Source organism: Haemorhous mexicanus, chromosome 23 (genome assembly GCF_027477595.1).
Source record: "Haemorhous mexicanus isolate bHaeMex1 chromosome 23, bHaeMex1.pri, whole genome shotgun sequence".
NCBI lineage: Eukaryota > Metazoa > Chordata > Aves > Passeriformes > Fringillidae > Haemorhous > Haemorhous mexicanus.
The window spans coordinates 7,972,158-8,235,394 of NC_082363.1; the positions used below are offsets into that span (position 1 = coordinate 7,972,158).

At 47.7% G+C, this 263,237-nt stretch overlaps 1 protein-coding gene across 8 annotated transcripts; it reads right to left on the bottom strand.

Annotated features, from left to right (window-relative positions):
- Positions 1-252: 252 nt before the first annotated feature.
- CASZ1 (castor zinc finger 1) lies at positions 253-197,142 on the bottom strand. Of its 8 annotated transcripts, none has more exons than XM_059866819.1 (21): positions 196,988-197,142; positions 162,037-162,180; positions 104,251-104,310; positions 65,647-65,806; positions 47,320-47,886; positions 39,793-40,633; positions 36,940-37,008; positions 32,487-32,577; positions 30,346-30,510; positions 27,669-27,841; positions 26,082-26,950; positions 24,162-24,303; positions 22,957-23,020; positions 20,179-20,339; positions 17,119-17,241; positions 16,242-16,577; positions 15,311-15,509; positions 14,624-14,795; positions 11,844-11,992; positions 10,152-10,386; positions 253-5,315 (listed from the first exon to the last, which is right to left on the bottom strand). In XM_059866819.1, the coding sequence occupies exons 4-21, from the start codon at positions 65,663-65,665 to the stop codon at positions 4,060-4,062; spliced, it is 5,631 nt and encodes a 1,876-aa protein (XP_059722802.1). In that variant the 5' UTR covers positions 65,666-65,806; positions 104,251-104,310; positions 162,037-162,180; positions 196,988-197,142; the 3' UTR covers positions 253-4,059. The 8 variants fall into 8 exon arrangements, with proteins under 8 accessions (XP_059722802.1, XP_059722803.1, XP_059722805.1 ...); XM_059866820.1 differs by having other exon boundaries at positions 104,225-104,310; XM_059866822.1 differs by lacking the exon at positions 196,988-197,142 and adding an exon at positions 196,612-196,747.
- Between the last annotated feature and the right edge of the window lie 66,095 nt (positions 197,143-263,237).

Below are 263,237 nucleotides of genomic sequence, written 5' to 3' on the forward strand. Positions count from 1 at the left end.
TATTTTTATATTTATATATATACACATACATATTTATAAAACATTAAAAAGAGCATTGGTGGTTCAAGCATTTATTTTCCCCCCTCCCCCATGGAAAGAAAAAAACAACAACAAAACAAAATAAAATTACACATTTAAAATTCAAAATGAGCTAGCAATGGCTTATAGTCCTAGTGTGCAATATGGATATTACAAAAGGCTAGAATCCTCCCTCATTGTCTTTTTTTTTAATTTTTGTTTTTTTAAAGTTGGTTTTTTTTTGCTACATTGGAAAATTTTTTTTTTAATTTTTTTTTCTTTATAAAATTCCTTCCACGCAGACTTTAATCCAGTTGAGTTTGTGGCTAGAATGAACAATCTAGTCAATGGTTTGTATTTAATTTTTTTGCTCTTCAGCAGTGAATGGTAGCAGAATCAGGAGGGTCCATCTCAAGGTTTATTATTGTTTGGTTTTTATCTTGTTTTGGACAAAACAGTTCCATTTCCTCTCTCCTCTTTCCTCTTCTTATAGAGCCAGTTGAATCTCCCTCTCTTTCTCTGGTCATTCTTTAGACAGTCCCACTGATATGAGAGCTTGGAATGACAAAGCACCTGCTCTGATGGGTGCTGGGCTGTCGAGGCCCTTGTTCAGAAAAGCACTTAAGCTCGGGCTTAAACCTGGGCCCACTCAGAGTCTTCTGCTTAAGAGTTTTGCTGAATTAAAGCCTGAACATGGCAGAATAAAAAGTTGGGTTCAGCTTTCTTTTGTTGTTGTTGCAAACAGAGACAGTGTACGAGTTCCAGGAACAGGACCGGGGGGAGGACGGGTCGGGCTGGCCGGGCCCCCGCCCTGCCGGGCCCTGCCCTGGGCCCCTGGGGAAAGAGCTCAGTTCCCTGCGCCAGCTCTGAGGTGACAGAGGAGGTGACAGAAGTCTGGGAGAAGGAGGGGGCCTGGGGGAGCAAAGGGTGTGCATAGATAAACACGGGCCCCTGGGGCACGCTCAGCCCCGCGGGGAGGACACGGCCCCGGCCGGGCCGGGCTGGGGAGCCTGCCCAGCACCGCCGGAGCCGGCGGACCCCTCTCAGCCCTCCCTCCAACACTGCTGCTCTCCCCGTGCGGACACCTCTCAGCCCTCCCTCCAACACTGCTGCTCTCCCCCTGCGGACACCTCTCAGCCCTCCCTCCAACACTGCTGCTCTCCCCCTGCGGGCAGTGGCCCAGCCTGTGCAGTTCGGTGACAGGAGACACTGTCACCGGGCAGGCTCCCCTCCCTGCGCCCTCCCGCGAGGGCTCCGTCACCCACAGACATCCTGCTGATTCTGGCCGTACAAAACCATCACATCTGCTCTGCGAGACGTGGCTTGTGTTCATCTAGGGATTCCTCCTGGAGCCCATCACCATACTATCTAAGTAGCTGAACACAGGGAAAACGTACAAGTACAGAACCTGCAGCAAATGCTAGTAAAGTAAAATCTTTTTGCCCCATCCTATTTTGAGAAATTCCAGGGCATCATTCCATCACTCTGCCCCAGGAACGTGAGCTTCATTCTATTCAAGAATGGGGTTGTGCTAGGAAACACACAGCTGAGGGTGGGGGATATACCAAACAAAACAAAAACAAACAAACAACAAAAAAAACCCCTATAAAAATAAAAGCCACACAAATAGCTGATAGAGGAAAAGAACTCCAAAGAATTAAATAAACTACAAACTAGTGATAATATTTCATTTGTTTTCATTTGTTTCATCTCTACAAAATTCAAGTTAGAGTTCATAATCGTGCAGGTCCGGTCAGTGCTGGGAGTGTGAAGTCAGCCTCAAACCACAGCATTAAGGCCCCCCCTCCCCTGCCACCCCTACAAACATACACTACCTTGAAAGAGAGAAAAAAAAGGGGGGGGAAAAAAAGAGAGAGAAAAAAAAAAAGAGAAAAAAAATTGCACACAATTAACCATATGTAAGGGCTATCCAGAAGGCAGGTGACACCTCCCCCTCCACCCCTTGGCATTGGTGGTTTCTCTTTTGTTCTATATATAGTAATAACCTTTACAGGAAAAATACTGTACAACTTTTTTTTTTCCTTTCCTTTTGAAACATTAGCTGAACATTCTGTCCCCACATTTACACAGCTGAGCTGCTTGTTTATAAATCAGACCTGATCTGCACCAGTTCCTTAGGGAAATAACAAAAAAAAAGCAACCTAAATTTCTTGAGGCCTTTATCTGTTCAGGGTGAAAAAAAATCCTGGGGATCCCTCAGAGCTGAAGTGCTCACGGAGCTGAGGAGGGGAGAGGGTGCCTGCATGGTATATAAAAAAAAAAAGAATTTTTATTTTTTTTTAAAAAAGGACAAAGCTCAGACTAATCTGGTATACTTTAAAACTGGCACCAAAGTAGCTATCAGAATTAATTCATACTAGTCCTTCTGGTGCCCTGGTGTGTGTAGATAAGCCCTTTCAGGCTCAGGCAAGGATTTGGGGTCAAACAGCTACTGTGGCACCTGCCAGAGTCCGGGACAGTGTCCTGTAGTGTGTGTTCCCAGGCCAGGCCAGGAAAAGACAGCAGGGAAGAGCCTGGAACAGGGAAAGCCCAGGCTGCTGGAGGGGCAGCAGCTGCTGCTGCAGTGCCCAGGCCCTCAGCCCTGCGAGTGGGAGAGGTCAGGGTGGCCCAGGGCTGCAGCACCTCCCCAGCGCCGGGCTGCACGGTCTGTCACTGCCGAGGCAGGAGCAGAGCAGGGCTGTCCCCTCCCCAGCCCAGAGCTGAGCAGGGCTGTCCCCTCCCCAGCCCAGAGCTGAGCAGGACGCCCCAGGGGGCTCCGGGCGTGCCCTGCCAGAGTCACCTGAGATCCGTGTCTGTCACACACTGGCGTGCCTGCAGCAGGGCCGGGATGGGACTGTCCTGCTCCCACTGCCTGGGCAGGGCAGGGCCCAGTCCCGAGGCTGCTGCAGTGACCAGGATGCTCCTGTGAGAGCTTGGTGCTCCCTGGGCTGCACCACGGGGCAGGGGCAGCTCACAGCCTCCTGAGATGGGGATACTGAAGCACCACAAAAACGCCTCACCTCCGCAGAGAGGAAGCACCTAGGGGTTGGGATGAGATGGAACTGGATGGCAGAGTAACCCCAGTCCTCCAGTGCGACAGACCCTTTAAACTGCCTGCTGTGTTCTTCCCAGGTTACTTCAGCTAAATCCCTACAGTCAGAACAGCAGGGATGAGGAGAGGTGTCCTACAGAGAAAGTGTAGACTGAGAAAGTTTTACAATATAAATAGCATTCAAAATTATTATCATTAACAGTAAAAAGGATCTGGAAGAACAGAGGAGTGTCCCATTCCCACCCCTGCTCATTCATTAACGCATCCTCATTTATGTGACAATAAATACCCACTCCCACCCTGGCTGTCTGATGCCATTTAATGCTGGAGAAAGAAGGGGGAAGGGTGGGGGGAGAGAGAGAGAGAGAGAGAGAGAGCACACTCCTCAACCCCTCCCCTTCCCACTGGCAAAAGCTGAGCTACTTGTCTTTGTGACACCAATTCCTGTAATTTTATATATGTGTGTGTGTGTGTACATTATATAGAGAGACACACACACAAATATATATTTCTAAAATTCATTACCTCTTGTTCCCACCCACCCCCCTCCAAGAAGTGGAGATTATTATTATTATCGTACAACTGAAAACATGGAAAAATAAAACCCAGAAAGAAAACTGGGGGGGATAGAGCCCCACCCATAAAAAAGGGTCCCCAGATGGGCACAGGCCCCACGCACCGTGCAGGGAGCAAGGAAAAGTAGTGGGTACCCTCAGGGTTCGTGTCCATATAAAGGGTATTTTTTGCTGCATCCTGCCCCCTTGTTCCGGGATCTGTAGAATGGAGTGATGCAGCACCAGTCCTGCTGCCAGCTGATCTCTTCTGGGGCCTGGGGAGGAGCAGGGGTTTCCTTCCTTCCTCTCTCTCATCTGTGGCACGGAGTTCATTTTTCATTTGCCATCCCCATCTTTGTTCTTGCCTTATACGGGGTCCTCTTAGTAAATCTGTGTAAGAGAAAAACCAAACCACTGCCGTTGCTGTCTCTAGGATTAAGGAGAAGCTGCTGGAGCAATGGTGGAGGCTGAGGCAGCAGCCGGAGCTGGAGCAGGGGCAGGAGCTTGGGCTGGAGTGAGGGCTGGCTCGCCCTGAGGCCTGGAAGCATCGCCATGGTCTGTGGAAGAAGCACCCTCCTCTGGTTCTCCATCTTCTTTAGCAGCCAGGCCTTCAGGGTCCGGCAGCGATTCTTCAGAATCTGTGTTCAGGTCTTCCTCCTCCTCATCCTCCTCATCATCGTCATCGTCATCCTCCTCTTCATCATCCTCCTCTTCTTCATTCATCTCCTCCTCATCGTCCTCTTCATCCTCTTGGGAAGAGTCATCCTCGTCCTCCACATCCCCAGAGCCCGCTGCCCCCGCGCTCCTCTCCGGCGGCGAGGCCCCGGCTCTGCTGGGGGATGGGCCCTCGGTGGCTTCTGCCTGCTTCTTGCTGAGGTCCAGGGAGTCACTGAGGCCCACGCCCGCCGCGTTCTGCAGGAAGAAGAGGGAGCTGTTGTTGTCAGTGCTGAGGTTGAGCGAACTGTCCAGGTTGATGGAAGAGTTCTGGATATCATAGTCAAGAGTGGAGTGGGCAAGGCCCTCGGGGCCAGGAGAGATGGCAGGCAGCTCCCCTCGCTCCTGCTTCTCGTGTTTGCGCTTGTGAGAGTCCATCTGAGACATCCCCACCACCGTGTGCTTGCAGCCGGGGTAGGTGCAGTGGAAGTGGGAGCATTTGAGTTTGTACTTGCAGTCAGGCACCTCGCAGTCCACGCTGGAGCTGAACTGGCAGAAGCCGGCGGCGCTGATGACGTCCTGCTTGCCGTGGTGCTTGCGGTGGGCCGTCACCTTGGTGCTGTCAGTGCAGCGGAAGCCGCAGCGCAGACAGTGGAAGTGTGTGCTATTGCCAGAGAACTGACAGTCTGGGAAGTTACAACTCAGTGAAGACTTGAAGCGTTTGAAGTCATCCAATACTAGGTTGTCAACACGGTCGTGGTGCTGGGCGTGCTTGTACATGTGGGTACGGCCGCAGAACTTGTAGCCACAGTTCTCCCGTGTGCAGTGGTAGTGGGTAACCTTGAGAGAGAACTGGCAGCTGGAGTCCTTGCAGTCCTCGTAGAGGTCATAGCGCCGAAATCCCTCCAGCATCATCCCTTCATCCAGCATCTTGCGTGAGGACGCGGTCTTGCGGCGCTTGCCAAATGGGGACATGTCCTCAATAATCCAGAAACGCTTTTTGGCCCCCGAGGCAGTTGGCATAGTGATGGTGTTCCCTGAGGAGAGAAAGCGCAGAGCGGTGTTGCTGACAGCCAGGTCTCTCCATCTCCCAGCCGTCCTGGCAAGCTCTGTGTTTGCCAAGACACAATGCTGCAACTGTTCCCACCCGCAGCTCGTCCCTCGAGCTCTCAGCCAGCCTGAACTCCAGGACTGTGGGCTAGCTGATGCCTGCTGGACATCACTTCCTCAGCTTTCAGCACATCCTGCCTTGCTCTTGATTGCTGCTCTGGAAAACCTGATCTAGTACAAATGTTAACTGTTGCTTCTCTGGTTTGCTACTTTCACAGTTTCTCTTGCTACTTAACCCAATCTCTAGTCCCATTTTCCTCAAATCAGAAGAGGGAGGAGCTAGCTTGTTCCAGTCCAAGGACTGAGATGTGTTACTGTAGTTCACTGGGGTGGTAAAAAGAGCTGCAGTGTGCTAAAAGCTTGTACGTGTGCACTGTTTTCCCCTATCCAGGCTCTTGCAATACACTACAATTGCCAAGGACAGGCAGGAAGTGAAGGAAGATCCCATGCGTGATTAAAACTGCAGCAGGGGGGGGTGTGGAAATTTATAGAAACAGGATGGACTTTGGCCAGGAGACTGCAACATCCCTCACTGTAATGAGCCTACATATTACAACGAGTGCACTTAGAAAGACAGATGGACAGATGTTCAATGGGGCTAATTCTCATCATCACTAGCCAGTGGACTCTGAGAGAAAATACCAGCTCTGCAACATTCTCTTGGGTCTCAAAAATTCCACTATGGCCCTAGTATAAATAAAGATCCCTCATCTATCTTCCACTTTGATTCACAGGGCCAGCATAACTGGCTAGTGCTCATGTCCCCTAGGATCACACTGACATCAAAGATGTGACCTCAATCTATCTATTAACTTTTTTCTTCTCTGCTTGCTGTTTCCAGAATCAACCCACAATCTCCACTATCAACATGCAGCACAGACAAGGTTGGAGGCAAGAATTTCTCACCAGGTGCAGAACTGTGAGTGTAATTAGAAATTATAGCTTGCAACCAACACAAACTTTTTTTTTTTTTTTTACTCTCTCCCTGCTGAAACTGTCATATCCTGGTCTGGGAGACTGAAGGGACAGTCAGCTGTGTAGCACTACTTCCTTTCTGGCAGGTGCACAGGTATTACAGGTGACGAGCCCTCAGTGACAACCCTTCAAGAGAAGGTGGTGACCACTGAAGGAAAGTTCCCACACTGCCTGTGGCAGTGGTGGCAGGAACCTCCTCTCCCACATGGCTGGGCCATACAGTTTGTGGGATAAGCAAAGAACAAAAGGTTTTTCTACACCATTTGTTACTGGCTCTCGTGCTCAGACACCAGCTCAAGTCATCCATGGTGAGACCATCTGAGTGACACGGTGGAAGCTGCATGCTAAGGCTGATTTAACCAGCTACCAGTGAAAGAATAACTTTCTGTCACTGGAGATTTGAAATTGGCAGGCTCTTAGCTACAGAATCTGTGACCAATTTGCTCTCTGCTCCCCCCTAAACATCTGGTATTGAAAATCCAGTTCTCCACTTCCAGTCAACTCATGTAAGTGCAGTGGTGCCTGGACAAGTCGCTGCTGTCCAGATTAACTCTTTTTAATAAAATTACAGCCAAACCATCAAGTTCCTTAGCTTTAATTAATTAATGCCCATAATGTCTGTCTTTGGATGGGAATATGGGATAACCCATCTTAAAGAGAAGAGACTCTGGATGGGAAATATATAGAATTTAATTTTTGCCTGTTTAAAACTCTGTGTCTACACAGCTTTTAAAATAGTGCAAATGGATGTGCTTAAAACTTTAGTTGAAAACCAATTCTGTTTCCTCATCCAGGTAAAGTTTTGGAGTAAGGGCATAATGAAGAGACATGACACCTTGGTGCACTCTCCTCTTTTGCCAAAGTTCAGTGTCTGTGAACAGGCAGTTCACCCTGTGAAAGGTTGCAAGCCTCAATGGATGTGATTGCCACCAAATCTCAATGGTAAGTGTTTTCCATAAGGTTATTTCTTTACCAATAATAATGTCAGCATTCACCAAACTATACCACGGTAAAAACAAAAGACACTTAAAAATATTTGATTAGAGGAAGCACAGCACAAGGTTAAAAATGTTTCAGGCTGCATGCAGTTCAGTTAAACAAGAAGCAAAGATAGAGTTTCTTGTGAATTTTGTTATTTGACACACACTCCTCTGGACAAGGCAAGGATCCTTCTCCTGCCAAGTCTCTTGAGAAAAACCTATGAACTGGAGTTGGAAAGCTGTGAAGTTGGTCCTCCAGCCAAACTCCCAACCTTTGACCTTGGATTTACACATTACTGAAACTGGCAGGAAGAATGACTGGGACATTTGAAGGCTGCCAGAAGCCTCATAAGTGTGAACTTTAGGCACAAAGATGTCCTTAATTAACTAGAAAAGAGCTAGGAGTTGAGAAAAGAAGCCAAAAATGAGACACACCCTAAAAGCCATTCCCAGATGGAATGAGAATACCCAGCCTGAGACATCTCTGATCTTAGTCACATATGGGAATCACAGCAGCCTAAAACTGAAATCTATCTGTATTTTCTGCAGCTGATTAGAGCCTTGATAAATAACGAGTGTGAGAAACAGCTCAACCTGTCTGACAATGTCATCATGTGACACTGCCTGTGCTTCACTCCTCATCCTGGGAAGGCACCCCTGAACTTTGTGGCTTCATGTGAAGTTTGCAAGATCAGTTGAAACACAGGACCCAGGTACCTCATCAGACATCCCCCTGTGCAGCACACTATGGCAGGCACTGGCTTGGGTGGCCTGGAAGAGCCAACCAGGAAGTCCAAGTCCCATTTATGCCACGTGAGCAAAAGTTTGCTCTGTCGCCACTTTGAGGTTACCAAGACACTGAAAATGCACGTTGACTGTGGATTTTGTTAGGTTTTTCTCACAGTTAGGAGCTGGTGGCAATTGCTCTCAGCTATTCATCCAAATGTCTATGAATGATTGGCTGTGGTTTGTTTCCCCTTGGCTGTGGTTACTGTGTCAGCAAGGAAAAGGAGCAGGCATGGATGGGCCCTTGGCTAAGGCACAGAGTGACCCTTGCTGCTCCACCCACCCAAAGGTGCAGAGCAAAACCATGGGCAGGGTGAGTGGGGACAGAGCTGGGCACAGGACATGGAGAGAAAGCAAAGAAGTGTTACCTGCTGCATCCTGCACTAAGGGAACGTCACTTTTTACTGGAGTTGGAGTGGCAATGATGGGCGAGAACCCAGCGGTGCTGGCGGCAGGCATGACAATGCCTCTGCTGGCTCCCAGAGTGGCACTGAGCAGGGAGTACGAGAGACAAGATGGAGAGAAGAGGTAGGGGAGGGTGGGGAGGGGAGACCTAAGCAGGGCTTGTGAGAAAGATGGAGGCAGAGATGGTGGTGGAGGTTGTGGTGCAGTGTGGGTTGCATCATCGGCAGCAGCAGTAGCAGTAGAAGGAACCAGGCAGCCTGGAGAATGTGGAGAGAAAAAAAAGCAGAAAAAAAAGAAAAAAAAGAAAAGAAAAGAAAAAACAATAAAACAAAACAAAACCAAACAAAAAAAATCAAAAACAAGAAACAAAAGAACTGAAATGAGAACCCAAGAGCAGAAGCAATATGATGAAAATGGAAAATACATTCACAAATGTATGAAACAGAACTGCAACAGAGAAGAAACAGAAGGTGAGGAATTGACAGCACCAGGAAGAGGAGAGTTGTCTCTGCAGGAGGTAAGGTGGCTTTATGGAAGAGACAAAGGATTTCAGGCAGGAATTCTGGATTCATTTGGTCATTCTGGTCCTTGTTCACCTTTAGGGTTGCTGCCTGCTTCAGTTACCAGCTGTAAGGGTGGTACTTGGGGCAGGTGGAGCTGCTTCCTACCTGGAGAGCAGTGGGGGGCATTTCCTAGCACTTGGGCCACAGAAGAATGTGCCAGGAACCACTGTCCCACCAGAACCCTCTGGAGGTGCCATAATGTCGTGGGGCCAGTGCCATGACCCAGCAGTGCTCCTACAACGTGGCTGCTGTGATGGCCTTGACCTGGGGGTGGGGGGAAGAAAACTGGGAAAATGTGTATGGAATTAAAGCAAACTGAGGCAGCCTATGCAGAATATCCCACTAAACCCTGGGAAGGTACAGCTGAGAGATCCCTGGTGATCACTGCATGATGGCAGAATTCCTACCAGGTGTCTGACTCCTGACAAGCTGCCCCTGTGATGCAGGGCAGGGGGAGATGGCTCTGCATGATCCTGGCAAACAGGGCAGGAACTTACTTTCCAAAAGAGGGGATGAAGGGGGTCTGCTCCATGCAACTGCACAAAGTGGAACAAGAGTTTTTGGGTGAGGAAGGGAGCCCAGTGAGCTGCTTTTAGATGTTGCTTTCTGAAGATGTGCTAGGTTTGGTTTTATCTCCTGTGTATGTCAATCTGCTGTTGTACTTCACCAGTACAATAAAGTGTCTGACTTTGGATTCTGCTTGAGGAAATACAAAGAGGTACCAGAGAAAATTCCAAGTGCAGAAGGAGCCCACAGCTCTTGTTTTCCATTTTTTTTTTTTTTTAAGTCAACTATTAAAATATACCCAATGCCAAGACCCAGGATAAAAACCTCTCTTCATGGGAGGAAAAATGTGTGCTGCTAAGTTCCTGGATTCTTGAGGTGTATATTTTGATGGACCTCTTCTCTCAGGTGCTGGAGAGAGCTGGGTTAGTGTGAGGTTGGCACAGTGTGTATTTTAAGGTGCAACTGTCCCTTGGCCTCTTTTTATGAGTTTATCTCCCAGGAGAGCAGGCAACTGATGATCCATTCCACACACACCCTTCTCCCTTACCTGCTGATGTACTTTCATTGCCCACTGGAGTGCTGGAGCAGCTGCGGTCCATATTGGAGGATTCAGAGGAGATACCCCCAGGGCTACAGCCAGTGTAATCCATGTACTCTTCTGTTTCAGTGTCCATCATGCTCGGGGGTCCCTGAAAGGAAGCTGGGGTTCCTGATGAGGCTGGGCTGGGTGCCATGCTGCCAACCTGGGGGAGATTTTCATTTCTTGGAGTGTGGCCAATAACCTGCAGCAGGAGAACAAGACGGGGACTTTCACACCAAAAGCAAGACACCAGGACCAAAACCATCTGTCTGCACGTTTATCTCCCTCTGCACAGTTCATGGGGGACAGCTGGCACGTGCTTGTGAGTGGAACCCGTGGCACTGGGGCCAGGAGCATGACTCCTCCTGCACTAGGAGCTCAGAGCATTAAACTGGCACGGGCATCCTGGTATGTGAATTGTGCTGCACTCAGGAGCTGGGAGTGTTAATCTTGGCACCAGCATCCTGGTGTGTGGATTCTGATATGTTCCCCAAGAGGAGGTGTTAATGTTGGCATTGCCCCCTCACCCTGTGGGTCCTGCTGCAGTCAGATGCTGGAACCATGCCTGAATTCAGTGGTGAGCCCCTGAAAGATGGAGGTTAAACACAGCATTTTCTGCCCAGCGTGTACTAGAATTCTAAGGGCTAGACTCAGCATGTGCTAGAAGAGTAGTGAAGACAAATTTTTTGTTAAATCTTCCTGATTCTTGTACCTAAACTTTTTATTAGAGACCAAAAGCTGCCACAATAGCAACACCAGTTCCTTAGCATCTGTGAACTCATTAAATCCAACAGCACTAGACTTGAACAGTTCACTTATTGACAGCAGTTAATAACTAACAGGGACCTCTTATTCCCATGCTGTGGAATGAAAGAGGGTTCTCATCTTGCTTCTACAGATGGTCTCTTTTGATTTCCATATACCAGATGATGTTCTTAGGGTCAGATCAGCCACAGGCATTTAAATAAAGACAGCTTGTTTCATCTACCAAGTCAATGGCAGCTGAAATAACTAAAGAATAAGAACAAGTGAGAGGTGGCAGAGATGCTGTCCTTTGGAGCAGCAGCTCAGTGCTGCAGCTGAAACTCTTCCATTCCAGACCTAATCTGCTCTCTGTCTTAGTAAAGCAGCAATTGCATCACTCTGCTACTTCCTGAGAGAGGAGAGGGAATGCCCCAACTAAATCCACATCAATAAGGGAAGAGAAATTTCAAGATTGGTATTTCTTCCATCCTAGGTGAATTCTTTATATGTAACAGGAAATATCTGCTTTAACCAGCACATGCAATTCTTCCATATACTAAGCACATTAATTTTAATAAGCCAAGTGTATATATTGAAAGAGCTGGGAGAGAGTGCAAGTTATAAATATGAGTATTTTAGTGTTATCCTTCTCAATATTTTTCTACAAAATTTACAAGGAAAAGCTGTTTGCAGTAAGCAATGCTTTGCAATCAATGCTTCATCATCTTGACTCATCTTGTGTAAGTTCAGCCAGGTAAAGCTCCCTTGGGTGTACTCCCACTGCCCAGCAGCATCCCCCAGTGCAGACACACATCCCTCAGAGTCTGGGTACAAGTGTCTTGGCACTGCATCAGCTCTGCAACCCAAGGGGCCAACACTGCCCGTGGATCTACAGCTTCAACAACAAGGAGTTACCTGAGTAGGAACACGATCAAAGTTCTTCCCCAGCATCCTTCTCATGTGCTTCCTGGCATGGGATGTCATTTGGTGCTTGAGCAGGAAGGAGAACTGGCAGCCCTCTCGGATGCAGTGGAAGTGGCTGTTCACCTGGTTGTATTTGCAACCTGCAGACACAAACCCCAAATTTAAGTTGCACATGAAGGTTCCGAGAGAGAGCAGGACCAGAGGGAAGATGATTGGACAGAACATTATCAGTGGTCATGGGTTATTCAGGAACAGTCTTGAATGGAAAAAAACCAAACTCACAATCTACTGCCTGCTGAGCAACTGCAAGAGAGGATTACAGTGTACAGAGATCCAAGACCTCAGCCTAGTCCCATCCTGCTTTGTGCCATTATAAAGGAAGGAACATTGCCATTACATCTGGGAGTGCCTAATGCTCTTCAGTCTTAGCTAGTGCCTTTTCTTTTAAAACAAGAAAACCAGGACATTTAGCTGTATCATAGAAGCTACAATCAAAATACACGCTCATAATTAGATTAGAAATGATAAGTTCTTTTTTTTCCCTCCCTCTAACTGTGCTCTCAGAAAAGCAGTCTCATATCACCTCTAGCTCTGGACAGTGTGTGTGCTCTGGTCAGACAGGAATGAGCCAAGAAGTGTTTATTGCCACTCCAAAACTGTTGTGTAATAGGGGTAGCTTCTGAACAACAAGCAATTCCTACGGGCTCTGGCACACAGCACTTCACACATTCTGCTCCTTGTGGCCACAGCCACGCGTGCCAGGCGAGCACAAACCATGAAGGGACAATCCCAAACAGCCATACTGTCCAGCTGATAAATAGTGGCTTGTCATAGTTCAAACACAGCTAAATCAGTGATCAGGATCTGCTGTTTCCCATCCTCCCTTGGTCATATGCACAGAGGCAGAGACCTACAGACAGGCTCATTTTTACTTATCTATCTACATCCATCCACCTTTACTTATATATGTATGTTTCACCTCTCTCTCCCCAACCATATACACTTACATAATCATACACACAGAAACATACATTGAAGATATCTATCATGTGTGTTTCTTCAGAAACATTCACAGCCCTTAAAACAGGCCAGTGCTTTCTGCACCTGCTATCTATAAATACACAACATAAACCCCAGGGATGTACACATGCAGAATTGAGTCCACATGTTGCTAAAACCATACACACCCACACCATCCCACCAAGCTACCTCTATCTATGCAGGCAAATGCAGGGTACTGGCTAAGTGTGTGTCTACTGCACAGCAGAGCCAGCCCACAGATGTACACAGTGCTGGATGCATGTACCCCATGTACCCATCCCTCCCTTTGCTGACACATGCAAGGGCTGCAGCTGCCTCACTGCCAAACAGCTCCTGACTCCCCCAGCTCCTGTGGAGCTGACAGCCAGTGCTTCATGGGCAGGCCAGGAGCGTGTTTGTTCAGGTCCCACCTCCCCCAGCCCGCCCAGCCTCCCCATCCCTGTGCTCTGGGACTGGGAACAAGCAGTGCTGCAGGACTGGAACGCTCTCACGAGGGGCAGGTGAGGGCTCGCCTGTGGCCAGGGCATCCCTGGGGGCTGCTGTCACGTAGCACTGTCCCACTCTGTCTAGCTCCTGCCATCACCTGAAACAGCAAAGGTGAGTAATCAACAGCAACTGCTAGATCTGCTGCCATGTGTACACAGGACCTAGGCAGGCACTGGCTGGGTGTGCTGACACCTATTACCCTGGTTACCACAAACAAACTTCCATTTGGATACAAATTCCTGATGTATTCAAAGCTGAAAAGTTTTGCTCTGGCTACTGTGACTGTTTTCCTGCAGTGGAAAGGAACACCCTGAGGTGTTATTCTGTTATTCTGAATCTTGTTTGGCTCCAGCCTTTGTTCCAACCAGAACTGGTAGGGAAGATTGGGTCTGTGACATTGCCAAACCACAATGAGAAGATTTAAGTGAATCCCAGGCAGTTCAGGACAGAGTTGTCTTTAGGAATTCCCATTCAGAGTCCTGGATTTCAGCTCCAGGTACCTCCACAGGAATCCATTATATTTTTGTTTGTACCAGCTTTACACTGGAGGCACTTGGTTTTAATAACTGCTGCAGTGCTGCTGATTGTTCTGGCAAGTGAGCCAGCCCCAGTCTGAGCCCGTGCCACATCCAGGTGTTTCCTCAGTCCCTGCTCTGGGGGGCTGCCCTCAGAACACTGTATGCCCTGGGCTCACAGGGGCTGTGGAGAATGGGTTTGGAGAGAAGAGAGAAGCCTATTACATGTTCTTGTCCATCTCTCTCTCATTATGTGCCATTTGACTTTCAATATGCTGCACTAGCATTGGTTAAGAAAAAAAAATCCTCCTAAGAGCACCCTTAAATTTCACCCAACATATGCAGCAGGTCCAAAAGACTACAAAGTATAAAAAACAAACACACACACACACACACACACACACAGACACACAGACACACACACACACACACACACACACACAAATATGCTTTGACAATTAGATAAAAAGAAGAAAAAAGAGGAAGATGTATGTCCAGACAAATTTATATATACAATTCTGTATACCAGAGTTCCCATTCATTTACCTTGAGTCTATTTGTGAAAACATGCTTCAACCAGACAGACCAGGAACTGCTTCATGTTTTGTTGCCTTTCTTGTTTAGTGATTTAATGACCAAATATCTCTTAAGCTTAACTTGCAGGTTCTAACTTATGGCATTCTTGGCCTGGACATGGGACACACACATGAGAAACGGAACAAAACTCACCTAGTCTGCCACATTCTTCCCGCTTGGTAAAATACTTGAAGCCGTTGGCTGCCCTTCTCTCTGCCTTCTCATGCTTTTTCACGTGCCAGGGCAGCTTGGTGGTGATGTTGGTCACGAAGTAGCAGCCAGGACGCAGACAGTGGTAATGCCCTCGCATGCGGAATTCACAGTGCTAGAGGGGGCACACAGGCATGGTCTAAACAAACACACTCTCAACTGCCTGCTGCTAATGGTGTCCCTTCTGATGTGTCAGAGGGGCCTGCACTGATACTCCACATCCCATTTTATCTTCCACAACCTGCCATGCACCTTCCTCCCTCTCGTGTCTTTTTACATTGCTGTCGTGTACTCTGTAATACACTGTTCTATGCTGAGATACTTCAAAGCTTACTCATGGCTTTCCCTGGATTCATCACAGATTGTTATTCTACTGCATCTTGTGTCTCTCAGATTATTCTCATTCCCTTGTCCATTTCACCCAAGTCAAAAATACACAAAAGCATCTTGATTTCCCATTTGATAAAAACCAAATGTTTTTCCAGATCATGTAAATATGACTTCCATGGTTCTGCAGTAATGCCAAGAAAGCCACACACAGCCTCATTTCCTGCTGGAGAGTCAGTCTACCTGACCCTTCATCTCCCTCTCCCCAGTCCTGCCAGAACACTACTCTGGAATGGCACTTACCTGGTTTGGACAGAGACACTGCAGGGAGTAGTAAGCAAACTGGTCTCTCACATTCACCAGATTATTGTTGGGGTTGATGTGGTCCAGGCAGTGGGATTCTGCTTTGCCAGAGGTTTTGCACACATATTTGCAGTTCCCAAAGAGACAGTGGAAGTGGAATTTGTTGGCATACTTGCAGTCTGTTGCCAAGCAGGGATCACTGGAATACATCCAAAACCCAATCATCACCTTCACTCATTTCACACATTTGTTTCTTTGCCAAGATTTAATTCAAGGGGAGCCCAGCTGAAGCCTCTGTTCCAAACATGGCCCACAGATTTCCCAAAGCCACCTTCCTCTTGAGGGAAATTGAGGCTGGCAACACCACTACAACTCCACCCAACTACTGCACTTTCTTGGTTAGGATTATTAGAACACAGCAGTGCACAGTGGGTTCTGTAGTCTTTGAGGGACAGCCTTCCAATTTAGAGTTCAAAGGAAACACAACTCTTGAGCGTGGGCATTGCAGGATGCCAGGGCTTCCCCTGATCTGACAAAACCAGCACTGCCCCTGTCATCACTTCATGGGTTTGGTGCCTTCCACCCACCACTCAGTGCATGAATTTCTGGCCCAATAACCCTTCATTGTCAAGCATACTGCAAAGGTACCTGCAATTCTGCACAGCTCTTGCAAGGGATAAAACAGGGATCAGTGATAAATAGATCACCAGGTTTATTTATCTTCAAAACTCGTGCATAAAAGTGCTCTCAGATGCGCTCAAAAACCTTAAAGTATTTCCTAGACTTCACAGAAGTAATTTTTCTGTGAAGTCAAGCCCCAGAGTACTTCCTGGGCAGGTTGCTCAGTGGGTGAACAGAAGTGTAGTATTGCAGCTCTGAGGAAAGGTTGGCTGGGGAGGATAGAAGGAGGCAAATAGTAGCTAAAACTTACTTCTCCTGGAACTGAAGAAATCCAGGTTTGACCTGAGGCTTGGCATTCTCCAGGGAAGTCGTTGCCAAGGGTGAAGCTGCCAGGTTAGGCACTGATGCTGGGATCTGAGGCATCTGGGGTATGGCTGAAGCCAGCTGCTTCCAAGCAAGTAGTGTGGGAGCAGAGGGCATAGCAGCTGGATTTGGAGTGGGCACGTCAAGGGCAGGAGCACTGGCCATGGTGGCAGAAGCAGCAGATGGTGATGAAGGGGCCAGTGAAGCCTTATTCTCAGTAGCAGTTGAGAAGGGAGACTCAGAGTTGCTTTTCACAGTTCCACCTTCAGTTCGGAAGTGAAAACTGCAAAACAGGATACTAATTCAGACAAAAATTCTTGACCATTTAATGTAATTTGATTAAACACCAACAAGAATGTGGCAGGAGCCTGTAAACAATTTGGTGTGGATAAATCCTAAAAGGGGCTCTGCAGACTTTAAAGTAAGATTTAGGGCCATCCTAAATCATCTATGAAGAGAAGGGAAATCATTAGGATGGGTGGAGACAGGTGCCAAACCATGTTAAAATAGAGAAACCCCAGAATCACTGCAGTCACTGAGATCAGCTGTGGGGCAGCTTCCCAGGGCTGCTGGGAGAAGCCAGACATTTCCTGCTCACAGGGAAGCATGCAACAGGACAGACCAACCATGCTAGCAGATCTGTCTTAAAATTTGCAACATCTCCTTCCCTACAACCCCTTCACAGACTCAGGCAAATGAATGGCCACTGGAGGCCTTACTCATTCTTTACTTGGACATTCCATTGCCTTTAAAAGGAACCTGGGGTGGTCTTGAACTGTGGTGTGCACTGCAGAGCTTTCCCTGCCTCCTGCTCTCCCACTCACTTGGCATGCTTGATGGCTCCATCCAGGGTGCTGAAGAGGGCTCCACACTCCTCCACCACACAGTGGAAATGCACCTTATGGAGGAAGTCACACTGGGCATCACAGAAATCCTTGGTGCCAAACCTGGCCAAAACAAACAAGCAGACATCTCAGGGAAGGCCCCAGGAGAGCACTGGAGTTGGAACAGACATTATTTCTGTATTTTTCAACTCGAATAGCATTCTCACAAACAACAGTAATTCTAGATCCAGAATCCACCCCTGGATAGGAGGGTGTCTCTCAGATGGGAGAGATGAAGCATCCTCTAAGCAGCAATTACAGCCTGGACTGCAGAAATACTGTACAGCACCATCCCTGATGTACAGAACAACAACTCTGCCATGCAAACCCCAGAGCAAAACCCACCACGTTATCCAAGATGTGTCTTGTGTTATCTTGGAGCAAATGGCCAAGAGGGCAAAACCAGCTCAGTGTGGTGTCACTGCTCACCCACTGCTGAGATTCTCTGGACTTCTTAAGTGCAGCACAAATACCTGTGATTTCAGAAAACTCCAGAATCACAGGGAATCAAGAAAACAAGTAAGAAACACTGGCAGGAAGGATTTGAAACTTAACAAGGGAATCTTGCATAATTAAGGTACAACAAACTACAGTTGCTCTGATGAGCAGGAAAGCAAGAAACAAACAGCAGCCTGTATGCTCCCAGGAGGGACCTCTCACCAATGGGAGGGTAAAGGAAAGAGAAAAAACTTGTACTGGAGAAGGAAGGTCTGTGGATATACAACGTGTGCTGTCAGTTATGGCTTGCAGGGAGAAGAGGAAGGAAAGTAATTGTGGGGTAAGAGAGAAGAAACCACGTCACTGCAAACTAAAGGGGCTGTTTCATCAGAGACAAGAAGTGTGGAGCCTAGAAAGAAGGCCTCCCACAAAAAGGGAGGTGATCAATCAAAAATGGCTGCATTATAAAATTTGCTTTGGATGAGAAAACTAAAGACAAAGCAGAGAATTTGGGATGGGACTCATTCGAAAAATACAAATCCGTCAGTCTGGATGATGTATGTCCTGAAGTGCAATGGAAATTAACTCCCAAACTGATTACATTACCATTTGCTGGTTTTTAAGCCACAGAGAAGTGGGAGGTACTACATAAGTGGAAAAAAAAAAAAATTAAACAGTCAAGGTACTGGTTTTTTGAGGGGAAAAAGAAAAGACAAGTACTCTTTGGCAATTATCATACCTCTGGCCTTAACTTCTCCTTCCAGTAAAGTAATGGAACAAATATTAAGAGGGAGGAGAAAATCATTAAACATCTAGAGGATAAAGGAACCATGAGCAATAAACAGCATCAGGATTATAAAGAATAAATCTTGCCAGACAAATTTAATTGCTTTTTTTGATAGAATTACAAAATTAGTGGATGAAGGGATGCAATATATTTGGATTTTAGTAAAGCATTTGATTCAGTCTTGCATATGCTTAGAATTAATTCCAATTGGCCTGGATGTAATGCCACCTCATGGCTTGAAACTGGCTGAGGGACCATAAACAAAGGCTGACGACAACCAGCACCACACTGAGCTGGGAGGAGGAGGCATGGTGTGAGTGCTGAGAGGAGGACTTGGGTTAGTCTGAGTTTATTTAACATCTTAATTAGTAATCCAGGAGTAAACAGCATGTTTATGAAATTCACAAAGATACTAAACTGGGAGGAGGTGGCAATACTAGTGCAAGAGGAGAAAAAGAGCACAGAGAGGTTTAGCAAGACAAGGGGGAACGTTCAGAACAGGAGAATAATGTTTGGAAACACAACAAATACACCTGGGTGTGGGGGGTGTTTTATACATTGGGCACTCAATAAACAACTTTAAAAGCAATTCTGTGTCACAGAGGATGATAACCATGGTACTATACATTATTCTGTGTAGATACAACAAATTCTGAGCTGCCTGTTTGGGGGCAGGAAGCTTGTTCTGTCGTGAGGGGAGCAATTCTGCACCATCCAGGGAACAACAGGAAAGCAACAGGACCCGCAGGCACAAGGGACTAGTCCAGAGGCAGATTAAAGCAGGCAAGCATTCCTGGTTAAATGGAATGCTGAAAGGTTGGGACTGTCTGAAGGGGCTGAAGTCCAGCTGCAGAGAGGGATGATCTGCTGTGGTTCAAGGGGATGTAAGCAGCTGCAATGAAACTACAAGAAGTGGAATTCAGACAGCATACCATGCAAAAGGTTGTGACATTGAAACTTACTAGGTGGTAAGAGAAAAGAAAATAGCCACAGTGCCTGGCACTATCACAACCAGACTGGACAAAATGCAAATGGACTGCCAGGAAGGATCTCACACCAGCCAGGGGCTGATGGACTACAAGATTTTCTAGTGCTCCCCATTAAAGCCTTTGATTTACAAAGTGTGCACTGGCATTTGTAGGGACTCTCTGTGTCAGAGCACAAACCTAGGTTTCTGCCTGGGTGTACCTGTGTGCCCTCAAAGCACGTGTCTGTCTGGGCGTGTACGTGCATGTGTCTGTCTGTGGGTGAGCTTTTTATCTGCTCCATTTTCTTTTTGACTCTCCTTTCCTACAATAAAAGCAGCAGAAATCATTACAGCTCCCATACCCTTTTCTTTATTCCCATGCCTCTACATCCCCAAAACTTGTTTAGTTTCAGTTGAAATGGCCAGGAAGCATGTCAAGGCACCAACGGCCTGTGTGTGGCCATGGTCTCACACAGCTGCAGTGCTAAGAGCACAGCTGCACTGGGTCCCCTGGGCTCACACTGCAGGGTCATCAGAAGGAGCCAAAGGTGAAGTCCAGGATAACAGAACTGCATGAAGATCTGTGCTTGTATCTGGTTCTCAAGACCCCTTTGCAAAATAATGCTATGGACAGGTATTTCTTATCAGACATGAACAGCCGGTGCAGGTAGGTACGACCAAGGGCTCAATGTGCTCCAGGTGATCAGTGTCTGACAGAATTCAACAGAACTCTGTGATCCCGGTGAGCCAGTGAGTCAGACACTTTGCAAAGGAATTTCCCCTCCTGCCAGTTCCATGCTCTCCTTACCGGCGCAGGTACATCTTCCACGGCTCAGAGAGCTTCTCCTGGACAAGTGCCTTCACGGCCTTGCCCAAGTACTGGGTTGGCTCCCCAGCCCCAGCCTGGCTGCCTTCGCCTTCTGTCTTAATGTTCAGCAGGTTGCCAAGGCTGGCACTGGTCTTGGACATCTGGAACAAGAACACAGACACTTCATCAAGCCCAGCACACAGACACAGCCACAGCCACCTCAGGACTGTCCCACAGAGAGCAGTGTCTTCAAAGATTAAAAGAGATGGCAAAAAGTCTGTGCAGGCTGCTCCAACTGCATCAGCAAAAGTTAGTAACACCTCACTCTTCTGCCTCTTCCACCCACCCATCATGAAGCACTCAGGTGCCTATTGAATATTTATTCATGGATCTTGTTAAAATAATGAAGCATCATGTCTATTTTATCCACGAGGAAACTGAGGTGAAGAGAGACATCCCCTATCTGATGATGGAAAAGGTGTGTGGGCTTCAGCAGTAATAGCACAAACTGCTGGTGGTAGAACTGGTTAACTCCAGTTTATTCAGTCATCTTATCCTAGCCACTAGGACGTCTTCTTTAAAGTGACTACCAGGTATGTGTGAGGGGTAGAAGGATGAAAATCTCATCCAACTGGGGAAAATTCTGTCTCAAGTTCCTGGAAAATTCTTACGAACTTCAATAATAAAATCGTGTCATTTTTCTGTGCTAAATGGACACAACCTCCATGAAGCAGGACTTGGTCTCACAGCCTGCACTGTGTGAAAGGCTTCAAATAGCATCTATACAGAGAAGGTTTAGGGGTCCAGGTGTAAAATGTGCAGGATAGAAAAATGAAGTTACTCGAGCCTGCCTAGAGGGAAAATTTTCTTTCAGAATGAATGCATGATTTCTCAGACTCTTTCTTTCCTTCTCTGTTGTGCTCTCAGTTACCTCCAGTACAAAAGTGAATTTCACAGCCTGAATAAAATGCAGGATTGGGCTCAACACTTGCACTGGAAACTCCACCCACTTGAGGGTCTTGAAGCCCTTTATAAATATCAGTTAATTAAGCCTGACAACCCCCTTAAATAAACTGCAATAGGCTTCAGGAATCCTGGTTATTTGAGGCTCTCTTAATGCCCCCTGAAGGTAAAGCCCCTGCTGCTGTGTGGAGACTGCAACTCTTTATGGCTGGAGTCAGAAATTCAGGTCGTGTGTTTCCACTGGTAATTCCATTTCTGTAAAGTTATTTTCCTGTTCTTTTTCCTAGAAAAACAAATGAAGGATTCCCCCATGGACAGAAATTGTGTGCAGCAGGAGGAAGAAACAAGTGTGATGTCTTCCTGAGCAAACTAAGCTTGATTCTGCAATCTTTAGACTTGGAATTGGTTCCATCAATCACTCACACAGTGAGTTCTACTCTTTGCTGGTTTATCTCATTGGTTAATCCCAGTCCTTTAACCTGACTACTAGTTTGCACCTGAGCTACATTTGCTTTGCACAACTCCAAGAACCTTATGTCAGACTGCACACAAAGAAATGCTTTTTTCTAAACATATACTTTTATCACATATTATCCTGGAGATTTTCAAGTGAAGTCTCCATTGAAAGAGAATTTCCCTGATCTGGGACCTTGAGAATGACTCATGACCCCAGAGAGCAGAGATACTAAATACATTTGCTCACTAAAGAAAGACCTGCATATTTGGAAACACTAAAGGGCCAATACAAAGAAACAAATAAGAAATTAGGTTAAAAGAGAAAATCAAAACCCCAGTGTAACAGAAAGCCAATGGAGGAGAAAAACGACATAAGGATAAAGGCAGAAATTAAACAACACAGAGAAAAACAGTGATAAGAAAGAAAGGAGGTGGGAGATTACCAGGCAAAGTCACTTTGCCCTCTCTTGAGGGTTATATGGCCTTGATGCACGTAACACCCAGAGCCAAGGGGATGGCAATAGTTATGCCTATAAAACCTATCACATAGCAGAATATTAAAGCATGGCTCAAAGGGTGCTCTGATCTCTAGAGCAGTTGTATACAGCCACAAAATTAATCTTGGTACAGTAGAATTTATCATGTGAAAGAGAAATATACATTTGAGATGATGTATAATTTAACAAAAAAGTAAGGAAAAAGAAACTGTGCATCATCTAAACTAAATATTCTAGGACACAGTAAAGGGGACTCTGTTAGACACCATTACTCATACCAGAAAGACAGAAATTGATGATTTTGGTTCAAAACTTCTAATTTTTTTTTCTCTTTCATAAAAATATATTATTCTCTCCCTCCCCAAATGAAGGAAAATGTTTTTAAGTAAGTAAACAAAATTAATAACTACAAAAGGGAAGTGAGAGAGAAGTTGCCAGGTTCTGAAAACAAAAACAAACAAAGACAAACCCAAACCAAACCAAACCTCCCCCTACAAGAAAAGAAAAGAAAAGAAAAGAAAAGAAAAGAAAAGAAAAGAAAAGAAAAGAAAAGAAAAGAAAAGAAAAGAAAAGAAAAAAGAAAAGCTTTTGGAGCTCTCCTCTGTCTAGAAAGGATGGGGAAAAAAAAGGTGTCAGAGGCGGCAATATATTTCTTCAGCCAGTTCATTAAATTAATTCGTAAGCAGTGGCTCTGAAATTATATCCGATGAAAAATGGTCTCAAAATTTAAATGGTACAAACTCATCTTATTAGAGGCAAAACATTAAAAAACAAACGCATCTCTTCCCCCCCCTTCCCCGCTATCGCAGCTTTAATTTCTCTTGGTGGGGGGAATGAAAGGCGTTTGATGGATGGCTCTTACCTTATTCATAAGCGAGGATAAAAGAGATGAATTTGCTGAGACTGTGTGGCCATTTGATTCATTACTGAAACACACAAACCAACAGGGTTTAGTAAAGATGTGCACAGGGACTGTGAGCGCTGAGATTAATCCTTCTCCCTTCAGGCTGCCTCCCTCCTCACCTACCACATCCAGGGGAAAAGAATGATGCCAAGCCTCCCTTGGGCAGGCCAAACTTGCCTACTTGTGATAGCCAAGAGGGACAGAAAGAGGGTCTCAGGTCTGCAGAATTTAGATCTTTCAAGTACTAAATGGCCCGGACATCTTCCCCCGGCGTCCACTCCATCACACTTCATTTGTTAACTCATTACCTCCCCCAGGTTTTACCCCTTCATCCCATTACAATTTTCAGAAATACCACAAAAATAGCACAAAAGCAGGGGGGATGTTGGCAAAGGCTCATGCTGCCAGGGACAGGGATTCCCCTGGGCAGTAAGGAAGGCAAGGCACAATCCTTCACTGAAAGGCAGCCTTAGGATCTCTGCAGTTGGCTCCAAGTGCTGGACTCCCAAAGGGAGGCTTGTTTAAATAAGGTATGGACAGGAATGGATACAAAGGTCAAAGTGGAGCTCACTTATCCCCAGGATCAGTTCCTCTGCTCTTTTTCCACACATCACAATCCCCAAACACTCCTGTTCTCAGCAGAGATGCTGGGCAAGTGAGACACATGCTTTGAGATAGGTGTGTTCACACCTGCACCACCATCACCATAACTAGAGCAGCCCATGTCAGACCCGGAGCAGAGTGAGCCTGACACCCAGCTGTTTTGTGTGTCCTGGAATGTGCTTCCCTTAGCCCTGATTCCAGAGACTACAGCAGTGCAAATGCTGCTGCTAAGAGTGTGCTGAGGTGTGGCAGTGGAGCAGTTTCAGTCAGCAACTGACAAGAGGACCAAGTGAAAACAGCTTTGCCAGTGGCTCGATATTCAGAAGAGAGCAGAAGTGAAGCTCTTGTTGGAGTCAGCAGGTGCCTGTGAGCCAAAAACACCACCTGGAGAAGGGGGAGCAGAGTGAGCCTGCCTGCCTCCAGTTCTGGGGTGCTCAACTCAACCACTGTGAAGCTGCCTTTCACCAGCATGCTGTGTCCTCTTAATTTATAGGTACGGAAACGTCCCAAAGCCTGATGCTGGGAAGTGCTGAGTGTTCCTGCCTGCCCATTTCTCTCACCCGTGGTCCTTGACACTCAGGTCCAAGCTGTGCTCCTGCAAGGGGTCCTGACTGGTGGCAGATGTCGGTCCCATGGCCTCTGCAGGTTCCTGCTTCACCTGGACTGGATTGAACCGTCCGGAAGGTGCTGGTTGTCCATTACCTGCTCAAGAAATACAGTGAAATTAAGTTCAAAAAAATAAATTGAAAACATAGGTCTAAAATGAGGTTGCAACAGCAAATAAGTTAAGTTAAATCACTGGCATCAGTGCCTAAGTGGAAAAAGCAAAGAAAAAGTGTGGGGGGGAGGGAAGTACTGGGATTGCTGGTCAGCGTTTATTGCCAAGTTGACATGATGGGTTCTGACGTCCACTCCAGTGTGGAAATTCTTCAAGTGATAATTATTGCAAAATTATGTCAAAGTTGTCCAGGCTACGGGCCCTTTAAAGGAGAAGGGCGGAAGGAGCGTGGGGGAGACCTGATTCTCTGCACAAACTGTCATAACTAATTTGCGGGGCTGCCTCTTAAGCGTTTATTAAAGACTCTGTTAATGCTGAGGCAATGTGGCAGCTTTCGACTGCTAGTCAAGCCCCCTTGCTCGTCCCCAGTCCCAGCGTTGCCGTGGCGACAGCGCTGGCCCAGCAGGAGCATCTGCCCCGCCGGGACGATCCGAGGCGACAGCGACGGGACCGGCGCAAACCGCGCGGCCTCCTGCCACCGCCCGCCCCGTGTCCCCGCAAAAACGGGGAATGCGCCTTTTTCGGGAGGAGGCTTAGTGCCGAGCCCGTGGAAGAAAAATTAATATTAAAGGAGGAGAGGAAAAAAGGAGGGAGGGTGGGGGGGAGGGACGAAAGAGAACAAATCAAAGCAAAAAATTTAGGAAAAACAGCAAAGAAAAAAGGAGGGAAAAAAAGTTGCTGACAGAAACATGTCTGCAGAGCTTTTTTCCACAATCCCCAAGTGACTAAAATATTAATTTATCCTCCGGCAGTACAGCTGACGGCGAGCTGCTTCTCAGACAGCAAGTGGCATTTTATTAAAAAATAAAGGAAAACAGTTCCCTCAATGACCTTTCTCTGCTTTAGAAAACAATTTTTCAAACAATAATTTTAAAAGTATGTGAAGGTTCCCCTCCCTCTTTAATCAGATCGCTTCCTCCTACTCCCCCGCTGCTCCTGAGGCCGGGGCAGGCCGCGCTCGGCCCAGCGCCGCGGGGCCTGCCAGGCTCAGCCGGCCCGGCCCGGCCCCACATCCCTCTGCCGGCGCTGGGACCGAGCCGCGCCCTGCCCAGGCCTGGCTGCAGCGGGGAGAGCGCTGGGCTGCCCCAGGGGACTGCCCCTTCCCACCTTTCACCGCTCGGGTAGCGCAGGGAGGGGGGAGCACAGCTTGCAGGAACTGACCAAAAAGGACGTCCCGTTTGTGGACTGTACCTACACTATCCCCAAACCCACAGCTGGGACAACAAAGACGAAGCACAGAACAGCCCCCAGATCTGGAAAACAACTGGCCATGGGCACAGGACTGTGAGTACCGGGCCTAGCTAAAGCTTGATACAGTCTCAGTAGAGCCTGCAAGTACTGGCTGAGGTATTTTTTCTTAATTTCTATTTTCAATAGAGTGCCTCTCTCTTTTCAGCCTGTAACCAATTACACATGGCAACGCTATTCAGCTCTGGTAAGAGCCTACCCATGGGCAGAAATGTTTCTTGCCTCTCTTCTGGCCATGAGGGCATAGTCAGCCCCTACAGGAAACCTTGGCAAGACTGCCTTCCTCAAGGGTTAATTAGACACAACCAAATTCACTCTCCCATCAATTTTCTTTTTCTACCCCCTTCCCAACTGCAGTCTCATGGGCAACTGGGTGGCTTCTTATTCACTTTCCTCCAAGCCACCAGGCACTGCTCTGCCTCCCACCACTATCACAACTGATGAGGTAACTCACCTGCTTCAAGTGCCACAGAAGGCTTGAGTGCAGCTGCTGCCAGCCTGGCCATCATAGGAGAGATTAATCCCTTACTAGCAGAGATCCTTTCCATTATAGAGGCTGCTGGAGCAGGCGAAGAAGTAGCCACTGGCTCGCCAGATCCTGAAACTGCCTGGGATGAGGAATCTGTAGGAGCCGATGATGCTGGATTGGTGCCAGAAGAACCAGCGGTCATCAGATTAGCCGAGCTGGCAGGAAGTGGTGTAGAGACCCGACTGGGGATGATGGGGAAGAAGGATCCAGCTGTTCCAGGAAGTGCTGAGTTGGAGAGTGCCAGGGCCAAGGGTATATTGCTAGGAAGAGCCTGGGAAAGCAGGCCAGAGATCTTCGTGGCTGGTGTCATGCTGTTGGCAGACTTGGCGGCCTGTGAGGAAGCAAGCTCAGCCGCAGAGGAGGGTGCAGCTGGGACGATGAGAGAAACGGAAGACTGCTGACTGGTCGGGGAGGCACTCAGGCTGGAGTTCTTGGAGCTCATGGCAGAGAAGTCAATAAGGTCATCGTTACTGGACTCCTCTTGCTCATTATCCTTGGAGCCCAGGAGTGAGGCAGGCAGGCCCAGCACTCCTGAGCTCCGGATGTGCCGGCGCTCATGTTTGCGTTTATGGGAAGTCATCTGGCTGGTGGAGGTGAAGGTGAAACCACAGCCTGCCCTTATGCAGTGGAAGTGGTTGGTGGCCTTGCTGTAGACACAGCCCTCATACTTGCACTCCTCGTACTTGTAGAACTTCTTGAAGCCATCCTTGGCATAGGCATCATCTTTGATGTGGTAGCTCTTGTGCTTCTCAATGTCACACTTGTTCTTGAAGGTGAATGTACACCCAGGTCTCCTGCAAGGGCATCAAGGAGAGGGTGGTTGGCTGCGATGGCAGAGCTGCTGTCTCCCGCCTCCCTCCAGGACAAGGACTGGGGCTGTAATGAGACAACTGCCCCAGCTGCAGAGGAGCTGAGGAGCTGTCTGTGTGCTGACCTAGGGCACCCAGGCCAGCAGATTTGCTGCCATGTGGGAGAGCTGGGAAGCTCACTCCACTCTCTGGAACTGCCACAGGAACATGGGAATACAGGCACCCTCCATTAAAAGTTCCAACAAAACAGCAGATAAAGGGGACTAAGGTACAAACTGTGGTTTTCTACTCTTCCTGAAAACCTAAAAATCAGTGGAAGAGCAGTTGTGTACTGCGTAGAAGGCTAAGTCTGGCCCCAAAAGGGATGAGCTGGCTGGAAAGAACCCTACTATGGAAGTCCCATTAGCAGTGTATTAATGGCCTACGGCTGCACTCTGAAGAGCACTGTGGTCTCTTTCCCAAATTATTCTAGGCTCTGTTTTCTAGCGGGTATCCTCTCCTCAGATCATACTCCTGCCTTCAGAGCGGTCTGTGGCACAATCCTGGAACTCACATCTACTCTGGTATCTGAGCTCTCCCAGAAGCAATACCGAGAAGGTCACAGCAGGGCAAATCAAGTCCCTGTGCATACTCGGGACTTGGCAGGAGGCAAACAGACCACAGAGCTCTGAGGCAGGACTCCTCCCCATCCCTGCTGTCTCACCTGCAATGGAAGTGAGTGGTTTTCTGCCCGTAGAACTGGCATTCCACAGTGCCGCAGTCCTCCGTGGCACGGAACCGCTGGAACCCGTCGTTGATGAGCTGCGTGTTCTTCTTGTGAAAGTTCTCGTGGGTCATCACATCAGAGGTGCTTGTATAGACCTTGTTACAACCCACCTACCCCAGGCCCAAAGAGGAGTCATCAGCACAGCGGTTTAACAGCCTGACATTATTACCAGCAGCAATAAATACATGGGTAGCACACGTACATTTAATAGTTCCATTTGTGTGCTTCTCCTAGGGGTATTAAGTCATCACTTTAATTCCCAATCTAAAGACTGATAGAGCATAGAGCAGTTGTGAAAAAAAACCAAACACAAACCAACTCTCTGGGTATGAACCAGTAAGAAAAAAGGGAGGACTGGAGGGATAAAATACCAGCTCCAGGTAATCATGCCTGCTTGGGGAAGCAGTTAGTAGGGTTCTGCTCTTAAAGAGAACAGAACACGAACAGATACTGTTGTTTTTTGTTATCTTGGAGTGGCACAGAACAAAGCAGGATTTCATCTATTTGGGGAATACAAAATTGAGCAGGAATAAGTTATTTACTTCTCTAGTCCTTCTGGGAGGTCAGGCATGCTGGTGCAACATGAGGCCAACCAGTGTTTTGATCTTGTAATAAATGGTTTCATTCTAGCAAATCTTAAACCCCATGTTCAGCTGATTTTAGCAAACTGGTGACTTTTTTTCCCTGTCACTGTTCAAGACTCCCACTTCAGTAATTTTAAACTTGTGCAGTGAATGAGAATGCTGTGATGAGGACGGAATGCTGAAAACCTGCTTTCCTCTGGGCAAAGCGGGGCAACTTTGCCATATTGAGTAAAAACCCACTGGAATCTGAAAACGTCCTCAGCCCTGCTGAGGGAGGATTTTTTTTCTTTTCTTCTAGCACAACATGTGCCAATGCCTGCACCATCTCAGAAATGAAGAGAAGGAAAACACCACCCCTTAGTTCAGCCCAGGTTGATTCAAACAGGCAATAACAAAACCCATGACAAATACCCGGAGAAAAAAATAAAAAGGATCTCCAGCTATTTCCAATATAAAAGAGCCTCTCTCTCTCCACACTGCCACACTGACACCTTGAAAAAAGACAGGCCCTGCATGGCATTAAAAAAAAGAATTAAACAAAAGCGTCCTTAGGAATAATTTGCAATGCAGCTCTTGGTGCGAAAGCCTAAAAAAATGTCAGTTTATATAAACAACTAACTGAATTTTATCCACACCAATTATGGACATAAAGAAAAAAACCCCATGTGATGGATGGCACAAATTCTGCCATTTAAGCAGTATTTTCTTTAATTGGGAGTTTATATTCTGACACCTTTTCTGTAAGGCACTGCTTACATGGGCATGACTTTACTGGAAGACAGTGGGCACAGGATGGAATTAGCCATATATAGCTGTGCAAGTGAGGGTCTCTACTTGAACTCAGAGCAGCTTAAGGCTGTGAAAACACTCCTTGTACTATAAAAAAAAAAAATCAAGCAAATCTCGTCCTGCTCAACTGAAGAAACTAAATAATCAATATTATGGAAGTGGTAACAGAAAAAGTCCTTAGGAGAAAGACACATGAAATTCCCAATTTATCAAATGCTGCAAGCACATGCTTCAACCAGTCCCTATTCAGGACAGAACTTGAGTGCATGCCTAACATTTAAGTACGTGCTTAAGCCCCATTGACTTCAGAAAGCTTCAAGTAAAACATATGCTGAAGTCTATCCTAGAAAAGCATTTAAACATGTGATTAAGGCCTTGTGACTTTAACTGGGGTCTTAAACTGCTGGGACAGGTCAGGAAGTGAGCCTGACTTTTCAGACCAGAAAATCTGTCACCAAGGGTTGGCTGATCACTCTGCTTGTAACTGCACATTTTCAGGGCAATGGTTTAGGCCACAATTCTACTAAAATGAGTACACGTCAAACCATTGAACCTGAGGAATGATCAGGGTAAGACCCAAACAATGTGGTGTGTTCATGTCTAGAACAGTGAAGGCATCACAGTGACATCTGGGCAGCAGCTCCAGCTCTGGCTACACTGCTGCTGAAGCTTGGCTGCCCCTGGAACACAGCTCTCAGCCTACACCACACATGAATGCCACTGGCAAAGGACACGGAGAACCAGGGATGTTAAGTGCCGATATGTGACATTAAGGTTTAATTACTTTAGAAATTGATTATGGAGGAAATTAACCCAATGCTAAAGGGCAGATGTGCCACAGGAAAGTCTGGTTTCAAGGTAGGGACAGATCAGATTTGAGTAGAGACAGTGCACTGGCATTAAAGAAGTTCCTGAGTCTCAGAGAATGGGACTTGCTTCGATAAGTCCAAGACCTTGGGACCTGCTTTGCCTCACTGCATGGACAAGGCTTCTGAAAACTGAGGATGGGGCTTCCCTTTGCCCTTCCCAGTGCTCGTCACGACAAGCGCAGCGAGCACAGGGCACAGACTTGTCAGCGAGGCTCCTGAACCAGAAGGAGCAAGAGAGGCTCTGACTGTCCCCCTCTGGCTTAGGCCAGCCCCATGCTCTCTGACAAGAGGGCGCCGGGCGGCCGGGAATGCTCACAGCCCCCCAGGAGCCGGCTCGGCCGCGGCTCCTGCGCTCAGCAGAGGCACACCCACCTGCATGCAGTGGTAGTGAGTGCTCTTCCCGTTCAGGTGGCAGCCGTGGTAGTACACGCTGCAGTCATCCAGGGGGCTGAAGCGCATGAAGCCGTGCTGCAGGGAGTTATCGCGTTTCTTGTGCATGTTGTAATGCCGAATCACATCCTGTTTACTGGTGAATCTCTGCAGAGATACGGACACAGACAGTGAGACACGCATGATGCCAGTGGGTGAGCCATCCTGGGGCAGGGTGGGTGTCTTTTGTTGTTGTTAATAAACTTATGGGGACCAGGAGTTGAAAGCTTGGCAGTAATCACCCCAAGAGAATCAGATTAAAGAGGAGTTGTGTGCATGCATCTTCTTGGTAAAGGGAAAGTAAATACACAAGTTCTAGAGTAAACATGACACTGGGGTGATGCCCAGAATCTGTTCCCTGCAGCTTTAAGACTGCAGGTCTTCTAACATAATTTTAGCTGCTACTATCTCAAGAAGTGCTATAGTTAGAAAGCAAACCAGTGAACTGAACAGCCTACAAGCAACTAAGCCAAGCTTCCAAGTCACTCACTGTAGTGGTTAGCAAGACACTGGCTGCCACATTCATGTTGGACTAAAAATCGGAAAAACCCTTTGCTCTTTTACACTGTCCTTCCATTCTAAGTCTCTTGCGTCCCCTAGAACACAGGAAAACAGGGACACAAGACTTTCTTCAAGTCACAGAAAAAGATGCTTTTCTACAGAAAAATAGAGCTCAGACCTAAATCTGTATGACCAGAATATCCTTTTCAAACTCTGTCTTGAAGCAATGAAGGGGTACCCCATTGTCAGAGCAGGCTAAGTGCCTTTAAAATGAAGCTTTTTATTTCTATTTCCCACAGACATCAATATTTACCACTGAAGGTGAGAAAGTAAATCTGATTTTTTTAAAAGAAATCAATATCCATTTATTTTGAGCAGTAATTGAAAAGGCCTGTATTCTAATGTTTAACAACTTTTCTAGTCTGCCTCATAGGAAACAAATGATTATCACTTCCACTCTTTCCTCCTATAATATCAATCCTGATCAATCTCATTGGTATTGGCACGGGAATATATGGATATAGATTTCAACAGAAATCCCTTGGAGGCTGGAGCCATGATTTCCCAGGGCATACATACAGGATTGCTATTGCCAATCATTGTTAATTTGTGCCCACTTATTACAAAGCGTTACTTATTCTAAAATATATCTCAGCCATAAAATAATTTGCATTTTAAAAAGCAGCCTAAATCCTTATTCCCTGCGAGACCAGACAGCTCCTTTGCAAGCAGCTTCCAGACTCCTTAGGAAATAATCATGAGGCCAATCATAATAATAGGTTTTTCTGTTTTTCCATCCTTTGTGTTTCTCTCTTTCTGGAGCAGGGATATCTGTGTCACAGTTGGGAGAGACTCATCTTGATTACTTGATGCTGGGCTGGAAGGACCAGTGCGTGCATCCCGGAGAGAAACTCTATTGATCAATAGAAACCCACAGCCAAGCCCAGCAGCTCCAGATCAACTTCCTCTGCTGTGGTCAGGCTCATCCCCGTGAGACCCAAAGGTCTCCTAGGGCAGGGCTGAAGTTGTGCCTGCTGCACGGCAGAGGCAAACTCTGGGATTCCTGCTCACGCATCAGCCTGACCACAGAAATGCCAGTGTCAAACTCTGGACCTGGGATAAGAGTAAACAAACACAGCACGTGACCTGCTGGCTTGACGTGCATACCCTGGCAATTCTCCCAGCAATTACAGCATCACTCCTACCCCCGCGCCTTCCCCACAGATCCCACACTGCTGCTGGTCTTACTGGGTGTTTTGTTGCAGATACTGCAGCTAGAAAGTCACTCGGGCAGCAGGAGGGAAAGAGACAGACTAACAGATCAGCATTCCCTAGTTTCAGGCACAGTTTATGCTCTTGGTGTTTCACTGATATAAATGTGGAGTAGCTCCCACTGACTTGAGCTGATCTATATTTGGCTCCTCATTGTAGAGGTCTGAGTTTGGTTAAATGGTATTAGATTGAGTTAAATGGGAGCAAAATGAAGTTCTGTTACATTCAGAACATGCAAAGTGAAAAGGAATGTGCATGCATGTGAGAGGAAAGCACGGGAGGACGTGCTGCTGCTCTGAGCGTTGCTCTACCTGGTAGTTGCACTCGGGGTCGAGGCAGTGGTAATGTTCTCTGTACTGGTAGGCGCAGTGTATGTGTCCACAGTGCTGACTGCCAGAGAACCTGCAGACAGGAGAGAGGGAGAGACAATAAACCACTGTCCTGGCAGCAATGGCTGTAAGCAAAGTACAAATAAACTAAGTCTCGTTCCTGCCTTTATCTCACATGTTTATGGCATTAAACCCCACCTCCTTTATCCCTTCCAAGGATGGTGACCCTTGCGCCTTCCCTTGCTTATTTGTCACTATTTAAAGGTGCTTCTTGAGCCGGATCACTCAGGTCCTGTACATCCCTAATCTGTCTTTCCCCTTGAAATTCCTCTCCGTTATCTAAGTTGTTTACTTGGGGAAGCATAAGGAAGGAGGATTCCTAGAACTAAACACCACACAATTCTAGAATAGAGTTTACATACCACACCAGCAAGTTTCAGAAACCTCCCGTGACAGAAGGAGACAAATAAATGTTGGGCAAATATGGATTCTAAATTTTAAGTATAAGCCCACCTAGTAGGATATCAGAAAAGCTGCATACAGCAAAGCTGAAACTCCTGACGTACAGGGTGGCAAAAAAGACCAGAAAGACAAAAATGTCGTGTAATACCTACATACAAACAGTCAGTATGCAGAATTTATTGACTGACAGACACACCAGGAATTGCCACAAAGGGATGATCCAGTAATGGGGTAATCAGTGCAACGAACTCCCTTGTGTATATTCTAGAGGACCCTAGAAGAGCTTGAAAGGGAAAAGCAGTGGAGAGAAGGGGACTCAGAGGGGAAGCATTCAAAGATAAAGTACCATCTGCTCAAAGGTTCCTCAAAGGTTCCTCACGTCACTTAAGTGCTAAACACAGCAGGAGTGCATATGATAAAGGGCATGGGAAAGAAATGAGGAAGGGCAACAGATAAAAAAGGAAAATGAGAGGAGTGAGGGTGTCCTGGGGCAACTGAGGAATCGGGCAGGAGCAGGGAAGATTACAGATCATAGTAAGGTGAGGTAATGCGAGGCTATGGGATAGAAAAAGTCTGGATGAAAAGCAATACTAAATAAGCCATTTCTGAAGCACAGTAAAGAAGAGGAGGTCAACTGTGGAGACAGCAGGGCCTCTAGGAGATGGAAAGGGGACTTAATTGACAGAAAAGATAGACATTGCTAAAAAATTAAATGACTTCTTTGCCTCAGCATTCACAAAGGGAGACAGGGACAGATGCCAGGAGCAGACATGCCTTTCCCTGGGGAAGGAGAAGAAATACTGCAGGAAATCAGGACCACGTCAGAACAGGTGATTGAGAAACTAGAACAAACCTCAGCAGCAGAGAAGAAAGAAACCACAAGGCAAACAGCAGGGCTGGCTGCACAAACAAAGGTGTGGAACTGAGAGCAGAGGAAGAGATTCCTGCTCAACGCCTTGGTGACTGCTCAGCTTGTCCAGGGCGGCTGCCAGAGCCACCGTGGCACTGACCAGGGACATGAGGGTCCACAGCACAGGTAACCAACTGGTCCTGCTAGTCCAGGGCTTTATGTCAGCAGCACCACCAGCAGCTCTTCAAGGAAAGAAAGTGCCCTGTGGGAAGCTTCCTCTCTATTCCACTGATGTGATGGGGAAAAAAGAGAAAAGGGCTGTGCAGGGCTGCAGACCTCTGTGGTGCAGGCCAGGCAGAGAGGAGGATTATACAGACCTTGCTGACAAATACAAAGCAGTTCAAATTATTACCAAAAATGAGGATGCAAAGTGACCAGAGATACTAGCTGGAGTAAAAGAAGGGCCAGGCACCAACAAGATCTGACTCCAGGACATGAGTTATTTGAAGCACCCTAGCAGGAATAACACATGGGCTCAGTTTGAAAAACAACAGCTAAACAAGTACTCCAGCACTTCCAACTCCTATCCTCCTTACCATGTGCCACGGAAAGGTGTGTGTAGTGTCTACAGCACAGGAAGGGAGAAACAAGTGTTCCATCAGGCCGTGTGCTGGGGGAAGGAGGGAAGTGGCAAACCCAGCACAAAGGGGAAATTCTCCTCCTTCAGTGTGCAAGGTTGGGCTCCTAAAGGGTTATATTATCCTGTGTTTCTTCTGACACTTGAAACAGTTCAAAGCTATTAATTTTTAAAGCGCAGCATCTGTTTAGGTTTTTCATAACAGGAAAGCTTACACACACCACACACTTACATGCATACACACACACACATTTACATGCACACACTCTACAGTACATCCACACCCCTGAACTGACTTGAACGTACCCACAATTTACCATGCACATGAACAGACACAAACACACACACCTGAAACAAGAAACTCACAGACCAGCTTATCACACTGATATACAAATCCAAACTCCTAAGTTGTCAATACAGACACATAGATGCAATTGCACAAGAACAACCCACTCCCTCTTCCTTCACATTAATCGTTTCACCTTTTTTTTCTTTTGCCAGAAAGTCTTGATCTGGCAAGAGTTGATAAATAAATAATAATAAAAATAATAAATAAAGAAGTCAGCATGCTTAGAGAGTGTTTACAGACTCATTACTCTGTAACGATGATGTGAAAGAAGAAAAAAAAACCCACCCCAATTACAAGGGGGGAGGAAACCCACACAGAAATAAATATTTAAGCAAGTGCTGCCAGAAGCACCATCTGCTGAGGCACTAATAATAATAATAATAATTTTTTCTGTGGTCTTTTTTTTTTTAATTATAAATATACAGGGAGGAGGAGGGGGAAAAACAACCCATCCCAAACTAGCTAAGTAAGAGGTTTTGTTTTGTTGTGTGAGAGAATGGATTATCCCTGGGCAGCTTTTGGCAGTGGCTTTGGCAAACTCATTAAGCTAATTATGCAGTACAGACATAAGAGTGTTGTGTCTCTTCTCCCCCCACCCCTTGATTTTAAGGCTTTAAACTGTTTTTTTAAATGTGTGTAAATTGAAGGGAAGTGGCTGTGCTGGCAACGGGTGGCTTGCGGAGCCTTTTAAGCAGGATGTGGTGTCCCTGAGGTAGCTCACAATCCTCTCTCAGCTACCTGCCTGACCCAGGGAAAGGGGCTTGCACAGCTCCAAAAGCAGTGGATGTGGCTGAAGTGTTTACAGTTCTCTACTTGAGAGGGGAACGGGGGACAGAAAGGTGCCACCTCCTCTCCCACTGCAATTCCTACAATTCCTGCAATCTCAGAAATAAAAGGATGCTGCTCCTTCTGGACCTGGGATAAAGGTAAACAAACACAGCACATGAGCTTAAACCCCTGTTTTTCTTCCTATATTCTATATATTCGACTACTGTACTGTCCCTCGAGGCAGTCAATTCCCACATGCACTTGAGGCATTGCTGCTTGAGGAGCTGCCTGTGGTGGCACAACTGCCCTCTCTTCCCATGGGGTTTTCTGCCCCCTTCTCCTACATCTGGGATTTGGGCAAAAGGGAGGAAATTAAGTCACTTGTCGTTCCACTCTTGAGCTCGGAGAGTGCTGTTCCCACTCTTTTTCCCTGCCAAAGTGTTCCCTTTACTTTCCTAGCAGCTGACTGACTCCCACAAGGAGACTCTCTGTGGGCTCTGTTAAGGTAGGAAAGCACAGTACACACTGCCTTCCCCTTTCATTAATAAGTGCCCAAGTGCTGCTGGGACCAAACCCTGCAATTTTTTCCCTGGAGAGAAGCATTTGCTTGCTTCCCTCGTGTCTGTCTGGGTATAAGGGGCTTTTGTTGGGAGCCTTCTCACATTACCGATGGAGGATTCGACCGGCTGGGGGCAGAGCCTGATGGACCCTTTCTGCCATGAGCTAAACCAGCAGGTGTTATGCAATCATCTCCTCTGTCCCTCTGCTCTTGTGGCATTACTCACTTTGTCCCACCACCACAGCCTTGGGCTTCCTCTCAGCATCACTGTCCTGACCTAAGCATGCCCACAGCTGTGGTAAGGTGCCCTACTCTGCACCTGATTCCATGAGGATTTCTCAAAAAAATGAGCTGCAGAAATTTTCTAAGACAAACATCCCATGTTGACGCCAAGAGCTCCCTAAACTCAAGTCACTTGCGAATCTCTCCGGCCTAGATTCTTGGAGCTGAGATGCTCTCTGCTTGCCTGCTGCAGACATGGTAGGGGAAAAAGGCGTGGACAGAAAGAACAACAGCCAAGAGCCAGAACTCCCATTTAAATCCTGGGCTTCTTCAGTGAAGCAGTTTTCCACTATTTGTCACAAAGTCTAACAGCTCCAGGGAGCCAAGCATGCTCTTGGCGTGACTGTGTACCTCTCACAGCTACTGCTCTCCCAGGCAGGGGGACAGAGCAAGTACAGACGACACGGGAAATGGAAGTGCCAATGTCTGGTTTAAACACTTGATCCAGACAAGACCTTGTCTCTCCCACCACCTCTCCATCTTCTTACTCCCAGTCCTCTCCCCAGCAAAGTCAAAAGTTTTGCCTACCTGGCAATATACTTCTGGTAAATATTTACGTCTTCGCTGACGGCTGGTTTGTCAGTGGGTAATCCATTCCTAATGGGAGACACACAGGGCAGAGCTGGTTAGCAGGAACAGGGCACAGCTTAAACTCCTTGTTTCTCTCACACACCGCTGACAGATCAGGAGAGAGGGCCCGGGGAAGGGTACCAGCAAAGACACCCATAAATTTAAATTCCCCCCCCTTTGCTCTTCAAATCCTGTACCTTCTTTTCCCAGCGAAAGGTAGACATAGGCTGTCTACCACCCTTCCTGCAGGTTCCCTCTTTGCAGGATTCAGAGCAGTTTGTTGGAGAAAGTGAGAATATCAACCACAAAAACCTGTTTCTACAGAAAAAATGCCTATACAAAAAAGTGATGGCCACACGCAATCACCTCTCTGAGGCACCTGGCAGTGCTGCCCTTGTGTGCACAGAAGCTTTGCCCCTGGCTCAGCTGCAGGAGAAGTCTCTCTCCCAGCCACGCTGTGAGCTATTGCCCATTTCCCTGTGGCCAGCAGCCCTGCTGCTCTGTGACCAGCACTGGAACAGTGGCTCCAGCCCCTGAATGGGGCCTTAAAATGCCTCTTTGGTTCATAGAGACTCCAAAACTCTAACGGACAGATTATGTATTTTAATCAATGAGAAAACCACCCCAACTGTCACATAAACCTGGATTATTTTACATTGTTAGGAAGCAGATAAAAATAACATCCTTAGTGAGTTCAGGAAGAGGGAAAATCAGATGCAGGGCCCGACTCCAGCCTACCCAAGTGATAGGGCCATCTCAATGCACCTCCAGACAGGCTGCACACCATCTTCTCTGTGTGCTCTGCCCGTGCCCAGCCTCCACTCAGCCTCCTTGCAGCTCTGCACCCTGGTTTAAACAAGGACACTTTCGCACAGAGCTCACGTGAAGGTAGACGAGTTCAGGGCAGGTTAATGGCATTGGATCCAAGAGAGTTTAAACCCATGGCAAGGGTGTATGTGCAGATGTGTGAGAGTAAAGGGTAATTCCTGCCAGGTTATTGAACCCAGTGGGGACTGGGAATGGGAAGCCACAGCCCAGATACTGCAGTCAGCACTTCCTTCACCAGCACAGTTAATGGGCTGCTGCCTTTCATCATGGAAGCCTCTATCTAGTGAGTAGCCTGAAGGAGAAGGACCAGAGCCCATTCTGTACTGCAGTGTGTGATCAGGACACAGGAAGTGCCAGGTTGAAGACCATGGTCACCTCCACTCCAGCTGCAGCCCCATCATGATGCCCTGGCTGAGGAAGTCCTGTGGCCAAAGGAAGGCTCACCATGGTGCTGGCAAACCCACATCTGGCAAGAGGTGGGAAAACAAGCAAGAGAAAGAAAAACAAACTGGGATCCCAGTGCAACACCACAGCAGATAAGAGGCTTACTTATCTTGCTTGTGCCTTTAGGCACAGCTCTAGGATGGCAACTGAGCCCCAAGCAGCTGAATGCTCTCAAGACACTTCAGGCACAGAGTCTCGGACCAAGTCACCCATCACAACAGGGCGCTGAGTCTACAGGAATATTTACACCTCTGTGTTTTTTAGTAACAGGAGTCCCTGCCTGTCATCTGTAGCACATACAGGTTCATCCTGAGCAGACTCTGAGCATCCTGAGCAGATGCAGATGTTAATAATCCTCTATTCTTTCCCATACACCTTTACCATGGAGCTCCCCATCTGTCTGCAGGCAGGTGATAAACAACCATTTCACATGGCAGACAGGTATCGTTACATGGCTCTGCCTTCCACATGGGGAAGCAGGGAAAGTGGGTGATGCAGACTTTGTTGGGACTGCAAAGAACATTCAAGCAAGCTCAAGGCCTCCTATGTCCACATACCAAACACGAAACAGCCTTTTTCCTCATCAGAGGACCAGGCAGTAGGGTGTGTGTGATGGCACAGGGGGCAGGACAGAAGGCCCTGGACTTACTACAAATGACCCCATGGATTCACAGCTCACAACAGCCCAGATTCACAGGGAGAAACAAGTAAACCCAAACCATGACAAGAAAGCAGAGAAGTCTCTCCCTTCCTCCCTGCTGCAGCCTGACATAAATATGTGTCTCTTCTACAGCTCCCATCTCTGGAAGGCACATTAAAAAGTAATCCAAGGTTTGGCAAGACCTTCAGATACCTCCATTCAGTCAACGGCATCCCTACAGAGACTGCTGGCAATGTATGTGCAGGAGGTTATTAGTGGTAATTGGGCTAATGAGTTTGCCCAGTCTGAGGGGTAATTGAATCACCTCTATTTGTGTAAGCAAATTGAGAAGACACAGGCCTGGCCCCACAGAAGTAGGTATATGCCTAACTCCTAAGGAAATTTATGGGAATTAGGCACCAAAATGTCTTCTAAATTCTGGGACAAACAAAAAGCCCCGTCTTGCTAACAGTAAAGTCAGCAGAGTCACACCTTTTAGTTAAATGGAAACAAGAATCAGGTTCTCCTGCAGACACATCCAGATACCTGGGAAACCAGAGGGAGAAGAAAATAATGTAGTTCCAACCTTGACCTTAAGAGTGCTAGCAGCACCACGTTCCCTCCTCTTTCCTTTTAACATATGAACTCAGGAGCTATTGGACTCCAGATTCATGGCTATAACTGCTGATGGCAGATCACAGCCTTAGTGCAGACCAGGTAAATAGAGATGTAAGGTATAAAAGAGGAGCAGACACTTGGACAGAGAGCAAAGAGAACCATCCTGTGAACAATGCAGTATTTAACAGGGTAAGAACTTGGAATTGCTCACTGAATCACACACAGACTTATGGTATGATCCCCCACTAGTACTTAGATAAGAAAAGTGGGAGTACACTTACTTTACTGTAGAGACTGTTCCAGTTGTGATGGAGTCTGTCTTGGAGAAAGTTGATTTCAGGTACTCAGGAGTGTTGAATGGCAATGAGATGGACTGCTCTGGCCCGGCCACAGGAGTGCTGCTGGGGGTACTGGTGAGGGAAGCAGGGGCCAGGCTGGGGACTGGAGCTTTTACTGGAGTAAGCTTCTGAATGTTCCTCACATCATACTTGGACGGCCGGCCTACCTTGCCTGTCTTGAAGGCGATGGCTCCTCCCATATCTGGGCTTCCTTCCCCAGGCTTGAAAAGGTGCAAGTACTTGACATTTTCTAGGTCATACTTGGAGGCCTTCTTGTAAGTGTTGCCATTTTGTGGCCTAATGCTCTCACCCGTCTTCAGCTTTTGAATGAAGAAGTCATACTTGGAGGCCCGTGACATCAGGCCCTGCATCTGGGAACTGCTGGGCGAGGGCAGTGGCAGGATAGTGGCTTTGGTCTCCGTCAGCATGGAGGCGTCTGGACCTGGCACACGAATGGGCTGTGCCAGCACTGAGGACGGCTCTTTCCCCAGCTTGGAGCCCAGCTCCTCAGATTTGGCCAAGTGCATGGGCCACGAGAGCTGCTCTCCAGCTTTCAGTTTGCGGATGTACTCCTCGTACTTGGAGAAGCGGGCTCGTTTGCTCATGGCATCTTCGCCGGGGAGGGAGGCAGCAGCGGCCGCGGCCTCTGAGGTAGCAGCGTTCAGCTTGTCGAAGCTGATCTTGCGGGCCAGCTCGTCCCGCATGTTCTGGTCGTCGTAGCCGAACATGCCCAGGAACTCGTTCATGGTGGTGGCGGCGTAATCCCGCAGTGATGAAGCTTCCCCTGCAGCGAGAGCAGAGGAGAGAGTCACACAAGGCACTGATTTTCCTTCTCCTCCCATACCAGCACTTGTAGTGGGGGGGGAGGAAGGGGAGAGGGGAACATGATCTACTGACGTTTGGCTCACTTGTTAGGTTTTATGACTCTTAAATTAATTTGTTTAAAAAAAAAGTAATTAATACTGGGGTAAAATAAAAAGAGTTCATCAATGCCAGGAAAATCAATTTCCTAAATGTTCTAGCCGATGGCTTTTCAGTACATTAAACAAAGTTTCATAAATGTCTCTGCACTCTTGCCTTGGCCTAATATGAAGAAAAAGTAATTTTACTGGAAGTGAGACCAATGCCAATATGCCAAGGTTTGTACAGATCTGTCCTTGTGTGTATTTGTGTATGGAAGGAGGTGCACAGAGGATAGATGGCAGCATGTGTAAGGGGGAAAACCCATGTGAAAATGCTGTGTGTGTTGGTGAAGAGCAAGCAGGGCTGAGAGCAGGCAGGACAGAATGGTGTGAAATGGATAAGGGAGATGGGCAAGGCAATGTGTGGGGTGGAGCAGGAGGAGGGCAGAACAGTGCAGAGAGGAGGAAAGCAGCAGAGGTGGAGATGAATCAAGGCAGGGGAAGAGCAGCAAAGGCTGTGTGCACGAGAAACCTGGCAATGAGGAGTGCAGGAAGGAGAGCAGAAGGCAAGACAAAGACAGGACAGTTCCCCATCACTGTTGCAGTCCTTCCCTTCCCTTCCTTGTCAGTTTTGTAAGGATTCACTCAGCTTTCTCTCTTCCACCTCAATTCCTGTAAATGGACAGCTACTACTTGCCATGTGGAAAAGGGCCACAGTCCAGTGAATGCTATGGAAACCTACAGGCAGCCCCTCAAGCAGCCAGGAACAGCTTCCAGTAACACCAGGAAAGGGGAGAGTCCACACAGGTGAAAAATAGGAACAGCCTTCTCTCCATCAGGATTTAGACTGAGGAGAGAAAGCTGTTGTCCTCATGTGGGCTCCGGGGAGGGGGAGAAAGCCAGTGCTCCGGAGCACGGGCTGGGGAAGGGGCAGGAAGGGGTTAGTTTCACGGAGCTTGATTAAAGGGAGGAAGAATGAGCAAAAGCTGTCCTTCCTTGGGTCTCTCCCTCCCTTCTTCCCTCCCCTACTCCCTCAGGCAGTTTCACAGCCCACCATGATGGGAAGAACACACATCTGGAGGTCACCCAATATCAGTGTAAAGGAGGAAATAAAGACTGCTCTGATGCGCCGGCTCGGCCTCGTTTAGGCTTCAGCCTGACACAGCGCTCCTCCTCCTCTCCCTCTTGCTTTCTCCTGCAGAGTAAAGATTTACTGTGTGCGGGAGTCCTTCAAACCTCCCTCATCATCTTTACTCAACACTTGCTCTGGCTCTAATGGGCAAGGACATTCCTTCCCAGGCAGCCAGCACAGGGAGGTACACTGGCAGCACAAGGGAAGCTCTGGGCATCGGGTCCCACTCAAAACAAAGCCTTGAAACACAGTGGAAAAGGAAGGCACCAAGACGCTGCCACAGAACAGGTCAGCAGATCCAAAAGATTCCTAAGATGTGGGGAATCTGACAGCCAGGGATGCCACTTGCACAGGCAGGCACGTACACGAGAGTGTTTCTGTGCACCAAGAGCCTGTCAATGAGCACAGTCGAAGTTCAATAGCCATCAGCTCCCACAAATCAGTTTTCACAGGATTCTATGGAGGAAAAGACTGCCTGTGATGGGCACTAAATGGGCAAGACCATGAAGGTCACATTCCTGCTCCAGGATTGCCTGGAATAGCTGTTTTACTGCAGCAGAAGTGCTGCTACACTGGTTCCCTGCGTACGTGGTTCTGGGGGAAGGCGATGTGAAGAACACGCCCAGAGCCTGCAAGGCAAGGGACAAAGCCACACCTGCTGGGATCTGGTTTAGCCCAAAACGACCTTCCACTTCCAGGCACTTAAGCCCAGCATTCTGCATGGGATTTGGGATGCCTGACTCCAGAATAAACTCCCTGTTAGTCAGAGACTAGGTGGCAATGGCCCTACAGTGTCAGGCTCAGGGCATAGCACAACCTCATGGGTTGGTATTAATCTTACAGGATGTTAAATGCACAACTATCCCTCACTGGGTCCAGCAACAAGACTTGTCTGAAGGTCAACTTTATCTTTCACACACGGCATATTAAAAAATTTTAAAGCAGTTTTCCTCTTCACCTCTTTTTTTTCTTTTCCCCACTTCCATTTCAGTGTAACCCTATGACCCAGGAGAAGAGAATGAACCCATGAAATCCCTACTGGGTCTAACAATTTCCTGTTTCTGTTAAATCTGCTTTCCCTGTTCTGCTTTCCCTTTCTTTTTGGACCAGTAAAACAACCCCCAGCTTTGCTCATAATGCCCTGATTTCCAAGCACTACACAGAAAAACTCAAGCCAGCCTGTGTCAAGCTGCAAGAGGAAAAAGAATACCACGCTAAGGATCTGATACAAAATGAAACTATTAAATGTGATTTCTGCTAGCTTTAGCCACTGCCCCGAAAGCCAGGGTGCCCCATCTTTGGTACCATGTGGCTAGACCTCAACTGGCCTAAACAGTTAGATGCAAAATCCAAGCCCATGGGAAAGGGGAAGGGGGGTGGTCCAGAACTACTTCTGAGCTTTGTGAAGTCTGAGTTCAGCTTTCACTGTCATGGATTTAATCCCCAAACCCACCTTGAATTCTGCTTTTCCTTTGCTCAGATTTGGTTCCAGATGATCACAACACTCTCCCTGCTTTGCTGGTGTTGCTCAGTCTTTCCTCACCCACATTTCTCAAATGCTGTGGCCAGTTCCCACTGCTCACTGCCACAAACCACAGCTCCCCTCACCCAGCATGAGCCCAATAAGCCCAACACATCCCCCGAAGTTAAGACAACCTGCATTTAATTGCTCAGGAACCTAACATGAAGGACAGAGGCTCCTCCAGTGGAAGCACCCTGCTACAGAAGGGAGCTGGCTCACCAGAAGGATCGTATGAGTTTCAGCCACCTCACCTCACATACACTTTCAGACAACGGTGAAGAGGTAATTAATATTACCTAACTGACAGAAAACCCTCCTCATTTCCACCAACAGACAAAAACAAAACAGGACAACCGTTGGGAAACACTCCCTGTGAGGACTCCTGGAAGTCACAGGAAGCATTATCCCTGTGCCTTCCTCCCCCTTCCCTGTACTGCATTTTCCTCTCCTTTCCTGTGTGATAATAAAGGGCTCCCTCTCCCCCTGTCGCTGCTCTCCATTTGTGGGCATTGCCAAAGAGCAGAGATCTGTGTGTCTCAGAGCAGCTATCATATCACAAAGGATCCGAAGCTAGCAAAAAAGGCGCTAAAAATAGCCTGCAGCCGCACACTATATATGGAAGGAAAAGCAAAACAGCCCAAATGGAGTGCAAGGTCTGGATACTGGGGGATGGGACATCCCAGCCAGGGCTTTGTCCTTTATTCTGCTTGGGAGGGAAAATACGTAGACCTGGGGGATACAGGATGATGAGCAAGAAACTGGCACTTGGTGTGTATGCTCTCTTAAGTGAAGTCTCCCCAGGAAATTAGGAAGAGAAAACTCTCCTGATTGAAAACAGGGCCAATGAATATTCCAAGAGACGTAGCCAAGAAGCTAAGAAAAGAAAGGCAGATCCAAAAGCTTGCACAGGGGGAAGCTCCTACTCCAACTGCTTTAGCCCACTATGTAACAGACAAAGTGAAGAACATGTGTAGGACAATCTGCCTGGGTATGTGTGCGTCAGTGAGCAATTGTGGAAAGGGATCTGTGTCAGAGACTGCACCGAGAAATCTCACTGCTATATATAAATGTGCACAGAGAAGCATGGGCCGGTCAGTGGGCAAGAGAGGGTGCCTGAATGGATGAAGAAACATATCTGCACATCCAGATCAGCTTCTGACAGCCATCCCCTGACAGACATCAGCCTTGTGACTCCTGAGTGTGCTTCCCCGGTGGACCAGGGAGGAGGCACATGGGGCAAGACTGAGCACCGACTCCTTAGTCTTGTTTTTCCCAGGGGAGGCTGGAAAAGAAACTCCATCTTGTTTCAAAGCATGAGGCTTGAAGAGCATTGACCAAGTCTCTGTGAACCTCTGCCTAATGCACAACAAGCCTTCCTGTCAGCCTGGAAGGACACAAGGGTGGCCAGGATTTGGCAACAGACCACGAGAGGCACTGGTGGAAAACATGGGCACTAGCTGAATCCCCAGAAAGTGGACAATATGTGTACACACACACACCAGGACCCTGGGAAGTAGGAACCCTTCTTATCCCCATATAATTAGGATCACTTTTCCTACTGAGCAAGAAAGCCTGTTAGATGTAGGATTTGGTTTTCTGTGTGGCTCCTGCTTTTCACACAAGCTTCCAGCTGAGCCTAGTATGGGCTCAGCTTGAAACACTGCTCAGCACTGTCAGCCCTGCACCCTCTATTCTTATGGGGAGCAAGTGGTGCTCACGGGGAGGGCAGAGCTGTATTCCTCTCCTTTCATCTGATTCCTGCAACCCCCAGCTCCCACCAAAAAATTCCTCCTTTCTGACAGAGGAAATTCCAAATCTCACTGGAAAAAGTTTAGATCACACTCAGTAACATCAGGTGTTGAGAGGACGTGGTGATGAACAGCTGAAAATTCATTTCCTGAACACTGACAGAAAAAGTAAAGAAAAATAACTTTGTCCTTTCTAAGGCAAGGGATGCTTCTTGTGCTTTCAGGGAAATGTTGCAAATGACATTTATAACAAGGTTCTTGAAGCAGACACTCAAGACACAGCAGCATGTCTGTTTGCAAGTCAAATCCCACGTGGTTCTATATGTAAACTGGACACCTCATGTGCCATTACCTGCCTTAGACATAAATGAAGCTTCAGCTACCCCCCCTTCCCGAACAGTTACCCAGTTTTGCATAATCCTTTGACAATACAGCCTTGCAAAGGTATTTTACTTAAATCTCTTCCCCCAGTGAGAAACTTCAGCTTCTTTTCATTTTCCCTAGTTTGGGAACATTTTTTTTTTACATTTAAGTTCCCCTCCTTTTAGTTTTTATAGCAAATAAAAGCTGCAGATGGTGAGGTGGGGTGGAGTGGTGTGAATTAAAACAAACTAAACCAGAGTCCAGGCACAATCACCTTGTGTCTGGGAACGACAAGGGCTTTCCTATCAAAGGAAACTGAAGGTCACACTTTCCCTCATTGATCTTGCAATGTTTGTTAATTACTCTGTCACTGATGTGGCGAAGGATAATTAAACAGCTCTGTTTATATCTTATATGCATAATTATGTGCGCTGCCACTGAACTCGTGAAGACTAGAGAATGTGCCTCTCCAGAAGGGGAACGGACAGACGGAGATGAGTTTCAGCTGCATTATTAACAGGAGGAGGAAAACATGCGCACACACAAAAGGAGGAAAGTTTGATGGATTCACAAAGTGCTGAGATCAGGGGAGGGGTGTGTGCAGGTGGAGCAGATTAGGGGAAGATCTTTCAATTACAGATCCAGCCCAGCTGAGTGACAAATGGGGAGGGAGCTGCTCTGCCCTAACAGAGAGAATTCAATTCATCCAAAGCTTTTATCAAAGCTTAGCACTCATACACCCCCTCAAATCAATCTGGGGGAAACCTGAGTATCAGAAAGGGAGCAAGAAAGTCATCTGAGGCTTTCCCCGACATCTCTTGTTGAACTCAGCTTTTGAATGAACCACAAAAATGAAGCAGAAGCAATCTGAAAATAGGAAACACAGAGCCAGAGGAAGAACACACGAGATGGTGGGGGAAACTGGTTTGGGAGTGGCATTCTCAGCAGCTCGATCTGGAGCTCAGGGTGGGCAAAGCTCAAGGACTGGGAGGCAACACCTCGACAGGAGTATCACCTCAGCCCTTCCGCCCGGCCGCGGCACCAGAGAGCAGCAAGAAGGGATCGCGACATTCCCTGGGAGGCGCCTCTCCAGGGACCATCCCAGCCTTGCCCTGGCTCAGTTCAGCCTCCCGCAGGCTCCCCCCGATCCGGCCCAGTCCCTGGAGGAACACCTCGATGGCCATTCCTTCCAGAGCCTTCATCCCATCCCTGGGGGCCGCCCCGTGCCGCACTCTGCTCAGCCGCGCTCCCGCAGGTCGGGGCTGGGCATCGGCAGCTGCGGGAGAGGCAGCCCTGCCGAGCTCTTGACCCTCTCCCAGCTCATCCTGGGCCTTCTGCGGGCAGTAGTTACTGATCAAGGTGCCACCTGCGGCCATGAGGGTGGTTAGATCAGCCAGCCTGTGTGTGGGCATCCTGCAGGATCCACCTGGGATCTGTCACAGGACAAATCTCTGCTTCTCTTTGGTTTCATGGGAATACAAGACCAGGAAACCAGCACCCATCACAGCTATGGCCATCTGAGTGGTGTGAAGGAGTCTGGAGGGTGAGATTTGCCCTACCCAGGGATTTGTGGTCTGGAAAGAACTATCCAGTCCTCCCTCACACCGCCCTTCTTGGGAAGGGGAGGCTAAGCCAGAAGCAAACTCCGTATGGTCCCAAGAGCAAAATGACAGGCCTCTGCAAGGGACTCGGGGCTGTCACCCTTCCCCTTGGCTGCCAGGTGCTGCAGGACCTGCCATGGACACAGAAAATGTAACTCTGAAGCTGCACTGTGTCAGGAAATGGAGGGGACAGAGGGCTTACCTGAGGTGGTTCCTGCCCCCAGCTTGGAGCCTGGTTCGCCACTGGAGGACCGGTAGGCATCGTCCTTTGCTGGCCCATCTGAATCCCTGTCATCCAAGAAGTTGCCATCCTGTGAGCCCCTCAGAGCGTCTGCCTCGTCCCCATTGTCTTCCTCGTCGCTGCAGCCCTTGGGCTGCACCATGTAAACCCCTTCAGGGGGCACCTCTGTGCTCTCAGTGTTCCTACATTCCTTGCCCTCTGCTCGCCCCAGCAAGGGCTCCTCATTGTACTCCCCGTTCACCCACTTCTCGATCACCTCCCTCCTTTTGTCCTCCTCGATCTTCTGCACGCAGCTGAGTCCATCTGAAAACTCTGTCCCCAGCTCTTTGGTCCCAGGCTGGGGCAGGTCCTTGTTGCTGCTCTCCTGCTGTGGCCCCTTGTCCGCACGTGCCTGCTCAGCTCCCCCGTGGTCGAACACGACCTGGCGGCTCAGCTTGGCACAGATGGCATTGAGCTTCAGGCCGCCTTTGCGCTTGGCAGCCATTGCGGGTTTTCCTGAGGCTGCGTCAGTGCATATAGTTCTTTCAGCTAGGAAGAGAGAGGAGAAAGAAGCAAGGAAGGGCATTAGTGGGATCAGACAACTTGAACCCAAACAGCAAAAGGAATGTGCCAACCCACTGGGCTTTCAGGCATGGCCAGTCTCATCCTTGGAAAGGTGGAGCTACTATTTGCTTCCTGAGCTCTGAGTGGAAGCCCAAACAGAAGAGCTTGGTGAGAAGCATCCTCTGAATCTGCTAGGACCAAAATATGCCACTGGCCACAAGAAATTTGTGCTGGGACAGAACTGGCTTTGAAAGACCCCAAACATCCCAGGCAGGTGAGCGTGGCACCAACCTTTGCTCCTGGTTGAGGCAGGGTAGGAGTTGTTAAAAGCCTGGATTGCCCTCTCCTTCAGACTGCAGCACCACCTGCTTTAGGTCCCTAGCTCCATCCTGGATGTAGTGGGTGCCAAAACCACACCCGTCAGCAACTGCACCCAAGCATCTCTAGCAAGGACAGCAGCTATGGACAGTGAGGAATTCACCTAAAAGAGTTTGTGCATAGTCTCAGAGAAGAGAAGCAGTATGCCCCTAAAACAACCACTACGGAGGACAGGAGCCCTGGCAAAGTGTGTGTGCTGGAGCACCACAACTAGACTGGTGGGTCACAGTAGTATGGAGAAAATCACTGTGGGCTGGTACTGGCTGATCAAACCCCTTTGCCTGCTCACTCTCGCACACAGGAAATTCTGCTCTCATACTTCCCAGCACAATCAGCTAATTAGTGTGAGTTTGTTATTTTAATGTAGTTTATTCATATGTGACAGCTAGTAAAGGAGGGGTGAGAGAAGGTGGGGGGAGAGAGGAAGAAGGTAAGGTCTTAACTTCAAGGTCATGGAGAATCTTGAACTAAATGGTCTCTATCAGAGTCACTCGCATAATTATTGCACCAACAATTAACAAGGTTCAATCCCAAGTAAAAGCAAAATAATTATTCTAAAGCAGTTGCATTGTCTCATTTCTCTCTTTATTTTTGATACCTCTGAGAGATGCCCAGACTGAGCAGGGTTAAAGGACTGCAATGGACACACAGCCTGGCTCTTCCCTCGGAGCAGAGCCAAGGCAGACCCTGCCCTGCAATCCAAGGCTCAGGAAGAGCACTCAATAAAACACTTGCTGGTCACACAAGAGTTACTGTGGGGATATGGTTGGAGATGGAGGTCCCTCCAAAATGGGGTCTTGGATTTTACATTGTGCTGAAAGAGGGGCCAGTCACATGTAGAGCAAACAAAACATGTCTCCAGACCTCAAATGATGAGAACGGGTTCCTCTACTGCACAGGACTCCCTCGTGGCAGCTCAGCTCACACCTCCCTGTCACCAGCACAGAGGTGCTGCTCCACAGAAGCACACTGAGATTAATCAGACCCCCTACAACGCACCCAGAAGCCACTGTGACAGCCCCTAATCCCGTAACATGACAGCCCAATACAAACAGACTGAAACTTTAGACCTGCTGTCCAACAGCCAGAGAGTGGCTGCTTAGCGTAAACTCCTGACAGCTTCAGACACGCTTCCCTGTCAAGGACTGCAAGAAAAATAACCCCCCGACAAATATATCAGCCCCCCACACAAAGGGAGGCAAAATGTACTCCTCCACTTTCCAAACGCACCCCCCGGCACTAACACCTACGTGCAATCATGCTTTCATGAAGGGAGAGCACACAATGCTCCCAAACACGAACCTCCCCATCTAGAAATTACAGCTGCTCAAAGAGCTGTGTGTATGCGCTGGCACACTCCGTAAACACAGTCCCACATGTACAGGTTAAGAAGTCCCATCTCCCCAAAATGCATTCCTGTGCCTTTCCCCACGCATTCCTTTTTTCACACATTCCCCAACACAAGCCTGCAGCCCTTGCACACACAGATGGGCACAGGCAGATGCCCATAAAGCTGCAAGTCTTTATTTGCTGGCACCTTCCCTTCCAATTGCATTCCCACTATTTAGGGCACAAAGTGAAGGCTGATCCTATGTCCAACTGGTACCACAGAGGGAATCTCAGGAGGCTGCTGGGAGCTCCAAGTGGAGCCTGGCCAGGACACCTACAGCTCACGCCTGTGGGCTCAGGCCAAGGGCCTGGAGAACCCCCCTGGCTGCAGGCGGCTGGGACGGAGCCTCCATGCGGTGCCTGCCCGGGGCCAGGGCACTGGGTCAGCACGGAATCACCAGCCTCTCTCCACAACACTGCCTGGTGATTCCCTGCCCGTGTTCTCACGATAGCCAGCCCTACTTAACTGGTGAGATCAGCACCGCTCGCAGCTGGAGATAACTGGGAGGCACGCATTCGGCAGCCCAAATCCTCACTGCCCTACCCCTTTCTGCCAGGAAGGCAGATCCCATTATTCTGGTCTGGAGGTGAGCAGCCAAGTGTGTGCACCAGCTGGCAAATGAATATATAAATATTTATTCAAAGGAAAAGAGGAACAGACGTTCCTGAGGCTGCACTTGCTGCGTATGCAGCAATTCCAGGGAGCCTGCAACTTGTCTTCCATTCCTGCTATGCCTCCTTCTATCTCACACACCCTGGCTTTGCCCCTCTACCTCTCCAACTTCTGCCTCCCAGCTCCTGCCCTGCCCCTTGGCATCCTTCCTTTCCCTTCTTTTGTTCGGGATTTTTTCTCTTTAACATTTTGAGAATCTTTTCCTAAAGTTTAAGCTAAAAATAAAGCAAGTTCTGAAAACATGCCACTTCCCTGATCTATAGAACTAACCCTCCCAGAGACCTTCCTGGAATGGCATTTGCTCTGAAATACCAGGGCTCTATATCTCACCTATTCCAATATAGGTGGAAATCAAAACCTCCAGCTTCTCCTGCCAACCTTGCAACCACCTCTCTCCAAGTCTGGACACATTTTATCTTTTCATTCCCTTACTTCCTCGTCTATGGAATGGGAAGCAGATTCCTGTTCCCTTCTTTTAGGCTGTCAAGTCCACGAGCAGAAGGGAAACCCTTCTTACAGAGAAATGCTGAGCATGAGCCTCAGGTTGGAGGAGACCAGAGCACCTGTGTTTCATTCTCTCGGGCAGAGGGAGAGAAGATGAGCTGTTGGATGAGGGATCCTTGTATCTGCCCAAGGTCAGGACTGCCAGATCCCAGAAGCCAGGCAGAGGCACCCTCCCCCCAGGCCGAGCTCCCCACCCCAAATCACTGTTTAAAGATTCCAGGCTAAGTAAACATCCCCCTTCATTTTCTTCGTCTAAATAGAAATGTTTTGATTTCACATCAATCTAAGGAAGCCATTTATAACCTGATCCTGTCACACGGACTTTTCATCTCTGCCCGGGACAAACTCTCCCACCAGCTCTATTTACACTGAGCACTTCCTCTGAAAACAATGCCACCGGGAGTTTACTCCTCTTTCCCCCTCTCCACACCCTTCGAAGAGGCACAGGCTCGTCCCTCCTCTGTACCCATCACTTTGGTATCTTGATGGCAATCCTCGCTTCGAAGGAAAGGCAGATCTTGCTGCAGCCAGGGCTGGCAGAGAGGTGGACATAGCTCACCTCACCGTTTTGCTGCCCTGTCAGCCCAGGCTGCTGCCCCTGCTTCACCCCCTGCCCTGGGTCCCCACGTGCTGCCAGCACCTCACACGCAGACCCTGGCTCTCTCCCTCCATGCAGCCCTGCAACAGCTCACCCATCCACTCCTCAATGTGGTGCTGCAAGCTGGGCACGGCTTAGCCCTGCCTCCCCCAGGGGAGAAAATGGGCTGTGGGGGGCACACGGCGTGCAGGAACAAAAGGATCTGCAGCCTGGACAGAAATGGGCCATCCCAGCCAAGGGGCAAACTGCTACACAGATCAGTCCAGCTTTGCAGGAAGAGGAGGAGAGCCCAAGCCCGGCTTTAGCATGAGGCTAATGAAAACACACCCTGGCAGAGGGGAGGAAGGGTCCCAGCTGGAAAAAAGGTGTATGGGAGCTGGATGAACCAGCTGGCATGGGTGGAGGGAAACAGCAGAAGCTTACTGCTGTGGGAAGAGCCAGGGTGCAGGGCAGACCCCTGCCCCTGGGGCAGGAGGGCCCGTGCTGGGGGGAGAGGGTGCTGGCTGGGGAGGGACAGCGTTGTCACTTCACAAGGCCGGCTACGTCGAACAGATGGAGCTTTCATATTCCTACTGAAGAGCTGTAAGCCCAGCTGAGCAGCTCCGTTCAGGAGGGAGGTCCCACTGCCAGCTTTCCAGGAGCTGCAAGCTCTCATTCGATTAATTATTAACAGCATTATTTGGGGCGGGGAGGGGGAAGAAAGGAGGGCTGACATGCATGCACAGTCCTTTTCTTTTTTAACCACTGTGATGCAAACTTGACTGGAGAGACTCCAGTCTGCCCAGTAGTCCCAAACAGGGAGGGCAGCATGGCTCACTGGGGTGGGAGGTGAGGATGCTGCACACTGGAGCCTCTTCACACTTGAGCTGCAGTCCCTAAAATGGAGCCAAATCTTCACAGCAGAAGGCCAGGGGAGCACTGGGAACATGCTTCTAAGGAGCAATGCCCTGGCACTGCCCAGCCACATGCTAGGAGGAGGCAGGGAAGGCAGCCAAGTGCTCAGTCCCTACCAGAAAATATTTTTCTTCCAGCATGAAGACCTGTCTGTTACCCCAGGCAGGGCCAGGGCAAAGGCAGAACATCCCAGGCGTGGCCCACAATGTCTGAGAGTGGATTTAGTGCGTATTCTCCCCTCTTCAGTTTATCAATAAAACATTTTATTGCTTTTAGCCCAGGAAATGACCTTGGATTAGTGGATGCTGTCTGTTCTGGCTGACCTTGGGGAGTTCACAAAGGCTCTTTAACAACGTCCTCTGCCCTGGAAGCATGGATCCCTTCTGTGCGTGCCTGCAAGGAGCTGGGGAAAGCCCTCGGTGCGAGAGTCAGACGTGACAGGCTCCAGCTCAGCACTGGGCAGGCAGGAGAAGGAGAATCAAAGACGTGGGAGGGGAAGCGAAGTGAGCAGCCAGGGTGTCCTTACCCAAGAGCTGCCAGCTTCACTCCCTGCCTTCCCACAGCCATGAGGGCTCTCCCCACACACCCCATCTATAAACCGGGAGGAAAGGCTGGGGACTCTGCTCTGCTCCCCACAGCCAGTGCCTGCCAGAGCACAGTCTGCCTGCAGTCCTCACTGCTTGACTTTCTCCTGCCCACCACGCTGGCATTTATAGACCCACAAGGGTCTGCCCTTCTCCCTATCTGCAGCTCCCGGAGAGCTGAACCCTGGTTCAGCCCTGGCCCAAAGGGGCAGAGAGCAGTGCCAGGTCCCTTCAGCAAGCCCATATGCTTCCCTTTGCTCAGCCCTCAGCTGCAGAGTCCAGCTGTGATTTCCTGGCGACAGCGCAGGGCAGGCAGTGGGCAGTGAGGGACAGGATGGCTCGAGAGCAGGGGAAGCCATGGGCTCCAGAGATCCTGGTGCCCTGCACTGGAGCTGCCAGCCAGATGGGCTGCTCCTGTTTCTCACCTCCCATGCTGCTGATCGGGCTTCTCTGGGAGAAGAGCTTATGAACACAGGGAGCCCCTCCTTTACCCAAACAGAAAACAGCCACAGCATCTCTGAGCAGTGTGTGTTTTCTGTGCAGGAGTGTAATTCTGAAAGGAGGGAATGGGACAGGAGAAACCAAGAGGAATTTTCCTCTCAGAGGAACAGACACTACAAGTGAAGAGTAGTGAGTGCTGAGCTGTAAGTCAGGGCCAGGTCCCTGCATGACCCAGGGCACAACCAGCCCACCCCCTTACGCCACCCCCTCACTGCCCTCTCCCGACAACATAAAAGCCTCCCGTTTTAGCCATGTCCTCTCCCAGTGTCCCCTAGTATTGGACACAGAAGGTCCCCATCCTCTCCTGCAAACATCTCAACCCTTCCAGTGCTGCCCACAGAGAGAACCCCTCCTGGCACCGCAGACAGGACCCCCTCCCCAGTGCCTGCTCCCCACCCCCAGGTGCCCGTCTCCTCCAGTCGCATCCTCCTCAAGAGCAAGCCCTAAAGTGTTAACGGCGATTGGTGAAATGGCACAGCAGATTGCTACAATAAATAATTTACTGATATTTATAAATATTCAAATCAGCAAGCTTCAGAAATTGAAAGGGGGGGACTCAGTTGACGGGGAGGAGGGATGTTTAGGGAGGGGAGGGGGGTCTGACATTAATTCCCAGGCTCTCCAAATTCACTCGAGAACTGTTTCTCATTTCAAACAAATATTAAATCTTTTGGTGTCAAGCCTCCAAAAATAAAATATCAAAGAGAAAGTCACCACCCCCTTGGTGGCCGATGCCTGGTCTGCCACGACTCTGGGTGCCCTGGGTGGCCCTGTCCTCCCAAACAGCCACTTACTGGGGGAATGGTGGCAGCCTGCACTGGCCAGGTGCGGGCTCTGGCAGGACCTCGCACACCCCCACCTCTAATGCAGCTCACCACAGCACCAACCACCAGCCAAGACAGGAATTCCCATTACTATTATCTACCAGCCCCTTCCTTCATCTTCCAGGAGGTTTTCTAAATCCCACTAGGAAGAAAGGGCTGCACGTTGGTGCAATGAAGATGGAGTCAGGACTCCCAGCTCCACTTGGGAACATGGCTTTGTGACAGAAGCAGAACAGAAGGTCAGGCTTTCACTCCTTACCTCTGGAACAGAATTTGGTTTTGGTGATTCAAGCTGGGGATTAAGAACCAGAAATGCTGGCTTCCAGCCTGGTTTCCAGCCACAGCGTAGCTGTCAGTCTCCCCAGCTTTCTGTGCCTTAAGTTTCTGCATGCAGGGGAGGGGAGTGAGGACAATTACCTAGCAGTGAGCCCTACCCAGTGCTTTGGAGTCTCTGTATCAGCACTGTGTCACTGTGCTGGATCGTTACAGAGTCTTTTCCACCTCTGAGCATCCTACTGACCCCTTCGATGGCCACGGGAGATGATCCCATGTTTTCCCCTAGACCACCCCACTGGTAACACAAGGCTCCAGCATGGGGTGAACTTCCCCCAGATGAGTAATGGCTTTTCTAATGCACGGGCAGGCTGTCAGCTTCCCTACTCCCAGTGTTTTATGGGTTTAACTGAACGGCTCTGAACTCCCTAGTAAGAAATAAAGTTATCCCTCAGCGTCCCTTCTAAACATTTCACTCAGTGCAAACGGTGTTTAAGAAAAATGAGGACATATTTCTTCTTAAGGATGCAGTATCCCCCTTCAGAGGCCTAATTTATGCCATATATCACTGGCCAGGGAGAGAAAGGCAGTGCAGACCTCACACTAGGAGTGAGCTGGCCCTAGCACAGCCACTCCTGCTGCAATGGTGCAATGGGCTGCAACTCAAAAAGTCCTCCAGAGTCCACAGAGTCCCTGCTGGAGAGCCGAGCTGGCTGGCAGGCAGCAGAGCAGGATGGACACCTTCAAATGCTCAGCACTGTGCTGCCTCCTCGGCTGCCGCATGCTGCCGCAAGCACCTCCGCAGCTGCCCCACTGCAGCCCAGGGCAGCCTTCGTCCCCTCGGAGGCTGAACGGGGACAGCCTCCTGGCCCTCTGCCTCACCCCCCGGGCTCCTCTGACACTCCTTCCTCACCCACTGCTGACCTGCTCCACCAGCTCTTCACAGGCATTTGGCACAGCTGGTGGGGAAAGTGGTTCAACTCCGAGCAAGGACAGGGCTAATCCTTCCTCACTCTTAGCACTGCACGTCTCAACCTTTTCCTAGGCAGATCTCAAAAATTACTCTAAATGTGCTTTGATCTTGTCTACCCCCAGCTTCCTCACTGAGAGAGCCACTCAGGGTCTGCTTCTCACCCGAGTGCCAAGGCAAAGCTCCTCATCTCTGCCCTTGCCTTTGCCTTGCTCTGCACTCATGTGCCCTGGAACCTCCAAAGGACAAGAGAAGAATGCCTTTCTGCATACAAGTAACACAGGAAGCTTCTACAATTAACAAAAGGAGCCGAGTGTAAAGAAGAGGGGAAAAAAGTGGGGAACAAAGTCAGGAATTCTGATTCTGCAACCTGCTCTGCTACTGTTCTTTCTCTTTGGGCAAAGGACATCATGCAGGCTCCCCTTCTGCCCTGGCTCCCCTTCATGGATCACCCACTGGGAAAGGATTTCTTGCCCAGCTTAGCAGGCCCAGTGCCTTTGCAATTTAGGTACTACTGCAAACTGAGTAACAGCAGAGGAAAAGCACTGATAGAGGACAGATTGAAGCTCAAAAGTCCCTTGTGTCCTGCAGCAAACTTCCTAGTTCATTTGTCAATGCAGGATCTTTGATAAGACATTTCAGCAGTTTCCTTTCTATGAAAACCTGCTCTCAGTGCTCCAACCCAATGCAGCGAGCAGGGTCTTGGGCTCCCCGGGCTGAGCAGCAGCTCCCTGGGAGCTTTCTGTCCTCACCATCTTTCTTTTAGATAACATAAAGCCAGGAGGATCAGCTTTTCTGATCTAGTTTCTCTTCCTTGTCTTATTTATTTGTTATTAATTTTTTAGTCCGGTTAAAAGGTTTACTATCCAGAGGAGCATAAGTAGCCTCACTCAGCCTAAGTAACTCTATAAATCAAGCAGAACTGCTAACATCTACATCACAATCCTGCCATCAATCTCCCCACAGGTTGTGAAGAAAACCAAGGGGAAAAAGACATGAAAGGGAGAGTGAATAGTAATAGCTCATCACCCTCAGGTCCCTGCAGGCTCCCTGTGGCCCTTAGAAAACTCCCTGTGAAGCCAGACGTGTTGTCGGGGAAACTACATGCAAACACAGTGCCTAACTTCACCTCTCCATAGCCCAGCAGCACAGAGAGCTCTGGAGTGCTCGCAGGAGGAAACCGTGGATGCAGAGAGGGAGGGAAGGGGTGCTGGAAGCAGAGGGTGGGAAAGCCTCTGGAGCAAAGCCTGCTACCTCGTGTGGGAGCCAGCTCCCAAGGAATGAAGATGAGGCCAAGACATGAGCCACTTGGAAACACTGCATAGACCCCTCTCTGAAGACTGAAGGAGTCAAGGCAAGGGGTGCAGGGGAACACAGAGGTGTGATCAAGAGGACACCAGACTTGGCAGCAAATACCTGACACTGGGGAAACAAAAAGGACCAGGGAAAGACAACAGATCTCTTGAAGGACAGATTCAGAGGGGAATTGCTAAAGGTTTCATCAGTTCCTCTTGGTGACTGTCTTTAATGAGTGATTTTACAGAGAACCCGAAACCACCAAGACCCAAGTCAGGGAACACCAGCTCCCTGGTGTCAGGCTGGGCTCATCCCTAACTGAGGGCAGGGGTTAAGTGAGCCAGCTCCTAAAATAGGGTCCCTCTGACCCTTTGGTAGTTGGTCGGCAGTTTAGGAGCAATTTGCAATCCCTTTCAGCACTATTAAGCTCAGACCTAACAAAGAATGCAGGCTGCTAATTAACTGCAGTGGGAAGTCGGGAGCTAAATGGGAGCTGGGAGCGTGAATGCTTGTTGCACCAAGAAATGCAGGGCCAGAGAAAGTTCATTGCTGTGGTCTTTCAAGGTCCTGCAAAGTAAATCAGTGTGTCAGCCTGCAGGAGGTGAGTGAAACCTCAACAAGGGCTGCATACAAAGAGCAAACCAGAGCATCTCAGCCTTCCAGCTCTCTCCGCAGCCCCTGGCTGCTGCCTGAGCTGTATGTGAGCGGGTTACTGCTCTGGGCTGGGTATGCAAAGGGGGCACTCAGTGCCCTGAGAGTTTTCTGGGATCCCCAAGTGGGGCTGAGCTCTTTTGTGAATCCAGAGCAGGTACCCATTACACACCGTACTGGGAGCTCAAGGGCTCTCTGAATCCCTGAAGATATCTGCGACCTGAAATGTTGTGCAGTGTGGTTAGGAGAAATGCTTCCATCCTGTTGGAAGGAATGATCAGGCCAGAGGAGAAAGAGTTCTGGTGTGAAAGCAGAGGGTCATGCCTGAGTTGTTAACTCAGCAGTCCTGTCAGAACAGCATGGGAGAGCAACCCATGGCCGGGCCATGTGGGCACTCACCCCATGCTGCCCAGTGCTCACACCACTCTAATTCCATGTCTTGCTTTTTGTTGCTCCTCCTTCTGGTCATTAGGGCTCATCTTCTTATCTCCTATGTCCTTGTGAGCCCATCCATGTGCCTGTGCTATCACTGACTGCAAACACCCCTCCGTGGGAGCACACACGTGTATAGAAACGTGGCCGTGCAAGGTACACTAGCTCATGCAGAGGCACACAGGACCCTGCACACAAACACACACAGCTGTATGCACACGCTAACGCACAGCAGCCTGTGTAGCTGTGACTGTACAGGTGTCACATCTGCACGGACATACATGTACATACAGACACAGCACCTGGCTCTGCTCAGCCCCGCACACACAGCCAGCACCCCCAGAGCCCACAGCACGCAGGCAGAGCCCACAGCAGCCCCACGTGCAGCCAGCACAGGCAGCAGCCCGTGTCAGCAGAGCACCCGCGTGCAGTCACACCACGCACACGCTCCGCGGGAGCCCCGCGCCAGATGCGGCATGTTCTGCAGCCTGCAGTGGCCAGACAGTGGACTCCCAGCTGGACCCTGCAGCCAGACTTGCAGCAGGGACAGACACATTCCCCATCCCACCAAAGAACCCCTCTGTACCCCCAGCCCATCTGCACCTCACACCTTAAGGCAAACAGAGCACCGGGGAATGTCTCATGGAGCTGACGTCCCAGCAGAGTATGTGTGCCGGGCAGGGGATCTCTCCCTCTCCCTCTCTCTCTTCCACTCGCATCTTTTCATGAACTCTATTTCTCTTTCCTTTCTGAAAACAACTGAGCTGTAAATACTGTTTAACCTTCTTCCCCCCTTCCCCCTCCCCTCCGCACTATAAAAACACAAATATGCCATAACTCAGCTGGCTCAGCCGCCGCGCCTCCAACATGCCCTGCTCCAGGCCTCTCAGGAAGGTCATAACAAACGACTTTCCGATTCAGTGCTCCTGAAATAATTTTGTGTATTAAAACCTGAATCTGCACTTTCTGGACCGAAAGCCTCTCTTAATTATGGCAAGCGTCCTTGGGATGGACAGTGATCCTTCACTACAGCACTGCTAACCAACCGGAGAGGCAGTGGCTCTGGCTCCCCACCACCACCTCCTCCCGCTGCCCCCTCCCACCACCACCCAACCCACAGCCCCCCTTGCTCCCTCGCCCCCCCGCCTTCCCTTTGCCCAATCTGTTTTCAAAGTGTGTCTGTCCTTTATTAAATTGTTTTCTTTTCCACATTATCAGTTGCCATGGAGACCTCATCTCTCGGATTATTTGAATTTCATTATATCTATTGATTTGGGAGCATTTCATCTTTTTTATTGTTTTTCTGTCAATTTTCAAAACGAATAACCATCTAATTTGCGTCAGTGCTGATTATGTTTGTCCCTCAATAGAGGTCGGCAGCTGCGTCGGGGAAACAAATCAATGGGAAACCATCATAAACCTCCCCAGTACAATCTCCAGGATATGTGGGTGACATTCCACGCCTGTGAGAAACACTCATCATATCCAAACTTCTTTCTTTCTTTTCTTTTTTCTTCTCCCCTTCTTTTTTTTTTTTTTTTTTTCGTTTTCCCCCTCACAGATAGCTCTGCTGGTCAGTGGCAGGTACCATTTAAAATCATATTTATCTTACCCAGAGATATGTACAATTTTGGGCACATCACATTTTCAGACAGGGAGGGGACAAGGGTAAGAGAAGTGCAAAGGAATATTTTCTTTTTGTAGGAAAGAATGGAAGAAAAGAATGATGAGGGAAAGAAAAAGAGGAAAAGTAGATGGGGATTGCAAATTGCTTACTATGTTTTTTTTTTTAAATAATTTATGCAATTTTAAGCATTTATGTATAAATTTTTTAATAAGCCACCCTGGAGCAAAATAGCCATTAACATCCCAACGTCCTTCTGTCCAATGGGCTCTTGTGCAGGATCAATTTCCGAGAGTACTTTCCTTTTTTTTTATGACATGATAAAATGCTTTTAAAGCAACTTACACAAATATGGAAATTTTTTTCCCCTCCTCTTTTTTTGCCTCTCTCTCTCTCTTTCTTTTTTTTTTTAATAACAGCCTCTACTTATTCACCAGGGAGAGCAAGTGAGTGAGAGTGTGTGTGTGTGTGTGCTGGGGAGGGCAGTTGGCAGAAGGATAGACCCAGCCCTAACTGGAATGGACCTGCCTGTCCTTCTAACAAGGGCATAAACTTTCATTAGCGATGCACACAGTCAAAGGCAATTTAGGGAAACGCGCTGTACAGAAAAGGAAAACCTCAGCGTTTTTACTCGGTGGCTCCTTGGCTCCGTCCAGGGGGCTCTATCCTTGAGCTCTGCTTGTGCTCTCCAACCAAAGTGACCCCATGGCCACAGGGGAGGTGGGAGGGAGCCAGCAAGGGGCTGGGGCTGCTCTGGGATGCGTGCACCCAGCCACGCCAGCAGCCCGCGTGCCCCGGGCTGGGCCAGGGAAGCCAGTCAATATTAACGTCTTGCTGGAACACACTGATCCTGCAAGAGGCTCCCGTTGCTCTGCCCACTGCAGAGCTTCACCCTCCAAGGGGCTAGTCCTCCCCAGAGGTCTCTATTTCGGGCTTCTGCACACTGACAAGGAGCCTGCAGCCACTTGATGCCCCTTTGGGGCATTAGTTACAAGCCAGCTCTGCCCAGACCAGACAGATGTGTCGCTGCTGCTCCTGTTTCCACAGGATATACAGACTAGTTATTTTTGCAGCTGGGACATGTTTGGCCTCACACAGGAACCTGGAAAATACCATTCCAAAAGGGACAACTCCTGCCACTGGCCCCATGAGCAGGCACAGCTCTGCAGAGGACAGAAAACGAGTGCACGGCTGGAGGAAGAACAGCCCCACATGAGGGGCTTGGTGGGGTCTGAAAGTCATGACCACATCTTGAAAATGAAACAAAACTATCTCTGCAGCTAGCATTCTCTTGGCCCTTTGGCTTTGAGGTTGAGTTTACCCACCCTAAGCCAGCTATACGTTACACATGCCCAAGCGTGGGAATCCCTGGGCATGTCCCTATTATTTGCTCCAACACGAAGCCCTGACAGTAGTTTCCATACAAGAGCAGATTTCTTTGCCCTTCTGTATGACATGCATCCAGAGATAATACACACCTATGAATTTAATCCTACTAACAGCAGGTCTGCACATTACTGGTACCTTTCACACAACCCTGCACTCTCCCAGCCCAGTGCAGCCCCAGTGCAGGCTCAGCCCCTGCAGTGCTGGCTGGCACAAAGCTGGGCATACACTTGCCCCATCTGCCATGTTTGTGTGTATTTGAACTAAAGCAGAGGTCAAAAAAAAAAAAAAAAAAAAAAAAAAAAAATTCCAGGGGCAGCCAATGCTCAGCTGGAAAAACACAAAGTGCCGAGAACAGCAAACCCAATCAATAACAATCACAACCCCAGCAGTGGGTGAGGAAAGCATGAACTGTTTTGGCCTGCTCCCTGCATGCTCACCCACTTGGGAAAACACACACTCCCCAGAGGCCCATGATTTCATCCCCTCCCACTCCACCCTACACTTATCCTCACCAAAAAGCTTTACGGAGTGCAAGTCCCCCAGGCTCCTGTTCTAGCCAGAAACTTAGCAAAGAGGAGAGAGGGGCCCTGCACAGAGAGACTGGATCCCTGGGAATGAGCTGGCACCTGAGGAAGGGTCTTTCTGCCAGCAAAGTGCTCCTTGCAACCCACACCCTCCTAACCTCTCCTCCCCACCAAAGTTTTGCCCTTTGTGCTCCCCTTTCCATCCCAGTTGCTGGCCTTGGCCTTAGGGTGCTCTTCTTCTCCTGCCTTCTTTCCTCAAGTTCCCAGCACCATTCCACCTTTCTCCTTCCCAGCTCTTGTGCCCCAGTCTGCACCCCCATACCCTCTTTATACCTCTCTACCCTCATTCCCTGTGGGCCCAACAGCCAGGTCTGGCAAAAAAGCTGAGCTTCCCAGAGGATAGCCCTGCCAGGGACTGGTGACCAGCCTGGGGAGGGGGGAACATGGAATTCTGTCAAGGAAAACATGGGAGCTCTCCCTTCTGGTCTCACATCACTTCTCACTCAGACTGTACACATTTGGGGGATTTCACTGTAGCAGCAGAGGTCAGCAGGAGTTGAAGGTTTTCAGATCATATATATCACTCTATATGGTCTTGTCTATAGTGAGTGCTAAATATAGCCAAGCCAAACCTGGAGGTGACTTCAGTGCTGTGGTGCGGGGACAGCAGCCACTGCACAGTCACTCTCCACCTCAAAGCAATGCAGATGTCAGAAGTCACAGTCCAAAATCAAGGATGCCTGTGAATCCTCCCTTCTCCCACTGCCAAGAGTGTGAGCCAGGCTCTCTCCCTCTCTCACGTCTGCATGATTCCTCATTTTGAAGAGTCAAACTGAAACATCTTCTTGCTTCAAGGTCCATTTTTTCCATGGGATGTTGGACCTTTCTATGTATGACATGCCAGCATCTGTGTCAGCACAGCTACTTAAAAACTTAACCAGTGGAAGAAGCTCTGAATAGAAGGGGGAAGTCTCTTGTGTGGGTCAGAATAATTAGACTGAGCTCAAATTGGCTTTAGGCATCTGCTGCTGTGTCTGAGCAAAATCAAGCCATGCTGCTTCCATCAGCATCTCTCTGCTGCTGGGCTCACCCTGCAGAACTGAAGGGATTGCATACTGCCTCGTATAGGGCATCTCTGGGAACAGGACTTGCCTCAGCTGAAGCCATAAAGCCTCCTTATCCAGATATCATTAAAGCCAAGAGAAAAGAGGCCAGACAGAGAGATTGAGATGAGCCATTTCCCCAACAAACTTGCTTCCCTTTTTCATTCGCTCCTTTCTTTTTTTTCCCCCTTTAACTGTCATTAAAATAACAAGTTTCTGTTACAGTCTAAACATTCCCACATTGTATAAAGGGTTATGTTACACTAGAGTCACTGCCGGGCCCAGTGTTTGCACAGAAACCTCACTGCAGGTCCCCCCTCCTGACGAAGTGACTTATTAAAGTTTAAACAGTAATTAACAGAACAATAAAAATAAAGGGATGTTTGGGGAGTCGTAGTGCACACAGGGTTTTTGGCAGTGCCAGCACTTTTCAGTGCCCTGCGCTGGCAGAAAAAACGGCTGCAAAACCAGTGGGAGAGATGGTGTGCTGGAAGGCAGGAAGGGACTGCAGCAAGGCCAAGGCACAATCCCAGCCCCAGCACCAGGTGTAGAGAGCAGCAGGATGAAGGAAAGGCTTTGGGGCACTGGGGAAAGGATGCCCAAGGGCCACCTGGCAGGAGGCTGACCACATTCAGCGCTCACCACCAGCCCTGCCCTCCGTGTGCACATCAGACAGCACCAAGAACCTCCACTGCCTGCTCTCCCATTCTGCTGACATGGCTTGCACAAGCCCCCAAAAATCTGCCTTTGGGGAATCACGTCTCAGAAGCCAGAGCTGGGTTTTGGGGAAGTGGCTCCTTTATTTTAAAAGAGTAGTAAAGAGGGAAGAGCAACCACAGAGCAAACCCCTGAGAAAAATCTTGCAATAGAGAGACTCTCTACAGGAGACTCCAAGACCAAGCCCCTTGCCTGGGAACTTTAAAAACAGACAGATGATGTCTTGTAGGGACTGATCCCGCCCTGGCCCTGTGCAGGTGTGAGTTGCAGATCCAACAGCATGGTTTAAGTTCTGGGGTCAGTCATTCCCTCCTGAAAAGCAGCCAGAGCCAGGATCACAGAGGCAATCCCTAGAGCCTTGCCAGAGCCATAACTTTCCCAACCATGTGAAGTTGGCTAATCAGAGCACCCTTTACAGGAGAAAACCTGCTTTTTCTCTGTTTTGCTCCCATTTCCAGTAGCTTGGCTTGCCCAGGATGAGCTTTAGAGCATGTGGGTAGAGCTTAAGCTTAGGTTGTCAGCCCTCCCTGTTACCCAATGTGCAGCAACTCAGAAAGATCTCATCTGAAGATTATTTTTGGTGCCTATTGTAGCTATTCTCAAATGTTTGCCTCAGTAGCTCACAGTGCTAGCTGGCTCCAGCCCTGATGTGTGACTCAGTACACACAGCATTGTGCAGTCCCATGTTTGCTAAATCTCTTCCAGTACAACTGCTCAGTTTGCAAATAAAAAGACAGCTCCGTGAGGGTGTACCTTCTGTGCAGAGGGAACTCAGGGAGTGCTGCCTTGAGCTTCTCCCAAATCTAGGACTTGGCTCCTGCTCTGTCTGGGCACTGCCCTACTGCCACGAGGACACACATGGAGACATCCATCACCAGCTGTTCTGTCAGCCCAGAGCCTCCCTTCCCTCTGCTGGGCTGCACAGAAACCTCAGGAGACGTCCCCAGAGGTCCCAGTATGGCACCAGTACAAGTCACCCAGGTGAGGACCCTGGGACCCAGCATGCCCGCTCACGCCTCTTGGAGGGTAACTGCCATTGTGAGGTGGGCTTGACAGTGACAGGTTAATGGCTGCATCTGATGACCTTAAAGATCTTTTTTGACCTAAACAATTCTATGATGTTGTGAATTCAGCCCAGGCTTCCAAGGTGCTAGTTTATTAAGCCATGAGGAAGCCTGCATCAGCCGTGACAGCCCTGCAAACATGTGCCAGGGTGGAGGACTGGCATGCCAAGGTCCAGATTTAATGGACCTTGGTGATTCTACTGCATTTGGGTGTACATTGATAAAGTTGCCTGGAGCTCCAGGGAGAACATGAGGTAGAAGCAAGGGGGGAAGGAGAGGTTGAGCTGAAGGCACACTGATACACTTTTACTTTACACCTGTGTTTTAACTGGGCCCCAGTAGCTGAGCTGCGTGACACACAGCTCTCCATGTCTCCCTTGCTGCCTTGCCCCATTCAGCACCCCCTTCCCTGCTCAGGATGTCTTCACAGAAGCCTTCCTGAATCCTCCTGAGGTCCTTGGGTCCCAGTGCCAGGGAGGTAAATGGGACAGGGCAGATACATCTCCATTCACAGCCTTGTTTGGCCAGCAACACTATTGTCCTCTTATCCCCAAACTTCTATTGCAACATTTTTTTTTTCCCTCTGTGACTTTTCTATCTCCCTGGGAAATTAGGTGCCACTGGCTTGTTCAGACTTGCCCTAGGGACAGTTTCCAAAGTAAGCCCCTGAATCCACTGCAAATCAGGCCAGGCAACTTCTGACTGAAACCCCTGATCAGCTGAGCTGCTGGCTCTGGCTTTTTTTCTTCTTTTTGCTGCCCCAAGCCAGCTGGATGCACAGGAACAGCAGCCAGCACTGGAGCAGGATGTTGTGTGAGGGTCAGCAGTTCACAGGAAAGGCAGGTACAGGTGTCTGTCTTCCTGACTCACTCCTGAGGCCTCTCTGCACATTCCCACTCTCTGAACTAATGTTAGCTGAGCTGCCAGTGTCTTTTTGCAGGGCTCTCCTCCCCACCCACCGAGCACGGGCAGCTCATCTCCAGACACTCAGCCCAGTGCCTCAGCTCTTCCCAACTTGCTGGGCTTGATCCTTCTCCGACTGATCTTATGCTCATGTCACTCTGCTTGGCTCAGGAGAATAATTTCCCAGCTGACACCACATCAGAGACAGAAGGGAACTTATGCCTTCCACTGCCACTCAAATTAAACTGAGAGAAAAAGAAATGCCACCCAAATCTGATCTTTTCATCCCATTCACCCAACTATGGGATGTTCCTCAACTCCCGGCTGTGCTGGAGTCGGGGTCTCCAGACTCATTTGCAGTGAGAGTGGCAGTGCTTGAGAGGGGAAGAGGTGTTGAACAAGTACAAGCAGGTGCAAATAGAACAACAGAAGGTGCCCCCAGGTCAGCACTCACGTGCATTTTCCTCGGCCATGTCTGAGGAGACTTGGAGTCAGAACAGAGCACAGCTTTGCATGGGGGTCTCAAACATGTTCACAATGTAGAAAGACTGTTCTGTGCACTTCCTTTTCCAACACGTCGTTCAGGATGTCTCTACAGCAATGCCAGTAACTGCCTGTAGGGAATGTTATGTTAGAAGATTATCTAATGCACTCTTAATCATCTGGTCTTGCAATCTACAGTGGGAAATCAGAGCAGCCAGCACGGTACGACCCTTCCTCCAGACACCACTGAATTCAGATACCATTATCAGTGGTAGCCTGGTCCATGTCCCAGAACTTCAGCTCTCTTTTGGTTAACAGGCCATGAAATTATTTAGACTATTCTTCATGTTACATTCTGTTATATTTGTAATTAACACAGAAGATCAGCAGTGCCACATTCTGTATTTTGCTGAATAGAGAGGAGACAGTACTTAGAAGCACTTAGTCTTAACCTAACTCTGTCCTGTTAGGTTTCGGGGAAGCCAACTCTTCAGAGCAGACCTGTCCCACGAGAAAAGGGCTGGGTATCGTCAGAGACCTTAACCCACATATATCTTCAATGTGATATGGGAATCAGCACCCTAAAATCTGGTCTTACCTCCTTTTTTTGGAAGGGACTTTTAAACAAAAGCAAACAGTCTGCCAGCACGCTCAGTGTTCAGCACCATCGTCAATCAGGGAAGCCTAATTATACCCATTATACTGATGAGGAAGCACTGGCACAAAGCTATGCATTCACATGGCTACAGACACAAAGCAAATCAGTGGCAAAGCTGGAATTAAACCCAAGAATCATGGTGATGAGCTCATCACCCACCTCAGCACAGCCCCATGCAGCTGGTCATCACCAGTCCTACCCATGTCCTGCAGGTTACAGAGCTGGTGTGGAGCCCTCCACACACCTGCTTAACAACTAGAAGTTTCAGTTCTCATGCTGACATGGTTTGGAGTGCTCTGGGACACTCAGGGACTGGTCACATCAGCTGGCCCACAAGGCCCAGTCAACTCAGCCCCCTGTATGAGAGACAGACTGGTGGGCTGCAGACAGCCAACAGCCAGAACATCAGGTCTGAGCTACTAAGAGACCCTGTGACCACAGACACCAGGCCAGGATGAATCATCTGTTCCTTCTGAAGCAGCTTAATCAACTCCCCTGCATGTGGATCCTCACAGCAGGTCCAGCCTGAGCCCTCTACATATTAATGATTCCCTGGGACATAAAGCCCAGAGATTTTCCTTGGCACCAGGGTCCAGCACTTGCCCTGCACTCTCCCTGCCAGGTGCTGGGTGCTCTGGTCTAAGAAAAGCTGCAGAATCCCTCGGGACTGGGAGTCATTACATAAACAATACAGTAGGATCACGGGCAGTAATTGTAAGAGTGCCAGAGGTCTTGGCACCGGATTCTGCCTCAGCAAAGGCCTCTATATGGAGACCCAAACAAAACAAACAGAAGCCCAAACTCTCTTGGTGCTTAATGAATAATAATAAATAGTAAATAATAACCCTAAGAGCCAACCTAGCAAGACAGATGTGAGGCACCAGGGCAGCTCTGAGGAAACACCAGTCCTGCAGTAGTCGCCCTCCTTCCCCAGATTCAGTACACTGAGCTCAGGTCACCAGGTTCTTGCAGGGTTAGGTCCAGGGGGAAGCCTTAGATTTCTGTCAGGAATTTGCACACCCCCACCCACCCAGTCAGATGGGTCAGAACTGCAGCCTTTGTACGTCCCTGGACGGGGATGTTCACCTGCCAAGTGAGTGCACACCACCTCATGCCCAGCACCTTCTTGTTGCAGATCTCTCTTTAAGAGCCAAAGGCAAAAAAGAAGCAGATGGAGCTGAGCAAGGGAATCCAGGTAGGTGTGAGTCCGGAGAAGCCTCTCTCCAGCATCATCACTACAGTCTGGACTCAGAGTCCCCCACCTGTTCTGTGCAAGCTGAGCTCCCGGCAGGACACCAGGATAGCTGCTTGGCAGGGACAGGGGCTGAAACAAAGGACCTAATTTAAGTATTTTTATAACTCAGTGCTTGTGACAGTGGGTTTAGCAGTTGCCAGCCATCTGGAATAAAGAATTACAGCCACCTCCCCTAATCCTATATTGCCTAAACCCTAAAGCTGGTTATGGTGCAAGGATGAGGCAGCAGGTTGGGAGGAGATAGTGATGGGAAGGTGGGGGTGGAGAAGGGACTGCAGGAAAATTGTCAAACTTATTTCTTTTTCCTGCAAGGTGCTGGGTGGCCCCAGATATGTCAGAAGTATTTTTGCTAAGAATCAAGAGAAGATAGAATGAACAAAAACAGGGGAGAGGGGAGACAAGGAGTCCTCCATGACCACACAGTCACATGCACCACACACACACACACACACGCACACAGGCTTACTGGTCTGCGCAGGGCTGTCAGGTAAATTAGATCTGAAAGCTGACAATTTCTGACCATATTTCCTTGATTATTTCAAACAAATGCACACCAGCCGCTGTAAGGAGATTAAAGTGACATAAACGTCCCGAGTGGGAGGAGGGAGGGCAGAGAATTCAGGTCACCCCCATCCGTCCCCCATTTGACAGCCGCTATATCGCTATCCAATCCAATAAAAAAATCCCCCCCTTTTGCTTTAATTAATTTTACAGCTAGCTTGCTTAATTACTTTCAATCAAAATCCTCCTGCCATCGCAAAATTAGAGATGGTTGAGCTCCATTAGCCTAAATTCTTCATTTCCATATAGAAAGAGGCTCCCTGGGCAAAGCCAACAGGGCTCCCTCCTATTCTAGCTGCCATCGGACAGATGCCTGTCCCTCTGTCTGTCTTCAGCTCCTTGGGAGAAGAAAGGCGGGAAGGATACAGCCTTGCTCCCACCTTCCCCTTACACAGAGCATCTCCTTGAGAGCCCTGCACACAGGAGGCCTCTCTCACAGCAAAGACAAGAGGCGAGGACAGCCTGCCCTCCTGGCCCTTCTACAGCCGCGCTGGAACGAGCTTTTCCATGGCTGCATGGGGCAGCTGGATGGCCCAGTGCTTCTGCTGTGCTCCCAGCACTGGGGACAGGACCTGGGAAGGGATCCTACAGCTGGTTGGAGCCCTGCCACTGTCACCCCACATATGTGCAGGCATCAGTGATTCTGTGGACACATGGAAAGCACTTTGAGGGGACACAGGCGCAGATCATCTTACACCCAGCTGCTGTGGGGTCAGTACCTTCCTTTGGAGTGTCTGGCACTGTCCCACAGACTGGGGACATCCCTGCAGCAGCCACAGGCATCAGTAGCACCTCTCTCCTGAGAACAAACCCTGAACTGTCCCATTCTGGGGACAATGGAACCTCCTCTGAAGCACAGGGAGTGGCAGCAATAAGCCACATGGCACTGCAGAGGAGACAAGAGGAGACTGTGGAGAGGATGGATGCAGGAGGAAACCCTGGTGGGAGCTGGACACTCTGGGAGCAGAGGAGAACCAACTTCCTCTCAAAAGGAACTGGAATTATCCAGACCATTCCATGCTTTCCTCACACTTTCTCCCATCTCCTATAGTCCTCTCCTTTTCCACATACCCAAACTATCTGCAGAGCAATGGTTCTACTGGAATTTTGCCTACACTCAGTCGTCTGTGCAGGTACTGAGCCCTGGGGAGCAGCCAGTGGAGCCCGGGCCCTGTTCCCTCCTCCCAGCACCTGCCCAGGCCCCATGTGCATCTGCCCTGGAGCTGCAGGAAGGTCACACCAGCACCCCAGTCTCTGCACTTCCCCACCCTTCAGAAAGCTCACGGGGATTCAGAGGCACCAGAAGCTCAACTCCCCCACAGCTCCAGGGAGGACAGGTCAAACCCTTCTTCTTCAAAACAAAATGAAGAAGAGACAAACACAGACCTATTTTGTTTATAAGCTTAAAACTGAATCCAATGGCGCATCTACCTGGGGATTTTAGATTAAATGGTTTAAGAAACTCAAATAGGCTTTTTAATCCGGTCAAATAAAAAGAGCCCCAAAGAAGCAAAGAATTCACCCTGCTGAGCCTCACACCTATGCAGACAGCCAGGCTTGAATGGCTTTCTTGCTCTCTGCCACTCCTCCCCATCCTGGCATGGGACAGAATGCGTTTGCCAAAATCCGGAAGCTTAGGGTACGCCCTGTTCAGCACTTGTAAAGACATCACTTTTCCAAGGACAATCCACTTCTATCACACTGTGTAACACCTTTCTTCAGCCTTTCTGTGTCCTTCTTTGCTTATGCTGTTCAGCTGGGGCCTTCCCCTAACACCTGGCAATGCGAGTGCAGTGCCAGCCCTGGTTACATCACCAGAGCCAGCAATAAGCAATCCAAGAGATGACACCAAAACCCCTAATCCCCACTGAACAGACACATATAGGCACTGTTTTTCATATGAACTACATTCCTGAATGCTTCACAAGAGAAGTCAAGGAGCCATGTGCCCCTTGGGGACCAGCAGGTTCTGTCAAGGGACACAGCAGCAGGACAGCCAGCCCAGGTCTGGTGGATGGAGACCAACCCTACACAGACTTGGGCAACGTGATGAACATCTGGAGCTGAATCCTGACAGAAACCAGGATGCAAAGGGGCTCTACTCTCTGCTAGATAACCACCTCTCCAGGACTTCCAGCCTCTGGTATCACATCTCTCACCAACTTTCCAACAGAAACAGTCCCCTCTCCCCCACTGCTGCTGTTTCACTCCGGAAACGCTCAGAACCAGCCTTCCCCTGAACATGCTCTGCAATAAAACTCCCGACTTGTGTCTCGCCTGCTCCAATGCTCAGAGCAGCCAGGACAATAGAACAGAGAGGCCCTAAATCCACCAGACTCACCCTAAATAGCAATGGCCCATAATTTTGCCTGACATTCAGGAGCTTGTTATTCTTTCCCCTCGTCGCCTGGCTGGAGCTGTTCAGACCCATCAGTGTTATTCTATGCATTAAATGGGAAAAAAACCAACTCAACAACAACCCGGAGAGTTTCCAAGCCTGCCCAATGAGGGCTGAAGGGGCAGAGCCCAGAGCTGAGCCGGCAGTGGGAGAACAGGAGCAGTCAATGCCTCAAACCCAGACCCATCCACTCTGCGGGGGAACAGCATGAGTGGGTCCTGCAGAGACCCCAGCAGAAACAAACACCCTTTTCTCTGCTTCTGTCCCTACCAAGGAAACTGTAATCTCTCCCAACCCTTCCGTCTCCCACCTGGTGCCTGGGAAGGTTGCTGCCCACCCCTCCCCACCAGCTGGCAGCGGGGAGCTTTAACCACAACAGTACGGGGTTTGGGTTTTGGGGTTTTCTTTCCAGGCTGCCTCCAGCTGATTAAGGACCTGCAACAGGATGTAGGGATTACAGAAAACCTGGCTGCAGATCAGCTGGGGCACGGAGCCAAAGGAGAGAGCGAGGATTGCCCCCAGCCTGGCTGCCAAAGCGCACTCGTCCTGCTGGGAGGCCGCGAGGGCTGCGGCTCTGCTGGAACAAGGCCCCTGCCCTCGCCGCCTCTGCTGGGGAATGGCCTGCAGCCCACACTGGCAAACGTGCCCACAGCAAGGGCAGGGCTGCGAGCACGTGGGATCAGTGCCTTGCGGGGCTCTCTGGAGAGAGGATGACCCCACAGCCTTGCTCTCTGTGCCCTCACCTCGGGCCAGCATTACTGCGAGGGGCAGGCGCACCCCCACCTCCTGCTCTGAGCAGCAGCAGCAGCCTGAGCTGGAGATGCCTCATGATTCCCTGGTATCTCTGCCAGAGTCTGCACCATGTTGAGCTTCTAGTGGGTATCCTGGAATAACACACTGCAAAATACTCTGTGCTGAGGTTTTAATCCAGGAAGAAGTGATCAGGGAAAGCAATAATCTCAGTTGGCACACAGAGCACAGCAGGATCTTGCTTCTGGGGAAGCATCAAGAGCAGAATTAGCTTCAAGGAAACTCTGGGGCTTTTTTTTCTTTCCTGCTAACACTGATCCCTGCCTGGACCAGCAGCAGCAGCAGCAGCTCCCAGCATCTTTCTAAAGTGCCTGTCACTGCAATATCCAACTGCTGATATCCCCCAGGGGACATCCCCCCAAGCTTGGGTTTTCCACATCCCTCTTATATTGGAGCAAGAGGGACAGCAGCAGTGGAGCAGCCCCCCTGCTCTGACCTGAAGCTGTTAGCCCTGAGTCCTGTTTTAATCAGGTCTGGCAGAGCTGCTGCCTCGCTTCCCAGCCTGCCACCTCAGAGGGATAATTTGCCAGCGCCCTCTCAGAGAGCTCTGTGGAAATGCTTTGCAGAGCTGGAGTATGCCTCTCCTTCATGGCCAAACCCTCTGAGCTTCATGCTGGCACATCTCCCTCTCCTAGCGACCCTCAGGCTCTGTCTGTATAAAGGAAATGGTGAAGATGCCAGGACTTGGTCCTCTTTTCCAAGCGCTGCCTGGCAAGACCTGGCAGTAAGAGGGGGAAGCTGCGTGAAGCAGCAGGAGGAGGTGGAAATCTGTCTGGCAGCAGCAGCACAGAGACTTCTTAGTGCTGCCCACCAGACTCATTGTAGCAGAGAAACTCAGGAGTCAGCTCCTGCTGAGCTGGGGCTGCGGGGGAAAGCAGGAGTTGATATTGCAGGCAGAGACCACTGGGATACCACTGAAAGCTGCTAAATATGACCAGGTTAGCACTTTAGTCTTTAATGGCAGGTCACCATTAATAAACCCAGGGCCCCAGGGTGCAGTACAGAGCCTCCCTCCCCCCCTCCCCAAAATACTCATTTCATTAACTTCTCTGTGCGCGGCGCTCAGCACCTGCCAGAGGCTGGGCAGCCAGGAGGGCTAGCAAGGGTTAAGGACATCTTACGGCAGAGCTAACTGCTCTTCAGAGAGGATGGAGAAAGACAAGTCTGCTCTGCATCCCTCTCCTCCCCAGTGCTCCCCTCTGCGTCTCATTCCCCCAGTTCAGCTGGAGACCAGCCCACAGCTTTTGGTCCCACACGGACAGGGCAGCCTGGGAAGGCTCTGAGTGGAGAAGCACTGTCCCAAGCCCCTGGCCATGGGGCTGAGTGCTGCTAAAGGACAGCCAGAAACATGGCCCCAAACCCCAGCTCCAGCAACAAGCCCCTCTGGCCTTCAGGAAGTCACTTCCCATCATCATGCCTTGCCCTCCCCATCTCTGGGAAGATGACAACAGCACTGAGGCCACAGCAGGGGAGGGCAGAGGGGAATTCCTTTGGATCCAGGCAGGGAAGAAACACTAGTTGAACAGAGACTGGGAAAACAAGAAAGGCCAAATACTGCTTTTGGGGAGCCTGGACTGACCCATGGGATTGCCCCAGTATACAAAAGAGTGAACTTGGCCATCGTAAAAGGTAAGCAGCAGAGAGGGGCTGGGGGAGCCAGCACAGGGTGGGACTACTCTGTCTCCACGCGTGCCCCACATTCTCTGCAGCCCCACAGATGCTCCTGCAGAGCCTCTGGTCCCAGGGCTGCAGCACAGAGGGCAGATGACAAGGTGAGCGGCAAGCGAGAGCACAGAGCTTTGCTCCACCTGCCTCCACTGTGACACCAACCATCTCCCAGAGGGATGGTGGGACGGAAGGAGGAACAAATATATGTTCCAGCTGCCAAAAATCCCATCCTATCGAGTCTCTATCGATCTGCCCTACTTGGCAACTGAAGCTGCAGCCACCGTCTGTGGTGCTTGATCAATAAGACCTGGGCAGACAGGGAGGGAGAGGCCCTTTTATGGGAAGGCAGTTCTTTATGGGGAAGTATTTTGATTTTTAGAATGAGCGCAGAGTCAAGGAAGAGGAAATACTGGGACTGAAACTGCAGTTTAGTTTGAACTCACTTCAAATACCTGCTAAGCCACTTAAACTGGGGACCTGGGAACCTCCTGCCATAGGAGCTGCCCCAGCCTCTGTCCTCTCTGTCCACCCAGGAGAGCCCCTCGCCCACCCTGGGTGCTCTCAGTGCAGAGGCGTCAGCTGTAGCGATGGGCCAGCACATTCCTAACACACAGCACAGACCTTGTGCCTGGTAATTCTCCAGGAGCTCCCTACAGATCTTCCCCAGGGACCTGGGGAGAGGCAGAGATTCTGCAGGCGTGTGAGAAGGAATAGCTGTGCTGCTTAAAGAGCCTCTGGAGGTGCCTCGAGTCCCCGGGCTCCCACGGGCCTGCCCACACCGTTTCTACCCTGCCTACTGGGAAGCATCATGCCCTGCCCCAGCCCCTGCACGAAAGGGATCACAGCCTGGTGAGACACAGTGAGGCAGGGAGATCATGGACCAGGGAGCCGATGACCGCTGCTGACCCCTTTGATCCTTCTGTGCCTGGAGACCCCTTTCTTATGTCCAGGTCACGTAGCTGGGCCATAACTGCTGAGCTCCAGAGACCAGGTGACCTGCTGGAGGAGAGCCCTGTGTTTGACTGCTCTGGTCACTCTGGCATTCTGATAATTTTGGGGACAGGAGAAGGCAGAAGAGGAGGAAATGTTTTTTGTAATAGAGAGGGCTGGGTAGGGCCACCTCCAGTGGCAGAAGTGCCCCATTTCCAAAGCCAAGAATGAGTGGCAGCTCGTCAGCTCCAATTAGAGCTGGCTGCAAGGGGCACTGTGCATTGGGTGTCACCTCCAAATGCCCTTTGGATAGATGGGGGGTTGGGGGGTGGGAAGAGAATCTGCAGTTGTTCCAACGTTTCTTGCCCAGCAGAACAACTGTTGCAGTCCTTTTAGTACAAACTGAGCAACTGTTCCCAAAAGCTCAGCCTCCTCAGCTCCTGTCCTTAAAAAAAACCCACCAACCAATCTCCAAAATGACGGCTTCTGAGTCAGGGCAAAAATGTTATTAACAAAAACATCACTCAGGGGTGGGACACCTGCTCCCTGACAAGCAACTGGCCTGGCTGCCCATGGTTAGAGTATTACATCAGACCCCAAAAAGAGAAAGGAAGGGGAGGGAGAAGGGGAGAGAGTGGAAAAGAACAGACAGAGGGAGGATGACAGCAGAAGGGAGTAACAAAGACAAAGAAGAGCAGGAGAGGGGAAGCACAGAAAGAAAAGAGCAAGTGCGAGCGTATGTGAGAGACGGAGCAGGAGAGAGCGGGAGCGTGGGGGGAGCAGGGAAGTGTGCGGGAAGTGCCACTGTGTGTGCAATAAAGTGTGGGAGTGCATATGTGTGAGAGACTGCGAGCGTGCGCATATGGCACAGACCGCAGCTAGCAGGAGGAAGAGAAGAGTAAGGAAGGGTGAATGATGCCATGAAAAGCACAAAATCTTGGAAAAGTGTAACAAGAAAATAGGGAGGAAGAGAGAAACAAAAGCTAAAGTGAAGGACATTGAACAAATGAGTCTGGTGAAGCAAGAGAGCAAAGATAAGAGCGGGGAGGGAGGGATGGGAAATGGAGATGGGGCACTTGGGATGGGACAGAGCCAGGGCGAGGATCAGGAAGAGAGAGAAAAGGGAGAAGAGGACAGAAGAGAACAGAGGAATAAAAGAAACAAACAGGGGTGAGGGAGAGAAAGATGTCTATTAAAAACCTCAGTGCATAACACAAAATGTCAGGGTTTATAGCTTCATTCTTGGCATTGCTGGTACTGAGAACCCCACACAGAAATGTCACTGCTTGTCATGTTTAATCACCTGCTATTTGTTAACACCTTCACTGCAAGGAGTCTGCCCCTCACCCCTTGCAGGCTCTCCTTTTGGAGAATAAACTGTGAAAACATGCCTCTGCCTTGCAGTTCTCACAGGACAGTTTCAGCTGCACCCCAAGCTGGGCAGGGGAGGCTGGGCAGGGCCAGCACTCGGGCCATGGTTGTTTGACTTCCAGGTGGGGCTTTTGGCACAGGGCAGGGCGTCTGCAGGGGCAGGTTAACACATCAGGGAGGAGAAGAATAGGACAGAGGATGCTCCGGGAGTGTGGGAGGATGCTAGGACCAGAGGGAGCAGGTGAGTGAGGTGGGTTTGGAGGTACAGTGACTTCAGGGAAGAGTAAGAGACAGGAGTGAGAGGGGAAGGCTCAGCTCATAAACTCAAGGTGCACAGGGGCACGGAGGAGCAGGGTACAGGGCCCTTCTCCTGTTGGAAAAACCCCTAGGCTCCCATCCCACTCATGTCCTGTGCTGAACACATACAAATAAAATCCCTGAAAGACACGCAAGTCTAGAATTCTCCAATCTGATTGCTTGGGCAGCAACTGTCACATAAAAGCAAACATCCAAAGCTATTAAATGTACAGTTACAGTTCCTTGCTCTGGCATCTGTGCTGGTGACTGTGCTCCAGTTCCTCCCAAAGCTGTGGACTGATGGCTTTCCCCTGTGTCAGGCAGTCGTGCCCGTGCTCTCTGCGCTTCCCACCCAGCCACATACTGTCTGTCTGACATCACACTGCACTGCTGGGGAAAATATTTTGAGGTCATCACTCGACAAGACTTTTCTGGAAATAGTTTGATTTCTTTCCTTTCCAACTGGAAAAAATCAAAAATGCTTCCCTCCATACAGTAGAGCTCTCCCATACCAGCAGAGAAGACAAAAATCTTACTCTACAATTTTCAGGCTTATGGAAAGAAATCGACCCCCACCTAAATGAACCAAAATTTAAAGATGTGTAAATGAGGACCATTAGAGCAGATATTCAGGTGTAACCAAAGAATGGTGATCAGCCCTATTTCAACACAAATGAGGACTCTGCTTCAGCACAGTCCTTGTCCCACACTCTGAACTGCTTATGTCAGTATGCGGGGGTATGGAAGCGCTGAAGTCAGACTTCCCCACTTGAAAATGAAGAGAATTTGGGGAGTCAAAGAAATGACAATAGAAAGAGCAGTAAGGGGAGCCTAGGTGCATTTACACTTTTTTCATGCATTCAGCCAACAAAAAAGGTAAGAGAAGCCATGGGTTCCCTGAAGAGCACAAGGCTTTCTGCTCCAGCCCCCCTGAGTGCTGGGGGCCGGGTCCTTGTGTGCCCAGACCCCTCCATGGAAATGGCACCAGAGCCAGGGACTGCAGCACCAAGGGGTTTCCTGGAGCTGGTGTTATCCAGATAATAAGGACATGCTAGACTGCAGAAACTTGGAGCTCAATCTCTCTCCAATCCCTACAACACAATTTTAAAATCCACTTCAGATCCTCCAGGACTAGATGTGGGACTGAAGTAAAACCATCAAGCCTAAACCAGGCAGTTCTGGAAAGCCAAGCTCCAGAGCGTGCTTGGACCTCACATCTTGGTCTCTGGTAGGGACAGCAGGGTGATTCCACTCAAAGTTTCTCCCTTGCAACAGTGCTTTGTTGATCTTTTCTGATTGACACCCTCATTAGTTTTTTAAAGCAACTGTCTCCATCTCAATCTCACATTCTTGAGGAGCTCCAAGGATGGCTGGGAAGCCTCCTGCACTGCCGCTACTGTCGGGTCCTGCACTGAGGACAGAGAGGTTGCTCCATCCAGATCCTTCTCCAGACACCCACAGCTCCCCAAAAATTCCACAAATAAATTCAAGCCCAGTTTCTGTGCCCACAGACAACTGGACTGACACATGAGCCTAGCCAGCGACCACTGCCTTCTGCACAGGGAGGGCTCAGCCCAAAAGAGAGCAGAGTGGGTTCTGCCCCTGCCCCAAAGGGCTGGCACAAGCTCCAGGAGCCACCCCAAGTCCTATTCTGGGAACGGGAACAGAACACAGAAGGGCCTCCCACTGGCCCTTCGCCAAGGATAAAATTCACCCTTCTGAACACAGGCCAAGATGATCTAAAGTGACTAGTGACTTTTGTTGCCCAACTTGAGTCACCTTAAATGGGCCTATTTTCAAAGTGTCAGTGCTGAGCACAACTTAGAATCGGGCTCTTTAAGATGCCTAATACGACAGGTCCAGTCACTGCTGTAACAAGAAAGGCCATTATTCCTCTCTTGTGTGACTTCTTCCAGTCTGGCCAGGCCTTTTATCTTTTTTCCTCTCCCCTCCCTTCTCCTTGTTCTTTTCTTTTTCAGCTTTTTATGAATTTCTGTCAGCTTTCCTCCCTCTCCCCTCCTCAAGGTCATGCAGCTCATTTCCACGTTGAACATTTACTCAGCGAGCCAGGTCCTTTCACAGGCTCTCACCACAAATATGCTTTCTGATAAAGTCTGCAGAAAAGAAACTGTAAAACCCAAAACAATGTCAGAAATAAATAAATAAAAAATCCCACCAGGGCAAAACAGGGCTGTGACAGGGCAGACTCTTTCAACAGAGAGAGCCAGCAGGTAAAGCACCCCACTGCATGCAGTTCTGTGACTGTTTTCTTGCTCTCCTTTATAGTTTGCTTTTCTGAATATTTCTGTTTTGCTGTCAGTGCTGTGCCACCTATATGAGTGGGACTGTTATTTTTAAGCTCTTTTCACTCACAGTGAAACTCACCCTTATTCACAGGTCAGAATCCTCTCAGCCTGTGGGCACCTGCTCCTTCATGGCAGTGACCTACCACCTCAAACCCAACATCTCATGATCTAAGATCCAATGCTGTTTGGCTTCCATGGCCACTGAGAAATTATAGGGAAAAGTAACTTTGCTGGTTTTTGCCAGTCAGGACATGGTTTTACACCCAAGAGTTCATCTGGCCCAAATTTCCCAAAGGAAGAGAGGCCACCACCTCGTTGCTGGCCAAGTCAGTTCTGGGATAACAAGCACATGGTAACTAAAGGCTCCCACCTTCCAGCCCTGAGGGGTCCCTGAGGACCACTGCCTGGAGGGAAGTGAGCTGAAAACAGCTCTCTTCTTTCTCTTGAGATACCAGGGCTCTGCCTTCTCCTCACTCCAGAGTTGCTGCTTTAGGTTTCTTTATTTTGCTGCTTTCCTTTTAGGAGCCCACAATTAAAAGACAGAAATCTGGGGATTCCTCCTAGCAGAAGAGACCGAATTCCCCGGGGGTGCTGCCCACAGCTCTCCCCTGATTTCTACCAGTGGCCTAAAAGGCATCCCCCACTCTTCCAGGTGAGCAGCTCCCACCCAGCCCACAGTCACTGCTGGGGAGCAGAGACCTGGCTATCCCATTGCCATGCCACCTGACCTTCTCCTGGAGGCTGCAGAAGTATGGCCTTCCATAAACAGCTATTTCCACCTAGGAAAGCCTCAAAGCAGTGTCACAGTACTCCAGGCTGTGCTGGCTCAGGTAGCTGGCTGTGAATACCTCGGTGCAGCCTGTGGGACGGTCAGTCCTACTTTAGGAACTGTGCAGAGCCATGGCTCTGCCGGGGAGCAGCACAGCCCACACCAGCAAGAGCAGGTACCTTGGCAAGGGCCATGGTAGAGCTGTTACAGGGACAAGTATTTGGGTCCACCAGCATCACCAAAACTAAACAAAAAGTTACAAATTTTCAGACAGTCAGAGCCCTGAAAGAAAATACAAAAAAAAAAGCACACTCTTATTTCGAGTGCTTTTGTCCACTTGCAACTCTGCCTCAGCGGCACAGCAGCGGGGAGAGCAGCACACTGGTGGCAGTGACATTGTCCTGAGTGTCAGCACACTCCAACGGAGCAGGGCAGCATGCTGTGGGATGCTGCAGGACACTTGGCTGGCCGTCAGGCCCCTGCAGAGGCTGGGCACTGAGCTGGGTGTCACCACACTGTGCACGGGCTCCTGTGACCCTTCTGTCCCCCTGGCACGGCCCGTCTCTCTCACCGAGTGCTGCTCACCCTCCCTCCCTCCCTCCCAGTGCGCACATGGCTTTAATGTTTTTATTACCTGTTTGACTCGCTGCCTTATTGCTTCTCCTCTTAATGGGGCTGTAACCGTGGAAACGAGGAATAAACGGCCACCAGAAAATGAGATGATTAAACAGGTCACCCTGGCAAAACAAACTCTGTGTTCACACAGCCCAGGCTGCGTGTGCAGTTTCTGTCCAGGGAAATGCAGGTGGGAGAGGGTGGAAGGGCTGGAGCAGGCTCCTGGAACGAGCACACCAGTGAGAGGTGCCTCCTCAGAGAAGTGTGGTCTCTGCCCAGGAGGAACGGTGCCGTGAGCTTCCCAGCAAAGACATGCTGAAAATGGCAAGGTTTGCTGAGGGAAGATGGAAGACAGCGAGGACAAGACACATTCATGTAAATGGGGAAAAAATAGCAACTAAGAGTATAAATAGGCTGGACTGAAAACAAAACCTAAGTCTGAGACAAGCTGGTGTCCTCTGTTGTCCCTGTCTCTGGCATTACCCATGGCTGGCTCATGGCAACTCCCAAGGGAGCAGAGGCTCTCCAGGTCCCTGGGGCACAGCTCCACCACTCTCCTGTCCCTGCTGAGTGGCCAAGCTGCTCTGGTGCTGCCCTGGCAAAGGCATGGTACCATCCACTTAAGCACGGCCAGGACCACAAGGAATGGAGGATCTCATGCAGCACAAACTTGGCTTTCCCAGAGCCATCTGTGGCCACTGTGCTCAGAGGTCCTTTTCTGAAACTGTGGCTGGGAGGAGAGGGACAGGACCACGAGAGGCAGGAGGCAACGACCCCAGCTGGGCTGGTGCCCAGGCCTGAGCAGGTCACCTGCACCACAGCCTCCTCATGCCAGGGAGTGATGGCTGCTCCACACCAGCAGGACAAGCAGAAGGTGAGGGGGTCCACGTGTTTCCCTGCCCCACTGGGTGCTGACATCTGAAGGAGATCTCTCAGTCAAGCTGAGAGGTTTCGACCAAATGAGTTTCAGACCAGAATGTTATTTGTCGAAAACAAAAATAAAACCCCAAAATATACACACTGCAATCAAAAAAGCACAATCACAAACCAACATTTAAAGTAGCGAGGATCCTGCCAGAATCCCCATCCTGCCCCAACCTGTCCAAACCCAGACTCATTGGGTGCTGGCAGTCTGGGAAGAGCAGACTTACTCCACCAAGAGCAACAAATTCAGCAGAAGAAATTGGAACGGCAAAGCTTGGCAAGGTAGAGATGTGAGACAACTGCTTGGAGCATACAGGCGAGTGGTTGTGCTTTCTTTCAAAAAAACCAGCAGGTGGTTTATGAAAAGGGCCCTATTCTTTAGAGTAATTTGTGCCATATTTCATTGTTTGATAGAAAAATCCTAATATTCATGACCTCCTTTAACTGGAAGAAGTTTGCTCATCTGAATATCAGCCCACAGAAAAACGGGAAAATGAAAAATAGAGTAAGACAATGCAAGGGGGGGAAGGAAAGGGAAAGCAAGACAGAATCAAAGACAGAATGGAAGTCCAGGAGAGTGACAAAGAGTGACAGGCCTGTGGGAATATGGAAAGGGAGAAGGACATAAAGGAAAGCTATTTAGAAGGAAAAGTTAAACAGTGCAGCATAAAAAAGGCTGAGAAAAGCAGAGTGAGTGACAGAAAACACAGCAAGAGCGAGCAAAGGAGCTTTCCCCTAAAGTTTCCAAGTGCATGGATCAACTCTGTAGAACTAGGATTCTTGTCCTACTGAGTTTCAGCTAAAAATATTCATACGCAATCGAGAAGAAAAATCAGACCCCCTTTCCCCAGCCTCTGCTCCCTCACCCTCTTCCAATCCAGTCCTCCTCTGCTAACATCTGCTGCCTGCCTTCGGGACATGCAGATGGTAATTACTCCAGGAGCAGCTTCCTCTCCTTCCCCTGCTTGCAGAGGGCCACTTGGAAGAGAGCTTGGAGCCATGGAAAGATACCACACACACCTTCACAACACATAGCCAGGAGAAAAGGGCATGTGGGAGCCAGGGCATGCCCAGAGAACTTGATAGCACAGGGGTGGGAGGTGGGTGGGTGAAAAGATGAAGATATTTGTCTACAACACACACCAATAAAACATCCACCTGGTCCAAAGATGGGGAGCCTGGGGAGAAGCTGCTCCAGAGACGTGGAACTGCTTGTGCTCCTCCAGACAGGGGAAGGGGTGCTGCAGGAGAGGTGTGCTGGGGAAGCACAGGCAGCAGGAAGAGGAGGAGGAGTAGGAGGAAGGCTGGCCTGGGCGAGGCAGCTCAGGGAGTGGATTCATACAGGCATGGAGCTGGCAAACACCCGACAGAGAGGTGGAGCGGCTTTAATGAGAAGATGCTTCTATGACTCAGGCCTCAAAGGGATTGGTACTTTATTATTTTATTTTTCCATAATAAATTATGCCCTGGGATGCCAGGTCCTGCCGGGTTTTTCTGGAAATACCAGACAAAAGCTGGTGTTGCTACCTGGCTTTTGACAGTTTCCCATGTATGGAAGCTGAAAGCTCCTGGTTCTTCCTCTGCTCTGCCCTGGCCCATCCAGTTTTGGGAGCAGGGCTGACACCACTGCACCATTCCAACAGAACAGCCCAGCTGCAGCTCTTCACCTCCCAGCCCAGGTCCTGGAGAGGTCCCCACGAGAAGCCACCCCGGAGCCAGGGGGGCAGGCGGGTGCAGGAGCTCCCAGGCAGCTCTGGGAAGCGGGAGCAGGCTCAGCTCTCCCACAGCCCGGGCACCCCACCCCGGCTGCAGGGAGGAGCGCTCCAGCCCGACCCCCGCACCCATCCATGGACAGCAGCCAGCCCTCACTCACTTATCTCCATCCCTGGGCGCCCAGCCCTGGCTCTGGGCTGCACAAGGGAGGATGATTATGCCCACTTTATAGATTAGGAGTTATTCATCCTACACCAAATCCTCAGACTCTGCCGTGTCTCACAGACCTGTTCTGGAGCTCTTTGTTAGTTTTAGGCTGAACTTGGCCCTAGCTCAGCTCAGAAACTCGTGTTACAAAAATCCCCTGTAGGGCCGTCTGTCTGAGGCTGTGGACCAGGCTGATGCCAAGGCCACCACTCACCCCAGCAGCAGAACTCGGGGGGTCCACTGCAGACTGGGAGGAGCACAGAGACACCCAACACACAGGGCAGACACCATTGTCATCTTCTCTTGCTGCCAAGAAGGATTCGTTCATGGCAACGATGATGCAAGCACACAGAACCAGAGTTGATCATGGCAATGTCTCGAGCCAGCAGCCTGGGGAACACGAAGTTCAGCACAGCACCAACACGTGAGTGTCCGGGAGGCGGGCGAGTGTCTGGGGCAGACATGCATGTTCAGGACAGAGTGACAGGGATGTAGGTGTTGGGTGTGGGGAACACCTCCAGAAATGCACCACCAGAGCTTGGTGTTTTTACTGATTTCACAAGAGAGGCTCTGCTAAAATGTCATCTCTCAAAGCAAAACATGAACATGTTGGTGAATCATCTCTTCACACCCCAAAACCAGGAACGGGTGGCAAAGCTCTCTAGTGAGGCACCAAATCCCCAGGGGATTGTCATGAAATGCACCCAGTGACCTTAGTCTTCCCATCCTTTTCCCTTGTATCTCCTGTTCTCCACCCTTTGCTTTCTCTTGCCAACCTGCATGGGTTGTTCAGCTTTTATTCCAAGCATGAAACTGCCTTAGGACTGGAAGCTTTAAGCAGTTTCCCAGCCTCCAGAAATTTTCTGGTTTTGTTTCTCCACAGCAGAGCAAACAATTGCTTTGGTACCTAGCCACCACACCTACCTCCCAAACGCAACGAGAACTTGGAATTCTTTGGGAAACTTATACAAGAATATATTTTATGTGAGTGAAACGCATGTTTTTTGTTCACTGTAACTATTTCTTCCTGAAGGGACTTGACAAACTTTTATTTTCTGGAATCACCACATGAAGAAAGATGGAAAGTCCCTTGAGGAAGAGATGAAGATTGGTGCCAGGTTAACACACTAGAAAGAGATGTTGACAGCTGGAGTCAGCCTCTGAGATATCTATGGATGGGCAACAAGGGGCTCCACAGTCTGGGTGAGGGAATAGCATCACCACCCCACTCCAAAACACACTCTGCTCTGCAGATAAAGCCTGGGCTTACATGGAACAGCAGTCTAGACCCTCACCTGTGATCAGCACTACTGCCTGCTCCAACCAGCAGCTCCTGCCAGGGACCAGAAGCCCACCCACAAGAGCTGCACAAAGGAGATGAAGCCCTAGGGTACCAATCCCAGCTGTAGCCCTGCCCTGTGACCATCTGTCAGCCCAAAGATGAGCCCTATCCAGAGAAGCTTTGAGTAGCCCCTGGGCTTTGCCCATGCAGGGAATGCCCTGTCACCCTGCCATATCCACCCTCTTGCAGCACCACAGTGACCTGGCCCAGCCCTTCACCCACCTGTGCCCCTCCAGCACCTGAGCACTGTGCACCTTCTACATCCTCAAGCCAGTCCCAGCTGCTGTTCCAGCTTGGGGATCACTGGTCAAGCAGGAATGGGGATTAGAAACCACCAAGTGCTTCTTTTGTTACCAATTTCTTCCTCCTTCTAACCTGCAAGCCCTCAGAGACAAAACAGGGAGCAACAAGGTCCTGGTCCAAGGGGCTCTCCATCCTCAAAATGGATTTTACCTGTCTCTGAAAGCTGCCTCCATCTCTCACCCCCCATAGCTTTCTCCCTAGGGAAATCAGCCTAAAAGGGGCTAATGGAACAATGTCCCTCTCTCTCCCCCCTCTCATTTTCTCTCTTTTTTTTTATTAGCATTTGTGGAATTTATTCCCAAACTCTCCTAATCTTTCGTACACAACCATTTGATTTGCATAACCCAGCCCCCTCTCATAAAAACTGGCTGCTAGTTTAATTAAAAAATGTAAATTTGCTGTCATCTCGGGGCCTAGTGAATTAGGACGACATCGGCATTTTTTATTGCTGAAGACGTCCAAATTGATCCAGTCCGCACTGAACCGGAGGGGAGGAGACGGGGCCGCGTGGGACTTTTGGCTGGAGGTTCTGCCCCTCCCCTGCTTCCAGCCAAGCCTCCTCTGCCCCCTCTTTGCTTTGCAAAGTGCAGCTGAGGACGAGGACATTGGTTCTCCCAAACCTCAGCTGGATCGGCTAGCACGGCCTCTGCAATGTCAGCACTTCTGGGAGCTGAGCCCTGGGTGGCACCTGAGCTCTCCAAACCTTGGGAACGGCTGCATCTTCAAACCCTGGGAGGGAGGGAAGGAGCCCAGGTGGAAGTGGGAGATGCAGCACAGGCAATAGTTATCTTCACCTACTACAGGACTTTTCATCACTTTCCAGACACTTTCACCCAACTTTTCAGAGGGTGCCTAAACTGTAGGCTGCACAGCAGCCCAGGGGTACGATTTGATGCCAGAGGGAAAGTCAAAGTGGCCACAAAGGCTCTCACTGGGAGGACAGCCAAGTGCAAAAAGGGGGACAGAAAAGGCTGTGTAGGCAAAGCCCTGAGATCCAATCGAAGGAAAGAGGACTCCGGGTAGAAGCATAAACAGTTTAGCAAAACAGAAAGAGAAAGTGATGATAGGGAAACTACACATCAAATATGTGACCCCCTCCAGTCGAGGTATCTGCACCATTCCCAGCCAGTTTCAGTACAAGCTACCTCCAACCCAGGACTCTGTGTCTCAGAGCAGAACGGTGTAGTACCTGCACACATCAGTGGACCCCACTCTGTCAGTGGCAGACCTGGTTTAGAAGGACTCATGAGTTCCAGCAGACAGAGGACAGGTGAGGAAACAGCAGTTCATCTCAGAGATCAACTTTCTGGCCTTTTTGTGAATTATCTCTCTGTCATGCCAAAGCAGTAGAAAAACTCCTATGGACTTCAAGCAGCTCTGAAGCATGTTCTCCAAGTAATAGCTGGGTGCTGCTTGTTCCATTTTGGGAAGGTTAATCCCTGCCTGCTAAATCCTTCTCCCAAGGAACAATCTTCACTTGGTAGGCTTAAGCCCTTGAATGCTTTCTACCCAACAAGTATCTCATAGAACTAGTGGAAAGGGACATGAACACCCAAACTAACTGCCTGGGAACCTTTTGCAGAGTATGAGCTCACGAATGACACCAACCTTGACTGAGCCAATCTCTCCCAAAAAATCTGGTAAAAAAACCCCAAACAAGTTGTCACCAGCCCAAAGAAGGTGTTTCTATCCACTGGTTGTTTCAAACAACAGCAGTGATTTCACAAAGACACCAAATGACCCTTGGAGTGGGAAACTGGGTATTCCTCCGCCCATTTACCATAGGTGTTTTGGTCCTCATTCTGAGGTCAGTTCCTGTAATCTCATACCAAGGATAACTAGACTGGGGAACAGTGTCCCAAAGGAAGTGACAAGTACCCAGTCAGTCAAGGTATTTAAAACCAGACTCGCAGAAAGTCACATGTAGGGAACATCTTGCCACATTCCTGTGCAGATGGACTCGGTCTACAAATTCTTCTCAGCCCTTAACCATTATTAACACTTCTGGTCCTAGAAGGTCCATGCATGGACTGACTGAGCTGAGAAAGCCCTCAGCAAGGGCAGACTGTCAGACCCCGCATACCGAGTCCCTCTGGGAAAGAAACCCCTCTGGACTTGCCTCTGCCAGCTGGCAGCTCCTATGAGCAGCCCTCGGGCACTGCCTCTGGAGAGTCACTGCCTGAGGGCTTGGAGAGAATTCAAGAGGCAGACTGAGGGAGATAAGCTGGCCCAAGTAGATAAGGGTTAGAGGTGGTGATTATGGGGCAGGTCTTTGCCCCAAGATCATGACAAGACGGGTTCACCCACACACAGATCATAATGCTGACTTCAAGAGATCTCCCCGATCCTCATTTCCACGTCTTACTGCAGCCCCGGATTCCCACACCGGAGACCAAAACCCACACGTTACCTGGGCGCAGCCGTGGCAAGGCTGAGCACCCACACCACTTGCGAGGCCGAGGAGGGTCCCTTTTTTGGGAGGGGAAGGCGCCGCCGGGCAGCCCCAGGGCGGGGGAGCCCCACGGGGCAGCGCTCCCGCCGGCAGAGGGCACTGCCGCGCCGGGGCACAGCCCTGCCCGCCCGGGCACTGCCCCGGCTCCCCGAGATGGAGATCGGGCTAAATCACTGTTTATTGCTCTTTGAAGCACTTGCCCTCCTGCAGTTTCACCACATCCTTAACTCCCGAGCTGCCCACGCAGCATCCCAGCTTCTTGATCTAGAAGGGAGGCAGCCGCACGCCCACGGCTGGACCCAAGCAGAGCTGGCATGTCTCGCTCACAGGTGGAAGTGGCTCCGGAGCCACTCGGTTCCTGATAGCAATGGTAGAAATAAGTAAATAAATGGAATAAATGACGGCAAAATTATCCTCTCACTCACAATATCAGAGTACATAGTTCAGGCCCAGTCAATCATCAACCAGTTTATTACCATCCTACTCCTTATTAAAAAAAAAAAAACCAGCACACACTCTCTGGCAGCAATTACCTGGACCATGGCACATTGCCAGCACAGGCCTGTTTGGCTCATTGCTGCCATTTGGTTTTTAAATGGCAAAGAATGGTTTACACCATTTTGGAGGAGCAGGTGTAGTTGTGCTAGCCAGTACGGGGCCATGGTGGTGGGACCTGGTCCCAAGGACCGAGGTAACATCACCTAAGGAACAGATTCCTACCAAACTCTCAATTTGCACATTTTGTCAAATCTAAATGAGACGGTCCAAGGACTGGAAAACCCACCAACACTTTGAGGCCCAAAGCTCCTGGCTGCAATCACACTCCAGCCTGATGGACACCTGTCCATCATCACACCCAGTAGGGCCACCAGCCCAGCCCAGCCCAGCACCAGGCCAGAACCTACTCCCCATCCTGATACCTGATCAAAAACCATCGGACAAGCCACAAAAAGCTACAATCAGAAACACACCCAATCCCAGTACTAGGGCCTGTAATCTAAAACCAAAACATTGCCCCAGCCTGGCCACCTTTCCTCCTCCCTGCATGATGTGAAGGGGTGGGGGAGGTCTCATACACCTCACATGGAAGGACAAAAACAAACCCATCCCAGATATGCCCAGGCTGAATAAAACCAAAAAACAACTCATTAAATGTAATAAGCAGCCTCTTCATCTGACACTGCCTTGTCCCAAATAAATTAAATTCCTTTTCATTTAGGCAGTACAGGAACCTGACAAGCAACCTTTACCACCGACACGCCAGAGCTCAGGAGGGGGGAAAATATGAAAGAGAAAACAACCCACACAACTTACAACAAATACAAAGGCAGAATCATTTCAAAACCCCCATAAACTTCCCCTCCGCATCCTCTCACGGCCAGCCCGCTCCTTGCCCCGGTGCCCGCGCCGCGGGGGCCGCGCTGCCGGGAAGGACCGACGGAGCGAGCAGAGCCCCCAGCTCACCTCGGCGGGGCCGGGAGAGCGGGGCCGAAGCGGCGGCGGGCGCGGGAGCAACTTCCGTAAAACAAGTGAAAGAAGCAAAGTGAAAGAGGCGGCAAGCCCCCCGCCGCACCGCACCGCACCTGGTGCGGCCCCCGCGCCCCGCTCCGCTTGGCCCGCAGCCCGGCACCGCGCACCCGCCAACAAAAGTTTCGGTGCGGCGGCCCCGCGTCCGGAGAGACTGCGCTGCCCGCAGCGCCGGCCCCGCGGCTCGGAGCGGCACAGCTGCGGAGGGGCGGCCGCGGCGGACAGCGCTCCGCTCCGCACCGCCCGGCGCGGGGGCACCGGCGGCCGCACCGACCGGGGGCTCCGCCGACAGGCGGGCGGGGGGCTGGGGGCAGGAAAAGGACAATTGTGCTGTACTTACCATAGTCGGAGAGACGAAAGCCGAATTCACTTAAATAATCAACTTTCATAATACTTAATTAATACCTAATTGCAGCTGATTGCTCCCGAATAACAAGTTGTTTAAAGCACTGATGTCATTGCCGTGCCGGTCCTCCCCGAGTCACTTTGGCAGCGGGGCTGGGGGCGGGCGCGCCGCGCGGGGGGCGGTGACTGGCGGCCGGCGGAGCCGCCCCCTCGCCGGGCCCGCCGCCGGGGGCAGGTGCGGGGCCGGGCCGGCTTGGATCGGGTCGGGTCGAGTCGGGTCGGGTCGGGGGGCAGCGGGGCAGCGGCGGCGGGGTTACCTCGGGCGGGTTCGGAGCGCGGCCCTCGCGCACCCCGCGGCGGTCCCGGCGTGGCGGGGAAGGAGCGCGGGGCTGCTCCGCACGCAGGGCCGCCCGCCGGGACCAGCCTGGCCGCGGTGCCCCGCAGCCATCGCTGCCGGCCGCCGCCGCCACCCGCCCCGCGGCCGCGGCGCTGGCTCCTTCGGAAGCCCCGGAGCGGCGGGGACGGAGCCGCCGGCGCGGAGCGGACCGCAAACCACGAGGGGATGGAGGGGGGCGCACGGGGCCGGACGAGCGGCAGCGGTGCCCTGGGTACCGGGCGCGGCAGGACCCGCGGGCAGGGCATGGCGGGTTGCCCCAGCACCGCCGTCCCACGCGGGTCCAGGCTCGGCCGTGCGGTGTGGAGCGCGCCTCGAGGAGGACTGGAGCCCTCGGGGCACTGGTGGCCGCCACCTGCGGGTGTCACAACCCTGGACGCATCTTGCCCTCAGGAAGATCACGGCGCTCTACCCCTAAACGCCGGGCCCACGGGAGGCGGGGGGAAGGGAGCACTTTTGCAGTGAATTTCCTCATTTTTTTGGCTTTATTTTTTTAAGTAGCAAAGAATGCGAGGGAGGTTCTGAGAGGCGTGTTGGGTAAACACAGATATAAGCTTCTTTCTTTAAAACAAACGAGCAGATTATTTACCTGATTAAATAGGTATTTTGAGCAGGTTGTAGGCTGTTTTTGTGAACACACCACGTTTGGCTACAGGATTTTGGCAGAGCTAGGCTCCTCACCGGGGTTCATACAGAGCTGCCCATGGACTTACCAGCTCTTAAATCCTTTTTATAGGCAGAATTTTATGTGCTTCCCAAAGGAGGCCAGCATCATTACCCCACTAGGGATGGGGAAACTGAGGCACTAGTGAGGGAAGTGACTCGCCAGAAGTGGCTGGACAGGTTAGTCACAGGGCTGGAAGGAGCCCAGGAGTGTTTGGCTCCATGCACCAGGATGTGCTGCACCCTGATAGTGTCCTGAGCCCAGAGACGCAACACAAACTGTAGCTCATCACCTCAGCAGTGCTGCATTTGCATGGACAAAAACACACAGGCAGCAATGCAGGCCAGAGGGCAGGGAGAGGGAAGAGGAGAGGGGAGTCATTTGTGGAAACCACAAATATTCTGGCTCCTCTCAGAGAAAAATCTAAACAAAGTCTAGTGAAATGGAGCCATCCAGGGACCTTCCAAGCCGGGAAGCACATGGGGACAAGTGTCAGGCAGGAGGCAAGTGTGCCCTGCCTGGGGGCTGCCCAGCCAAGCAGCACTCCTGAACAGAGCCCTGGACTGGACTCACCTTCCCACTTGGTGCAGCCAAGCTCCTGCTTTATCAGCATTGCCCCGATTTCCCCACTCACTGCTTTCTAACCACACCATCAGCTCCAATCAGCTGTCACCCCATGCTGCCTGTACAATCCTGCCTGTCTGCACTTCACTCGGCCCCAACAGCCAGCCGACATCCCTCACAATCCTCAGCAGAGCCTGCCCTGGTCCCTACACCTGAGTCAGGCACTAGAGCACCTGCCAAGGAACATCCCACCCTGCGAAGTAATGGACAGAACCAGAACTGTTTCTGCAGGCTCTGTAACAGCTCAGTTTGGATTCAACACTTCCTTCCAGGTTTGAGTTTGCTGACAGGTCCCATAAGTTCACTGCACTTTATGTCAGATATCTTCCTTTTTGCTTCTTCTGTGAACTTAAGATTTAAGGAGTGGGAGTTCTGCCCACCACCACTGTTCCCTGAGAAAGTGGGCCCCCACTGGATCTCCAGTTCCTCACAAAGAGGAACACACTTTCTAACATGGATATGTCACTACGCACACACAGTCCCACAGACCCTCTGAACATACCTGTTCTTCTACGTGCACCAAGCTGAGCACGTTCACACATCAGTATACAAATGTTCCCCACCCCTCCCATCCCAGCATGCACACGCAACATGCATATGCCCTCCACAAAGAAAATGATACTCTGTGCTCACTTACATTCAAATACACACATATCCATACACCACGACACACATGAACCCACACACACAACCTAAATACACCTGGAGGATCCCCTCCACAGACTTCCCACTGTCCCTCCCACTCCTCCTTGCAGGAACAACTTGCCAAGGTGTTTTTTCAGGTGAAATCCACGCCCTGCAGCTGATGCAATGGCAAGGCCTGATTTCCTATCTCAGCAATCTCCTGTCACAGGATCAGGTTTTATTTCCCCATACTCCCTCCTTTGCCTCTTACCCAAGGAACGTTGGTTCTTGCCTCTCTCAAGGGCTCTGAAGCTTTCTGCTCCTGTGCCCCCCATAGGGGTGGCACCTCCCCTCCTTCCCTTATTCCTTCAGGGTACGGATCCACTCTGAGGAAAAGCTGCCTCTGACCGTGCCTGAAGGGGCTCCCGGACCCCCTGCTCTCCAGGAGCACTCGAGGGAAGGCAGCACCCCTCACCCTGCTCTGAACTTTGCTTCCGTGCCACGGTGAGAGCCGCCCCATCCGCTCCAGCCACATCTGCCCTTCCGTGGCAGGTGAAGAGATCTCTCTCTGCCCCCTTCCACCCTCCCAGGGGCACGAGGAGCTCTTGGTAATTAATGTTTGCCAGGTGCTCAGAGATCCTCCGATGAAAAGTGCAATGGGAGGGGGAAGGATGATTAATTTATTATTATTACAGTTTAATGCTTTCCCCGCAGTCAGTGTGCCAGGGCTGAGCAGGGGGTGAGTCACACTGAGATGTGGGACATCCCCCTTTTTGTGTCTCTTCTACCTTTGTTTTTTATGCTTAGCCCATTTTCTTGGCAGTTTCTCCCTCCTTAGCTGGAGCTGGCCTGGGGGCCTGGGACTGTGCTCTGGATTCATGTGGGATCAGGGCGCTGGCTCTCAGATTGCAGGTTGGAGATCTGGCAGTGCTGTGCCCCTCCTCCTGCTCCTGCTTGGGGAGTCTATTAGGCAAATGCTCCTGCCCTATTTCTGTAATTTTGTTTGATTTCTGTTTCGTCAAGGGAGGTGCCCAGAGGCCTCGGGGCCTGGGCGGCAGGAGCAGACAATCCATGCTTTCTTTCCCTTTCCTTCTCTTTCCCTCCTTCCTTCTCAATTCAGTTTCAATCACATTATTGGCACATGGCTCCCAGAACCCCTTGCCAAAGCAGCTGTGCTAAGTCTCAGCGTGCTGGGGAAGGCTCTGCTGGGAGCAATTCTGCCATTTACTGTTCTTTTGGCCTCAAACAGTTTGACACCAGGTCCCCACCATGTAGCTACTGCTTTCCCAGGCACCCCACAGCTTCCAGCATCTGCTGGAAGCCAATGCTGCTCATCTCTTGACCACTGCCCAGAGGGAATGACTGCACTGGGAATGGGCCATACAGCACTGAACGTACACGGCATGTGCTCCACAGGGGCCCAGGAAGACTTGGGGGGAAGGAGTGGCAGGGGTTTGAATGCACTAACAATTAGTTACAATTTACTGCAGCAATTAAAAGTGCAGCCTGGGGATTTCAGGGTGAGGAGGTAAGGGCATAGTCATACCCAGGCAGCAGGTCCTATAGGGAAGGTACCTGGCACTCAAAAGCAGGTGCTCTCCCTGCAAAACCAGCAAATGCCACCCTGAACCATCCTGAACCCCACAAAGCCCCTGAGCCCGGGCTTGGCAAAGCACACAGCTGGCATGGGAAACTGCTGCCCAAGGATGGGTCCCAGACTGCGCAAGACCAATTTCTGCAGTGCATGGGGCAAGCGCAGACAGAAATGGTGATTTCTGATTTCTGTCCAGAGGATCTGCAAGCCAGCTTGTACTCCTGCAGGGACATGCAAATGAAAGCGTGAGCACATGCCACGTGCATACACACGGAATCGTGTAAATGCAACGACACAGGAAGACCTGTGCATGGTCTGGATTGTCCTGCAGCAGCCAGGACAATCCAGCTGGATTGTCATGGATGTTTTAGCAGAGACTGTCCTGCTCTGGACACATGTGGAAGGCCTAATGGCATGCAGATGTCAAAGGGCACTGGGTAGAGAGGAGCTGCCACTCTACTTACTCTACAGGGCAATGACTTGCTCCCCCCCCCAGCAACTCTATCCTGACATGGGCTGGACAGATCTGTAAAGGCTCCCAAAATGCAGCCCAGGCAAGTAACAGAGATGGGGCAGGTCAAAAGACAGGCTGGATTTTACAGGACTCTGACACTGTGGAGTAGGGCTGGTCTCCATAAATTCACTCTGGATTTAATGCGGCTTGGGCACGGGCAAGAGGAGAAAGGAGGGAAGGCAGAGGGAATCTGGCACGTTGTCTGCTCTGCTCTACCTGCCGCATCACAGGCAGAGCCCGTGTCACCCCTGCTCCCATGCAGGGCACTGAGGCAGGAACAGGACACTGTCAGGGACTGTCCCCAAAGGAGCAGTCACTCATTCATTAGAAGTGACAATGAGGGGAGATGATGGAGGAGGTGAGAAATGGGCATCAGACCCAGGACTGCACACAGTGGGGACTGACTGCTCTTCCTCTGAGACGTGACAGCAGGATCCCCACCAGAGCCCGGGGAGGGAAGGCAAAGCATCCCCTCGTACACAAGCAAGGTGGTGGTGGGTGCATTTCGAGAGCTGCCCGCGATGCAGTACGCGTGTATCCGCGTGGGCTGGCCCTGCTTGTGCAACGGGGCTGCCTGAGCTTCAAGGCTGCTGACACAGGCGATGTGCCAGCGTGCCTGCCAGGGGCTCCGAGCGAGGCGGGGACGCGCCAGCGCCGCGGGTGCACGCGCAGCGCCGGGGGGACCGGTATGCCCCCGAGGGCACGGGGACACCGCCGTGTGCCCGGCACAGGACCCGTGTGCCCCCGAGGGCACGGGGACACCGCCGTGTGCCCGGCACAGGACCCGTGTGCCCCCGAGGGCACGGGGACACCGCCGTGTGCCGGGCACAGGACCCGTGTGCCCCCGAGGGCACGGGGACACCGCCGTGTGCCCGGCACAGGACCCGTGTGCCCCCGAGGGCACGGGGACACCGCCGTGTGCCCGGCACAGGACCCGTGTGCCCCCGAGGGCACGGGGACACCGCCGTGTGCCGGGCACAGGACCCGTGTGCCCCCGAGGGCACGGGGACACCGCCGTGTGCCCGGCACAGGACCCGTGTGCCCCCGAGGGCACGGGGACACCGCCGTGTGCCGGGCACAGGACCCGTGTGCCCCCGAGGGCACGGGGACACCGCCGTGTGCCGGGCACAGGACCCGTGTGCCCCCGAGGGCACGGGGACCCGCCGGGCAGGGGCTGCAGAGCCCGTGTGCCCCCGAGGGCACGGGGACCCGCCGGGCAGGGGCTGCAGAGCCCCGGCGGAAGCGCGGCCGCGGCCCCCCGGAGCCCTGGCAGGGGGCCGGGGCTGCGGGAGCAGCGGCGGGCGGTAAGTGTGAGGCAGACGCAGCGATTGCATTACTGAAGGAGCCCGGGCTGGCAATGCCGAGCTATCGTCCCTGTAATCCTGTTAGCCAGCAATCTCCATTCCGAAAGAGCTTCATTTCTTTGTGAATATTTGTAAACTAGATATCTAATGGAAAATTATAGGAAAATTATAGTGAAATTCATGACGAAGAAATCCGATTAGCCCTAATTCAATTATGCCATCTTAGCCCACACAGCACATTTCCCATTTTTTTCCCATAAATACCAATGCCAGGGGTCCGGGTAATCAAATAAAATTGAAAATCATCTTCCCATTAAATTCAATTAGCTGCAATTTCTAAAGCCTATCAGAGATTTTAATTACTAAATTATAAAATTCTCCAATGCTAAATTGAAACTAAAAAAATTGCACATCCTTATATTTCAGAAGAAAAAAACCCAGCAGAAACCTTGAAAAATACCCTTCTCCTCCCATCAACATCCACGTGAACACGGGTCTGGGCAGGCTTCACCAGAGAAATGAGTGTAGAGGGACATGAGCCAGGCCTAGGAAAGAAGGTGGCTACCTCTGGGAGAAAGAGTGTGGATATCAGCTGAGATTAAAACCTAAAATCCAGCCCTAGTTCAACTGAGCTGGGTTGGAAGAGGGAAGGGGAGAGGCTAGCAATCTGAGCAGTGTCTTTGCTCCCTTTTCCCACACGAGCTCCTCAGTTCTGGCAGGTTTTCTGAGCTGCTGTGCCAGGCACCGGTGACAAGCCACCACGCTCCCGCAGCTAGTGAAACAGCAGAGACTCTCTAGGAGCTGGAACGAGCTTTGCCTGCAAATGGGCTCAGGGAGGCAGTCCCTCGAGTCTCCATGTGCCAAAGCCAGGGCAGAAGAGCTGGTGATGCCCAGAGGGAAGCAGGAGGGCAGATGCTAGCTTTGTGCTTCTGATAAAACTTCTTGAATAATGGCCATGCAAGCCTGGTCCTGACACTGAATTAAGGGAAGCTGGAGCCCTCAGTAAACTGATTTAGCTTGAAGCACTACTTCAGCAAACACGTGGGATGTTCCAGAGGAGGGGGATATAATCACCCTTCCCTGATAGCACAGGGAACTCTCAGAGTTCACAGAGGTACCAGGCAGGCAAGCCCATCCCTAAACTGTTCTTTATTCAACAACTACACCAAGCAGGCAAACCGGGAAACCAGCAAAGCCTGTGCCTACAGATGCTCTCTTCCAGCCCTGCTTCTCTGGGGACCAGCATGGCACAGTGAGGTGTCGAGGGGCAATTAACTGTGTGAACAAGCAGTGGGAGGAGAAGGGAAGCTCAGCTCTCCAGTTACAATATCTGACCCTCCACGAGGCAGCAAGAGTAAGGATTTTCTGACACTGCTTTTATGCCAGAGAGCACTTTTGCATGGTACCCTAAAGGGTTTATTCACGTGCTAACATAAACGAAGCCAGTTTGTTCTCATAGCTCTAAATAGAAGCTCAGGTTGCCCTGAACCAGGCCGATACTTGGTTTAATTTACTGGGCACCCGAAAGTTGCCAGCAGGGAGTTGCCCGCAAACAGAACAACAACAAAAAAGTTAATGATCTGGGCTTTTTCTTTAATAAATAGGCAAACTGGCTGAGCCGGATTGTTGGCTGGGATTCGTCTCCCCTTTATCACCCTGGAGCTTCTGTGACACATTCTCCAAATCATCAGCATTTTGCAATTTGAGGTTGTTACCAAATAGTATTTTTTTGCCAAGGAAGGGAGAAAAATAAATTAATAATTAAGAAGCCCAAGCAGGGAGAGGCTGTGGGTTGAATGGCGCTGCCACCTCCGCGGGGAGTGCTCAGGCACCTGGCAGCCTGCCCAGCGCGCACCTTGGTCGCTGTCTCACCCTGGAATGTGCTGCTGGCACCCAAGTGCTACTTGATTTTACTATGAATTAATCAAAGTCTCTTTTGCAAACGTCTAACACTAAATCAGCACTGGCTGAGCTTCCAATGCAATTCCCCTCTTCCAGGGACTGGTGCAAGGAGATTACCAGCTCCAGGTGAAAAGCTGAAGGGGGTTTCCTCTCTGCACATCTTCTGGTTCTCCAAAGCATCAGCCTCTCCCAGCTGGAAGGACAATAGATTTCCCACAAGTCTCCTCCTGCTCAGAGCAGGTAACCACACAGACATCCAAGATATGCTGGGATAAATCCATCTGTGCTGCCTGACTGGAGTGTAGTTACACCAAAAAGGAATTTGGCATGATTGCGAGCTGACACAGGTGGCAGAGCACTGTACTGGCAGCTTGGGTGTGCCTGTGACCCCGTGTTTATGGAGCTGTGGAAGCATCTCCACACAGGACGACACACAGAGATGTGTACCTGCCTGCGTGGGTATGGCTGTCTGCTCATCTGTGCACATGGATGTGCATGGCCTTGTAGCACTCTGTGGGCACTTGGCTACATGTGTGCAGGGCTGTGCAGTCAGATGTGGCTGCCCACAGACATTCTGTGAGGGTGTTGTTGCCATGTTAACGTGTGCATGTCTCATTTGTCTCCAAACTCGTTGTACTGAGCACCCTCCCTGTTCTGTCCAGCCCACAAAAGGTGGTTTGCCATGGCTGATGATCTGAATGGCATCAGCACATGTCCTTGCACTGCTCCAGCCACACACCACTCCCTGAGCCATGGGCAAGCTGTATTCCTCTCTCCACACTCTGCCTGTCTCAGAGCCCTTTCATATTTTCAGTGCTCACTAGACCGTGAATTCACCTTCATACCAGTTACAGGGTTATTTAGCTTCTCCTGACACTGATAACCAGCAAACTTTCACTGGCAGCTCAGCTCTCTCCAAAGAGACATGCAGCACTCGTCTCTCCCGTGGTGCCCCCACCCACGCACACCCACCAGGAGCACGGGGGCAGATGCCCTAGTAGGGCACCAGTGCTCACCCACCAGCCACAGTCACTTATCCCCAGCACATATCTACACTGTGAAAAAGAGGAACAGAGCAGAAGAGTTAAAAACTGGATGGAAAGAATGAAATAGAGAAGGGAAGAGAGAGACAGAAGGGGAAAAGGGTGATAAAGCAAAACCAGTACAAACAGAGGAGGAAAAACCCCCTAGGACAAGAGAGAAAGGATGCGGGATGGAGGCAGGAAGAGCACAGGAATATACGGTGGGGTTTTCCTCCTGCATACCCCACAAAGCAACACTCTCCAGCAGTTGACACCAACATATCCCACAGCTCTCCTTGAAATCTTAGGGATCAACTAGACAGCCCTTGTACAGCAGCTGGACTAGCTGTGCATGGCTGGGGCACTGCTGAGGAACACTGAGGATGATCAGCCTGTGTGGGAAACATGGTACTGCCCCCAGGGTGCCCAAAGGCCGTGAGAGTGCAGAAACCCCCAAACAGGAGGATGAAACTTCTCTGCAGGGCCAAGCAAAAGGAAGATGAAGTTTGTCCCTCCTCCCCTGTCACAAGGAAACTCTGCTCTCCTTTGCTGGCCCAGAACCACTTCTGCCACTCACCCTCCCACTGGCTCTGAGCCACTGTTGCCTATTTCCCCTACTGCAGACCTGTAAGGCACCTTTCCCCTGCCACAGCCCCTGTCTCTTGGCATCATGCCTTTGGCACAAGGCCTTGATGCTCACCCCTGGCCATGTGGGCTTGCTCCCTGGTCCCCTGCACCTTGCCATTCTGACTGAACAATTCCCAGCTGAAGCAAGTGCTGCAGTGACATTTCACTCTGAAACCAAGCAAGTGCTGACAGCGAGTGGCAGAGCTCTTCTTGGCCCCCAGGGCTGTGCAAGGCCAGACACTGCTGACAAGGGGCTCAAGTTGCTCCACACCTTGTGGTACCTCTTCCCATCTGTGTGGCTCCCCTGGCTCTCCCCCAAGCTGTGCCTGCAGCAAGTCACACATCCCACCACCCATCTCCCATCCCACACAGCCCCTTGGAGCAGACTGACCCCATATCCCAGGAGACAAAATCCCTCCTTCTTTGGCCCAGGGATTTCATCTTGTTCTAACAAAGAGCTCAAGGTGGGGACTTTGTTAGTTCCCACAGCCGTGGGGTAGGAAACACGATTCCTGTCACTCCCCCAAGTGTACAACAATACATTCCCACAAGCACAGGCTGTGCACAGACACAGATCCACACACATAACACGGAACAGCATGGATCTGGAAAGGGAGCAGGTAGGGGATCAGAGCTGCTCTTGTCCCTTAGGCATCTGTTGCTGACTCCACCTAACACCAGAGACTGCAATAAAGACGGAATTGGTGTCACTTTTGGAGTTGTCCATAGCAAAGCCAAGAGCTGGATTTGATGATCCCATGTGGATCCCTTCCAGTTCAGGATACTCCATCACTCTGGGGTTCTATGATACTGTGAACTGCAGGAGCCCAAAGGGATGAGAACAGGGTGGACCAAAGCAGTAGCCCTGGCACAAGTTTATCAAAGCCAAATGCTTTTGGCACAAATTCTTCACACCCAAACACTTTTCCCTGTCCTTCAGCTTCTACAGGATGGTTCCTACCACTGGAGCCTCTGCTGGCTTTGCACGGCTATCCTGCAAAGGCAGATCTGTGGAAAGACAGTAGAAACACCCCTGCTGCCTCACCTGCCCTGGGAGCACACCCCAGGGCCCCTGCTTTCCCCATCTCACCATGAAAAAAAAAGCTCTGTGCAAATAATAGATCAATAGAGCCCCCGCCTCTTCGGAAGGAAAACAAACACCCGGATCACCGCAAATTAGAGAATGTTTCGCTTCACTTCATCCAAACAGGCTGACAATTTTTTTGGGTTGTTGCCACGGTGACAGAGTAACACAGCGTTCAGCCTGTTGCAGAACAATCAATTAAGTTAATGCCTCGGAGTGCCTGTTTACCCTTCCATTTAGGAGGTGCTGCTCTCCCTCATGCTTTCTCTCTAGCTAGTTTCAGATTTCTGATCCTTTGCTTCCTGCTCCTAGTTCTTCTTTATTTAATGTAAAAAAAAGTCCCTACCCTAACTACCTTCTGGCTTATAAGGAGCCTCACACTTTTTGGAATGATTGCCTGGAATAAAGTTTTTCCTCCCTCTGACTCTTGTTATTTCGTGTTCTTCTCTGGAAAAACTGGAGATTTACCTTTACCTTGCACAGTACAGGCCCTGTCCCCTCCTCCTGGTGTGCTCAACAACTTGCCAAGTTTCTAAAGGCCAGCTCTCAACATCCCCTTGGGAGAGTGGGTACCTTTGGAGTAACTGCTTCTAACAAGATGAAGTAACTTGAACTAAAGATCTATGAAGTGATCAGCAATCCTTCCACTATTGCTGTTCTTTACACTGTGAGCTGTAACCACAAATGAACCATCTTGTGCTAAAAGCTATCTGAAAAGGAGAACTACAAAAGGGCCCCTCATAAGAGTCTAGGTCTCATGCTATGGTCCTTGTCAAACGGAACTCCTAAATATTTGCCTAAATGATCTTGGCTTAAGCAAAACTCAACCTAGTGCTCAAAGCATTGTGCTGAACTGAGCTATGGCAAGGAAACTTGAAAGGGGGCACCATGGCTAGGAGACTATGGCAGATCCATCATTGCAATCCTTTAAAATAAAGGAAGCCAAAACATCTCTTGGCTCTGCCCTGACCACCAGCAGTCTGCCAGGCCTTTAACAGGCTCACATGCTCCTGCTACTTCTCTTGTGGGTTTATTTCCTGCCTCACAGGTGGTGTGAGCAGTCACACTTGGCTGTCTAACTTCACTGCCTGTCTGTAGCCACTTTCTCATCCCTGGCCCAGTGAGCAGCAGTAACTGCCCTCCATCTTCCCCAACCCTCCTGCCCTCCTCCTTCCCCAACCCACCCAAACAACACCTCCAACATCCTGGGTGAAAATGAGGTACCAGAGAGTGAAAGGATTCATCCAAGACCAAGCCTGAGATACAATTCAGGGCTCTGTCTCCTGATCTCTCTGCACCTTGGTGCTGTCTTTCTCATCATCACAATATTCCTATGCTTTTCTTTAAAATCTGAGGAAAAGTGTCCATCTCCCCTGTATCCTCATCCTAAAGGAAAAGGCAGAGGCAAGCATGATGTGAAAACAGGAGGATTCCATGATACTGTCTTCTCATCCTGCCACTAGCAACAAGTGCCTAAATGTAAAGCGTACATTAATTTAGTATTGAACAGATGGAAGAAAGCTGTAGACCAAGCAGATACAGAAGAATGGTGCTCAAACACTAGGAAAAATTACAGTAATAGGTCAAATATAACATCTCCTCCCTGCTTCTCAAGCCAGATCCTTTTTCAAGGACTCCACTCTCACAAGCTAACACAAGCCTGCTCAGGGGGGAGCACTGAGGCCAGGTCTGCACGGGCTGCAGGACAGTCATGCCCCAGGTCCCCCCGGTCCGCTCCTCTCCCCCTCCCAGAGAAGTTGTCAGCAGAACCTGTTGGAGCAGGGGCTCGTTGACTGCTCCCTGTCCATTACAGCCTGGATTATAAGCATATTGCACAGTGCTCTCTGCACGGTGCTGGGGAAATCCAATACGCTGAAAGGTTAATGCAATCAATTAGGGTGACAAGGAAGTAGAGTAAAGCCTTCTGAGTAGATGAAAGGGAGAGAGAGATGGAGACAGGGAAAAGCAAAGAGAAGCAGGGGGGGAGCAAAGAGTGGGAGGAGGAGAAGGAGGAAGATGGTATACAGGACTTGTGCTGTAGACCTCAGGGTGCTGGTGTGGCCAAGGGCACCATCCTGCCCCAGCATGGATGGGGTGGTGTCATTCACAGAAGCAAGGCAAGCCATGGGTCCCCAAGGCAGCAGCTGGGCCAGGACTCCCTGTTTGTGGCTTTTCCTGCCATCTCCTGAAGAATGTGGAGCCCTGCTCAAACTGCAGCTGCCCAGGTTGTCCTGACATCAACCTGCTCCCTAAGGGTGATTGCTGGGGGTCTGGCAAAAGTTCCTGTATCTTTCCTGCCCAGGTACCCGGAAGGCATGAAAGAAACTGATAAGGTTTTCAAGGCAAAGGATCTCAGCAAGCCATGGGGGAGCATCAAGGGAGGAGAAAGAGGGAACAGGAAGGACAAAGAGAATTTCTGGCTGTTCATACACTCTGCACACAAAGGTAAGGATGAGCACCATCTCTCTGTAGACTTCCTAGTTAGAAACTGGTCATCATCACTGGCCTCTTCCCTGCACCTATCCCCTCATGTCTGTAAGCATCTGTAACTTAGATGATTCTCTTACTTTTCCAGCCTCCTTCTCAGTGTGCCCACCTGGGCTCTCCTGCAAGGCCAGAGGACAAGCCCCAGCCAGTGCCCAGCTGCAGCAGTTTCACCCCTGCCTGCAGACAGTTTGACGAGGGTGTTGTGGCACTCAAGCCAGCAGCACAGCACGGAGATCCCAGTGCCATAGCGTACATCCTGCTGCTCTGTCCAGCATGGCACAGGCCTTCCCCAGGGCATTCAGCTCAGGGAAGAGCCCCATCCATCCCCTGTGGCCCCCCAAGCTGCTGTTGACTGGCTGCACTCCTGCTCTCTGACCCCCCAAGCAGAGTGGTACTTCATTAACCTGGGCTGACAGGTCAGCGAGCACAGCCCCTTCCTACCACGGCTCCTGCTCGGGCACAGCTCAGCCAGGGAGAACGTGACACCAGCTCATTAGAACAAATTATTACTCTATAACCCCTGCTGCAATGTCCCTTAATATGCCTATTTAGCAAGAGACAAGTCCTGGTGGGCTCCTCGGCATTAAAACAACCTCACAAATCAGCAGAGGCACAAGCACCATGATCTCCGCTTCTAGGGGTGGAGAGAGGGCGGCTGTTCCTTGGGTGGGTGCTGGAGGGGGGCAGAGTCCTGGGCTCTTCCCTGCAGCAAAATGAAGCTTCAGATACTGCTGGGGGATGTTCTGCAGGCAGGGAGTTTCCATCTGGCTGTGGCTCACTGTGCTGCCAAACGTGCCCAAGCTTCAGCACAACCAAGTGTTGTTCCCTCACTGAAATCCACTGAGGAAGTGTTCTGGGATGCCCATTAAACTGTTGGGCCTGTTTTTCTCTGCCTTATCCCTGCCTAACTCTGCCCTCAGCACTACCATCAGTGTCATGTTCTATGTTAGACCTACAAGATTTAAATGTTGCCCTGTGATATATATATGAAGTCAGTGCCTGCCCTTCCAAATCCATCTGCAACACTGCACGTGCTCACTCCTTCAGGTTTACCAGCCAAGCCAAAGAGCGAGTTTGGAAGCTGACATTGATGGTAGGCACTGTGTGCTACCTCCCCATGTGAGGCCAGGCTAAATTTTGGGGGATAATTTGGGGATTTTTGCACATGAAAGTCGTGGGCTCACACCTTTGAAGGGAGGGCTGCCAGCTCTCTAGGACTAATCCAGAAATTACGGAACTGCCGTAGTTTTGGGCAAAGCGAATGAGATATCACAGGCAAAGACAGAAAGGAGGGCAAATGTCAGAGGAAGGCTGCTACTAAACAGGAACAGGGAGCATGAGGAAATCAACCTCCAACCTGACCTTTAGAAGAGGGAAAAGGGAGAAATAAAAGTGTGATTCATATAACAGAAAGAAGTGGCAGCAGTGCCAGGCAGGAGAAAGTGAGAAAGAAAAGTAATGGAAAGAAGAGAAGAAAGTGTGAGAAGTGTGTGATGGTGGGCACAGAGAGGGGCAGGATGAAAGCAAACGAATGGAGAAACGAGGGACCTGAGAGAAACAGAGCGAGGGAGGGCGGGAGGAAAAGGAGGAGAAAAGAGCAAGAATAGCCATGCAGCGAGGAGCACACGGGCAAGGCAGAGTGCTGTAACCAGGGTTGTGAAGCATGAAAAGGGAAGAATCTGCCTGTTCCTTTCAGCACTTGGAGCATGGCGCTCAGTGGTGACCTACACTGTGCCTGGCTGTGATCACGTTTTCAGGGCCACTGCCTGCCGATCCCAAACAATGATGAGGAGCCTTTGAAGTCAGAGAAAGAAGCCGCAATGTGAACTGGGGACTTTTTTTTCCCCCCTTTTTTTCCCCTCCATTTTTTTAAGGTCTGGGGAAAGAAGGGAGGAAAAGGAAGGCCTGAAGTGGTGGGGGGAAGGCTGGGGGAGAGTTTGCAAGGACAGAACAGAGAGTTGCTCTCGGTGGGGTGCCCCGAAACGAGAGAGACAAAAAGAAAACAAACAGTTTATGAGTAGGGCACATGCTGCCTGTGTCTGCATGCCCCACACTGCTGGCCCCCCGTGCTCCAAGGGAGGCTTCTGTTCCCCAGCAATGATGGATGGATGCATAGGGCCATTCAGGCCTGCCATGTAACAGCAGCAGTATTTACATAACACTGGCCTTCCACCGGTCACCTCTGACACTGCCTGGCCCAACTTGGGGCCCCCTCCCACCGCAGCCAGCCTGGGCCCCTCAGATACTGCTCAGACTCAGTCCATGTGCTCCCCAAAACTGGGAGCTGGGGGTCCCCACTGCTGTAGGGATGCTCTAAGCGCACACACCGCAGTGAGTGCTCCTGGCCCCTCTGAGTGCTGTCTCACAGGGCAGAGCACTTCCCACCCTCCCCACGGCCCCTCCTGCCCTCAGACCTGTCTGGTGTCTGGTGATGGAGGGGAAGGAAGAGGAGCTAGGGACAGCAGGAACTGCCTCAGCATGGCAGGCACTTCTCAGTAACCATTATCTGAGGTGGCATAGGGAGTGTCTTACCCAGCACACGGAGATAAGGCATTTAAGAGACAATATTATCTTCCATTTCCCTGGGCTCTAGACCTCTAACTCTTACCAGGCACAGACCAAGTCACCTTCCAAGCTCTAGGAGACTGTGAAGCTGGTTTTTTGGTTTTTTGTTTTTTTTTTTTTCCTAAGACAGACCATGAGGGTCTAGGTAAAGGGAAAACCCAGGAAAGCCCTGATTCTGCTGGACACATGGGAATGCTTCCACACTACCACCATGGTTCTGCAGTCTGAATAGATAAAAATGTGCCAGAAGAGGAGGAGAACATGCACATCACCATCTGAATTATATGAACTGAGCTCAGCAAAACTTCACAGTAGATGGAGACTGCATCCTGTTCAGTGAAAGGACCTTATATCCGTCTCCTCCATCACACATGCATAAAGATAAAGCAGCTCCCTTTCACCAAAATCCTTACACGTTTTTAGCTGTTAAGATAGAGGCAGTAGAAAAGATATTAAGGAAAACCCTCAGTGACAAAATCAGGTTCCCACAACAACTGCTGTAGAAAGACAAAGACAGGATTAGGACACACATATGCCATGTCTGCACTTGACCTTCTTCTGTTTCCATCTCTCTTCATGAGTAACAACAGTCCAACCCCAGAAGGTCTAGTGCAGACATAGCCACAGTGAGCAGGCTGTAAGTGTGAGAGACACACAGAGGAAAAGAAAACCCAGGAGGGAATAGTGACATACCCATTGCAGTCTGAAGTCTCTCCTACCTTTCGGAGATTTCAAGGCCTCGTTTCTTGCCTCGTTTTTAGCTCTACATTCACTTCATTCTGGAGTGAGAAAAGAAAGAATCCAGTTAACAAAAGGGCACACCTGAGTAAAAGACAAGACTCACAAAAGCTGCGTAAGAACATGGTCCAGCATGGGACATTCAGACTCCACAAGGAGCAAAATGCTTTCCTGCTCCTGGCTGTACCCCACACTGGCATGCACCCCACGGCACTTCTCCGTGAAAGAGGTTCCTAATGAAGGTTGGGAATAATTTCACATAATTTCACATTACTGGCCTGAATCCTGCTCCCCAGGTACCAGAGACACACCTTGTGCTGGTCTGCTCCATACTTTGCCCACACATCTATGGCTGCATTCTGCTCCATGTCAGATTTTCCCTTCCCAATCTTCACAATTCCTCTGCTGACCCCTCTTTCCCAGGGGTTGCCCTGCATGCTAAGGGTGAGGCCCCCCTTGCACACCTTGTGGGGCACAAGATGATGGGATGCAAGACTGGGTCCCGTGTCACTGAACCCCCTCATATGCTCATCTGTGCATTTTCCACCCAGGAGAATGCAGAGAGTGAGGATGAAGGAGAAAAGGGACAGGGGAAAAAAAGTCACAGCAAAATACACGAAAAGTAAATTGAATTATTTAAAACCATATGTTCCAAAAATGTGACAGAGCATAAAAGCCGTGCCATGAGACTTCTGGAGGGGGTTATTCTGCACAGGCAGGGTGGGAGGAGAGCTCACAACTGAGGGAAGACTGCTCTGCAGTCAGACGGGGTCTTCCCTCTCCCAGAGCTGGGAGGTGGCCAGGAGCACGGGGTGGCTTCATGCACAGTGGCAAGGGTGCCTGGCCCATTCCTGTAGCCTCTGTTTTGCAGCCCTGCCAAAACAGCTCTCACAGCTGCGCAGGGTGGCAGCAGAATGACAAACTGCCCTGAGGTCCTGCCCAGCGGGCCCGTGGTTGAGTCCAGGACCCCCAGCTGTCCGCACGTTCCCTTCTCCGGGTGCAGCAGCCACTCATCCTTCTGAGACCGTCTTGAGCCCCTTGTAGGACAAAAGTGAGAGGGATTCGGGGGACTCCGTGCTGCTGCCATGGCTCACCCCTGTGTTCCAGGGCCCTGGCACTCTGTGCATGTGGACGACCTCCTCCTGTCACTTATACTCTGCCACTGCCAAAGATAGATGCCACATGTTGGCTGGGACCCAGAGCAGGAAGGAGCTGGTGAGATATCCCAGATGGATGCATGGACAGGAGGACAGAGCCCCTCAGGCTCTCAGAGCCCCAGGCATTACCAGCCTGGCTCCTTCACTCCCACTCAAATCCTGATGCTAAAAAGGCTGAGGGCATAGTTGGACTAACAGCTCCCTGATTTGAGGTGCTTCTCCCACTCTGGCACCCTCAGTCCTTCTGGCATCCCTTCTTTCACCTTTTCCTTCCCTTTGTTCTCCCCTTTTTCCTTGCTCTTTCCACTGCTTTCTCTGCCACTGTCACACTGCTTTTTCCTTCCCTCTCTTTTGTTCTCTCCCTCCTTCCCAAGCTCTCTGCCTGTAACTCTCTGCCTTCCTGCCTTCACTCCCTAACCCCTGTGCACGATCAATTCTTGGGATTGGGTTTTTAATTGTTTTTTTTTTACTCCTCTTCTTTTGGCTGCAGCTTATCAATGATGCAAGAGGAATAACGCCAATTTACTTAGAATGTGTAATCCCCAAATCAGATTGGGGGATTGTATGAGGCAATATGACCTTGCATATGTCTCCATTAAAGCCAGCCAGGCCTCCTCTTGTATTCTGTGTTCCCAGTACATATTTAGACAGATAACGCTAATTGTACTTGACATGTCCTCTTAAGGATGGACTCTTCCCTCCCCCAGCTCTGCTTCCCTGCCTGACAATGTGCCAGAGCTGAGCCTGCTCCCTGGCAGTGTGGCACAGCTCAGCACCTGTGGGAACGGCCGAGTGGGCATCCAGCACAGCCCCCATGGCCAGCCCCGCCCCGGGCTGGCCAGCACTGCACCCGCCGTGTGGGAAGGGGCCAGAGAGGACAAGGACCAGGGGGAGGGCTGCTGGGACATAGTTAATCTGAGATTACACACTGTTACTGTGCCAATTGTGGCTTCCGCAGGAAAAAGCCTTCAGACAAAGAGAGGAGACTTGCTCACCATGAACATCTTTGAAGTCTCCCTCCTATCAAATGATGGGCTTCTACCCCACACCTCTTAGTTCCCACATCTGCTTTGGGTAAGTATTTGGATACTGGACCCCCGATGCAGCTTCTAGGGAACATAATTGGAAAATCATGAAGTCTATAGCGGTTTGGGTTGGAAGGGACCTTTTAAGGTCATATAGTCCAACTCCCCTGCCATAGGCAGGGACACTTTACACTAGACTGGTTTGCTCCAAGCTCCATCCACCCTGGCCTTGAACACTTCCAGGGATGGCGCAGACACAGATTCACTAAGCAACCTGTGCCAGGGTCTCACTACCCTCCCCATAACAATTTTCTTCCTTATATCTAGGCTAAATTGTGCCTCTTCTAGTTTAAAACCATCACCCCTTGTCCAATCACTACAGGCCATGCTAAAAAGTTTGTCCCTATCTTTCTTGTAAGCCTCCCTGAAGAAACACTGAAAGGCTGATTCTTCGCTGTGCCTGTCGTTCATCACTCTCCAGAGCAGACATGCAGGACACAGGAGGAGGAGGAGGAGGGGAGCTTATTCCAAGGAAACCAATGGATCCAAACTCTTCGCCAAAGTGGACTCAGTTTTTTTTTCCCCTTGACACAACATCCTAATTCGACTTTTTCAGTATCTTTCCTTCAACAACCTTTTTTCCTTCCTCCCCTTCCTACCCAGCAACTGCGCATTTATTAATTCATGAGGCACTAATTAGTTCTTTGTTTAATTTTGTGTTAAACAGACTGACCGGAATGATAACGACTTGCAGCGTTGCATTACGGTCCCCAACCGCCCCTGTTTTCTGACAACAAGGGAGCGCAGTGAGACTGGCGTGATGAACCCCAATTCCCACTCCAGTTGCACTTCATTAAGTCAAAATGTGACAAGAAGCTTAGAGAGCAACTTTCAGATCGGATCGCACATAACAATTGGGCAGGAAACTTTCCAAGGGGGAAGCGCGAGAGGCACTCACAGTGAAGGCTGGCACTGCGTGCAATCCCCTGGCGTGCCTGCCTTAAAGGAGCCAGCTCAGGCTGTCCAGGCAGGAGCTGGGGCATGTGCTGGGAGCAGCGAGTGCCAGAGGAAGAGGAGGAAAGGAAGGGCAGCAAGACAAGCCAAAGGCACAGCAGGGCAGGACAGGAGGCATCATGGGCTCCCCTTGTTTCCTTTGCAATGACGGGTTGTGTTGGCAGCCTGTGGGATGGGTTGTGATGAGAACCTTGGAGCACAGGTGGCATAATCCCTCAGTGGGTCACTTCATGAGTTTGAGGACATCTTCAGACACCTTCAAATCCATGCCTCAGTTTCCCCTCTGCAGCTCCACAGTGAAACAGGTGGTGACCCTCAGCTGCTCTTCAATTGTTAAGAACTACACGATTATCATGGAGCCCCTAGGCTGCAAAGGGAGAGGGTGAATCCTGGCATGCACATTGCTAAAATCAGATGGAAAGAGACAGCTCTGACAGTAGGGAGAGGGATGGCCGCCCTCCTGGAGAGGAAGCTGTGCCTCCCTTTAACCTTGCACAGTGCCTGACACTCCAGTGGCACTACCAAGTTTTGAAAAGGTCCCGATCAGTATAGCAACAGCAATAAATCTGATAGACTGCAAAGCAAGCAGAGGAGGTGGTTCACTGAAGGGCAGTGAGATGCAAACAGGAAAGTGAAAAGGGTCTTAAAACACCACCTCAGAGGGGGTGGGGTATGAAAAAGAAAAGGAGACTATCCAAGTGCACAGAACATGGAAGTTTTGCCACAAATCAAATATATCTTCTGCTATTGCAGAGACATCTGCTGTGGGAATAAACCAAGACCACCTAAAAGTGAAATGGGCGGCAAGGTCTCAATGACTTTTCTAGCAAATATTTTTCCCACACTTCTCCTCATCCCTCTCCCTCCTCCCTCAGGATAGGAAAACTCATCCCCTAGTCTTGCTCTGCAGAAACCCAAAGCTCAGATAAGGTCCAAAACACTGGCAAAGCAATGTGAGGGACTCTGAGAGTGTCATCAGGAAGGGACATGAGAGCTGTGGGGGAGTGCACAGCCATATGTCCTGGGCAGGGCAGGGGCAGAGGAGGGAGCCCCGCAACTGAAGCCTCTGAGCCCCACAGGAGACCTGCCGGCTCCAGTCTCTACATGCATTATCAGTGTTGTCACCTGAGTGAGCTATAATCGTACCAATCTTTGGGAAAGAGGCCAGGCTGCAGCAAGGTAGCACAGCATGGTGTTTGCCAGTACACTCACAGCTGAACAACACGCAGATCTGAGAGCAGACGTGTTTGCGCTGGCTTCCATCTTTCATGAATCTGGAATGCAGCAGGGACCTCTGTGACTGACAAAAAGGCTGTTCCTCCATGACAGAAATCCCAGGAAGACAGCACATCCCTCTGATTTCACTTATATATGTGCTCTGGATCCCATAAAAAGGCATTTGTAGATATTAACACTCTGTTGGAGGGTTGGAATGGTGTCCAGTAAGGGCAAATCACCCATTTAACACCTGAAGCAAGGACAACTGAGAGAGTCCAGGATTGCTGGGGACAAGAAACATACCCTGCTGTCACCAGCCCAACAAACTTTCCTGGTTTTGCAGAGGGAATATTCTGGCTGCTCTATAGATCCAGTTGAGCAGCCTCACCCAGCTTTTGTCTCCTGCCACTCTTGGACTGCTCAGCTGAAAAGGCCTGGGAAGGAGAGGGAAACTTGTGTTATTTCCCATTTCTCCCTTTTTTGGCTGCTATTACAAGGCAACACCAGCAGCGCAGCACAAACCAAATCCATCCCCAGTTGTAGGGCTACACAGCTGCCAATGCTCCCAGCAAAGTTTTGTGCTGAAAATTCACAAGCATCCCAAATAGATCATGGTCTGCCCCTTCTTCATAAAACAGCATGCTGAAATGTCCTAGACTCTATCCCCAATCCTCCTTAACTAGGAAAACTCTCCTCCCAGGATTATGGGCCCACTGCCCCCCTTCTTTTCCCTTCCATCTGGCTGGGAGCAGCCTGGGACCAAGCACTCTTCCCAGCCTTGGGAGAACCCTGCAGTTTCTCTCTCATAAAAAAGAAAAATGGGAGCTATAAAAAAGGCAAAGAAAAGAAAAGCAAAGCAAAGGGAAATCACTGCAAAGCAGGAAAAGAGCAAAGCCCCCATCTCTCCATACCCTGTCCCCATTACCTGCCTTTAGCACTGGCTAGAGCCACCTGCTTTGCTGGGCTGGAGAGTCCCCTTGGTACAGTGCTCCCTGGGAGATCCTGCCCTGCCTCTCACCCTGTGTCCTCTGCTCAAACCTGCTGAGCAGAGCTCCATAAAGGTGATCATGCAAACAGGAGGAAGAAAACCAGCACTGGGCAGTAGGAAAGGGACACAGACCATGACAGAGGTAACCCTGGAGCTCAGTGCCCGCTGGACACTTTGGGAGTGCTGGAGCCAGGCAAGGGACAGAGGACTAGGGACAGAGGACCAGGGACAGCATCCACTGCCAGTCCCAGCTTCCCAGCACAGACGGCACCAAGGACCAGGGAAGGCCCTGGACCCCCAGCTCACAGCACAGCTACAGCACAGCCCAGCAGAGCAGGAGGGGAACGCCAAGGGGGATCCCAAGGAGTTCATCTCCTGCCACAGCATCTGTAAAGCATAGCAGTCCCCAAACTTGGCATTCGGCAGCCCTGGGCTGGCTCCTGCTAATTTGCTGTCAGGCTGCCTAAGCAAACCAATTAAAGCTAATCATTAATTATAAAAAAGAGAAAAAGCAAAAGACCCTGCACAAATGAAGAACTGGAAAGGGCATGGGGAAAAGAAGGACAGGAGGGAGAAGAATGAAAGAAGAAAGCTTGAAAAAGGGGCTGTGGGCAAAGAAAAGGGTTTTAAAATCCTGGTGCACAGCCTTGGATGAAATCAGCAGAAGGGCAAGTGGTTTCCTAGGGCAGGGTGGGGAGAGGCAAAGGTGAGGGAATCAGGAAGAACCCAGGGAAAAAGCGACAGTGCCCAGGACGCTGTGGCACATGCTGGGCCAAGGCGGGAGCTGGCAGTGACACAGCCACGAGGCTGGCTCCACTCTCCCTCTAGGCCGGCCCCAGCAGGGCCCTGCCACGGCCAGAGCAGCCTAAGCTGCATCTGACAGGGGATCGGGCACCTGCCTGCCTGCAGAGACAGGGCAGAGGAGGACGAGGGTGTAGGAGAGCAGAGCAGGTGAGGAGGCACAGCCAGGGGTGCCGGGACTGGGAAAGCGCTAGGCGCGGTCCCTCCATGCCGGGGTTACCGGCTCTCCCTGAGCAAATATCTTCGATGGCGATGAAAAATGGGGCATTTATGAAAAGCCCCTGATTATGCAGATTCGGCTGGGGCCCTGGCTCCGCGGCCGTGGCTCCCGCTGGCTCCCCACGAGCTCCGGAGCAGCAGCCGGCAGCTGTCGGCGCAGCCCCCGCCGCCGCCGCCCCCGCGCCTCCGTTTGTTCCAGGCCCCGCACACACGCCCGCTTCCCAACGCCCCTTTTGAAGAGCCTCAGGCCCACGTCGGGCTGGCGGATGGCGGAGAGGTGGGGGCAGTGCCATGGAAACGGGCTCTTTCCTGGGGAAACGCGCTGCTGCCCCCCTCCTCATCCCGGGTGCCCCCTTTGAGGAGCTGTCAGGACCCTGAGTGAGTGTCACACGACCCAAGGACCAGGCGTGACCAAGCCTATTTTCTGCCTCAAATTTGATTGATTAAAAAACTTTTTAGGAAAACCATGTTAAAAGAAAAAAAAAAAAAAAGAAAAAAAAAGAAAAAAAAAAAGAAAAAAATTAAACAGAAAGGGACAAGGGGGTGGAGGAAAAGGGAAAGGCCTCAGTGCTGAGTTTCCCTGGCAATAGCACCAGGGGACAAGTGTCAGAGGCATATAAACAGCATAACCAGGCCAAAAATAAAGGTCAAAGGAAGCATGAAACTTAACACAACACTGATTAAGATAATGATGAAGCAGGGGACCCTAGAAAAAAAATAAGTGTGACACACAGAAACATGCACACAGAAATGCTCCAAGGGATGGCCAAGAGACCTGGTATGTGGGACGAGTACCTGATTCCCTCACTCCAGGACTTGCTAGGCTCTGGGGGTACCTGGAGAAGAGTGGAAATGGAGGAAAAGCCCAAGTGGAGAATTTGAGAAGTCTGTGCTATCCCCCCAGGCTGGTTGCTATAGGTTGAGCCTGCCAAACGACAACAAGCCCCAGAGCCAAGAGGTCCCTCCCATAACACAGACACTCTGTCCCAGCCAAGCCATGCTTGAATTTGCAACCAAATTCCTCAAAAGAGTTTCCCTGACACTGGGAGGAGAGCCCGAGTGTGTGTGAATCACAGAGGCCCTGCTGACACCAGTGCTGGCTCAGGATCTGGCTCTTTGCCCTTAAGCAACTGGTATAAAAAGCCTCAGAGATGCCAAGAGGGGCGGATTCTGGTCAGACCTCCCTGCCCACCTCCTCCCCCTCGCTGAGGCTAATTCTGCAGAAAGCCCAGAAAGGCTGAAGGACTCAGAATGTAAGTCCAAAAATGTCATACCCTTCGGCATTTCCCTACTCCATCTCCTAACCTCCAGGATGATCTCATTTTTGGAGCCCAGCTCACAACTTGCAATTTCCTGGGACTGGCTGTGTTACTCTTGCCAAGAGGTAGCAAAGAAACTGCAAATTGTTCACCAGTTTCTTCCCCTGTGAGTTTGGGACTTTAAAAGTTTGTGCAATATAAAGTGCAGTAGCACAAAAGGTTTTCCACTTTTTCTGTACCACTTTTCCATTGGAAGTAACCCTCATCCCCTAGAAAATGTCCTTGCTCTGCCTTTTCTGGCACATCAGAGTCCTGGCAGAGTTGTCTCTGGGAATTTAGTGGGACAGGGATATGCATGGGCTTACTTGCCCCTTGCATTTGGCCTCCAGGGAGGCCACTACATCTCACTCATTTCCTTAGATTTGCCCAAGTAAAATTCTGATAGAATTCTGGACAGAAAAGCTTGTTCTTTTTCATGGCAAATATCTTGGGGAAAATAAGTTTTTAGTTGAAAATTTTCTTCCATGTAGTCTTTATCATGAAGAAAAGCAAAGAAATGTTTCCACAAAAAGGCCGAAAAAGTACTACATGTATGTTTACCCTCACACTCTCTGCATTTCACTTGGTCAGAAGGCTGTTTTCCATCAAACACACTTCAATGCAAAATTTCCAGCATCATATTCATGTGTCTCCACCCTCCTCCATCATTGATATTCATGGTCTTTTGTAAAGAACGATTCAATTAAACCACCGATGTTCCTCCCTAGAGGAGTCTGAACAGTGAGAGGAACTACCCAAAAGTAGTGCCAGGACAGGCTTTGTTCAAATATTCACCAAAGATGTGCAGGTTAGGAGGGGCTGGCCACCACCACCTCACACTTCCAGAAAAACTGCTGTGGAAAAAAACCTAAAATCACTGCTCTGATCCCTGACATTACTGGCTGAAAAATGGGATTTGAAAAATAATAATGGAGAACAAGGTCTTTTAATTTCATTTTTGAGCCATTAAGGTTCATGTTTGCATTCTCTCTTTTTTTTTTTTTTCCCTTGGTAATCAGAAGAGAGAGAAATGTGATTAAAAACTAAAAAAAATCCCTCCCAAACAAACAATGAAAGCTGAGATTCTCATGGGTGCAGGAACTGGACCTGTGTCTATGGATTTGAAGGGAAAACACCATATGCCCTCAGGCACCGGGTAAAAGGAAAGGTTGGCAATTTTATATTTTGGGTAATGTTTTTACAAAATGTACAGAAAATCAAAGACCAAAGATACTTGAAAAGGTATTCTTTAAAGGTATTTTGAAGAAGTTTGCGTCCTCCACATCTGATAACAATGATTTGACACCAGCTCAGATGTGTGCACAGCCCTGAGACGGGGTGAGAATCTAGTGCTGGGGTCACGTGTGCAAAACTGCATTAAAGTTAAAATCCCTTTATTGACAAACCTGGTTCTTTTCTACTTTTTGCAAGGAAAACCAACCCCATCTCTCCAAACCAACAGTGGAACTTTGAGATTTTCTGCCCAGATGTTGGATTACTGTTCAGCAGTATGACAAGCCCTTCTATCAAGATCTTTTTTGCATTTCCAATGAAAATAATACTCTGCATTCACAAAAGCTTTGTGAGCAAATATCTGTTTTACTTTATAATGTGCTTAAACTGATTTCTCTTGTTCAGAAAGAAAACAGAGCAACTTTTGCAATTAAACTGGAAGAGAAAAGGAACATGCCAGATCTGAAAATGACCTGGAGTGAAGGCACAGATGCTTTTCCAGCAGCACACATTCCCTCCCCTCTTCTGGCAGCCTCAGCTCAGCAAAGGAGCAACTTTCCCTGGCTGCTGCTCTCTGACACAGCACCATTTGGACCCCTCTGGCACAGAGAACCTGCGCCAGTGCCCGTGGTGTGCCACAGGGTTCCAGGCACCCAGGCTCGGGGGAGCACACCCTGACACCCGCGTGTCCCTGTACATGCAGGACCCAATAATCACACACACCTTGCAAACATGTGCAGAGCACACAGAACTCTCTAGGCATGGCCAAGGAACTGTCAGGAGAACACTAGCAAAAGCTGCTTCTTGACAGCGAGTCATTTATATTTTAGCTTCGTTCCATTATCCTAACGAATCCTTCATCAGCAGATGCAATATTAACAGCAGAAAATCAGCTCATTACATCCGGGGGGATTTCATCAAGATGACAATCATATATGCAGCTACCCGAGCCTGGAGAGGACACGGCTCCTGTTACTTAGTTATCCCGGTTTCATCTTAGAGGCTTTTGCTTTTTTTTTTACCTTTTGGTGGGGCAGAGATTGGTAGTTAAAGAGGAGGGTGTCCCAAACAACCACCAGATCCCAGAGCTTTTAGGGTGCTGGTCCACAAAAAGATCCACTCAGCTGGGAAATGCTCCAGCCCATCCACAGGAGCAGCAGATTTCTGAAAGGACAAAAACCCCTTCACAAAATCTGCACTCTCTGTAGGTCCAAGGGCATTTCTCTGTGAAGTTCTGACTCAAGGAAGTGGTTTGCATCCTCTACATCCCGCCTTGTGTCCAGGAGCATCTGAAGTGGCTGTTCTGGTTCTGCTCCTGGCAGGACTCCCCCCTCCATGCTCCAAAGGGTCTCTCGCTGCAGTGTCCCCACAGGGATAAGACACATTTAGAGGGTCTGGGATTTTGTGATGAAATTCAAAGGCAAGGGGCAGAAAAATCAGTCTAGATGAGTTGAAGGTGAGGAGAATGGAGTAGCGGGGAGAGTTAAAGGATAAATTCGGAAGATTGTGGGGCTACTTTCTCTCCTGACTTGCCTAGGGAGCATTAAACAACTGAGGCATCCAGGCTGTCAGAGCACCTTTAGGTTCTGCACTAGAATATATCTGAAATAATCTACAGACCATCTCGTGCAACATCACGGTGAAAACTTTGAGTCTTTGTTCTTCCCCGATATACTCTTGATTTAGAATGAGGGAAACGGGCACACACATTTCAGGGCCACTTCTGTTTTTCCCAGTCATCCCTGGCAATACAGGCCTGAGAATTCCTGCAGCAAAAAGGCTGCCTGGATGCCCTCTGCTCACCATCAGAGCAGCCAGATGAGGGGCTGAGTGAGCTCCCCACACCTGCCTGCTGCACCAGACACACCAGCAGCTCCCCAGGCTACACAGCGTGGGGCATGGAGCCCTCACAGGGTTGCCAAAAACCAACAACACTGCAAAGCTTCTTTCTCACTGCCTGCACAGCTAGGGCCTGGCTACTACTGCTTGAAAATTACTTTCCTGCTCTGCCTCCCCTATTAAGGGTCTTCCTCAACAACAGCAACTCAAGAAGTCCTTGGCAGCCCCAGTCTGAAGAGTCATTGCCTGCAGCTTCAGACCTCCTCCCTGCACGCTAAGGAGCTTTAGTGCCTGCCCTAAGATTCCGTGGAGGAACAAAGATCTCCTGTCCAGTTCTCACTGACATATGGTGGGTGCCTTTGCCACCACATGCAGCAAAGCCTGGTGATTTCAGCTGGAGAGCAACCTGGCTTTCAGGACTTCCTCTCCATCAGGGGCTGAAGCTGGAGAGACCAGTATGGAACTCAGTACAGATCACTGATGGCAGATCCTGGCTTCTGGACAAGCCCCTCTGCTCTCAGCCTCAACCACCCAACAGAGCTAAAGGAAGAAGTTGAGCTCATCTCCTCCAACTCAGAGGGGGCTGTGGTGGGCATGTCACATTTCCCCAGCAGGGCTGGATTTCTGCACAGCAAGGAATATGTTCCTGGGATGTCAACTCCAATCTCTACTGCGCTCTGACAGATTTAAGCTCCAGTTTGTCCGACAACATCCCAAAGTGTAAGAAACTGGGGGCAGACTCTCTAATCAGGCTGTAGGACAAAGGCCCGGTCTGACCCTGTCACTTCCACTTACTCTTGCTGTCCATCTTGCTCCCCCCACCCTCTCGGCAGCCTCCCGGCCCACCCTGGGCTGCCCTCCCCTCCCTAACACAGCTGGGCTAATCCTGCTCCTCCTGCGTCCAGCACAAATCCTCCCCAGAGTAAACCAATCCTGGGAATTTTTATTAGATTATCAGCCTGCCAGCTCAGTGCTGGCTGGACTAATCCTAATCAGGACTGATTTCTATTAGCCAGCTTCAGGGAAGAGCTCTGCTATCCCAGCACCCCAGGCCCACACTGGGAGAGCCTGAGGCCTTTTAGCCCATTCTATACAAATTTTCCTTTTAGAAAGGAACAAATTTTGCCCAGGATCATCAGCAAATGTAAAGTTTGCGTGTGGGCTGTGTGGGCAGCCATGGGGCAAACTTGTCCCCATGTCATCACTGAGCTGCAGGAGAAGCCAACGGGGTCCAGGCTCCACAGCCCCTCCAGTCCCAGCTCCTGCTTGGTGTGGCCAGTTAGTCCCACATGGAAAGATGCACTGTGGCAGGGGAAATGAGCCTGCTAGGTTGCAGGCTGAGATGATGGGCTCATTTCAGACAAGAGGACAAGCAGACACAGCTTGAGTGACCAGGACGGAGTTCGCAGTGCTGGCTGAGTCAGTGAGGTCTCCATGCTCCATTACCCATGCCCAAAGCAATCTACTTTCACCTCCTTCCCCATTCTACTAAAGCAAACTGTCGCTCAGGTATTTCCCTCCTAACCCCATCCCTGGCCCTGGAACTGACCTGACTGAAAATGTTTGCTCTTTACCGAGGCTGGTGAAAGTTTTGCTGCTGACTTAACAAGATTTGAGACAAGCCATCAGGGCAGCTTGGGCATCAGTTCACGAGAAGGGTGTTGCGAAGAGCGGGGCTGTGTCCCTGCCTCTGTCCTTTGTCCCATCCAGCCGCTCTGTGCTGAAAGCACAACTATTCCCAGCAGCCCCCAGGGGACTCCACCGCACTTCGGAGCTCAGCCAGCTGCGATGCAGCCACTCCGCAGCCGCACGGAGACATCGCACAGCGAGCACTCAGGAAAGCCTCTCTTCGCAAAACTGACCGTGGCTCTTTAAAACCTTCCAGAGAAGAGGGGTCATTTAGACCCAGTTGCTGCTGAGCCTTTTTAAACTTCTCTACTCACTCTCTCCCAATCACACCATCTTTGCGTTGCCTGCCTGAGGAGGAATTGCCTGTGGGACTGACAGCTGCATTTCCCGGGGACCATGGACGGTTCTCTCTGACATGGTGCTCAAGTGAACAGGTTGTCCTCCCTGCTAGAGGGACAGCATTGCACCAGACAGGGCTTCAAAAAAGCTGGGAGATGTCCCAGGCTGAGGCCGAGAGAAAATGTGCTTTTAAATCCTTACAAGAAGCCCCAAATGGGAGCTGAGAGGCAGAGCCCTGCCTGGAGCTCAGGGGACTGCTCCTATGCGGCCAGCTTTGCAGAGGGAAAGCAACCACACAACCCCAACAAGGGAAATATCTTCTAAAGGAGCAGCTCCATAGTCAGTGCCTCCAGACACTCCATCCGCTCAGAACCTTGTTCTGTGCTCATGCAAATCAGTGTAAATCATGAGTAACTCCAGAACATCAGGCTGTAACTCAGCGCAGATCAAGCCCTCTTTCTCCTTTCCGGCCAGGCTCAGAGCACTAGTTGTACTCTGGTAGGTGGCAAGGTTTCCTAAGAGAGTTAACCAGATCCGGCTGGAATCAGAGGCTGCAGCAGGCTTCCTGATGTCAGAGAGAGAAATGGGGGACTTGGCCCAAACCCTCCAGAAACCACATCAAAAAGAGATGTGGGCGAGAGCCAAGAACAGATGATCCAACTGTGAAAGGGCTTTGTATGCGTATGTGTTTGCCTGTGTGCATGCGTGCAAGCCGAGGGGAGAGGAAAAATCAAATGAAAGAGAGAAAGGAAAGAGGAGGAGTAAGAATGAACACAAAGATGGAAAGAAAAGGTGTGGAGGCACGACATCAAGAAGGGACCAAAGCTGTCACAGTGTGTGTGGCCTGCATGCAGGCACGCGATGAACAACAAAACACGGCAATGATATATAATAGATGTCATGTGTTAATGATAAACGCAGATCAGGAGAAATACTGGGTCTGTCTTGAGCACCTCCCAGCCCAGATCTCAGACAGCTGCACAACCATGGGGCCAGGTTTGTTTCAGTAAGGCAGCGCAACTCCTTCAACCTTGATGGAGCCCTGGCAAAGGGCATCTTCTGGAAAACCCTGCACACTCCTTGCTCTGCTGCAAGCTCAGGTGCTGCTCTGCTCATGTGCATAGAGTGCTCCCACAGAGGCAAAGAGAAGGCAGTAGATTTCCATGGGGGGGAGTTGGAAGAGCTGTGGCTAGGGACCTGGACACTTGACTCCCAGTTCTGCGAATTAACTACAAAATTAATGTTTAGCCTGTTTAGAAGGAAAGCAGTGGTAGCATTACACAGTGCAGGCAGGATGGGGTTGTGATCCCAGACTACTCACTCAGCACTGCCTTCCCCAAAGCCATCAACAGTGCACTGAGGGAAGATTTCTGTGACTTGGCTTTGCCCTTACTGCAGGAGGTCCCTACGATAGAGGGGTGTGCAATAGATAAATCAGATCGTGTATCTCTGCTGTGGGAGAGCAACATCTCACACAAACCAGCTCCTCAACCACGTCTACTCCCCCTCTGAGGGATGCCCATCAGTAGGAGAACTGGGGTGAGCACTGACAAACATCCTCTCATCTCACAGCCTAGTGGGACACTGGAAGGACTGCAAAATCCAAGGGCGGATATGCCCCTCAAATGTCAACCTGTCCTCTTGCAGCTGGACTAGTAATGTGGGCTCGGACAAAACCTGATCTGGGGGCGGTTTCCTATTCCAGCTGTGAATGTTCCATGGTGCAGAAGGAATACTTTGCAGAATTCACCTCCATACTGTGCCTAATGACCCCATCAGATACCTCTCCTTTCTCACTTTACTGCTGTGCCTCCCACTCACATAACTTGGCAGGGAAACTCCAGGTAAGGCAAATGAGATTCAGGAAACAGCCAAATTCAAACCTCTTGTTGAAATCCATAGTCTGAGGGACAGAGAAAGAATAGTGAGGCCTTTATATCCAAAGGCTTGTACTATAGCCCAGATGTTGCCCAAAAAATGCTTGAGTACCACAGGTGGAGGTAAAAGGGAAGATAATCCATCCAGCAAACTGGGGACAAAAGAAGAAAAGGGATAATGCAAGAGATACAACCAGGTGAACAGTGGGGACACCAGAAGAGAAAATGGGATAAACCCAAGCTGCTTCTGTGCTTCACAAGAGCTCTGGTTTCGATCAAGGACACTAACATGCACCTGGCCTCACCATCCAGAGTGGCTGTGGTCAGCTATGGACTGTGTCCAGCTGCATGTTCTCTGAAATTGTGCCATGCCCAAATGCAATAAAGGAAAGTTTAGACTTTCCTCTTCCCAGTGACTTTTTCCTCTTTTCTCTTTTCTTTTCTTTTCTTTTCTTTTCTTTTCTTTTCTTTTCTTTTCTTTTCTTTTCTTTTCTTTTCTTTTCTTTTCTTTTCTTTTCTTTTCTTTTCTTTTCTTTTCTTTTCTTTTCTTTATTTATCAGCAGATTGTGAGGGGCTGAGTGGCACTCGCCTCACCCTGCTAAATAAAGCTTTGGTATTTCTGATAAAGCCATCAAATTCCTTATCACGCTGACAGAAAGAGCATTTAAAGAGACACACACACTCTCCAGCACCCTCCACTTCCCAGTCCCCGGCGCCTCAGGGTAACCTTTCTGAGCTAAAATGAAAGGGAATGTGTGTAGAGGGAGGTAGGTGTTTGGATCCTTGTGTTTCCCAAGCCCTGACTCCATGTTGTGAGGGGACCTGGCCTGTTTAACCTTTGAAGAGGGAGGCTGGGCTCTGTCAGGCTGTCCTGAATACTGGAACAGATTCAATAGCTCTGTGTAAATAATGCAGGCTGAGATGTGGCGTCAATAGAAATGCCCTGCAACAACAGGAATATCGATAGCCGGAAAATCCTATGAGGAGTACAGCAAATCCAAGTGTCTGTAGGTGCTTTAAAACTAGGAGAAGAGGAAGAGAACCAGTGATCTTTGACTGTCATGAGGACACAATTGGGGCTGCCACTGTCGCTTGGATGTGCCCTTCCTCATTATAGCCTTGACAGGGTGTGAAGGCATATGGCTGTGCCACAGCCTGGACTTTGGCACTGCCTTTTACCTGCTACACCAGCCTGAAACCTGCCCCCAGCCCTCAAGTGATGTGACAGTGGTGCAGGCAGCTATTGGGAACCCCTGTTTCCCTCCCTGCAAACACAGCCCAGAGACATTCTCTCTCCTTTGCCACAGCACAGGCTGTTGTTTAACCTTCAAATTTATTATTTTTAATTATTTTGATTTATAAAAGCATGCAGCAGTTAAAACCACATTAAATAAACTCAGCGTTACGGCGCTTAACAAACACACATAACTTTGGACTTCTGAGGACTCCATAAAATAATCACCCGCCTGGAAGTCGCTGCAGCCACCCGCCCGCGCCTGCCCCGGCGCGCTCCCGCCTGACCGGGCTCCCTACCACCACCCACCCACAGCCACGCATCTCCTCGCCACTCCGGCCAAACAGGATCTGCGCTGGCATGGCTCCACCGCCGCACGCAACCCCACTCTGTGCCCAGCCTTGGCCTCCTGGCATCCCTCCCCACCACCCTCACCCCACTCCTCTTCCCCCTCCAGAGTCTCTATGCCTCTCGCCTTTCCAGCCTGGCTTTCTGCCCTTCTCCAAAAGGATATTTCAGTCTCTGACCTTCCCTTCCCCAAAGGTGTTTCATTCCATCTCACACACTGCTGAGATTTCAAAAGAAGAGCTCATAATGTTTTGATACCATGAAAATCAAACAGCATTAGGTGCTGCCTGCCTTAGCAGGTCTTTTACTCAGCTTCCAATCCAGCTCTGAACACCAGTCCCTCTCCTTGCTAAGCACACAAACAAGCCTGGAAGAGATGAAGAAGAGAGGAAGGAGAAAAAGAATGAATAAGAAAGTGAGAACACCTGTCTGGTAAACTCCACCCAGGATCCCATTGGGAAAAGCTGTTTTAGGACCTAATCCAGCATTAATGAGATCTCTGCTTCCATTGCCTCTGCATGAAACCTCTGCCATCAGCTGAATGCTGGAGGTGTGGGCGCTGTCTTGCAGCCCCTCTCCCCACCTTCCCGTGGATCACAGAGACATGAGGAGCACACACTATCCTCCTCCCATCCGTCCCTAGGTTCCAGAGGCAATAAAACATGCCACTGCTTTTAAATCCCAATCACTGGCTGCTTCTCAGAATGACAGGGCCATCCCTAGAAACTCAGTGGGTGGGCCTGAGACACAGGCAGAAAGTCGAGGGAATAGACTCCTGCTCCTTGGTTTCACTGGCATCTGCAGTGAAACATCAGTGATTTATACAGGAAGTAGGTGAAGAGCAATTATAATTGATTGGGAATCATTTCCTGATGGTGTCTGGATATGACTGATGGTGCCGTCCGACTGCTAAAGGACAGCAGGTGCCGAAGAGACAATCTGTAGTTCCTGTCTGCAGAGCTGAATGTGCCACAAACCACCAAACCCTCTTCTACTACAAACTACTGCTTGGAGAGATGCAGTTATCCCCAAACCAATCCAGTCCTCAGAGATGAGCCTCTGAGCCTCTTGGTGGCCATGGTTTGACACTGAACCTTTCTGTGCTGTGGTACAGCACGAGCCTGAGAGACACCTGCCTCCCATGAGAACCGCAAGGGAAAAATTTCCGTGTGCAATTCAACTGCTAACGCACATCCTACACCTCCCTTCTTTTCTCTAGATCCTAATACATATATAGTACAGTGACATTTCACATCTCTACAGCAACTCACGCCTAAGCCCATGCTACCTCACAGATGATATTCCTAAGTGCCTACCCTTCCTCATAAGGACGAGCAGAAAAAAATTCATAAACATATCCTTTTGTTAAAAGTCACAAGCAAGCATCCCAAATCCCTGCTTCAAGCTCCCAACAGAAACTACAGAAGCTCCATGAACCTCTCCAGGAATTCACCAGCAGACATGAAAGGCTTTTGGAGGCTGCAGTGATGGTAGAGATCTACAAACGGGGAAACTTAGTCATTAAAGATTAACATGCCCTGTCCCCAGCAGAGCCAGAGGAGCTCATTTTCATCCACCTCCTGCTCCAATCACCAACTCATCCTGCCTTGCACTGGGGCAATGAGGACAGCAACCCTCTGCCCCAATTTGAGCTCAGGAAAAGAATTTTTAGGCTGGATGGTGTTGGGATTTTGTTGTTTTTCTCCCTGTTTGCATTGAGCTACAGGAGACAATAGAGAGGGCTGGCAGACTGGGAGGACACTGTGCTGACTGTGCCTGCAGTTGCAGTTTGTTCTTCTGGGAAGGCTCCCGAGCGTGCTGTGACTGTTGGGAGCTGAGACAAGGGACCCAGACATGCTAAATATAAAGGCTGAAGGACTGAAGGGGGTTTTTGGGTTGTTGTTCATGGGGAGGGGTGGAGGTAAGGGAAGGGGCTGGGTCACAAATTGCCTGCAGTCACAGTAGCCTGTAAATAAATTTTGAATCCACTCTACTTTCTGACAGGGATTCATTCCCTAATATGGGGCTGGCAGCTTTCTGGGTTATTTCGAGTGTGTGTGATAAAGTTTCCTGGATACTGATGGCTTCCTAGGATCAGGATTCTGAAAAAAACCCAGCAACATGCCTTGATGTGTGGGGTAAAGAGAGGAATCATGGCTAATTACAGGCCTTTCTGCAAAAGGAGGCAGTACAGGGGTGTGAAACACAGTCCCTTCATCAGAGGACAGAGCTCTCTGGAGCCAGGAGCCGAATCTTCCTACTAAAGAGTGCCCTGAAGATTTTATCATGTGCCAAAGCCTTTCCTGCAGAGATTCTAAGCACAGAGGAAAGGCAACCTTGCACCCTTCTTTATGGCTGCTCCATTACACCTGACCCCTTGTGCACCAGGTTTTTGAGGATGAGACGGCCTGAGGCGGTTGGGCTAAAATATCAGAGGCAGGCAAAGGGAAATCAAGGCTGAGAGAGGTGATTTCATCTCTTGATGACTTGTTTAAGGTTAAATGGGTCATGGCAAAGCCAAGAAAAGAAGCTGGGCCCCAAACCAGCACTCACATGCTCTGGGTTGCACTGCATTCCCCACCTTCTGGCAGTGATTTCAGAAGCCCAGAGAGACCTGCTCCTTGCACTTTGATAAGGCAAATTATCTCTCATCTATTCCCAGCTGATTTCCTTAAACCTACCCCAGCAGCCCCCACCCTCCATTACTGACAGCTCCGGCATACTTGTCTAACCAGAGCCTCTGCTTTGTCCTTACTCTCAGCTTCAAGACCAAGTTTTCCATGTTTCCATGTTTTTGGCACATGGGGAAACTCCTCCAGGAAAACATGGCCTCAGAGGGATCTGCTCATGCCAGGCTGTACCACAGAGAGCACCATGCTCTGCCCAAAAGGCAGATGGGCTTTCTGAACCAAATTCTCTGTTTTCTAATGCACAAAATTGGAGAATCCTGAAAACTGATCCCAGCAGATGTCTTCAGGGGTCCTTCTGACTTGGATGAGCTCTTAAAAGTAGAATAAAGCAAAGCATGACATAGGTGGTGTGCCATGATTGCAAACGTGCTCGGCTCTCTCCACCTTCTCCCTGACTCAGTCCCAGGAAGCATTTCTGTTGGGAGCTAGAGCTGTGCCACGCAAACCACTGTTCAGGAATGGCAGGGAGTCCTTCGTGGGCTCCTCTCCAAGAGTGCTGGGGCCAGAGGACACTTTCTGCCGTGCCTTGATGAGGCTGCCAGCTCCTGTCATCCTCAGCACTGGGCAGGGAATCCCAAGATTGTGTTTCTCTGCAATGCTCAGCTGAGACTCTTGAGGGCAGCTCTGAAGAGAAAGGGATTGGGAACCTGTAAAACCAAAGCTGCTGTCACACCTGCTGGTTTGGAGCAACTGGTCTTTAGGGACACCTCAGTGAAATGAGCTTGGTGAGATCTTGGTCCACATCACTAGACTGGCTGGAAAGGATAGGACTGGGCTGAAGGGAGGGAGTCTTCTGCGGGAGAAGGTGAACAAGGGTACTCGGCAATGCTGTGGAAACTTGCAAAGGAGAAGCCAGTTCCTCAATTCATGTCTGCATCAGTTTCAGGCAAATACATTTTACCTGGAATTTGAAACAGGCAAGTAGTGTTCTCAGAGTCCCACAGCAGCACAGCTAACAAGCAGCAACTTGCTGATCTGCCATAACATGATCAATTTACATTCATGTGAATGTACCCTTGGAACCATTGCAGTGTTAACCTCAGTGTCCTAGCCAAAATCCATCTCAAGCCACTGCATGCTGCCTACAGAAATTCCCCAGTCAGTTTCCAAGGTAGAGGGTCAAGTTCCTTACATCCTGCCCTGGGCTGCTGCCAAAAGTACCAAAGGCTAGCATAGGGGTAGAAATGCAGGAGTTAAAGAGGGGACTCTCCTATCCACCACGTACACCACCAATGACTTGAACTGGGGAAATTTTTACTCCTGCCTCGAATCAGAATAGACCACAGAAAGAGAGAAGGTCACAGCTGTGGAACCAACACATCCTAGCCCTCTGGCACCTCCCTCAGCTAAGCTGGGAGTAATGGAAGCAGGACCTGAGCATAAGAATCTCCCTCCCTTGTGACCAGGGTGTTCCCCCAGGCACATGGTTGCCCTCCCATTATCACTGCTTGCTTCAGGCACACAGGCCACCCACTGCACACAGATCCTGCAGCCCTGCCATCTGAAAGGCATAATACTGGCACAGCCTGAGAGGAAGCAGCCATCAGTATGGCCAAGGTGCTATCAGGAAGGGGAGGTGACAAGGAGGGCCCTGTAACAACCTGGCTCTGTGGCTGGACAGAGTAGACAAGGGAGGACGTTTTGGAAGTGTGTTTGTGGCTACCTAGCAACTCTGTGGCCTCAAGAACAAAGCTATGGAGAGAATGGTGCAGATCTCTGCAAGCTGCTCTGAGACCCAGCATTTATTTATTTATATTATTATTATTTTTGCTTTGGGCACCAGCTAGTTCTGGGCCACAAGGGGTTAACCACAAAAGCTGCTTTCTCTGCCTTCACTCTACCTCAATTTCCACTGCTCCCATCACCTTCCTCCCCCACCCCCTGATCTTATGAAAAAAACCCATCAAAATAACTATTTTATGTCTCCAAATATGCAGATCATTTTCTTTAATGAAAGATGCTTGACGTCTCCGATCCAATTAATATGCAAATGCAGGCGAGGATTTATTTGTGACATTCTGTCTGGGTGAGAGAAAACAAAAAAGGCCTGTTAACCAAAACACTAATTGCTGTGACTGATTGTCACATATCATCATTTTCATAGGATCTCCTCCATCCCTGGCTTGCAGGGAGCTGTGAACCAGGACTCAGAGACTAGCAGACACCAAGGAGAAACAGGGCAACCAGCTACCTGCCTGGCACGCTCGGCTGAGCCGAGGCCTCCTTCCTGCTGTACGTCAAGCCCCTCCAGCTTGCATCCCTCCCCAGCCCAACCAGCAGAGGTATCACAAACAGTTTTTCATGACCCCTTTTGTGCTTTCTGGGCAAGATATTCTGTTACCCTCCAAAAGCCTCGGGAGTTACCAATGCCAGTCTTCTCTTGTTCTTTTTGCACAATTACACACGGGGCTTAGGAAGCATCATACTACCTTGAAGTTTCAAGAAAGGCCCATATAGGATGTACTGAACTGGAATCTCATTGTCACCACCAAGCTCGGCATTCCTGGTTCACATTCTCCACTTCCACAACTCATTCATACTTAGCAGTTCAGCCCGGAAGTGGTTTTGGTCCAAAGATACTGAAAAGAAAGAGCACACCCAAACTTTCCCATGGAAAGTGCCCTTGGATATTGAACTGGACAAATTACCCATCTCAGACTCAGCCAAAAGAAGCGAATGACTGTTTACAGCGTGCACCATCTTTTTGTCCACCTGAGCACAGAGGACAAATGAGAGAAAGAGGGTGGAAAAGGGCACAGCAAGTCACCAAGGCTGTATCTACACTGCAGTTCTCTTGAGTACCTCAGGCTGAGGAGCTCTGGCGCCAAAACCTTTCAGAGAAGCTGAGTGGAGCCCTGGGCAATCAGCCTGTACCAGAGTCTGTGCTGTTCACACTGTGGCCAGCTGGTTTAAAGGCACTGCTGAGCACACCCATGTGAACTGTGAGACCTTAGACTTGGTCAGAGCCCACAGCAGAGGGTGGAGGCTGCCAAGCTGTGCTGCTCACCTGACACTGCACAGGCTGTGCTGTCCCTGGGGGAAAATATGCACCTCCCTCTGCCCTGCACCCTTTGATGAGCAGGAGACCCAAAAGATTAACATATTTTATAGTCGAAGATGCTTAAGGACACAAGAGAAGACATATCCCAAAGGCAGAAGGGTTAAAAGCAGAGATTCCCAGCTGCTAGTGTTTTGATACTTGCCCTGGAATATCACCTGATGGAAGGGTGACTTCTGTGGATGGCTCCTCCTCATTCCCTCAGCTCTCCACCTGCTTTCAAAGCAACTGAGAAGACACAAATTTGCAAAACTGCCCAGCACTAGGGTCAATTCTGCTGGCACTGAAGTGTTGAGTCAAACTTCTAGGACTTCAAGGAGATCAGGTTTAGTAAACACAAAGCACATACAAATCCTACCAAGAGTATTTTCCTGCCATTACCTCCCACGTAAGCAATTGCTGGAATTGCCACAGGGAGATTCTGTGATTATGTACAGAAAGGGCATCAATCAGGCCAACTCTCTATTTAGCTGCCTCCCATCCACGGAAAAAAAGTCTGGGAACGTTTGATCTAGAAGTCAGAGCACAGGATCGAGAGGTGGGTGCTCAAGCACCACTCCCTGCTCTGCCAAAGGCTCATGAACACCTGAAAATTATTCGTGTACCTGTTCCTGTGACTTGATTTCCCCTTTGCTTGAAAAGGGCAATTAATTCTCCTTCACTTTGCATGAAGTCTGAACTTCTGCTGATCATTACAAGAGGATTAAGGGCACCAGACCCGAATTAAATGGCATCATGGCTGTCAGGGTGTGTGCTCTTGTTCCACTATAACACTTTCCAACACAGGATCTTTAAATTTTCTGTAAACCTTAATCAATTCAGCACATCAGCCTACACAGTCATGAGCAGGGGGTGGGAGTAAGCTGAAAGGGCTGGCTAGTAACAGAAGCACATCTCAGCCCCATAATCCAGACTAACTGCCAAATGGCATTCCTGTTCCAGGGGAAGATCTCCCTGCAGGCTTCCAGGTCCAGCACTCTCTAGAAAAAAGAAGCAAAAATTCTCACCACCACCTGTAGCTGAGTGAGCAGTGGGTAGAAACATTTTATTAACTTTCAGGGTGTTAGGATAAGTCAGCACTAAGGAAGACAGCAGATTCCTGACACCACTGAAACTGAAGTGAAATCTGTGTCATAATGAAGTCACCAGTTCTGGCATCTAGTTCAACAGAGACATGCTTTGTGTGGATAACGCAGGTTGTACCTTTAACGTGAATCTGAGAAACTCTCCAGGGTTTAGCTTGACTAGCTAATACATATAAAAATAAATTTTAACCCTTTTTACACAAGACTTTTCATAAGGCTTAACAGAAAACTGCTCTACACAAATCCTTCTCTTTTCTCCTTGCAAGGAGAAGACCCAGGAGATGAACTCTGCAGAGACTAGAGAAACAATTTCTGTTTTACAGCACATGTGCCTTGACATCTGGTTTAAAACCAACCCAGATCAAAAGGGACTGTAAGTTACTAGTCTGATGGCTGCCCAGTGGTCTGTACAAAACACAGTCACACACCACATCTGTATCCACATCCATCCCCTTTAAACAGGTCAGAGCAGCTGTGAAGGGCGTGTGAAGTATAATCTCAGAGAAAATACAAATCTGTGATGGTACTGATAAAAATTTCCCAGCATAGGCAAGAATATGAAATGGACAGAGCCAGGTATTCAGGCCTGAAGCTGGAAAACCTACAGATGCAGATGAAGTGTAACATGCTTCCTGCATGTCCAGATTCCTTGTTGGAGCAGAACTGGGGACATCACCCTCAAAAGTGCTTGTTTCCCTAAGTGCAATTCAATGACACATTTCCTGATAAAGCCAACTTCCAGGGGATCTGGCTCACAGACAGTCAAGACAACAAAGTCAGCTCTGGGCTGTGCACCCTTGCAATGCAGGGACGCACAAAAAACAACTCGTCAGCACGCTCAGCCTTTCAGCAGTTCTGGACTGCTCCCAAATGGGATGTCTGCTGCACCCTGCCACCCAGCTCTGGGATAAGGCAGCACTCAACTGGAAGAGGAAAGGGCCCCTGAAGAGATGCCTGAGGGATTTGGTGGGCTGGGAACCCGGAAACTGTCTGGGATGTGGGTGGAGAGATCAGCGTGAAATAGCAGAGCTGTGACACATACACTTTCCATTCATCAAAGTCCAGGGAGAGAAAAAAAGTCTTTTATTCCCTTGCACACATGGGGGAACTGAGGCACTGAGACCACCTGGGGACTCCACTCCAGGAGCCACACCAGGCCCAGCTCCTCAGTACGGCAGAGTTTGACACCCAGCGTATCCTTCCCACCAACTTTACTCCAACAGTGTTATTTCAACTACACAGGCAGAGAACTGAGGCACAATTTGGGTAAGAGATTTGTTTTAGATCAACACAAAACTTGGCATTGTAGAGAGCTGAGACAAATCTTAGACCTCCTGAGCCCCAAGATAATAGCTTAACAGCCTCTGTTCATCAGAAAAGACTCCCAGTTCTGTGATTCAACAAGTTCATTATACCCAACCCAAGAGTTTAAGGAAGATCTTAGCTCTGGCTTCTCCAATCACTTAAAGGAATGATTAGACTAGTTTCAGACCTGTTCTGAAAGTTGTCAATGATCTGATCCTGTTATGGGTAGGACGCTCATGGAAATGTTGGATAAATCCCACAGGGATTCTCCAGCCACAGATCCACAACATGGACAGAGTTCCTGTGGTCTTACTTGTAGACAGAAGAAGAAGAATAGGTGAAGGGGACCAAATCCCTTTTCAGCAAGAGGAATACTTGTTGAATAAAAGATGAATACAGGAAGAGGGACAGAGGGGCACAAATGCCCTTGGCCAGTAAATGCAGAAGAGGAGCGGGAAAGCCTGTCACAGCAGTTGTCCCCAGGTCCCCACCCCTGTTTTAGCTCCTTTGGGCTGGCAGCTTCCCTTTCTATAGCATCTAAATGCTTGACAACTTCAGCAAACCCACTCTCACAAGGCATGGTGCTGTTCCCAGCATAGGAAAGTGAGGGACAGAGAGGCAATGTCCTTGGCTCCAGAGCCCAGGGAAGGTTTGTGCATCTGCCACTCAAGCTCATGACAGACACGATCACAGACAGAAAAGAAACTGTCAGGACCAGGGCGTTCCCTCTTGTGCCATAGAAGTGGTCAGTCAGTCTGAGGACTTCCAAAGGGCATCATTCTGTGATCATTGACACCCCTCATCCAGAATTAGCAGATTGCTGAGGCTCAACTCTGTGGCCCTCATCACCCCTGCTAGGGTGGTGGAAGAGCAGCATTGCAGTGGGGGCAAGAGACACTATGGCAGTGACACTGGAGAAGAGACAAGCAAGGACTGGTAAACAACCCCCTCCCATCCCCAATCCCTGTACTTTGAAGATCCGTGTGTTTTGAATTTAATTTTGATTTTCTCGACTTCAGCAGATTAAAGTTGAAATAACCTACAAATTACTTAATGTGTTGTAAATCTTCTGAAATTAAGGCCTAATGGGTAACACATGTCGGCAGGCAGGAGACACAGAGGGGAAGCTGGGTTTCTCACCAGCTCAAGGAATGCTGTAAGGATCTGAGCCAAAGGAGAGGGGGCTGGGGCAGGAGATGTGGAGTGGCAGCTCTTCTCCACCAGCCTCTCAGTTCCCACCTTACTTTTGGGTCAGAGCTAAGAAGCCACCCCTCCTCCATGCCATCCACAATTCCTGGCAAGGGGGACAACCAGCAGAGAGGCTGCACTGGGAGGCTGCTGAAGGAACTGGGTGGCAGGACACTTGGGGGCTAGCAAGGGGCACAGATACCACAGAAAACCCACTTAAACCTCATTTCCCACTTGCCCTCACTGCTCAGCCCTTCTGTGTCCCCTATGCAGCTCACAGGGCCACACTGCCAGACACAATGCCCCTTCACACCAGTGCCTACAGGCACCTTGAGAACAGCTCCACTGCCTTCTGCCTGGGGTGCCCTGGCATGCGGGTCTCTGCAGAGCTGTCCCTGCTCCTTAGGCCAGTCCTCTCCATGCACCTGTCTCACCGGTCCCTGCACCGGGCAGCCTCAGCTCCCCTCTCACACACCAGCCGCCAGCTCTCCCGCTGCTCCTGCCTGCCTGGGTTCCCCCTCCCCTCCCTCCTCTTCAGCAGATTTCTCTCAAGTGCGCTGCCATATGGTTCCAGTTAAGCCCCATATTTTTTCTTGTCGATTGAAAAGACACACTTTCCTCTGTGCCAGACAGTTTACAGATTGCTCCGTTGGCTCAATTTCTTATTGGATTTCTCAAAAAAACTGACATTTTAAATTAATTTACAGCCACAACAAAAAGAGTTCAGAATTTTAATGGTGTTGTAAGTAATTTTTAGGTAATCTGCTCCAGATTTTGATATTAACCTTTGAATCAAAGTTCAGGCAGCTACTATGTTACAGCACTTTAGCTGGCCTGGGTTTTGGGGAGGGGGCGGTGGGTTGCAGAGGGGGAGATAATTTACTGCATGGCAGCATGTGAGCCGAGTGCATGGGAAAGCACAGGGGAGGCAGCCCGGGCGCATGTCAGAGTGGTGTGTCTGCCAGTGACATGTGAGTGCAGATGTGCACAGGCATGTGCCTTCCCAAAATGTGTGCCAAGGCTGGTAAGCGTGTGTGGGAGCTGCTGGAGGACAGGCAGCACCCGGGCCCCCGGGCAGGCCGCGGGCACACACCTCCGCACGGGCGTCAGCACGCGCAGGCAGGTGCGTGGGGAGCCCAGCCTGCGGTTCAGCGCTCCGCAGCCGCCAGAATCTGCTCAGAGGAAGGCGGGCGAAGGGAAGCCGGAGTGGAGGCGGGTTGGAGGCAGGTGCTGGCACCTCAGCACCAGCACAGATGAGCGCAGCAGCACGTGCAGGTGTGCCCACAGCCAAGGCCCATCCCGGCAGCCAGAACCTCCCACACCCCTGCATGTGTACACATCGCCCAGGTGAAGGTCACAGACCTGACTCTGCCACCTCCTCACCCCTCCTCTGCCAGGGCCACATGCAGCACAGCACCCCGCAAGGGCGAGGAGCAGGGCCAGCTACCGCCATTCCCTAGCCTTGAACCTCTGCTCGGGGCAGGATGAGAGTGTGGTTCTCTCCTTCCCTTCCCAATGTCAGCCCCATGAGGTGTTCGCTCACTGGGGCCACCTTCAAATGTTAAAGCCCAAGCGCAGCAGCAAAGGGGCAGCAGCTTGAGGAGCTCTGCATGGAACAGTGAGGTGTCTCTGAAGGAAATCAACTCACTTGGGATTAGAAACAAAACCAGAAAAAAGCCACAAATACTGAAAATGCCCAGGGGAGGAGGGATGGAAGAGGAGAAAAAAGTGGAAGGAATGAGAGAGGACAACTAAGAGTGACAGGAATGAAAGAAGGAAATTAGGTAGCAAACAACAGCAACAAAGGAAAGAAAAAGCAAATGAAAGAGCAGATGACTGAGAGAACAAATTGAGGAAGAAGGAAAGGAAATTAACAAATAATTAAGAACAAATGAGTGAGAGAACTGAGACAGAGTGACGAAGATGCAAAGCAACAAAGTGAAGGAGCCAGCATCCCTCCTCCCTGCCCCAGCCAGCAGTTACCATGCTTGTAACTGGAGCGCCAACAAACAGGATTTGCACAGAGCCTAGCAGCTTCTTGCTTGCCTTCATGAGCCCCCTCAGACCCCAGCTTCATCAGCAGCCAAGGGATCCAGCCACCTGTGGAGCAACACATCCTGGCACCTCCAGCCGTGGGATGGGGCACATCCATCCTCAGCATCTCCCCAGCCACAGTGAATGTGCCAGGGTTAGCAAAGCGCCTGTCGTGCCCCTGGCCTGCTGCCACAGACCCTCACATTCCATTTCCCTTTATCATTTGCTCTGCCTGGAAATCCCTTTTCACTTTCCAGCTGCATATGGGCAGCAAAGCTCCTGTGCCACCCTGAGCTGTGTTACCACCATGCAATTGCCAAACCAACTGAGACAAAAGGGGAAGGGGGGAGCCTGAGTACAGAGCTGCAGTCCTTGCCAACATTTTACTAAGCCCTGGCACAGAGCAGACGGTGGCTGGATATGGTGCCAACTTACTACAAGAGCGGATTTTTAACATTCCTCTCCTCCAGGAGTCACTCCAGGCAGTGAGGGATCCTCAAGTAGAGATATGTGACGACAACAAAGGCAGCCCAAGGTCTGCTCTCTTAGAAACTCTGCCATGGGATAGCAGTGACAGCCAGTATAATCTTCTGGAGCATAGGCCATCCCTATCTGCACAGGTGGGAGCAGTCCAGCCAAAACTGGCTGCCCAGTTATGGGCTCTGGGCTAAGTCTAGAACAGTGGCTCACAAGACTCATGAAATGTTCAGGACATACAAGAAAAGCCAACAAAATGATAAAAACAGAGTTGTAACAGCCCAAGAGCATTGAGGTTCTCCAAAGGCAAGAAGAGATGGGATGGGAGGAGCAGAGGAGATCCTCCCTTGCTTGCTCCCAGTGGCAGCTGGACCCTGCACCACTGGGGGGTCCATCCTGCGTCCCTAACCATATGCCACCACAAAGGTGTGACTTACAGCTCTCTTGCTAAGCACTGCTGTCTCTTTCCAGCTGTGCCACCTCCTTCATTCATGCAAGGACCTGTGGGATTCGCGCATCTTCCTGTAAAACCAGGAGTTTAAAGAAGTGCCAAGTCACTTACTGGTCCTGCATCCTGCAAGACACAACAGTGGTCGATACTGCTGATCAGACCTGGCATAAAGCCACTTGCTAGGACAGTGTGCCATGTTCTGATCCACCTGGCACAGCGCCAGGGGCAGAGGGACTCAGATGCCCCGTGACAAGATGCCATGCATGGGGGGGAGTTCAGGTGCCCCCTGGCGCTGTGCCAAACGGGGGGGAACTTTGGATGCCCCCTCTGGCATGATGCCACGTGCCAAGGGATTCTCCCTATGGCACTCTGCCAGCAGGAGCAGGGACCCTGTAGCCTGGGTCCAAGCCCAGGGAAGTTCTGGGATGGAGGACTGGATATCTTCTGTTCCTGTGCCAGCTCTGCACAGTGAAGGCATCTGCATTTCACTAACATAGGAAGCAGGCTGATGAGCCTTGGTGACAGGGATCCCTGAGAGCTCCCTGCTCAGGGCTCCTCTGGAGAGGGGCTGCCCTGCCACTCAGAGCACCCCTTGGCAGGCTGCCTCACCAGTGATTGACTGGGGGAAGTTGCTATGACGACCCTGGTTTGAAAAAACCCTCAGTAGTTGCCAACTATTTGTGTTGTTGTTTTACAACTGTGGCCAGTGTCACATGAGTGGGAGCCGGCTGGGGGCCTGGGGATACAAAAGCAAATGGCTTTTTAATGGAGTGTCCTGCCAGCACTTGAAGACTCAATAAAGAGGAGCTGGCGAGACCCCTTCGTGCAGAAGGCCCCGTGCACAGGGCCAGAGCCTCTTTGTAGAGCCGCAGCCAGGGTGGGAAAATTTGGAGAAATCAGAAGAAAAGCCTCCTCCTGCAGCTCTGGGCTCACAGCACTGTCTCTCTGGGGATGGATCTGTCCCCAGCTGGCCTGGATGTTTCAATGGAGCTCTCTGGGCACCTGTCTCACCCAGAGCTGGTGCTGCCCAGCAGAGCAGGATGGCAGCATCTGGGGAAGATGCAGCAAGGTGTGGGAGGAGACACAAAGAGTTTTCTTCTTTGCAGCAGGAGGAATACGACTCAAAGAGCTGGAAGGGAAACAATGGAGGAGAAGGAAGAGCTGCATATCCCCACACCTCCCAGGAGCTGTCCCTGCTGACAGACAGACTCTGACAGGGATTGTACCAAATCCAGAAGATATACGGACCTCCAAAGCCAGCAGGTTTGAACTCGGGAGCAGATGCCCCTCTCAATTTCAAGAGCCTAGGAGCAGTTTCATGAAGACCAGCAGCAAAGACCAAAGACATGGTCAGAAGCAAAGGGCACTTGGGGGCAAGGAAAGTCCTGAATTTAAGGGGAAGGACAAGCCAGGGGCATGGGGGCTCAAAGAGTACTATTCCCAATCCCATGCAATTTCACAGACCTCTTTGACTCCAGGGCCTTTTCTTACAGAAGCTATAATTATATTAAAGAGTTCCTGTGTAAGCTACTGAGCTTTATAAATTAATCCTTGGTTTCATCCCAGCCAGAGTCGTGGCCTTATGCAGAGATGTGGAATTTTCCAGGAAAACTTGAAAATCGTCATAAAGGAGAAGAAAATGTTTACAATTAGAGCTTTAAGTGTAAGACGGAGAAAGGGCTCATTTCTCTGATTCAGCTGTAGGGTGGGAATAGGCAGTGAACACACAGGACAGATCCGGGGCGTCCCTGACGAGAGCTGTCCGGAATTAGCATGCCATTTTCCTAGAGAACACCCTGAACATGAAAATTTGGTTGGGGATTCCTAATTGCAGACTTCGATATGGATAAAGAGAGGGTTAAAAACACACCTAGCTTTTAAATCCCTCTGAGCTCTCAATTAAGCTTTCTCAGTCCAGACTTCAACCCTTGGAGCCAGCGGAACAGAGGCAAGGGGGGCCCCATTAGCTTTTGGGTAGTCTGAAACAAGCTGATTTCTCAAATGACATGGGAGCAGACATCAAACAAGGCAGAAGTTACCAGGCAGAAATGGAAGCAGCCGAAATGCAACCTCTCTAAAGGGGTTTTGCGTAGGGATATGAGACTCTGAATCCCTGGAGAACTCCATAGATTATAAAATAAAAAATGTTACCTAATGTCACGGCATATAATGGGGAACTGATGCCATCAGACTGACTCACTTTTCCCAACTCTCATCAGGCCACAACAGAGAGGAGGGAACAGAACTGCCTGCAGCCTGTGCATACCCTCTCACTCCTTTCCCAGGCATTTGTACTTGAGAAGGTACCTGCCTGCCAAGAAGCTGGTCTTGGAGGACAGGCAGAGACACTCCTCACCCTGGTATAAGCTACAGCTGCAAAACAAGAGGCCAGAATCTTGTTACAAGGATCACACAGAAAAGTTTGGCCTCATAAGACAGGGCTAGTTTTTTCTGCAGTGGCCAGGATGAATAAAAAGCTCACCTGAGGAAAGCATTTTACTTCAGAGCTCAGGGAATCACCCTCCTTCCTTCTTCACACTAGAAACTCCTTGTGCACCAAAGATTTAGCACCTCACCATGCTCTGCTCATAGAAGGGTTGTGTATATCCCCGTGCCTGTCACTGAATCCTTCAGAAACACATTCAAAGGTGCCCACCTACACTTGTGCACATACAGCAGCGGCAGCTGGGCACTTACAACTGCACACAGGCACGTTTTCCTACCTGCTCATGACTCCTATCAATCACACTGATGAAACTCCACAACTTAAGAAATGGCACCAAAGCAGCAAAACACAAACTCTCAAGTAGAGATGTCCCTCCTTAGCATACTCTACCCACCCACAGTGGCTGGAATCCTGGGAGTGTCTAGTCTGTCCCAGCTTAATCTCTTGCCCTAAATTAGGTAAACTCACTCACTGGCTTCTGCTTCCACCCAAAAGTAAAGGTGAGTCAGTGATCAACAAAATAAATTAAAAGAGAGAAAAAGGCAGTAATTGGTGAGCACCTGCCTGCAAGGAATGGGAAAAATATCCCCCTCCAAAAAAAAAAAAAAATCCTCTAGGAAAACAAAATGCACCAACATCTTTTTATTTTGTTTTTTTCGGTAATTATACTAAAGATGAAAAACTCATAATAAACATCTCCCAGTCCCCACCTGCTAACAGTAATTATAATAGACTCAACAATAAATGGTAAAGCAGAGCAGTGCTGCATCTCGGGAATTCTCTAGGGTATGTGGATTAGCTCGGAAAGCCTGAATGATTAAAATACACTAATTAAAATTTTGTGTTCCTTGGTAACTCGTCTGCCTGGGCCCCTGGTGTTGGCAAAATGGGAATTAACGTGACAAAAGCAACACAGAGGGTTTTTGTTTTAAATAAAGAAGGGGGGGGAGATCTATATAAACAAGTTCTCTCTGCACACACACACACAAATTCAGAGGGACACAAACTTAGGGAAGGACTGAGGCATGTTGCTGGTGTTTAGGATGAAAGAAGCAGTGAAAGCGTTCCCTCAATGCCTGGTTTCTCCCCAAACCATCAAGGAGGAAAGCCTGGGAGAGGGGAAGGGAGAAGACAGAAAGCGCTGGCTTAAGACAAACAGGGTCATGCGTGACCAGGAGCGCGGCTCTTTTAAAACAATTAAAAAATTAGAAAATAAGCACATGGAGAGGTGGAGAGGCTCACACAGGGAAACCCCAGCACAGGACGCTCTTCCGCTCCATCTCCCTCACGCACATTCCTCCGTGGTCTTGTCTGCCCTGCTCTTTACCAAAGAAAACAGGACTTTGGGATAACACACGAGAGCTTCTACCCCACTGCAGATACACAAAAGAAATTGAACACTTTTGGGTTGCCCTTAGCAACCTAATTGCATCAGTACATTGCACACAGGAGCCAAAGTAACTGAATTTTGATGAAAAGACGGCGGTAATTTACGGCATCACGAAATTAGTTGTCATAGCGACGGGTTAATTACATCTCAAATTAACAATGCAAGTGTGGTGAAATTAAATATAAATCATATTTTCTGCATAAATTATAGGGGTTGATTAGACCGGGGCTCAGGGAGAGGGAAAGGTTGAGCCGCCATGGGCCTACGCAGCTTTCTGAGCCGACGAGAGAGTCTCCTGGAAACACCGTGAGGAAGACAGAGTAGGGGGGGAATAAGAAAGTGTCAAAGAAAAAAATGCACTGCCTTGATGCTCATCTTCTGTGGGGTTTTCTTTGGCTTTTTAATTGCCATCTGAACTCTCCCTTAGTTTCCCCTCAAGGCTTCTGGAGGAAGTGGGGAGAGAGGCTGGGCCCATGCACTGCGAAGAGCTGCAGCTCCCAGCCCACCCCGGCACTGCGGCTTGGAGCTGGGGAAAACTGAGCTGTGCGTGGGCTGCCTGCTGCCTGCCCTCAACACCTCCCTGCCCTCTCCACGGGACAAATGAGGGGCTGGCTCTCACCAGCACTGCTTGGGATCTTTGTGCCCAGCAAAGAAGCCTTGAGGCCAGCCCAGCCCCTTTGGTGCAGGTCACCACATGCCATCTTAGACCTCTGGAGTCGCACTGCAGATGCCTGGGCTCTTAACACATCCCTAACCTCTAATTTCTTGTCTGGTTCACAGCAACAACCTGAAATGCGGTCGGCCAAACTGAGGAAATCCATTCCTGGTAGAGTTTCTGCCTTGAGGAGTGGCACAGCCTGACCTGACACCGGACAGGCAGAAGAAGGCAATCTTTGATGCATTCTCACCTGCAGTTTCTGTTTGGAGCACATACCGAAAACCAAGTGCTGAAATCAGGGGCTAAAGGGATTAGGAGAAAGCATGTGATACTGCTAAGAAATAGCAGCAGGTAAATGAGAGCTCTAGTGTCCAGCTACAGTTCAGACATCCCAAAACAGCAGAGCAAAGCTCCCTTGTGCCCGGACACCAGTCCCAGGCCCTGCCAGTATGGGACTCTGGCGGGAACAGCTTTGCTCTGGGGCAGCGGGACAGGTATGGCAGAGACTGCAAGCAAGCTGGGAGTCAGTCAGCAGCTGCACCACCGAGGAGCTGTGTGGTTGCTCTATTAAACTCTTGGTGACCCTTGGTGAGCGTGGAGCATTGCCACTCACAGTGGGACACAGCGAACAACAAACAGCAACTACAGAAAGAGTGGCTAAAAATACCCGCTGGGCCCATGGCCCGCGAGGCCCAGCAGGCAGCCCCGGGAGCTGGGTGCCTGCAGGAGCTCCAGCCACAGTCTCCTCCTGGCTTCCAGGGGCTCACAGGCCATGAGCCAACAAGGCCTCCCACAGCCCTGCAGGACTTGCTGCAGTCCCTAACTCAAAGGGAGATTGCCATGTTTAACTCATCAGACATCTACTATCCCTGAAGAAAATGCATCCAGAAACCTTTCTCGCTGTGCCACTCTTGCAGAATTCAGTGACAAAGTTCCCATAGGCTACTCTCAGCCCAAAAGCTCATGCTGCATGTTTGTTTGCCCATCCCAGTCCGGCTAACTTTGCCTGGAGCCACCACCAGAGGACTGACTGGAGGTATAAGGCTCTTGGGTGACTTCCCTAAAATAACAGTTGCCTTCCACTTCAAAAATGTTTTTCACTTAGCCTGCATCTGCCCTGACTTCTTTGCCCTTACATAGGCCATCTGCTCATGGTGTAACACCACTCTGCCAGCTCCCAAGTACCCTCTCAGTTTCCAGTTCCTCACCTGCACTGCCACACTGCCTTGTCTTCTGCCCAGAACAGCTCGCAGGCAGTGCTCAGACAAAATACTGAGATCCTCACAAAATCCTGCCACATTTCGTCCAGTCCTGTATGAGGAATTTCTCATGTAGGGGAATTTGGGATTTGGGTTTTTTTTCTAGAGGGGAAGGAGGGAGAGCATATGAAAGAAAGGAAGGAAAAAGCCTAAAAGTGAAACCCCCCCTGGTTCTGGCAGCCAGCATGATCGATGGTGGTGGATTTGCATGTACATTTCATTAATTTTTCAGCATGCATTTTATTTATCTATGCGCCATACATCTGCTGAAGTTTATATACTTGATAATATATAAATATAGACACACAGCAATCAATACGACATCCGCTTCGCAGAAGCTTCCATTAGGCACACACCACCCCCTCCCCGCTCTTTCCCTTCCTCATTTCCACAACCTGCTGCCTGGGCACCTTGTGCTGTTCAATCGGTTTCCGATTTTCATTAGCGGTGGAGCGCCAGCTCCCCCGGCCCCCAGCTCTCCCTGTGCCAATCCCATTCACAGCCATGCAGGCCAGGCAGCGGCACCCACGGCCAGCAGGCACCTGCCCTGCTGTGGGGAGCCTCTCCTGCTCACCTCCCCTTACTCCTGAGCCTCAGGTGCTGGGATGCTGGGGCTGCCTCGAGCCTAAGGGACACCTCATAGTGCTCACAGCCATCCCCATCTTTCTAGCTGTCGAGAGGGATTGTCTCAGCAGGAGATGGGAGCAGCAGTGGGGACAGCACACAACCTGACCTGGGCCACAGACACTCCTGAGTACTTTCAAACTGACTTCTCGTTCCCTTCTCAGCCAAAGCTGAGGCCTGAATGTTGGCACTGGGCACCAGATACCCTTGATCCTTTGGCCGTCTGTTTTCCTCACTCATCATCCCATCTCATCAGCCCTCATCTTCACTGTGCTGCACGTGATATGTGTGTGTACGTGGGTGCAAGAGAGGGAGAGAACATCCAGACAATTCCCTGGAGGGAAACTTTCCAAGGAGGAGAGCTCTGCCCCCAGAGCCCTCTGAGCCAAACAGGGCGCCCTGGCACACTGCTGCCCAGCCGAATTACCTCCTGTGACATGGCCTAGAAGCTTGTTAAGTGGCTTTGAACCCAGGATCAAACCACAGCTGCTAAGAACAGCCTGGGTCAGTGTAAACTGCCGCCCGAATTCCCATTTTTATCTTGGTTGACTGTCTTAGTTTCTCCTCAAAGGTCGGGAATTTGATGTGAACATCCAATCTGTCCCCATTGTATCTTTGTCTTGGGAGAAGCTCTTCTACACTCAATTTCTGTCCTGTCACACACCTTGGGCCCATCACTCCTTATGGAATATTTCTAGTCCTCCTTTCCATCCCAGTTTTCAACTCCATAGGAAGGAGTGTTTCTCATTATTGATTTATCTGTCTTCATTACAGTCTTCATCTCAAATTGGCTGGTCCATCCAAAGCACAGCTTACAAACATTTGCAGTCTGGAACAAAACACTTGGGAGCCACTCAAACTACTTTTTGTAGCAGCTAGGCTGCACATCATGTAAGACAAAAACTGTAGTGTGGAAGTGCCTTGCATCACAAGGAAACACAACTGGGAAATTTATTTTAAAAGAATAATTGTTCCTATTATTATTATAACTGACTACAAGCAAATCAGTGCAAAGCCTGAGGAAGTTTATAAAAGCTTTCTGCCTGATTTAGGCTGGGAAAAAAAATCTTTTCACAGGAGAGAATGTATGGGAAGGTGTGTGAAAGCAGAGCAAAGAAATTAAAGCCCAAGTGACAGATTTCCAGGGAACAGGCCTGAATCTCAAGTGCATCTTTCCTGTCTGACTGAGGAGCCACACGACCTCTTTAACAGGCCATTGGATGTGCATGGCCCAAACCTTCACCCTCCCAAATAGCAGCCTGTCACACTGCTTTCCTCACGCAGCAGGTCACTGGCCTGTGTCAAGGTACAAGTGGAGGGTTTGGCAGCAGACCCTGCCCTGTGCAGGGGCCACAGCTGCCTCACCACAGCCTGTCCTTGGCACTTGGAGATGGCCACAGACACCCAAACCTCAACTTGTCCACCACAAACCCCTTGCTGGTGTCCCAACAGCCATCCTTTGGGGCTGCATCCCACTCCATGCAGCAAAACTCCATTCAGCTACGGGTCAGAGGAGGTTTGCAAAGGGGAGAGAGACTGAAAATAAATAAAAGGATGCCTGTGCCTTTAAAAGAATTTTCATTTATAGGCTCTTCTCCTCTTCCACCATTTCAGTGATCTATATGCAAATATGCTAATGAATGCAAATTAAGACACCACTTTTAGTCCCAATTTAATAGAAAGCATTAAAATACCTTTTTTTTTTTTCCCCAAAAACTCCATATGCATGAAGGAAAGGCTTTTTAAAATTTATTTTATTTATTTTTTAATTTTTTAACTTTTTGTTTAAGTCATATCCAGCAGCAAATACACCATCAAAGTGCTGAAGACAAGGAGGGGAAATCTGACTTTTCCAATTACTACGATCTTGTTCTTCTGGGAAGACTGTGAATTAATTTCTTCTATTTTTTAAAATAAGCTATTAAAACTGATGGTTCAGCTATGCTGTTCTCACTCGGAGTCTCCGCCACACCTCAGCATAAGCCCAGGGTGGAAGGAAGCCCATCACATCCAGAAAGATGTTATACTGTGCATTAGGTTACACTCACTTCTTGGAGGGGCAGCTGTGGAAAAGCAACACACATCATCCTGGGAGCAATGCACACGCAGCCTGGCTCTGTGGGAGGGACGCATCCTGACCATGAGCTGAAACTAAAGCCTGGTACTCAGAGGGGCTGTGACAGCACTAAAAACTGACACAATTGGCACAGGATCTCCCAGCCTCCCATTCCCAGAGAAGTCGCCATCCCAACATCAGCCTTCCTAGCCTATTCAAAATCTGCTTAGCTTAGTTCAGTGAACAAAACCGTCCAAAACCCAGCAGATGCAATGCTAGGTTATGTTAGCAATACTGCGAAAGTCAATAGGAAAATAAACTATGACTCATTTTTTTTGAAGTATTTTATATACAAATCTTTCTACTCAAGCAAAATCACAGTTTTTACCAAAACTTTCTGTGAAGAAAAATGTAAATGAAGGAAGAGCCAAACTTTCACAAATCCAAAGTAATTCTGTATTGTACAGAATGCTCGATGTACAGAAGGAAACACCATTTTCCTTTGAGTATTTACTTTGGTAGTTGTCTAAATGAAAACTTTTTGCTATTACCACCTTGTCACTACCACTGTCATTTCATTTTATTTTAAAATCTAACACTCAAAACTGTGTAAAATCAGAATGGTTGCCTCCATTTAACTCAAAGCAAATTCACACATATTTATACATACATTTTAATTGAGAAGCAGGAAATTACTCTTCACCCAGCCGTACCTGCTGCCCGGCCCCTTGCCTCAGCACTGCACACCCAGTGCCACAAGGCCTAAGCAGAGAACAAAAGCAGACAGACTCCATTCTGCTGACCAGGGTTTATCTGTGGTAATTTTACCTCCTCTGCAAGGCAATGGGCCGGACTCCTTTTGCAGCAACACTTGAGTAAATCAAGTTCAAAGCCTCAGGAAAATGGTACTGTTACTTAGGGATGTACACAGCTTGGGCATAGATGAGAATCCCATCCCCTGCAAAGAGCGCCTACCCTCCATCTCCTTGCTGAATGCCCTTCAAATGCTTAGAGCGTGGCACTTCCAGGTGAAAACTGTGACAATGATCAATAGGCAGAACTGGCAACTTGCTGCATGCCAGCACTTCTTCCTGGATGAGACCAGGGAGGATCATTCCGTCTGCTTCAGCACTCCCTGTGGCAGCGGAATGCCTGTGCTACCAACAGGGAGCTACTGCTGGGCCCGCTCCCAAGCCAAGGTGGCCACTCACCGGGTGGCACAAGTAGAGGGGATTTCCTTATCTAGCTGGCACAGCAACGAGATGCCCAGGGACCCACCGGCTCCAGGAGCCAGAGCAAAGCTGCTGACAGTGTGCCTCGCCCGGGCCAGAGGCGGCGATGCCGGACGCGCCTTGTGCCGGGGGAGCCGAGCCTCGGCGCATCTCCAGCTCCCTGCCCACCTTCGGGGCTGGCCCAGGGCTCCAGCTGCTCTTGGCAAGGGGCTTTTCGGCTGGGGTCTGCTCCAGAGCATCACCCAGCCCCTGTGGCACAGCCTTGGTGACGGATGTGGCTGCTTTGCCCGGGGACAGCAATCACCCTCTTGGCTTGGAGCTTGCTGCATTTCTCCTCCCCACAAAGTGCACTGCAGGTAACATGAAAGCACAAAGTGCATAAATAGGCTCCTCTGACATGACTGGGCACATCTCTCAATGTTTATGGCAGAGAACAGATATTTAGATATTTACAGGGAATATCTTTTGTTGGTGCCAAACCCTAGGTTTTACTGTCAGAAAAAACAAACACAAGGACCGAAACTTGACTTCAAATGGAAATCTGCACAGGAGAAAGTGATTTCCCCATCAAACCAGTTTTATTAGATCTAAATGTCTAATTATTTGTACCAAGTGTTGGGTTACCAAATATTTTATATGCAACTTTCAGATCATGTGTAGGAGTCATTTTAGAAAAAGACCTATGTATCTACATATATATGATGAACCTGATTTGAATGCCATCTGATTTTTTTTCTTTTTCTGATTTTTCCTGTGTGTGTGTTTTTTTTTTTTTTAAACAAAGATTTTTAAAAAAAAATCTCTCTCAGTTAGTAGGAATTTTCCTGGTCCTGAACACCTCCCACTCCAGTAATGTTACTAATGAGACATTTGCACCTCTGAATATTCCAGCAGGTTATTTTCCTTGATCGCTTTTCTAACATCTTTTCAGTGTTGTTCTTGTAATTTTGTAAATGCACAGTCATGAAAAACACATTCCAAACACACACAAGAATCACCAAAGCCCATCCCTCCAAAGACCAGAATTAAAGAAATTAACAAGCATCACAAACACTACATACAAAACTCATTGTAATACAAAGAGTGTGTATCCTAAAACACACAAAATCCTTATGAGTCAAGCCCAAACTCCTCCACTTGCCTCACACAAGGAAAAACATACACAAATCTACATACGTACAATCTACACACTATAGAGGTATGTGCCCACACAACAAACACTGAGCCAGAATAAAAGCACACACAAACAGCTTGATAAACACATACATCTCGTTCATACATACATTACCTACCTAAACCACAAAAAACAGAGCCTAAATATAAACTCCTCCCCAACAATACACAAACATCCCCCAAAAACACACCACGCACACCCAACACCTGCCAAGTATACATAAATACACACAGCAAATACCTGCTTCAAAACATACAACTCATCAGAGGCAGCCCACTAACTAGAGAAAAAAGGAGCTCAACGCGTATTTTTAAAGGCTCAACACCTTATGTCAGCTTCTCCTTTCTATGGAGCAGGGAAAATGAGACAGACAGACGGACAGAGGGGAAGGAGAGAGTGGCCAGAAGGCGATAGGGAGGAGGAAAATGGAGGCTGCTTTGTGGGGAAGGATATGGATCACGCTGTCATCTGGAGACTCATCTTCATCCAGAATTAATGCCCTAAAGTTCTTTGGTTTTACTCTAAATGGTTCTAAAGAGACAGCAAAAGCTGCACCCTGGCTGCCAGGCAAAGGGGTACCCTGCTGGCTCAAGCACTTGGGAACAGAAAAGGCAGCAGGTCCATTTTGGGGCTAAGCTGGAGAGCCTGAGCACACACTGGACAACCTAAACTCGAAGGAGGAATGTTATTTTTAAGACTCCTACAACAACTTCTAAGAAGTTTAACCCATAACCTCACTCAGAGTGCTCAACAGGCAGGATGAGAGGGAAGTGTAGACTTACACCACTGCCAGGAGCTGTGTCCTAGAGCTGTGGGAGAGGGATCAGCACTGGGATCCCTGCTCTGACCCACGGGAAGGCACTGGCTGTGCAGAGCAGCTGCAGAGAGCTGCAGAGCACTGCGGGGAGGGCTGGCACAGCAGGTCCCCATCCTGCTCAGCTCTGCCATGGAGCGGGGATCAGACAGGAAGGCTCTGAGGCACTGGAGCAAGCAGGCAGAGGAAGATGCTGTGGGGAGACCAAAATCTGTCACCACTTTGGAGGGGCATGCTGTGGCAGCTGGAGTCTGGCAGAAAAGCTGATGGCACTGTTGGGCTGTTGTTGGGAGTTGCCTTGGGAAGGACTCCTGGGCCAGCCAGGGGAGGCCTCACACGGATACAGGGAAAAGCAACCCTGCCATCCCCGGTGCCACTCAAACCACACACTGTCCTCAGGACAGGGCTCTGGAAGAATGGTGTGAGCTGCATGCTCATCCCCCCCTTTACCACCTCCCTCAAGGGAACCAATACATCCTTACCTCCAACTCCCATATCCCGGGGGGATGCTATGGTTGGGGCGGGGGAGGAAGAACTGAGAGCAAACAACAGCAACAGGAACAGAGTTGAGCCATTTCAATTATTCATATGCCAGATGGATTCTTTTCCTGCCCTTTTTTTTTCCTTTTGCCACAAAAATAAAAAAAAAAAGGGGGGGGGTGGGGAGAGAGCACTGATGTTTGAGGAGTGATGGGAGGAAAACATATTTTCCCCAAAACAAAGTGCAGAAAAGAGAGGGGAAAGCCCCAGCATACCCATCTCTGTGTGAGGAGACCACAGGGAGTGCAAATTTCCACTCATGGGGGAACTCACAAATAAATGATCTTTTATTTTATATTCACAGAGCAACATAGAAGGAGAAAGTGCACCAAAACCGTAAGACAGAGAGAGAGTGTGTGTGTGTGTGTGTGTGTGTGGGATGGTGACAGAGAGAAAGGGACGAGGAATGAAAGAGAGACAGCAGAGAGAGAGGGGGGGCAGGCAGAAGAGGGCTTTGACCTTCTGTGAAGGATATAAAAAATCCAGCAGCCTCAGGGGACACCCAACTATCTAGCATATTGCTGTTAAAATGTCTGCAAAATTTAATACACTTGGCATGCCATCTCATCAGTCCTTGGAAACCACTGTTTCTCTCCCTGCTGCACTCCAACTGTCTCAGACCTCCAGCATTTGGGCATGAGGTTGGGTATTTTCTACAGATGATAGAAAGTTCACTGTGTGCACACAGGTTAGGTTGAAGGTTTTAATTTGTGTTTCATTTGCTTTTTTCTTTTCTTTTTTTGAGACAACCATTTTCCCTTTTAAAACAAAGTTTATACAGATCCCTGCATGCCACTGGATGTGCAGGGTGGAAGTGCCTGGTGCAGCATGCTGCAGGCCTATAACTGTGTCTGTGTGCACAGACAGAATGAGTGGGAGAGGATGGATGGATGGATGGATGGATGGATGGATGGATGGATGGATGGATGGATGGATGGATGGATGGCAGGCACAGGGGCACACACACCCATGACCAGCCGATGCCAGGAGGAACATGCATGGCAGAGGATGGACAGATGGGAAGCAGTGGCACACACCCCCACAGCCTGGCTGGTGCCAAGGGGAGTGTGCACGGCAGTGCCGGCACAGCCGCCAGCACCGGCGTGTGTGTGCAGGTGCTGCAGGTGCGCTTCCCCAGCAAGCCAAAGCTCGTGCCTGCCTGCCTGGCGTGGGCACACTCACCACAGGGAATGGGCTGGGGGGGCGAGGGAGGGTGAAACCAGGCTGAGGAGGGGGCGGCACTTGGGTGCCGACACTCCTTATTGAAAAGGACAGCTGCCCACACCACCGCACTACAGCAAAGGAAACGGCTCTCAGGGAAGACAGCAACAACAAAAAACCACTAATCCTCAAAACAAAAAATACGTCCAACTTGTTATCCTGACAGGGGCTAAGGGGGCTACAGGATTCCAGAAAGGCTGGGCAAAGAGTTTCCAAGCTGAGTGGCTGCCTTTTCACTGCATGGCAGGGGGTGATGGAGGAGCTGGTGCAGAGCGAGGGACATGATGCGCTTTTAGCTGTGCCAGGACAGTTGGCAAAGAGCTCGAGGTAAGAAAGATCAGGCCCTTCAGGACAGGAGGCCAATGCCTCCAGTTGAGTGTGCAGATTTATGACCATGGTCATCTGAAGTGGAATCCCTGGCAGGTGAGGACAGGCACCAGCTCTAAGAGCAGAGCATGGGCTCTCAGATAACACAGGGGCACTGAAAGGTCCCACTGCAGGTGAGTTCTGAGCCAGGTGATTCTGGCACGTCAGCAGCCTCCCACCTGGGCAGCCCCGCAGACTACGAAGGGAACCTAGGAGCCCATGGCCCTTCTCAATGTGAAGAAAGGAACAGATGGGCTGGGTAAAGGGCTTAGGCGCCAGGCAAGGAGGAAACTGAGCCCACAAAAACCCTGAGACACCAGAGCAGAACAGGCACAGCTGCTTGCAGACAGGCTGTTCTTGCAGTTCAGGTTCTTCCCAGCCCATTGGGACTATGTCATGGGAAAACCTCTGAACAGAGGGAAGCCTCTGCAACATGGAACAAGCAGTGTTCCTGGCCCCCTGAGGATGGAGCAAAAAGGCTCCTGGGTCCTCCTTTCCTCTGCAGAACAAGGGGCTTGGTGAGAGTGAAGGTGGAGAAGAAAGCACAGAGACAGGGGACAGCACTGGGAAAAACTACCAGTAATGGAAGAGAAGGTGGCACTGAGCCATGGATGAGATAGGAAAGGGCATGGATTCAGAGGGCTTTGGAGAAATTTTAAACCAAGACATAGGCCCCAGCTCAATCAAAACTTTGTTCAGTAAAAAAGTTAATTGCTGAGGAACCAAATAAAAGAAACCCCACAGGCTGAAAACTGCTCAGAGTCTTTAATTAGCCAAAAAAATGAAAAGTGGTTACAGGAAAATGAGAGTGTAAGAGGGGATCCCAAGGGAGTACTTATGCTACTCCCCCTTCTCTCCTTCATCACCAAACAGCCCAATGTAGGGCCATGGTAGCAGCCTCTTTGATAGCGGATTTGGGAAAAGCATTTGGGGTTGGTTTCTTTTGACTATCCAGAAGATGAGAGTCCCAGCCAGTCAAATTCAGATTTGAATCACACATCTAGTAAGCCCAGGGGTTCCAGAGCCTTCTGTTCAACCCTGCACCAGTGCCTACCAAAAAAGGCAGGGAATTCCCTCCTCTGTTTGCATTGGGACAGCTGGTTCTCTGGCCCCCTTAGGGCCAAGTAAAATAAACTACCCCCAGGGCATAACCCTCAAAAAAAAAAAAAAAAAAATGCAAGCAGCTACAGGTTGGAAGTAAAGGGTCTTCCATAGAAATTTACCCATTTCTTCTCAATTCCACCAAAAAATTCACATTTCTTCCTAATCCCTACACAGGCTGGCAACTCTCTGAACAGTCACATGGAATTCCAAGTGCCCAGTAACTTGCCAGCCATTTCTCCTACTGCTTTAAGACAAAAGCAAAGTGAAGATGAGAGAATAAATGACTGAGTGGCTTAGCTCTTCTGCTAGCCTCACATACAGTTCACACCTTACCCCTTAATTCCTGCCCAAGGCAGCTGGACTGGGCTTGGCATCTCACCCACACAATTCTCCTCACTCTCCCTTCTGCAAAAGGTTCACAGTCTCTGGTATGAAAGCTCTCCATTCCATACAGGCAACACACAGACTCACTCTACGACCGTGTGCAACAAAAGAAGGACAACCTGGAATCAGGGAGCAAGAGCCAACAAGGCCAGCACATAACCTGTGAATGGCACTGCAATCTGTGACCACCCCAGGCGCTGGAAATGGATCCTGCAGTCAGCCACGCTGAGAGCCTTCCCGGAGTAATGACTGCATGCATGAAAATAAATAGAAAGAAACACTCAAGAACAGCACACATGAGAAAATAGCACCTTATGGAGGAAGCATCCAGCCCATCCTGATTTCCAGGCTGATTCCACCCTGCTCCAGCCTTCCCCCTCTCCTGGGGCCTATCTAGATGGGAAATCGCAGACAATCAGGGAGGCTGTTCCAGCCAATTTCCTTCAGGGAACCTGCAACTTCCTCCTGGGACTGTCCTCCTGCTGGCTTATTATTGCCTTGCAGAAAAAACTGAGGGCCACAATCTTTCCCAGAACTGGCTCTACCTTTGCTCTTGTCTCTGAGGCAGCACTGAGGGTCACAAATCTGACACATGGGGTTTGGACAGAGGTAATGAAGTGGAGGAGGGCTTGAGGAAGGAGACTGGTAACGGTAGGAAACAGGGTAAACACAGGCAATATGCAAAGAGAGAGAAGGAGGGAGGTACTCCAGGAGGCTGTAAATTCATATTTGTAATTACTTCCTCATGTTTTTCAGCACTCCTCAGTCAAGTTTGATTAAAATTCCTTCCAAGGGAAGACACTCCATAGAGAGAGCTGCAATGGAACAGGCAGCTTGTGGAGCCTGCAGAATTGCTGGGGTGGGCACTAATAGCAGTAGTTTGGGAGCTGGGTACAGATCACCTTCCCCCTCAGCATGGCTCCATGCCCTGTGGGAAGCCATCCTTTGGACACAGAGCACCAGTTCAGGTCTGCTTGTTCTCATACTGTCAGTGTATGAAATAGGACATGGCTTCCTTAGCCTCAGACACAGATCTGATGTGAGACAGCTTCCACAATAACCTTCCAAAGTGGCAGAGAGTGTCCTCCCAGGAGCATGTAACAATTTCCTATGAAACATATGCCTCAGCAGCCAGGGGAAGTTTATGCTTCCTTCCACCCAAGAGTCCCTTACACAGGGGCTATTCTCCATAGTGAAAAGCAGGGCTCAAGACATCACATCCTTGTCTGGTTATTCAGGGGAGAGAAAGCCCAAGATCTGGCAGGTGACCGTAATTAATGTGTAACAGAGATCCTTCCAAAAGAATGAAAAGGAAGCACAGTAACAGAGAAGGACTAAGGGAGAGGCCACTTTTGTCACTTTCAGTCCTAAGCAGCCTTGACACCATCCTTACTGGCACTGTCACAGGGCAGGGGTAGTGTTCCTAGTGGACAGGACAGTTTAATAGTGTTTCTTTCCTCAGGCATATTTCCAGGAATGACTTCAGGGTGAAAAGCTCAAAAGCTCAGAAACTTTCCCTTTGCCAACTCATGGTTACTAATTGTGCAGGGCATTTCTGTCTGATCCACTCCTGTTTCTGCTGGCTGCAGGAATCTCTACTGCCTTCAGTTAAGCAGATCCCAGGTTCCTGTGTTCTATGTTCTTTGTCCATCCACAGTCAAGATGTTCAGCCAGCACTACAGCAAACTCCCATGCCACATCTCCCAACCTCTGAGTCCTTCCAAGCTCCTAGAAAAAAGGGTTTGAGTACAACCAATTCTCCCTCCTGACCCTGACCCTAATCCTGCTCTGCCAAATTCTCTGCAGAAGGGATGCTCCAGGATTTGGGCCTGGGACCATAGAAGGTAAGCAGCATCAGCTGCTTTTTATTTATCCTCGATGCTGTGGTAAGAGTGAGATGAAGCGATGCTGCTGGGTATCAGTCTTTGAGTTCCCTTCATGGCTCTGGGGAAATCATGATTATCTTGATGCCTGGTTTCTTTCCCTTCTCTTCCCCTCCCCTCCATGCTCTGAATATCCAATTATCTTAGTGCTCATGTCAGTTAAGGGACAGACCCTGCGACAATCAGCTGAGTGGGAACAGGCAGGTTCTGATGAGCTTCCTCTCTTACATGCCTCTTCCAGGGCACACACTTCACAGTTCAGCTGACCAGGAGACATGTGACCCATGATATTGCCCATGCTGGCAGGCAAACAAGTGATAAAACACCCTGTCTTGTGTTCTGGTTGCTCTCAATCATATGGGAGACACAGGTCAGGGAGGGGACTCCAGCCAGCTCTCCAATCTTTTTGTGCTCCCCATCCAACCTGTGCCTGGCCTGTGTCAGAACGACCTAAGGACGAGGAGAGGAGGAAACAGAAAGATGCCAGCTGCATCTCAAATCCTACATTCAGGACTACCACTGTCCTTAGAATAGAAGTGCAGAAAATGATATTTGATGTCAACTTGGGCATGAGCAGGCTGGGGAAGAGGGCTCATTCTCCATGAAAAGCCCTTGTAGGATGCAAGCTGAGAGGTCAGTGTATCAGTCCAAAGCAGGGAGACCACAAAGTTACTGTCTAAAACCTGCAAACACTGCAGCCTAAGCCATTAAGGTACATTCAGGCAGAGTGTTGCAGATGAGCATGACTAAGTCAAGAGCTGCCCAGTCTTTGGAAGCTGCATCACAGCATGCCTTCGCAGGCAGTGCGGTACAGCAGCGTGCCCAGGACCTGCTGCTGCCCTGCTGCCTCTCGAGATAACGTGCCTGGCATGGAGGGTGCACATGCTGCTGAGCAGACTGCATCTAGGAGAGTGGGGGGACCCAAATGTCCTGAGACCAGGGGAGTATGGCTGGATCACAGAATCACTGGGTTGGAAGAGACCTTTAAGACCATTGAGTCCAATTCATGCTCCAACACCTCACCAGGCACCAAGTTGACACATCCAGTCTTTTTTTAAACACATCCAGGGATGGTGACTCCACCACCTCCCTGCACATATGATTCCAGTACTTTACCACTCTTTCAGTAAAAAACTTTTTCCTAACATCAAACCAAAATTTCATTTAGCACAGGTTAAGGGAAGCCCTTAAGACTGTCCTCTTGTTCTGTCAGTTGCTGCCTGGAAAAACCCCCACTGGACTACAACCCCCACTGGACTACAACCACCTTTCAGGAAGTTGCAGAGAGTGATAAGGTCACCTCTGAGTCTCCTTTTCTCCAGGCTGAACAACCCCAGCTCCCTCAGTTGTTCCTCACAGGACTTGTGTTCCAGGCCCTTCACCAGCCTTGTTGCCCTCCTCTGGACATGCTCAAGAATCTCAATGTCCTTCCTAAACTGATGGCCCAGAACTGGACCCAGGATGCAAAGGAGGCAGCAGCTGGTGCTGCATGGCAGGAGTCTGGTGAAGCAAGGCAAAGCCCTATACTTTATCCTCCCCACTGGAAAAGTGCCCAGGGATGTATGGAGAGGGGAACCTTACTGAGAAACCTGGAGGTGGTTTGAGGGGGGCTTTCAATTCCAGATTCATCCAAGTTTCTGAGTTAATTAATTTGTGGAAAGAGGGGGCAGGAAGAGCAAGAAAAGAACCTTTGTACTTAGGGTAGGACAGAAGCATAGGAGGCAATTTCACAGAATAGGGAGCTGAGGGCAAACAAAACCAGAAAATAAAAAAAATAAGCTGACTGACAAGCTTACAAGAAAAGCCACATTTTTAACATTCTTAATCCCTACAATAAACACACAGGAAGGAGCAGTGCTGGCGGTCCTCAGACGTCACTGGAAGAGACTGGGTCTGGTGCAAGCAAGACATATTGTGCTGGTGGCTGTTGTGGACGGCCCTGTCCAAGCCAGCAGAGGTGTGTGAAAGAGTGTAGGGGAAACAGAGGAAAGGACACTAAAATCAAAGGCAGACACTCACTTGAATCTTCAGTCTCTCTTTTCTTTTTTTTTGTTTCATGCTTTCTATACTACTGCTGTTTTAACACAATCAAAATTACATTAGAAACACAACCGAGCGAGTCCCACACAACAATGGAAACGCAACAGCACTTTGAGAAATCTACATCTTCCCACCCTAGTCAGCTGCTTTAAGAAAAATCAGACTATATGATACTGTGTGGCCCCACCGCCTGCCTTCATCTGAGTACCATCCACCCCCAAAATATCCGTCAAACTTCTCCAGACTAGCAGGAGTTAAAAGGCTGGTTTTAGTGGTAGAGACATATTTAGGAAGGGATTGAATTTGTGCGTGGTACATCCCATTCCCTGTTTATTAATAAGCTATTTATCACTGGTGTTGCTTTTAATGCCATTTTGGTTTAATGTTGTTAATGAAATATAAATACCCACACTAATGATGCTGGTCAGGAGCAGTGTGGGCTACTAGCAGCTTTGCAGGAGGGAGGCCAAACCACGACTGAGTATATGAGAGGCTGCAATGGTGTGACTGCCAGCCCAGCCTTCAGGAGAGCTTCCCCACATGCTCCCAACAGGAGACTGCCCAAGCACAGCAGGATGAGGAATGGGATGGGATGGTGCAGTGCTGGTAGCAGATTTCCAGACCACTGTGGCAGCCCAGACCCAAGCAACTCCCCCCCTAGAAAGGTGTCTCACAGTCACAGTTCAGCTCCAGCAAGGCACAGGACCGCTCCCTCTCCACTCTCTGCCTTTTGAGATCACAAGAAGGAGCCACCTGAGCTCAACATGTCTGCATGGGGGACCCTGCAAGCTGCAAGGCAGCTCTCTAGATGGAAATATGTCAAAGTAGTCAGATGAGTTTTGTTGGCTTAATGCAGTTGCCCCACTGGAAGAGCAATCCGCAGGCTGTGTGCTGTGCTCCCCCAGGGCAACACCCACATGATCCCAACTCCTCTTCAGCAAAGGGCTGCTCACAGCGACCATCTCAGGGCTGCTTGTGGCTCACATGGGACCTGGTGTGGGGCCTTGGGCTGGCTCCAGGCCATGGGGTGGGGTGGGGTGGGGTGTGGTGGGGCAGGAGCAGCTCACCTGGCTCCTGGACAGCTGGCCGCTCCACAGCCACTGCCTCACTCCCCCGGCCTGTGCTGCCCTGGCTCTGCTGCAGGCTGGGCGGGGATGGAGGAAATCGTCTCCTGCCCTTGCAAGGAACAATGCCAAAAGCTTGGCCTTTGGCAAGGACTCAGAGGTTTGCTCTGGCTCTGCAGAGAGGGCTCACACAGGCCGCTCTCCATTAGCTCGTGTCTAGCATCGTCATGGGGCAGGGATTACAAATCCCCCTAAGGCAGCTTTTGGAAATCCCATCTTGCATTACCATTTACATTACAGCAGCCCCTAGAGAGAGCTGAGGCCCAGGCACACTCTCAGAAAGAACTGTGGGCTAGGAGAGGTTTCAAGGCACCCGAAGAGACGGGTACGGAAAGGCAAACTAGCTTTGGGACTGGGCAGGGGAAGAGGCAGGGGAAAACCTGTGCCCAAGGCCACTGCCCTGCCCAGCAGGAACAACAGCTCTTGAAATCAGAAGAGAATCAGACATTCACCACCAGGAAGTTCTAGACATCTACAGTGCTCCAGAATAAAACCAAGCATTTTCCTCAGGAGCAAACTTCAAACCTCACAATCACCTGGAGACTCAGCGAAGAGGCAAATTTGGAGGGAAAAAGGTATCACACTCTCTTGAGACAGCTTTCCTGATAGTAATTTTGCCTTGCTCCAAGTTGACCCTCTCCACTAATCCCACTTAAGAAGTGTTGCCCCACAGAAATCCTAATTGAGTGGGATGACTAACCCTAACCAAGCCCCCCTTACCCATTTACTTCTCCCAGGCCAGGGGCACCACAGCCCCTGTGTTCTGCGATCAAAAGAGGTGCTCTCTGCCACAAAAGCCAAACCATCAACTGTTTGCATAAACTGCAAAAAGATGCATCTCTCTTCCTCTCAATCCCCATCAACACCCCTTTTTCTTCTGCTTTGACGTCTCTCTCTTCCTCTCTCCCAGGTAGCCAGCGCAGAGGAAGCTATAACTGGTCTGCACTGGGAACTCTCCTAGTGCCCCTGCCACAAGGAGCACCATCAATTCACACTGTTCCTTTAAGACGTTATCTTTTAATTTGGTGCTTCCCTCTTTCTCCTCTTCAACTAACTGATTTATTAGTTTATATCTCATAAATTGTAACCCCTCACCTCCTCCTTCACCCTCCCAGATGCCATAAATCCCCTTCAGGGCTCTGACACCCTTCTACATGTGGTGCAACCCCCTGCCCCCCAAAGTCACCTCTCAGTCCCCAGGGAGCATGGGGCTCATTTGATGGGGGTTTGGTCTAGCTCGTCTCAGCAGCTAATCCCTTGGGTGGCTCCTGTCAGATTATTAATTAGCTAAAGCGGATCGGCCCTGGAACAACATGCGGTTGGACTTCAGATAAAACAGGACGGCAGAGACTTGGCATATAGTTCTTTAAAGGGACTTTGTCCCTTTTTTTCTTTTGCCTTCTCTGGGAGTGGGGGAAAGGAGAAGGAGATGGGCTGCTTCCACAGCTGCTCACAGCCCCCAGCAGTTTGTCACCCTGGTAACAGGGCCCTGCTGTTCAGCGTGGAGCGAGCACAGGCCTGGAGGTGCAGAGGACAGGAATGGCAGGTATCATCCCCATCCTAACCCTGTGGCAGCTAAAACTTTTCCCACGTTAGAAGAGGTTTATGAACCTGTTCAGAGGCATGCAACACTCATCTGGGGGGTCTCACTGCTCCTCAGTGTCACCTTGCTTCTGCTGTCCTTTGTCTTCTCATTGATTCCTATTGAAAACTTAGTGTTTGCACTACCCCAAAAAATGAGGCAAAGTCTGTTCCAAGGCACCATGGCCATTCTCATGTTGAGAACAGGTATTTTAAACAAGAAGCCATCCAGTTGGTGTGGCAGATTTTAAAGCTTACTTTCTCATCCTGGACAGGATAAAGAGTGAGTGGTCTCCTATGCATTACACTGGAAATCTGCAAGAATGAGCTGGAACATGAATCAGCACTACAGATGCTGGGGAGCAGCTCATCTCTTTGCTCCCTTCCCACTTTGGATTGTTTTGACTCAAACCGATGAAGCTGAAATATCGAGTCACAACGGCCCCAAACTTCATTACAAGCTCTTAACACAGATTACTTAATAAAAACCAGGCTGCTTTAATTGCTTTTCCCCCATTAGCATTTCTGGAGGAGAAATTTTTGATTAATTTGAAGATGCACGTTTCCCCCACCCCTGGTGCTGGCCTGAGAACCAGACCTCCTCCCCACACCAGCAGTGTCCAGAAGAGTATCCCAAAGAGTGTAAATTGCACCCAAATCCACATGACTCTGAAAAACAAAGGAACTGAGAGCCTGGATGAACAGATGGGAGTGATGGTGTGAAGCAAACAAGGGGAAGAAAAATCTCCCCTCCTTTCTGGTGAACACATAAAAAGTGACACAAGGGAATGAGGAAGAAGCAGGCAGAAGAGGATAATGGGAGGACAGCCAGTGTTGTAGGGTTCAAAGAGCAAGGACAGAAGTTGGTAGGTGACTGACTTGGTGGGGTCCTTGGAAGAACTTTCACCTTTCTCTGCAGCTGAGAAAGGAGAGGCAACTCTGCTGGAGGAACACTGCGTGGATTTTCAAAATTTGGACGAAAAGCCTGAGAGCTCAATGCTCTCCAAATGCACGTGAAATGCTCCCTGTTCCTTGTTCAGGCCTGGATATCCGATTCTAGGGGAGGATAACTGTTCTTTCCCCCTGGCTAGTCTCCCACAGGTTAGGAGTGCTCAGGGACAGGCGGGGGAAGCAACCCTCATGGTCCAGCAGCTCCCTCTGGGCTGGGAAAGTCAGGGGTACAAAAGTCTCGTGGGCAAAGGAAGGAGCCTCTTGAGGGGAAAGCCAGAGCCCTAGGCTGTGCTGCTGCAGAAGATGATGCCGAGCAGCTCTCCTCACTTTATTCCTGGATCAGGGGTCAAGGACATCCAGTTCCTAGTTCCTCAAGTATGGATTTAGAGAGGACAAATACCATGTGTGAGCAGCTCAGGTAGGAACTGCACTATTCCACTGCCAGAGAGCCCCAGGTAAAACAAGTCTACCAAGAAAATCATTCCTGGCTTTTGGGGCAACTGGCTTCAGCTCCTGTTGTGACTAGCCCTGGCAAGGGAAGATGGCAACCAGGTTCCTGAGTAGGCTGTTCTCTAGGTCAGCATACCTCAGGGACATGGTAATCAAGTAGAAATTGCTCCTATGTGACAACTCTTGTCAGCCTTGTAAATCTTCATGATTTTCTTAAAGTCTGAGATCTTGCAAGTTATACAAGATTTTTGTTTTGTACAAAAATGTGTTTACAGTGCTATCCCTCCCTTTGCTCCCTCTGTTCTCCCACTTTCAGGGCACAGCAACCTCAAATGCAATCTGTGTGTATGCTGAACCATAGAAACCTTGGTATTATTAAGTCTTATAATTGCAGGGAGGAGAGTAGCTTTTGACTTCTGAAAGGACAAAGCTAGCAATATTGTTTGCTCATTTTACTTTCAAACTCACCTTAGTTTGTCCTCTCCCCTTTTCTCTTGCATGTTCTATCAACGTACAGCTTAGACAAACTCAGCAAGAATCACAAGAAAGACTCTGGGACAGAATGTAAACTGCTCTGGCAAAAATCAGGATAGCTCTGCTGACGAGAAATGCAGCTCTGGTACATCAGCAGATGGCTTACCTGTAGCTCTTAATAGTTAATATATAACTGCAGTAATAGCAAAAAGAGCCTCAGCACTACCACATAATTTGTCAGAGGCAATATGGTAAAACAGCCTTTCCATATTCAGCTCAAGTAGTGAGATAAGCCTCACCTCCAGCACTGCCCATGGGCTGAGCACCAGCTCTGGAATGAGCCCCCAGCAAAAGACATCAGAGAACTGCTACCATTCACTTTACACTATTTGTTCATTTTTAAAATTTTTTAGCTTTATCAACAGATTTCTATGATCTGCATTTTGAACATGCATTTCCCTCGAACACTCATGTGCATACTTAGCACTGATTGCTCCAAGTGTTTTCCAACTGGTTTTCCTTGAGGAACTCTGCAGGTCAGCGTCCCTGCTGGCTGGAGAATTGCCTGACGGACAGACAGACAGACAGACAGACAGACTGTGTATATGCAGTGCCTACCAGAGCTGAATGTGCTCCCCAGTGTTAATGGAACCCTGCAAATTCACAAAGCACTATTATTATTTTTTCAGCCAGCTTTTTCATCAGGGTGCCACAGAACTACTGCCTGTATCCCAGCTCAGAAAACTGCTGTTGGATCTAAGGACAGGCAGAAATACTGTTGGACAGTTAAAGGAATCAGAAGATCTGGCTTCCCCTCCCAACTCAGCTTCTGAGTCATTATTAACATAAAATCAGGTTTGTTACATCAGTTAAGCTTGAGTAAATAAACCACGACTCATCACTGTGTTTTATTTTGCAATATTTCAGTGGGCTCCCCTCTACAAATAAACACTATTAAAGATCAGTGCAATTGCAGGTATATGGGAAAGGAGAGAAATGAAAGCATCTGAACTGCTCTAAAACCTTTATGAAGAGCAGGGCAAAATCTCAGCTTTTTGGAGGACAATGATTTTCACAGGACAGACATGTAAAATTAAGGCAACCCTTACGTGGGGACTCTAAAATACAAATGAGTCATGCCTGCAGGTCTGACACAGCTGATGGGTAAAAAATATTGGGAAACATCCTAATCCCCTCCTGAGGAGCCAAGGCTGAAATCCCAATGCCACTGAAGTTTTACAGTAAAACTGATGCTTGCTTCCCTAGACCAGGATTTAACCTCTATAAATCTCAGCTGTGAAGACAGAAGCCTTAGGAAGGAGATAGCCAACTTCATAAGCAGCAGTTCCAGAAGACTGAGGACATCACAAATTCTAAAAAAACGACTGAAGGTGACAGGGAAAGCGAGGTCTGAACCCATGAAGGCCTGGCTCAGTTCTGTCTCCTCCAGGTCTGAACATCCCTTTATCCATCTGAGTTTTTGGGGCAGGCTGGTCTCCAGTGTGACAGTCACCCAGGCAACTGCCAGCCTCCACTGAAGCCCTGAGCTTCTTTAGAGCTAAGCTGCTCCACATATCCTCACATATGTGCTTGCACCTAACTGCACCACAGGCTCTGTAGTCAGGCCTTGTTCAGCACTGGGAGGGCTCCTGTTTAGCCAGCTTCCTCCCTGCCAGAACAGCTCTTCAGCTTTTGTCCCTCGAACGACTATTCCCTCTCATGGGTAGGTACAAAATCACCAGCTGCTGGGCACTGCCGGGCTTCTGGAAGGGCTTTGGGCTGCCCTTACCTTTATTTTTAAGCTGACTCATTCCATGTCACTCAAGAGCCTCTTAAGTGTTCTCCCTTGAACTCTGGCATCAAGGCCCTTTCCTGAACACCTAAGACCTTTCAACCTGCTTAGACCCCACGGGTGGGTTTCGCCCTCCATCAGAAGGTTACGTGAGCACCTGCTGTTATCCAAGTGAGCAGGAGGTGCTAGGGACCTCAGTGGATCAGTCTTCAGTCCCACTCCCAGAGCAGATATGGTAAGGACAGCTATAAGGCCTGCCAAGCACATGATCCTCTTTCACCTCCTCTGACTTCCCCCCATTCAGCTTTCCAACTAAACATCTGATCGAAGGCCCGGGGGAGGGAGTCAGAACTGTCCAGTCTGGTTATGAGTGAAGGTCATTGATCTAGCACAGACCAGGGATGCAGAAAACAGGGGTGGGAGGGAAAAAATCCTCAGAGAGACAGAAGAGACGGAGCGAGGCAGGCAGAGGCAGCGGAAGTGGCTGAAACATGGTTTCACACTCCAAGACCCAAGGGCTGTTGTCAACCCGTCCTTCATGCTCACATCTTGTCACACTAGAGGTCAGGTCTCCCAAGCGTTCCTGAAGAGCTGAGCTAGCCCATATGGCAGGCAATATGTTAACAATATGGATCAGCTGCTCGTCAGGGCCTGAGCAGATGGATGTGACAACCCTGTTCTTACCCAGACAGGCTTTTAACATCTTCCCTCCCCTCTACTCAGCCCTGCCGGAAGAGCTCTGCCTGGGAACTGCTGCTTCCAGCCTACCTGCACTGTGGGGCCGCAGGCCAGGACAAGCAGCAAGGAAATGCCTGCCTGGCTGTACCCAGATGGAAGCAGAGTAGAGCCCGATTCAGACCAGTGCTGGCAGGAACCAGGCCAAGCGTCTACCCAAGGACAGAGGGCTGCAAAGGGAAAGGCCTCGCTCTAATCCAGATATGTGTTATTAACTCCCAAGCAGGGTGATACAGGAGATACTGTATTCAGATATATGTATATGGCATGTTACCACCAGATGCCACACTTTACAGTCTAGACGGAGTTTTGTAACTGCCTGGGAAAAATTTCTCTCACAGAACATGTAATACATAAATAGATGTGTATTTTAATGGGCAAGTTAAACTCCTCCTGGCAAAGGTAGGCAAGTCGATTTCATACACAGGTGGGTAAATTTCCACAATGATTTTGCAAGGCTGTTTCATATTCCTCAGACCAGCTCAGGATCTGAGCCATCAGGGCTGGTTGGGCTGGCCCAGCTGCACTTCTGTGGAAGGCAGTGTTCCCATCTCATCCCCTTTGCAGCTGCGCCCATGCAGTAATCCCAAAGATCCTAGCAAAAATAACTCCATCAGTCCAAGCTAACCAACAAATTCAAGCTTTACTTTAGGATTTAAATGGGGGGGGGGGGGGATTTTTTGCAAATTCAAACACAGAGCAGATATTTCCAATCCCTTTCCTACACTTTTTTTTAGCTTCCTCCCCCACATAAAAGTCTACCTTCATTAACTGAACAAGAAAACTCCCTCCAACCCTTATAGCTCTAGGACTAAACAGTCAGCTTGTGCTTATAAACAGTGAAAAAGCAATCACAGCCTAGGGTTGGGCTCTGGAGAACGTGCAAACAGCCTCTGTAGCCCAAAGTAAATTGAGCTTGTTTTGAAAGTAGAAGCCATACAACTTGCTCTAGGGCAGAAGACTGGAACACAGGGATTTCTAGTCCAGAGCATGAGAGATCACAAATCCACATGCCTGAAAGGCTAAATGCATCTCCTTCACTACAGTGATGTTTGTAGAACTACGGAGACCTCAGAAAACAGCTGGAGTCCAGGGAAATATTTCTATTGTCACTAATGAGCTACTATCCCTCAGGAAGCAGCCCCTGAAGGACACTCAGCAATGCACCCAGTAGGTACTGGGAGGAGACAAATGTGGAAAAGGATAACTGATTTGCAAGAGCCTGAACCACAAGGATCACTTCAGCATTTAAAGAATTCCTGACAAATGAGTCTCCTCCTCTTTATTGTCTCAGAGGTTCTGCTCATCCCAGGTCCAGATCAGATGGACAACATAGGGTTTTCAATATCAGGAGCTACACAAGCAGAAACCTGTGACAGGGACCACAGTAAAAGCTCCTTGGTGATGAAAAAAATCACCTAGAACCTATGAGGCAGCTTCCTCAGCACAGTTTTTCCCCCCTGATGTTGGACCTCTCTGGAGAGGCACAAAAGGGTGTTTGGTGGAAAATCCACCTGCTGCAGTAAAACCTGAGAATTGGTGTCTTATTTGGTAAAACCTCAAGGCTCTTCATGTTCCTTTACCTTATTCCCTCAGGCAGAGCTCCTGTTTAGGAAGCTGTCTTGCCTCTGGAGGCCTGGGAAGGCACTGCTCTAAAAGGGGACACAAGCACCAGAGCAGCTCACATAGGGATAAAGGCCAGAGTTCGCTACATTAACAGTTCAAAACCAGGCTTTCCAAATAAAGCATGCCAGACCCTGGAGGTGTTTCAGAACCAGGAAGGTGTGGGAAGGCACAGCTCACCCCTATCCCATCCTGAAGCACACTCTTTTCTGGCAGACTTATTTCGGAGCCTACAGACCTGAGTGCTTTCAGTAAGACCTACTGAGCCTCAGAGTTTCACGGCTGTTGCTCTTTCAGGCAGGGCTAGGGCACTCAGAACATGAGTAAATTCCTCTGTGCCATACACAGCCAGCAATGGAGAGGGATTGCTAGAGGCCCAGACCAACATCTGAGTCCTGTGACTATTCTCATCTCCCCTCTTGCTAAACCAATACAGTCCCTCTCCCTAGACCCTTCCAGCTCAGGTGTCAGCTGCACCCGTGACTCACAACAGCCTTTGCTTTGCACAGGTATTGTTTATGGCACGGCGGCAAAAAATAGAGGAAGATGATGATACAGAATCCCCTCAGGCACTTTAGCTGCTGATCTTCATTCAGGCATCATCAGCATTTAATGATGTCAGCAAAGCATGGAGATAGCCCCTGACAATACCTGTCTGCCCCACGGAGCACGTGTGTTGTCACACAAAGGCCAGACACAGCGAGGATCCTCAGCCCCTTCTACCTGCAGCAGTATGGCAGTGCCACCAGGCACCTCCCAAATCCCCAGCCCACCGAGGAGAAATAAATTATCCCACTGTTGTGTCATACCTTTCTTTGCAGAGAAGCTGTGATGGCAGCCAAGCAGAGAAGAAAGTAAAACACTTTTAGAAACAGAGTCCCACCCCCTCACAACTGCTCTGAGTTACCCACCATGACCACAGACATCCTCAAACTCCTTCTGTGAAACGAGTCAATCAGAAGCTGTCCCACACAACACCTACCCAGGGGACTCCCATGCGTGCTACTCAGCCAGCTGCTAACACTGCGCAGCAGCTCATTAGGAAAAGGGAGATGAAGAGAAAGAGCAAGAGCTGCTCAAACCAGCACCCTGCTGTGTCAGCTGGGTGTCTGGACAGAGGTGGGCAGTGATGGCAGGGGTAAACCCAGTCCTACTTGTAAGCCAGCCCAAAACAATGTCCCACCATGCATTTACCACCTAAGCCACTGACTTCCCACTGCTCTTTCAAACTTCATAGGCTAGAGATTTCCCAGGACCTGGAATGAAAACTCTGGAGAGCCAAAATCACTCACTCCAGTCCTACTTCAGAGCAGTTTGATCACAGAACAAAAGCTAGTACCTTGCATTGAGAAGTCACAGGCTTCAAGGTCCATTCCAGTGTACAAAGCCAGGACAGAAGTCAGGTTCTTTGTTTTGGAGGTGGTCTCAGATGAAGACAGTGCGAATTAGATGGCCTTCCTTCACTTGGTGAAGTCTCTTTTCCCTGAGGAGAGTTTCAAAAGGAAATTAATGTTCCCTACTGAGCAGTACCAAAGCTCAGGTGAATCACGAGCAGAAGCAGTGACGCCAGCCTCAAATGCTGCAGCCACCCACAGACCTGAGCCCTTGGTCACACACAACAGGCCAGCAAGGCAAGGCTCTTCATGCCCTCCTGAACACACTGCATCTCCACCTCCTTGTCCGCCACGCATGGTACTAGCAGAAGCCAAGGTACGAACCACCCAGACTATCTGGTGGGCCACACACTCCAACTTTCCCCAGAAAAAAAAAACAGGTCAGTCAGTAGCAGAAACAGCCAATAGTACTAAAAATGTTACACATACAACCAGATGAGACAAAGGAGAATTATTATTTGCAGTTTAGTGAGGCCCACAGTAATTAAGGGACTTGTCAAAGCTTACTTGGTAAAGCTGAGGTAGAACTGGGAACTAGAGCTAAATCTCTCAAATTTTGGTTTAAGAGCTGGACTGCAAAAGTCCTGTGCTCCTTGGCTGTTATACTGCTACCTTTGCAACAGGTTTCACCCATCTCCTTGCTCTCCCTAGACAGTTAAGACAATTCCCTTCTACTTCTGCATTGAAGGAAATGAACAAATGCACGGATTAAAATAAAAGAACTTTTACCTTACTTCCAAAATTACAAAATGTCTTAGCTCCAACCTTTGTCAGAAGCTCAGAAGCTTCAGGCTCTTCTATGAGGTGAGATTTGTAGACTGAAGGGTTCTGTTGTTGTTGGTTTTTTTTTAAATTTCCATCAGACAATAATAAAAGAAGTAAAACAAAAGAGGGCTGTTGAGATCAACTTGTGATAGGTGTCTGGCCAAAGAAAATGGAGCCAAAGAAGTCAGAACCCTGCAACCAGCAACCTTTGTGTCAATTTAAGCAAATATTGTGGCGTTTCCATGGCAATTCCTGTTTTGAATATCCACTACACTCACTTTTTAAAGGGCTTTTCCTGTTTGTGTTTCAATTTTAAAACCTGTAAATATTTTCAGCCTTAACACATCCTGACCTCCCCCAGCCTCTGAATGCTCTGTCAATGCTCTGTCATGAGGTCTGCTATCTACAGTACCCCAAAGCTGTGAAAATTCATGGCAAAGGCAGGGTGGCAACCCAGGACAGCTGGGGACAGCAGAGGCTTGGCTGGCCCTTTGACACACTCTCGGTGCCAGCCCCCACAGCTGTAGGTACAGGAGCCTGTTCAATGCTTTTCCAAAACTGATGAGTGAAAAGAGCTATTGCAAACATCCAGTACTGATAGCATCAGCCCAAGGTGAGCAGCAGGCAGCAGGTATTTTGCCAGTCTCCTTCTATCTCACTCTGCCAGCTCAGGCCGCCTCTGACTCGCCACTCCAGCTGCAATTTCTGCTGGGAGGCTCTTCCTGTGACCTGCTCGGGGCCAGCTGCTCACACAGCCCCAGAGCTGCCCCCTGCCCTGACCCCGTTCTCCTCCCTTCCCTTCCACCTCAGCTGAGCTAAGGCTGTCAGTCACACTGATTTATGGGATGCTGCGTCATGCACAAGTGAGAACGAAGAGTCAACTTTGTCCTCACTTGTAACCTGGGCCGGGGTGTAAATTACCCAGCGTGGTAAGCAGCAGCCTGCAGGTTCCTGATGCACTGCTCTACCCCTGCCCCACCAACACAGAGCCCATGGGGAAACCTCCTGGGGAAGGAGCCCGAGTCAGGTACTCGTGTCACTTGTCACTTCTGAGCATCAGGAGCCTGCTGTTAACCCTCTTCCCAAAGAATAAAGTTGCCCCTGCATCTAATGCTGGGTTGGGGGTGGGGGGGCAGTCTTTGGCATACATGGAGGTGCACGAAAACACCTTCACAGACACGTCAAGGACTTTCAAGTCCCCAAGTCTGAAAGCTTTGGCCTGTCCTGCTGGAATACAGCCCTTCCTAGCAGCCATGGGAGTGCACTGGTTAATGCTGAGTTTCCTGGCTGTGATGGATTTGTGCCAGGCCTCCAATGTTAGCTTAGTGTAATTTTTGGGAAGTCAGTTTCCTTTTTTTTTGTGTGTGTGGGTTTTTTGGGATTTTTTGTGGTTTTTTTGGTTGTGTTTTTTTTTTTTGGTGGTTTTTTGTTTTGTTTTGTTTTGATTTTTTGTTTGTTTTGTTTTCTTTGCTGTTGTGGTGGGTTTTTGTTTTTTGATTTTTTTGTTCAAGGTTCTTTCCTCTTTTAAATCAAAAAGTAGGAGCATTTGAATGGGCGTCAAGATAAGGCTATCCATCCATGGGCTGTAGCTTCCCAAGAGCATTTTATAGGCACCATGGCAGCTGCACAGAACAGCCATGGAAACAGACACCAAGTGAAAGCTGTTATGCCGAATGCCCAGAGAGGCAGCCTCCCCAGAGCGCTTCTGTCCCGCACAAGCATCACTCCTTGGTCCTGACCACCCTTCCTGCAATGATGGGTGCTTCTGATACCACCAGCAGATGATACACAATGCCTGCTGTCCTGGCCAGCTTCCAGCTAAGGTAATTACATCCTACAGGAGTTTCAGCTGGATATTTTATCCCTTCTTCACTTCCGGCCCTGAGCTGCTTCAGTGGGAGTTGCTAGAACTCCATCCAGATCCACCCCGGATGTGAGTGCGTGGAGGGAATTCTGTGCATCCCAACAGGTCCCAAGAGCCTGGTGTTTCAGCAAACAACCTCTAAAAACATGTGACAGCATACCTTCTTGTGTACATCCCACAACACCCCCACCTAAGAACAAGGTGTAGAGCTGGGAAAAGAATTGCCCTACCACACCAGGAACCAACAATTTCTGCACACATGTGCTTAACTCTGCCCAACGGAGCATGATCTGGGACATGGACACTGGCTCCTGTGTTTTGCTGAAGCAAGAACTTTCCTCCCATCATCTCACAGGCTTGGCAAAATTAGAACTTGCAGTGGCAGTGGTGTGAGGCTGAAGCCACAGCTGCTGGTCAGCCTTTGTCAGTGGCATTACCTGCTGCAAGGGATACAAGTGATTTTGAATGTGCAGGAAAAGATGTGCCAGGTTTAGAGCAGCCATGAGAATGCACCTAGGGTCCATGACAGGCCAGGTCAACAGGTGTCAGGGAGCAGGAAACACTGGCAGGGTGACACTCTCACCAATTCCTGACAACAAATGCTCCAAAGTACAGGCAAAGAGGTGAGTCCACCTCCTTGCTGAGGGAGCAGTCTTTTGGCATTTGCCACAGCCACAAGAATTCAGAGCCCTTCCAAGCTGTCCAAGACATTTGGAAATGATGTGCTGACCCACCCTCCACTCAGTACAGCCCAAGAGTCCCCAGGCTTGTAAGTGGGCTCTACCTAACCTCCGTTTTGTGCCCTCTTTGTCTTATTCTTTCAGCAGATTCGGCACCAATGCTCACCTGGTATAAAATCAGTACAGTTTCAGTGGCTTTAGTGAAGTCATGCCAAATTAAATGAGTTGAGGATCCGGCCCTCCAAGTTACTCGAGCTGCCTATTCTTCCTTTGGATAATCCTGAGGGTGATTTCACAGCAAGCAGCAGCACAGGCCCAGCCAGCCTGGCAAGATCAGCTGTGCTTTCCTACCTCCCCTCTACCCCTCCACCCTCCCTGCCCCAAGTCAGGCAGTCCCTGCTGTGAGACCCTGCTGCAACAATGCTGGACCCATCATCATCTGCTTTGTGTTTCCTTCTCTCTGTTGCTTAATTAAAGATAGATACAGCACAGAGTAAATTACTCTGGACTTTCGATCAGGGCTTCCTACTTGCTTTTTGCAGGAGAGTTTTTGCCTTTACAGGGCACTATGTCATACCTTGCCAAGTATTTGGAGAGGGTGCTGGTTGCTCGTCTAGCAGCAAACCCCAACCAGTTTAGGTTGACTGTGAAACATCACATCTTTATGAAGAAACTAAATACTGTCTTCCCCTCTCTCTGCTCTCACCAGTCTCTACTCCAAGAAATGTAAGAGCCCATCGCTGCCTGGCAGCTGCTGAATGAGCAGCTACGAATCCCCTCCTCACCCCCAGTTCCACTGTTGTCCTGCCATCCTCACCATGTCCCACCATGAGGGAAGCAGGAAATACAGGACCAGGGAACACGGCAGGGCTTCAGCAGGCACTGGATGCACAAGAACTTTACATGCTCTGCCCTCACAAGTCCTTTCCTATCCCCCCAGAGCAATTTTCTAGGCAACAGCGTGGTTGCATTCCCTTCTCTATCTCCTAATAAATATCATGCTAAGCAAGATGAGTATCTTCTTCCCAGACCAAGCAGCATGACCCACTTTCTGAATCAGGGCAGATGCAATTGGGCCCTGGAGTCCTGGACCCCTCCCAAAGCACAGAGATTTTGTAACAATTACAGCAAGAAGCAGAAGGAATAGCAAAGTAATAAAGTGATCAAAGAGTGCAGCGGTGGAGTTGAAGCTGTGGCTAAGTACTGCTCCCTACCATCCTGTGCTATGACATTTTCCTAGAACACTGAGGCAAGAGCTGACATTCATACAACAGCTCTCCTCCACTGCCTTACATTCCTCAAAAGTAAGAGGTCCAATTTCAAATTCTGGCTAATGGCTCAGGCAAGCCAACCGTTGCCCTGCCTACACATCCACTCTGATTCTTCCCCTTCTTTTTTCCCTTCTGCACAGCAGAGCGGGAATACAGGATTCACATTCCCGCAGTGCCAATCCCCCCTTGCACAGAAACACACATACAAATATCCTCCCCTGCCCCAGTGACAGCCTTGAGGCTTTTAACAAAGCAGCTGTGCCCATGTCCCAGCACTGACCCCTGGCTTATGGGCCAACTTCCCAGCGGTCCATGAGCTTGCAGGGGTGTCACTGCCTCTGCCCCCTCGCCCCCAAGTCTCTCATGACCCAGAGGGTCTAAACCTACCTGTTGTTCTTAGTGGGGAGGCTCGAGCTGGGATCCTTTACAGGTGCAGTAAAACCAAAAGCCCCTGCAGAAAACTCGAGCTTTGGGCCAAGCCCAGCCTGGCTCACTAGGGAGGAGGTGGCTGGATCCTGATCCCAGCAGTACTATTCTGTTCAGAGATGCTCCATTTTTCCACAGAACAGCTCTGTACTTTCCCAGATGCAGATGGGATCAGATTATGACCCAATGGGCATGGAAAGCAATTAAAAGGAGGTGGGTGAACACCAGTAGTGCTTTCATTACTTGAATCCACATAGAAAACTTCCCTCCCAGGGGACCATTCAGTCTCCATGGCCAAAGAGCATATAGAAAATCCCATACCAAAGAGGACAACATGCCAGTGGCCAGACTGAGTCCTGGGCCATGCTCAGCCCTTGGGGCACACAAGCCCACGAGCATCTGTGCCAGGGGTGCCGGGACACCCACCAAAGGGTCACTCTCCTGAAAAGCTCAGTGGGAAACTCACCTGCGAGTGTCACAGCAGAAGCCTAGCACTATGAACAAGACGAGACTCCTGTGCCAGGGCTGTACAAAGACAGCACTCAAAGCAAGTCTGACAGACAGGCAGGCAGAGGAGCGGAGCCGCCGTCGCACGCTCAGGAGCTCAGAGCTGGCTCTGGCTTACAGACTCTGGATCTCTTCCCTGCTCACTGCCTACCTGCTGGAGCACACCACCATCCAGCAGACAGCACAGAAACACACACTAGTGGGGGCTCTGACCAGCACCAACAGCTGCCTTTGATGTTTGACATGGTGAGATAAAGCAAAAGTAACTTTTAAAGGATTTCTGTGACAGTTTTTCTTCCCAGTTAAGTGAAAGAATTTTAAAAATAAACAGAAAAAGAAGACCCTTTCACCCAAACTTCAGAGATAAAAAGAGAGGGAAAAAAATCTTAATCTTAATTCAAAATCCTATTTGATGTGTCGTGGCATGAAAATGTTTTTCACTGCATTTTTTCAGTGTGATCTCATGCACCCTGCAAACGGGGTACGCCCAAAACACCAGGTATTTTATGGGACACAAACAGAACACAAACACACAATTAAAAAAAAAAAAAGGGATTGGTAAATATTTAAATTAATCTGAGCTGGCATCTGTGCAGCCTTCCCTCCCAGAGAGAGGGATGTTTGCAGCTTTGAAAAAAATAAAAGTGAATAACATGACCTTTTCCTTCATGTTTGTTAGCTCACTGCAGCTTGGTGAGTTGGGGCAGCCCAGGCACCTCCCAAACGAAGTCCAACAAGTGCAGCTGGGGCTGCTCCCCTGCCCGGCTCCGGGGGCTTGAGGGGACAGAGCTGGTGGGGGAATTGCTTCAACCTGTTTGCAGTCTCACGCCATAATGCATGGGTTTTGTTGTGTTTGGTTTGGTTATTTTTTTCTTTCCAGTTTAATTGTTGGAGGAGTTTATGAAGCTGTTTGCCAAAAAACAATCGACTCCAGGGAGCCAGCTTACACAAAAAGGGTGTGCCGCCCGAGTGAGGCTGTGGAGCCATGGAAACCACCACCTTTTGCATTTGCCCAGGTGAAGCCAAAGTTTGGTGGATGTCTTGTGAAATCAGCAAGGATCTGCAAGGAAGTGAAACACATACACGCAACTGTGCCTTCAGCACTCAGAACGGTGGTCCCGTTCAGCAGCACCACAATCTCCCACAAGCAAGGGGGAATGTTCACACCTTAGTACAGCTGGTTTATCTCACAGGTCACACGAGGTGTTCTAAGCAGACTCAGAGTACCTGTGCTCCTCAAGGTCGGCAGGGGCTCTGGCAGAGGCAGTGCTGCCCAGCAGCACACTCAGAGTGCATTGGCAGAACTCACCCAAACGGCTGTGTGACCACATAACTGGGAATCTGCAGCATGGGTGAAAAGGGGCACCCTTGCAGCACAAGAAAATATCCCAAAAGCAGAGATCGTGCTTTAGGTGCTCTATCTGACCTGCAGGAGAGCAGCCAGTGGTGGTGGCAGGCAGGGGATGGTGAGGGGACAAGGAGTGTCCCCGCAAATTTCTCTTCAGCAGTGGAGTATGAGGACTGTGCCACACAGGACCCGGCGTCCAGACAGAGATGAGCATTTGGGAGGGGGATGTTTGTCTTGTGGGTGGCTGGAGAGGGACCCTGGCTGCATTCTTCTCAGTCTTAGAAAAGAAAACAGAGAATTCCTCAGGATCACTGGCTGCTGGCCTGACTGACAGAAAACAATCCAGGAACAAAGCACAGAGAAGGGATTTTACAGCCACCCAGCTCCTGTGTGTCTGCTCCAGAACTCTCCTGCTACCACTGGGAAACAGAAGAGTGCTCTTAACTGTGGTTCTTTTCAAAGGGGTAACATCCATTATTCCCCACTGCCAGCTGCTGAAAGCATGCTGATGGCATTTCAGGTTACAGGATTTCAAACACTCTCGTGGAATACAGGCAGGGAAGTGAGCAGAGGACAAAACCTTACCAAGCCAACTCCTGGACAGAGCATTGTGTGACATATGGTACAACCTGGAAAAACTGAATGGGCACAGAAAGTCCATTGGAACAAAATTCAAGGACCATCCTCAACACCAGAACTGGCCAGAGCCAGGTGAGAAGCCAGAAGTTTCTTTGGCTGGTTTGACTTCAGTGTGCCACATAAACAGTGGGATGATTCAACCCTGACACCTCTCTTACATGAAGCCAAAGGTCCCTGACCACAAACCCCAACAAGAATTAGTTCCTGTGCTCCATGAACCCTGCAGAGACAAGTACTGACCCCTCAGCACAGGAGAGATGAGGGCAATGACCTTTCCTTTGGTGCAGGGAAGGAGGGAAACCTTGAAAAGCCCATCACTACTTTTATGATTCACTGTTGGCCTCTGCACATATATTTACACCAGATCCAAATGTGTCACCAAATGCAATGACCTGGCTCTTTCCCATCCATTCCCTGGCCGTTTTCCAGCCCCTCATTCTCCCCTTTTGTTCAAGAATCCCAAAGTAGGTGCCAGACAGACATTTGTGATTACTTTCGAAGTGGAAGGGGCTTGGGGTGACCCCCCAGAGAAGGCAGAACTTGGGGCATGGGGCAGGACTCTGAAACAGTACCCAAGTCTTCCAGCCACTGTCTGCACCTCTGAGCTGTCCCTTGGCCTAGCCCACGGCCACTGCAGAGTCTGCTGCTCCCCAAGGGCACCTGAAAGGTACAAGGGGAGCTTCCTGGGCAGGCTCCCCCAAGGGGGACCGTGGGAAGAGCCCAGCAGATCCACAAAGCAGGAAAATGTCAGTAAGGCTTGGTGCGTCAGCCCTTCTGGCATCGACCTCCCAAACTCATTCAAATATTTCCCTTTTTTTTTTTTTAATTTAATGTTCCCTATAATTCATCTGTCCCAAAAGATAATCAATAGAGGCCGTAATGAAAATTTGAGCCATATTTTATGATCCGCTGCAGGAGAAAGGGCCACATCAGCAGGACTAGCCTTGGCTTCCAGCATCATTTCTGTGTGCATTCACCTGCTCGCTGGCCACATTCCTCCCTCCATGCACCCAAGGCTGCTGACAGGGGCAGGCCCTCCAGGATAAACTTCCACCCTTTCCTCCAACTTCCAACAGCTGCTGCTGGATCCACAGTTGAAGATGTACATGAGGGGATAAGGGAATTTCCTACAGATTGCAAAGGACCCTGACCCGGTGGCCCTAGGGAGCCTCCAGACCATCCCTCATATTCTCAGCACTCAAGTAAGTCCTATGACCCTCTCCCAGGTCCACGGGGATGTGATGACCATGTAGCCAGATACGAAGAATTACTTAAACCCTTCATAGTAATTCCATAATCCCTGGCACTGCCTCTCAGTCAGAAGGGGACTTTATGCTCCTCTTCTCCCAAATATGGGGCAGTCACTAATGGGGAAAGAGGAGGGATTCCCCCAGGAACTGCCTGAGTCACGAGCCTGCTGTGCTGCACTGCAGCCCTTCATTGACAGTAAAGAACAAAGAAGCACCTTTGGGCTCCCTGTTTCATGAGCAGCCACACAGCTGCAAATGAGGGATCATGGTAAGGTCAGTACTGTCCAATTCCAGACACTGAACATTAGCAAGCACAGAAGCATACTCCATAGCATCACTCCAGCAAAACACTCATCTCTTCTCCCTCCTGTGCACTATCATCTGGGTCTCAGTCCTACAGATACATTCAAGCTTTTGAATGGTTTGAAAACAAGAATCTGAAATTCCAACTTTGTTGAGCACCACTGGAAAAACAAGAAGAGAAACACTACAGGAACCTAAAACACATAGGTGTTTTAGGTTCATAAAACCTAGATATAAAACCTCATATCTACCATAAAAATCCATGTCCAGTCACTAGGACTGTACTCCTCCATATCTAGTTCCAGGGGAAGCACAAACAAACCCAGCTGCTTCCCTTTTTTCCTTTTGGGCACAAATACTACAACTAATCCCAAATCAATCAATTTCATTATAGAATGTATTAATTTAGGAGCCAGGCTGACCTTGCTTGTCCAAGTAGGGAGTGGCAAGGAGAGGCAATCATGTCTCGTTGCCACCTACACACGCTGCTGTGTGTTTTTCAATCCCCACTGTAAATCCTACAGCTCTCCAGAGCACCTTGATCCATCCTCCTGGCACACAACTAGCAGGCTTGTTGGTTTTGCATATGCACGGGGATGCAGCCAGGGCTGTATGAAGGCAAAAGCCTTGGTCATGTTCCCGGAACCCTTCTCCATCTCAGATTCCCAGCAGCAGGTTCCCTGTCCTCCCTTTAAAGGCTGGAGCATATTTCATTGCCTGAAGCTGCCGCATCTGCAGGGAGCCGGAGGTAACAAAACCGTCTTTGATTTGGCCAAGGGAAAAATATCAGAAGTGAAAGGCCAGAGTGAGGAATTTATAACAGCAGCTAAGGCAGCAAAAATACAAGCGCCTGACCAGAAGCTGCCCTCCTTCTCAGCATGTCATGTTGTTTAGCTTCCCATGCATCTTGAGGGGGCAGGATATTGCAGAGAGCCTAGCCAGAAACCACCAATTTAATCACCAATTTCCTACACACTCGAGCGTACTGACACCCTCACTAGACCCCTGCACAACATCAACCTGGAGGCATAAGCTGCAATTCCAGGAAACCTCTGCTCATCCAGAGGTGCAGGTGGGAATCTTGTACAATGTTATTGCTCAAGATATTACTTAAAAAATTATGTAGCACCAATGGGCAGGTATAGTGATGGTAATTTACCTCCCAAGATAGAAATGCCCTCTGTCCTGGATGGACAGACCGAATCTCCACAACCAGCAGTAGCAAGAGCAACAGCTGAATATTCCCACCTTTCACTTCTCATGGAAACTTGGACATCAACCATCCTTTTTAAAAAAACAGAACACAATAATCAAATCAATTGCTGTTTGCAGTACATAAATGAGGTGACAGACTTGCAAGATGTGGTACTTAAGGACTGTGAATCCAGAGAACATGGATAAGTAGTTTCATGCTTTAAACTGACACTGGAAAGGTGACCGAAATCCCAAGCAGAACTGGGAGAGCACTGCCTGCCATCTCTGAAGACCTGTGTCAGCACCACACAGAGCAATCCTCCTTTTTTAATCCAGCTGCCAGCACAGCAGTGACAGGCATACCTGCCTGCGAGAACTCACAGAAAAGCATGCAGGGCTGTAACATGGCTGTTGCAGTCACTGCTAACTTGCCCCAGATTTGAACTGGTGACCCTTACTAATATCATCCAGTCCCTTGATATCCTCAGGGAGCAATCAGCACGTTTTATTAACCCAGCCAATTTTGGAAGTGCATAGGCAGTATTCTAGTTACTTGTTACAATTATGCATTATAGGTCCATTTCACCCATATGCCTGTGCTCAAGTGATGTGCAGCAGAGCTTTCTCCTGTCAGACTGAAGGCACAAGGAGCCCAGGGCTGAGCCAGCCCTGGTGTTCTCAGAGCACAGAGCAAACCCAGTGCCTACAGACATCACTTTCAGCAGTGATATTCCAGCCTAATACAAAGCCCCAGAGATCCCCACAAATAAATCCATTTTTTAAAATTACATGTTTCCACCTATTGGTCCCTGAACTGATCTAATTGCTTTTGCTAGTTCTAAAAGCCAGAGCTGTTTCACTAAAAAAAAAAAAAGAGCAAGTGCATGGGAACTCAGAGACATCCTCAGATTTCTGACATAAAATCCCCATGTATGCAGATGTATTTGTTGCCCAGTCAAAATTCCAGCTTTGCTACATGGCATGCCTCAGGGAATTCTTTGCTCCACAGTGAAGCTGGGAAAACAAGGAGTTAAAGTAACCAGACCAAACTCAAACAGCAATTTAGTTAAAGCTACAAGATTTCTTGTCTGTGCTCTAACCACTGGGTTATCCCCTTCTTTGCTAAATAAACTTCTAAGTCTAAGGGGAAAGTGCTATTTGCACTTAATGACTAGTGTTTTGTGAGGGGGGTTAATTTGTAATTTTTTGTTAAAGATGACACCCTACAACAGGGAAGCTGCTTAGCAGGGGTTCAATACAAGACCAGCTTTGGTTACTATTTGGTTCAGAGAAAGACTCACTGAAAGAATGACCAGCAAGAAAAGAAACCATTTTCTGCCTCCTGAAATAGCAAGAAGTTTGAGTGTACCACCCCAACACACAGACCCACGAGTTCAGATGCCCCCTGAAGTAGCACAGAGTCCAGCTCTAGACCTGCCTGCTCTGCTGCACGGGCTGGATGGTCATTTACAGACCACAACAAACTGGTTCTACTTGCAGACAAAATAAATGTACAAAGTATGTACAGTTACAAAATCTGAAAAAAAAACCTGTTAAAAAAATGGAGCAACTAAGAAGAAATTAATATAAAGGAAATATTGCAGGGATGAGAAGTGGAGGAAAAAAGTGCATGTCTTTTTAGTAACCAGTACTTACCTGGATCAGGAAGCAGCCCTAAGTTCTGGGTGCAGTTTCTGGGGAAATGAGTTCTCACCATTGAGCAGAAACCCAATGGAAAGCAAGAAAGCCCTACTTCTTTCTAGGCAAAAGTAGTTTAGCCCTACCATTTGCTGGGAAAGTTTTAGGTGAGACTCCTTTCCCCAGGTCTGAGTGAACTGCTCTTTACTTTGATGAAGCTCAGCTCTGTTTCGAAGAAACCAAAGCTGAAGGTGACCATTGCTGTTTTTTTTATCATCATTTTATGAGCATGTTAACCTTCATTCACAAATGCTCTACAGAGTGAATTTCCTTCTATTCTTTTTTTCATCCTTGATTAACAGTATTTCAAAACCACAGATTTCTAAAAAGACGTATAGGTAGACACCTCATACAAACTTGAAATGGTTTAATACAGAGCTACCTAACCCGACAAAATCTAAATAAAAATAAGGTTGTCACCAATTAATTTAAACTGAGCCAAAAAAGCTGTTTCAGTGCAGAGTGTCAGTTTACTACCAAACCTCAAATTAAACAGGTATAAATGTTTTATAGCTAAAACGCTCTAGAATATAGAACACAAACAGAACTTCTACCTTCTCCTCCTTTTCACCACTTACACTCCAGATTTCCTTTGGGAATTGATGTGTTGGACAGTGTGAAAAAAGTGTTTCACATGTGTATGTGAAGGTCACTTTGCTCTCATGTCTGCAACATGAAGTTTGGAAAACTTGTTTAAAGTAAGTGCTTTCTCCTCCCATTCATTGTTTATTGGATATTTCCCTTTCCAGATTTTTATTCATAAGGATCCTCTTTTGTTTTTCTAAACCCCCGATTTTACAGGGAAAACACTCTGCCCTAAATCATCTCCAGGCAAAGGAAAGCTGCTTACGATGTTCCCACTTATTGCACACACATAACTATACGTGGAGATTCTTAATCTTCACCCACCCAAGATTAAGGCAACACAAATTATGAAATCGATACCGATACAGAGAGCAACATCTATTACAGTTTCAATGTTTTTGTTATATTTTTTTCTAAACTATTAAAGCAGTATGATTTTAATGTGGTTGTTGTTGTTTATGCAATACAAATTCTCTGTTGTTTGATGCTGTGGGTACTTATGCAAATGCCCCATTTTCCTCATAGAAATCTTTCCTTTGACACCTCATATGAGTAAAGAAAATGTTTGAGTGTTTGCAAGATAAGGATCCATTTATATTTAAGGCTCCATTACTGATCAGGAGGCAAAGAGCATCCTTATGGTGGATATAAATTATAGTTATACTAATTTTTAAGACCCTTACTCTCTGTTCTGGAGATGGAGCAGAAGAGCTTTCAAATAAAAGAGATTCTTCTCTCACAGCAGTTTCAGTTCCTTTCTTTCATTAATCAAAAGCTATCCTATAGATAAATATATTTTCTCTCCACATGCATGTCTGAATACCTCTTTGAGGTTTAACACTCCTGCACCTGATTCAAACACAACAAATCAAAAATCATTTTGCCACCAACTGCAACAGGCATTTCCAGAAGTTACATCACACAAGTCACGCAATTAAACTTTAATGAAAACATAAAAACAAAAACACCAAGCAGCCCCTAGTGCTTGCTTTGTCTTTCACACAATCTATCATAAAAAGGCAGGACATTAAAATGGAAGATCCTCTGGCTAAAGCTGTGCCGTAAACAATTTTTTCCTAATGAATTCCACCTCTTTACTCCACTGAATCAGCAGAGCCGGATGGAATTTCTCCCCTCTCTTCCTTCTCTGTGAAAAGGATGGACTGCTGATAAAACTAGTAACCCATGGAGATCGCTTCGCCGAGGTGAGATGCTGCTGCCAGGAGTTCTGCTCTGTGGGGGCACAACACCCTCCCTGGCCGCCAGCTGCTGTGCTGGGCCAGCCCTCGAAACCAGCAGCACCGCTGGTGGTGCAACAGGAGAGCTCAGGAGAGCTCAGGAGAGCTCAGGAGAGCAGGCAGGAGAAACAGCGGATGTTGCGGCAACTTGAAACGTTCATACCCCTTTGCCACACAAAAACAGACCTGAGTCTTCCAAATGTCTCAGTACCTGCAGCTTGGGAAGGCTTCAGCTAGAGCTCTAAGTGTTAGACACCTCTCACAATGGGTGCCTGAATCTCAACATGCTACTCCTCTCTTTCAACCTCACCCTCTCTAATATCACCTGCAAATGATATCCCTTTAAAATAAAACCTTTTATTTAGCATCTGCTCAGATCATATCATCTGATGAAAGGTAACTGGGGTTTACACGAGGACAGAAATGGGCTGTCATTTCCAAAACAGAGTTAGGAAAGGCAAAAAGGAAGCAGAAGTGTCACAGTTGGATCATAAAAGCCATTAAGGCCCTGAACTAGGGAGTTCCACTGGCTCCAGCTCATTCACAGCTGCCAAAACAGGACTTTGCACAGTGAGGAGTAAATTCAAGCTTGCACAAAGTAGGACAAGTCCAGCTTTCCTGCGTCTCTTACAGCATTTTTCCTGCTAGGATTTTTCTATCTTCTAGAGTGTGTAACAAAACACATCTAAAATCAGGATGAATTTTGGAATATTTCACGTAAGAATTTACCTGTCATAATGTATTTTTCCCACTGTAACTCTTTTGAATAGTGAGATAATCAGTTTGTTTAAGGGTTTGGTTTTCTTGAACTATCCCCCTAGACCACTATATCAGGACTATAAATACTGCAGAGAAAGCACAAAATAAATTAAAAGCCAGCAAAATGCTGGAAAAAAAAAAGAATTGGAAAAGTATCTTAGATCATACTTTTGTCTTGAAGAATTTTTTTCCCCTGTTTGTACAACAAAGAAGAGTTTGGTTCAATCAGTAACATTACTCTTTCCCTTACCTGCCAAAAGGGATTCCAGTTTTGAACTGAGTTTCCTTACTGTATTTACATTATTTTCAGAGAAATCTACATTTGGATAGGGGTTGGGTTTTTTTCAGGTCACTGTATTGTATTACAAAGTCAAACATCTGTCTATAAGAAGAGAATATTTTCTTATATTTACAAAGCACCTTTCCTCCCCAAGTGTTCATGGTAAGGTGAGGTCAGTGCCAAGACAGTGCAGCCAGCACTGGCAAAGTCTCACTTTGTATGGATTTGCCCCTATGTGGAGCAGGGAAAGAGTACTGTTCTTTTCCAGTACTTCTCAAACCATGTGTAAATCAACCATAAATGTACTGGGGTTTCCCTTCTACATTCCACATTTCATCCTCCAGCTCTGAATGTGCCACAGATGAAAAAGGGGCAACACATCTGGCAAAGGTGTAGCAGATGCTGTAGCAGCACAGCACCGAGCAAGGCTCTTCTGTAGTGTACATGGAGACTTCATTCCAGCACAAAATCTCACCCATTTAAAATGAGCAGAGAAGAAGAGATCCCATCGAACAGGGGCTGGGCTGGGCTATGAAACCTGGGGTTAGACATCTGGAAAACCACCTGAGAAAGAAGGCTTGGGAAGGCAGTGGGGGATTGCATTCCTTATTCTTCCTGTCTGGTACACAGTTCCAGACCTCTTAGCACACTCACTACACATCCTTCCAAACTCGGGTGTCCAACAGACACAACCTTTTCGTCGATGACAAGAAGGAAGGGAGACACAAGGAGGAACTAGGAGAACAGGACAAACTAAAGGAGGCAGACAAAGACCAGAAGGCAGGTGACAGGTGCAGTGGTGCCAGAAGCAGAGGTGACAAACTGGAATCCACAAAGTATTTTGAAGTACTGCAGGAAGCAGCTCGAACCAGAGAGCAAACCTGGGAGACTGAACTGCTGAGTGCAGCTGTGTGGTAAATTCTCCAGCTAGGTAGTACTGACTTGGTCATACCAAACAAGACAGACTCTTTCAGAGTCTGAACGTAGGCACAGAATGAATGATTCTACTACCTCAAAGGCAGTTTTAAACACAGCTCTCTAGGTTAGAAAGAACTTCCTGTTTGCAGTCTGGAGCTTTCTAGTTTTCTTAAGGATGAGCAGATATGAGTCCAAAACACCGGTCTGATAGCAACACAGAAAAAGAGAGAAAGCTTGTAGGCCTGGGGGTTCCCACGACTGCCTGAGCTGAGCAGTTCTTCCTGCCTGGAGCCAGGAAGAGTTGCCCAGGGAGATCAAACCTGCCCTGCAAAGTCCCAAATCCAAATCATGCAAATTCCAGTCTTCCTCCAAGCACTGATACCAGCACAGGGACTCTGACTTCATCACATGCATGAAGGAAATGTAAAAAGGAGGAGGGGCCTCACTGCCTACACACATACACACCCCACCTCAGGCAATAGAGGGGGTGTAAATAATGGAGCAGGTTCAGCAGCCAACAGCACTCAGGGTCGAGTCAGTAATCCCCTTTTTCCATTTCCGTTTGCTATTTGATGTAATTATAGTTTTTGATTGAAATCCACCCGGAGTGTAACCCCTCTGCTTAATGCACTGTTTAAATCCTTGGGTACACAACCAAGCTGCTCCCCAGACTCGCCTGGAATAGGAAACCATTTCAGTGCCAAAAATAAGTCTTTGCTTTCTTTGGTAACGCCCTCAGTCTTGGCTCAGCCTCTGTTACACCCACCAAAGAGGCAGGGCAGGGAGTTTAAGAGGGCTGCCCGATACCACCCTTGGCTGGTGACTGTGCTGTAAGCTGAACTTGCAAGAGGGTTAAACTTTTGAAAGCTTTCTTTAATGCCCAGACACCAGAAGAAGTGGCACAGCTGAACAGACAAAGGACCTGGAGCCTGGCCTCAACTTTCCCAGTAGATTTGCTGCTATCCAGACCATAAATAGTAACAAGTCAAAGCCCTATCCAGCCATCGCGTGGGGTAAACAGTGGCTTCTCTCCTGAAAGGCCTCCTGAGGATAAAATTAACACAATATTCATAGTCCAAAGGAGGGCTGGGAGATCTACCACTCTGCAAAATCAGATCACCAGAGCAGGTTTTTCTTCTCCAGTTCACTCAGTACCACTTGGCCAAGAATGCAGGGCAACAGCGAGACCAGGCAGCCAGACACCAAACAGGTACCTGAGCAATTCCACCCTGCAGAAGCAGAAGCCCACAGCTGTGTGACTGGGCTAGCTGCAAAATCACTAACAGTGCTGGAGAGAAACTGCCTCTGAACAAGCAGTGTTTGAGTGCCCATCAGCCTGCTGGATAGCAGAGGGAGAAGGGTTCTCTGAGGGCTTCATACCCAAATCAGTGCCTCTGTCACTGCAAAAAGCCTGATGTGGGCTGGAGAGGTACATAATAAATACATAGACTTGCTTCATACAACCATCTCAGGACAATGAACAAATGTACAATTCCACTCAAGACTAAGAAAAAATATCATAGTTCTCCCATATGGGAGAAACTCAGCATGGCTCCCTTCAACGCTTGTATTGTGGGAAGACTGGTATAGGCAGGGTGAACATGATTATAAAACAGTAACTCAAAGCCTTCTCCAGCAGGGGAATGGAACCTCTGGGACTTGAAGATAGGGATGTTACATCTCCTCTTCCACATCTTCCTTTGCACAAGAAGAATGAAGGCCTCAAAGTTACCCCACGAGATTTTCAGACCTGTTGCAGAAACTCTAGGTCTAAGAAAGCTGCTGTGTTTGGATGCTCCTACACCCAGAGACACCCCCCTCCAGGAGATACATGGTCAGCTCAGTGTAGGACCTTTGGAACCAAACAAGGCTCTTTGGACTTGATTTTGTGTGGCTCAGCCTTTATAGCATCCATTTATGTCAAGGCCAAGAGCTGGCAAAAGTGTGATGAGAACAGCACTGTTATAAACAACTTTACAAAGGTGAAAGGGACCAGATAATCAGCCCATCCCTTTCTATTTCATGCCACGGAGGAGTTCTGGGTGAAGGAGGAGGTCACTGAACCAGTCTCTTGGGTTGCAGGCACCTCCTCTTGCAGCACTGTGATTCAGTGGGGAAGCAGAGCCAGGCAGAGCCTGGCAGCCAGGTGGGCTGGGCTGTGACCAGGACATGAAGACAGCCAAGCAAGAGAGAGGTACAGGCCACATGGGAAGTGTGGGTCCCCTGGGCCAGAATGCAAAACCTGCCCCAGGCTTTCACACTTCTAGGAACCATCTGTCATTGACAGTACCTGGTAATCAGATGAGCCCCAGCTGCTGCACCTCCTTCACTACAGGAACCACATGGCCAGCACAGGGCAGGGTACACCGTGTCCACTGGAACCCCCATGCCCTGCTCTGTCCTTTCCTGATGCATATGAGCTGCAGCTGCTCACCAGCATAAACCAGCTTCTCAGCAGCTCTTCCCACTCTGCTCCAGCCCTTACACTCAATGGGCACAAGCAGTCAGATTTTTTCTCTCTCTCCTCATCAGATATCTCTGTCTCTGTGAAATATTCAGATGATTTGGTTTTGTTCTCTTCTCCCCCACACCAAATCCTCTCGCTGCTTGTGGAAGCAGTGGAATTCACCCAGGCACAGAAGGCTAATTTACACCCTTCAGGGTTTAAAATAGCAGTGGTGTAAATGAAAAGTCCAATTTCTTCAAATTTGCATTGTAAAACCATCCTTCAACTTCCTTGAAATAAATTTTACTATTTTATTAGTGCAAACAAAATGGTAATAAAACACTAATACAGCGCCTTGTATCCAGGGGAAGAGCTAAAATTAACATAGACCGAGCAGTGTTTGCTATTACATTCAATTACCTTTTTACTTGAGATTTACATTCTCATCCCCTTAATCTCCATAGTGGTGGCTTTGAAATCATTCCCCACAGTCCCTCCTGCGCTTGGAATGGACGGCAGAAAAGCTGCTCACTCGCCACTGCTGCTCCTGCTGCCAGCACCCAGTACCTCCTCCCTGGAGACCCCTGAGCAAGCTTCCCTGGAACATCTCTGAAGAGAAAGTACAGCAAGTGTGTTCACCTGCTTTTCTTAGTCTCACCAATTTCTAAACTCCAGACAAATACACCAGCACCAAAAACACAGCCAGTGTTCTACAGCTGCCTTCAATCTGGCTCTGGAAACTGGTCCTTATTTCTCAGCTACAAGCCATGTTGCAGGCAATTTTTATTATCTCCACTGTACAGATAACTAAGGCAAAGACTGAGGACCAAAGTCAGAGTGTAGCTGCTCTTGGTGTAAAACTGGAATAGCCTATTTTGTAGGGGAAGTATTCCAGTTTTCACCTAGGGCTCACTGAATTCAGATTCTGCTCTCGAGTTAACTGGGATTGTGTCCTGCAGCCCAGGCTTAGAGGTAAAGTCAGCAAAAGAGCAGCTCCAGGGCTGTCTGATGAAACTCAGAGGGAACCTGTACTGGAAATAAAGGCCCATATTCCTAGTAATACAATTTGGGGAATCCATTTCCCCAGCATCAGGGCAAGTTGACAGCATCTCTTGATGCTTAACCTAGCAGGCATGGCAGTGATTTGGCCATTATCAAAAGAATAGAAAGACTTCCACGGGACACCACAGGAAAGTCCCACATCAGTCCAGCTCTAGAGAGAGACTTTCATTCTTGGCTCCTCTTTCTTCTTTTTTTGTATACTGGAAGTTGGACACCTCCGTACTTTAAGCCATGTCAAAATATTTAAACTTTCCTTGAAGAGCATGGCCAGCATCTGCAATACAAGTGATATCCACAACTTTGCTCACTCATTTTGACACAATGTTTTGTGATACCCAAATGAGATAACAGAGATTAACTGAGCATTGTGTAACATATTTCTAAGCTCGGCAAGAAAGGACTGAACAGTCTTTCGTCCCAGTCTCCTCCAGCATTGCCAGACCACTACAACACCACACAGTCAACAACTAAGAACAGGGCAATTTGGGAAGGTACCAGGCAGCCTCCTAGGGAGGAGCATCTCCTGAGAGAAACAGATCCCTCAAGTGTCACCCCAGCCCAGGCCAGCTGTAACACATATGGACTGCCAGGTGCCTGACAGAGAGAGCTGTCATCACCTGTTTGGACGGAAAAACACTTCTACGTGCTCCAACCAAGTTCCAGGAGTGCTGCATGGCCCTGATCCTACCATCCTGTACCACCAGTGAACTGGCTGTAATGGCCCTGTTGAACCCAACCCCACCAGAACCCATTCTGTACCACACAGGAGCAGATTACTCTAATTTCCAGGGCCCCTTGGGCAGCTGTCTCACAACTCCCAATTCTTCTTTTTGAAGAATAACATTGCAGCAAGATACATTAAGAGAAAAAGGGTGGTCTGTGGCGCAGCACTTGGTGGTACTCAGGGGTCTCCTAGGCAGTATCCCTACCAGCTGCCCTCGTGGCACTCTTCGTTTTCTCCTCAACAAAACCCTCTGGTTTCTGCATTTTAATCAGGATTTGTCTGCCTAGCCCCTAAATTGCTCATCTGTCTCTCCTCCTGAGAAGTATGGTCCTTCATGCTTTCCCTCTAGCCATCTTGATCTTCATGCCTGGAGGAGAAGGATCATGCAAAGCATGAATAAATGATAGATAATGATAGATAAATGATAGAACAACTGACAAATCTTCCCCATCCAAATAACAAATGTGTCCCCAGGAAACCTTTCATCTGTCCACCTTCTAGAAGGCAGTACACAAAAGCCCTTGTGCAAACAAAATTATCACAAGACACCAAGCAATACAAAAGACCCCAAACAATAAAGAGTAGGAAAAAGAAACCTGCCCAAGAGCACAGGGCTAAGGTTGGTTTCAACTGGTCTTCTCTCCCTTTTTTCTGTTCTCTTTCCCCTGCTCCCCTGAACAAAGGAAGTTTGTTGTCAGGTTCAAACATTTCCTGGGCCTTGTCTGAGTTCCACCTTGTTTTCTTTTTCTCTTTTCCCCACCCTGTACAAATAAAGCAAAAACCAACTGGCACCACCTGTGATGAAAGGACAACTAAATGCAGAATTTTACCTTTTCTTTCTTTTCTCCCTCCTCCTTTTTCCCTTTTTCTTGGCCAGAAGTTTTGGGCAAAGGACAAAAGGTATTGTTGGGTAAGCATAATTCCAGGGGCTGAGTCACTAAAGTGCTGGCTGCTGCTGGGGTACAGTAAGCCAAGCCACTGCTTCACTAAATGCAACAAAAATTTACCAGCAGCACCACTGCAAGCTCAGCCAGCCCCAAAGCACAAGGGACAACAGAAGATTCACATAGCACGAAGAGGTGCAAAGAAGTTAAATAAAATCCTGGTACAAATATCCTCACCTAAGAAATCTTAGGAGGAAAGACTGTCACACCACAGAGACTAGGCTCTTCCCTGAGAACAGTTAAAGGTTGTGAAGGTCACAGTAAAAAATGACAGCCTTTACTTATGGTAAGGGAAGGCTCAGATGCCTTCTTTAGTACTTCATCCAGGCCTACATGTTTGGATTTCATGACCCAAGTCAGACCCACGGCTGGTCAATCTTGTAAGTGGCCTCTTCCCCCACCACGGCAGGCTCTGGAGGCAGGGAGCTCCCAGTGCTCCTGCTGCCCCAAGCACAGCACAGGGGACACAGGGCTCCCAGACACCCTACGGTGCAGAAAATTATTAACCCATTTCTGGCTGCAAATGAAACTATGCCCCAAGTGGGTACTTGCTCAGAGCATGTTCTAAAGCACACTGCAGACCCTTGGAACTACAGGGTGCATTTGGGGGAGCTGGAGCACTGGCTGTTTGTTGATTTTATGATGCACTTTGGTCTCTCTCAGTTGCACTGTTATCCTACACCTGTTTGCTCCCTTTCTCCAGGCTGATAACAGGCAGCACATTGTGCAGTGGTGGCCTGGCATGGCTCTTTTTGTGTTTAATGAGACATATGTATTTAGTTCCAGACTATCAATAGTCAGGGAGAGGGAAGAGGCAGAAAATTTCCCTCAACAGACATAATCAGTTCAGCATGATGTGAGCAAGGTCTTGAAACGGACAGAAAGAGAACAAATGCCTTTGTTGAACAACTCCCACGAGGGCAAATCCTGCTTCCCCAGAGCAGCACATCTCCATTGGAAACCCACACTCACGCAGGTCAGTTTCCTTAAGGCAGACACAGGCCTGGCCTCTTGCAACAGTTCTGGCATCTCTTCATGGCAGACCCCATGACACATGGAGGCGGCTGAGAACAAGGGATCATGCTTTTCCAGGAACAGGGAATCCAGATTTTCTGGTTTATAAATTTTCCCATCTGGATTTGTTTTGCTGTTCATAGGGTAGATCACCAGGTATAAGGAGAGAAAAGTAAGGAAATATCAGAGCAGTGGCAGCCCTGATGGGTCAGATGAATTTCTTGCATGTCACAATCTCCTGTTTGGGCAGAAATTTGAATGCATTTTCCAGCAGCAGCACAGATAAACTGGCATCTCCCCTGGGGAGTGTTTCAGTTTCTGCAGCTGCCTACAGGTTCTGTGATGCAGAAACTGAGGAACTTGGACCTGTCCACTCTCAAGACTAACTCCATAAGGACATGGCAACTTCTCTATCCCTTGCATGGCAAAAATTAAAACCATCTCAGACTTCTTCACATGAAGCCCCTTAGAAGAACCTATAGATAAGCAGGTTATTATTACCTAAAGCATCTCCAATGCACGACTGGTTTTGGGGAAGTCCTGCACAAGCTTCCAAGTAACATAGGAAAGAATGGTTAGGTCATCTTCACCGAATAGAACCAGTAGCTTCATCACTCTGTGGCACAGGGCCTGTCAGAGCCTCTTTTCTGGGGAAGAATCCCCCAGGACTGCAGCCAGATGGTCTTGGGAACAGATCTCCCAAGGTCTACCAAGTCGTACCCCGGCTCTCAGCTAAGACCAGGCCCTATGGAACCTATCAGTACCTCTCTTCCCACCTTTGCAGCCTTGTCCCAAGGCTCTGAACTGGCTTCCAGTGCCAGCAGCTGTCTAGGTACAGAAGGGCACCTGCAGACTGGAGCAGATACGGGCCTGGAGCCCAAAGATTCCCATAGGCAAGACCATTCTGAAGAGTGGAACCAAGGGGCCAGGAACTGTGATGCTAGGCATGCTTGTCCTCCCCCACCACCTCTAAGCCTGGCTGCTGAATTTACACACACAAGGACAACTTGGTAAAGCCAGCCCAGTGCTGTCAGCTGGCATCCTCTGCACACTAAGCTCCTGGTTAAATGTTTTCATCAAAACCAGAGCGAGAAAGTGCAGAGCAAACACCACCAATTAGTGGCTGGGATGAATGTTCCTGCCAGCATATCTGGTGAGAGGGCCATGAGTCACCTTAACCCTTCAGGAGCCAGAGGCAGAGACAGCACAACTCCACAGAGGAGGCAAGTAAGACAAGAGAGGAAACCTCTCCTGGATCTTTTATTTGCAAACACTCCTTTGCAAATATTTTTTAGGGAGCTGAATTCAGGAGGGAACACTTGCTGTGTTTGGAACCACACTATCTCCATGACCTCTGCTGTCACCATCTTGCTGCACTGAAGATGGACATGAGCTGGTTCAGAGCCAGGCAGCACCCCAGTGCAGAGGCTGCCAGATGCATGTTGAGGAGGTCTGCAGTTGGTCATCCCTCAAGCCATCTCGACCTTCCAAGCTCATTCTAGGTAACAGAAAATATCACCTCACTTTTGCTGAAGACCAACGTGTCAGTGAGAGTAACATGACAATACTTGATGTCTCATTCCAAGGCAAAATGCTTCCCCATTAGAAACATGAGGAAGTCAGCAGTAAGAGGACACGTGGTCTCAGGTGCATATGTCCCTCTTTCTCTACACTGCTATAAACCGTCCAGTTTCTGAACATGTGAGAGGCAAAGTTAACTGTGTGACTAGGCTAAATTCTCTTTCAATATAAATAACATGCTGCTGTTTGTGGCAGGATTCAGCGCCTCAAATACAAGCCAAAAGTTCAGCTATCTAGGAATATCCAATGTTGCCACACTACAGGTGTTCAGAGAGATCAGCCACTTCTGCAGCAAAAAAACCTCAAGTCAGAACACTCCTTTTACTCTCAGTCACTCAAGCTAATACCCACTGACTCCACCTCAGCAAGGACTGGGCAGACACTGCAGGAAGGGCCCAGGACTGGGTACAGACCAAATCCTGCCCACCTACTACAGCATACAACAGAGATGGCACTGCTGTTCAGGGCGGTGTTTTGCAAACATTCTGCAAGGGAATTTATCTTGGACCAAGCTCCCCATCTCAAGGTGAGGGACAGAAAAGGCACAGGGGCAGCTATGGAGATCAAGAAGCATTCACCCAAGGCGAGGACGCAAAATGCCAGGGAAGGATAAATTAACACCATGGTTCATATTGGGGAGGTTCCTTTCAGTCTGGAGCTGTGTGGGATGCAGCCCATGATCTGGCCCTCCACAGTTCCATGTGTCTAAAGCAGGGGCCCCCCAAATGTGAATTTCGAGCATAGCAGGACTACTGGAGCAGAGAGTTTCAGATCCTGCTGAGCCAGCTTGTGGCTGTATTCAAAATTGAGTAAATTTACAGCTGTAAGCTGGGAGTTTATACAACCCGTAACTTGTTAGGGATGGCTGACCAAGCCAGAACGATTGCTCCCCAGCCAACAGAGCTCCTATTGGTTAGCCCTCTGAGTGCCTGGTAGGTTCTATTATTTTTCTTTCTCTTTTTCTTTTGCTTAGATTGGGGGCGGGGGGGGTAGGAAAGGAAATATCTATTTTTGTTCCTTTACTCACCAAACACAAATTAAAATTAAATCTCAGGTTCAATCCACTACAGTTTCCTCAGTGTATCAGCTGGGGACTGTGGAATGCCCAGTGACCATCTCCTTGGATGAGGCTGCTGTATTTTTCTCACTCTGTGCAGAGCCTTGCACCATGAACAGCTCCACAGGATTCAGTGTATTGTCACCAGAGGTCACAAGGCTACTCTTATGCTGCCCCTTTTGCATGGACACTTCCCTCTCCACAGATGCTGCTCTGTTCCAACCTGGGCTGCAAGACAACACGTCTGAGTTGTCGGAGTTTAGTGCAGCAAATATGGTGCCCTGAGAAAATGTTCCTTCCATCTCCTTTACTAGGATAAACAGCTGGAGCAGTACCAGACCTGAAGTGATCTGAACCTGGATTCACACACAGGAACACAAGGAGCTGCCAAGTAATGGGGAAGCAGCAGGCAGAGAGTGTGAGTGGGACTCCAGGAGCCCTCTGATGGGAGCAAAACCAGCATCATCCACTGTGCCTTCAAGTGTGAAAAATATCCAGTCCCAGGGAAGCATGGGACTTGTCTGCATGTAACTGCCTTAACCTAAGATCCTCTATTTTCATTACAGCACGGTCCCAGTCCCAGTTCTTGTCTAAATGGCATTTTTAGCAGGAAGTCCAAACATGATCCGACTGCAACAAGGCTGGATGAAGGGATAGGGGGATCTCCTGGGACTCACTATTCTTTGTGACCACAGATAAGACAAGGACAGTCACACCAGCTTCCACAGCACACACATTCAGGAGCATGAGGTGCCCAAGCACGGTGAGAGGGACGTATACCTACCTCAGTTGTTACAGGGCTGCAGGCACACCATTTACTGTCCTGGGAGGATGCAGTTTTTCCAGAACATGGCTAAGGAGCATGAGCAGGTCTCTCCTTCACCCTCTGCTCCATCCTGAATACAGCCCAGAACACCAATGGTTTACATGAGTTAAACAGCCAGCTAAGGCTTTAGGGACTCAGGCAGGATAAAATACTCTTTAGGACCCAGCCACCAAGTAAAAAAATTAGATAAATGGGGACCTTTGGTGAAGTCTTAAACGGGAGACTGGAAAAGGGGAAATTTCCTCTTTTCCTGCTCTGTGAGCAGGGATCACACTAGCTACTGCTGCTCCCAGAGTTTAAAATACTTAAGTCCTCCAAGGTGCAGCTTAATTTTCTTTTTTAAAAAAGAAAAGTGTCAGTCTAATTAGATAAATCCTCCAAGCACGTGGCCCAGAGTTCGTCATGGAAATTAACCTCCTTGAAAGATCACAGTGACTGAAATAAGAAACTGTGTGTTTTGGCATAGTGCAGTGAAATGGGAGATGCAGGCTGCATTTCATACACCTTCCCTTTCATAAACCTGCCGCATTTCTTATCTGCCCTACTGGCCCTGAGCTCGGCAGCAAGACTTTATCTCCGAATGCCTGTTTGCAAATCGCTGCTGAGAGGTTACAATAACCCCTGGGAGAGATTCTGCTGGCTCACTAGTGTGAAAGGACACTGCTCCCCTCGCATAAAGCTGGACCAGCCTGAGGCGCTGGGAGAGGGAGGGGCTCATCACCAGCAGCCCTCTGGAGAGGATGTTCTGCAGACACAGCTCCCAAGGGGAGGCAGCCAGGCTGGGAGCTGTTTGCCAGCCTCCCAACTGCTCTGCCAGCCTCATCATGCACCACGCAGGCAAGCATGATTCTGTGCAGCCCTCACTCTTCCTGGCATGGGGATGGGCTGAGTGGGGCAGGAGGGAGATACCTTGAGGCCACAGGCTGTGATCACATGGCTCAGTTTGCATTTATGCCAGGTACATTCACATCTTCTTCTATAGAAAGCTCTGCCTATCCACACTGGGAAAGGTGTAGGGCTGGCAGTTCCTACTGCTTAGGAATAAAATGTCCTAGTACCTTTGCTATTGGAAGCAGAAGCAAAACCAGGAAAGAAAAGAACTGGCTTGTAAGTGAAAGTCAACTGCCATCCCCACCTTCAAATACAAGCAGGGATCAGAACCAAGCTATCTTGTACTTTTAGGACACATTTTCCAGTCAACTATTCTCCAAACCCAGCAGTAAAACTTACGCTTGGGTCACACTCTTAGCACTTGTTCCTCAGGCCCCTCCCAAGTGTCACTACACAACACATTTTAACAGACAGCTGAAACAAGACCCCTCTTCACAGTTCCAAAGGACAGTCCATCAAGGGACTCTCTTAAGTCTTCCAGTTCCTACTGTTCTTTCAAAGGATAGCATCCAAAACAAAAAACCTGATGAAAAACCTGTAGAGTTCATCTACCTCGTTCCTTCCTGAGTCTGATGGATGATGGTATGTGTGACAATGTGCTGCCCTCCCAGCACTGAGACCAACCTTGCCAGCTGACTTCACAAACAAAAGGATCAGGAGCAGCCTCAGAGACCAACTCTGAGGTGACTTGTTGTATTGTCATTGGAATGACAAGCCCTATGGCTTAGAATCTGGGACTTGTTTCCAATGTTGTTTGAAAACAGCATCACTGGTGGCAGAACAAAAACAGGATACCTTCTGGAGAGAAAACTGCCCCAAAACGCCATGGAGGGCAAGGAGCCGAAGGCCCCCAAAGGCCCCCAGGAACTGACAGTTCTGCTGTGCCTTTTCCTACAGCAGCTATTATGCACGCAGCCTTGGCAGCGGGATGGCTCTAGAGCCAACCCTGAGAGCACAGACTCTTGGAGCTCCGGGTCCTATTCTAGACCAGCTCAATCACGCGTGAAAGGTATCAGCTGACACCTCATCAACAGAGTCAGTGAGAGGGGTTGCAGGCAGATCCCTCTGTACAAGAATGGAGCCTCCTTTGGACAATTCATTAGCTGTCTCAGGAAAGAGTTCAAATGACAGATGATGCACAAAAACTGCATTTAAGTTTCCTCCTGCTCCTTCCAGATCAGGGCTCAGGCATGCTGGAAGGATGCTACTGGAGAAACCAGGATGAATTCAGGTCTAATACAGTTCCTTAGCAGTTCTCTGTCAAGTACAGGCAAGCTCCACAGTTCCATTACTAATAACCGAATACCTAATAATATTACAATAACTGAATACCTAATAATATTACCAATGTAATACTTTAACTTGATGCCAAGCACCTGGACCCAGAAAAATAAGCACTTAAGCAAGACTTCCACCTCACTGCATTTGGCTTCTGTCAACTGATCAAAACTCAGCATCCACACCTCCTTCCCACCTGTTCCAAGGTATTTGGAATAATTTTTTAAAAGTTAAAGCTCCTACTTCAGCCAGAAGCTAAGGGCTGAACCAGAGAGACAACACAGACTGCAGGAGGGATAAAAAATATTCAAGTGCTATTCCACTCCCCTTCTTTAGGCTTTGGATGCATTAGGCAAATTCCCAATTACAGCAATCCCTTCTGCCTGCAACTGGAGTTGAGATAAGAGACCAGAAAGAAGGGCCAGTGGGCATCACTGAAAGCTCAGCATCTTCCATTACACATCAGCACCGTAAAAAGGGCGATGCCAACCCTGAAATGCTTTTTTCTCAAAAGGAACACACACACACACCCCCTTTAGAATGGGTATGGTGAAATATGCCTGGAGAGGGAAGGACTCAGCAACACCAGCAGGTTCCTGACTCCTTATCATCAAAGCAAGAAGCCCAGCCTCTGACTTAATTTGATCAATGTCCTCTTTCCTCCTTCTCCAAGGGCTCATATGCCCGAACGTGACTGCAGACACACTGCCAAGGAGGTCGTGCGATATCTGAATCCACGACGGACTCGAAGACATCTCCATGTTTTGCTGCCAGCCTGAAGTCTGAATAAGGGAGCCCACCAGAAAGAGTGAATGAACGCTGGCAGCTGCCAGCAGAGCTGAGCCGAGCCTGTGCTTTAAGCCACCTAGTGTCCGAGCCGCGCAGGGAGATGCTTCAGGAAACTCAGGAGTTGAGACATCCGACCACACCGGCGCGGAAAGGAGCAAAGGACAAGGTGCAGCGATTGAGAAGCGACCCCGAGCCGAGGAAGCAGGCGGCAAAGCGGAGCACGGCAAAGCGGAGCACGGCAAAGCCAAAGCCAGCACGGCAAAGCGGAGCACGGCCAAGCCAGCACGGCAAAGCCAAAGCCAGCACGGCCAAGCCAGCACGGCAAAGCGGAGCACGGCAAAGCCAAAGCCAGCACGGCAAAGCCAGCACGGCCAAGCCAGCACGGCAAAGCCAGCGCGGCCAAGCCAACACCCGCCCTGGGCCGCTGCTCCGCTGCTCCGGCCCGGGGCTGACAGCAGCGCGGGCAGCCGGCTCCTCTCAAACTGATCTCCGTCAGAGGACGGCACCTTTACAGGCCAGCACTTCAGCCCCAGGGTCCAGCTGGGTTGCTCGGGTGCAAACCTGGGAGATCTCTGGGACGCAAACTTGGAGGCAGCTTGCCCCAGCACAGGCCTGTGGAACGAATCCAGCGTCCCAGAGGTGCAAGCCCGACTAACTCTGCCCGCTCCCCTAAAATCCACCTTCATCCACCTCTCCTCTCCTGCTCCCACAGTAGCCCCCTCCTCCTCACTCTCTTTCTCTGTGTCCTCGAGACTCCTCTCACCTTGAGGAGTGTTAGGATTACCCAGCATTTACACTCAATGCTCCTCTTTATTCCTTAAGACTTATTAAGAATGATAATGAGCTCCAAAGCAGTGACACGTCTCTCTCTCCCCCTCTGTCGCTCTCTCTCTCTCTCTCTCTCTCTACGTGCCTTTTCCGTCAAAGGCACACAGGACAAATCCAACCAAAAAAAAAAAAATTCAAACCAAAAAAACCCCTGACAATATGGATCAAGGACATATGAGGATTTATATTCTACAAATCCAGCCTTTTTTGTTTTTATTATTTCTCCTCAAATTCCATTCCTTTCCTCTGCCTACTCATGTTTCCCCCTCCTCTACCTCAAACCTCTCAGACTTTGAATGAAAAAGAAGAAGAAAAAGAAAAGAAAGCTGCTTGCCTGGAAGACCTCGTTAATGTGGAGCTCTTAAACGGTTGATTAATTTTAGCAAAATTTATGATGCACCCTTGCTTTTCTTTGAAGCTGCAGTCTTACATACCAAAAGCAAGTTAACTTTGAGATGTCTGTGCAAACCAACTGCCCCCTAATTCTTAGATACCCAATTTAGGTACAACAAATGTACGAGAGAGAAAGGATACACCAGAGCATGGAAACAGTCACCCTGTCTGATGTTTGAAGTGGTTCAATTTAAATCCCTTTAGCACAGCCTGGTAAGCACAACCTGAAAACTTCCAACTTCTAGCTATTTAACTTCCCATAAAGATTAAAAAAAAAAAATCACTAGTGAGTCCTTCAAAAACAAAAGAGGGAAACATAAACACAAATTCCAAGAGAAGTCTCTCCAAGTTACATCTGCATACACCACAGAAACATCAGGCTCTCGGCTGCACTGGAAACACCAGGTTCTCCCGAAGCCACCTTTAAACCAGCTACATTTCACCACAGGGAAACATCATAATACTGATCTATACATATCCTGAAGTATACCTCAGTATTTCAGTCATCTCCTCAGCTTCCTCCTACCCAGTATTTGCTTTTATTCTTTGTCTCCCTCTTCTAGACTCTGTTTTTCTGATACAGACATCAGAAGGTTAAGGGCTCAATTATCAAGTCGGTTGAATCCTCAGCTCCACTTAGGAGGTTCTCTGTTGCTCTTTGGAACTACACTGCAAAATCTCCTTCCTTCTCGGCTTTCCTTTTTCCTACTTGTAAGGTCTATTTCCAGCATACCCCTGTATGTGAACCCACAAATCTATCTGGGTTTCAGAGAAACCCTGAATTGGTCTGGGAGACAGAAACATCAGTAAGAATAACCTTAAGAGTACCTAGCCAGACTAAACCTGAAGCACTCGCAATTCTGAAACCTAAAGTAACATCCACATGGAATTTACAAAATTTGATTCGAGTGGTTCTAATTAGCCCCAGTCTGTGGAAATTTGGAAGGAAGCGGCTCTTTGATTAATGTTACAAACCAGAAAGGAAACATATTTTAAAAGTTAAAGTAGCAGCATTGTGGAATACAGAATCATTACCAGCAGGCATTTATGATACCTGCTTCAATCGTATGGCTTGGGGTTTTGTTTTTAGGGTTTTTTTCCTTTTTACTTTAAGAAAAAAAGGAAGACAGGATTCAAGTAAAAGCCTTTGTTTATGGAAGTGTGTGGCGCTTTTATCTCCCAAGGAATTTATATAGCTGGACTGTGTATAAATCCTTCTGAAAATGAAATTAGCAAAAACAAAACGGGGGTGAAGGTGCTGGGGGGAGTGTGGGAGGGGGCAACCATCACCTCAGTAAATCATAGTGGATAACCAGCCTCTGGCTTGGACAGATAGCAAATTCAGCTTTAATAGGAAGAAACATAGTTGGAAAGGGAAAGAACAAGATTCATACCTGCAGCAAACTCCTTGCAAAAATGGGGGGCTATTTTTAATAAGCTTTTGAAGTTACTGTGCAGGTTTGCTTGGGCTTGAAAAGAAAAAGGAAATAAGTTTTTTTTTCCAGCTTGCTTGATTGTTTTGGGTGGAGCTCAAGCATGTGTGTATATATGCTGTATATAAAAATGAATTACTAATTCTTTCCTGGAAACTGTTTGAATTACAATCTGCAAGATACAAAAACACACCTTTATTTTAACACTAATTTTAATACAGATAGAATTGGAGGGAAAGGGGAAAAGTGAGGGAAATGTTTTTAATCCCAGTACACAGCAAAACCCTTGAGCAAGAATAACATCCCACCACATGTACCCAGAGATACTTTGCTCAGCTGTACAACAGCAACTTAACTCCAGCTTTCAGTGGCTTTTCCCTGTACAAAGGATTCGCTCTGAAACTGCAAGAATGACAATGTCATGTGTGTGGAAAGCTGACACTTAGATCTTTTAAAAAGAAATGAGGAAAAATAAGCTGTTGACTTCTTGGTTAAAGTATTTTCTTGTTCTAACTCATGTTCTTATGTCACTGGGCTAAAAAAAAAGGAGAGAGAAGGAGAGAGAGATATGACTTTCCTTGAATGATCTGTTTAACCTAAGCCAGAGGAAAAAAAAAGAAGTCATTAATTACTTATGTGAGCTATTGCTTCTGAAAGACAATAAACCTGCCTGGTCGCCATGGATATGACATATTTGCTCTGAAAACAACACAATAATTAGCAAAGGGGAAAGATACAAGGAGAATATGCAAACTCCTGAGTTTAAAGCCATAGTGTTTCCTTTTTTCCCCCTCCTCTTTTTACTTGTCAGAGTCAATTCTGTTTGCAATTCAAATCAAACAAATAAACAGAATACTTACAAAAATTTTTAAATCATCTCCCAGACATCAAATCACACACACAAACACAGAGAGGAAAAAAAAAAAAAGAAAAGGAAACAATTTACAAGGAAAAATATTTAAGTCTAGTATGGACAGATCATAAACCCCTTGATGTTTTCCGTATATGTGTATGCATGTATGTATAGACATAGATATAGATATAGATATATGTATGTGTGTGTATATATATATATATATATATATATGAAATATAAATGTATATACACACACACAAATATATATAAGGGTTACATATACTATTTCCTCTAGGACTAATATTTTATTTTTAGGATCAGTATAGAAGCACACTAAGAGGAAAAACATCTCTCATTTAGGGAGTGGAAACATTTTGAAGATCCACGAAAAGAAAGTACAACAAAGGGTTCTTTTACTGTGTTAAACATGCATTGTGTTGGTAGTGTATTTTTTGCAAATCTTTGAACTTTTCTCTTAAAGATGAGCAAAACCCCACAACTGGTGTGCATCAACCTAATCAACACACCGGCTTACCAGGACTTCTCAAATTTTAAGCATAAAAAAATTTTTCTCACCTCAATTACTTTAGTTCTAAAGTGATATCACACTGAATCACATGTAATAATACAATGGATAAGTTAAGAAATAAAGAAAACTGAGTTATATAGAGAGACTTCTTTGAAATAATTTATAAACATTGCAGGGAAAATGTTTTTAGATTGCTCTCTCATTAAGATGAGACAAAGACTATTAAAACCTTCTCTAATGCAGTAGCTTTCTGGATTCTGACCTTCCACATTTAGAAACCAAGTAATAAAAACACCCTAACAAGCACTTTATCTTTGGAGATATTTGACTTTGAACTTATTTTAACTTTTAAAAAACTTGGTAGGTATAAAAATAACAATATAGTTGCCACAAGTTTCTGTTGTTGTTGTGTTGACAAAGCTAAAAAAAAAAATCTTTAGAACAAAATAAGCAGATTAAGGAAGCATCCCCCTAATTTAACTATATCTTTTACTGTTTTCTTTGTTTTGGTTTTCTTTTTTTTTTAAACAATAGTTTTTAGCTGGACGCTTTGATCTTGAAAGGGTTCTGCTATCTTGTGTGATGAGGGGGGAAAAATGATCTGTTTTAAATGATGATGCAAAAAAAAAGGATCAAAGCCCTGACTTTCTGTTAGCCATAATAAGTTCTGTCTTGCTCAAAGCTTCAACTTCAGGCTTTAATATATAAAATATACAGGAGCCCAGTAAAAGCGCTGAAAGGTACAAAGTCTGAAAACAAAAGGGGACGCTGCTCCTTTAAACGTTTTAGTGCATATGGAGTTTGATTTCTGAAAGAGATCAGTTTAACATCTCCATAGAAACCAGCAACAGATTATCATCAACAGAATAAATAACTAGTCTAATAAATTAAACAGGAGGCATAAGATCTGGAAACTTGATTACTCAAGTTCAACAATATTCTCCCATAAACTCTTCCAAGCCACCTTTAGGGTAGCTAACAAGGTGGCAGCGACACAGAGATAAAAGGTAGATGGGAAGCAGGCAGGACTTCTGAAATGAGAAGTCCGAAACCTTCGCAAGAAATTATACCACCCTGACAGTCAGCAAATCAATAGAGGAAATAAATTCATCAATGAAGTTTTGGGAGAGACAGCTACTCTTCCAGGGAGCGAGCTGCCAGGACCCACGGTGCAGTGCAGCGCGGACAGGAGGGGGCACACAGAAGGTGGACGTGCAGCTCCTGAAAAGTTTCACCTTTCCGACACGAAAGAGCAGGAGGGCTCGAGTCGATCGATCCAACCTGCCGTGATTCGGAGCGGCCTCCGGCCGCAGACCACCCCTCAAAGTTTGCCGCACAAGTTGCCCGGGCTGACGGCGCCGGCCCCGAGGCGAGCGGCAGCGCCAGTCCCGCGCCCGCCTGAGCTCCTTGACAGCTCTGTCCCCGCTCCGGGCCGCCGCCGAGCGCGCCTCTGCTCTGCGCCCCGGCTGCCCCTCGCTCCTCCTCTGCTCCGCAGGACTGGTGCTGCGCGGCCGGCGGCGCTCGGGGCCCCAGCACGCCACCGCTCCTCGCCTTCCCCGTCCGCGCCCCCCCACCGGCCCGGCTCATGAGCGACGGCTCGGACACCTGTTCCCCGTCCCCAGCGTCTCCAGCGCGGGCAGCCGCTCCCCCGGGAGTCCTGGCCCGTGCCCCCCACCCGCCACCACCCCGGTCGGCCGTCCCCCCGCCCGCCACCACCCCGCCGCGCACAGGGGAAAGAAAGGGGGAAAGGGGAAGGAGGCGGAAGGGGGAAACTTCCTGGCTCCGGATGGCAAATCAGCTGCACATTCTGCAAATACCACCGGGTAAAAATAACCTGCTGCTTCGCCCGGGGGGCCGGGCACCGGCTGCCCCGACCCGCGCTCCCGGCCGCCGCGGCCCCTGCCCACCGCGACCCTGCTGGGGGTCTCCGGCCGTGCCGCTGCGGGCACCGGGCGAAGCGCTGCCGACCCCGGCCCGGCCACTTTGCAGAAAGTTCCCCGGCACGGCTCGCCCCGCCGCACCCGGCCCTGTCCGCGGAGCGCTCCAGCTGCCGCTCGCCCAACTTTGCTGCCGCCTTTCCCCTCCCACCTCTCAGTGCCTCGCCGGGACCCTCGGGTGGTGCGGCGCGGCGGGGCTGCGGTTACCTGCCCTCGGCGCGGAGCGGGAGCACGTGTTCCCCCGTCCCCTGCCCGGGCTCCTGCCAAAGTCTTGCAAATTGACGGGCGCCGCCGCGGCCGCGGCTCCGCCGCCGAGCGGGCACGGCGCTACCCCGCCGCCGCCGTCGGCCCCCCACGGCACCTCCCTCCTCCGGCGGGGCCGGGCGGCCGCCGCTGCCCCCGCTGTCGGCCGGTGCCCGCAGAGTCTGCCCGCTGCCCGCGGAGGTGGGCGCTGCCCCAGGGGAGCCGGCTCGGAGCGCGGAGCGCTGCCCACCTGCCGGGCAGCGCCGCCCGCCCGCGCAGCGCCCCGGCCCCGGCGCTGCCGGCGGCGGGGCCGGGGCCGGGCGGGAGCGGACGGGCTTACCTGCACTTGGGGCTGCTTTGGTTGACTTTCCAAGTCAAGGGAAATGTGTGTGTGTTTGGGATGGAGGCAGCAGCGCGCATGCGCCATCAAACTTGCCCTGATCCCGGATTTTTCCTCCTCGCGCTCCCCTTTGCTTTGATTATTGAATTTTCCTATTTCTAACAGGAGGGCGGGCGTCGCGCAAAACCCGGCCTGGAGCCCGCCGCCGCCCGCCCCGGCCCGCCCGGGGTGGGGAAGGGGGGAGCGGCGGGAGGGAGCGGGCACGGAGCGGACTCGGTCTCCAGGCAGGCAGGGCAGGCAGTCAAGGGAGAGGCACCTGCAAAACACGGACTGGATCACCCTCCCCTGGCAAAGGAAAAGGCGAGAAAGTGTCCCCATTTCCCTGCCCGCGCGCGCAGCTGCCTGTCCCCTACCCTGTTCCTGCACCAGCGGTTACTCTTACCCATCTGTCCTCCTTCCCAGAGAACCACAGTAAATTTTATAAAATTTTCTATTTTGCAGTCTGCTGACCCCGTTGACCTTAGTTCCCTGGGACTAAACTCCATGGAGATGACGAATAACTAGGTTGTGTGTACTGCTTTATTCTCCTGCTGGTTTTCCTAGGCATGATGTTCAGTTGCTATTTTACAAACTTCTAAACTTCAGTATTTTTCTTTTGCTAATGTTCTTTGTCTGGATTTCACTCAAGTTTGGAACTAACTGCTGCCTCAGATCTACAACTGTAGTATTTCTCAGTTTGGCTGTGCTGGCTTTGCTGGCAGTTGCACACAGGACTAACTTTTGCGGGTCTAGATCCTAGCAAAAATGCCAAGGAACAAATGTGCAAGCTGTGAGCAGCCTTGTAGACTAGGCTGGTTTTGGGAGATGTCTTTGCAGGATCAGAGACAAGAGTTCTCACACACCTGAATTTCCAACAGGCAGGCATCACATTTCTGTGTAAAACTACTTTCCCCAGCTCCACCTTTCATTTAACTGAGACAGTGAGTATACATTACAGTTGCATGTGCACATTTTGTGGTGGTGATTCCATAGAAGCATCCCCTGAGACCTTTTCTGTCACGCCCTGGTTGCCTCTACAGGAGCCAAGAGCCTGGGCTCACTGGCACCATGCACTCAGCACAGGGGTTTGGAGGTACAGCTGCCTGCCCGCCCAGACAGTAGGTCTGTGGGGTGGATCTGTCTCTGCTGTAGGGCTTGCAGGATTTGGGCCCTGGGCCACAGGTAGGCAAACCTGAACACTCTTGGATAATTTTGTTCATTGGCAGCAGGGAACTCTGCATCAGTACACCCACACAGAAACCCTCGCAGGAGCGTCTTGCTCTCTCCGTGTGCTTCCCTGTCTGTGTCTGTCTCCACCTGTTGCCTCTTGTCTGGTGTTTACACCATCAGCTCTTTGGGGCAGAAACCATGCTTTTGCTCTGGATTTGTCAGTGCCTTGCACAATGTGGCCCAGCTCCATAACCACAACTCCTATGTGCTATTGCTACACACATAAATAATAATAATTAATAATAATGGGCTAATTCCTCTGATTTTGATGTGACTACTCATGTGAGTAAAAGTGACTCACATACATGAGCGTGTGTGGGACCACTGCCAGGTCTTGAGCTCTTATTGTGAGTCTTCCAATATTTGGTGCTCTCTTTTGATTCCCAGCTCCTGGAATGACTTGTTTCCAGCACTTGCCTTCACACAAGGACACTTGGAAATGGGGCCTAGTGCTGTCAAAAGCATCAGAAGCCTGTGAACAAATAGGAAACTTCCAAAGAAATAAATTTTTAATGGCTTTTGTGAAATTCCTGTGATTTGGCAGCTCAGGGAGGAGTGGAGTCTGACTCATGAATTTTGAGCAGTCAAGTTTAGGAATATGCATCAATTGAGTTAAATATTTAGGTCCCTGTAAAGACTAGACTTCTACTAACCAGGCCAAACTTATAGTGCAGAGACATATTTTGTGGAAATAATTTGTAGTGCCGGTGTCTTTGCAAAAATCTGAGTTTTTGTATATTTGCATATTGTTTGGGATTTGTCATCCTGTAGTTATTTATTTTTACCTGTTCACAGTAAGAAAGCAAGAAAAAATACATGAAAGTGGGATTATTAAAGTAAAAAGGACTGAGTGAAACTGTTCTAATGACTGTGGCAAGTATTTATAAATTGCTGAAAATACAACCAGCAAACTTATTGAGTTTGGTATGCTGGAGAGACACTGCCAGGTTAAAACCCATGTGCTTCTGAAAGTAAGTGTCCCAACTTCTTCTTACAAAAGTAAAAGAGAGCAGGTCCCAAGCTATGAATTCTTGCTTATGAGGCATCCCTGAAGAATGAAGGGTTGGGAGAATAGGGCTCTTTAATTAAACCTGCATAGTTACTTTTAATTGCATTTACTTACTATTTTCTCTTGTTCATATTTTTGCATTTCTCTCATCTAGGGTGTTGAACGCAGACTGAATGGTCTTGCTTCTGTTTGGAAGTTTTCTAATTTTGAAGTGCTGTTGAGCTGGCCTAGTTAGGAGGAGCACTTGGGCAAGTGTTTCTGAGGTGGTCCTGTTGATCACCACAGATCCTCTTCTGCCTGTGCTCCCCTGAATGTGGTGGGAGGCTCGGACAGCGTTGTGAGCTGTGCCTCTGACAGCTTTGAGTCTCCTTCCAGACCACAGCTCACTCAAAGCCCAGTCAGCCCTCTGATGTTCACTGTACGAGCCCCAGGGTGCTCAGCTCCTCAGCCAGATAGAACAGGAGGTAATGACACCTTACACAGCCCGTTCTAGATAGAAAGAATATAATTTAGCAAATTGCAAATGATGCATACTTAACTATTTATGCAGCATCTTCCTGTCATCAACCCAAAGCAATTTTACTTCCGTGTTGAACTGTGGATGAAAATGTTCTATAGATTTAACCATTGCGGGAGTTCCTTTTAAGTGGTGCAGTAATCTCTCTCCAGCTAATTTAGTGTTGTAATAAGGCACCACCCTCACAAGTCCTTTGTGTTCTTGTGTCAATACTGCCCCCAAACCAAAAGTGCTGGCATCTGCATCTGTCAGAAAATTGGGTCTGAAATACAGACCAAGAAAGGAGCAACGTGCCCATCAATGGAGCAATATGGCCATCAGCTGGGAGATCTCAAAAGCCTTTTGCTAATTTTGAACATACCCAATTTCATTCAGATTTCCTCTAAAATGCAATTTACTTTCTCAGCAAGACCATGATAGGGTTTAACAGTACTGTAAAATCCAACAATAAAAGCCAAACAGAAGCTGACTGAGATGTATCTAGCAAGCCAGAATGCTTCAGTACAGATTCAGTTTTGTTCTTGCCCATGGAGGTTCCTTGCCCACTGCTCAGGATTCAGCTTGAGCCAGATCATGTCTCTCGTTGGGATTGAAGATCCTTACCAAAGACCTCTAAGGAAAATGTCTCTCAGTTTTGCTCTTTTCTGTTTCAAGCATACAACACAACAGTGGAAAAAAAATCCAAAAGGAATCTTGGACATTACTTTCATTTCCTTTCCTCTTATGATTTTCTTTGCTGGCATTTACTAAACCTGTGAGCCCTTACACAGTTATGGTTCCCATCTTCAGTAGTTCCTGCTTGCCTGAGCATTTAACAAACAGTTCAGTTGCACAAGATCATTGGCAGCTCAGGTTCCACACGCTCCTCCACCTCTAAAGAGGTTTCATCTACTCCCAGCCTTTCTTTAGCTACCATAGCATGTAGTGATGCCATTAGTTGCTGCCCTTGGGGAGAGGACATCCTGCACACTGCAAGCTTAGTGCCCATAAGATATTGGTTCTATTGAGCTACATACTTCAAATTAATTTTGATGGACTGAAGTTGCAGGACACATTTTTGCTATTTATCATTCAGCAATTAGCAATGATAGCATCCAAACTCATTGTTAGGTCATCTGCTGTCCACAACTCTTGGTTAAATCCAGAAATTTGTCTCTTAAGCCTATTTTCATAGAAGTTGCTTTGCTTTTGCTCAGAGCCCTCATTTCCACTGTGGAATGGGGTGGGTGCAGCTGTGTAGACATGCAGGACATGGTGTCTGTCACATCCCCTTGTGAGCTGCTGGGCAGCAGTGAGATGTGAGCATGAGGAGGTAATACAAGTCATTCAGCACAGAAGTGAGCACAACATTTAGACTGATGACGGGACAGCTGTGGGTCAAGCATACAGGCTGTGTCTTTACTGCAGAGTAGAGGTTAATGTATTTTATTCACACCCAGCACATACCCCAGAACACTCCATCTGGCTATGCTGTGCAAGTGCAGCCTGAGAAAACTGCACACCCTTAAAAAATTACTCACACAAGAAAAATGATGCTAAAACAACGTGAGAAGGGCATGGATTAAAATGCCGTAAGCAGAGAAATACATGCTGAGGGTTCAAACTTTGTCCTCAGGTCACCCTGCTTTCAGCAGAAGGGGAGAGGAAGGAGTGCAAAGGTAGTTCCCATAGCTCTGAGGCTCATGGCAATACTCAGGCTGAGATCCCTTGTTCCCGCCCACTCAGAGCAGGTGACATACTCTCCATAGGCCTACATGCCACATTAATTCCTCAAAGAGGCACTTGATCTCTAGTAAATGAGGAGCTGGATGAGGTCTAGACTGACCAAACTACCAGACTGGACTGACTCAGTCACTCATATCCCATGTGGACTACCCAAGAGCCATAAGGCGTTGGGAGTGACATTTTCCACACCAGCGCAGAGCAGGGTGCTGTCCAGGACCTCTGATCCTGCTTCACAACTCACTGGAAGAATGAAGAAATCACTCAGACATGCACTATAAAAAGCCAGTGTATTTATTTAGTTTCATAATGGAAAATTAAAAGTAATTGCCGAGGAGGAGGAGGAATTTTTTCAGTTGCAAGTGCAGTATTATCCACTTCCTTATTTTATCATTGGCGTGGCCCAAGTAATCAAGGAGTATCATGTGGTCTTTTATGTCAAGTGCCCTTTTGTCACAGGCAACCATTTCTTTGCATGTGCCCATTTCAGAAGAAGAAATTGGTTAGATCCCCATCGTGCCCTGCTCCAAATCCTCTGTGCAAAGGAGGCATTGCTTCACACTGGCAGTACTGGAGCAAGAATTATTTATATTGAAGAGGATCAGGCTCTGCATTTTGAAACGTCTTTGCTTAGAAATACATATGATTAATATCAGTATGCAAGTATGTTATATAAATATTGAAACCTTGTGGACCTAATTAAAGGCCTACAGACTGATACTGACTTTTGGTTGGTATAAATGAGTGTGTACAAGAATTTGCCATGCTCAGAATCTGTCCTTACCTGCTTTATTTGCCTCAAATATATATGAAGGTTCAAGCTAAAGACTTGACACTTAACAAGAAACATCCTGCATTTAACTCCAGTTCTGCTGCAAAATTTCCCAGTGACTTCACTATTCCCTGTGTCTGGGTAACATCCACTGGTTTGGGGCTTAGTCCTAAGAGAGACTACTAAAGGTAACAAATAAATACAGGAGAAAAAAATAATAAATAAACAATAACAATAATAAAACTGGAATTCAGGTGTGACGTGTTTGTAATTGTCTGTCTGTGTTAGAAAATAATCAACTAAATAGCAATAAATAATAAAAATTTATATTAACAATTCATTTGTGCTGATACAGACCTTCAAGTTCATTATATTAATTTACTAATTAATTAGGCACTACATCACCTGGCACCTACATAGATTTTATTACACTTTATGGATGGAAAACCTAAGAGTCTTGCCTAGGGACACAGTGAATCAGTGGCAGAGCTGGACACAGAACTGGAATATCCTCCACAGCTCTATGTCTGTTTACAGCATAAAGTTGCCCTGATTTTCTGACTAATTTAGTTCAGCAGATGCAATTCTCAGTGTGGGGACTTCAATTTGGGTGCAAGATGGAGTTATTTTGTTTGAGCTTAAATCAGTTCTTAATTATATCAAGCTAGTTATATAAAGGCAGTTTTAAAAATATCCTTGTAGTCATCTACATTTTGGACTATTGACTTAAAAACACACCTTTAGTTTAATTGCTGCAATTTTCCTGATAGGTCCCAAGTCACAGAAGTTCTTGAGGTCCCTCCCTTCAGCATTTCCCCAGCAAACCTCACCTGCTGAACTGACATGTGCAATTTTGAGTGTTTCCACCTAAACAGTGCAAATATTGGCCCTGAAGTTGGTTAAAGACAGAGCTAGTGCAATTTAGTTTGGCCTTTCAATAAATGGTTTAAAATTCTTCAAAGTCAGGGTTTGCAACTGAGTCTCCATTGCTTAAGGTGATGCTGTTAGTGCTCGGAGCTGAGTTAATTACAGGACAATGACCCCTCCACACTCCCTCTCCCGGGTACCACAGGACACTGCCATCAGGGAGCATTTATTGATGGACTTTTCTGAAACTGAGCCCCTTCCATCTGGTCACCCGCAGCTCTGTCCGGGCAGGAGGAGGTGACTTGATTATCTCCATCTTGCTCAGTGTCTCCGCGGGTCACGCTGGCCCTGGGACACAGACACAAGGACTCCTGGGCCCTCTCCCTTTTCTGCAGTGCATGCCAGCCTGGCAGGATGGTGTGGGAGTTCTGCACTGGCCCAGTGAGATGGAGGCAAACCAAGGGCTGCGTAAGGAATGCAGGAGAACTGCACAGGATAATGGGAAACATTATTTATAGCCTGAATACAGAAAACCTCCCCTTCCTCCCCCCTCGCCAACAGACAAACCCATGTCCAGTAATGACAAAGTCATTACCTTTTTATTATTTTTCAATAGGATTCAGATGTAGCGTGTCTGTTCCTTACAGGCTGATCTGATGGCTCCAGTCTCCTGTCACGCTGGGAGCACTCATCTAAATGCACCAACTGGGTGTGGAGTCACCAGCCATGCTTTAGAAAATTTGGGCTATACCCTCCCAGAAGCTTGTTATCTCACTTATTAGGGGAGAATTATAATGTTTCCCTTCCTCCTCAGAGGCGTTTGGGACTACAATAAAGGCCCTGTGAGAACTGCTGCAAGATCAAAGCAGGGATCCCATTGGAGAAGTTCAGCATAGTGCTGTCGCTGATAAGATGTAGATTTGGGGGCTCCTAATAGAAACAATGGGCTTTTCAATTTTTTTTTCCTAGCACAAATGTTATTCTTGAGAAAATTTTTTTTTTCATGTGAAAATCCTAAAATTATATGATCCTCAGATACTGAAAAGGCTGAAATTCTTTTAGATTTGATGCTTCTCAAGCTTTCCATCCTAATATTGTATTTCCCATTAGAAATCCCTATTCTGACATGCTGTTGCTCACTGTTCCACCACTGATCATTCTCTGAAAAGCTTCCTCCTTCACCTGCTGCCCCTCTGTAATTCCAATCCTCCTTTTTTTTCTTGCATTTAATGCCGCAGTATGCTTGGTCTTTGTTTTTATGCTTTGTAAATGTCCTTCCCTCACTTTGTATCCTCAACAAGACCCCTGTGTGTGGGTCTGATAACCCACGTAGCACCCATGTCTCTGGGATTTATTTTGAGATCTGCTGCTTGTTTATTTATTTCCCTTTTAGCACACCCAGCGAGGCCTGTGTGGCAGGAGATGTGAAGGGAGGTGATTATGGGAGACTATTTCCCCTTGCTGCTCATTCATGACAAACAAAGAGCAGTGATTGATGATTAAAAATGCATTCTCTGGGCTTGTTTTCTTTTGTTTTACCATTATGGAGATATTATAAATACTGAATACTAATCAATTCAGACCTGGCGGGACCTCACAGACCTTCTACAATCCCAGGGCTTTGCTCTTCCTTATAACCTCTGCAGCTTTCTCCTCCCTCGTTTGTTTCTAAATGACAGACCTCCATCCCAACCAAAAAGGACTAAGTTAACTTTGGAGGAATTTGGACTGTCTGGGCTCTCACCTCTGCCAAACACCCGTACTCTCCCCTGAAAGGATAGGCTCTGTGCTAAGGCACCCGGGCATTTCCATGCCCTTTTTTTTGCCCTGCAGTGGGGTGGAAACAAAAATTAATTCCTCAGATCAAAGGAAAATCCTTAGGAAGCCCAGAGTGCCACAAATTTGCTTGCAAAGTGGATACCTTGTGGGGAGGAGAAGACATCAGGAAGTCCCCTCTAATAAAGTCATTATTCATAGCAGTAAGGCTGGATTTCTCCCTGGGCATTTCTGTGCAAAAGCCAGAGAGCCACATCTGATTCTGCAACATTACACAATGTCCAGATAAACAGCAAACTCGGTGGCGCTTGCATTCTTTTATCTTTATTCAGTCAAATTAACTGCTTTCTCTTTCCCTTCCCGCACCCCCGCCCTCACCTCGTTCTCCCTCATTCATGTAAAATAGAGACACGCCACACTGGCCTCTGCAAAAAATTGATCAAAATTATCTATCCCCATGGGATGAGAGAATTTCTCTTCACTTTGACCTAAACTACTACTTTTCTCTAATCAGCTATTTCCTGGGAGATTTTTCCAGTGTTCTGCTGAAGTCAATATTAAATCTCCCATACAACAAAGCTCGGACTGACTCCAGTGTGAGCACAGTTATGTTGAGGCTCAGCTTTTGCTGAGATCCCCCCAGAGAGCAGAGTGAGGTCCCTCTTCTGCTCCTGGCTGCACATGGGCAGACCCGAGGTGCTGACGGGGACACCGAGACACCAGCAGAGTGTAACAGCAAGCAGCCCAAGGGTTTGGTTGCCTGCGTAGCTCAGATTACAGAAAATAAAATACAGTGGGCGCTGACATAGATTTTTCTTAATATGCTTAGAACCAGCCCAGGAATAGCTGAGCTCGGCTGGAACATATCAGGAAGGAGAAGGAAGAGAATCTGAGCTGGGCTAGCAAGGAATTTTAGTCTGAACCATATGGCAAGAAACTGCAGTGTGTTCTTATCTTGAAGCCTGAGGATTTATTTTATGCACATAATTCCCTGATCATCTTGATGTAGCATCTCCTAGGAGGAGGGTGTTGCACTATCTAACCACCACTGCTGGAAGTTGACAATCTCTCTATCATCTTTACTTTCTTAAATAATTTTAAATATATATCTGTGTTTATGAAATATCAGGGGCCTGATCCCATTGAAGTCTGGGGAAGGACTCTAATCAGTTTGAGTAGGCATTTGGATCAAGCCCATAGACACTCACTACTTTTTTCTTTAAGTATTGTATCTCTGCATCATGTCTTTGCATGCTACACTTCTGTAGTACACCCAGGGTCTTCCTCTCCCTTGAAATCTGTGATTTTTTTCTATTAGAACAGCATTTCTCTGTAATCTGTGTCCAAAAATGAAAGTCACTGCTCGCAAGTAATGAGGGAGCCTAAAATGCTGATTTTTAGGCAATACACTTTATCCTTCTGTTTCCAAATTTACCTCTTCCCTCTTCTCAGAGCAGTGTCTAACCAACTCCAAGTGAAGGGGGCTTTGCAGCAATGATAAGTAAATCTGCTTCAGACTTTTGAGTTGAGCCTCAAGTCTGCAAGCTGCCTTCAGCTGCAACGTAATTACCATTTGCAGACTTGTTTCACCAGATTCAGCACACAGATTGATCGAAGCTGCTCTTTGGTGAGCCTCTGCAATGCAATGGTAGCTTTACACAGTGGTCTGTTCAAAGGAAATGTTGCTATTGCCATATTTTCAAACATACACACTTTCACCCAAAGATCCTAACTCATCTGGCAGTTTGTTTCAATGATACCACTTAGCATAAGCTTGGCAGAGACAGAAATGCATGTGTATGCATGTCTGTATGTATAAGTATGCACATGTCCTACACCCACCCACACCACTTACTAATCCACTGGCTGATGTATTTATGGCTAGTTTGCTTACAAACCATTGCCCTCTGAGGAGCTCACAGCCACCTCCTGCAACCATGGCACATGCTTCTCTCAACAGTAAAACCTGCACTTCACAAAGAGAAAGACTGTTTATAATCTGGTTAAGGCCAGTGCCCTTTATGCACATGTGAAGTCCAGACTAGACATGCTTTTTGGCAATGCTACATTTAAGGTGTACCTCTCCTTGCTGCCTGGTTCATGCACCTCCCAGCCCATTTCCCTGCAGTCTCAGTGAACTCCCAGAGGCCCCACGGACAGGAGGACCTGCCTCCCCTCTCCCTTTATCTGATAGCCTCTCTTCTCTCTCTCCTTCAGAAGATTTTTCTCATATTCTGAACTCTTGTGAAAAACAGGCCGTGCTTGGGGTTACATAGTGTAGCAAAGCCAAGAAGCATCACTCTGAAGCTGGACTAGAGAATGATCCTGGAACATTTTCTCTAGAAAAATGAATCTAGAACTTGAAGAGAGGAAAATACGGCCAGTTCCCATCTGGATTGATTTGCTCAGACTAGAACAGAGGCTGGGGCAATTCTTCAGTCCCTGATATTAAAGAGGTCAGAGAGAAAAATCACACTGGTCCTAGGAATAAATGAATAGGATTGCAGAGTATGACGACACTGCACAGTGCAATGCTGGTGAAGATACTTAAGCTACTGCTGAGTAAGTTCAGCAAGCAGTGGAAAAGTGTACCAGACAGATCACTGTACTAACACAGCCATACTCTTCTGATGTCAAGCTACTCAGGTATCTCTAAAACTGTGAGGTGTACATATGTACTAAACACTGCAACTGCCACTTCAGCTGTTTTGTCACTGTACCTCAACATCCTAATCTGTAACACTGGAAGAAGAGGCAGGGGGAAGATCACTGCTGCTATATTTGGAAAGAGCTATGAGACTTATTTGGTGTTTTTTAAGAGCCCTGAAACCTCAGAGAAGGGCAATTTATTGTTCTTATTTTCCTGTGATCACACTATTCCCACTGGGATTGTTTATTTCTCAGCTCTGGGTTTCAATTTATTTATTTCTCATTGTGCTCTGGGTTTTCACACAGAGCAATTTCCCCTAGCAAAGACTGAAGGGACTATTTTCCCTTTCTGGCTTCAACTTAACAAACGTACAGGCTGATAAATCCTCTTGTGAAAATCCTACAGGGTGAAGCAGGCTCTAGATCAAAGGGAAGAAACATTTGTCCTCTAATATGCTACCAATATCAGCAGAACCTCCTCACCTTCCCAAAATGATCCTTCATAAAAGCTCATGTCCCACCCTCCCACTCTCAGTTCCCAGATACAGACTTCTGACTTTGGCACACATTTCTGCCCCCCAGATCTGACAGTGTCATCTGGCTCTATTGGCATTAAAGGCTCAATTTCCTTGTGAAAGACACATCTGAAAGCAGCAGGAAATAAGGAAGCAGAGAGAGTAGTACTGAATCCCAGGCTGCCTGGTATGTGGAGCTACAGGTCCTTTGTGATTCTGGGGGGAAACCCCACCCAACTCCACGTCCCAGCTCCACCTGGGAATGCCATGCAGAGAGCAGCCACCTCAGTGCACTCTCAGGATACTAGATCTGGGCAGACTTTGCTTGTCTCTGCTTTGGTCTGGTTCCAGGAAGCTCTCCTTCCTGCTCCAACGTCACAAGCATGCTGTACCTGAGACACCTATGGAAATACAAAGGTCACTGCACCACTGTGTGTGAGTGCAGAGCTTGTTCCAAGCAGCCGACACACCCGGCGTACCCAAGGACCTGCCTCCATGGCTGCACTCAGTCCTGGGAAAAGCTGAAAGCAGGTCCTCAGCAATCCTAGCTCAGTCTAGCTCCTTCTGCATGCTGGAGCCATTATTGTACACAACTCAGGAATGGTCCCAGGCCCAGTCCCAGAGGCCATGCTCTAATTCAGATATCAGGGAAGGTGATAAAGTTGAAGACATACAAAACTTGACCAAAGGAATCAGGGAATAGCCTTTGTATGTAAAAAGACTGGGCCATTTATATTGCCAAGTCAGCAGGGTATTTAAAGTGGGAAGTGTCTGACGTCTTTATATGTCCCTTGGCTCTACTGCACATGGCAGCCCCAGAGCAGAGGAGCAGCTAAAGCACTTGCTTAACCAGAAGTACTGGAAAGGTCCCAAGTGGTATCAAAGAGTTTTGAGTAACTGTTGAACCATCTGCTTTCGGGGGTGTATCTCACATTCTTAAGATCTGAATCATGATTCACAAACCCAGATAATCCCTTCAGTGTATTTAGGAGAAAACTATGGATTTTTGGTTCTCTGCAAACTACACCTATCCTCTGTTATTAAACTGTTTCTATCTGTGACCATTATGAAGTAATCTGAGTGTCCACAATTGATTCATATACTTGAAAAAGTAGATAATAACATCATGAAAATGTATAGAAAAGGTTTGGAGCTCGCCAGTGCACTATGGGTATGTACAGATTATCTCAAGTGGTTGAAATTATTACAGCTCATTGTTCCCCTCTCCCCAGCTGAGACACAGGACCTGACCATACTCCTGAGCATTTGAAATGGCAAAGTAAAATACATTTGTCTGAACCAACATAAATACCAGCATGGTTCAATCAGGCAAATTTTACTCTGGAACTGCACTGATAATTACTGTAGTGACTTTACTGGCTACCTATTAAACTAAGGTTTGACTTGAATCATACCCCTATACAAATAAATTTGGTTTGGTGCTATTGGAGACACACTGCTTTTCCGTGGATTGAAATAGCTTATTGGTTTCAATGGTTTATATGATAAAACAGGTTATATAATAGTGCATATCAAACTGTGCCCAGCAGACCTATAGCCAGATTTTAATATCCTAACTTTAGCTGAAGAGCCCTAAATGTTAAACCTCAGACTCCCTAAGAGCAAACTGGGGTAACTTCCTGTAGATGAATGGAAATCTAGTGCAAACTTTGCCTCTTGGTATTAAAATTACACTCTCTGATAATCAAACAGACTCAAAACTGACTCAGTAATTTTAGGGGCTCAGGAAGAACAACAGTCAGGAATCCTTGTAAGCACTTCCATAAAAATACCCCTATGAGTGTAGCTGAAATGGAGAAAACAATTCCGGTAAAAAATTAAAAGGAAAATTCTAGAAAGCTTTGGTGAGACACAGCTGCTAATCAGTCCAGAAGGGTGGGGAGGATAATTTATTGCTATAAAGTGGACTTATGTTCCCTTACCTGTGAATGTTATCATCTTTGATAAGCCATATGCATGCATATTTTATATTTCTATGTTAAAAAGCAAAGTACAATCTTATAATAAAAAAAAAAAAAAAAAAAACAGTAAGTACAAGGCCAGGTTGCCCATGGAGGCAGGTGTGTGTGTTCATGAAATGCTCCTTCCTCCCTGCCCAAAGAGCCTGCCTTTACAGCATGGTCACGAGATGGAGTTATTGTAAACATGGCCTTCTAAAGTCACCAAAAAAGTTCAGCACCCCTTGCAGGAAGGATCAGTTTACACCATCTAATTTTTCTGTCTGACTAAGACATTAAGTCAGATATCGTTTCCTGCTCACAGCCCATTTATCCATTCAACCAAGCTTTCTCCCTGTCCTCTCCTGGATTACTTCCTGAATCTTTCTGTCCCCTTTCTGTTCTCTGTGTTTCCAATGTGCTCATTATTTTTCCCAAAACACACTTCTCCTGAGCTTTTTCTAATATGAAGCTGAACATCTTCATAGGTATCTGCAATTTGCTTTGGTCCAAATCCTGAGACACCCATTCTGTTTTTATTCCAGAAAATTCCTGTCATAGCCACTAGGCACACTGAGCTTCTCGTACACCTTGGGATTTGACCAGCAGAAAAAGCTCAGCTATTCCATGCGCAGGGAGAAGAGGAAATCAGTGGTCAGATTCCAGAGACAGGGGTCAGCTCGCTGTCCATTGGTGATGAGCCCACAAAACCTCTTCCACAAGCAGCGAGGAGCGGGAGTGCTCTGGGGAACGCACAACTTGTCTGTCCCTGGGTGAAGCAGCACTAAATGCTGTTTCCTGATCAACTCCTGTGCTCATACAACACTGAGAAACTTCTAGGCACAGGACAGCTGTTGCTGCTACCACAGAAACAATAGCCAAAACACTTAGGAAAGGCAAGGAAAAGGATGCTAGTTTTAAAAGAGCACAGGCTGACTCTATGGTGAGAGGACAGTATCATCAAGTGCCTGCAGCACTGTGTTGGTCTGCTGGGAAACTCAATGGAAATCAGGCTACTTGCACTTCTCTGGGAAGTGGGGAAAGCTGTGTGCTCTGCCCACACATCCACGCTGCCCACAGAGGGCAACAGTGCCCAAAATATTTCAAGATGGGCAAAATTTATTCAACCCTAGCCCCCAATAAGGGACCGCTCTGATACAGACACCTGTCCACTCACAAGTCTGAGTTCAGTTTATTCTCAACGGCTCAGCTTGGGGAGGTTTCCTTCAGGAAATCTACGACTGATTTCAGCTGGATTTTCCAGCTTCCATGGCCCAGACCAGCACAGCTTGCGGTGGACTGTGGTGGGTGTCTGCTTCTCTCTCACTGCATCATGGGGCCTGAAGGAGAGGGTGTCCTATAAGCTCATATGCTGTGAGTTTGCAGCCCCTTGGATGATCTTGACTGGAATTTCACTAGTCCCAGTAAAGCTCCCTGCAGACAGAAAGGGGAAATAGCTCTGTGCTCTGTTCCCCTCCTGCACCCAAACATGGTATCTGCATCCAGGGAACAATGACTTAAAAAGGACTTCAAAAACAGGCATTATTTGTCATCTGGAAGAGCTATAAAAAGAAACACTTCTCAAGTAGTGAGTGTGAATACCATTACTTTACAGATTCAGGGGAAAAAAAGCAGATAACCTTGGGGAGACCCGACCTTCAAACAGGTTCAAATGACTTTACCGTGTTTTCCCTTCCTCTCTCCCACACAAGCACAAAATTACATACATGTACACATTCCCACACGTATATACTCCCACATAAACAGAAGTTTGTAGAATGCATATGTCCTCTCTTGCATAGACACACACACACACAAACACACACACAAAACCTCCTGTCCATGTTCTTATGTACAGGCATTTGCCCCCATTCTACACATTTCTGCCCTGCAATGGCACTCTCATTTGTGCACGCACACACAAAGCATAAAATGCAAACACAGTATGATAGCTGCAGAAGAAAGATCCGACCTCTCAATGCTATCATTGTTGGGATTTATTTTGGAAAGGAATTCCAGTACTTGTTTCAGACCCACAGAGTTTAGATCATCAGAATATAATTATATGAACTTACATAGTTAAAAATCAGACTACCTACAAACAAACCAAACCAAACCAAACCAAACCAAACCAAACCAAACCAAACTAAACCAAACCAAAAAACCCCCCACAAACCAAAACTAAAAAAACCCCAAAAAATCCCCAAAAAAACAAAAAAAGCCCCACCAAACCCCTGACTTTTGCAGTTTCCCATCCCTTCAGATCCAGCTTTCTAGGCAGTCTGGATCAGCAGCAGGTCCTAATAATGCTTCCAGAACAGGGTGTATACCTGTCTCAGGAGATTAGCTAACTGTGCACAGATTCCTGTCCAGACCAGGACTTTGCAGGGTGCTGCTACTGCAGTCAAGCCCATTATCTGACACTGGGGCACACTGTGTGGCTGTTCTCTCAGGTACTCCTGGTGTTGTGACCAGTCACATTTATGCTCTTTGCATGCACTGGGGGTCCAATCCTCCATCAGCTACGCCCCACATCCAGCTTGTGACCATGCAAAGTCCCAAAGCCAAGGAGGAGATTCAGAACAACTCACCTAAATTCTCAAAGCTGGGATATGGCTACCCATTGTGTCTTTTTTTTTTGCCAGAACCAGCTGAAACATTCTACCCTACAACTTTCAACATCAGCTGAACAGATTTTAACCTGCCTTTGGTGTCCTGAAAAGCTGAGACTATGATATCCACCATCAGTGTTTTTTTTCTGGAAGTCACAAAGAAGTGTTTTCTCTACTGTTTTTCACAATTGAAACTAGCCAAGCCATCCAAAACCTGGTAGGCTTTCTCACCCCTGCTTTCTGTGGAACAGTACAACTGTCCTTAGAGAACAGACTTACCTGTCTTCAGTGGGTTTGGCAAAGGCAGTGATTGTATTTTTGTATTTTTATTGCCCACTGCAAGGGAGGCATAAGGAAAATCAGGTGGATGGAAAGAAAGAGAAGACATACTGTAAGGCCAGTCTGCTGGTGTGAGAGTTTATGCTGCTGGTCTAGGTCTTATCTTACCATAAACTTTGACCAGAGAGAACTGAGCCACTGTGAAAATGAGAAGCAATGTCAACTCTCACATGAAATGTGTCAGTGAGAAGAGTTGCCTGGACTCTGAGAAATAATTTGGGTCATACAGCAATGCCTGTACACTGAAAATGTTCCTGCTGACCCAGACATTGATAGAAATGTCTTTACTGTCTTTTAGGGAGAGTAGTTACACTCCATAGCCTGGATGACTCCTAAAAATACCAGTCTTGGTAAACTACCCTAAAAGTTGTTTCAGATTTTAAAGCAATGGGAAGATCTCTCTTGGTAGGTCTTGCTGACTAGCAGAGAGCACCTTCTGGCTACAGAGTCAGCTGGAAAAGCCTGTGCCTTGTTCAGTCTCAGAGTATTTCCAGTTTTAGAACAGAAATTTTATAGAGATCTTTATCGTTTGTTCCAGAGGATGTGACAAAAGGTCTCCAAAAATCTTGTGAATGGCCAGTTCTGTCACTGAGCACCGCCTGCCCCTCCTGGCATCACGGATGTGATAAAAATCTTGCAACGGAATAGCAGCGAAGCAGAAATTTAAGGGAAAAAAAAATCCTCCACTCTAGTGCCTGACATTCTTTTTAGGATGCCAATAAAAGATAATGTTACCTGTAAAATGTACAAGCTGCTTCTAGCTCTGCACCTCCCTCCTCTCCTACGCCCTTCTTCTGAATTCATACTGTCCCCACAGTGGACAGAGACTCAGGAGAAAAGAGCTCCAGGGCAAGAATGTCACAGAGAGACCCTCACAATTAAACCAGCAGTTAAAGGAAAAAGTGAGAGAGGTGCTGAGAATCCAACAGCTCTGCTGCCCATCCCATTTATTGCCTTAGTTGTTTCAAGGAAGCTTTTGGACTCTCTGATTGAGTTTTGGATCAAGCTGTGAATATCTCAGTGAATATTCTAGCATCCATGTCAAATACAGGACAGGTACGAGGAAAGGCTGAGGGAGACGAGGCTGGGAAAAACACACTCAACACGGCAGAACAGAACCAGGGTGTCAATCTCAGCTCTAAGAGCACTCCAGTGGGCTGTGTCTATCCCAGTGTGAGCCATTTCAGCTGCCTCACACTCCTGCACAGTCATATGTGCAAGGACAAATGCTTCAATTTGCAAAATGCTCCTGTTTTCCAGAGGCATAAACTATTTGTCAAAGTGCTCAGAAAGTTTGGCTGCTCCTCTTTTTTTAGTTTTCCCATGCATTTGGGATGCTCCTGCCACTGGGATCTCAGTATGTAATAGAGATTAAATGACTTTGTGCTGATGCAGTGAATTTCATCAGAAGATCTCACAACATTTGAAAATTAATTAATTAAACTCTCATGGCACCCTACTGCTAGTATTACCATCTTATTCAGATGGCAACAGAGGCATGGAGAAAGAACTGCTTTATTGTGGACCACCCAGAACATCTTCAGAAAAGCTGGAAAAAGAGCTCTGTGGGCAAAGTCCCTTCTTCGAGTGACTCGACCAATGCCCTCCCTTCCAATTATCACACAGATTGCTAAGGATCATTGGTGCAGCATGAAAAGCTTCATCAGAGGAGATTTTTGTTGGAGGATACAGAATTGCTTTGGAGAAAAGCAAAACTTAAAGCATACTCTAAGTATGATAATTAGGAGGGGTCCAGTGGGAAAAAGCAGAGGTTTATTCCTTGGTCTGAATTGAATTGTACAGATAATGCCCAGAAGACTTTTCTTACTCTGGTAGAGGACACCTTGGACTTGAGCTTTGCTGCTTTCATCTGCCTTGCAGTGCCTCCAATGAATAGGATTTGTCTGAATGAAGCATTTTCCCTGTGGGAAGCTGCTGTGGTGCCTTTAAGATTTGGAGTGATGCCCTCTGAAAGGGAAGCAAGAATATTTCAGAGGGACTCTATCCTTCAGGAAAAAAGCCCAAACCATGTCTTTCCAAGATGGGGTCAACTTGTCAGCCCTTTATCTGGAAGCACTTACTACACAATTAATGGAAGGAACCCTCATCAAATGAGGGACAAATCATAAAATTAGGGAGATGGAAATTAGGCATGGACAAATGATCCAGGTGGAGGGGAGATTTATGGAGAAGGTTGTATTAGAGCTAATGATTTCTACTAATGATCCTCCAAAGTATAAAGTGGCACAGAGCCCACTCTCAATGGGACAAGAGAAAATCCTGCGTGCAGAGGGAAGGGCATTCCTCTTGGGGAAGGGAAGCTGGACTTACAGCACAACAGCAACATCAGACCACTCTTTCCATCTCCTAATCCAGAGATGCGGGTTGTGGAATTTGCCAGCCAGAAGACTGTGAGAACAGTGGGAACCCCTCTACTATGATGAAAGTCACCCAAAAAGGAACACCTTTTCCTGAGCTTCTCCTTTAGCAGCTTCCAAGGCTTTATGCTTGACTCTGGGCCCAGGCACATCATCCCACTTCTTACTGCCTCTGTGAAAATAATAACCATTTTGAAATCAAAATAATGATCCTGACCTGCTTCACACAAAGTTCTGAGATCTAATCTAAGTGGAAGGTGTTATTAATGATTTGTATCGCTCAGGCTCTCCATAAGCATTTCAGTGCCTATTTTCGGTCTCAAAGACAGCATTATGCCAGAACTTAAGAATGCTTTTCACAGGACATAGAAATTATAGGATCTAAGTTCTTTAAAGAAAATATAGGATGGGAGAGCTGGAAGTAAGTTGTGGTTCCTTTCCTACTGTCAGGGAAAGTGGGGGAAAAAAAAGACAATTAACACTGTCCAGCACTCCCCTGGGAGCCCTATCCTGCCAGCTCCAGTGATTCGTAGTTCAGACTATTACTTTACTGTTCTTGAGCAATAAAAATTCCTGGTGAGTTTCATTTGGAGCTCCGATCACGAATGGCACAGTGATTCACAGAAATATGGGTAGGACTGGATGCCAAAACAGTAGCAAGTAAAATCTGCTGAGCTGGTGGGTTCCTGTGTTATGGGTTGTGTTTTCTTCCTGCCCCTCAAAATAATTTGATCTATGTGTGACAGGGATGAGATGAAAAAATGAGGGAACTGGGGGAAAAAGTGTGCGAGAGAAAATGAATCAGGACTACGAATGTGGATATGGAGGTAACAGGAGTAGAGAGAACACTGCAGAAAGAAATTACAGAGAACACTGCAGAAAGAAATTACAGTGGCTTAAATCAGTAGGTCAGTGGATATCTGGGCCAATGATGGATGTTAGCAACTGATATGGTGAAGTGATACATGTAGAAAAGACATAAAGGAGATATTCTCAGAAGGCACATAGCCTGTCCAATCCCTCAATGAGCTCCTCGAGTCTCTACTAGCGCTGTGCTTATTTCTCTTTATACCTTCCTGGATGTAACCTAAACTTGTACCATTTAACAAGAAGTATCTCCTTCCCTCAACATGGTTGTTAATTACAACCAGGGTCCTACTCTAGCCTGTAATTTGGTACACAGAGTTGCTTCAAAAGCCCTTTTGTAGCCACGCTCTTTGAAGGAACAGCATTTTTATAAGAGACGAAAGGGATCTTCAAGATCACCCATCCTTCTGCTGGAAGAGCTTCAATTAACACCAACTGCAGTCAGGAGCCATACACCTCAGCAAAGTGTTTCCAAGAAGGGAAAGGACTGCAAGATTAATGAACAAGAAGAGGGAGGTGGTTAAAAAATTAAGACTGTGGAAAAGAAAATATTCCCTAGAATTATGTTTATGTCTTGTTTTCTTTCTCATTTGTATCTTTGCACTCTCTTTAGTTCTGCTAGGACGAGGACTTTCCTGGGGGGGTGCCCAGGGGTTTACTGTAGGAATTCTTGTTTCCTATCTTTTCTATTTACCTTTTTTCCTATAAAGGAGGTGAAGTCGAGCAATTCACCCATAAGTAAGACTATCTTCATCATACTCTTCTTCCCAGACCTGCTCTCACCCAATGTAACAAACACATCAGCATGTGGAGTCGTCTCTACCTTGGGCAGGGAAACAATCCTTCATGAGACCCCACACCAATATTGCCAGTCTATGTAAGGTTCAGCACTGATAGGCAGCAGTATATAACATTTCAGGTGGACAGATAAACATGTTGGTTTGTACTTAAATAGAAAATATAATGAATAGACAACAATGATATAAACTTCCTTTTTATCAACTCGATCTGGGATGGTTTTCATGCTCTGATCAGGAAGAATAAGCAGTTTGATCTAAACAACATTGACCTGATGTTGAAAAGGGTCAGGGTGAAATGGGTCCCCTGAAGTCTATAAATTAACACCTATAGTCTCAGTTTATTGTCTCCCAATTCTCTCTCTCTCTCAAAACAAAATCAAAAACAAACCCCCCCATCACCACCACCAAAAAAAAACAAAACCCAAAAACCCCCCAAAAAACCAACCAACCAACCAACCAACCAACCAACCAACCACAAAAAAACCCCACCAAAAACCTCAAAACCAACACCAACAAATAAACAAAAAAAATCCCAACCCCAAAATTAGGTAACCTCTATTTGTTATTAACATACAGCATGTCCAGGATAATATTTTACATACTCCCTTTAGATCAGGTTCACAAACACCTTGAGTTTCTTCCAGAGAAAAGCATACACATCAGCCCTGCATTGTGCATTTTTTCCTGCTTCCATCTTCATTTTTTATTCCCTCAAGGGTATTACAAGTTTTGACCATAGCAGCCTTATTCCTGCCACCCTTCTCCACACAGAGGCCCTCTGAAATAAAGAGCAGCACAGCAGCCTGAGCCTGCTGGATGCTGAGACCTCTCAGACCTAGGTTACAGGACCATACATATTGTGCAATTTGGATGTCCCTAGTGGTATCGATCAGAGCATCTGCAATGTTTCTGCATATACAAAGAGCAAAAGGATGCTGTCATTCAGAATGACATTCATTTTAGATTATATGGACAACTGAAGTAGAAGCAAAATGTCCATGAGATAGCTCTGTGTGTAAGCACGGATCTCTTTTTTTATTTCTCTCTGCTCTGGTATACTGCAATGAATTAACACCAAATAGGCCTTCAGTACTGACAAAGTGGAAACAATGCTTATAGCCCTCTTTGCAATGCTTTTTATTTGAAAATCTCAGGGCAAACTTCATTCTTCATATTGCACAGCCTGAGTACTTGGGGCACAAAGGGAGAAGGTTGGTGTGTGTGAGGCTGCAGAAGAAGTGAAAGGCAAAGCTGGAAAAAGGCCCTTGTGACTCTCCAGACTGACTGCCAGTCAGTGCCTGAAAGCCCACCAGTCCTATAGCTGTGACCACAGCAGGCAAACGTGCATGGAAGACCCACTGTTGGCCCTTCTCCTTGCAGGCCTGCTTTTGGCATTTTTGTTCTCTTGTCAGATTTTATTTCTGAACCCAGATGGACCTGCTTATTGTGATTACTCACACATCATTGTAAGGTGAAATATACAGCTTCACCCCACTGACTAAGTAAAATAAATAGGACTCTCTCCCCACCACCCACACCCACTCCCACACTTCCCTCTGAACTTGAAATAAAAAACCTGCAGAAAGATTCCCGATGGCTTTGTCAGGGAGGGGGGATGGTGAGGCTTGGTACAGTATATAACATCGCAGCTCTCCTGGATCAGTCACGCTTCCTAATTCAATAAGGTGAGAAGGAGCATAATTTGATCATATTTGTTTTGCATCACTGCAAAAACAGAAAATGAGGGGCTGCAGAGCCGCACCAATTTACTTCATCCGACCTTGATTAAAAGAAAATTAATTGCCGCATCTCTGTGGATATCTCAGGCAGCAGCCAATAGCTTTCCAGAATGGCACAAGGAAAAAAAGGGAATGAAAGGGAGAGAGAGGAGAGGAGAGGAGAGGAGAGGAGAGGAGAGGAGAGGAGAGGAGAGGAGAGGAGAGGAGAGGAGAGGAGAGGAGAGGAGAGGAGAGGAGAGGAGAGGAGAGGAGAGGAGAGGAGAGGAGAGGAGAGGAGAGGAGAGGAGAGGAGAGGAGAGGAGAGGAGAGGAGAGGAGAGGAGAGGAGAGGAGAGGAGAGGAGAGGAGAGGAGAGGAGAGGAGAGGAGAGGAGAGGAGAGGAGAGGAGAGGAGAGGAGAGGAGAGGAGAGGAGAGAGAGAGAAAGATGGAAGGAAGGAAGGAAGGAAGGAAGGAAGGAAGGAAGGAAGGAAGGAAGGAAGGAAGGAAGGAAGGAAGGAAAAGAAAGAAAGAAAGAAAGAAAGAAAGAAAGAAAGAAAGAAAGAAAGAAAGAAAGAAAGAAAGAAAGAAAGAAAGAAAGAAAGAAAGAAAGAAAGAAAGAAAGAAAAAGAAGAAAAAGGGAAAAAACAGGGAGCAAGGCAAAGAGAATCTTTGCCCTTCATCTCATAGCACAACTGTCTTATTAAGTGTGTTGTTGCACTGAGGGGAAAAAAAACGAGCCTAAATTTCCCTCTGTGGTTACCACTGTATTCCCAAGTGTTTGGGATTGTATCAGTCTCACAAGGTCTGTTTTGTGAAACTGCAGGAGCTAGGCTGGGAAGAACTGGAGTCAAGACTTGGCTTAGGGCAGCTGGTAATAGGACACAGATACTTTTCTTGCTGTACTTCCCCATTTACTCAGAGCCAGGCCTATGCTAGAAATTATTTATGGTAATGTCAATTAGGGCCATGATTTTTTAACTGTATTTCTACATTGCGAAAAGCTGTAGTGTAGCTGCAGTGAATCAGAAACCAAAGTGCTTTTACCAAGATAGCTGATTTCCCTCAAGAAACTAATTTAAGCCATGCCAAGCCAACAAAAGCACTCTTTGGCTGATCCAAGCTCTGCCTCACTGGTAGGATGCACTGATAGCAATACCAGCCAACATGTTTCAGTGTCAATTAGGAAAGACACTAAGATATTGCAATGAGACTGGTACAGCCTTAAAAGAAAAAAGGGAAATACATTTCAAGTATTATTCCAATACCCTCTAATGGGGAATTCCAAAGGGATAACTTTTGCCTAGGGAACTTTAGCCTGAACTTTTCAAAACCAAGGAAGTACACAGGCTGTGAATCAGTGGCCAGGTTGGCTTCTCCTCTGAGCTGCCATCTAGGCAGGCATGCCTCTGTCTGTCTTTGCACCGGGAATAGAGAGATCAACCTCAGTAGGTTGCAAATAAGCTCTGTGAACCACCCATAAAGGCTGCACTAAGGGGGAAGAACCTTTCAAAGTTTCACTTGCTCTTTAAAGTCAGTGGCTGCCCAAACAGCAGCTCCTCCAATGCTCCTGCTTTGGAAAGCAAAGTACAAAGGAAAAGAAATGTCTGTGTTCAAAACAACATATATATCTATATATCTATATTTATATCTATATTTCTACATCTATATATATGTGTGTGTGTATGTGTATATATAATTTTGTTTTTTCTTTTCTTGCTTGGTCCTTTGGGCTCAGCCATCAGAGTCACCTTTTCTGGCAATGTCAGTACAGGTCACAGATTAAATAAACTGAGAATTTCGGTTGACCTTCCTTCTACTGACTTGTCAGCTGTTGGTAGCCCATGCCCTTAAGGGCCCACCCTGTCCATGCTGCTGTCCACTTCCCCAATTTTCCAGCTACCTGGAGACGTTATAAGCACTCAGCCTGAGAACCTTCCTCAGTACTAAAGTCTTACACAAAATTTCTGAAGGGAAAAAAAGATTGTGACTGTGGCTGATCCAGTGCAATTATCAGATCAGAAGTGCCTGCTGCAATCCCACTCAAATCTGTATTAAAAATTCATTTCAAGTGTTCTTGGTTTTTTTTTTTTTTTTCCCTCCTTTAACTGCAAGCAAAAGAATTTACCCAGCTGTTTTATTAGGAAATTAAAGGGCACATTTCTCTAAGCAATGCACTAGAATTTAGATGGACCATAACCACGACTAGTGTTAATGTGAGAAAGGATGTATGTGTCCTCAACATCCAGCTATCCATCCCTCTGCACATATCACTGTACTAGCTATAACCCAAGCAATGCTAAATCTTAGACCTTTAATATAATAGGAATATAGGATTAGAAGGGAGCACTAGATGTCACTTACTCTGGCCACTCACTTCTATGCAGGGCCAGCAACAGCCACATTATTCTTGTTTGCCTAGTCTGTTCTTAAAATCTTCTTTTGGTGGAGATTGTACAACCTGCCTAGACCATATATTCTAATGTTTAACTATCCTTATTGCAAGAAAGTTTTTCCTAATGGCTAACTTTTTTTCTTTTTTTGGCTGCAATTTAAAGCCATTATTTCCTGCAATTGAATTCCTACTTTCTGGGTCTCATTCTTTACATAAGAACATTTCCACAAAGCCTCAAAGTTTTCATAAGTTATTATTTCTAAATTCTATCCTGATGAAGGTAAATCTATTTCATACAGAAACAGGAGACATGTTCAGTCCCTTCTGGGGTAAAAATAAAACCAAACAGAACATTGCACAGACAAAAAAACTTCTGTGCCACAGAAGACTCCTGTTTAACAAAGTGGAATATTTTAAAGTGGTGTTTTTACAACTAAATTAAGACAAAGTGTTTATTCTTTCCATGTTATCCCTTCTGAGAATCTGTAGCTTACTGTATCACTTGATCTGCTATTCTGGGATGGGTGGTAAAAAAAAAAAAAAAAGCACAAATATTTACTGAAGAGCCCTGATTTAAATGCAAATAATTTGGGCAATGCACAGGCCTGTCCTGGTCTCTGAAATCAAAGGAATGATCCCCACATGCCCACATTAGTCACAGATTTAGCCCCAACTGCCAGCTGCAGAGTAGAATATGGGTCATAATTAAGATGAATAGGTGCAAAGATCAAAACTGGAGCCAGGTTTATCTCTCAGTGCTCCAGGATGCAGATATAACCATTTGATTTGGACTGTTACAGAGCTTTACAACAGTGATTCCCAAAGACAAGGGGCTGCCTGGTGCCCAGTTCCCTACCAATTCCCCCATCAGCAGCATGCCACAAATGAGTGCTTCCTACTTGGAAAGCTGCAGCTCCTCTTATGTTTCCCAAATTATACGAAAATTTTATTTCACTTATAAATTGTGAGAAATGGTGAGAATCTGCTTGTTTAAATTAACTGCTCTTTTGGGTGCCTTTGCTGAGGAATCTTGTAGAGAAAAGAACCTAAGCTCTGATTCCTCAAATTTGAGGTGTCTCTTCATAATAAGCAATGCTGTGCAAATCCATTGGGAAGTGCTGAGAGTATGTGGAGCACCAGAGACCAACAGAGCAGTTTGGGGAAACAAACACACTTTATACTTCAAATCAAATTAATACTCTTATGGTCATGCAGACAGTAGAGTCAACCAACAGTGGGAGTTACAGTGGAATCAACTCAAATAGCACTCCTGTTTTTAACTAAGCAGTCCATTTCTTCCAGAAAACCCACGTAGACTTTAACGTTCCTTGGAAATTCCCTAAAACCCTCCAGTGAAATGGAGAATGACGTACAAGACAGAATTTCTCACTGAGAGGACATTGCCCATCAATGGAGTATATGCAAACACACAGTGCACCAAGTCTGTGCACACATAGGCAAAGTTTGTAAGCTCAGAATTTGCAAGTTAACGAAGGTTACAACACGGGTTCATATGGGAACTTGCACAGGATTTTGCTCAGTATGAATAATTTACACAACTATGTAAAAATAGTGTGAATTTTGATTACAATTTGTGGATACCTATGAAACCTAAGATTACTATAATAAAGTATTTGTGCATATCTAAATGAGTCTGCAGAAGTATTTCAAGTGGTATAAGCATGGTGGGAACAGGCTATATTTATCACTTGTCATTCTATGTGCAACATTTAAGTAGACTATTCCAAATATTTGTGTGACACATACCAGGTCTGACTGCTTCTATCCTGCATGTGTAGGGAGGTTTGTATATAAAGGATAAGAAGCCCTTATGCCTACATGTACTGTGCATGTAGCATGAACAATTACAGCCTCTGCTCTGTGTGTATGCATGAATGTGCATATGTGTGCATAAACATGTGTCTGCAGTGTATGGGGGATCTAATATTGCAACCACATGTGCTCCTATACAAGAACACGTGTCCCAGGAAACATCATCCTCATGTTCTTTCCCTGCTCTCCAAGGTTAATTTAAATAAAACAAATAAAGCAGTTTCCCTTCTCCATAATTCATGGCCTGCTTTAATAGCCCATCTTAAAAACATACATAATTTCCCCCAATTTTCTGATACACTAATTACATCACTCTTAAGCCGGCGGTGTTCTGCATTTGACCTAAGTGATACATTATCTGGAAACCCCTTCTAGCCCAGACACAAAACCATTTCCTTTCATTATCCATCACCTTTGATTTCCTTGGTCTTTGTCACTACCTACAGCTTGAACTCCCTGGTCTTGATCCTGCTTAGATAGGATTCAACAATATAATTCTAGTGGGAGCAGGACAGGAGGAACACCCAACTTTCCCTTTCTTCAACTCTGTTCTCTTTTTTTATCTTTGCTGCCTAAATCAGCCAGTAATAGCAATATCTTGCACTGGTATACTCAGGAGTCCTTCAAAGATCTCAAAGCACTCTAACAGACTGCACAGACAAGTATCTGCTAGCTCAGTAAATCTCAAATCACTTTCCAAAAGTTCATATTACTGGCCTCGTTTTACAGATGATGAAACTGAGGCAACTGGCATAAAATGGCCTGACTTCTTCCAGTGGCGAGGGACAGATCTGAGGAAGAGCTGTTATCTCCCAAGCCCCCACCGGGGCACCACTGACTTGGCCATGCTCCGACCACTGCTCTTTGTGCCACGCAGCTGTTCCTGTGGCAGAGCACAACTGCTGCTCAGCAGCTCACAGGAACAGTTACACCAGCACAGCCTGCAATAGGAAACGAAGGAATATCCTGTTAGTAGCTGAAAGTGCCAGCAAAACTTAAAGAAGTTGAATACAGGTTTTTGCATTGAAATTTGGCCACAATTTCCAGTCTGTTGTTACTGTGAGAATTGCTGCTAGATGTTCCCTGTCAAAAAGCAGGGAAGTCTTTGGAAGAGGAGATAGCATCCCCAGAGCAGTGATCCAGATATCAACAGAGTGAGCAGCACGACTTCCCCCCTTATAGTGCGGTGTCTACATAGGAGCTATCAAAAACATACTCAGTTGGGGGTGCAAAATATCTGAAAATCTGGCCTTGTAAGAACAGAAATTGTAAAGACTGTGGTTAGGGCTATTGTACACCTCTCGTTTCAGAGCATAGTGTCTAACAAAAACTATTAATAAATTTATCACATGTATTAATAAATAAGTCACATATAATGTGCTTGCTGCAGGTGAGGGACTACATGGTGACATTCAGCAGCAGAAGAGAAAAAATACCTACCTGCTGGCTAGGAGCTAGAGTCAACTCTTATTCTTTTAGTGTCTGACCAGAAGCAGGGCATAAACAAGTCATTTCTGTCTTTCTTGCATTTCTGTAAGCAGATGTATGACTCCAAAGGACGAATACATGTTATAACACACATGTACCTTCCATGTGCAATGGCCAAAAGACATTGGTGGAGCACAGTGTGAATCCTCTACTTCCAAAACACAATCTGTGTGCAATGTGGATTCAGTAAGGTGCATGGCAGGGTGCAGTAGGTGTGACTCTGTGTGCATGAGTATTATATGTGCTTGTGAGTACAGTAGGTGTGGTGTATATGTACAGTACAGCATGTGTTTGGATTCTGGGAGTAGGGGATGTTTAGTAATTAAATCCCTTTTCATCCTTCTGCACCTGTCTCCTTCTGAAAACTGAGAGAACAGACGTCAACCGGGACAAGGGCTGGATTGAATACAGCCAATTCTGAAATATTTATTAGCTTGTGACACCACTCAATGGAGGAGAAGGAATGCTGGTTAATCCACCAAGCAAGTGCTCACTTGGTGGTGGGGTATTTTTCTACAGTGCCTCATTATATTTCAACTACTGTCTACTTTGTCAAAAATGGTATAATTTTAACTTGTGTCTATATTTATTTTCAAATGCTTTTGCTAGTAACCAGAGATTTCAGTGCACTGAGTTCTGAATCCTGGACGTCCATGGCTTTCTAGCCATTTCTATTACAGAGCTGCTTTAGTTCTTCTGTTTTGTGTGTTTACTTTCTTCACGCTGCACTCTTCCATCTGCCCTTCCCACCAGTGCTAGACCTCCCTGTGCTTAGGGAACTCCAGCAGTTTATTAAAGCCTGTCTCAAGCAGTGTGAGTCCTCAACCAGGGTATGCTTTATGTTTGAACTGCCACAGACTGAGTTTGTATATTTCCATTTACCTTCCGATAAATGTCCAGATAATGTATATACATGTATATATAGACACATTTATACATTCCTGCATATACATGTGTATACATGCGTACAGGCATCCATCTTACAGCCGTACACCTGTATGAAGCAAGACACTATCTTTGCTTGCTCTAAGTGGCCACACACTAATCCCTGAAAAATGATAATTTTTGAAGGTAAAACTTTACTGGGGAGATGATAACCACGGCTTATAGTGACAGACAAAGGATTCAGATAGAGCAAAGATTAGTCAACTCTTGTAGCAGCAAACAGAAACATTAGTTTGCTTTCAAATTGAAGTTTATACACCTGGTTAGATGCCTTTTCAAAGACACTATTACAGGAGAGAGCTTGTCCCTTCCTGTCAAAGTGCTCTTAGAGATAACTTCAGTCCAGAGGGTGACTTTAGTTGAAAGGGAGGAATGGACTTTGATTTATAGGGGAGAACAAAATCTGTCCACACCAAAAGCTTCTGTGTGCAGAGACTTCCTGAGAAGGAACTGTCTCTTCGCCAAAATAGAAAATACTCAGTATCCTCATGGAGCTCTGAAGTAACCTTCTCTTTAGAATCTCGTAGGGATTTGGCAGATGCCAGTTAGATGCAGATGCTGTAGATCCCTGAATAGGGTTTGGGTTTAAAAAGTTTTCTTGCCTCCACTGTGAAAAAAAACAACAAAAAAACCCCAAAACCCCAAAAACATAAAATCCACCCCAAACAAACAAAAACCCCCACCACCAATAAAAGATACACCAATAAAATAAACCAGTAACAAACATAAAAAACCAACCAAACAAAAAAAACCCCTTCAAGACTGCCAACAAACCTCACTGTGTGAGGCTTATTCTGAATGGTTTTGGCCTGATGCATAGTTGCAACTATTGTGTTTGAGCAGTAATTAGATGTGGCCCAGGGGGAACACAAATGTATTAGAAGGGACCAGGCTCACCATGAGCCAAATGGCTGCTCTTACTGTTTTCTGTAGGTTACTCAGGATGATCTTAGAACCAAATCCTTCCATAATGCTACAGAAAAGAAAATGCTACTGCAGCGTGAGACTTGCAGCAGCACCACCAGTTCTCTACATCTGAATCCTCACTCCTTTTAGCCACTCACCCACTTACCTGCCCCATGTGGACAAGCACAATTTATTGTGGTAGATCCACCTGACACTGTGCACCACAGCAACATGCTCATACTTTGCAAACTGTTTGGTTTATATGTAGTAACAAATATTCTTTAAAGCAATTCTCAGTGTAAAGAACAGGCAACATGAGGTTTGAAAGCCAGAAGACCTGATGTCCCATTGACAACATCCTTATCATCTCCACAGCCCCCACAAACATTCAATCCCTTTTCCAATTGATTACACTGGGTTCCTCATATCTGTTGAGCATATTAAACCTCTTGGATGTGGAATTATTGTGTTTGTCCCACAGTACACCATCACACTAGCTTCATGAAACTATAGCACATATTTATTGTACCAGCTATTCCCCATCACACTGATTGTACTGATTCCTTTTACTGCACTGAGCAGCTTGGGTCTTCCTCTCTCCTTTGCCACAGTGGCATCCTCAGCTGTAGTTATTGGGTATTTTCCTGTCAATCTCTGTCACAATGATACTGAGATCCACTTACCACTGTTTATATTGGGACTGAAGTGACCCCTGTGTTCTGCTGTCTCAATATCTCAATGGCATCTTTCCCTGAATACCATACAGCTATTTTATATGGAGTAATGGTCTACACCAAGAACACCACGTGGACACTTCAAGTCATTTGTTTCCTTTGAAATGTAAATGTAATCTACTGAATAATCAAAAAATATCGTACAGTTTTGTAGAACACAAAGAGTGAGAAATAGTATTTCCCATTGGTCAATTCCCCAGCTTTACAGTTTCTGCTGAGATTATAGAATCACAGAATCCTTAAGGTTGGAAGAGACTTCTTCAAGATCACTAAGGCCAGCCTTTGACTAAATGCCACCATGCCAACTAAGCCGTAGCACTAAGTGCCACATCCAGTTGTTTCTTGAACATTTGCAGGAACGGTGACTCCATCACTGCCCTGGATAGCCTGTTCCAATGTTTAAGCTGCCTTATCACAGAAAATAATTCCTGGTGTCCAATCTGAGCCTTCCCTGGTTGAGCTAAATGGAGGGAGAGAGAATAGATAGGAGCCTCTTAAAAAAGTCAGAAGCCTCATTCTTGTCTCAAGCTCAGCTTTTGAGGTGCTCATCCACAGAATGAAACTACAATCTCAGATTTCAGTTCTTCAAGACCTTGGTTTCCCTCTAACATTGTGAAGAAAGCAGAAAAGGAGCAGACTGAATGCATGCACTGTTACATGCCAGAAATTAGGAGAATAAGCAAATCCAGACAAGACTGTCCACTTTGGAGTTTACAGGAGAACTTGTTCCTTCCTTCTCCACTCAGTGTTGTCAATGTCCCATTGACATACTGGCAGGAAGCCAAATAAAAGTGAAGAGATTCTGCTAGTGCATCTTCTGCTTATGGTAAAAATCTCCCAGTAACCTCATCTCTCAGCCAGGCAGACAGTGCTCAGAACCCACCATAATCAATTCCAGAGTTAGTGTGTGGGACAGCCTGGGAATGTCATGCTAATGTAGGTCATGGTGAGCACCGTTCTGCTCCGTGTCTCGCTCTTGTTTAAAGGGCCACCTAAAAGGCACAGCTGACCCCAGACCGTGGCCACACAATCCCTTCTTGCAATGGGCCAATCCTTCTATTGAGAGTATCGGGGCCTATACAGTGCTCTCCAGAGTGCTTCCCCTTTAAGACAGGACTGTGCAGTCTTTATTTGCTTGTTGAAACTGTTCAGTTTTAGGACAGGGGGGGAGGTCACACCTGTTGTGGAACTTGATAGAAGGCTTATTTATAAACTTTCAGAGCTTGGGATTCTTGCAGAGCTGAAATGCGCTGATGTCCGGAGGGGAAGGTCACCGAAATGCTTGTTTATAAAAGCAGCAGCAACTGGAAAAACCATAAAAGTCTGAAATGATGAAATTACCAAGCTATTTGATCAGGCGTATGGGCTATGTGCTCTGTGGTCAGCCAGAAAAACCTCGCACGTAAGAGTCAACCCTGCTGGCTGCTGCCCTGAATTCTCCTTCAGAGGCGAATGCAGTGTGCCTGAAGAGGGCAAAAAATAATCAGCTGCTTCGTATGGTCTACTTTTGGGTTGCTGGCTGGTCCACTCTTAATTTGACCTTGCATGGAAAGGGGAAAGCCTACTCTGCACTTGGTATCACAGCTAATCCACTCTTTAGTTTCACAACTTCAAAGAGCTACACCACTTGTTAACATTCAGAGTGTTCTTTTAGCAAGGAGTCAGTCACACCCCAAAAATCTGCCACTATTTGGGGGGGAGGAGAAGAGAGATGGCAGCTTCAGAAACACTTTCGGATTTCTGCAAAAATGTTGCAAGAAAGGTGTTGCCTTTTTTGATTGTATGTTTGTGCTAGTGTTTGAAAAACGCTTTTTATATAACAGTTTGGAGAGAAGGGGAAGTAAAAACCTTCCCTTGGGTTTCAGCTTTAGTTTCTATTCTCATTTTACAGTAGAGTAAATTCAGAATAATTTCCTTTTCTTGTCTTTTTTTTTTTCTCTTTTTTTTTTTTTTCTGTACGTCAAAATCTTCGTTTAAGGAAAGCTTCATTTTCACTTGGTGACTGATAGCTGAACAGGTGGCTTCTGAGCTTGCAAGTGTCAGATGAACAGGCAGTTTAGAAATGGACAATTTGCAGCTCACTTTCTCTTGCTGACGGCCCTTTTTCTGCTGACAGATTCTTGGTTCTACCAGCCAAATCATGCACACTCTATCTGCCCTCCACCCCTGGTGGAAAAAAAAAAAACCAACTTCAAGAGAGAAAAACCCTAAGACGAAAGAAGATGGTCTCTGGGGAACTCCTATCCATAAAATGGAAAGAACTTCACACTTGAAGGCATTCTTGCCAGCTCAGCCTACTTGGACATAATTTATAAGAGGGGCAGGATTTTCTGCTTAATTTTCTTTCCAGGAAATATTGTTTGTTTATGGCGTTTTTCTGCAGAATCCCACATAAAGTGGTAGATGCCAGAGCCAGCACCAGTGACTGTCTACTGAATGTGATGAATTTATTCAAATACCAGAGCCATCAACCCCTCCACATAAAGTTTTTCCTTGACCACAGCTAGAAATACGGTCAGCCAGGGGATTCTGACACATGAATGCCCTTCTGCCTCTTAATGATTAAGACTTTCAATGATTATAACAAATAGGGCTGTATATAACTTTCTGCTGAGAGTCAGATATGGCACAGGCATTCCATTTCCAGGAACATAGGCAGGAGCTGCACAGGTCCAGTCTTGCTGCCTGAGTTGCCAAGAGATTCTCATGCTGTATTTTTACAAGATCATGGGATCTCTGTAATTAAAAAAGATACCAGAGTAACCTTTTCCATAAACTGCATCGCTAGAATATGGATTTACCTAAGGTAGCAGTCACTCTTCTGATGTTTGGTTATGTGTAACTTAAGAGCCGTTTTTTACAGGATCTTAGAGGCTCTTGGTACCAATTTTTCAAAAGGATTTAGATGCTTTTGAAAGATAAGTGCCCAGAGGGGTCTTAAAATTTTCAAGGCAAGCTACATTAAAATCATTTGGATTTATGTGCCTATCTTAAACAGTTTTGATAATCTACAAGGTGCCTACCTGAATATTTAGATAAAGAGAGCACTTTGAAAATATGACACTTACAGACCTGAGGAATTCTAATCTGGAGAACACATCTTGCTGACTTTCAGTGACATTTAAACTCCTAAGCCTCTCTCCAAAGTGAAACTTCAGATCCTAAGTCACTTAAGTGCTTAAAAAATGTTGCTATGTGTCTGTAGGAGCTGGATGAGGAGAGATGAGGAGAGCAGGATTAGATGCATGCACCTGTCTTTCTGTGTAGCTCTCATAATACTTGAGTGTCTCTGCATATGGATAAAGGTGGATTGATGAGTGCATGACCATATGCATGAGCATATAATGTGGCCGATTGGATGGGACAGGGAGGAACAAAAATTGGGTGGAAGTGACAGGTGATTACATGGATAAATAACTTCATCTTGCTGAACATTTATTTAGTGCTTTTCATCCAAAGGTACCCTTAAGTGCCTTACAAACTGTTATGGATATAAGAATAACTCCACCAGCCACAGCAGCTCTTTAAGAGTACACAGCCAAATTATATGATCAAGTTATGACCAGATATGAAGAGTATCAAGTCCCACTGAAATTACTTAGAAATTTTTGGCCATCAGCCATTAGGATTCAGTCAATACACCCAGGTTAGAGCTGTTATGCAGGAAGAAAGTGCTATGGAAGTTTAACAATGACGAATGGCAAGGACTTAGTTTTCAACACCATTTAAAAATGAGCACTGCCGACAGCATATGAGCTATGGAAACTGGCTCAATATTAAGGCAGAGAGAGGAGTACTGGCTTTCCATGGGTGGCAAAAGGGAAGATGTTTATATGGTATTTTAATGGGGAACAAAATTACAGGAGTTTGTTTTGAAATAAACCTAAACCTGCATAAACAGAAAAGAAGCAGAACAATTAATGGATGAGAGATCCAAGGGGGAGAGGGGTTTTTCAGACCTGAGAGGATTTTCAGCACTGCCTGACTGAAGCTCCAAGCCCATGTTTTCACTGAGAGAAGATCCCATCTCTTCCCACATTAGCTAACCCGGGCTGTCTCTCTCAAGGGCAGCACACGCACTCCAAAGGCAAGTGGTGCCAGCTGCTCTCTTGCCAAACAGTGGAGTTAAAAGCTGTACAAAGTTATAGACAGTAAACAATGAAACAGAAGCAACAACAGCAGTTTCCTCTGCTGCCTCCACCTTTGTGCCTTGCTGCTTCCCTCTTTCACACTCCTCCTCCTGCGTCTGCCAAAAGGATAAAAGCATGATTGAATGGGTACTCTGTGACAGGCTGGGGAAAAGCAGCTGCCCAATATACATATTTGTTTAAGTGCAGTAGATGAATCAAGACTATTATTATAATACAACATAAAAACTGGGATACATTGAGCAAATAGGGGAAAATGTGTTCATCCGCCCCTCTATTCTCCTACCTGCACTTCCGCTATCCACAACATCAGAACAACCAGTCTCTGACAGGTTTAATGCTGGTGAGTTAGTGTTGGGAAAGGATGTACCATCTTTGTACAGCTAGCCTGTACAGAAGCCTTTTCCCACCATGGGGATGATTGTGGGAAATGCTGTCATTGCAATGTATAGTTTGCTCACCAGGAGACAGCGATCCACCAAAGAGAGCATGCAAGGGGCTAGCTGTGTACTGCAGCTGTGATAAAGAACATCCTACTGTCATGGTAAGTGAGTGCTGATTCTTTGCTGTAGGAGATCTGTCCTTGAGTATGGGCCAGGCTGTACAGTTGGCACACAAAGCACTCCTTGACTTTGGGCAATTCAGGCAATGTATGATGAGTGACTTACAGAACCAGTTTCTAGTAATATGCATTGCACACTATTAGAAGTTCACTGACATCTCTGTGCTGTTCCCTTCCCTTTACCACTTCTTCATCTTGTGTGCTTTGTCATTTCCCAGATCCTCCTCAGAGAGCCCTGCTCCCTGGCATGCTCTCCCTTCCTTACTGCCAAGCGTCCTCAAACGTGCAGCTGTCACCAGTGGTGCCTGGCCAGCCATGCCTGCTGCCATCCCTGTCCACACCAAGTGGTGTTTGCCATCAGAGAGATATTTGGAAGTGCTAGCTATGGCTAGTGCTGGGACTGGGATCCTTCCCAGGTAACTGTACTTCTGGAGGCCAAGCACACAGCTGGTTTTGCTGACAAGTCAATGCTCCTAGTGACAGAGATTATTTCCTCTGAGGAAGTGGTATATGCTGGCCAGTAGTTCCCAGGCCAGGTAAGTGATGTCAGGGCTGAGAGGTTCTCACGGCACAGCAACACTGACACAGCCCTTCCTATACTCAAGTTTAGCTCAAACACTGTTCAAGCTTCGCTGTTTCATTGGGTCTCATGACTGGATCAAACAAATACTAACTGACTAGTAGCCCACGCTAAGGGATATTTAAATCAGGAAAGGAGGATGATCTCATTTGTGAAGCAATGGCCTGTGAATCAGGAGATGCAGCTCCAGTTCCTAGCTCTGCCAAGACTCTTTGGCTAGCCTGAGCAAGTCACTTCCTTGGAGCTCCACTGGTAAATAAGAGATACTTCTGTTCCCTTTTCCTGCTCTTCCACCTGCAATGCAAGCTTTTCAGGACAAGGACTGTTTCTAGCAATGCAATTATATGGTACAAAGCATAGTGGGTCTCAGAGTTGGTTGAAGCTTTCATACTAAGATATGAATCTTAATTATAGCAGGGAAAATAAACAAAAACAACAAACATTAAATATGGTTATATTTTTGGTGAATGCTCAGGTTGCAGTTTTGTGTACCAAGAGGAAATACTTTTAAAGTATGATTTTTAACATTTGCTTTAATCAAAAAACCTGTAATTGGGGGAAAACTGATCATAAAAATAAATATCAATGCTTTTGTTCTCCCTCACCAATTTCTGCCCACTTAGAAGTGCTCTCTCTACACTCTTTTGTATGTATTCAGCCACACTGAGACTACAGAAACAGAGTCTAAGTGCAAAGGGGCTATGTTGGCTGTCAGACTACATGGGACATGGAAACATTGGAAACAGCTCAGAAACCACCTTTTACTCAGCTCTCCTCTCAGTATTTGCTGCGTCTGCCTGGAAAGGACCAAGTTTCTTTTGCTTATGTTTCCCAGGGAACTGGTTAGCAGCCTGTGGCGCCCAATTGAGATGCTGTGGGTTGGTGTTTCAGACGTTTTTGCTGCCTCTGGGATGACTCCATGGTCAGGAACTGGGCCTTCTACTCTTTGTTTGCTTTCATTTCTCAGCAGACACATCCTTTGGGCAAAAATGGCACTTACTATGTCCATGCAGGTGTGTTTCTGCTACAGCTGGGACTGTTAATGCCTGTGAGTAGACTTCACACTCCTTATGAGTAAACAGATCTCCCTGTGCGTTTGAATGTCTGTCAGTGAGTGAAATTGTTTTGCTGCTCTAATCAGCATTCTCCCCTGAATTTCTGAACTGGGACGACTTGTGGAGGATTTTGGAAAGCATATTTTACTCACACCTGGCTATATTTCTTTCTCTATTATTTCACTAACTTTGTGGCACACTTACTGACAAGGGAGATCCACAACGCCTAATGCAAGTGTCTGCATTTGTGTATGTGTCATGACATGTTTACAACTGTGAATCCTTGTGTTTGTCAGCACATATCAGTATGTGCACCTGTTTAACTGCATTTGGTTTTGGTTCTTGGTTTTGGCTTTGTGTGAGAATCTGTGAACATAATCTTTTTCACCCCAGAAGTGGACCTTTTTCCTGGGGGGTTGTGTATACATATGTATATGAAGTATTCCTTCTGTGTTTGTTTTGCTTTTTGTATGTCCCCTTGCAGTTGTGTTGAGATGCTCGTGCAGGCATGTTTGAGTATAGTTGTGCATTGATATTTGTTTCGAGTCGCGTGTCTTTTCATGTGTGTAATTCCCTCTGTCTCTGTGTTTCCCTATATTTTCTTTCCATTTCCCCATCTATGCCATGTGCAGTTACCTGGATTTGTGCATGTACGTATCTCCCTGCTTTTATTGTCTGAAGGTTGTATTTTTAATGGGGTGGGTGCTGATGAAATTGTTCATTATTTTGCTTTGTATTTATCTTTCAGTGTTTTCCCTATGTTTGCATAAAGTAGAGGCAGACTACAATTTGGTGATGAATTCTATGAATACTAATCTTAGGCTACCCTTGACCCTAGGGTCAGCTAAAGATCAAAACCAAACCATTTAATATTTTCCTTTTGCAGATCAATAGAAGCATAAATTCACTCTCAATGACAACTATAATTTCAAACAGATCTATAGGAGGCATGCATGCATTTCCAGGATGAGCTGCTCATGCGCCTGTTGGGGAGCACAAGAAAAGGAGTTTCTCTGTTGTTGTGGGTTTGGGGGTTGTTTTTACCACTGAATCTCTTTTACCTTTTTTCTTTTATTGCTCTGAAACGCTATTTTCAGCAGTGCCTGTCATATAAATATCTCTTGTTTTTCTTCTCCTCTTTCCCTCCTAGTGAAAAGGGCAGGGGACCTATTGAAAATTCTGCTTTATCTCTTTCAGGAGAGTTCAAGTGCGGGTCGAACAATCGATTCCTCCTCCTTTTCTTTTTCAAGTTTCCTGTCGTTCTTTTGCCCAGATCAGCACTGAAGGAAAATAGGAAGGGCAGCCTGGAGTATGTACATCTATACATCCAGTGACAGAAAGGGAGAGCACGCAAGTGTGCATTTGTGAGCATTTATAAAAATGTTTTTTTACATATATAGCATATATATATGTATTTTCACACTCATGTGCAAACATATACATACATATTTTTTTCCTGTAGCTGTCTGCCTGTCACAAACTCCTGACACGTTCTTACAGTAAAACTATAGCAGAGATAGAAGAAAAAAAAAACTGAGAATGAGAAAAGTTTGGAAGTACTGTTCAGTTCTAAACCAGAATATTAACCCTTCCAAAAATTCTTTTCTATGAATTGCAAAAGCTTTTAAAGAAATGTGTTAAGATCCCAGACAGTTCCTACAATTTTCCATGGCTGGGGGGGAAAGAAGGGTTATTTTTCAAGCAGCATTGTTTCAGAAAAATAAATTCACCTAATAATCCACAAATCTTTAAAGCTGCATATATTCTAAAAAAGGTACTTCTCAAACATTTTCACCAAATCAAAGTGGCAGGAGGGGAATGGGGTTGGGGGGGTGGGGGGAAGACAAATATAAAAAAAGCAAAACAAATGACACCATTAATCTGCCAGGATTTTCCACCTCATAGAACAATCTGTTTAGGAATGACTGAAATAAAGTGGAATGTGGTTTAGATTTTTTTCTTCAGCAATCTCTCTCTGTAAATTCCTTGTTTATGGGGAAACACTGAAAAGAGGAGTTAGTCCCACTACCCCTTTAGTAAAATTAAAAAAAAAAAAAAAATTAAAAAGGCACTATTAGCACAGGGAAAGAAGGGCGGGGGGGGGGGGGGGGTTTGCTTTGTGTAGGAAATAAAGACCGTAAAGTGAGGACTTTTATTGCTGGCAATCAGAGTATTGCTGCTGGCAGTGGCTAAAGGTGGAAAGCAAAGATGATTTAATTTATAGAAAGGACAAAGATGTCATGTAGCAGATTTAATCACTGAAAAGAAAAAAAAAGAAAAAAACCTAGCTAACGTCATAATTTACATTTTGGGATAATAAAGAAGAGTGAAAGAAAGAAACAACTGAAAAACCCTGATGGGTGAAAAAAAATGAAGGAAGATAAATAGATTTGCCTGTAAAACTAATAAATTTAAAAACAAATCCAGAAAGCAAAACACAGCCCCTTGAAAGTGCTGGTAAAATGGACCATCGATTTTGGAATTCATCTGCATTTTGTATTTTAATAATGCTTACTCTCTCTCTCTCTCTCTCTCTCTCTCTTCCTCTCTCTCTTTTGCAAAATATAAAAGCTGATCTGATAAATATTAATTTGAACCATCATAATGTATTTGAAAATTCCAGCTAAAATGTCACCACATGGAACATTAATGTAATATTTCAAGGCCCTGAGAGCAATACTCATATTGATTGCATTTATTTCACTCTAGGGAGGAGAAATAATTCTTCAATGTGGGACACATCTGGTAGCCAAAGATGCAAAAGGCTGAGGGTAGAAATGCAAAATTATATGGAGAAAAAACCCCATAACCTAACACCCCAAAACCGAAACAGAAGTATAAGTGAACCTGACAAATGCAACCCATTCAATCTCGTGTTTCAGTTGAAGCAATCCTTTTTTTTTTTTTTTTCCAGAATAGTTCTCTATGATTTTTTAGTTTGGAGGGAAAAAACCTACAAAGTAACAAAAATTCCCATCATGTTTCTATGAATCTTTTGGCATGAAAATCAACAGTATCATCACAAGTCTAATCAAAGAATGTGTGTAATGGAATTGCTTATTGGAAACACAGAAGCCAGGCTGAGAAGACAGCACAGGACTTAATCCTGTGAAACCTGGACAGAGGTTCCCAAGAAAGATGCTCTTATCTGGGGAGGGGATTGAACTTTGCAACACTGGTAACCCAAACATGTGCAAGATTGGGACTGTTTTCCTGCGATTCTGCAGAAGGAGCATGGAGACGCTGCCTGTCTGGGGTCCCATAAAACAGATCTTTTCCTTGTCATTAAGAATATTGATGTTCATTAGGCCCAGGCGTCAATGAGTCTTTGTGCAAATGAAACGAAATCTGAGTCAAATTTTGACCCTGAGCCCAACACAGAACCGCAACTGGCTGCAGCTGGGGGGTTGGGGATTAGAGGGGTTCCCCCCAGCACTGAAAACTCAGCATCCTTACTCTGAGACAAAAACATCTCTGCAAACACAGCCAAAATGCATAAGGATATGGTCCTGTCCCTCTTGCCCGCCAAAAAACTCTTCATGTAAGGTGGTTTCTGATAAAGATGGAACAGAGCAGGGCAACTTTTTGCATTCTGTCAAGGCAAGATCTCTCCAGGTAAGATAAAGGTGCTCTCCGTTCCAGCTCCTATCAGAGCAGTATCACTTCTGCAGGTAATGCTCCTTCTTTTAATTTGTTACCAGGGTTTTTCTCTTCCACTCTGGGTCTGGGATTGACGTTCCTGCTGGACAAACTCCAGGCTAATGAAGCAAGCTCGAGCCCTGTAATTCACGGCGAGCTGCTTTGATGGAGCACTTTCAGTGTTAACAGTGTGATGGGTGCTTTTCAGAGCTAATGCCTCACTGATATTAACAGCCATGCCATAGAGCAAAATCTGCAATGTAAAAGCGAGTGGCTTGCTAAATATTTAGAGGCATGCACATCTCGCTGTCCCATTTATTTCCTTGACCTTTCATGAAGGGGGATGGGAAAGGAGAAGGAGGAGAATGGTCCCTTCTGAGGTACAAATGCACTAGAACCAAACTGGCTCCCCAGCTGCTGATAGCAAGACCTTGAGCTGAGATCCCACTCTTTCCTCCCCAGCAGTTCATAAAATTAAGTCAAGTAAAGTCACCACATGGAGTGGGCAGGCTTTGGCCTGAGCTTTCTGAGCCTGGATAGAGGAACAGCTCCCCAAAGAAGAGCTTTGTTATGAACTGTGTGTAGGTCACTGGAGCTTTTCACTGCAGATCAGCACAGAGGACATTTAGATCCCCAAACCATCAAAAGTTGATCCCAGGCGCAGCTGTTCCCAGAGAAAGGCAGCATTCCTGAAGAATTAAAGATGGGAACCAATTAAGGAGACTCCTCAGTTCTGCATCCAGCTCTGCCACTGATGTGCCGGATGATTTTGGGCAAGCCTTTTCCCATCGCTGCACCTCAGTTTCTCCTGACAGCATTTAAAATAAATACAGAACGGGTGTAGCAAGCCCTCCTACATGAAGACGGGAGAGGGCATTGCGAGGCTTGTTTAATGCTTAGAAAGCACTTTGAGATCTGCAGATAGAAAGCGGTACACGGAAGCCAAGTATTATAATTAAACTTTATATAACCAGGCTTTGTAGAAGCCATGGGGGCAGGAGCAGCAGCTCCAGTTCCTGCAGCACCATGCAGCGGAGAGAGCCGGGGCCGGAGTTGCGGCCGGGCACGGCGGGACGCGGCCGGGCGGCGAGGGCCGGGGGAGCCGAGAGCGACAGCCTGGTTCTGTGCGTCGCTGAGCCTCCCTCAGCACTTGCGCGGCTGAGCAGCCTCTGCACTCGCTCAAACGGACGCTCCGCCGAGCAGTCAGAACAGTGCGATGGCTGGTGCCGGCCTTGTGTGGCAGACCGCGGGACCGGCAAGCGCGCAGAGCCCCCGCCACAGCGAGCCGAGCCGAACGAGCCAAGCCGGGCCGAGCCGAGCGGAGCCGGCCCGCGGCTGCGGCGTGCCCCGCGCGCCCCCTGCTGCCCGCCAGCCCCGGCCGCGGCCCGGCCCCGCCGCAGCCCCGGCCGCTCTCTCGGCGGGACCCCCACAGCCCGGGCCGGAGCTGGGCGCCTTTTGCTCCGGGCCCGGCCCGGCCGCAGCCCCGGCCGCTCTCTCGGAGGGACCCCCACAGCCAGGGCCGGAGCTGGGCGCCTTTTGCTCCGGGCCCGGCCCGGCCGCGCTCCCCAGGCGGCCTTCCGGCGGCAGACCATAGGTTGAGCGAGAGGTGGAGGGAGGGTTGTCGAAAGAGCAATCATTAAGAGATGGTTTAATTAAGCCCACCAGAATCTGCAATTCTTATACAGAGGAGAGAATACTGCCAGAGAATACTGGAGAGTATCTGGATAAGTCAGCCTCATACACATAACGCTAAAAGTTATAATGGCCAAACCAGTTTGGTACAGAATTTAGCACCCTGTAAAGGACTGAATGTGCACTGTACAGTCGCTCTTACAGATGATCCTACATGTCTGCAACTCTCCAGCTACATTAGCCCCAGCACTTTCTCCAAAGCACTTTCTCCAGATGCACCCTCCCCACAATGACTTTTGCTCACAGATTGAGAGTTTTGTTAGTGCCTGGAACAGGACAAATTAACTCCCTGCAGCTGGTCTGCCCTACTACACCTTGCAAACTCCAGGGCTCAGGGCGGGCAACCACAGTGCTTTCTCCAGACAGAGAAAACCTGGAATTAGTTTTTTCCCTGCTGTTCTCCTTATACACCCATGCAATACATAAGACTGCCTCTGTGAAGGAGGCACACCTTCAGGAGGGCAGGGGGTTTCAAGTCCACCATGCCATAAGCCCTCACCAGCTGTGCAGCAGTAGTATGAGCACAGGGCTTCAGGTGGGCCTGCAGAGCACTTAGAGTGGGACTCTGTGCAGGTGGTTGCACCTCAAACCACTCATAGGACAAACTGAAGTGACCCTTTGAGCACCATGGCCTCAAGACTCATGTTCAGGGATGTGATGATCATTTCCCCAGTCCTTCAAGTATTGCACAAGGAAACACGCTCCCTACAGCCTCTCCTCTGCCTACAATTTCCTCCCTTGTCATTTACATGATTGACAATTCCGAGTACCAGGACGGAGTTCTAGCTAGTGAACAAACCCAGATGCTCCTACAGGCTTTCACTGAGTGTCTGTCACCAGAAGAAGAGGATTAAACAGGATAGTGGTGAAAAGAAAAGGTTGTGATTCTGGTCTTTCTCATGAGTGATACTGGATCTGAGTCACAGAGGAAGATGGCATTGGATTAGCCTATACTCCAGAAAAGCAGCATCCTGTCTGGCAACCTGAGCTCAGGGAAGAGCCAGGACAGGAAGAGCAGGTCAGGAAGGAGATGCAGTGGCAGAGCAGCATGTTTGTGGGAGCTCAGATGATGCATGCTCACTTTTCTGGGATGCATCAGGCCCACACAAAGGGTGAAAAGCAGCAATGCCTGTGGCAGCATGCAGGGATCAGGATCTCTTTCTCAGGATTCTTGTCAGGCACAGGAATGGGCCATGAACACCCAGACCAGGTATTTCAAATCTGCTATTGAATTTTCCTAGTGCTTCATAAACCATGGATGAGAAGGAGAGAAGAAAGCCAAGACCAAACATCGCAGAGAACATTTTACAAAGGCCTTGGATCTCCAGATCTCAAGGTCCAAGAGCTACAAACCTGTAAGATGTTGGCAAGAAGTGGCCTATAACCCCTACAACCCCTCCCCCACTGATCCAGAAGCTTTTCAGCAGCCCCATTCTTCCTCCTGAAGACCACATGGATGACCTTGAGGACCCTCAGAAAGGCAGTCTTCCCATCCAAAGCCAAAGTGCCCACCATGCAGAGTGAGGCAGGAGGTAGTTCCCACACAGATGCCCTTGCTTGCTTTAGGCATGGCTCCACAGCCTGTGGATGTGCTCAGTGCCATCAAAGGCAGCTCCACCTTGAGGCTAAGATTCAGAGTGCCTCATGAAGAACCACATCTCCAAGGCTAATGACTGCCTACACTAGGACTTCTCCTTTATCCCAAGATGATCCCAATGCATATTTTCACATCCACATGCTGCTGACCTCAAGTCCTGCCTACATCTATGAGTTCATGCCTTTCTTACCCATTTCTACTCCTGGTACCCCACCTAAGACAACTTTTCTCTTTTTTATTCTGCCACACCTACCATATACTTGTCTCTATACCAAGGGGGGCATTGCAAGCCAGAGTCCCCAAACATCTATGCCATGACCTAATTGTTCCTGGGACTTCACCTCTTCCAGGAGACCAATGTACATGCCATTCTAATAGTAAACTTTCCCACAATTAATGAAGCTGTTGGCATCAGGAGCATAGCACAAACCACAGAGTGTGGACAAGCCATCCCTGGAGATGAGGGTAGTGCAGCTGAGCCACCATGGGATCAGGCAAGGTAGTCACATCTCTCTCCTTATCTTCTGTTATTCAGTTTTAGAAGGAAGCTGCTTGCATCCTGCCAGTCACTGTACCTCACACCAAAGAAGAGTGCTTCTACTGGATTGAGAGCCTGTCCTGGGAGAGTTTTCCACTCACTTTACACTGAAGAATTGACAGTGTGGGATGAACCATGGATGCTGTACATGTTATAATATCCCCAATATGTAGAGGAGAACAGGGAGACTGAGATTTGCCTACTATTAACGTCAAAGATAAAAAGCACCCTGTGCTCCAGGGACTGGCACATGGAGCATTGGGCTGGGTGGTTTTGAGTCTGATTCATGAGAGCCAAGAATGCAGAAAGCTTTACAAAACCCCTCAAAGTTATTTCAGACAATTAATGTGGTTGCTTTCTCTTCCTCTAGCTTCGCTGCCCTTCTCTGGGGTCCCTCCTAGGTGATGAGACTGACCATCTCCCCTTGGTGTGCAGTTCTGTGGCATCCCAGTCCTTCATTGCTGAGACTGTGGCACAACAAGGCTGAATGATGCATGGGGACGGTGCTCAATACATTTATAAATAATCACCTTTTCTATGCCCTGCAGGAGAGTGTGACTTCACAGTGATATGTGTCAATGTCACACAGGCCCAAGGAGAGATACTGCTTTGACTACTGGCTTGGTTCCTGGGGGGCTTTCTTTCTTCTTTGCCCTCCCTCCAGAGCCAAGGATCAATGTTAGAGGTTGCTGCACAAAGACATATTAGTACTTTACTAGCTAAGACATGTCCATGCAGTTGATGGTTCTCAGCCATCACACTGCAAAGATTTCTCCACATACATCTGTAGACTACAGAGAACCACATTCCTCTTTCTGTCCCAGACTTAGTGACAGATGAAGTCACTGAAGTCACCTGGCACTGCAGCCTCCTGCTTGACTGGATCCATGGAGTCCTGATGTCCCAGTGTATGCACACTAATGAAGTAGCATAGGAAAGGACTGTACCACATTTTTCTGAAGAGTTTTTTCCAGGGCAGGTCAGGCACAGAAATGTTGTCCCTAAATTGACTGTGCCTAAATTACAACATATTGAAGTGCCCTGCAGACTGGTGAATCAGTGAGTGGCAGAGGACTGGCCCCGAGTTTGGGTTAGCACCCAAGCCACAAAGCAGTGACAGATGTACATGAAGACTGGGACACCTGGCAGGGTCTGGCACCCATGAACCTCACAGCAATTTATCTCATGCTGTGCCAGACCTTTGCTTAATGTGGTTGTTGTTCTCAGCTGAGGCCACAGTGAGATTATTGTACTGCATCCCTTCTTGAGCCTGCGCTGACATCTCTCCTGCGTGGACCTGCTCTATGTGCCACAGACTGAGGGTCCCTCTGAGCCAAAAACCTCCAAGTGCCCTGGACACAGTCATAGTTAAATGACACTGTATGCTCCATGTTTAGCAGAGGATCAGATCAGAAAATACTATGTCTCCTTTATTGCTTTCTACAGATCTGACCAAATATTCCTAGGCGTTTGCCCTGCACTGTCCTTGCTGATACCTTAGAGCTCCAAGCATCAGTTCTCCTTCGCTCCCCGCCAATGACTCATTCAGTTTCTTGGCAGGCCAAAGAGAAAGGTGGACAGAGAACCTGTACCTAATTTCCTGTAGAAGTATTGTGGCAGAGTAGGGAAAGGGTTAGTATTGAAGCATGAGAGATACTGTAAGAGAGAAAAAGCTTTTCCCCAATTCTCTATTGGCCCCCATTCCTTTTTTAAGGGGTATTTCAAGAGTGAGAATTCCCCTGTATCCTCTATGGGCAGCACATGCCTGGCTCACCTCATTTGCTCAGCTAGAGCATGTTTTATTAATCTGGACTCTCTACAAGGTCCTTTAGTTCTATTAATTTATTAATATTGCTAATTAAATATCATATTCACAAATGTAAATTTCCTAATAGTGTCCCTTCCATTTTCAAATTAAAAAAAAAAAAAGAAAAAGCGGCAGCAGCTTGTTATGTTAGTCAATTGAAAGCAGTTCAGGCTAATCAGGAGAGCAGGGCTGTGTTGTGTCTGCAGAGGGAGGGCCACTGTCAGTTTGCTTTGGGGCAAATATCCACCTTCTACCAAGAGCTTTAACAATTGGATTTCAAAGCAGGTACAAAATTATGTGAGTAGAGTAAATGGCAGGGGGTGAGAGAAGGGGAAAGCAGAGAGTTTGGTGTATGTGGGAAGAGGTACCAGGAAAAAAAACCCAATTGGCACAGCAGAATTGAGGAGGGTCAGGGGCACACGTATGGCCAGAGGCCAGGGCCAGCACAGGTGTAAGAGACAGCACAACTTAATAGGCAGCCAGGAAGCCTGGGGAGTGGCTGTGTGGAAAGGGTCATGAGAGGGGACTGGCCCCTCTGGAGGGGACTGGTCCCTCTAGAGAAATGCAGTTGGTGGGCTAGGTCCAGCATATGAATTGTATTTTGCATGTTTTTCCTGCTGACACTTTCAGCTATGTGTATGTATATGTATATATGTTTGGGAAGATGTGATAATCTGCATGTTGGGATGACTGGGCTGATGTTGCATTAAGAAAAGTTTAAAAATACATTATATTGTTTTTATTATTAATGGTAATGACAGGGCCCTGTTCATTATCTTTCCTTTTGTTATGAGCTCTGTAATCTGAGGATGCTGTGTCAGTGTGAAAGGGATAATGCAGTGGTATTGCTCAATTTGGTTCTGTTCTAAAATTCCATCCTTCTTAATATTTATAAATGACATGCAGTTGCCTTTCTGCAAGAAGTTTATTAAAAGCATAGAAACCTTTTTTTGGATCCATTGTGCAAAACAGACCTCAGTAAAAAAATCCTTATGCTCATTGTATGGATGGAGAGACAGAAGCCCAGAGGGCAAAATATGAGTCCTAAGGTTGTGGCTGAATGTCTCTTCAGATCCCAGCCCCTTCCCTAGGTTAAATGCTAAACTATTTGTATAAAGGCACAAAACAGTGCATTATGAGAAATTTGGATGCAGAACATGGGCCACCCAGAATTTCATCCCTTGCTTTAAATTCTAGACTGTCCTAGCCCTAATCATGAAAATAGTAAGAAGTGTACACAGTGAAACAAGAAAATACAGCTATCTCCAGGCAGGTGATTTTTTCTCTGTGCACAGAAAGAATTCCCAAATGAAAATCCACTGATGACTCCAAGATGCCTAAATGAATAACAGCATTGACCAGGTCAAAAGCAGATCCATTGCAGCTGAGAGCTGGAGGGTGACACTCCCTCAGAGCAGATGGACCTATACCTTCTGAGAAAACAGGAAAAATAGGTCACCTGTACTGAATCCTAGCAGCTGTCCAACTTTTGCTGTTGCATTGCATGTCACACACCAAGGCTGGTAAAGGCTGAATGCTTTGCAGCCTGGTTGGACTGTTTTAGCAGAGTGAGGGATATGTCATGTGGAGGGGTAGGTCTAAAGGGGAAGAGAAGGAAACAAACTGCTGCAAAAAAATGCCTTTTCAATCTCCCTCAGAGAGCAGAGACAACACAGAAACCCCTGGCTGAACTAGAAGGAACTGGTTCTTGTCACCTCACACACACTGGTCCTTGGGCTGTTAATGATCTCTGTTGATGCAAACATCACCTCCTCTGCCTCTTGGCATATATAATTGAGTGGGTCTGCAATGGGAGACAGCACCTCCACCTTCCTAGTCAGCACTTACTTAGAATCAGCCTAATATCAGCTCAAGAAATGTTGCCAAGGTATCCTCTTCTGATGCCACGTTATCACTCCAGTTTGAGAAAGTATAGAGCACACCTCATGCTGACATAATAGGAGAGGACATCACCTTAATTCCACCTCCATTAGACCTCAGAGAGTCGACTGTGACACCCTGACCTCATCAATATTCAAAAGCTTAACAAAAAAAGGCTATAATTGGGGAAGTCAGAAATAATGTAATGCAGTATTGATTATTTTATGGTAGGATTAGGTGTAATTACATCTCTCAAATTTTATTTTAATGTTACTTTATACTACTTTTAGCCTTTTAAAATTATCCAAAACATCTCTGTTTAATGGAATGAACATGCCTTCAATTTAAATGTGAAACAGTCTTTTTCTGCTAAAGTGTGACCTCAATATATTTGAAAACATAAATTACTGCTATGTATAAACCATAAAAAATGAATGATGAATTTAATTCTGGTGAAGCGTGAGGGACTGGGAATGCAATGGGGAAATACTGTTTATCCGGACGAGAGCGGACAGCCCAGGTGGAGAGAAGGAGGCAAAATATGACCTTCTCTAACACTGAATGGGACAAGTCATACAAAGGACTTGACTTTGGACTTACAGACCAAGGGCAGAAACCATTTATTCCCTGGACCAAGTCCTCAGCGGGCCTTGATCAGCATAACTTCATTGCAATCAAAGGCACGATACTGATTTATGGAGATTTCAGTCCCCTGTATTTGCTTGGTATTTGATTCCTTCCAGCTTTTTTAGTTGTGCAGAGACAATTGTTCCAGCCAGAGAACCACAGGGTAACCTCCTAACTCCTCGTCTTTCAGACCTCTTAGCACTGCCAGACTAATGTAGAGGGACCTTTGCATTAACAAGAACAGGGCCGTAAGAATCCAACTGAACCCTCCTGTCTGTCATTTGCCAGTATCACCTCACCCATTATTACAACTAATTATATTAATTAGTGGGATCTAGGAGCCGTGGCCTTGAACCAGAGCTCCATTACTGAAGAGATGAGACAGCTGAGTGTCCCTACTCAACCTCTGCTCAGAGCCTTTTCTAACACACCAGTGTGTTTGCATCCCTGGGCATTATCACAAGTGATTTATTAATAAATTATGATAGGCCAAACCTGCTTCCTCAGTGACCATAAATGGATCATTTTTTCCTCTGGGACCCCTGTTTTAAATGGAAACTATGCCTGGACTTCACTGCTGGACTTCAGCAGTGCTATCAAGTCCTCTGAGCAGTTACTATGCAAGTGTGAGTTTGAATTTCATCTTGATAGCAATTCCTATTTCCAACACAAACATTTCCTTGTTATACCTCTTAATATGCTGGGAAGGAAGAAAGTATGCTGTAACCCTTAATTGTATATAACTGTTTGAGTTTATGCTTGAGGAAAGGAAAAGCAGGGTGGCTAGAAGGGTCACTGATGATGGTCTTAGACCTCTTTTGGGCCAGTGTGAGACCAGCCAATTTCTGAACTTGAGCATTTGAAATTCATGTACCTCTTCTTAGCACCTCTTCAAATTGAGAATATGATGGCTGTGTAAAGTGGTAGTTGTGGGGATCACTCCTGATAGCTTTCTAAGGCTGTTCTTTGTCCCTGAGCTATTGGTATGGACTTATGGTGAAGGAACTGCCTGTTTAATCCACAACTTTTCAAAACACCTGCCAGCAGTTCAGTGAATTCAGCAGCCAAACATCCCAGGATGCTCATCAGCTGGAGTTGCTGATTTGCTGCTATCCATTCTTTCAAGTGTTCCCTTATCTGCTTTACATCAACAGCCAGGGTGCCAAGATGCTCATTACTTCCTAATGGTCCATATTCCATTTCTATATTTTTCCTGTTAAAGACCAATTAAAATAAAAAAAAAAAAAAACACCCCCCACACACACACACAAAAAAAAAAAAAAACAACAAACAACAAAACCCCCCCAACAAAACCTAAGTAGCTCAGCCATTTTAGAATCACCATTGATTCCAGCTCTCTCCTAATTTATTAATGGGTTTACCCTCTCTATTGTATTTCTTTCCCCTGATATACTTGGAAGAGCTCTCATTATTTATTGTAGCCCTTTGGGCCAACATTTACTCCTTCTGCTTCCTACCTACACTGAAAGCTGGAAAGGTTTCTCCATTTGCCTGTTGGCTTCTTCCACATAGCTGGATGAGTTCAGACATCTAAAGGTTTTCAACTCTGAATATGGAGGAAGTTCTGTGTCATTCCTATTCGAGTCACACAAACTCCTAAATCCTTGGAGATCAGAAATTGCACAAGTGAGCATGTTCTAGTATCTCAAGAGCAAGGAAATGATGCTGTATTTTAGGAGCCATCTATTTAAAACAGATTCTGTTACCATTACAAGGGCTTTGAAGAAAAAGCAAAAGAAATCTGACAAAATTGGACTAAAAATAATTTGGGTCCCCAGAAGACTCCACCAGTTCCAACCAGAAATCAAACAGTCAAGTTCAGCATTATAAAGTTTACAAGGGAGCTGGGCAGATAATTTCCCTGTTTTTCCGCTGTATTTTGGGTGAATGTCCACCTGTGAGGATAGTTGCACTGGCTTTAGGATTTACTGGATTTTCTTTCTTTTCAGATAAGCAAATTATTCATGAAACAGAAGCAGGGAAATCCACTCCTTCCTGGCCACAATCAAGTTTCCCATCCATTAGGCTAATTGACATGAGGTTTAACATTTTCCCACTTATGATTCCAAAAGTACTATGAAAACAATCCCTCAAATTGATACCCAAACTAATCTTAACCTGTAAAGCAACTTCAAGAAAAGAAGGTAAGACTGCTAGAAAGTTTTACCAGCAATAGAAAATCAGCCAAATACAAAAAGGGTTCTTAAGATCAAGGAAGAGGAAGGACTGTCTTCCAACAAAGTATATCACACAGACAGGCACAGAGGTAAGATTAACCTTCACAAGCCCATTCCAGAGAAAAATTTTTTCTACAAAGATTTCAGGTGAATCTCTCTAAATTTCCACAAAGTAAAATAAATTAAGAAGAGGATGTTTATGAAGGCACAAACAAAAGGTGTAGGTGTGCACAAGTGTGTATGTATGTACACCTGTGTGCAGCAGGTGCATATGCATACACCAAGAGATTAGCTGTGCTTTCCCATTGGTCTTCCTCTACCCTTAATACCCTTCGTGTGCAACAGTGACAGAAAAGGCTCTCAAATGGCCTTTCACCACCACACAAGCAGTCATGCCAGGCTATGTACAGACACTGCTCTCATCCTGACTCAGATTTAGAGCAAGGTGACTAAATAATAACTTTTAATTGTGTTTACTTCCATTTTTATCCATAATTTTTCCAGTTTCATCTGCAGAAGCAGGAGAGTAATCCAGTGAGCAGAAATGATAATCCCAAGGGAATGCCAATCCCTGGGGATAGCCAAGGCCCTGCTTCCTGCTTAATGAATGTGCAGTGACTGGTTAGGCAAATTATGTATCTGTGTTTCCTATGAATATCCCTGACCATATATATTCCCAGCTGTGTTTTCTATTTAAAGTTGGCATGATGCATGCTCAGAGATCCCAGATGCTTATCCCTAGCAGGGAGTACAAATATCAGTTCTCCTGAGATTATTCAGTTTATCTGTTATCAAACTCTGTAGCAAAGTAGCACCTAGATGTCATAGAGGGCTGAATGGACACATGCTAAGAGGCAGCTCCTAGCTAGTAAAAAGGAAGTCTGAACAAACACACAAAGGAGAAAAACAGAAGCAGAGAGATAGAAAGCCTCCCACCCCTGACCAGGCTTACACAGCATGTCAATGGTTGAGCTACTAAGGCAGAATTCCTGATCCCAAAATCCAGAAGTATAACATGAACAGCAGAAGGCTTGAGTAACACTCTTTGGGTAGACACTCAAAACTCATTACCAAACAAGACAGATCACCAGCTTTCCTTCCCTAATGTTTCTTTTCTTTACTGTATCAGCACTGGATGGCACAGAAATTCCAAATATAGCAGGTCAGGAATCTCCTGCCTATTCCCTACTTGCCAGCAAAAAAGCTTGTTTTGATATTTGTAGGAGCAAATTAATTTGGTATTCCTGATAAGATCTCAGACACACCCCAATGACACTTACACCCACAGCCACAGAGGCTGATAACATCATCAGCTGACTTCTCAGATCAGCAGTAGTCTTTTTCACCGTTTCTAGGATTATGAAATACATATTTTGTGTGGCTGGCTAATGCCAAAGTTACAAAATCTATGTAATTAAGACTAATTTAAGAGCTGGATTGGATCAACTTGTGGCATCCACCCATTAATTAAAAGAAACACTTTGAATTTCAAGCTGCTGCCTTAATATGTCACTCTGTGCTGGCACTGTGAACCTCAAATTGGCAGGTGAGATGTGAGCACCCAGGTGTGAAAGGCTGGGAGCCATTGGTTCGGGAACGCTGCCTGCATCGGGAGACAGGTGCCCCCTTCTGGAAGGTGCCAAGATGCTACCTGTACGGGCCACTGGATTCCCTGCTTCCATGAATACCTGAACATTTACTCCTGGCTAAAAGCACACAAGCATAAAATCTATGTATGTAAGTCAGTGTAAATGTATGCGTGACACACATCTCTCTGAAGACCCACATAAGTTGTACATAGATGGCTACCTGTGATGATGAAATTTTACGTATTATGTGAAACTTTTATAAAGTTTGTGCTTTTTACTACATATGCATATGTATATTAGTTCTGCAGAAGATTATGTAATGTCCACATGTGCTAGATTTTACGAGCCATGCAAAGCCAACACCGAAACGATTAAGTGTTCAAAGCCATAGGGAAAGTATTTCAACCAAATGGAAAAACACAGTGACAAATGTTGTGCACAAGTTCATATGGATGGCTTTGTAGGTTATTTAGGTGTCCTGCCTGCCCAGCTCATCTAATCTTTCCATAGAATATGACCATTTTTATTAACTATTTGCAGTGCCCTAGCATCTAAATTCTTGAACAATCTGACGTTGCCTTTGTTGCATAAACAGGAAGGGAATCTACAAACTGCCCTGAAGAGCTCACAGTTGACGGTGCGGAGTGTTAAAACCATACTACACGCTGAAATGTAAAACTTCAGGTCCCAAGATTACCTTTCATTTGAAATGAGTCCATTTACCCCTGGGAATGAAATGAGAAATAACACAGATTTGGAATAACCTAATTTTTAAATTTGACTATGTTTATCACCTCATGCATGCATTGGAATATGAACAAAGATACATATATGCACCTTGGGACATACTGATGCATATGCACATAAGCACATTAATTCAAAGAGGAAGTTAATTTGATAAGATTATACACATGCACACAAAGTGTGTCAAATGTCCAAGGATGTGGAGATATGTGTATATATATGTACAGAAATTGCATTTAGATGGCCATATGAACATGTCTATGTGAAGTCCCTTAAGCAAACTTGTCAGAGAAGACACAGACTGTGTAAACAGCTGGAAAGATACTTAAGGCCAAATGTTTTTTCTTACTGTCATGTTACAAAAAAGTTAAAAATCTCTTCCAAATCCAGACTTCTCTTGGATTCTGCAGCTGCCAAGTCTAGTTGTTTTATGTATTTTTTATAATCTGAATTGCTCTCATGCAAAGACATAGTTCTAAGTCATTTAGAACAAAAACTCTCCCTCTTCTCTTTATGACAGGGGAAAAAAGTTTACCCCAGCACAGCATGCCGTTCTTTTCAGCACCTTCTGTTGGGTGCACTTAGACTGGTCTCTTCAAATATTTCCCATTATTTAACTCACAACCATGGCTGAATCAGAGATCAATAAGGCCCTCATAACACCTTCTGCTGGATGAGATGTAACCCAGCAATGGTCTTTCTACCTTATTCTCTCTATCATTCCATCAGCATTCAGTGCTGTCTTGAGTACAAGGCTTTGATCAAACTAGTAGTTTCCTTTCCAGACATCACCATGATACATATCCAACTATCCTTCAGCAGGGCAGGCTCCAACACCCCTTATTAGTAGATTTGTATTTGCAGAATTGTGGCAAGTACAGGCTGGATAAGAACTTGCATATGTTTAATAAAATCTAAATAGCGGAGCGAGTCCTGGATTTAGTTTTACAGATTGGCTATTCCCAATTCTATTATCCTTCCTCATTGTGTCTTCTGACAGCCTGATCAAGAGAGGCAATCCAATAATTTACATTTCTGATACTAAAGCAAGTTACAAGCAAATAAAGTAATTGGATATAACAACAATAATCAGACAGGTATAACCTTACCTGTCTATGAAAGGTAGCCACATCTGGAGTGCAGTATAGCAAATGCTCAGATGGCAAAACTGCAGTCCAGCTTGTCTGCAAGGGAAAGGAAGAATTTGATTAACATGTTGTCATGCACCAACTCTAAATCAATTAACAGATTTTCTTTTTTAAATAGGTACATCTGTAGTTTTACAGCTTATCTATGAAAGCAGGCTAGAGGTGAAAGGACTTGTTCGATGTTACCAGCAAGCAATCCAATAGTAGCTAGAAGGAGAATCTAGAAGTAAGCAACACTGCACTATCTGTATTTCTAGCACCTCTGCTCAGTTATGCTTAGGAGTACAATGAGACCTTTAACAAGCAGAGATGGCCAGAAAGTCACCCAAATGAGCGTGCAGAAACAGGTATAACTAGTAACCAACACAAGTTTCCATGGTGAGGATTATAACATTACCACCTTTTCTGATACCAGCAGATCTCTGCCCTGCTGATAAGAACAAAGCCTACCTGCACCTGAGGCCAGGGCATGGCAGCAGCAGATTTTTAGGTGTCAGTGTACTCTACATGTGTTCTCATTCTTGGGGAAAATGTTCATAATTATTTCATTTTGTGGCAGTAATGGAAAATACATTTTAGTGCTTGTGTTCTGCATTTGCAATTCATGTTCCCATACATGATTACATTAAGTCTGTGTTCTGTCATTTTTGATGAATGTAGCTTGTTTTCTGTAAAAAACAGACTCTGGGATGGAAAGTGACAGAAGTGAAGCTGTAACAAAGGATGATCAATTTTTTATGGCCAGCACCAAATGCAGGGAAAGTCCCTGAATGTCTCCCTGAAGCTCGGGACTCTTCAGTCACAGGCTGAAGTATGACCCATTCCTGTCACCATACTGCTTCTGGCTGTCACAGGGCAGCAGTGGCTAATACTGCTTTCTTCTTTTGCCAGAGTTGATAGCTTTTCATTAACAGGTCAGTGGCTGAGAGCAATCTGGCCTCTGCAAACAAATGTACACTGGTGAAGAGTGAGCAGCAAAGCAGGCAGCAGTGGGTGAGTTTGATTCACTTCTTAGCACTTACTAATTTCTCTGATCCTCTGGTATGTTGTGCTGAAAAACTAGCAGAGACCCCCATCCCTCCCAAAGTTAAAAAAAACAAAACAAAACAAAACAAAACAAAACAACAACAACAACAAAAACTAACAACAAAAAAAAAAAAAACAGAAGGAGAAGAAAGGCATGAGGAAGGGACGTGATTTGCTCAAAGATAACTGTTGGAGGCTCCATTGGAGAGTATCAGGAGAGCTGGACTAAAGGTAACAACCCAAAGGACTCACTCAACAGTGACTTCAGACTAAAAAACCAGAGTAATGCATAGGCTGGAGTATTTAGCTGATCTTATTCAGACAGAGACCTCAAATAAGAAAAATTGATCCCACATATTTGTGGGAATACAGGGCTCTCTGCTGATGGCAGAACAGTTAGACTTGAGTGTTGTTTTTGTTCAGATGGTCATGAGTTAGATTTTGACCTCGGAGACTCATCAATAACCACCCTGAACCTGGGGAGCTGACAAAGGAGTTTTCCTGCTTCATAAAATCTGGGAATAAAGCCTCTTGATACTTAACTCAATCTTCTGCAATTCAAAATTCTGACTCAGGCTACAGTGGAAGAAGTTGTAGGGCTGTTGGACTTGCTTCTGCCCCCCTGCCTCCGAGACATGTGCTCACCACAAGCAGATGGTTTCAGAGATTAAGTTCTAAGGAGGTATTAGCAGGAATATCTGCACCCAGCACCCCAGCAGCTGCCTGTGCTCACACCTGTTCTAATTTTCACAGCTTTCAAAGAAACAGTGTCCAAGGCTTTTTTGCCCTTTCCTTTTTAGGAAAATAGAAGCTTTGAGGCCAAATGCATAGCCAGCTTTTACAGGCACTCAGGTTTTCTTCCCTTTGCAAACAGATTCCCTGGAGCTTCATCTCAGTCCAGATTTTTAGCTACTATAGTCAGGTTCTTAAAGAGAATGCAGCTATTTCCCTAATCCAGAAATTACAATAACAAAGAGAGCTGCATCTTAGGTAGAAGTCAAAAGCCGTTATCACAGGAAAGGAAATTCACAACTGTTTTTTATGTTTCAGTACTGATATAAAAATTATTGGGTCACAACTGAAAGACTAAGGCATCCACCCTTCACACTTGAGTGTATTTCTTTGGTCATGTTTCTTCTGGTCATAAAATTTAATTCAGAGAGATCAATAAGAAAAGCAGCAGCAGGTATCACTTGGGACTCTAACAGTGGTCTCCAGCTGCTGGGCACATGGGTAAAGAATGTAACCCAGGATTTGCGCTACTGAGAATGCTGTCTTGTGTGATGTGACATCACTAAATGAAGATGCTGGAGATGCTGAGCTTGAGTCACTTTCTGCAGCAAATGGGAAAGAGATCTTCCTTCATAAGAGGACTTGATGCACAATGTAATCTGGCGCTGGGAAATGCAGCCAGCCCATAAAAATAACAAAAACATCAGCAGCAAAGCAATCATGCTGGAATTTCTCCTTGGTTTAGCCATACTCTCCAGTTGCTTGCCATCAAAAAAATAGGTATTTCACAGCCTACTGTGCTATTCAAGTTGCCACAGAACAGATAGCAGAAAAACCTTGAATACATACAATATTCATTCGGATGTACCTGTCTGTGGGAAGCTTGGAGATGAGGAGATCTTCTTGAGCATCCGTGAGGTGCTTGAATTCCTAGTGCACATAAGCACTTACAAATGTACCTAGCACTTCTTAGAGTGAAAGTGTCTATATGCTTGGATGCATGTGTTCCCTGCTATTTCTGTTCATAATCTGTGCATGGTAGTGCTGCAAGTTCTGGGCTCCTGTTCTGATAACCAAAGCAAATCTGAGGACAGTTAGAAATCCAATCTAGTGAGCAGTGGTATGTCTGTCGCCAGGTCTGGAATCAAAGATGCTTATCCAAAGTGATCCACAGACCTTTTTCCAGACCCAATGTAACACTTACCCTCTTATACAATAGCCAGCAGGAATGTTCTTTGTCTTCCCTCCCTCTTCTACACAACATGATGCAGTGACGTATAAACATGAAAGGGATGCTACTGGTAGCCAAAAACATTCTAGGAAAAAGTATGAGCATCAAATAAGTAAAAAAAAAAAAACAAAAAAACAAAGAGTAGAAATGAGAGAAAACAGAGATTGGACCAAAAAAAAAATATTAAAAAGCAAAGATTCAGAGAGATGGGAAATTTAATGTTCGCAACAGTCAGAAAAAAGGAATGAATGTCGAGAGGGCAAAGATAGCCAAAGGTGCCCCTTACTTGCCCATGGCATCATGCCACTACATTATCCCACTGATCCAAACTCTCCTCACAACTCTGCCAGCAGCACTCATTACTTATTAGCAACATGCCATCTCCCTCCACCACTGACAAGGTCCCAACCTTGGAATCAATACAGATCTGCTGGTGACATCTGTTGGGACAGGCCACAGATACCAGCGGCTTTTCACCAAGCACACTTGTTTTAAACAATGCTCAGCTGGTACCCAGTTCAGCTGGTGAGCACTGGGCTGACCCTGCATCCCTCTACTGCCTGCACCCCTTGTGGATGCCAGCCAACTCCCCACCCCAGCCTGCATGGTGGGGATGCCAGCCAGACACACGTGCCCCCCATCCCAGCCAGGACATCCCACACAGAGGGGGCTCCAGACGGCTCCCGACTCCAGTTGGAACACCTCGCACAGAAGTGTTCTTTTCTGTAAAAAACAGACTCTGGGATGGAAAGTGACAGAAGTGAAGCTGTAACAAAGGACGATCAATTTTTTATGGCCAGCACCAAATGCAGGGAAAGTCCCTGAATGTCTCCCTGAAGCTGGGGACTCTTCAGTCACGGGCTGAAGTACGAGCGACTCCTGTCACCAAACTGCCTCTGGCGCACTGCCCCACGCCTGCCCCCGCCGTGAGAGCCCCGCGCGGACCGCGGCTCCCGCGGCCCCCGCAGGGCCAGAGCGCCCCCTGCAGACCGCGAACGAACGGCAGGAGCAGGAGGGCTTCACTCCCTCCCTCCATCGACTGCGACGGGACCACGGTCCTGAAAGAGAACAGGGTGGTTGCAATATGAGCGGTATGGGGATCCTGTCAGAACAACGGAAAATAAATTGAAAGGGACAACCACGTTAGGCAGGACGGGAAACTCCTGCTGTTGTGTCATGTGTATCTATGCAGACTCTGTGAGCAGGCAACTGTGAAAAACCTTCAAAACACTTTTTGCTGCCAGCTTTTTCTCTGAGTACCCGTGCGCCTCCTCTGACACCTCTTGGAGAGCTGTTGGGGATCTTCTGGAGTTTGCATCTCCATCTGCAAGTCCAAGTCTGCCGCTCACCCAGGTGTGCGTTCCCCAACAGCTTTCACCAAGCTGAAGTGCTGTATGCCAGTGGACCTTCAACAAGTGCCAATATTCCATTCCCTAACCCACAGATCTAGGTGCTCCCTAATACTCTATACACTGAAAAGCTGATGAAATCATGCGATGAACTGCATTTGCCATACATGGTTCCCTTCAGTTAAGACTTTGATTCTACTTTTTGAAACTTTGGAGAAGCTCAAAAACAGCCTAGAAAAAAAATCATTAAAACTCCATATGCACCTGCATATTCTTGCAATTATCCTCCTGACCCTGCCTTGTTTCTTAAAGAGAAATTTGCTATCCCTTCCTCCCTATAGGAAGGTAGACAATATTTGGTATCAGGATTACAGACATATTTTGCAAATTAACACAACAGCCCAGCAAAAGAACTCTAGAACTGTTAGAGGTGAAAGTGGTTCCTGCCTATCAAGGAAAGGAATGTCTGTCTTACTCTCCCACAAAAAAGAATGAACAGACCTTCAAACTGTGGCAGACAGAATGGCAATATCTCATCTGGGTTAGAGTTTTCTCCCATCAATTACATCTGTTTTATCCAGTCATAGGTCTTCACAGGTTTGATGTGATCCTGAGGCAGCAGGAAATGATGCTTTGGCAGATGTATGAGATAAAAACTACTTCCAATGAAACACGCTAATTTTCTTTAGAAAACAGTTATAATGAATTTAGGTGAAATATGGAATATAAGCAAAAACTCAGCCAGATACAGTGTGGCCTGGAGGAGTTCTGGCTGCTTGATTAGGGGTTGTGAAGGTGAGCAGTCTGTGTGCCCCTCGACAGACCTTTGCCCTCCCTCTGCCATCAGGGTGAACGGATGCCATTAATCAGGCCACGCTTTGATCCCCAGCCAACAGTGACTCCCAGCCCCACAGAACTATTTATAAAGCGTTGCAAGGGCACTGTGGGGCACTGACAGCATCACCCAGTGACATGGCCATGTCCTCTCCATTGGACACTAGACCTGCACTCCTCTCTTCCTCTACTGACAATTTCCTCATATCTGATAGCAATGCATTGAACAAAACTGACAGTTTCCTCACATCTGATAGCAACGCATTGAACAAAACTGGCAAGCCACCCTCAGGACCAGCAGAGTTAATCCCATGACAATGCCATTGGGATTTACTGCTCTCCTAAAATGTTAGTGCTACTGTATCAGATTCCAGCACTAGATCCTTTTAATCTCTCTTTCCATCATGGTCTCTGAGGACACTGGTGAGAGAGAATGGCCATATAGCCTGCACAAAGGGATTAGCATTAGGAACCCAAAGACCCAGCTCTGTCACGGGGACTCTGCCTTAACAACTACATCCACCAGTGCCTCAGTTTCCCCATGTGTAAAATGAGGATAATGATAATGACCTACCTCAAAGGGTGTGGTTTGCAGATGGGTAGCGACCAGCACTACAGAAACACTCCCCATCAATAAACAACCCAGCCTGGCACTGAAGGCCCTGAGGGCACTGCATCCTTCCCTCACTGATCCTGCTTGGGAAAAATCTGCTTGCCAGAGCCCTCCTGCCTGCGACTGCGCAAATGACCAGCCAGCTCCATCCTCATCGAACCATCCTGCGTCTATTTGATAAAGACAAATATTGCTTTTTAAATAAATATAAAAACTCCGTTTCCTCCTTGGTGAGTTCATTTTGAGTCATTTTATCTCTCTCCTCCCCCTATATTTTTCCCCAAATAATGTGATTAAGTGAGTCAGCGTTCTGCTTTCCCTGACAGCCTCTGGATTTAATTCAGTTTGAGGACTGTGACCTTTGACTCCTTTTTACTATACTAACCCAGCTAAGAGAACACTTAGCAATTTCTCTGCTTCCTACTGGGAGAGTATCTGGTGAAGGGTGAGGAGGGGGAGCAGGGGTGGAGTGGGGAGGAAGAGAAACAAACTTTCACATAAAATTATGGTATATGGATAATTGAGAAGTTTAAAAACATGAATCTAATTGTGCTGTCCCTTGAGAAGCAGATATTGAGCCATCCTATAAAAGGCTTGGAGTATCCCAATGGTGATTTATTGCTAAATCCTAGTATTTTTCAATACATTATAGTTTTTAAATTGTGTTTAAATTGAGTGTAGAAGAGCAGAGGCCATTAGGAGATGCAGAAATGATGATTATATTTAAATATTCATGCACGCAGTACCTTATTATTGAATCTGAACACTAACAAAATCAATATTAAGTGCGGTTTGACATGAATTTATTTATGAATTTCGACTTTCTAAGTACTGTATTTTTTCACTCAAAAATTGTGAGTATAATGTAGTATGATATCAAAACAGAGTGTCAGAGAGCATTAGCTGAGGAGGTTATAAACCTCCATATTACAGGGCTCCATATTGCCCTCAAAAGTGCTTAGTGCACAAAACCAAAATGTTGTGGGGTTGTGGTTTTTTTTTTTTTTTTTTTTAAATACGTAAATACACACACACACACACATTCACTCAGAAATAGGAAGGAAATTCTCAGTCGGAAATTGCACTGCAGTGGCTTTGATTGCTCTCTGAGGCTGCTTCAGGGACCAGGCAAACTGGGATTTGAAGGCTGAGAAACCTGAATGGAGTGCTCTGGGCATGTGGTTTGTGGGGGCACTTCAGCACTTTGAGGGGAAGCAGGCAAAAAGAGAACAGCTCACAAGCAGAGGGTGTAGCCAGGGTCCCAGTCAAATCCACCAGTCTGCACGAAGAACCCACAACTCCTGTCTCACGCAGCAGCGCTGGGTCTGTCACACGGAGGTCCCAGAAGGCAACACCAGTCAATATTCTCATTAAAAGTGTCTGGTGATAAGTTGTGCTCAGATTGGCTAGTAGGTCTGGTAGAGAAACTTCGCTAATGAATGCCAGCTAGATGCTTCGCTAATGAATGCCAGCAAAGAGAATGGAAACAGTTTGGGAGTCCCACTTCATAAGCAACATGGCAGGTGCCTTGAGCAGTTTTCACTCAAAATGGTGTAAATATGAGAAAACTGGCCAGACATCACCCCCTTAGTTCTCTCATAAAAATATGATTCTATATTTTTCATGGGTCCTTTCTAAGGTGTATCTCAAGCAGGGCACTTGGCAATCAGGTTGGAACTTCCCCAGGAAAGAGATAGACAGCTCTTGTCCTTTCAATTTCCTCATTGCTACTGCATTACTGTTGCCAGCTCTGGACATTGGGTAGGTTTTTTGATGGAGCTACCACTGCCTCCTGCTTAAATGAACAGAGATTTCAGCAGTGGAAGACAGAAGTCTTGTTGGTAATGGGGAGGGGAACAGGAATTCAGACTAAAACCTTAACATAAGGGGACACAAAGTAGGGGCTTGTGCAGATCTTTCTGTAGTTAAGTGATGTATATTAAAAACTACTGCCCTTCCTTCCCTAAAAATTAATTTTAAATGTGAGAAGAATTTGGAAGATTCATTTACTGTTGTCAGGAATCTGGACTGAGCCTTCCACATGCTGTATTGTGCATCCTCCTTTGAGCCCAGCCTTTGTTCAAAATACTACAGAGCCCACAGGAGACCCTCACCTCAGTTCCTTTCTTTACTATAAAACACTCCTCTCCTGGCAGCACATGCAATATAAAGAAAGGGTTATCCTTTCTGCTTGGGAGCCATATATCTGTAAGTATCATACCACTTAAAGTAAGACACAACAGTTTTGGCAGCTTTCAGTCCAGTCCATTGTCAGAAGCCCACTAGGGGCAGCAATGGATACCAGAGCAACAGATTTCCTTGTTCTTGATCTCTGTAGAGACAGATACATAACAAAAACAGTCTGATAGAAGAGAAACAAAATTCAGTTTTGTCTGATTTTTGACTATGACAAGGAATTATTATACTTACTGAATCCATTGCAAAGCCATACTGCCTTCAGTAAAACCGAGGACCAGATATTCAAAGGGTTAGAACTTAATAGGGCTCAAGCATTTCATTTGAAGCAGATTGTTGAAGAGCACAGCCCAAATTACTTATAGTTTTATCAGATCTATATAACATCAGGTACTGGCAAGCAAGAACCAGGGATGCCAAGCAAACTGTGCAGTATAGGAATGGTCTGCAGTCATACGGGAAAGTTCTTCTGCTAGGAAGTGTTGGTAAGCCATTCAGCACAGTGAACAGCATTCTGCAAAGTCCAAGCTAAAGACAAAATATCCCTCAAAGTCCTTTTTGGATACAGAATTGCTGCTGAGATTATTCTTTCCTTCCACCTTATTCTCAGGCTTGCCTCCCTCTTCTGCGCTCAAGCTAGCATTTCCCAGTACAGCCTGCCAGGCTCTTAATGGATTGGCAACATTCTTCAGGGACTGGACTTGACACAGAAACACATGTAATCTATCCCCTCTTGGAAGGGGTTTGATCATAGAGCACTGACATCATGGCAGATCACACTGCCTACACAGAGGCCATACACGACAGGGCAAGCAGCAGCAAAAACATCACTCATTAAAATTAATTCCTTTCTCATTTTCATCTTAAAGGGAATGCTCAGATTTACTGGTCTCAGCTGAGTCTCTGATGGATAGAGGTCTGCATTAACAAAGTCCAGCATATCCTGTTTGGCTTGGTTTATGCTCTGCAGAATGTATTAATTCAGTGACTTTTCCAGGCGTGAGAACCAATGAAAGACCCCAAGACTAGGAGACAACATTGGAAAAGATTTAGGGGGTCAATCTGAAGTTCCTGTTACTGCAAATATCCACATTGAATCCCACATCTCTTTGTTAAACCCAAAGTGAAGCCCTAGGATTCCAGGGAACACTCATCCCAATGAAAGCTCACCATCTTGAGCCTTGAGACATCCCAATTGACAATGAACCAAAACAGCAAGAGCATCTGGCTGTCAGAAGATGAAGCCCTGATCAAAATCAGGGAATCACAGCACTGAAAACAGTAAAAAACACATGGAAAAGAAATGTTTTCTATCATGTTTGCAGCCCTGCAGAGTCAAAGGATGCTACATGGAAAAAAAGGTGAGGGGGCGTGAAAGAATTTTGTAGAGCACAATGCACAGAAAAAGTCACGTGCCCAAGGTATATAAACTTTTCTAACTATCCAAGATTGGATAGTGTGTCTGCCAACAAACTGTCTTAATCACAAGCTCTTGCTTCTGAACTCAAAGTGTACCCTTGGTAAGAGATGCAGTATACAGGGCACTTGAGAACATTCAACACCAAACCTTATCAAAGCTTTTGGTAAAAAAGACAGGTCTTCACCACACTATGGCCTCTATCAGCTCCTCCTGTGGTAATAGACAGGACAGCTTAGATGCCTTGGAAGAAGACACCAGACTGAAGTGTCATGGTCTGATCCAGGTAGAGCAATTCCACATTTCTCATGAGATCTCTTTCTCAGAAATGCTAAACACCATCTTGGAAACTCTGCACACAAGAGATGGCTAATGCTGGCATTATTTCTAACACTAAAAACTCGTTAAGTTTTTCCACTATGCATCTGTATCAATATTTTAACACAACTGTTACAGGGAAAATAGCTTTTTTTTCATGTGTGACTGTGCCTCTCTCCTCTCCTCCTCTCTCATTAAATGAGCATGACAGATTTTAGCCTACTCCATAACTAAGTGAATATCTCAGAAATCTTAAATCCCTAAAGCACAGTGATGGGTTCTGAAAGCTCTCCTGTGGTGTGGAGTATGAACAAACTCAATGGGTTTTGACTGTTCTTTCCCCTTATTGTAATGGCAAGCAGGCTGCTGTTAGAGTGCAAAACAATGGGGTCAACACAAATCTCAGTAGGAGTTACAGAGCCCAATGCACAACTTACAGCTGTGAGATTCAGCAGTACAACCACAACAGGACTAATTTCTCAGGTAAGGTTGCCTACATCAGTGTAACACTAACACCAAGTCGGTTCTGATAATCTAACAGCTGGCTGAAGTTGGTTTTAGAAGCAAATAAGGAGCAAGGCAAGGGGACGATCCATTACACTGAAATGGAAGTCAGAAATCAGGATATGGATTGCACAATCTATAGATGGAAAAGAAGTAAAAAGGTCCCATCCAGATCAGTTCCCACTATGAGCAGACCAGCCATTTACAGGTATTTGGAGATATGACTAAAATGCATTAATGAAAGGTAATTACTTCAGAAGATCAGCATAGACAAAATGGTCCATAGCAGGGGCAACAAGCAGAACCAAGGCGGGGGGGGAATTACCAGGGAACTGATAAAAAAAGAACAAGAATAACAAAAAACCAATCAACCAACCAAAACCAAGTGAATAAACAAACACCAAAAAACCCCAAAACAAAACAAACAAAAGCCCCAACACCCAAAAAGAAGAAACTGGATGTCTTTTACATGGAATATTCACCAGCCTTTTTAAGGGGTGGGTGGTAGAGAAAGTGCTATCACCAAGGAAAAAAATCCAAACCCTCTTTTCCAGTAAATCGATGTATTTTGCTCTAATTTTATTAGGAATATAAAAGGAGCCTTTAGAAAAGTGCTTAGAGAGCAGAAAGAAAAAAGAAGAGATAGGGAAGGCTAGCAGTGGAAACATTAGTCTGTCTGTATTAGGAATCCCATACTCACATTTTATTGTTACTGTCAGGAGGCAAAAGGCAGCGCTTAAAACAAAATAATACATAATGTATTACAGGGGCATAAACATCAGCAGTCATTTTTATTTTAAAAAGAAAGTGCAAAAAAAAAAAAAAAAAAAAAGGAGATAGCTTGCAAGTGAGGGATCCAAGGTGCAGCATTTATATCTGTGTCCACTGAGATAATAAAAAAGGTATTAGAGCAGCTGATGGAACAGAGTACCACAAAGGGCTCCTCAGCAGTTTACCACTGTTCTCATTACAAGGTGGCTGTGGAAGCTCTTTCAAAGAAATCACAGGGTCAATTTTTAGGTTGGGTGGGAATTTACTCCAGCTGTAAAGATGAGATGATATTTAGGGAAATAAACTCCATGCTTCTGAATGAGTAGTAAAGAAAATGGATTTTGTACATTTGTGCATGTTTTAGGAGAGAGTGAGGAAAGATGCAGAAAAAGGAGTCATTTATGCATTCCAGCCAGGCCTTTTCAATCATTACTTTTTTAGAGTGCTTGCTTTTTCTGTGTTCACTTCTGCTTTTTTTTAGAGTTGTTCTCTTGATCTCTGCACAGCAGTCCTAAACCTAAATCCAGCATCTTTTGTCATGGCCATGATGTAAATAAACTTTATAATATATTAATAAACAAATATATATATATATATATTGCTTACTCCTGTGATTGCCTGTCACAGGAGTAAGCAATGTGTGTGCCATTGCTCTTGTTTGATGGGACTGCTGGGGTAAGGAGGGTCTCTACTCGTATGGTTTTATCTCAGAGTCATCTTCCAGCAGAGACTGTCCCATATTCCAAACCTCCCGTTAGCTACACTACTTCAGCCCTGCTTTCCATCCCTGCAGCTTCATGGACAGGGATCAGTCTTGCCCCTGCTTGGGCTCCTACACCATGCAAACTGCACAGCTGGCCCCATCTGCCTTGTTCAGATTCTGGTTCCAACACTACCTGCTCAGCAGGAAAAGGAGACTCCTTTTTCTCTAAGAAGTTTCTACAGCCAGACCTGCTTTTGAGAGCAGTCCTAAACCCAGGAATGCAAAGAACACAATGTAATAGCGGAAAGTCTGTTGAGCTGCAATTAAGCAGCACTGCAAGGGGGATAAAGAGGGTTTTAAAACCAGAAAATATATCCTTTAAATATTTCAGCTGACAGCTGGAACTTACACCCCCCAGAACAGCTGGATCCTCTTCTGTCAAAAAACTCAGCTCTTGCCTCCCATTCCCTGTGATTATCTGAAGGTCTCAGGGGGTACCGGATCCCCTGTTTCCCTATCTGGTTGTACCGCTTTTGTCACAACATATGCACACTAACATGGCACAGCCACAGTCTGCTGATGGGATGATGTCAAGGAGATATGACTGCTGTGGCCTGTGTAGTCATTTGGAGGACAGGGAAAGAAGACGGGGCAGGCAAATTGGCAGAGGGCTGGGAGGAGGGGG

Coding starts and splice junctions, on each gene's coding strand:
- CASZ1 (XM_059866817.1), bottom strand. Junction 23,021..24,161: donor CTGAGTGTCAAGGACCACGG/GTGAGAGAAATG, acceptor TGTGTGTTTCAG/TAATGAATCAAATGGCCACA. Junction 5,316..10,151: donor CAATGAAAGTACATCAGCAG/GTAAGGGAGAAG, acceptor TTCTCTCCTCAG/GGAACACCATCACTATGCCA.